The sequence below is a fragment of the Scyliorhinus torazame genome, chromosome 12 (genome assembly GCF_047496885.1).
Source record: "Scyliorhinus torazame isolate Kashiwa2021f chromosome 12, sScyTor2.1, whole genome shotgun sequence".
NCBI classification, from domain to species: Eukaryota; Metazoa; Chordata; class Chondrichthyes; order Carcharhiniformes; family Scyliorhinidae; genus Scyliorhinus; species Scyliorhinus torazame.
Genome location: NC_092718.1, coordinates 139,336,311 through 139,624,668, shown reverse-complemented (window position 1 = coordinate 139,624,668; position 288,358 = coordinate 139,336,311). Strand labels below are relative to the sequence as shown.

The following is a 288,358-nucleotide window of genomic DNA, read 5'->3' as shown; positions in this document are numbered from 1 at the left end:
CAGGATCATAGTGGGTTAGTAACCCAGACGACGACAATTGTTGCTTTACCCGCCGGAAAGCGGTTTCTTGCAGCTGACCCCAAACCCAGGTGTGATTTTTTTTTAGCAGAAGGTGCAAAGGGGCCAGCGTAGTTGCCAGATTGGGGAGGAACTTCCCGTAATAGTTTACGAGACCGAGAAAAGAACGAAGATGCGAAGTGTCAGTCAAGGCGGGGGCCTGTTGAATCGCACGCACCTTCTCTGCGACGGGGTGCAAACCTTCGCGGTCCACCCGATAAACTAGGTAGACTACTTCCTTTGCCTGAAATACGCACTTTGTGCAACGCAAATGGACTCCAGCCTCCGAAAAGCGTCTAAGGACAGCATCCAGATTTTCCAAATGTTCCTGCTCCAACGTCCCTGTAATGAAAACGTCATCTAAGTAGACAGTAACACGTGGTAAACCTCTCAAAATGCCCTCCTTAACACGTTGAAAAATTGCGCAGGCAGAGGATACTCCAAAGGGCAACCGTGTATATTCATACAGGCCCCGGTGTGTATTAATCGTTACATATGGTCGGGAGGCAGGGTCCAGCTCCAACTGCAGGTAGGCGTGACTCATATCTAATTTTGTGAACGAGAGTCCACCTGCAAGCTTCGCGTACAGATTCTCTATGCGAGGCATTGGATATCGGTCGAGTCGGGAAGCCGTATTCACTGTAAGTTTACAGTCGCCACACAAGCAAACTGTGGCATCTGGCTTCATTACAGGTACAATTGGTGCTGCCCAGTCAGCAAAACGGACGGGCCTGATAATACCCAAACTCTCCAAACAAGTGAGCTCCCCTTCTACCTTCTCGAGCAAGGCGTAAGGTACCGGGCGCGATCTGAAATAGTGTGGCTCCTGGTTCGACTTGGATACGGGCTACGGCCCCTTTTATTTTCCCCAAACCAGGGTGGAATACATCTGGGTATTGTCCTAGCACCTCAGTCAACCCTTCAGAAACTGTTTGGAGGATGCGCTGCCATTGCAACCGCAAATGGCGCAACCAGTCCCGACCCAACAGGCTGGTCCCATGGCCACGATAAGTGGGAAACGCCCCTCCTGGCGTCCATAAACAACAGGGGTCATTGTAGTTCCTGCAATGTCCAGTGGTTCCCCCGTGTAGGTGGCCAATCTGGCCTGTGAGTTGATTAATGTAAGGGTCTGTATACCCTGCTTGATGCGGTCGAATGTCCTCTGGGCGATCATGGAGACCGCTGCGCCAGTGTCCAACTCCATCTCAAGCGGGTAGCCATTGACCCGTACTGTCACCTTAATGGGGGCCACACGGGGAGCTGCTACACAATGCAGCTGCAGGCAGTCGTCCTCCATCTCCACGTCCTCAGGAATAGTCACCGCAGGTTCATCCACATGGAAGGTACAGCCCCTGGGCTGGTCCCAGTTACGGCCCCTGGGCTGGTCCCGGTTTCGGTCGGAACGACGGCACTTCTGGCGCCCCCAGGACCGCCGTCCACGATGGGGTCGGCGCCTACAAGTCTGACACGGACATGGCTCCTCATCCATTGGTTCTGGAGAAGGCTCCCTTCGGGGAGGAATGTTCGACGGCCACTGGCATCGGTCCAGACGTTGCCTCGTCCAAGGTACCGCAGGAGTGCGGGGGGGGGGTTTCGGACGGAAGGGGTTGCGCCCCAAGGCATGCACTTCCATTCCCTGCAGCTCCTGCACTCCTCGTTCTGCGCTCTCTCGGGACAATACTATTTGAATGGCCTGTTGAAAAGTCAATGTTGGCTCAGCTAACAACTTTCTCTGGGTGGCCGCAGTGTTAATACCGCAAACCAAACAGTCGCGTAACATTTCTGACAAGGTCTCACCACAGTCACAGTACTCCGCAATCCTGCGTAGCCTGGATAGAAAATCGGCAAGGGATTCTCCAGGGGTCCTCTCAGCGGTATTAAACCGGTAACGCTGGACTATCGTGGATGGGGTTGGGTTAAAATGTTGCCCCACTATATTCACAAGTTCATCAAACGTTTTGGTGTCCGGCGCAGCTGGGTACGTAAGGCTCCTAATCACCCCAAACGTATGCAGGCCGCAGGCGGTGAGCAATATGACCACCTGGCGCTCGTTTTCGGTGACATTGTTTGCCCAGAAATAGTAACGCATCCGTTGTGTGTACTGGTTCCAGCTTTCCAGCGCAGCATCAAAAACATCCAAACGTCCATACAGAGGCGTGGTATAATAGAAAACAACTTCCAACCTGTATCCAACAAAAATCCAGGGAGGTGGCTTCAGCAGTGTAGACAGCTATTCACTTTAACCCTCGTCGCCAGTTTTGTGAGGGCCACGAAGAATCCAGCACGAGTTTTAAGGATACAAAGTAATAACATTTATTTACAATAACATATATACATATAACAGCAGCAGCAACTTCCCTTGCTGCACACTCCTTCCTGCTGGTTCCTAAACTGGCCAGCTTTATTTATACTTGGAGTTTACTAATGGTTTCTCCGCCCCCCTCATTGGGGAAGCGCATACTCCCACAGGATTGTGGGATTGTCATTAGTCCCCAGCCAATGGTAAGCAGGCAGGTTATAACAGGACGGTATCTGCTTCCGGACAAAATCCCTCACCTGCAAAGAGCGGAACTCATTCCCGACAGGCAACTCAAACTCCTCCACCAATCCTTCCAACTTGGAAAGCTGCACTCAACGAATAGATCCCCGGACTTCCGGTGGCATGGCTGAGCAGGGTGGCCGCAGCAACAAGAGCCCCCGCCGGTGGCCGCGATTCGTGGCGATTTCGGGGAAATCCCCGAGTTTTAACGCACCCCCCGACTATCGTCGGCCTTTGGGGCCGTCACGAGCAGCCAGCAGGGCCGGTTTAAAAACCGGCGAAGAACCCCGCGCGGGTGTCGGGCTGCGGGGGCTGAGGCGCTGGGTCCAGCGCGGCAGGTCAGAGCAGCGGGGGCGGAGCTACGAGGAGGCTGAGGCGGCAGGCCCGAGGCCAGGGCACTATGTAGGGAGGGTGTTCCACGTCGAATGGCTCCCACCGAGGAGGAAGAAAGAAGGCTGAAGCCTGGTCCCAGGGGAGCTTTGGGTGAATGCAGAGGAGAAAGAAAGAAGGTTTAAGGAAGTTTGGTAAAAGTTTTTTTTTCAAAAAAAGAATAAGTCAGATTGATGAAGGACAGGAGGGTAAAGGGGGAGAGAGGAGAAAAGAAAGAAGATAAAAAACAATAATCCGCTAAAGGATGCGAAGAGCAGCGTCGAAGAAAGGAGGAAACGCGGGTTCGCCGCTGAAGGAGAAGACGAGTAAAAGTGTTGACAGGCTGGCGGAAGCCGAACTGCAAGGTGGGGCCGCACTACTTACGGTGGAGAAGATGACCGAGGTGATGGCGGTGGAGCTGGAAAAACAGTTTGCAGGCACATGGAGGCCTTGAGGAAGGAGACGGCGGTTGTGTTGAAGTCATTGGTGGAGGAGGCAATCGGCCCGGTGGGGGTGGCGGTGGCAAAGGCATCAGCCGAGGTGAGAGAGCAGGGCGAGAAGATGAAGGAAGGGGAGGAGGCCGTGTCACGACACAGCGACCAGGTCACCTCGATGGGGGACGAGCTGCCGAGGGTAGTGGAGGTTAACAGAGGACTCCGAGCAAAGCTGGAAGGCATGGAAAACCGCTCAAGGCGGCACAATTTGAGAATTGTGGGCTTGCCCGAAGGGACAGAGGGCCCAAGACCAACGCAATACTTCACTAAGAAGTTGGCGGAGCTGTTGGGGGAGGGTGAGAACCCCACCCTGTACGAGCTAGACCGAGCTCATCAGTCATTAAGGCCGAAGTCCAAAGTGAACGAGCCGCCAAGGGCAGTAAGTATCTGCTTCCATAAGTTTTGCATGAAGGAGAAGGTATTAAGCTGGGTGAAGCAGAAGCGTGAGGTGCTGTGGGATGGTACTGCGGTTCGGATCTACTAGGACTTGACGGTGGCAAAAAGACGAGCGGCGTTTGGGCGAGTGAAGGCGGCTTTGTACAAGAAGGGGGTGCGATTTGGTGTGGTGTACCCGGCGAAGTTGAGAGTAACATATAACGCCAAAGACTTTTATTTTGAGACAGCGGAGGCGGCTGAGGCGTTCGTGAGGGCAGAAGGCTTGGGACAGACGTGAAGAGCGGAACTGGAAGAGAGACTGTGGACTGTGTTTGAGCAGCTGGAAAATGAATAAATGTTACAACTTTCCTTTTACTGATTTGTATTGCAATTTACTTCTCTTTGCATTGTTACAGAGTTCAAGTTAATGGTGTTCTGTGTTGCGACGGTTAACTTATGTTCGTGAATTGTAGGGGTTGGATTGTTGGGTTTGTTTTGGTATTTCTTTCTCTGGGACTGGGTGGAAGGGGGCGAGAGGTCTTGGCGGAGGGAGCCACCCGCGCTAGCTAACTAAAGTCAGTTAGTGAACGGGGGTGAGATGAGAGGAGGGCTGCGGAAGTTGGAGCCTGAATAGCAGGCTTCAATGGGCCAACGAGGCGAACGAGACGGGGGGAAGGGATGGATGTTGGGGGATGTTTTTGTAGGGGGGGGTTCTTGGGAGGGGGGGAAGGGGTTCGATGTTATCAATGGACAGGGGCGGGTCAGGCTTATGGGGCAGGGCCCGGTGGTATGGTGATGGTGGATAAGAAAGATGCAGGGGGGATGAGAGACCCCCAGTAAGGATAGTCACGTGGAACGTGAGAGGGCTAGGAGGTCCGGTCAAGTGGTCAAGGGTGCTTGCGCATCTTAAAAGTTTGAAAGCCGTTGTAGCAATGCTGCAGGAGACTCACTTGAAGGTGAAGGACCAGGTGAGACTTAAAAAAGGCTGGGTTAGCCAAGTGTTTCACTCCGGGTTTGATGGAAGGGCTCGAGGGGTAGCGGTGTTGGTCAGCAAAAGGGTGCGATTCCAGATGGAGAAGGTGGTGGCAGATCAGGGGGGTAGATACGTGATTGTGGCAGGGGCGCTGGAGGGGAGATTAGTGGCGCTGTTAAGTGTATACGGCCCCAATTGGGACGATGTGGGATTTGCGAGTAAGGTGTTTGGGGCCATTCCCGACTTGGACATGCATGAGCTGATTGTGGGTGGGGACTGGAACTTGGTGCAGGAGCCAAGGTTGGACAGATCACGGCTCGCTAGTCCCATCAGGGGGACGAAGGCGCTGGCTGGGCTAATGGTCGAAATGGGAGGGGTGGACCCTTGGAGGTTCCTGCACCCAAGGGAACGGGAGTACGCGTTTTTCTCAGCGGTCCATAAGGTATACTCGCGGATCGACTATTTTGTGGTGGGGAAGGCTTTGCTGGCTGGAGTCAAGGGGTCGGAATACTCTGCAATTGCAGTGTCAGATCACGCTCCACATTGGGTGGATATGGTACTGGAGAAGGGGGTAACGCAGAGACCAGGGTGGAAATTGGATGTGGGGCTTTTGGGGAACCAAGTGTTCTGTGAGAAAATTGAAAAGGTAATTAAGGAGTATGTAGGTTTCAACTGTACGGTTGAGGTGTCGAAGGCAGTCGTCTGGGAGGCTCTAAAGGCGGTGGTGAGGGGGGAGGTAATTTTGTTTAAGGCCAGGGTGGACAAAGAGGAGACGTTGGAGCAGCAGAGGGTAACATATGAGATGTTGGAGGTAGATAGGAGTTATGTAGAAGATGGGGACCCAGCGAAGCTGGAAAAGAGGAAGGAACTACAGGCGAGCTTCGGCCGACTGTCCACCAGGAAGGCGGTGCGCCAACTGAGACGAGCAAGGGGTGCAGTTTACGAACATGGAATTGTTAGCAGGTCAGCTCCAGAGGGAGGCAGCGGCAAGGGAAATTCTTCAGGTGAGGGATAGGACAGGGAAGTTGGTGGTGGCTCCAGTGCTGATTAACAAGGTTTTTGAGGAGTTTTATGAGAGGTTGTACAAGTCAGAGCCACCCGGGGAGACCGTGAGATGCAGGAATTTCTAGATGGGTTGGAGTACCCGAGGTTAGGGGAAGGGGACAGGGGTACATTAGAAGGAGCAATAGTGGAGCAGGAGATAAAGGATGCGATTGGGAGGATGCAGTCGGGGAAGGTGGCAGGGCCGGATGGGTTTCCGGTGGAATATTATAAAAAATTCAAGGATAGGTTGGCACCCCTGATGGTGGGGATGTTTGAGGAGGCGATAGGGAAGGGGGTGTTGCCGCAAACCTTGGGGCAGGTATCGATTTCACTGTTGCTTAAAAAGATAAGGATCCGACGGAGTGTGTGTCGTATCGGCCCATATCACTTCTGAATGTAGACGTAAAAGTGTTGGCGAAGGTACTGGCGGGTAGGCTGGAGGAGTGCGTCCCGAAGGTGATAGGGGAGGATCAGACGGGGTTCATGAAAGGGAGGCAGCTGTTTTCGAACATTAGGAGGGTTTTGAACGTCGTTATAGCACCGGCGGAAGGGAAGGAAACAGAGGTAGTTGTGGCATTGGACGCCGAGAAGGCGTTTGATCGGGTAGAATGGGGGTACCTGATGGCTGTGCTGGAGCGGTTTGGGATTGGACCAAGGTTTGTGAACTGGGTAAAGCTATTATATAAGGAGCCGAAGGCGAGTGTCCGCACAAATAATATCAGTTTGAGATACTTTTCTCTCCACCGTGGGACGAGGCAGGGATGTCCTATGTCCCCCCTGCTGTTTGCACTTGCGATTGAGCCGTTGGCCATCGCATTGAGAGGTTCGGGAGTATGGAAACGAATAGTGCGGGGAGTGGGGGGGGGTGGGGGGGGGGGGGAAATAGAGCATAGGGTGTCCTCACATGCCGACGACTTGCTGCTGTATGTGTCGGAACCGAGTGCGTCGATAGGACGAATATTGGAGCTATTGCGGGTATTCGGGTCTTTCTCGGGGTACAAGCTGAACCTAGACAAGAGTGAGTATTTTGTGGTGTCTCAGCTGGGGGTGGGGGCAGGGGTGGGGGGGGGGGCTGCCATTCCGTAGGGTAGGGACTCATTTTAGGTATCTGGGGGTACAGGTTGCCCAGGAGTGGGGGAGGCTTCGCAGGTACAACATCATTAGTTTGGTGGGGAGAGTGAAAGCCGATCTGGCAAGGTGGGATGGCCTTCCTCTGTCACTGGCGGGTCAGGTACAGGCGGTTAAAATGAATGTGTTGCCGCGATTTATTTTTATTTTTCAATGCCTACCGATTTTCCTGCCAAAGTCTTTTTTCAGGGAGATTGAGGGAAGGATTACCTCATTCATATGCGGAGGGAAGGTGGCCAGAGTGAGAAAGGTGCTGCTACAGAGGGGAAGGCAGGCAGGGGGTTTGGGTCTCCCGAACCTGTTGTACTACTACTGGGCGGCGAATGTGGAGAAGGTGCGGAGCTGGGTCAGAGGGGTTGATTCTCAGTGGGTCAGAATGGAGGAGAGTTTGTGCAGGGAGTCAGGGCTGAAGGCACTAGCAACAGCGCCGCTCCCGATAGCTCCGGGGAAATACTCAGGGAGTCCAGTAATAATAGCTTCATTGAAAATCTGGAGGCAGTTTCGCCAACATTTCGGGTTGGCGGTAGGGTCAAGGGAAATGCCGATTCGGGGGAACCACAGATTTGAGCCAGGGAGGTGGGATGGAAGTTTTCGGAAATGGGAAGAGAGGGGGATTAAGACACTAAAAGATTTGTTTCTTCGGGGTCGGTTTGCAGGATTGAAGGAGCTGGAAGCAAAGTATGGGCTGGAGCAGGGAGAAGTGTTTAGGTACATGCAGGTTCGGGATTTTGCCAGGAAGGTGATACAGAGCTTCCCGGAGGAACCAGCCTCTACATTGCTGGAGGAGGTGCTGACGACAAGGTGACAGGAGAAGGGGGCAGTGTCAGTGGTGTACGGAGCTATTTTGGAAGAGGATAAGGCACCACTGGAAGGGATCAAAGGAAAGTGGGAGGGAGAGCTGGGAGAGGTTATAGAGGTGGGGTTCTGGTGTGAGGTGCTCCGGAGAGTGAATGCCTCCACCTCGTGCATGAGGTTGGGGCTGATACAGCTGAAGGTGGTATATAGAGCGCACCTCACGAGGGCGAGGATGAGCCGATTTTCTGAAGGAGTAGAGGATGTGTGTGAGCGTTGCGGGCGGGGTCCCGCTAATCACGTTCATATGTTTTGATCCTGTCCAAAGCTAGGGGAGAACTGGAAGGAGGTGTTTAGGGTAGTTTCCAAGGTGATGCATGTGAAACTGGACCCGGGTCCCCGGGAGGCCATATTCGGGGTGTTGGACCAGCCAGGGTTGGAAACGGGTGCGGAGGCAGATATCATAGCCTTCGCCTCGTTGATCGCCCGAAGGCGGATCCTGCTGGGATGGAGAGCAGCCTCTCCACCCAGTGCCCTGGCGTGGCGGGGGGACCTGTTGGAATACTTGATACTTGAGAAGGTTAAGTTCGAACCGAGGGGAATCTCGGAGGGGTTCTACAAGTCATGGCACTATTTATTATGCACTTTCAAGGACGAGATAACATCGAACATTAGTTGGGGGGGGGGGGGGGGGCTGTGTATATTAAGGGTGACTATGGGTAATCCCTGATTCCTTTTTGTCATTTGTTTATGTAAACATGCGGGTTGAGGTTTGGGGGTTGGTGGGCGGATGGGATCGTTGTTATTATGGGGACTGACATATCTTGCTGATTATTGTTTATTGTTGATGGGTGTAAATGCGGGAGAAAATGTGAAAAAGGAGGAGAATAAAAATATTTTTTTAAAAACCAAAACGAATAGATCCCCAAACCGCTCAACACCCGCCCGTTGCCCCCCCCCCCCCCCCTGCCCCCCCCCGAAAGCTCCCATCCAGCCCCCACAGAACAAACTGGTGATTCCCACAGATTGGTGCCAAACCGAGACCCCCTCTAGCCTTAGGTGTTGCCGCCACTGTCGCCACTCCCTCAGGGCCGCCACCACCACCGGCTTATGGAATACGTGGACAGTGAGAACGGCAAAGGCGCCGTCAATGCCCCCAAACAGGTGTCTTTACAAGAGGCTGCCTCCATCTGCTCCCATGCCGAACCCTCCCCCACTACCCACTTCCTCACCATGGCTATATTCACCACCCCCCTCCCCACTGCCGACCAGTGCAGCACCTTCTTCACCCGTGGGTCTTAACCTGCCCAAACAAAGCCCAACATCAGTGCATTCATCCTCCTGAAAAAAAGCCTTTGGATTGAAGATCGGGAGATTGTGTAACACAAACAAGAACCTCGGGAGAACCGTCATCTTCACCAATTGCACCTGTCCCGCCTCCTAAAATTCCCCTTCATCTGTTCCACCAACGGAGCCAAATTCAGCTTGTGCAACTCCTCCTACTCCTGCGCTACCTGAATACCCAGATATCAAAAGTTCTCCCCAGCACTCTTAAACTGCAACTCCTTCAGGCTCTTCTCCTGCCCTCTTGCTTGAATCGGAAAAACGTCGCTCTTCCCCATATTCAATTTGAACCCCGCGAACCGGCCGAATTCCTCCAAAATGCTCATAATCCCCCCAATACCTTCCAATGTATTCGAAATGTAAAGCAGCAAGTTGTCCGCATACAACAAAACCTTATGCTCCACCCCTCCCATACTACCCCCTGCGAGTCCCGTGCCGCTCTCAGCACCCATTGCCAATTGCTCTATAGCCAAGGCAAAGAGCAATGGGGAGAGTGTACATCTCTGCCTTGTCCCCCGATGCAGCCTGAAATATTCCGAACTCACCCGGTTCATTCGCACACTCGCACACCAGTACAACAACCAGACCCAATCCACAAACTCCTGCCAAAAACGCAAACCAGTTCAGCGCCTTTCAAAAATAGTCCCACTCCACCCGGTCAAACGCCTTCTCCACATCCATGTCGATCAGCACCCCAACATTTCGTCCCTCCAGGGGCATCATTATGACATTAAACACCCGTCTGATGTTGGCCGACAAATGCCTCCCCTTACCAAATCCTGTCTGGTCCTCCCGTATCACCCTGATTCACAGTCCTCAATCCTTGAAGCCAAGATCTTAGCCTGTAACTTGGCGTCCACATTTAACAGCGAGATTGGCCTGTAGGACCCACACTGCTCCGAATCCTTGTCCCGCTTTAAAATTAAAGAGATTGAGGCCTGCGATAACGTCACTTCACGTCATTAAACACCCTCACCACCAGAGGCCTCAGGTCCCCCGAAAACCTTTTGTAAAATTCCACTGGAAACCCATCTGCATCGCCCCCATACCCGCCAACCAGCCCATTGGGGGCACCCAGTCCCTCCACCAGGTCCTCCTCCACACTCAGGAACTCCATATCCTCAAACAAACAGCTCCATCCCCCCACCCTGGCTGGTGGTTCCAACTCCTGCAGTCTCTTATAAAAATCCCCAAACACCCCATTCACCCCCACCGGCTCCAAGACCCCCTTTCCTCCCCTATCCTTCATCTTCCTGATCTCCACCGCTGCCTCCTGCTTCCTCAATTGATGTGCCTTTCCCCCGTATTCATAGACTGCCCCTTTAAATCTCAACTGCCCTACCACTTTACCCGTGTATATCAGCCCAAATTCCATCTGTAGTTTCTGCGCTCCCTCAGCAATCCCGCTTCTGGAGCCTCTATATCCTATCCACCTGCAGAATCTCATCCACTAACCTCGCTAGCTCCGCCTGCTCCGTCTTATCCCTGTGTGCCCATATCAAAATATTACTACTTACTACCCCCAATGCATCCCACAGCGTGGCGCCCGAAAGCTCACCCGTGTCATTCAGCTCCACATATCCCCGAATGGCATCCCTCACCCGCTCACAAACCTCCACATCCACCGCCGCACATCCAACATCCACTGCGGGCACTGCCCACCGCCAACCCACCTCACTCCCTCCCCAATTCACCTGCAAGTTTTTTTTAAATAAATATTTTATTGAAAATTTTTGGTCAACCAACACAGTATATTGTGCATCCTTTACACAATATTATAACAACACAAATAACAATGACCTATTTTATAAACAAAAAATGAATAAGTAATAAATAACAAAAATGAAAACTAACCCTAATTGGCAACTGCCTTATCACAAGTAACACTCTCCAAAAATATAATTTAACAGTCCAATATATAATTATCTGTCGCAACGACCTATACATATTATACAGTATATATGAACAACCCTGAGAGTCCTTCTGGTTCCTCCTCCCCCTCCCCTTCCCCCCCCCTGATCCTGGGCTGCTGCTGCTGCCTTCTTTTTTCCATTCCATCTATCTTTCTGTGAGGTATTTGACGAACGGTTGCCACCGCCTGGTGAACCCTTGAGCCGACCCCCTTAGGACGAACTTAATCCGCTCTAGCTTTATAAACCCTGCCATGTCATTTATCCAGGTCTCCACCCCCGGGGGCTTGGCTTCTTTCCACATTAACAATATCCTGCGCCAGGCTACTAGGGACGCAAAGGCCAAAACATCGGCTTCTCTCGCCTCCTGCACTCCCGGCTCTTGTGCAACCCCAAATATAGCCAACCCCCAGCTTGGTTCGACCCGGACCCCCACTACTTTTGAAAGAACCTTTGTCACCCCCACCCAAAACCCCTGTAGTGCCGGGCATGACCAAAACATATGGGTATGATTCGCTGGGCTTCTCGAGCACCTCGCACACCTATCCTCCACCCCAATAAATTTACTGAGCGATGCTCCATTCATATGCGCCCTGTGTAATACCTTAAACTGAATCAGGCTTAGCCTGGCACACGAGGACGACGAGTTTACCCTGCTTAGGGCATCTGCCCACAGCCCCTCCTCGATCTCCTCCCCCAGCTCTTCTTCCCATTTCCCTTTTAGTTCATCTACCATAGTCTCCCCTTCGTTCCTCATTTCCCTATATATACCATCCCCCACCCATGTCTTTGAGATCACTCTGTCCTGCACCTCTTGTGTCGGGAGCTGCGGGAATTCCCTCACCTGTTGCCTCGCAAAAGCCCTCAGTTGCATATACCTGAATGCATTCCCTTGGGGCAACCCATATTTCTCGGTCAGCGCTCCCAGACTTGCGAACTTCCCATCCACAAACAGATCTTTCGGTTGCGTTACTCCTGCTCTTTGCCATATTCCAAATCCCCCATCCATTCCCCCCGGGGCAAACCTATGGTTGTTTCTTATCGGGGACCCCACCAAGGCTCCCATCTTTCCCCTATGCCGTCTCTACTGTCCCCAACTTTTCAAAGTCGCCACCACCACCGGGCTTGTGATGTATTTCTTCGGTGAGAACGGCAATGGGGCCGTCACCATAGCTTGTAGGCTAGTCCCCCTACAGGACACCCTCTCTAATCTCTTCCACGCCGCTCCCTCCTCCTCTCCCATCCACTTACTCACCATTGAAATATTAGCGGCCCAATAATACTCACTTAGGCTCGGTAGTGCCAGCCCCCCCCTATTCCTGCTACGCTGTAAGAATCCCTTCCTCACTCTCGGGGTCTTCCCGGCCCACACAAAACCCATGATGCTCTTTTCAATCCTTTTAAAAAAAGCCTTCGTGATCACCACCGGGAGGCACTGAAACACAAAGAGGAATCTCGGGAGGACCACCATCTTAACCGCCTGCACCCTCCCTGCCAGTGACAGGGATACCATATCCCATCTCTTGAAATCCTCCTCCATTTGTTCGACCAACCGCGTTAAATTTAACCGATGCAATGTGCCCCAATTCTTGGCTATCTGGATCCCCAGGTAACGAAAGTCCCTTGTTACCTTCCTCAACGGTAGGTCCTCTATTTCTCTACTCTGCTCCCCTGGATGCACCACAAACAACTCACTTTTCCCCATGTTCAATTTATACCCTGAAAAATCCCCAAACTCCCCAAGTATCCACATTATTTCTGGCATCCCCTCCGCCGGGTCTGCCACGTATAGTAGCAAATCATCCGCATACAAAGATACCCGGTGTTCTTCTCCTCCTCTAAGTACTCCCCTCCACTTCTTGGAACCCCACAACGCTATCGCCAGGGGCTCAATCGCCAGTGCAAACAATAATGGGGACAGAGGGCATCCCTGCCTTGTCCCTCTATGGAGCCGAAAATATGCAGATCCCCGTCCATTCGTGACCACGCTCGCCATCAGGGCCCTATACAACAGCTGCACCCATCTAACATACCCCTCTCCAAAACCAAATCTCCTCAACACCTCCCACAAATAATCCCACTCCACTCCATCAAATGCTTTCTCGGCATCCATCGGCACTACTATCTCCGTTTCCCCCTCTGGTGGGGCCATCATCATTACCCCTAACAGCCTCCGTATATTCGTGTTCAGCTGTCTCCCCTTCACAAACCCAGTTTGGTCCTCGTGGACCACCCCCGGGACACATTCCTCTATTCTCATTGCCATTACCTTGGCCAGGATCTTGGCATCTACATTTAGGAGGGAAATAGGTCTATAGGACCCGCATTGTAGCGGGTCCTTTTCCTTCTTTAAGAGAAGCGATATCGTTGCTTCAGACATAGTCGGGGGCAGTTGTCCCCTTTCCTTTGCCTCATTAAAGGTCCTCGTCAATACCGGGGCGAGCAAGTCCACATATTTTCGATAGAATTCGACTGGGAATCCATCCGGTCCCGGGGCCTTTCCCGCCTGCATGCTCCTATGTCCTTTCACCACTTCTTCTACCTCGATCTGTGCTCCCAGTCCCACCCTTTCCTGCTCTTCCACCTTGGGAAATTCCAGCCGATCCAAGAAGCCCATCATTCTCTCCCTCCCATCCGGGGGTTGAGCTTCATATAATTTTTTATAAAATGTCTTGAACACTCCATTCACTCTCTCCGCTCCCCGCTCCATCTCTCCTTCCTCATCCCTCACTCCCCCTATTTCCCTCACTGCTCCCCTTTTCCTCAATTGGTGTGCCAGCAACCTGCTCGCCTTCTCCCCATATTCGTACTGTACACCCTGTGCCTTCCTCCATTGTGCCTCTGCAGTGCCCGTAGTCAGCAAGTCAAATTCTACATGTAGCCTTTGCCTTTCCCTGTACAGTCCCTCCTCCGGTGCTTCCGCACATTGTCTGTCCACCCTCAAAAGTTCTTGCAGCAACCGCTCCCGTTCCTTACTCTCCTGCTTCCCTTTATGTGCCCTTATTGATATCAGCTCCCCTCTAACCACCGCCTTCAACGCCTCCCAGACCACTCCCACCTGGACCTCCCCATTATCATTGAGTTCCAAGTACTTTTCAATGCACCCCCTCACCCTTAGACACACCCCCTCATCTGCCATTAGTCCCATGTCCATTCTCCAGGGTGGGCGCCCTCCTGTTTCCTCCCCTATCTCCAAGTCGACCCAGTGTGGAGCGTGATCCGAAATGGCTATAGCTGTATACTCCGTTCCCCTCACCTTCGGGATCAACGCCCTTCCCATCACAAAAAAGTCTATTCGCGAGTAGACTTTATGGACATAGGAGAAAAACGAGAACTCCTTACTCCTAGGTCTGCTAAATCTCCACGGGTCTACACCTCCCATCTGCTCCATAAAATCTTTAAGTACCTTGGCTGCTGCCGGCCTCCTTCCAGTCCTGGACTTCGACCTATCCAGCCCTGGTTCCAACACCGTATTAAAATCTCCCCCCATTATCAGCTTTCCCATTTCTAGGTCCGGAATGCGTCCTAGCATCCGCCTCATAAAATTGGCATCATCCCAGTTCGGGGCATATACGTTTCCCAAAACCACCGTCTCCCCCTGTAGTTTGCCACTCACCATCACGTATCTGCCCCCGTTATCCGCCACTATAGTCTTTGCCTCGAACATTACCCGCTTCCCCACTAATATAGCCACCCCCTTGTTTTTCGCATCTAGCCCCGAATGGAACACCTGCCCCACCCATCCTTTGCGTAGCCTAACCTGGTCTATCAGTTTCAGGTGCGTTTCCTGTAACATAACCACATCTGCCTTAAGTTTCTTAAGGTGTGCGAGTACCCGTGCCCTCTTTATCGGCCCGTTCAGCCCTCTCACGTTCCACGTGATCAGCCGGGTTGGGGGGCTTCCTACCCTCCCCCCCTTGTCGATTAGCCATCCCCTTTTTCCAGCTCCTCACCCGGTTCCCACGCAGCTGTATCTCCCCCAGGCGGTTCCCCCCCGCCCATCCCCTCCCATACCAGCTCCCCCCTCTCCCCAGCAGCAGCAACCCAGTAATTCCCCCCTCCCACGCCCCCCCGCCCGCTAGATCCCCCGCTAGCATAATTACTCCCCCCATGTTGCTCCCAGAAGTCAGCAAACTCTGGCCGACCTCGGCTTCCTCCCGTGACCTCGGCTCGCACCGTGCGACGCCCCCTCCTTCCTGCTTCTCTATTCCCGCCATGATTATCATAGCGCGGGAACCAAGCCCGCGCTTCTCCCTTGGCCCCGCCCCCAATCTCCTCCACCTCCCCTCCTCCCCCCATCACCACCTGTGGAAGAGAGAAAAGTTACCACATCGCAGGATTAGTACTCCTCTTTCCCCCCTTTTTAACCCCCCTCTTCGCCCCCCACATTCGCCCCATCACTTTGTTCAAACTTTCTTTTTAATAACCCGCTCATTCCAGTTTTTCTTCCACAATAAAAGTCCACGCTTCATCCGCCGTCTCAAAGTAGTGGTGCCTCCCTCGATATGTGACCCACAGTCTTGCCGGTTGCAGCATTCCAAATTTTATCTTCTTTTTATGAAGCACCGCCTTGGCCCGATTAAAGCTCGCCCTCCTTCTCGCCACCTCCGCACTCCAGTCTTGATAAACGCGGATCACCGCGTTCTCCCATTTACTGCTCCGAGTTTTCTTTGCCCATCTAAGGACCATTTCTCTATCCTTAAAACGGAGGAATCTCACCACTATGGCTCTGGGAATTTCTCCTGCTCTCGGTCCTCGCGCCATCACTCGGTATGCTCCCTCCACCTCCAACGGACCCGCCGGGGCCTCCGCTCCCATTAACGAGTGCAGCATCGTGCTCACATATGCCCCGACGTCCGCTCCCTCCGCACCTTCAGGAAGACCAAGAATCCTCAGGTTGTTCCTCCTTGCGTTGTTCTCCAGTGCCTCCAACCTTTCCACACATCGTTTCTGATGTGCCTCATGCGTCTCCGTCTTCACCACCAGGCCCTGTATGTCGTCCTCATTCTCGGCTGCCTTTGCCTTCATGACCCGAAGCTCCCGCTCCTGGGTCTTTTGTTCCTCCTTTTAGCCCTTCGATCGCCTGTAGTATCGGGGCCAACAGCTCTTTCTTCATTTCCTTTTTGAGCTCTTCCACACAGCATTTCAAGAACTCTTGTTGTTCAGGGCCCCATGTTAAACTGCCACCTTCCGACGCCATCTTGGTTTTTGCTTGCCTTCCTTGCCGCTGTTCTAAAGGATCCACTGCAATCCGGCCACTTTCTCCTCCTTTTTTCATCCGTATCCAGGGGGGATTCCCTTCTGGTTTACCGCACAGTGTTTTTAGCCGTCAGAATTGCCGTTGGGGCTCCTATTAAGAGCCCAAAAGTCCGTTTCACCGGGAGCTGCCGAAACGTGTGACTCAGCTGGTCATCGCCGCATCCGGAAGTCCTTCACCTGCAAGTTAACCCAATGCGATGCATGGTCCGAAACGAAAATTGCCGAGTACTCCAAACTGATCACCCCCGCCAACAACGTCCTACCCAACACAAAATAGTCGATTCGGGAGTACACCCTATGCACGTGCGGCACGTGTGAAACAAATGAGAATTCCCTCGCCCTTGCCCCGCCAAATCTCCACGGATCCACCACCCCAGCTCCCATGCGCTCCATAAATTTCCTCAGTTCCCTTGCCAATGCCAATACTTCCCCCGACCTCGGGCTTGACCGATGCAGTTTCGGCTCCAGAACTGTGTTAAGCCCCCCCACCCTCCCCACCCCCACCCCCCTTGTTATCAACCAGTGCGTGTCCAGGTACTGGATCTTCCTGAACACCCGCCTCATAAACTCTACATCGTCCCAGTTTGGGGCATAAACATTCGCCAATACCACCGGCATCCCTTGCAATTTCCCACTCACATATCTCCCTCCACAGTCTGCCACTATGCTCCCCATTTCAAAAGCTACCCCATTATTCATCAAGACCGCCACCCCCCTCGTTTTCAAATCCAACCCTGAGTGAAATACCTGCCCTACCCACCCTTTCCTGAGCCTACTCTGGTCCCCAATCTTCAGGTGCGTTTCCTGTAAAAATGTCACATTCGCCTTTGGGCCCCTCAGACGCGCAAACATGCGAATCTTGACCGGCCAATTCAGCCCTCTCACATTCCAGCCTGGTCGGAGGCACCCCGTCCTCCACCCCTCTCACCCCCCAGCCGATCAGCCATATCCCCTCCAGTCCGCGTCACGCATCCACTCATGCCCACCCTCGGATGTCCACCATCATAGACCCTCCCCATACCACAATTCAAAAACCCCAGCCCCTGTCAGCAGTCTCCCCTCCCACCACAACACAACAACCTCAGCCCTCATCAACATTCTAAGCACCTGCTCACTCTCTACTGCGCTTCCGTGAACTTGCCCGCCCAGCTAGCCTGGCACCCTCTGCTCATGGCGCCTCGCATCCTGACTCTCCTCCCCTCCGATCAAAAATTATCCCAGTGAAAACAACATCACCAAATTTCAAAGACCAAAAATAAAGAAATAAAAAAGCACCCACCTATCCCCCACAGGAGAGTCAATCCATTGACCCTCAGAAACTCCAGCGCCTCCTCCGGCATCCCAAAGTAAAATTCTTCATTGGTAGGTCACCTAGAGGCGAGCCGGGTACAACATCACAAATTTCACTCCCTTCTTAAAGAGGACAGCCTTCAGGGAGTGGGATAGCTTGATCTTGGTTTCGGACAATGCTCGGCACAACATCGAGGGCCGAAGCGCCTGTTCTGTGCTGTACTGTTCTGTGTTCTATGTTCACTTTATTAAAACCCACTCTCCTCTTGGCCAGGTCCTTGTACACCCAGAGTTCACTGCCCTCCCAGGTACACTGCTTTATCTGTCTGGCCCACCTCAGGATCTGCTCCTTGTCCAGACACTGATGCAGCCGCACCACCATCGCGGCTCTTTACCCTGCAGCTTCCTCATCAGTGGCCTGTGCGCCCAGTCCACCTCCAGTGGCCGTTCAAAGATCCCCTCTCCCAGCAAAGACTGCCTCTCCCAGCAACCTATTGAACATCCTGGCCACATACGAGCATGCATCCACTCGCTCACTGCCCTCCGGCAGCCCAACGATCCTCAGGTTCTGTCTCCGGGACCGGTTCTCCAAATCCTCCACCTTCTCCTGTAGCCGCCTCAAATATCCTGCACCACCTCCATCTCGGCCACCATCGAAGTAAGCTGCTCCTCATGCTCCGACACCATCTCCTCCACCTTCTGGATCGCCTGGCTCTGAGACTCCAACCTCATCTCCACACGGTCAATCCTCGCCTTAATTGGATCGACCATCCTCGCCAGGTCCTCCAGAGTCTCCTTTCTCTGTTGGGTGAACTTCTCGTTCAAGATGTCCACCAGCTGCTCCATAGACCACTGAGATGTTAGGGCCAGTCCTGACCCTCCTCCATCTTCCCGTGTGTCAGACACAGTTTCTCGCTCCAACAGCTCCTTTTGCTTAGAACCACTCCTGGTCCACGAATCCATCCACCGGTGGAACACACTCTTCTTCCACCACTCCTGCACCTTTTTCCATCAACAAATCCACCCGTTATCTGGGGTGCAAAAACACCTCCTCAAGCGGGAACCACCAAATGTGTGACCACTCACATCATGGCCGCCATGGAGATTCCTCTGTATTAAACTTTAACCGAAGGTTTTCACAACCATTTCTAAAGTTTGTTTATGTCTTTTTGCAATATTTCGTTACCTCCTTCATTGTTTATAGTGCTTCCGATTGGGTTGCAGAAAATTTTGAAGTCGTGTCCTGTCCACACTCAATTCTAGGCCATGAATATATATTGTGAAAAGCATTATTCCTCACACTGACCAATGTGGAACCCGACTGCACATTTCTGTCCACAATGAAGTACAGCCATTCACCAATACTTTGTTTCCTGTCGCCAACACATTCCCATTACATGCCTCATTTTAATCCATAACATCAAAACATGAAAATAAGCCTGTTGAATGACATTTGTCCAAAGGCCTTTTGGAAATCCATGTACACCTCACAAGCAACATTGCTCTGACCAATCCACTATGTCAATTTAGCAAGAAGCTATAACGAGGCATCCATCCACAAGATCTTGCCCACTTATTTGTAAATCCAATTCTTCCCTCAACCCACAAGGATCTGTTCTGGGGCCGTTGCTGTTTGTCATTTTTATCAATGACGCAAAGGCGCAGAAGGGTGGGCGAGTAAATTTGCAGATGATACTAAAGTCGGTGGTGTTGTCGACAGTGTGGAAGGATGTAGCAGGTTACAGAGGGATATAGATAAGCTGCAGAGCTGGGCTGAGAGGTGGCAAATGGAGTTTAATGTAGAGAAGTGTGAGGTGATTCACTTTGGAAGGAATAACAGGAATGCGGAATATTTGGCTAATGGTAAAGTTCTTGGAAGTGTGGATGAGCAGAGGGATCTAGGTGTCCATGTACATAGATCCCTGAAAGTTGCCACCCAGGTTGATAGGGTTGTGAAGAAGGCCTATGGAGTGTTGGCCTTTATTGGTAGAGGGATTGAGTTCCGGAGTCAGGAGGTCATGTTGCAGCTGTACAAAACTCTGGTACGGCCGCATTTGGAGTATTGCGTACAGTTCTGGTCACCGCATTATAGGAACGACGTGGAGGCTTTGGAGCGGGTGCAGAGGAGATTTACCAGGATGTTGCCTGGTATGGAGGGAAAATCTTATGAGGGAAGGCTGATGGACTTGAGGTTGTTTTCATTGGAGAGAAGAAGGTTAAGAGGAGACTTAATAGAGGCATACAAAATGATCAGGGGGTTAGATAGGGTGGACAGTGAGAGCCTTCTCCCGCGGATGGAAATGGCTGGCACGAGGGGACATAGCTTTAAACTGAGGGGTAATAGATATAGGACAGAGGTCAGAGGTAGGTTCTTTACGCAAAGAGTAGTGAGGCCGTGGAATGCCCTACCTGCAACAGTAGTGAACTCGCCAACACTGAGGGCATTTAAAAGTTTATTGGATAAACATATGGATGATAATGGCATAGTGTAGGTTAGATGGCTTTTGTTTCGGTGCAACTTTGTGGGCCGAAGGGCCTGTACTGCGCTGTATCGTTCTATGTTCTATGTTCTATAACCCAACTTATTAGTTTTTGATCCCATGTCACTTTTCACAAGAAGTGAAGTAACCCAGTTTCTGTCCTGCAGCTGCTTCATCCACAGAACATTCTGACACGTGACTATGGCAGTAATACACAATGAACAATTTTGTATCCCATGGTCATGAATTGACATACATTATTACAACATTAGATCATTAGTAACCAAACAATCGGAACATTATTTGCGATTCTTCCCACCATATTGTCAATTGATGCAATATGAACGGTTGTACAAGAGCAGAACTCGTGGAGTGATTTTTATTGTGCAGGAAAGACTGTATTCAAACCAGCCACTTCTTGCGAGTCATGTTAGAAAATGCCTCTCAAGTGCAGATTTATTCAGGAAATCACCTGGGCTACTGATTTATCGTAAATCAGAATCTGTATTGAATGTTTACTGTTATGTTTATTTCTAAACAGAGCATCAGAGCGATTAGCTGCTTCCAGAATATGGGAACTGAGTCAAATATGGTCTCCAAATACAATAATTCAGCGTCAATGGGTTATCGCAGCCTAATGTAGCACAGAGTGTACTCGCTGTCCCAGTACATCATCATATTGGAGCATAAAGCAAAAGGATGTTCCCATCCCAAAGAACCCCATCCCTCAAACACATGCTTCAATCTTGTTACAGTTTCCACGCATTCCGGAAAAAAGCGAAAATGTTGCAAATTGGAGATATTGTGACAGGATAAAAGGAGAGGCCATGTTCAGTATAAGATCATTGGAAAGCAGCAGCCTGTGACTAAATACACTGCATTGAAGTTGGACCAACATCACTGAGTGACGGTCAGAAATGTGAATCTTATTTTTCTAGATATAATTTTAGATTTGTGAAAGCAACAGTGCTCTCAGTTGCTGAACTGGTTTCTCCTCAGAACAGCTAAGCTGATGCAATTGCTTTTGTTATTGGTGAATATTTTGATAAGTTTCATCAGTATATTACTTTTTCTGAGTTACAAAGCCAGGGCTCAGAGTGTGGTCAGGGGCGAATCCCCAATCCAGCTCCTTGCCTGCTCCAAAAAACAATTCAAATTCAAATTGAATCCAATTCATGGTCCCCACAAGAGAGACATACCAGATCTGAGCCAAAAGGCAGAGCAGATACTACACTTGATCTTATTAAGGGCAGGAAGTTGACCGGAGTAAGAGTAAGGCCCATCACAGGACCAACCTGGCAATTTGTGTGTGGAATTGGAAGGTATAGATGAGTTTTTTAAATGAGTACTTTGAATCTGTGATCACTGAGGTAGAGATCCACTTATGTAGGTAGAGAGATCAGGGAGATGCATTGTGATTTGCTTGACCAACTTAACATTGACAGTTTTACATGGCCAGCGGATACATCCCCGGGGCCTATTTAGATGCATGTCTGGTAGCACTGGGAGGCAAGGGAGACTCTGACACAAATTTTCCAATCTTCTCTGGTTTAGGAGAGGTGACAAAGGGCTTCAGGGTAGCTAGCGTGGTGCCACTATTCAAGAAGGAAAGTTGTGACAAACCAGGAAACTCCAGACCGCTTCTGTGGCAAGGAAACTGCTGACTAGGTATGTAGATGAATGTTGATATTGTGTACATGGACTTTAGTAAAACTTTTGAGAAGTCCCACATGGAAGCCTGATGAAGAATGTAAGATCCCAATGGAATCCAGAGCAATTTAGCAAACAGGATCCAAAACCGGCTTAGTGGTAGGAGGCAGAGGGTGATGGTTGAAAGTTATTTTTGTAACTGGAAACATTTGGCCATTGGTGTTCTGCAGGGATCGGTGCTGGGTCCCGTGCTGTTTATAGTATACATTAACAATCTGGATGTGAATGCCGGAGGTATGATAAGTATGTTTTCAGAAGACACAGAAATTGGTGGTGTGGTAAATAGTGAGCAGCAAGGCGGTAGATTACAGGACGATTATAGAAAGGTTCGTCAGACGGTCAGAAGAGTGGCAAATGGCAAGGGAATATACGATGAATGGCATGACCCTCGGAAGTACCGAGGATCAAAGGGACCTTGGTATGTATGTTCATAGATCTCTTAGGTCAGGAAGACAGTCAGATGAGGGTGTTAAAAAGCGTATGGGATTTTGCCATTATTCTTAAAAAATATATATTTATTAAAGTTTTTTAACACAATTTTTCTCCCTTATAAACAATAACCCCCCCTCCCGCCGTAACAAAAAAAAACGAGAAATCGCGCAGAGCAAGATATATACATAGCAAAATGATATATTTACACAGCTTTGTACACTGGCCCTCACCCGTACGTGCCAGTTTCCCCAACCCTTCATGTTATCTCTTGCTCATCCACCCTCCCAGGCAGTCCCCCCTTTCCCCCCCCCTCCCACCCCCCCTCCCAGGACGTCCCCTCCACCCCCTCCCCCCGCAAGGTTGCTGCTGCTGCTGCCGACCTTCCTCTAACGCTCCGCGAGATAGTCTAGGAACGGTTGCCACCGCCTGTAGAACCCCTGCGCAGACCCTCTCAAGGCAAACTTAATCCTCTCCAACTTTATGAACCCAGCCATATCATTTATCCAGGCCTCCGGGCTGGGGGGCTTCGCCTCCTTCCACATTAGCAAGATCCTTCGCTAGGCTACTAGGGACGTAAAGGCCAGAATGCCGGCCTCTTTCGCCTCCTGCAGTCCCGGTTCGTCCACTACTCCAAATATTGCTAGCCCCCAGCTTGGCTTGACCCGGACTTTCACCACCTGAGATATTGCTCCCGCCACTCCTCTCCAGAACCCCTCCAGTGCCGGGCATGACCAAAACATATGGACATGGTTCGCTGGGCTCCCTGAGCACCTTCCACATCTGTCCCCTACCCCAAAGAACCTACTCAACCTCGCCCCCGTCAAGTGCGCTCTGTGGACCACCTTAAATTGTATCAGGCTGAGCCTGGCACACGAGGAGGAGGAATTAACCCTACCTAGGGCCTCAGCCCACAGACCTTCCTCGATCTCCTCCCCAGCTCCTCCTCCCATTTACCCTTCAACTCTTCTACCAGCGCTTCTCCCTCTTCTTTCAACTCCTGGTGTATTTCCGACACCTTGCCCTCCCCGACCCATACACCCGAGATCACCCTATCTTGAACTTCTTGTGCCGGGAGCAATGGGAATTCCCTCACCTGTCGCCTCACAAAAGCCCTCACCTGCATATATCTAAAGGCATTTCCCGGGGGTAACTTGAACTTCTCCTCCAGTGCCCCTAGGCTCGCAAACGTCCCGTCGATGAACAGGTCCCCCATTCTAACAATCCCCGCCCGATGCCAGCTCTGGAACCCCTCGTCCATCTTCCCCGGGACAAACCGGTGGTTACCCTTGATCGGGGACCTCACCGATGCTCCCATTGCACTCTGGTGCCGTCTCCACTGGCCCCAGATCCTTAGCGTTGCCGCCACCACCGGGCTCGTGGTATACTTTGTCGGTGAGAGCGGCAGCGGTGCCGTCACCAACGCCCCCAGGCTCGTTCCTTTACAGGACGCCATCTCCATCCTCTTCCATGCCGCCCCCTCTCCCTCCATAACCCACTTGCGGATCATCGCCACATTTGCTGCCCAGTAGTAGCTCCCCAGGTTTGGCAGCGCCAACCCTCCTCGGTCCCTACTGCGTTCCAGGAACCCTCTCCTTACTCTCGGGGTCTTATTCGCCCACACAAACCCCATAATACTCCTGCCTACTCTCTTAAAAAAGGCCTTAGTGATCATGATGGGGAGGCACTGAAACACAAACAGAAACCTCGGAAGGACCACCATTTTGACCGACTGCACTCTACCCGCCAGCGAGAGCGGTAACATGTCCCATCTTTTGAAATCCTCCTCCATTTGCTCCACCAACCTCGTCAGATTCAGTTTATGTCGGGTCCCCCAACTCCTGGCTATCTGGATCCCCAGATACCGAAAGCTCCCCTCCGCCCTCCTCAGCGGTAGGTCCCCTATCCCTCTTTCTTGGTCCCCCGCCTGTCCGCCTGTAATACAAAGAGCTCACTCTTCCTTACATTGAGCTTATAGCCCGAAAACTCCCTAAACTCCCTTAGAGTCTGCATGACCTCCACCATCCCCTCCATTGGATCCGCCACGTACAGCAACAGGTCATCCGCATATAGCGACACCCGATGCTCTTCTCCCCCTCTGACCAGCCCCCTCCATTTATTAGACTCCCTCAATGACATGGCCAATGGTTCGATCGCCAATGCGAACAACAGGGGTGACAGGGGGCACCCCTGCCTCGTCCCTCGGTACAGTCGAAAGTACTCCGACCTCCGCCGGTTCGTCACTACACTCGCCATCGGGACTCTGTAAAGGAGCTTAACCCAATTGATAAACCCTACCCCGAACCCAAACCTATGCAGCACCTCCCAAAGGTACTCCCACTCTACTCGGTCAAAGGCCTTCCCCGCGTCCATAGCTGCCACTATCTCCGCCTCTCCCTCCTCCGATGGCACCATTATCACGTTTAAGAGCCGCCGCTCATTGGTGTTTAGTTGCCTGCCCTTTACAAATCCCGTCTGGTCCTCGTGGATTACCCCCGGGACACAGTCCTCGATCCTCGTGGCCAGCACATTTGCCAGCAACTTTGCATCCACATTGAGGAGCGAGATCGGCCTGTACGATCCACATTGCAGTGGGTCCTTGTCCCGCTTTAGGATCAAAGAAATTGTCGCTTCCGACATTGTCGGGGGCATGGTCCCCTCCTCTCTTGCCTCATTAAAGGTCCTCACCAGTAGCGGGGCCAACAGGTCTGCGTACTTCCTGTAGAACTCCACCGGGAATCCGTCCGGTCCCGGGGCCTTCCCCGCCTGCATGCTCCCCAAACCCTTGCTCAGCTCCTCCAACCCAATTGGTGCCCCCAAACCAGCCACCTCTTGCTCCTCCACCCTCGGGAATCTCAGCTGATCTAGGAATCGTCTCATCCCCTCTTCCCCTGCTGGGGGCTGGGATCTGAACAGCTCTTCATAAAAGGCCTTGAATACCTCGTTTATTTTTGTCGCACTCCGAACTGTGGCTCCCCTTCCATCTTTGACTCCCCCTCGAGCCCTCTTCACCGGCCCATTCAGGCCCCTCACATTCCACGTTATCAGCCAGATTGGAGGGGCTCTCACCCCCCCCCCCCCCCCCCCCCGCCCCGCCGACTAGCCATCTCCTTTTCTGGACCAGTCCCGTGTCCACGCCTCCCTCACCCTCCAGTCCCCCAGAGAGGGGACCCCCGTCCCGACCACCTCTTCTGTGTCCCATTACCTTTCGGCCAGTGCAGCAGCAACCCTTTTTCCCCCCACTTCCCCCCCTCCCCTCCCCCCGCTAGACCCCTGTCTAGCTTTTTTGCTCCCCCCATGTCACTCCCGTAAGTCAGCTGACGCCTGCTGACCCCGGCTTCCCCCGCCGTCCCATTGACCTCCCCGCGTGGGAGTCTCCCAATCCATATACATTCCTTCGTTCCCCTTCCCGCCTTTCCAAAGCCCGCTCCGCCCCCTCTGGTGCAGCTCCTGTCTCTCTCCACCAGCCCATGTAACATTTCCTGCACGTGATTGACCCCCTATATACAACAACCATCACACATCAAACCCCAAAACATCCCCCCCACCCTCACACACCCTCAGTTAGAGTCCAACTTTTCAGCTTGTACAAAGGTCGACGCCTCTTCAGGTGTTTCGAAGTAATAGTGTTGGCCCGGTTGAAACCCGCTCTCCGCTTTGCAACCTCCGTGCTCCAGTCCGGGTATATTCGGATCTCTGCATTGTCCCACTTACTGCTCCGCTCCTTCTTGGCCCATCTCAGGACCCACTCTCTGTTTCGTGAACCGGTGGAACCTCACCACCATCGTCCTTGGCGGCTCATTTGCCTGGGGCTTCTTCGCCAGCACCCGATGTGCCCCGTCCAACTCCAGCGGCCTCGAAGGGGCCTTCGTGCCCATCATCGCCTCCAGCATCGTGCTCGCGTATGCCCCGGCATCAGCCCCCTCCACTCCCTCAGGGAGACCCAGGATTCGCAGATTCTTTCTCCTCGACCTGTTCTCCAGGTCTTCGAGTCTTCCCACCCACCTCTTGTGTAGCGCCTCGTTCTGCTCCACTCTCACCGCCAGGCCCACGAGCTCGTCCTCGTTCTGACTGACTCTTTTCTGTACCTCCTGGATCTTAGCTTCGTGGGCCTTCTGGGTGATCCCGAGTCCTTCAATTGCCGAAAGCATAGGCGCCAACATCGCCTTGCGCATCTCCTCGCGCTGCTCCTCGAAGCAGCGCTTGATGAACTCCTGCAGCTCCCCTTTGTCCCTGGCCGCCGCCATTTTGTTTTCTTCCCCTCGCTTCTCCCGTTGCTCCAGTGCCGCTCCTTTGGCCGTTACACTTCTGGTCCGTTTCATAGAAGTTGGAGGGGGACCTCTCTCTTCCCTTCCCCACGGGCTGCGTCAAAAAAAAAATAAAGTTCCGTTGGGGCTCCTCTAACGAGCCCGAAAGTCCGTGGTAGTGGGAGCTGCCGAATTGTGCGGCTTAGCTCTGCATAGCCTCAACCGGAAGTCCAGAGGGAATCCTTTTGGCAGTGTTCGCTTCACCAGTCTGCCCCAAAAAGTCTATGGAAACTCCTGAAAAAGGTCTGGGAGTCCGTTCCAGATGGATGCCGAATGCGCGACCTACTCCTCCATGGCCGCCACCGGAAGCCTCGTCCCTGCTTCTTTAATGGCCTTGGTAGATCTTTTCACAGTTGTTCCCTCTGCTGTTAGAATTCACCTTTGATAGAGTCAAGTCAGATTGCAACTTTAAGCTTGCCCTTCCCCCGCCTGCATGCTGGAAGAGGCCCTGTTTATCCTGTTGCAGCTAAATCTTTTACTGTTTCTGCCGGGTCTGGTAGCCAAAAGACATAACATTCCTGGGGGACACTGTCAGGGGAATGCTGCAGTCTTCTTCCCACACCGGGAAATGTCAAACAAATGCCGTGGGGGCCCTGTAAAAGAGCCCAAAAGTCCGTTCCAAGTGGGAGCTACCGAATATGCGACCTAGCTCTGCATAGCCGCACCCGGAAGTCGATTTTGCCATTATTAACCGAGGCATTGAATATAAGAGCAGGGAGGTTCTGCTGGAGCTGTATGAAACATTGATTAGGCCTCAGCTGGAGTATTGTGTGCAGTTCTGGTGACCACACTATAGAAAATATATTATTGCACTGGAGAGGTTGCAGAGGAAATTCACCAGGATGTTGCCTGGGCTGGATCGTTTCAATTATCATGATAAACTGGGTTTCTTCTCCCTCTAACAAAGAAGGCTGAGGGATTATGATAGGGTAGACATAAAATTACTTTTCCCCTTACAGGAGGGGCAATAACCAGGGGGCATTGAATTAAGATAATGGGACGGGTAATCAAAGGAAAGGGTCACAAATTTAAAAAGTATTTAGATGAGTGCTGGAGAATGGGATTAGTTCGGTGATGGATGATCAGCGCAGACGCAATGGGCTGAAAGGCCTCTTTCCATGCAGCAAAACTCTATGACGCTATGATTCTATATTATAGTTATTGAATGGATTGAACTATAATAACTATATTATAGTTATGTTGTACTATGTTGTTTTGTAGCAATCCCAAATGCTTTAATAATTTTGCTGCTGGCAATTGTAAATGTTACAGGGAAAGGGGAGGAGAAGAAATTATACTGGCTCCAGTTTTGCTCCACGGAGATTAACATAATTGCCAACCCTCCAGGAATGGACTGGATTCTTCTGGAATTGAAGATCCATCTCCAGGACACTGCTGTGTGCGATTGAGAATAAATCGTCAGAAAATGAGAAAAGCATTGTCTCTTTTTTTCAATTTTCTTCAAATGTTTCTCGTTCTCAGATATAGTCACATTGATAATGGGTGTGGGGTTGGGAGAAGGCTGACAGTAAAACGTTATCGAATTAGGTGATGGCTGCGTTGGTTTCCAATTGTCCTATGAGTGCAGTACGTCACACGGATGGATGTGTTGTCAATGCGTGGCTATACCTTGGGGCCAAGTCATGTGATGAAGCCTGCAGCAAAATTTATAATTACAGTTGGCAATCCTGAATATTAGTAGTTGGTAACTCAGAGTCCGAGACTGTTCTCCATTGCTTCCCTGTAACCAAACTTATTTCTGAAATGAACAGTTAAAAAGCTCAAACGTGATTCACTTGGGTTCTGCACATCCATGGAGTCAGTGAGTTTAGGAAAATAATGCCTGATCTTTGGGATCCTGTGCAAGGAAGAAAGATCAGGTCAAACAGATGAATTGCATGAATAAGTTAGATAAGGTGTAGCATTAGGGACTGTGTAGGACTGGAACCGATGTCCTGGGGGGGCGGGGGGGGAGGGGGGTGCTTGCTAGAGCTGTTGGGGAGGGTTTAAACTAATGTGGCAAGGGGATGGGAACCGATGCAGGAAGTCGGAAGGTAGTAAAACAGGGACAGAAACAAAAGGCAGTAAGGGGGAAAGTGTAAGGCAGAGAAGCCACAGTCAAAAATCAAAAAGGGCAACAGTACAAGGTACAGTGACTTGAGGGGAGCTCAGTGAATAGGCCCAGTAATACTAAAAGGAATAAAGCGGGAAGTAAAGACATAAATGGTAATATATGCGGCAGGTTGTTACATGAAGATATGGGTTCAACGACAAGGAAAATTAGGAGAAAAGTTAAGAGGAAATATGATTTAGGAGAGGTTACTGATTAAAGATTCAAAACAGAAGTATAAAAGCCAGCATGAGTGTATTTTACCTGAATGCGCGTAGTATTCGGAATAAGGTAAATGAGTTGGTGGCACAAATCATCGTGAATGACTATGATTTAGTGGTCATTACTGAAACATGGTTAAAGGATGGTCACGGCTGGGAGTTAATTATCCAAGGGTATCAAACTATTCGGATGGACAGAGTGGATGGTAAGGGAGTTGGTGTAGCTCCGATGACATCCGGGCAATAGTAAGGGATGACATTGGTGCTATGGAGGATAAGGTTGAATCCATTTGGGTGGAAATCAGGAATAGTAAGGCGAAAAAGTCACTGATAGGAGTAGTCTATAGGCCACCAAATAGTAACATTATGGTGGGGCAGACAATAAACAATGAAATAACTGATGCATGCAGAAATGGTACAGCAGTTATCATGGGGGATTTTAATCGACATGTCGATTGGTTTAACCAGGTTGGTCAAGGCAGCCTTGAGGAGGAGTTTATAGAATGTATCCGCAATAGTTTCTTAGAACAGTATGTAATGGAACCTAAGAGGGAACAAGGGGTCCTAGATCTGGTCCTGTGTAATGAGACAGGATTGATTAATGATCTCACAGTTAGGGATCCTCTCGGAAGGAGCGATCACAATATGGTGGAATTTAAAATACAAATGGAGGATGAGAAGGTAAAATCAAGCACTAGTGTTTTGTGTTTAAACAAAGGAGATTACAATGGGATGAGAGAAGAACTAGCTAAGGTAGACTGGGAGCAAAGACTTTATGGTGAAACAGTTGAGGAACAGTGGAGAACCTTCCAAGCAATTTTTCACAGTGCTCAGCAAAGCCTTATACCAACAAAATGGAAGGACGGTAGAAAGAGGGAAAATTGACCGTGGATATCTAAGGAAATAAGGGAGAGTATCAAATTGAAGGAAATAGCATACAAGGTGGCAAAGATTAATGGGAGACTGGAGGATTGGGAAATCTTTAGGGGGCAACAGAAAGCTACTAAAAAAGCTATAAAGAAGAGTAAGATAAAATTTGAGAGTAAACTTGCTCAGAATGTAAAAACAGATAGCAAAAGTTTCTACAAATATATAAAACAAAAAAGAGTGGCTAAGGTAAATATTGGTCCTTTAGAGGATGAGAAGGGAGATTTAATAATGGGAGATGAGGAAATGGCTGAGGAACTGAACAGGTTTTTTGGGTCAGTCTTCACAGTGGAAGACACACATAACATGCCAGTGACTGATAGAAATGAGGCTATGACAGGTGAGGACCTTGAGATGATTGTTATCACTAAGGAGGTAGTAATGGGCAAGCTAATGGGGCTAAAGGTAGACAAGTCTCCTGGCCCTGATGGAATGCATCCCAGAGTGCTGAAAGAGATTGCGCCCAGAGTGCTAAAAGAGATGGGTTAAGAAATTGCAAATGCACTAGAGATAATTTACCAAAATTCACTAGACTCTGGGGTGGTCCCGGCGGATTGGAAATTAGCAAACGTGACACCACTGTTTAAAAAAGGAGGTCGGCAGAAAGCGGGTAATTATAGGACAGCGAGCTTAACTTCGGTAGTAGGGAAGATACTGGAATCTATCATCGAAATAGCGAGGCATCTGGATGGAAATTGTCCCATTGGGCAGACGCAGCATGGGTTCATAAAGGGCAGGTCGTGCCTAACTAATTTAGTGGAATTTTTTGAGGACATTACCAGTGCGGTAGATAACGGGGAGCCAATGGATGTGGTATATCTGGATTTCCAGAAAGCCTTCGACAAGGTGCCACACAAAAGGTTGCTGAATAAGATAAAGATGCATGGCATTAAGGGTAATCTAGTAGCATGGAAAGAGGATTGGTTAATTAATAGAAAGCAAAGAGTGGGGATTAATGGCTGTTTCTCTGGTTGGCAATCAGTAGCTAGTGGTGTCCCTCAGGGATCAGTGTTGGGCCCACAATTGTTCACAATTTACATAGATGATTTGGAGTTGGGGACCAAGGGTAATGTGTCCAAGTTTGCAGACGACACTAAGGTGAGTGGTAAAGCAAATCGTGCAGAGGATACTGGAAGTCTGCAGAGGGATTTGGATAGGTTAAGTGAATGGGCTAGGGTCTGGCAGATGGAATACAATGTTGACAAATGTGAGGTTATCCATTTTGGTAGGAATAACAGCAAAAGGGATTATTATTTAAATGATAAAATATTAAAACATGTTGCTGTGCAGAGAGACCTGGGTGTGCTAGTGCATGAGTCGCAAAAAGTTGGTTTACAGGTGCAACAGGTGATTAAGAAGGCAAATAGAATTTGGTCCTTCATTGCTAGAGGGATGGAGTTTAAGACTAGGGAGGTTATGCTGCAATTGTATAAGGTGTTTAGTGAGGCCACACCTGGAGTATTGTGTTCAGTTTTGGCCTCCTTACCGGAGAAAGGACATACTGGCGCTGGAGGGTGTGCAGAGGAGATTCACTAGGTTGATCCCAGAGCTGAAGGGGTTGGATTACGAGGAGAGGTTGAGTAGACTGGGACTGTACTCGTTGGAATTTAGAAGGATGAGGGGGGATCTTATAGAAACATAAAATTATGAAGGGAATAGATAGGATAGATGTGGGCAGGTTGTTTCCACTGGCGGGTGAAAGCAGAACTAGGGGGCATAACCTCAAAATAAGGGGAAGTAGATTTAGGACTGAGTTTAGGAGGAGCTTCTTCACCCAAAGGGTTGTGAATCTATGGAATTCCTTGCCCAGTGAAACAGTTGAGGCTCCTTCATTAAATGTTTTTAAGATAAAGATAGATAGATTTTTGAAGAATAAAGGGATCAACGGTTATGGTGTTCGGGCCTGAAAGTGGAGCTGAGTCCACAAAAGATCAGCCATGACCTCATTGAATGGCGGAGCAGGCTCGAGGGGCCAGATGGCCTACTCCTGCTCCTAGTTCTCATGTTCTTATGTATAGAATTTTAAATAAGGTATGTTCTTAATAGTGTTGGGTCCAAAATGTAGCACCTGTGTAAAAAATTGGAGTCTGAGATTGGTTTAATTTTAGAGGTTGTTTATTATATGGAGGCGGGATTATCCAGGCCCTATTTGTTTGCGTGGATTTTAAAGAAGTTTTATGACCCTTGAAGGGAATAGATTGTTTATCAAGAGGTTCGATGCTCAGGGAATTTCAAATCAAATGCAAAAGGTTGGCTGAACTGTCCTTTTTTTAATCTAAATTTAGTGTACCCAATTCATTTTTTTCCAATTAAGGGGCAATTTAGCTTGTTCAATCCACCTACCTTACACATTTTTGGGTTGTGGGGGCGAACCCCACGCAAACACGAGGAGAATGTGCAAACTCCACACGGACAGTGACCCAGAACCAGGGACTTGGTGCTATGAGGCAGCAGGGCTAACCCACTGCGCCACCATGCTGCCCCTGGTTGAACTGTCCTGTTGTCCAACAATATGGGATTAGAGGAAATGCTGACACAGAGACAGGGAGAATCAAGATAAGCAGTTTTAGTTTCAGTTGGTTTGACATTACCAGAGAATGAAGACAAATAGGTCTAAGATTATCTCTGGCTGAAAATCATGGCAGACATCTGATGAATGAGTTCAAGGAACTTCGATGTAATTCTCTAAAGTTAATGTAACAGTGAATTTAGATGACGTTTCCATGATCTCAAGGGAGATATCAATTTGAATGGCATTCTGGTGATTGTTCTGAAGTGCACTGGAGAATAAAGCTCTTTACAAATGAATCTGCTCTACCCTTGTCGTGCAAATAATGGTGGCTCTTCACTGGAACGTTGGCTGTGTAAGGCTGGGAGAAGAGGGATGGAGTAGGGCTAAATCATTTTTACTTGGAGTCTATGTTGACATTTTCCCAACCTTTCTGCTGCCGAGTGTAGGATAATTGATATTACTTGGTGGGAGAGCATTTTGGTGTCAGTGACCACAACTCCTTGACCTTTACCATAGTCATGGAGAGGAATAGGAACAGACAGTATGGGAAGGTATTTAATTGGGGTAGGGGAAATTATACTGCTATTAGACAGGAGCAGAGGAGCATAAATTGGGAACAGATGATATCAGGGAAATGCACAACAATAATGTGGAAGGTGTTTAAGGAGCACTTTCTGCAAGTGCTGGGTAGTTTTGTCCTACTGAGGCAAGGAAGGAATGGAAAGGTGAAGGAGCCTTGGATGACAAGAGAAGTGGAGCTTCTAGTCAAGAGGAAGAAGGAAGCTTACGTAAGGTTGAGGAAGCAAGGATCTGGCACGGCACAAGAGGGTTACAAGGTAGCCAGGAAGGAACTCAAAAATGGACTTAGGAGAGCCAGAAGGGGGCATGAACAAGTTCCACATTTCACTTGTGTCCTTCCCTGCCAGCCTATGTTCCCAACTTATGCACTTCAATTCTTGTCTGACAACATCGTATTTACCCTTCCCCCAATTGTAAACCTTGCCCTGTTGCACGTACCTATCCCTCTCCATTACTAAAGTGAAAGTCACAGAATTGTGGTCACTATCTCCAAAATGCTCCCCCACTAACAAATCTATCACTTGCCCTGGCTCATTACCCAGTACTAAATCCAATATTGCCCCTCCTCTGGTCGGACAATCTACATACTGCGTTAGAAAAGCTTCCTGGACACACTGCACAAACACCACCCCATCCAAACTATTTGATCTAAAGCGTTTCCACTCAATATTTGGGAAGTTAAAGTCACCCATGACTACTACCCTATGACTTCTGCACCTTTCCAAAATCTGTTTCCCAATCTGTTCCTCCACATCTCTGCTACTATTGGGGGGCCTATAGAAAACTCCTAACAAGGTGACTGCTCCTTTCGTATTTCTGACTGACCATACTACCTCAGTAGGCTGATACTCATCGAACTGCCTTTCTGCAGCTGTTATACTATCTCTAATTAATAATGCCACCCCCCCACCTCTTTTACCACCCTCCCTAATCTTATTGAAACATCTATAACCAGGGACCTCCAACAACCATTTCTGCCCCTCTTCTATCCAAGTTTCCGTGATGGCCACCACATTGTAGTCCCAAGTACCGATCCATGCCTTAAGTTCACCCACCTTATTCCTGATGCTTCTTGCGTTGAAGTATACACACTTCAACCCCTCTCCGTGCCTGCAAGTACTCTCCTTTGTCAGTGTTCCCTTCCCCACTACCTCATTACACGCTTTGGCGTCCTGAATATCGGCTACCTTAGTTGCTGGACTACAAATCCGGTTTCCATTCCCCTGCCAAATTAGTTTAAACCCTCCCGAAGAGCACTAGAAAACCTCCCTCCCAGGATATTGGTGCCCCTCTGGTTCAGATGCAACCCGTCCTGCTTGTACAGGTCCCACCTTCCCCAGAATGCACTCCAATTATCCAAATACCTGAAGCCCTCCCTCCTACACCATTCCTGCAGCCACGTGTTCAACTGCACTCTCTCCCTATTCCTAGCCTCGCTATCACGTGGCACCGGCAACAAACCAGAGATGACAACTCTGTCTGTCCTGGCTTTTAACTTCCAGCCTAACTCCCTAAACTTGTTTATTACCTCCACACCCTTTTCCTACCTATGTCGTTGGTACCAATGTGCACCACGACTTCTGGCTGCTCACCCTCCCCCTTAAGGATCCTGAAGACACAATCCGAGACATCCCTGGCCCTGGCATCCGGGAGGCAACATACCTTCCGGGAGTCTCGCTCGCGACCACAGAATCTCCTATCTATTCCCCTAACCATTGAATCTCCTACAGCTATTGCTTTTCTATTCTCCCCCCTTCCCTTCTGAGCCCCAGAGCCAGACTCAGTGCCAGAGACCTGGCCGCTAGGGCCTTCCCCCGGTAGGTCATCCCCCCCAACAGCATCCAAAACGGTATACTTGTTTTGAAGGGGAACGGCCACGAGGGATCCCTGCACTTTCTGCCTGTTTGTTTTTTTCCCCTGACTGTAACCCAGCTATTCTTGTCCTGTACCTTGGGTGTGGTTACCTCCTTGTAACTCTTCTCAATCACCCCCTCTGCCTCCCGGATGATCCGAAGTTCATCCAGCTTCAGCTCCAGTTCCCTAACACGGTCTTTGAGGAGCTGAAGTTGGGTGCACTTCCCGCAGGTATAGTCAGTGGGGACACCGGTGGTATCCCCCACCACCCACATCCTACAGGAGGAGCATGTAACTGGCCTAGCCTCCATCCCCTCTTACCTGACAGAATATAGCTGCCCTGTGGACTAACTAGATCTCCGCCCTCCGACCCTGCTCCCAGTCAGCTACACTTTCTGTAAACTCCTGGCTCTCTTCGCACTCTTTGCGGAAATGTCGGAAACAAAATGAAAGGAGCGCCTTACTCCCTCCTCACCTAACTCCCTCGGTCACCAAACTCTCACTATCGCACTCAAATGCACCAAATTCAGCACTCCCTCGGTCACCAAACTCTCACTATCGCACTCAAATGCACCAAATTCAGCACTCCCTCGGTCACCAAACTCTCACTATCGCACTCAAATGAACCAAATTCAGCACTCAGTGCAAACAAAGTCTGCACTGTAGGGGATCACTTTTATACTGTGAATCTAGCCTCTGAAAACCTGGCCTAATCCAATTAACTAATTAACAAGCTCCAGCTGCAAGTGCCTACAAGTAGAAGCCGGTTTAAAGCTTATTGAAAATTCACCTTCTTCTGAACCAAACAGCAACTTTTAAGTTAATTAACTAAATAAAAGAAAGACATAGATAAAAATGAAGCCTTATACTCCCTCGGTCACCAAACTCTCACTATCGCACTCAAATGCACCAAATTCAGAACCACCCCTCTATTGGAGGAAAATCGATGCCGATGATTGGGAAAGACCCAATTAGTTGAGGCCAAGTTCAAGGCCCGCCCAAAAGAGCGCGAACCTCTTTTGGGTATAAAAGGTATCCCCCAAGGGAGAACGCCCTCCTTTGGCTTTGGCTCTCAGCAAAGAGAGAGACCAGCCTAGCAGCTTACAGCAGACCAATTAAGTTCCAAGTCAACGCACGCTACGAGATAGACGCTCCTAGTTGCTACCCTGTAAACAGCTCAAACCAGCAGCCTCAGAACCAAGCAACGGCCATTGTTCCTCTGACTGAGTGGGCGCCCAAAGCTAAGTATAGGCTTTAGTAATAGTGGTAGTTTAGTTTGTAGAGTTTTATGCATGAGTAGATTTGACCGTGTGTAAATAAATGTGCATTGCTTTTGAACTTACTAACTGGTGTATCGAGTCATTGATCAGTATTCGGTTCTGAACCTTGTGGCGGTGTCGAAAGATACCTGGCGCCTCTTGAGCAAACGTAATTAAACAGAGCCAAATTAAGAACCAACCAAAAGTTAGCAACATTTACTGGCGAATCCGCCGGGACTCGATTTAGAAGTGGCCTAACCACTCCGAGAGAACCCAAAATTTGAATTGAGAATCCAATTGGGAACAGAAAGAAAAACCACAAGCATCAAAACAGTACTGATCAAGCCTCTGAGATTCGGAAGTGTGTTAATGCATGCATACTAACAGGGATATAAAGTAAACCTGAGAGATTTTGTTGCGAAAAGCATTCGGGAGTTTTATAGGCCGGAAATTAGCATAAGCCGTACCCGTGTTTACATCACCGCTTTATCACCCACCTGTTATAAATTCGTTAGAGATCCTAGTAGAGAGAATGGCAAAGAAGGCAATGGAATGCCTTATGAACCCCCAAGAATTTGAGGTCGCAGCGACCAGCAGTAGAGTAGGACAGTGTCCGGTTTGGGAAGAAGGGATCAGGAAATATCTCAAAGGGAAAGGATGGCCCCTTTGGAGTCAATTCTGTGATAATGAGGAAACAGGACCCGGGAGTATAGGACATACTTGGTGGGAGAACCTGTCAGAGATCCACAAGAAGAGGTTGGGAAAAGCTCGCAAGCCGATGGCAATCGTGTCCTGTTTTGCACAATTGCGAGGCACAGAGGAGGTCGTTAGGACGCTCCGTAGAGAGATAGAGGAGAGAGACAGAAGTAGTGAGGTAGACGTGAGTGAGGTAGAGAAAGAGAATCGAGATCTGAAAGAGCAGTTAGCAGCAAGGGACAGAGAGGTGGATGATGCCAAGTGGGCACATCAGTCCTGTCTCGCGCATTTGAACAGCTTTCAGACAGAATACGATAAGGCCTACCAGGACACGCAACGTGCGGTCTTGGTAAGACAAGAAACAGAACAGCAAGTTGAGAAATTGCAGAAACAGTGCAACAATTTAAAAGCAGCCCTACGAGCACTCCATACTTCCACGACGGAACAAAGGCAGAGCTCCGTAGACCATGCAAAGTGCCAGAAGCAAATTGCAGAATTGCAATGTATGCTGTCCGTGCAAAATGGATTTCAGAGTACATTTGGACCCCAATTAGATCAAGAAAACGGCCCCGATAGGCAGGAATTGAACGAGACTGCCCATAGATACGTACATGGGACATGTACGCAGGAAAAACCCCAGAAAAGGAAAGCGCCCCAACCCCCAACCGAACAGGCAGAACACACCCCCATGAATCCTGTGACCACACACTGCAGGGCCGCAGGAGAAGGAGAAGCAGATTTCCTTTACACAACCCCGTTAACCGTGACCCAATTACGGGACGCGTGTGGAAAAATTACACCGTTCCTTCCCACATCCGACCCCCACCAATTTTTCGCGAAAGTCATACAACAGGCAACCATGTACGGCCTGGACGAAAAGGAGCAAGTGAAGCTCACAGTTTTAAGCCTCGACACTTCAGTCATAGCAGCCCTTCCCGACCCACAGAATGTAGGAGGAGGCACACTCCAAGAGATGCACACAGCGATCCTTGATGCGATCGGCTTTAACAGAGGAGGCCCCGTAGAAGGCCTAAATAAGTGTAGGCAAAAGACAGAGCGCCCCACAGCGTTTGCTGGACTTTTGTGGATCACTTTACTGCAGTTTTTGGAGAGTTAGCCCGTGCCAATTTGTCCCCAGGTATTATGGCCAAATGGACCCGAATTCTAGTCTCCCACGCCACAGAAGCAGGACAAAAAGCTTGCGCAAATTATGACCCCTCAGATGAGGGCCATAATGAAAAATGGGTTTTGAAGAGATTGTCCCGCGCTTGGGAGAAATCAATTGCAGGCAAAATGCATTTATAACACCCGATGAAGAGCAGGTAGAAATGAACCCAGTTAAGGCACACCAGAACCCCGCATGGGTAAACGAGGGCAGGAACAGCTAACCCCAGCCCAAAGCTCAGGAATGTTATAATTGTGGACAGCCAGGACACTTTGTACGAGAGTGCAACGCGCCCCAGAAGCAGCAGAGAAACCAACAGACAGGAACCCTAAACAAGAATATGGCAAAGCCGATCCATAGCGTTAGCGCCCGTTCAGAGAATACAGACATGAACGGCACCGACTGACGGTGTTCGGGGTCCCCAACCTGGGTCTGCGACACCCTTTGGGACAAGTCCGGTAGACCGGTAGTAGCAGGCAAAGTTCGGGGACAACCCGTGGAATTTCTTTGGGACACAGGAGGGTCCCGCACCACACTCAATTCCTCCACGATGTTCCAGTGAGACACGTGGCCCACAACAGACAGCACTCAGCGGTTTTACAGGCCATTTACAACAGGGGCACATCACACCGCTATAGCAATACAGATTAGGGAACATCGCAACCAAGCACCCCGTAGTTTTAGTTGATCTGCCCAGACAGCAGAACAGATCCTTGGGATCGATTTCATGAGCTCCCATAACCTCTCTTTTGATCCAGTTAACAAGTGTGTATGGAAAATGGCAAAGGCAGCACGAGCCCCCGCCACGCTCAAAATAGGAGAATACGTAAATAGGATTAGCTCAGTAGGAGACTTCTGGTTCGACCCTCGAGCCATTAGTGCAGACAAGCAGGTTAGGGCAGTCCTGCAAGAACATAAAGCAGTATTTGCACAGCACAAGCACGACTGTGGCAGTTTGACTGGCTTTGTGAACATTACAGGTCCCGACCCTAAACCCCAGAAGCAGTACGGATTTCCCCAGGAAGCAGAGGGAGAAATCTCCAAAGTAGTTTGTTGGATCAAGGTGTACTCAGATCAGTAGCCTCCACAAACAACGCACCAATTTGGCCCATCAGGAAACCGGATGGATCATGGCGAATGACCATTGATTACCGGGAACTGAACAAAGTAACCCCAGTAGCAGCCCACACTGTAGCCACGAGTCCCGAGACCATGCTCAAACAGGGACTCCAGTCAAATTTCTTTTCGTTTTTGGACATTAGAAACGGCTTTTGGTCCATTCCATTGGCTAAAGCATGCCAGTACAGATTCGCCTTTACATTCCAAGGGCAACAGTACATGTGGACGTGCCTTCCACAAGGTTTCCACAACTCCCCCTCTATTTTCCACCGACAGCTGGCAAATGGACTAGCAAAATTTTCCCGCCCCGATTGTCTGGTCCAGTATGTAGACAACTTGTTACTGCAGACAGACACAAAGAGAGAGCACATTTTGCTTCTCGCCGAACTCCTAGCACTCCTAAAAGAAATTGGTTGTAAAGTCAACCCCAAGAAGGCCCAGATTCTGAAAGAAACAGTGATTTACTTGGGAGCAGTGATCACTCATGGTAAACGCGAGATCGAGCACAAGAGAATTGACTCGATCGTCAAATTGCCCCTTCCCCACAATGTCTCAGCCCTCCATTCATTTTTAGGACTAGTTGGTTACTGCCGAAACCATATTGACGATTTCGCCACTAAAGCAGCGCCCCTTTCCGAACTTCTCAAGAAGCAGGCACCTTGGAAATGGCTTCCACAGCATACTGATGCCGTGGACGGTTTAAAAAGAGCACTCAGCACAGTCCCCGCACTACAGGTCCCAGATCCACATTCCCCGTACGTTATAGAGGTAGCAAGCACCGACCGAACCCTTTCGGCCGTGCTCCTCCAGGAACGCCACGACCAGTTACGCCTCACGCATGTTAGACCCCTTAGAGCAAGGATTTTCTGCCTGTGAAAGGCACCTGCTCTCAGTTTTTTGGGCAGTGCAATACTTCGCATACATTACAGGACTCAACAACAACAACAACAACAAAGAACAACAAAGAAATGTACAGCACAGGAACAGGCCCTTCGGCCCTCCAAGCCCGTGCCGACCATACTGCCCGACTAAACTACAATCTTCTACACTTCCTGGGTCCGTATCCTTCTATTCCCATCCTATTCATATATTTGTCAAGATGCCCCTTAAATGTCCCTATCGTCCCTGCCTCCACTACCTCCTCCGGTAGTGAGTTCCAGGCACCCACTACCCTCTGCGTAAAAAACTTGCCTCGTACATCTACTCTAAACTTTGCCCCTCTCACCTTAAACCTATGCCCCCTAGTAATTGACCCCTCTACCCTGGGGAAAAGCCTCTGACTATCCACTCTGTCTATGCCCCTCATAATTTTGTATACCTCTATCAGGTCGCCCCTCAACCTCCTTCGTTCCAGTGAGAACAAACCGAGTTTATTCAATCGCTCCTCATAGCTTATGCCCTCCATACCAGGCAACATTCTGGTAAATCTCTTCTGCACCCTCTCTAAAGCCTCCACATCCTTCTGGTAGTGTGGCGACCAGAATTGAACACTATACTCCAAGTGTGGCCTAACTAAGGTTCTAAACCCCATCACCATCCTCACAGAATGGCAGCACTGTAGCATTGTGGATAGCACAATTGCTTCACAGCTCCAGGGTCCCAGGTTCGATTCCGGCTTGGGTCACTGTCTGTGCGGAGTCTGCACATCCTCCCCGTGTGTGCGTGGGTTTCCTCCGGGTGCTCCGGTTTCCTCCCACAGTCCAAAGATATGCAGGTTAGGTGGATTGGCCATGATAAATTACCCTTAGTGTCCAAAATTGCCCTCAGTGTTGGGTGGGGTTACTGGGTTATGGGGATAGGGTGGAGATGCTGAACTTGGGTAGGGTGCTCTTTCCAAGAGCCGGTGCAGACTCCGCCGAATGGCCTCCTTCTGCACTGTAAATTCTATGAAGAACATGCACCGACACAGCTATTGTTAGACGACCGACTTAAAGATGACACAGTCAGCCAAATCCGTGCAACCCGTTGGACCTTTCTTTTGCAGGGGCGGGACATCACGGTAAACAGAACCAAAACCCACACATTCCTTGCCGATAATCTACAGTATGCAGGCACCCCTCACGATTGTGAGATCATCACCACAAAACACAACACAGGCCCATTTATTCCCAAACCAACCCCCAGGAAAACAGGTAGTTCAGCCCAGAGACCCCAGCCCACAGACACGTGCGCACCACTGAAGATATATGTGGATGGCTCATCCACAGTGTTAAATGGATAGAGAATTACCGGTTGCGGTATATATGTAGAGGACGTGCAGGGACGCGCCGTAGCTGAAATTTCCTTGAAGTTGCCAGTACACTTAGGCTCGATGGCAGCAGAGCTGGCAGCAATTGCGTATATTGTAGACCACCCAGACTCGTTCCCGACCCCAGCAGACATCTATTCGGGCAGCTTGTATGTCTGTAATAGTTGCATTCTTGGACACACTCGTCTCCATCAAGGACGGTCACCTCAGCACTTCGCTTTACCGCAAACCCACGGATAACCTCACGGTGCTTCACTTCTCCAGCTTCCACCCTAAACACATTAAAGAAGCCATCCCCTATGGACAAGCTCTCCGTATAGACAGGATCTGCTCAGACGAGGAGGAGCTAACAGACATCTACAGACGTTGAAAGATGCCCTCGCACGAACGGGATATGGCGCTCGACTCATCGATCGACAGTTCCAACGCGCCACAGCAAAAAACTGCACCGACCTCCTCAGAAGACAGACATGGGACACAACCGACAGAATACCCTTTGTCGTCCAGTACTTTCCCGGAGCGGAGAAACTATGACATCGTCTTCACAGTCTTCAACACGTCATCGATGAAGATGAACATCTTGCCCAGGTCATTCCCACACCCCCACTACTTGCCTTCAAACAACCACGCAACCTCAAACAAACCATTGTTTGCAGCAAACTACTCAGCCTTCAGAACAGTGACCACGACACCACACAACCCTGCCATGGCAATCTCTGCAAGACGTGCCAGATCATCGACATGGATACCACCATTACACGTGAGAACACCACCCACCAGGTACGTGGTACATACTCGTGCGACTCGGCGAACGTTGTCTACCTCATACGCTGCAGGAAAGGATGTCCCGAAGCGTGGTACATTGGCGAGACCATGCAGACGCTGCGACAACGAATGAACGGACATCGTGCGACAATCACCAGGCAGGAATGTTCCCTTCCAGTCGGGGAACACTTCAGCAGTCAAGGGCATTCAGCCTCTGATCTCCGTGTAAGCGTTCTCCAAGGCGGCCTTCAGGACGCGCGACAACGCAGAATCGCCGAGCAGAATCTTATAGCCAAGTTCCGCACACATGAGTGCGGCCTCAACCGGGACCTGGGATTCATGTCGCATTACATTCATCCCCCACCATCTGGCCTGCAAAATCCTACCAACTGTCCTGGCTTGACACAATTCACACCTCTTTAACCTGGGGTTACCCCATCTCTGGATCTGTAAAGATTTAATCACCTGCTAATGCTCTCATTCCAAGCACTGTCTGGCATCTTTGAATCTGTCTATATATAGAGGGGCTGTTTAGCACAGGGCTAAATCACTGGCTTTGAAAGCAGACCAAGGCAGGCCAGCAGCACGGTTCAATTCCCGTAACAGCCTCCCCGAACAGGCGCCGGAATGTGGCGACTAGGGGCTTTTCACAGTAACTTCATTTGAAGCCTACTTGTGACAATAAGTGATTTTCATTTCATATGTTTCTGGAACATACCTCTTCATTCACCTGAGGAAGGAGCAGCGCTCCGAAAGCTAGTGACATTGAAACAAACCTGTTGGACTTTAACCTGGTGTTGTAAAACTTCTTACTGTAATAGTTTGACAGAGTTCCTACTACTCTGGGAAACAAGAGGATTTGTTTCCGCGGACGGAAACCCCTACCCTCCAAGACGACGGCTAAAATATTAACCACCACATCTTTACAAGATGGGGCCTCCCACGCAGTATAGAGCACCACCAAGGCTCCCATTTCACCAGACGTGTAATGAAAAACGTCCTCACGATTTTCGGAATTACACAAAAGTTCCATATCGCATACCACCCCCAGTCAAGTGGTATTGTAGAACGAATGAATAGGACATTGAAAGCCACCCTCAGGAAACTGGTTCAGCAAAATAATAGCACCTGAGATTCAGTGCTCCCATTTGCTTTGATGTTTTTAAGAAACACAGTAACTACATCCACAGGTTACACCCCCCACACCCTCATGACCGGACGCCCCCTGAAAGGCACTGAGTATTTACGAGGACTGGATTTGGCCAACCCTGCAGTTACAGCCCTTACAGATGAAAATGCGGTTACACAAATAGTACAGAACATAAAGGCAGCCCAACTCGCTGCAGCAGTGAGACTTGGAACCAGGAAGAAACAGAGCAAGGCCTGTTTCACCAAAACAGTACACTCCACTGAGTTTACAGTAGGGCAACAAGTTATGCTTTCCCTTTACAACCCCAGTTCGTTCCTCTCCCCAAACTTTTCTGGACCGTAGTCCATTTCAGACAAATTCAGCCCCTCAGTATACAAAATAACCTATCCCAATGGTAAGTCTGCGTGGTTTCATATAAACCAGCTCAAGGCTTATGGCTCACAGAATAACCACACACACCACATCCTGCTCGCAGCAGCAGATGATCACACCCCGCCCACAGATGACGCATTCCTACCCTCCCCCAACCACTCCAGCCCCCGCTCAGACACGACTTCAACTCCGCCCCCAGAGGCATGACTCCGCCTCTCCCTTCCCTCAACCAGCAGCAACAGCGACAATGATAGCGATCACGACGACGACAGACTCAGCACACCACGTTACGACTACACCCCTGTACCAGGCCCCACTCCCAGTGAATCTGAGCATGATTCTACCGACACATTTGAAATCACTTATATCAAAGCCCCTGACCCAGACCCACTGCCCGACGATTACAGATTGAAGCATAGTAGCTCCAACCTCGACACACAATTCTGGCACCGAGACAATTCTTTCAGGCTCACCCAGAATGATGAGATGGACACCAATTCGCCCCAAGCAGCTTTAGCACGGTTACTACAGACAAGAGTTTGGCAGCCGGGAGAAGATGATGACTTAGAGTCTGACTCCCACCAAACAAATCCCTTTGCGACCCTGTTCGCTATTGAGCAGTGAGGTGTCCAGATGATGGAGAAAAAAGGAACCGATGGAGAGATTCGGTGACCTTTCTGATGGAACTTGCACCATGTTTGTTCATTAGTGTTATCGTTAAGTGTTGTGTGTAAACTCAAAAAGTTTCTCACGGCCCCCTTTGACGGCCAATGGCTGTTAGAGGATCTACTTTGTCCCCAGAAACTTGTTAATGGAACAAGTTTGTCCCAAACAATAGTTCAGAGGAACTAGTTTGTCGACAGAACCTTGTTAAAGGTACAAGTTTGTCCCAGACAATAGTTCAGAGGAACTAGTCTATCGACAGGACCCGACTCATAGTTGCTCTCCTAATTCGAGAGGCAGCCCCCCACGATGACCACATTCTTACCCGTTCTTGCCGGTTGCTCAGGCAGTGGAGAAACGGCATTGGTCCCCGCCCTGCCTGAGGACCCCCCCCCCCCTCTCTAGTCAGCTACGCTTGGCTAGAGCACATATGGCATTGATCACCGTCCTACCATTTCTTACCCACACGCACCCCATTTTGGCTCATTACGTTCGAATTTCTTTTGTTTGGTTTTGGCAACTCTTAGGTTGCTTCCCTGTGCTATTTACATCCTCAAACACTGGGATGGTAAATCACACAGGCTGCGAGACGGCTCGCAGTACAGCAGCATTTTCTTAGATGTCTTGTCCAAATATTCGGTTTAAAAAAAAAAAAATGAGTGAGTCACAGATGGTGACCAATTATAAAGGGAAATTGGCAGTAAAGGACAGACAGACAGACATACGAGATCTTAAGCAAGATAATAGCAGAAATTATGCTTGTGTTCACAGACCTCCAGAAACCCAGGAACCACAGAGGAAGACAAAGAAGTCCGACAAAGATGAAGACAGCCTTCGTGTTCACATGGATCTTAGCGGGATCCCTTCAGTTGCGCGCGGACGCTTCCCCCCTGACCCTTACCACACAAACCGTAAATGACTCTCACCCCTGCAATACACGGAACCCCAAGATAACTAGCCCCGCGGCAGCTAGCAATACCCCGACCTGGTGTGATAAGTTTATCACCTGGTACTCACTCTCATATGTAGTCGAAGCACACTTAATGCTGGCGATACTTTGCAGTGTCGTGCAAACGTTTAGAGTCAGGAAATGGCGAAACAGAGCATATCGCTTTTGCACCCCGGTATACAGGTTTAGGTCCCCCATTTTCGGATTTCACCAGACCCCCGAACCCATTGGGATGGATTAAAGAGCATCCATTTTGCTTAATGTATTCTATGGAATAAAGAGATGTAAACCTCTGTGTCTGACTGCCAGGCCAGAGAAATTTGTGTGCTGCTATTTTGTACAGTTTAAGATGTATTGATTATTTTTGGATTATTTGTATTTTTGGATTGCTTAAATGAGGATAGTTTATTGAGAACAGTTAGAGGTTCCAGTTTTTTATTTATCTGTAATGCATGTATTAATGTCATAGTGCCCCGTAGAATTTTTTGATAATGAATGTATTTAAAATGGTTTAGGTAAAATTGTGTTGCATAGGATAGTGTAGAGCATAAGCATGGGTGCCCCGGGGATCAGAGGATGAAGGCGCCACGGTAATGTGATCCTTCACGCTTCACATTGAGGATCACAAGGTGGGTGTGTAGCCATCTGGGATGGCCACATCCCGATTACAAAATGGACACTTGCAAAGACTGCAGGGAAAATTGGACAATGCTAAGAAACAAGCAGGTGCAAGCTCTGTCTGTTGATTAGAACCTTAAACGCTCAGACAGGACAGAAACTAGCAAACGATTAACATACTAATGAGCTATCTCCGGGGACAAAAGGGAAACATTTAGATACACAATGTTAGGACAGACTCCCCGGCGCCAGAAGAAGCTAAGACAAAGCAGACTGACAGTCATCAGGACACGCCCAGCGATCAGGGAACCACCTCTCTACTGGAGGAAAATCGATACCAATGATTGGGAAAGACCCAATGAGTTGAGTTCAAGGCCCGCCCAAAAGAGCGCGAAGCCCTTTTCCGTATAAAAGGTATCCCCCAAGGGAGAACGCCCTCCTTTGGCTTTGGCTCTCAGCGAAGAGAGAGACCTGCCTAGCAGCTACAGCAGACCAAGTAAGTTCCAAGTCAACGCACGCTACGAGATAGACGCTCCTAGTTGCTACCCTGTAAACAGCTCAACCCAGCAGCCTCAGAACCGAGCAACGGCCATTGTTCCTCTGACTGAGTGGGCGCCCAAAGCTAAGTATATGCTTTAGTAATAGTGGTAGTTTAGTTTGTAGAGTTTATGCATGAGTAGATTTGACTATGTGTAAATAAATGAGCATTGCTTTTGAACTTAATAACTGGTGTATCGAGTCATTGATCAGTATTCGGTTCTGAACCTTGTGGCGGTGTCGAAAAATACCTGGCGCCTCTTGAGCAAACGTAATTAAACAGAGCCAAATTAAGAACCAACCAAAAGTTAGCAACAGGTTCTCCATGGTAGGCTCATTCAGAAAGTTAGGGGGCATGGAATACAGGGAAATTTGGCTGTCTGGATACAGATTGGCTGGCTGAAAAAAGACAGCAAGTGAAAGTGGTGGAAAGAGCTGGAGGTCGGTGACCAGTGGTGTCCTGCAGGGATCTGTTCCGGGACCTCTGCTCTTTGTGTTTTTTATAAATGATGAAATTTGCGATGGCACAAAGGTTGGTGGAGTTGGAGATAGTGGACGGCTGTTGCAGGTTACAGCAGGACAGTGACAGGATGCAGAGCTGAGCTGAGAAGTGGCAGATGGAGTTAAACCTAGATAACTATGAAGTGATTCATGTTGGAAGGTTGAATTTGAATGCTGAATACAGGGTAAAAGGCAAGGGGCGGGATTCTCTGACCCCCGCCAGGTCGGAGAATCGCCGGGGCGCAGCGTGAATCCCGCCCCGCCACTCCGAGGATTTTCCGGCGCTGGTTTTTCGGCGGGGACGAGAATCACGTCGCACCAGTCGGGGGCCATTGGCAGTGCCCCCGCCGATTCTCTGCCCTGCAATGGGCCGAGTGGCCGCCCTTTTTTGGCCAGTCCCGCTGGCGTGTATTACACCAGGTCCTTACCGGCGGGACCTGGCTCTGCGGGCGGCCTGCGGAGTCCACGGGTGGGGGGTGCGGGGGTGGCCTGGCCCGTGATCGGGGCCCACCGATCCATGGGCAGGCCTGTGCCATGGGGGCACTCTTTCCCTCTGCGCCGGCCGCTGTAATGGTCCACCATGGCCGGCGCTGAGATGAACCCCCCTGCGCATGCACAGGGATGACACCAGTACATGCTGGCGCTCCCGTGCATGCGGCAACGCGCGCCAGCTGGCGGAAGCCCTTCAGCGCCAGTTGGCACAGGGCCAACCCCTCCGGCGCCAGCCTAGCCCCTGAAGGTGCGGAGGGTTCACGCCACTCCTCGGCGCCGGTACGGCCCGCCCCGCCAGGTAGCGGAGAAACCCGGCCAAGATTCTTGGAAGTGTGGATGAACAGAGGGATCTTGGGGTCCACGTACAGATTTTCCAGCATTTTCTTTTTAGTTTCAGATTCCAGCATCTTCAGTAATTTGCTTTTATGATAGGGTTGTTAAGAAGGCATATGGTGTGTTGGATTTCATTAAAGGGAGATTGAGTTTAAGAGCCGTGAGGTTTTGCTGCAGCTTTATAAAATCCTGGTGAGACCACACTTGGAATATTGTGTCCAGTTCTGGTCGCCTCATTATAGGAAGGATGTGGATGCTTTGGAGAGGGTGCAGAGGAGATTTACCAGGATGCTGCCTGGACTGGAGGGCATGTCTTATGAAGAAAGGTTGAGGCAGCTAGGGCTTTTCTCACTGGAGTGAAGAAGGCAGAGAGGTGACTTGATAGAGGTGTACAAGGTGATGAGAGGCATGGATAGAGTGGATAGCCAGAGACTTTTCCCCAGGGTAGAAATGGCTGTCATGAGGGGACACAATTTTAAGGTGATTGGAGGAAGGTATAGGGGAGATGTCAGAGGTAGGTTCTTTACACGGAGTGGTGGGTGCGTGGAATGCACTGCCAGCAGAGGTGGTGGAGTCAGATCAGTAGGGACATTTAAGCGACTCTTGGACAGCCACAGAGACAGCAGTAAATTGAAGGGGTAGAGGTTAGGTTGATCTTAGATCAGGATGAATGGTCGGCACAACATCTTGGGCCGAAGGGCCTGTTCTATGCTGTACTGTTCTATGTTCTATGTTCTGTTACTTGTTTAATATTTGTTTTATCTTATTGTCAAACAATCAACAGCAGAGCCCTGCGAACCTATTAATTAAATACCTCCCATGGTTTAAAAATAAGTACAACATAGAACATAGAATGATGCAGCGCAGTACAGGCCCTTCGGCCCACGATGTTGCACCGACATGGGAAGTCAAAAAAACAAAAGCCATCTAACCTACACTATGTCATTATCATCCATATGCTTATCCAATAAACTTTTAAATGCCCTCAATGTTGGCGAGTTCACTACTGTTGCAGGTAGGGCATTCCACGCCTCACCACTCTTTGCGTAAAGAACCTACCTCTGACCTCTGTCCTATATCTATTACCGTATCAACAGTTTGATCAATCAAACCAGGTTCCATTCTGGGACCTGACTTGTCCAGAAATCACATCAGGTAGCATCATAACAGCAGCGGAGAGTGTTTTAGCCATTCTGGTTAAAGCTGCCTCTCCAGTAAAACTCTCCGAACAAATATTCTCTGTTATGACTGAAAGAATCCCACATGCTGGCTCAAATGGGGCGATTTTCCAAAAGCAAGTGCATGTAATGTCCACACCAGCATTGTCTGAGCACAAGTTATCAGTTCACGTTAGCTGTAACCTGACTTTCTTTGGTCGCGCGCGTTGTGTAATGAGTGGCTTTCAACATCTCCAGAATATTGCTTTTATGGGCAATTGGCAATTTGATTTCAGAAGCGATGAAAAGTTTTTAAAAGCTCCACTTCCTTTTTTCCAGATTAAAGTGTGTAATATTTAATCCCCTTTTGTTCAGCAGGGCAATCGGAAAAGGAGATAGGCTCACTTCCCTGTTTCTGAAATTCAGAGTGGAGAATGGACGCACATTTTGAAAAAACTAATTCTACCAGTTCCTGCTCCAAGGAGGACCCCGACATGGTCATCAATCGCTTCGAGTTCTGCGGCCACGAACTGCACATCACTCGGGACTTCAGCAAAAACGTTGGGGTCGCTATAGTTATCTGGGAACCTGTAAGTCCCAGTGTTTTATAAAGCAAATCTAGACCTTCTGTCTTCGCGAACACAAAACAACACCCGCTTAAACCTCCATTATGATGCTGAAAGTCAAATTGCTGTAGGGGGTTGGATATGAATGCACGATTGAAATTAGTAATTGTTGAGTGCTGAAGACTAAGGCCACTCTATATCGGCAGTTATTATGATGACAAGAGTGACATAATGCCCTGATAGTAGCGTTATCCCCAATTATAGTAATGAATCATAGAGTAACAGCGTCATCCAGCACAAAAACTTACATCGAATGCCTTGGATCCAAAGTACACATCTTCTTAAATGAAATTAGGCTCGCTGCCTCCACCTTTCAGACACAAGTTCCGAACTCCCACCACCTTCTGGGTAAAATGGCTTTTCCTCACATCCCATCTAAACATCCTGCCCCTTAGATTAAATTTATGCCACCTGGTTCTTGATCCATACACCAAGGGGAACAGTTTCTTCCCGTCTTCTCTATTTATGCCCCTCATGATTTTATACATCTCAATTATGTCCCCCCTCAATCTCCTCTTTTCCAAGGAAAACAATCCAAGTCTGTCCAATCTTTCTTCATAACTCTCCAGACCAGGCAACATCCAGGTAAATCTCCACTGCATCCTTTCAAGCGCTATCACATTCCTCTTATAATGTGAATTCCAGAACTGCGACAGTACTCTAGCTGTGTTTATTTCAGTTCTGGCATAACCTCACTGCTCTTAAATTCTATGCCATGGTGAGTAAAGGCAAATATAACATATGCCTTCTTAACCAGTGTACACACCTGCTCTGCTACTGTAAGGGATCGGCACACCTCTGATCCTGAGTGCTTTGCAGGGTCCAGCTGTGTATCATGCATTCCCTTGCCTTGTTTGTCCTGCCAAGTGTATCACCTCTCACTTATTCGGATTGAATTCCATTTGCCACTGATCCGCCCATTTGGCCATATATCCTCCTGTAATCTAAGGCTGTCCTCCTCACTATGTACCAACCAACCAATTTTCGTATCATCCGTCAACTTACCAATCAACCTTTCTAGATTCATATCTACATCCATTATAAAAACCACAAACAGCAAGGACTCCAACAGTGATCCCTGTGGGACCCCACTGGCTTCCAGCCAGAAAAGCACCACTACATCATTAGTTACCCTCTGCTTCCTGCCACTCAGCCAATTTTGGATACAATTTGCCAAATTTCTTTGGATCCCGTGGGCTCTTATCTTCGCTATCAGTCTCACATGTGGGACCTGATCAAAAGCCTTTTGAAATCCAAATGGTCTACGCCAATTGCATTTCCGTCATTTACACACCCGGTGAACACTTTGAAAAATTTAACCATGTTGGTCAGACATGGTTAGACATAATAAAACCATTCTGACTGTTCTTGACAAACACCTGTGTCTCCAAGTGCAGATTAATTCTGTATCTCAGAATTGTTTCCAATTGTTTCCCCAGTGCTGAGGTGATACAGGTGATGCTGACTGCCCTATAGATTCCTGGTTTATTCCGACCTCCCTTCTTGAATAATGGTTCAACATTGGCTATCCCGCACCTCTCCTGTGGCCAGAGAGGAATTGAAAATTATTGCCAGCGCCCCTGGTATTTCCTCCCTCCCTCACTCCAGAGCCTGGGATACATTTCATCTGGCCCTGGAGATTTGTGGACTTTTGAACTTGCCAGGCCAGTCAGAACCACCTCTCTATGTTAATCTCTTTAATTTTATTATAGTCCTATTCCCTGATTTATATACCCACACCATCCTCGCTCATGGCTGAACACTGACATAAAGTATTCATTTAGACCCCTACTACATCCTTTGACTCCACACACAAATGACTACTGTGGTCCTGAATGGGCCATACTCTTTGCCTAGTTATTCTTTTAATCTTAATATACCTGTAAAACAACTTAGAATTGTTCTTTATTTCACCTGCCAATATGAAATGAAATGAAAATCACTTATTGTCACAAGTAGGCTTCAAATGAAGTTACTGTGAAAAGCCCCTCGTCCCCACATTCCAGCACCTGTTTGGGGAGGCTGAAACGGGAATTGAACCGTGCTGCTGGCCTGCCGTGGTCTGCTTTAAAAGCCAGCAATTTAGCCCTGTGCTAAACCAGATATTTAGATACCCTTTGATGTTCTACTTTTGCTCCTCTAATTTCCTTTTTAAGTTCTCTCTTGCGTATTCTATACCCGTCTAGCGTTCCTGTTGTTTTTTGCCCTCGATATCTTTTTATCCAATGCTGTACATCCGTCGATATCCAGGGTTCACTGGATTTGTTGATCCCACCATTTTTTCTTGAATGAAACATGGTAACCCTGTACTCTCCCTAGTTACTTCTTGACTGCATTCCATTGTTCTGTCACAGATTTACCAAAAGTGTCTGCTTCCTGTCCACTCTGGCCATATCTGATCTTATTGATCTCCCTGTCATATCTGATCTCCCTGTCATACCTGATCTTATTAACATATTCAACCACATAAGACTGTACAAATGAGCAAGGGCAGCTTCAGCAGTCAGAGATTACGAGCCATAATTCAGGTCTTCCTCGGGAGCTGATCACTCATACCACAAGTCATCTTTCAAATTTCTGATATACTATTTTTGAAAAGCAACCTTTCACAATGGTACTCAGCAACTGGATCCCTGTCAACTTTTGTCAGAATAATACCCCCCGTGTACTGAATTATGCGCTATTAACACCATGTGAAAATTAAAAGTTAACTCTTTCATGTTATGTTTCCATTATGATCCACCTGAATGTTTGTTTCAACATATTGTTTCTTAGCTGTCGATCAATATTGAGACTTTAAGCGCATCAGGAATTGTAACTTGGATTCTCATTGTCTCAAAGCACACACCGAACTTCAGTAAAGTTGTAAATTACGGCAGTGAATTAATTGTATTTTTGTTCAACATGTTATTTCAGGGCCGGGTGCTCTGTCATTATTTTGAGGAAGCGCAAATTGTTTTTGCTGAGAAAAAAGTGATCGAATTGGGTTCAGGCACTGGCCTGGTAGGGATTCTTGCTGCCATGCTTGGTAAGTGAATGATTCCACACACTAATATGTTGTATGTTGAGAGAGATAGAGTGGGAGACCGTGAGTATTGATCTCGCTAGCATAGAAATCTATTGTTTAGAAAATAACCATTTCAAAACCATGCAATCCTATCCCCAGCCCACAACGATAAAACCTCAAATCATTTACAGCGCTTTGCAATTCCAGTCAGAGAATTTTCTCTAATCTCAGATCAACCTAATCTACACCCCTTCAATTTACTGCTGTTCATGTGCCTGTCCAAGAGTCGCTTAAATGTCCCTAATGACTCTGACTCCACCACCTCTGCAGGTAGTGCATTCCATACACCCACCACTCTCTATAAAGAACCTACCTTTGACATCTCCCCAAACCTTCCTCCAATCACCTTAAAATTGTGTCCCCTCATGACAGCCATTTCTACCCTGGGGAAAAGTCTCTGGCTATCCACTCTATCCGTGCTTCTCATCACCTTGTACACCTTTATCAAGTCACCTCTCTGCCTTCTTTGCTCCAGTGATAAAGGCCCTAGCTGCCTCAACTTTTCTTCATAAGACATACCCTCCAGTCCAGGCTGCAGCCTGGTAAATCTCCTCTGTACCCTCTCCAAAGCATCCGCATCCTTCCTATAATGAGTCGACCAGAACTGGACATAATATTCCAAGTGTGGTCCAACTAGGGTTTTATAAAGCAGCACCAAAACCTCGCAGCTCTTAAACTCAATCCCCCTGTTAATGAAAGCCAACACACCATACACCATCTTAACAACCCTACCAACCTGGGTGGCAACTTTGAGGGATCTATGTACGTGGACCCCAAGATCCCTCTGTTCCTCCACACTTCCAAGAATCCTGCCTATAACCCTGTATTCAGCATTCAAATTCGACCTTCCAAAATGAATCACTTCACATTTATCAAGGTTGAACTCCATCTGCCACTTCTCAGCCTAGCTCTGCATCCTGTCAATGTCCTATTTAAACCTGCAACAACCCTCAACACTATCAACAGCTCCCCCAACCTTCGTGTCATCGGCAAACTTACTAACCCATCCTTCCACTTCCTTATCCAAGTCATTTATAAAAACCACAAAGAGCAGAGGTCCCAGAACAGATCCTTGCGGGACACCGCTGGTCACTGACCTCCAGGCGGAATACTTTTCATCCACTATCACTCGCTGTCTTCTTTCGGCCAGCCAATTCTGTATCGAGACAGCCAAATGTCCATGTAGCCCATGCCTCCTAACTTTCTGAATGAACCTATCATGGGGAACCTTATCAAATGCCTTACTGAAATCCATATACACCACATCCACTGCCCGACCTTCATCAATGTGTCTCGTCACATCCTCAAAGAATTCAATGAGGCTTGTGAGGCATGACCTGCCCCTCACAAAGCCATGCTGGCTATCTTTAATCAAACTATGTTTTTCTAAATATTCATAAATCCTATCTCTCAGAATCCTTTCCAATATTTTGCTCACCACAGATGTAAGACTGATGGGCCTGTAATTCCCAGGGATTTCTGTATTCGCTTTCTTGAACAGGGGAACAACATTCCCCTACCTCCAATCATCCGACACTACTCCAGTGGAGAGTGAGGACGCAAAGATCATCGCCAACGGCGCAGCAATCTCCTTCGCTTCCCGTAATAACCTTGGGTATATCCCGTCAGGTCCAGGGGACTTATCTATCCTGATGCTTTTCAAAATTTCCAGCACATCCTCCTTCTTAATATCAACCTTAATATCTATTAACCTGGTTCACACTGTTCTCATGAGCAATAAGGTTCCTTCTCTCTCGTGAATACTGAAGCAAAATATTCATTTAGGGCCTCCCCCATCCACTCAGACTCTAGACACAAGTTCCCTCCACTATCCCTGATCGGCCCTACTCTCACTCTGATCAGCCTCTTATTTCTCACATAAGGGTAGAATGCCTTGGGGTTTTCCCTAATCCTTCCCGCCAATGCTTTTTCATGCCCCCTTCTAGCTCTCCTCAGTCCATTTTTGAGTTCCTTCCTGGCTATCTTGTAACCCTCGAGAGCCGAGTTGGATCCTTGCTTCCTCAACCTTACGTAAGCTTCCTTCTTCCTCTTGACTAGAAGCTCCACTTCTCTTGTCATCCAAGGCTCCTTGACCTTACTGTTCCTTCCTCGCATCAGTGGGACAAAACTATCCAGCACTCGCAGCAAGTGCTCCTTAAACAACCCTCACATTACTGTTGTGCATTTCCCCAAGCACAACTGTTCCCACTTTATGCTCCTCAGCACCTGTCTAAAGGCAGTATAATTTCTCCTCCCCCAATTAAATACCTTCCCATACTGTCTGTTCCTATTCCTCTCGATGACTGTGGTAAAGGTTAAGGAGTTGTGGTCACTGCCACCGAAATGCTCTCTCACCGAGACATCTGACTCCTGGCCTGGTTCATTGCCGAGCACCAAGTCCAATATGGCCTCCCCCCTAGACGGCCTATCTACATATTGAGTCAGGAATCCTTCCAGTACACACCTGACAACATCTGCTCCATCCAAACCATTTGCACTAAGGAGGTTCCAGTCAATATTAGGGAAGTAGAAGTCACCCATGACAACAACTCTGTTACTTCTGTACTTTTCCAAGATCTGCCGCTCAATCTGTTCCTCTATCTCTCTGCTGCTATTGGGGGGTCTCTAGAAAACTCCCAATAAAGTGACTGCTCCTTTCTTGTTTCTGACTTCCACCCATACTGACTCAATAGACAAACCCTCCTCAACTACCTCCTTGTCTGCAGCTATGGTGCACTCCCTAATTAACAGTGCCACTCCCCCTCCTCTTTTACCTCCCTCCCTATTGTTCTGAAAACATCAAAACCCCATGACATCTAACAACCATTCCTGTCCCTGTGAAATCCCTGTCTCTGTCATGGCCACAACATCGTAGTTCCAAGTACTGATCCATGCTCTAAGTTCATCTCCCTTATTCCTGCCACTCATTGCATTGGAACAGATACACTATAACCCATTCCACTGAGTGCAACTTTGCCCTATCAACTGTCTATCCTTCCTCACAGACTTACTTCATACTATTTCTGCCTGTTCAACAGCTACCCTATCCTCTGATCCATAGCTCTGGTTCCCATCCACCTGCCAAACTAGTTTAAACCCTCCCAAAGAGCAAACCTCCCACACAGGATATTGGTGCCCCTCCAGTTTAGGTGCATTCCGTCCTTCATGTAAAGGTCCCACCTTCCCCAGAAGATATCCCAATGATCCACAACCCTGGCCCATAACAACGTGTAATGGTGGTATTCATGTTGATGATTTAGCACGTCTTGCAGAGGTTGCCATGGCAGGGTTGTGTGGTGTCGTGGTTGCTGTTCTCCTGAAGAGTGAGTAGTTTGCTGCAAACAATGGTCTGCTTGAGGTTGTTTGAAGGATAGCCACCGGAGGACCTGTCAAACATGAGTCGTGATTGACCCATCCCTCTCACTGACCACATGTCCATTCTTGAGTAGTTCCAGCAGCCGACGGCGTCGGCCCATGCCAGGCGGCCCCCACTCCTGATTCTGAGGAGAACACCTCGGAGAGAGTTCCGAGGATGTAATTGTTATAGGCATGGCACAGCTGGCTTCCCCAACCTCCACCAGTACAGATACATACACCTGGGTGGGAAATGTCAGTGGTCAGGCTTCTGGGGCACAATCTGGTGAGCACCACACTGCTGATAATGTACATTAGGCAGAGGCAAGAACCGCAGGCAAGACAGAAGTTGGAGATCTGCTGTATCCCTGGGCCCAGCTGGGTCCCAGCCTGATGCTGAGCCATTGGAACAGAGTTACCTGGAGCTGATGGCATTGATAGGGACCAACCTGGACATTCAGAGGGAGACGTTAGCATCACTCCAGCAGGTTCATTGCCGATTGGAGGAGTGCCAGAGGCTACAGGCACAGGAGATGGTGCCGGCAATGGGTGGCACCGAGGCCAACACTGCTAGGGTGGTGACCGCAGTGGAGAGACTGGTGCATGACGTCGGCACCATGAGTGAAGGTGCCCAAGGCATTGCGCATTCGGTGACAGCCATGGCTGAGTATCTCGTCAGTATGTCTGCTTCACTGGGGGATCTACCCAGTACCAGGTCGACCTTGGTGGGGTTCTGCGGGGCCTGTCCCGCTCTCAGAGGGGAATGGCCGAGGTTCTGCGGAGCTTGTCCCAGTAGCACGTGGGCATGGCTGAGGCACTGCAGAACATGGCCTGGTCACTGGGGCATGTGTCCCAGTTACTGAGGAGCATAACTGAGGGCATCAACATGATGGTGTGGACTATGGGGAACCACCAGGGCTGGCAAAGCCAGAATGATGCAGGGGCAGCCAGGGCTCGAATCAGCTGCCTCTACATCCCAAGGTGAATCCCAGGGCCCTCTGGGAAGAGGGAGCATGGAGTGCCAACCCGGGCCCGTCCCGTAGTGTGGAGACGGTGGCCACCAGCACTCCAGGGTTCCACCCCCATGATGAGGCCGCATATCAGGGTCAGCACACGGGACAGGGCGGCACGGCTGTGCATTTTCCGTCGACAAGTGAGCTGGGGCCCTCTGGGCCCGGAGCCCCCAGAGGATGGCCGCCAGGGGCATCGAAGACCAAGGGAAGAGGAAAGCAGCTGGCTGCCTTCCCCTCAGATGTGCATCCTGCGGAAACACCAAGACGTAGTGATAGAGCTAGGAGGGCCAGGCACATTGGAGATCACTAAGGGCACCATGGTAGGTGTGAGGGGATGGGGTGGGGTTGGGGACCGGAGGGGTTGCGGGGGTGGCAGTATCGGGAATGGGGTATATTCAGCACATTAAACAACTATTTGCACAAATATTCTGATGCGTCTGTCACTTTCTTCCGCAATGCGGGCTGACCCCTGGGCCCTTTTGCCTGTCTCTCCAGGCAACCCCCTCGTCCCCGTGGAACCTACCCACCCTCCAGCCATGGCCATCTCCAAGGACTGTATCCCATCCCCTGGGTGTTCAGATGTTGGCTGCTGCGTGTATGGTATTTCCTCCCACAGTGGTGTGATCGGAATGCTAGGCAATGACTCTCACATGCTACATGGCCCATGAGAACCCACGGGAACCCACTTGGCATTTGTCAAGTGCTCACTTAACCACGATTGCCAGTTCTCTATTAGCGATAGTCTTCAGCCGCGCAGCCAGAAGCCTCAGTGGTCGATGGGGTTATGGATGATCGGTGGGGCAGACAGGCAGGGACAGGGGTACCCCCAGAATGGCATTGGGACCCAGGGGTTGGCATGGTGGTGCCATGAGCGATTGTAGATCAAGTCACAAGCTTTTGTTTTCCAGTATCGTGTTCAAAAATAAACTGATGGAGTTGAACGGTGGTATGATGAAGTGTTTGTTGAACTGATAGTTGATCAGGACATTTTGATTTCAGTTACCCAAACACTGTCCTATATCAAAGATTGTCTGCCTTAAGCTTAATCACTGATTCATGGGTATTTTCACATTGTCGCTATAATAAAATTGCATGATTGTGTATATATCATGGGGTTAATTGGATTGCTCCAGAAGCTTTTTCCCATATCTAGTCTTTTCACATTGCAATCATGGGGAATCAATATAAGTTGATGTGTCATTATTCTTGAACTTTCTTTTGGCAGGCGGACATGTAACATTGACAGACCAACCAAAGGTTCTGAGTCAAATAGAATACAACGTCACCAGTAATATCCCCTCTGCCAATCTTCACCTTGCAAAAGTCTGCGCACTCTCTTGGGGTAGAGACCATTATCAATTTCCATCAGACTATGACTACATCCTGGGTTCAGATATTGTCTACAAATCACATGAATTCGATTTACTGATAAATACCTTACTGCACTTGAGCAACCAAAACACCATCATTTATTTATCTTCAAAAATGCGTCAGGACATGGGAACCATCGACTTTTTTGAAAACCGCATTCCGGAATATTTTAACAGAGAAATTGTTCACAGAATTGCAGAAAAAAAAATCAATGTTTATAAGCTTACCAAAAAGTAATTGGAGTGCTGATAAAAAGGACATTTTGTCGAGGATTTACATATTTTACTCTTCAAGACACTTCGCAAGGATATCAGACAAAATAGAAACTTGATACTATATGATAAGGGGGTGCTAATTGGTTGCAAGTTGAATCTATTCTGTCGTGGCATTGACAACATGCCATTCATTTAATGATGACTGACAGTCAACTGCCAAAAATTTCTTACAATTTAAATCATGCACCACAGTCTCTGATTAACCGTGGCATCGCCCCATGGAATGAACCATCAATGGCTCTAACTTGCTTTGTTAAAGTATAATAGCCCAGGGTTTAGAGAACACCAAAGTATATCATGGATATACTGATATATATATATGACCCACAACTTTTAATAGATTTTGGTTATGGGGAGCACAAGGGCCCACTTTCCAGGTGTTGTGCAACAGAGACCGTAAGTATTTTTAAACAAATGTTTATTCTATGAATCCAGTTCACATTTTATAAACACACAGTAAACAATTTATCAATACCAACACAATTAATCCCCAGAGATACAATACTCTATAGGTAACCCTTAATAACTTTCCGAACAACATCCATAAGTCAAATACCCTTTTTAACAAAGACAGCAGGTTTGAATTCTCTACAGAAAGAAGTTATCACTTTTAAATTATCATGTGATCTGAATACATTCTTTAGCATGCAGAGAGAGAGAGATCAAAATACACCTTCCTGTTTGAATGCAGCTCCCAACTGAAAACGAAACCAAAAACTCACTACAAAACAGTTTCCAGCTCAAAATGAAAGTAAAAGCCAGAAACACAGCTCAGCTCCACCCACACAATGACATCACTGCAGCTATTTGATAAACACACTTTTCTTAAAGGGACCCTCACATGACACCTCCCCCCCAAGAAAAAAAATAAACAATCAACTTCAAGATGGTTTCATTTTTCACCTTTTCACTTTCCTTTAAGAAATATTGACAAGCGATATACTTTTTTGTTTAACAAAACAAACACGCAAACATTTATAATAACATAGTCCATTTTAGTTATGCTTCCTCCACCGAACCTGCTTCTCTTGAATGAAATGAAATGAAAATGAAATGAAATGAATGAAAATCACTTATTGTCACAAGTGGGCTTCAAATGAAGTTACTGTGAAAAGCCCCAGTCCGGCGCCTGTTCGGGGAGGCTGGTACGGGAATTGAACCGTGCAGCTGGCCTGCCTTGGTCTGCTTTAAAAGCCAGCGATTTAGCCCAGTGTGCTAAACCAGCCCCAGCTAAACCAGCTAAACCATTCGTGACAAAGCATCGGCTATCACATTTTCTCATCCTGCCACATGTCTTATTTTTAAATGAAATGGCTGTAACAATAAACTCCATCGAAACAGTCCGGCATTGTTATTCCGGTCTCGCTCCAAAAACATCAATGGATTATGATCAGTATATATAATTGTATCAGATGGATTGCTGGTAATATAAATTTGAAAATGTTGCAAAGCTAGCACCAAGCTCAAAATCTCCTTCTCAATCGTTGAATACTTCTTCTGGTGCTTATTTAATTTCTTTGAAAAATAACCAATAGGCCGCTCTAGTCCTTCGTCGTCATCTTGTAAGAGCACCGCACCTACGCCCACATCAAAGAACAAAGAACAAAGAAATGTACAGCACAGGAACAGGCCCTTCGGCCCTCCAAGCCCGTGCCGACCATGCTGCCCGACTAAACTACAATCTTCTACACTTCCTTGGTCTGTATCCCTCTATTCCCATCCTACTCATGTATTTGTCAAGATGCCCCTTAAATGACACTATCGTCCCTGCTTCCACCACCTCCTCCGGTAGCGAGTTCCAGGCACCCACTACCCTCTGTGTAAAAAACTTGCCTCGTACATCTACTCTAAACCTTGCCCCTCTCACCTTAAACCTTTGCCCCCTAGTAATTGACCCCTCTACCCTGGGGAAAAGCTCTGACTATCCACTCTGTCTATGCCCCTCATAATTTTGTAGACCTCTATCAGATCGCCCCTCAACCTCCGCCGTTCCAGTGAGAACAAACCAAGTTTATTCAACCGTTCCTCATAGCTAATGCCCTCCATACCAGGCAACATTCTGGTAAATCTCCTTCTGCACCCTCTCTAAAGCCTCCACATCCTTCTGGTAGTGTGGCGACCAGAATTGAACACTATATGCCAAGTGTGGCCTAACTAAAGTCCTATACAGCTGCAACATGACTTGCCAATTCTTATACTCAATGCCCCGGCCAATGAGGGCAAGCATGCCGTATGCCTTCTTGACTACCTTCTCCACCTGTGTTGCCCCTTTCAGTGACCTGTGAACCTGTACTCCTAGATCTCTCTGACTTTCAATACTCTTGAGGGTTCTACCATTCACTCGCAACAACAGTCACTTTGAATGGTTTTGTGTAATTTGGGATGGCCAACACAGGAGCAGTGGTTAACACAGCCTTCAGGCTGTAAAATGCCTGTTGACATTCCGCTGTCCACTGAAATTTGCTATGCTTCTTTAGCAAGTCCGTCAGTGGAGCGACCATACTGCTAAATTCCGGCACAAATTGACGATAAAATCCACTTATGCCAAGAAATCGCATTAATTCCCTTTATGTCGAGACTATTGGAAACTCCCTAATAATTTTGTTTTCACATCCCGTGGGACCTTTCGACCTTGTCCAATTGTATGGCCAAGGAAAGTGACTTGGGCTTTTCCAAATTCACTTTTGGCTAGGTTTGCCACCAAACCCGCCTCCTGAAGTCGATCGAATAACTACATCAGATGCTTCAAATGTTCTTTCCATGTCTGACTAAAAATTACCAGATCGTTGATTTATACCGTACAATTGGGTAATCCTGAAACCACTTTCTTAGTTAACCGTTAAAATGTGGCTGGGGTGTTTTCATGCCAAATGGCATAACTTTGAATTTGTCTATACCATCTGGAGTCACAAAAGCTGAAATCTCCTACGTCCTTTCGGATAAAGGTACCTTTATGTAAATCCAATTTGAAAATGAAAGCTGATTGTCCCACGTTCTCAATGCAATCCTCCAAGCGTGGGATAGCATTAACCTTTCTATAGTCCACACACAACCGTTGGGTACCATCCGGTTTCGGTACCATCACTATGGATGAGCCCCATTGGCTGCAACCCACTTCAATTATGCCATTGTTAAGCATACTTTCAATTTCTTTGTTAACATGTGCCAATTTTAAAGGGTTAAGTCGATATGGATGTTGTTAGATAGGAACAGCATTTCCCACATCTACATCATGTATAGCCATTTTAGTACATCCCAACGTATCCCCACAAACTTGCCCATGTGATATCAATAACTCTTTCGGGTCAGTTCATTTTTCCTCTGGAAGGTAACTCAACAATTTATCCCAATTTTTAAGATTATCCTCATTTTCCAATTTAATTTGAGGGACGTCAAATTCAAAGTCATCTGGATTTGGTTCTTCACTTTGAGTTAGAATCATTAAAACCTCCTCCTTTTCCTCTCCTTCTCTTTCAAAGTGCCTTTTAAGCATATTCACATGACACACTCGGTGAGTTTTCCTTCTATCCGGCGATCTTACCACATAATTCACTTCATTTAATTTCCTTTCCATCTGATAAGGTCCTCAGATCTTGCTTTTAAAGGTTCACCTACCACTGATAACAATACTAAAACTTTATCTCCACCGGCAAAACTACCAACTTTTTGCTTTCTTGTCCGCTACCCATTCCATCACATGTTGTGCAATTTTTAAATGTTGCCCAGCCAATTCCCCTGCTCTATTTAATTGGTCCCCAAAATTTGATACTAGCTCTACCTACCAGTAATGTAAGTTCCGACTGCTCACTCACCAATTTTTCCTTAATCAATTTAAGTGGTCCTCTTACCTCATGACCAAAAATTAGTTCAAAAGGACTGAATTTGGTTGACTCATTAGTTGCATCCCTAATTGCAAATAGTACAACTGGAATTCCTTTATCCCAATCCACTGAATAATCTTGACAATAAGCCCTCAACATTGTCTTCAATGTCTGATGCCACCTTTCTGACGCTCCCTGCGATTCTGGATGGTACGCAGTTGATTTAAATTGTTTTATTCCTAAGCTATCCATAACTTCCTTGAATAACTGTGAGGTAAAATTTGATCCTTGATCCGATTGTATTTCTGTGGGTCGTCCATATCTAGTAAAGCATTTAAGTAACTCCCCCACAATCGTTTTAGCTGTATTATTGCATACTGGAATGGCCTCTGGAAACCTAGTAGACACATCCATTACAGTCAAAATATATTGATTCCCACTATTCGTTTTAGGAAGCTGTCCTACGCAATCAATTAAGACCCTTGGAAAAGGTTCCTCAAATACTGGAATGGGTATTAAGGGCGCTGGTTTTATCACTGCTTGAGGTTTCCCTACCACTTGACATGTGTGACATGATCGACAAAATTTAACTACATCCTTATGTCGTGCAGGCCAATAAAAATGTTTTTGTATTTTAGCTTGCGTTTTCCTTACTCCCAAATGACCTCCCACTGGTACCTCATGTGCTACTCGCAACACCTACTTTCTCTACCCTACCGGCAATACCACTTGATGAACTTCTGCCCACTTTTCATCCGTCTGCATATGTAAAGGTCTCCATTTTCTCATCAAGACATCATTTTTATGGTAATAACATTCTGATATACAATCAGAATTCTCTTCTGTGTATGTTTTCTGATTCATCCATTTTATTTCCATGTCTTTCTGGTGTAACTCTGCCAATTTTCCTGAACTAAAATTGTGGGTCGTGTCCTTTTTCAACCATCTGATCAAAAATTGTTTCTGATAATGATAAGTTGAACTTGAACTTTATCTTCACTCTTTGAGTTCTCCTCTTGTCTTAACCTGTGACTTTGCGACCTTGTTACTACACAATCCGGGAAAACCCCAGGATATTCGTCCTTAAACACTTGAGTTGTCTGATTTTCCACTGGTTTATCAACCACAGTAGGCATCACTTCCACCTGCGATCCAGCTATATCATTACCCAAGATAAACTATATTCCTGGACCAGATAGTTTCTCTATTAATCCTACTACCACTTCACCACTCTTCACTGGACTTTCCAACCTTACCTTATAGAACATAGAACAATACAGCGAAGTACAGGCCCTTCGGCCCACGATGTTGCACCGAAACAAAAGCCATCTAACCTACACTATGCCATTATCATCCATATGTTTATCCAATAAACTTTTAAATGCCCTCAATGTTGGCGAGTTCACTACTGTAGCAGGTAGGGCATTCCACGGCCTCACTACTCTTTGCGTAAAGAACCTACCTCTGACCTCTGTCCTATATCTATTACCCCTCAGTTTAAAGTTATGTCCCCTCGTGCCAGCCATTTCCATCCGCGGGAGAAGGCTCTCACGGTCCACCCTATCCAACCCCCTGATCATTTTGTATGCCTCTATTAAGTCTCCTCTTAACCTTCTTCTCTCCAACGAAAACAACCTCAAGTCCATCAGCCTTTCCTCATAAGATTTTCCCTCCATACCAGGCAACATCCTGGTAAATCTCCTCTGCACCCGCTCCAAAGCCTCCACGTCCTTCCTATAATGCGGTGACCAGAACTGTACGCAATACTCCAAATGCGGCCGTACCAGAGTTCTGTACAGCTGTAACATGACCTCCCGACTCCGGAACTCAATCCCTCTACCAATAAAGGCCAACACTCCATAGGCCTTCTTCACAACCCTATCAACCTGGGTGGCAACTTTCAGGGATCTATGTACATGGACACCTAGATCCCTCTGCTCATCCACACTTCCAAGAACTTTACCATTAGCCAAATATTCCGCATTCCTGTTATTCCTTCCAAAGTGAATCACCTCACACTTCTCTACATTAAACTCCATTTGCCACCTCTCAGCCCAGCTCTGCAGCTTATCTATATCCCTCTGTAACCTGCTACATCCTTCCACACTATCGACAACACCACCGACTTTAGTATCGTCTGCAAATTTACTCACCCACCCTTCTGCGCCTTCCTCTAGGTCATTGATAAAAATGACAAACAGCAACGGCCCCAGAACAGATCCTTGTGGTACTCCACTTGTGACTGTACTCCATTATGAACATTTCCCATCAACCACCACCCTCTGTCTTCTTTCAGCTAGCCAATTTCTGATCCACATCTCTAAATCACCCTCAATCCCCAGCCTCCGTATTTTCTGCAATAGCCTACCGTGGGGAACCTTATCAAACGCTTTGCTGAAATCCATATACACCACATCAACTGCTCTACCCTCATCTACCTGTTCAGTCACCTTCTCAAAGAACTCAATAAGGTTTGTGAGGCATGACCTACCCTTCACAAAGCCATGCTGACTATCCCTGATCATATTATTCCTATCTAGATGATTATAAATCTTGTCTCTTATAATCCCCTCCAAGACTTTACCCACTACAGACGTGAGGCTCACTGGTCTATAGTTGCCGGGGTTGTCTCTGCTCCCCTTTTTGAACAAAGGGACCACATTTGCTGTCCTCCAGTCCTCTGGCACTATTCCTGTAGCCAATGATGACATAAAAATCAAAGCCAAAGGTCCAGCAATCTCTTCCCTGGCCTCCCAGAGAATCCTAGGATAAATCCCATCAGGTCCCGGGGACTTATCTATTTTCAGCCTGTCCAGAATTGCCAACACCTCTTCCCTACGTACCTCAATGCCATCTATTCTATTAGCCTGGGGCTCAGCATTCTCCTCCACAACATTATCTTTTTCCTGAGTGAATACTGACGAAAAATATTCATTTAGTACCTCGCCTATCTCTTCAGACTCCACACACAATTTCCCATCCCTGTCCTTGACTGGTCCTACTCTTTCCCTAGTCATTCGCTTATTCCTGACATACCTATAGAAAGCTTTTGGGTTTTCCTTGATCCTACCTGCCAAATACTTCTCATGTCCCCTCCTTGCTCGTCTTAGCTCTCTCTTTAGATCCTTCCTCGCTACCTTGTAACTATCCATCGCCCCAACTGAAACTTCACACCTCATCTTCACATAGGCCTCCTTCTTCCTCCTAACAAGAGATTCCACTTCCTTGGTAAACCACGGTTCCCTCTCTCGACGCCTTCCTCCCTGCCTGACCGGTACATACTTATCAAGAACACGCAGTAGCTGATCCTTGAACAAGCCCCACTTATCCAGTGTGCCCAACACTTGCAGCCTACTTCTCCACCTTATCCCCCCCAAGTCACGTCTAATGGCATCATAATTGCCCTTCCCCCAGCTATAACTCTTGCCCTGCGGTGTATACTTATCCCTTTCCAACATTAACGTAAACGTCACCGAATTGTGGTCACTGTCCCCAAAGTGCTCTCCTACCTCCAAATCCAACACCTGGCCTGGTTCATTACCCAAAACCAAATCCAACGTGGCCTCGCCTCTTGTTGGCCTGTCAACATATTGTTTCAGGAAACCCTCCTGCACACACTGTACAAAAAACGACCCATCTATTGTACTCGAACTATATCTTTTCCAGTCAATATTTGGAAAGTTAAAGTCTCCCATAATAACTACCCTGTTACTTTCGCTCTTATCCAGAATCATCTTCGCCATCCTTTCCTCTACATCCCTAGAACTATTAGGAGGCCTATAAAAAACTCCCAACAGGGTGACCTCTCCTTTCCTGTTTCTAACTTCAGCCCATACTACCTCGGAAGAAGAGTCCCCATCTAGCATCCTCTCCGCCACCGTAATACTGCTCTTGACTAGCAGCGCCACACCTCCCCATCTTTTGCCTCCTTCTCTGAGCTTACTAAAACACCTAAACCCCGGAACCTGCAACATCCATTCCTGTCCCTGCTCTATCCATGTCTCCGAAATGGCCACAACATCCAAGTCCCAGGTACCAACCCATGCTGCCAGTTCCCCTACCTTGTTTCGTATACTCCTGGCATTGAAGTAGACACACTTCAAACCACCTACCTGAACACTGGCCCCCTCCTGCGACGTCAAATCTGTGCTCCTGACCTCTATACTCTCATTCTCCCTTACCCTAAAACTACAATCCAGGTTCCCATGCCCCTGCTGCATTAGTTTAAACCCCCCCAAAGAGCACTAACAAATCTCCCCCCCAGGATATTTGTGCCCCTCAGGTTCAGATGTAGACCATCCTGTCTGTAGAGGTCCCACCTTCCCCAGAAAGAGCCCCAGTTATCCAGAAATCTGAATCCCTCCCGCCTGCACCAACCCTGTAGCCACGTGTTTAAATGCTCTCTCTCCCTATTCCTCATCTCACTATCACGTGGCACGGGCAACAACCCAGAGATAACAACTCTGTTTGTTCTAGTTCTGAGCTTCCATCCTAGCTCCCTGAAAGCCTGACTGACATCCTTGTCCCCTTTCCTACCTATGTCGTTAGTGCCAATGTGGACCACGACTTGGGGCTGCTCCCCCTCCCCCTAAGGACCCGGAAAACACGATCCGAGACATCACGTACCCTTGCACCTGGGAGGCAACATACCAAACGTGAGTCTCTCACGCTCCCACAAAATCTCCTATCTGTGCCCCATTATATAATGGAACACTACTCTTCTCACCCTGAATTCCACATATTACCACCTTTTCATAGAATTTACAGTGCAGAAGGAGGCCATTCGGCCCATCGAGTCTGCACCAGCTCTTGGAAAGAGTACCCCACTTAATTCGCCCAGATCCACCCTATCCAGTAACCCCACCCAACACTAAGGGCAATTTTGAACACTCGGGACAATTTAGCATGACCAATCCACCTCACCTGCACATCTTTGAACTGTGGGAGGAAACCGGAGCACCCGGAGGAAACCACGCACACACGGGGAGAACATGCAAATTCCGCACAGACAGTGACCCAAGCTGGGAATCGAACCTGGGACCCTGGAGCTGTGAAGCAATTGTGCTAACCACTGTGCTACCCCTTTTATGGCAATATTCCTCCCGAACTACATAACACCTCATCTCTTACCATCAAAGATTGACTAGCTCCCGTATCTCTTAAAATTGTTACTTCTTTACCTACTCCTCCTGGTACACCTGAGTAAACTTTACCCACACAAGTAAATTCTTTAAAGAGATCTGTGACCTTCTTATCAATCATTCTTGATCAGGCTGTATAATCTTTTGCACCTCCTTCGCTTCACTTGGGCTTTCCTTTACCCCTTTAACAAACACCATTGACTTGCCCTGTTTTATCACATCAGCCTTCCCAGTGCTTTTCTTTAACCACCTTGTGACTTTACATGGCCTAGTTTATTGCAGTGAAAACACTTTTCATTTCTCTCCCACCCTCCTGGATTTCTTTTTTAATCTGAGGTACAGTCTCCTTATTATCTCCCATCAGGTCCCCTTTACCTTTACCACTTGAGTATTTCTCTTTTCCCCAGTTTCTATCCCTCACAGGCTGAAACTGATGTCAGAAACCAAACTAATTCATAATCATCTCCCATTTCTGCTGCTAACCTCACAGTTTTAACCCACTGCTCTTCCACATGAGTTTGCACTACATCAGGAATTGAATTTTTAAACTCCTCCAAAAGTATAGTTTTTCTGAGAGATTCATACGTTTGTTCTATTTTCAAAGACGTTTCTCAAATGAAATGAAAAAGGTTTCTACCTCCTTCTCATCAAACCTTGGCAATGCATGGACGTATTTAAATAGATCCTCACGAAGCCTTCGACTGACGCTCTTTCTCTTTACCCTCATCACTATCCTCAAACTGTACGCTTCTCTTTACATCTGCCAATTTTAACTGACTCATATTTCATGGCCATTTTCTGAAGTTCAAACTCTCTTTTTCTTTTTCCCTGATCTGTATCTCCTTCTTGTTGTTCTGCTTGTTGTTCTCTTTCTTGTTGTTCTGCTTGGGCTATTCTTTCTTTTGATCTTTTTCTCTTTCTTTTTCCCTCATTTTATATTCAGCTGCTTTAATTCTGTTTCATATTCAAGTTGCTTAATCTGTAACTGAATTTTTGCCATTTCTAATGAGTCTGACTGTATCTCAGGCAATTTTAAATGCTCAGCTACCCCCGTAAGTACCTCTTCTTTTCGTATCCTGTCAGGTAACGTTAACTGCAATGTTTTGCCAAATCTAAAAGCCTTATTTTAGTCTCTGTTCATAAGGTACTGCATGTGACCTTCTCCACCCCCAAAACCTTCCGAGCCTCTGAAAGAGTCATTGTCCACAACTCACTCCCTACTTAAACTGGAATACCACACCTGAAAAGCAAACACAAATATGCTCACCCCTCACTGGCTTTAAGTTCACTAAGCCAACTCAATCACAAATGATGTACTTTTACCCCACGAGCTCCAAATTTATTATGGGCCAGAGGTTCGAGAACACCAAAGTATATCATGGAATTCACCTGACCCACAATGTTTAATAGATTTTGGTTATGGGGAGCACAAGGTCCCACTTTCCAGGTGTTGTGCAACAAAGACCATAAGTATTTTTAAACAAAACAATGTTTATTCTATGAATCCAGTACACATTTTATAAACACACAGTACATAGTTTATCAACTACCAACACAAATAATCCCCACAGATACAATACTGTACAATAGGTAACCCTTAATAACTTTCCTAACAACTTCCATCAGTCAAATACCCTTTTTAACAAAGACAGCAGGTTTGAATTCTCTACAGAAAGCAGTTATCACTTTTAAATTATCAAGTGATCTGAAGACATTCTTTAGCATGCTGAGGGAGAGAGAAATCAAAAGACACCTTGTGTGAATGCAGCTCCCAACTGAAAATGAAACCAAAAACTCAGCTCCAAAACAGCTTCTAGCTCAAAACGAAAGTAAAAGCCAGAAACACAGCTCAGCTGCCCCCACACAATGACATCACTACAGCTATTTGATAAACACACTTTTCTTAAAGGGACCCTCACATGACAAATGTACCCTGATGCATAGTGTGAGCCTGTTGCTGAATCGAGGGTGGCCGCAGCTCAATGTTTTATTACAGTGAGGTGCAAGAGAGACGCAGACCTAACAGCACAACTTGAGATGACTGAATTGTGCAACAAAAGAGGTTGCAGATAGACAGAAGGCAAGGGATACGTCATTATTTCCAGCCACATCTATTCAATAACTCTAAAGCTCAATCCTGAATCAAACACACAAATTAGGAGCAGCACGAGGCCACCAGGGACCTCGACCCTGTTCCACCATTCAATAAGATCATGCCTGATCTGAACCGCACATTTCTGCTTACTCCTGAAACCCTTCCATCCCCTTGTTCTGCACACATCTGTCGAGCTGTACCGTAAAATATTCTAGGACTTTGCTTCCAGTACCTTTGCATTTTAAGCAAGAGAGTTCCAGAGATGCAGGACCCTCTGAGAAAAATATTATTTTCACTCTCCCTTTTATTATATTTTATCTATCATGCATGTTAGGCTAACTGGCCTGTCATTTATTCCTTTCTGTCTTCCTCCCTTTTGAAGAAGCCTGATAGTGCCTCCGTAATGTAAATAGAATCATAAAATCCCAACAATGAAGAAGGAGTCCATTCGACCCATCGAGACTGCCCCGAGTTTCAGGAGTTTCACTCTACCTAGGCCCATGCCCGGGTGCTGTAAGACAGCAGTGCTAACCATTGTGCCACCATGCCACCCTAGTTATATAACAAGCACGGTTGTTTGAGGGTTAAGGTAATGTATATTACATCACATAGTCAATTTCAGCCTGCAACCAGCAACATTTTCACAGAGCAGTGCACAACTTATAACCTTGGAGGTTTGTTCTCGCATTGTATTTAGCTGCATGACTTTGTATCAACTGAAGCGCATCTGGATTAATCAACTTGAAAATTGGTCTGATAATGTTCATTGGCAACTAGTATTGTATTTCAATACTTATGTGCAAACCTCAATCCATACTTAACGTGACCGCAGATGAGATAAAATACATAAGAGCACTAAAATAGCACAGTACCCATTCAGTATGCAATTACTAAATCTATTTTATACGCCAATATATAAAAGATCACACACATACACACATAAGTTTCAATGTACTTTGTTGACATGTTGTTGATTGACATGATACACATTCAGTTTCTCCATCATGGCAGTTCCTGTTCATGAACTTTGACATTATGGACAATAACAAGTATTATTGACCAGAGGGTGTGACTTTCTTTGTTATTTATATGCATCTAAAGGAACTGTGTCACTTGTTCACAACAGAATGTAAACTCTGACAGACCTACCTTCAGAAAAAGATCGTCATGGTTCAGTCAACATGGCTCCAGGTACAGACTTGGGCAGATATGAGATAATACACATTATTAGCGATCAAAGAGGTAGTTTGAATTGCTTGCAAATAAGCTAAGAGGAATGATGAAAGCGGAGTTAATAGTTGGAAATAGAAATATTTGTTGGCACGGTGATAATGGAACCCTGGGTGCCATTGGACACAATGATATTTCATTTCAGGGACAGATCAGAAAAGGCCTGTGCTGGCAACATCAATGACACCGAGGAACGTGAGAGACGAGGAAACTCTATGTTGTACTCACTGCTTTCTGTTAAGTATATGTAAAATGTTGCTTAATAAACTGCTTGATTCATGAAAACTGCGTATTCGTACTTTTTTAGGGGAAACACAATGGATGTCGTGAATGTTAAAATTCAGAATCTTGACATTAGAGATTTTAGTTAGAAGAGCGTCGGACCTCAAAACCTGAAATTTGTATGCAGGGTCGATGACAAGAAGCTTTTTTCCTCTTGTGGGAGAATAGAGAACTCAGACCCACTGTTTTAAAATGAAAGGTCTCCCATGCCAAATACAAAGCAGAGGGATATTACTTTCTCATACATTATCATGAGTCATGGAAGGTCTCGTCATAAAAATGTGCTGGAAGCATAGATTTTGAATACTTTAAACTCAAATATGAAAGGGTAGAGTGGTGATGCATTATTTTTTAAAAAATATATTTATTCAAATTTTTCAACACATTTTCAACAAAATTTCAACCAGAAAAAGAAACAAAAACGCAACAAGTAGAAATTATACATTGGATTTCCCCCAAATACAATAACCCCCCATATAACAGTAGAAAACACAAATAGGGAAACCCCCCACCTTAACCCAAACACCACCCCAAAAGAAACCCCCCCTCCCCGCCCCCCCCCCGCGTGCCCCTGGGCTGCTGCTGCTGCTGACCTCCTCCTAAAGCTCCGCGAGATAGTCTAGGAACGGTTGCCACCGCCTGAGGAACCCCCGCACAGACCCTCGCAAGGCAAACTTTATCCTCTCCAGCTTGATGAACCCTGCCATGTCATTGATCCAAGCTTCCACACTAGGGGGCTTCGCATCTTTCCACAGTAACAAAATCCTCCACCGGGCTATCAGGGATGCAAAGGCCAGAATACCGGCCTCTTTCGCCTCCTGAACTCATGGCTCGTCCAATAATGCTAATCCCCAGCTCGGCTTGACCCGGGCGTTCACCACCTTGGACATAGTCCTCGCAAAACCCCTCCAAAACCCATCCAGCGCCGGGCACGACCAGAACATATGGACGTGATTTGCTGGGCTCCCCGAGGACCTCCCACATCTGTCCTCCACCCCAAAGAACCTACTCAACCTCGCCCCTGTCATATGCGCTCTGTGAGTAACTTTAAACTGTATTAGGCTGAGCCTGGCACAAGAGGAGGAAGAATTAACCCTACTCATTGCATCAGCCCACAGACCCTCATCTATCTCCTCCCCAAGCTCCTCCTCTCACTTGCTCTTTAACTCCTCCACCGAGGCCTCCTCCTCTTCCTGCAGCTCCTGGTAAATCGCCGAAACCTTGCCTTCTCCAACCATTACACCCGAAATCACCCTGTCCTGAATCCTACTGGATGCAGCGGGAGTTCCCTCACCTGCCGCCTCACAAACGCCCTCACTTGCATGTACCTGAAAGCGTTTCCCGGGGGTAGCCCAAACTTCTCCTCCAGCGCCCCTAGGCTCGCAAATGTCCTATCGATGAACAGGTCCCCCATTCTTCTAATCCCTGCCCGATGCCAGCTCCGAAACCCTCCATCCATCCTTCCCGGGACGAACCGATGATTCTCCCGAATCGGGGACCAAACTGAGGCTCCCACCTCACCCCTGTGTCGCCTCCACTGCCCCCAGATCTTCAGCGTCGCCGCCACCACTGGACTCGTGCTGTACCTTGTCGGCGAGAGCGGCAGCTGTGCCGTCATCAGCGCCCTCAGGCTCGTGCCCACACAGGACGCCATCTCTAGCCTCTTCCACGCTGCCCCCTCTCCCTCCATTACCCACTTACGGATCACCGCCACATTGGCTGCCCAATAATAGCCACAAAGATTCGGCAGCGCAACCTCCCCCCCCCCCCCCCCCCCCCCCCCCCGGTCCCTGCTACGCTCCAGAAACACTCTCTTCACCCTTGGGGTCTTATTCACCCACACAAATCCCATGATGCTCCTGCTTACCCGTCTGAAAAAGGCCTTGTGGATCAAAATGGGAAGGCACTGGAACACAAAGAGAAACCTCGGAAGGGCCGTCATTTTGATCGACTGCACCCTACCCGCTAGTGAGAGTGGCAGCATCTCCCATCTTTTAAAATCCTCCTCCATCTGTTCCACCAACCACGTCAAATTGAGCTTGTACAGGGCCCCACAACTCCTAGCTACTTGGATCCCCAGGTACCGAAAGCACCTTTCCGCCCTCTTCAGCGGTAGCTCATCTATACCCCTTCCCTGGTCCCCTGAATGCACCACAAAGAGCTCACTCTTCCCTACATTGAGTTTATACCCCGAAAAGTCCCCAAACTCCCCAAGGATCCGCATGACCTCCGCCATCCCCTCCACTGGATCCGCAACATACAACAACAGGTCATCGGCATACAATGACACCCGGTGTTGCACTTCCCCCCGAACCAATCCCCTCCATTTCCTGGACTCCCTCAGTGCCATGGCCAGCAGCTCAATTGCCAGTGCAAAAACAAGGGGGATAAGGGGCACCCATGCCTCATCCCCCGGTACAGCCAAAAGTACTCCGACCTCCGCCGGTTCGTAGCCACACTCGCCACTGGGGCTCTATATAGCAGCCTGACCGAACTGATGAACCCCTCCCCGAACCTAAACCTCTGCAACACTTCCCAAAGATACTTCCACTCCGCCCGATCAAAGGCCTTCTCCGCATCCATAGCTGTCACCACCTCCGCTTCCCCCTCCACCGAGGGCATCATAATCACATTGAGGAGCCTCCGCACATTAGTATTCAGCTGCCTACCCTTCACAAATCCCGTCTGGTCCTCATGAATCACCCCCAGGACACAGTCCTCAATTCTTGTAGCCAGCACCTTCGCCAGCAACTTAGTGTCAACATTGAATAGCGAGATCGGTCTATACGACCCACATTGCAATGGATCCTTGTCCCGCTTCAAAATCAAATAAATCAGCGCCCTGGACATTGTCGGGGGCAAGGTCCCCTCCTCCCTCGCCTTATTAAAAGTCCTCACTGGCAACGGGCCCAGCAGGTCCACATATTTCCTGTAAAATTCAACCGGGAACCCATCCGGACTCGGGGCCTTCCCCGCCTGCATCCTCCCCAATCCTTTAACCAGCTCCTCCAGCCCAGTCGGCACCCCCAAACCTGCCACCTGCTCCTCCTCCACCCTCGGGAACCTCAGCTGATCTAGGAATCGTCGCATCCCCGCCTCCCCCACTGGGGGCTCAGACCTGTACAGATCCCCATAGAAGTCCCGAAATACCTTGTTTATTCTCACCGCACTCCGCACCGTATTCCCCCCTCTATCCCTAACTCCACCAAACTCCCTCGCTGCCTCCCTCTTACGAAGCTGATGTGCCAGCATCCGACTCGCCTTCTCCCCATGCTCATAAGCCGCCCCTTGAGCTTTCCTCCACTGTGCCTCTGTTTCCCCCGTGGACATCAGGTCGAATTCCATCTGGAGGTTCCGTCGCTCCCTAAGTAGCCCCTCCTCGGGGGCCTCTGCATAACTCCTGTCCACACTTAAAATCTCCCCCACCAACCTCGCCCTCTCCCTCCCCTCTCTTTCTTCTCCCTGTGGGCCCTAATGGAGATTAGCTCTCCCCTGACCACCACCTTCAATGCCTCCCAGACTACTCCCACCTGCACCTCCACGTTGTCGTTGGCCTCCAAATATCTTTCAATACACCCCTGCACCCGCCCGCACACCCCCTCATCCGCCAACAGTCCCACATCGAGGCGCCACAGCGGGCGCTGGTCCCTCTACTCCCCCAACTCCAGCACCACCCAATGCAGGGCGTGGGCCGAGATGGATATGACCGAAATATTCCGTTCCCTCCACTTTCGGGATTAGGGCCCTACTCAAGATGAAAAAATCTATCCAGGAGTAGGCTCTATGGACGTGGGGAAAAAAGGAAAATTCCCTGGCCAGCGGCCTGGCAAACCTCCATAGATCCACTCCCCCCATTAGGTCCATAAACCCCCTGAGCACCTTGGCCGCAGCCAGCCTCTTACTCGTCCTGGACCTAGAACGGTCCAGTGCTGGGTCCAGCACCGTGTTGAAGTCCCCCCCCCCATTATCAAGCTTCCTCCAGATCCGGAATCCGACCCAGCATGCGTTTCATAGATCCGGCATAATCCCAATTCAGGGCATATACGTTCACCAGTACCACCCGCACCCCCTGCAACCTACCGCTCACCATCACATATCGACCTCCATTATCCACTACAATATTCAGTGCCTCGAATTACACCCGCTTCCCCACCAGTACTGCAACCCCTCTGTTCTTCGCATCCAGCCCTGAATGAAAGACCTGCCCTACCCATTCCTTTCTCAGCATAACCTGATCTGCCACCTTCAGATGCGTCTCCTGGAGCATAACCACGTCTGCCTTCAGTCCCTTTAAGTGCGCGAACACCCGGGCCCTCTTGACCAGCCCCGCCCCCTCTGGCACAGCTCCTTTTTTGCGGCCTTACCCCAACTCCCCATCCCCGGGCCTCCACCCCCCCTCTTCCTCCGCAGGGCCCTGCCCCTTCAACACCTACGCCCACACTCTCCCACAGCCCCCAAATCAAATCCATTCTCCCATCCCCAACCAGCACCAAAACAAGAAGAACATTCCCCAAACGCAGTAAACACCACCCCCTCCCCACGACAAACCCTCAGTTTGAGTCCAACTTTTCAGACTGGATAAAGTTCCATGCCTCATCAGGCGTCTCAAAATAGTGGTGCCGATCTTGGAACGTGACCCACAATCGCGCTGGCTGCAGCATCCCGAACTTTACCCCCTTCCGATGGAGAACCGCCTTAGCCCGGTTAAAACCAGCCCTCTTCTTAGCCACCTCCGCACTCCAGTCCTGGTAGATTCGGATCTCCGTGTTCTCCCACCTGCTGCTCCGCTCTTTTTTGGCCCATCTCAGGACGCACTCTCTGTCCATAAAGCGGTGGAAACTCACCACTACAGCCCTTGGCAGCTCGTTGGCTTTGGGTCTCCTTGCCAGGACCCGATGAGCCCCATCCAGCTCCAGGGGCCTCGGGAAAGCTCCCACACCCATCAGCAAATTGAGCATCGTGCCCATATATGCCCCGGCATCGGGCCCCTCCACTCCTTCAGGGAGACCCAGAATCCGAAAATTCTTCCTCCTCGACCTATTCTCCAGGTCCTCAAATATTTCCTGCCACGTCTTGTGCAGCGCCCTTGCGCCTCCACCTTCACCACCAGGCCCAAGATCTCGTCCTTGTTCTCCGACGCTTTTTGTCGCACCTCCCGGATCGCCGCCCCTTGGGCCTTCTGGGTCTCCACAAGCTTCTCAATCGCCGCCTTCATTGGCGCCAGCATTTCTGCCTTCAGCTCCGCAAAGCAGCGTTTGAGGAACTCCTGCTGCTCCTGCGCCCACTGCGCCCACGCTGCTTGGTCTCCACCCGCCGCCATCTTGCTTCTCCTCCCTCGCACTTTCCGCTGCACCAGAATCACTTTCTTAACTGCTCCACTTCTGGTCCAATCCATACAGTGCCGGGGGAATCTTGCTGTCATCTTCCCACACTGGGAGCCGTCGAACAATTGCTGCTGGGGGCCCTCTAAACAGCCCAAAAGTCCGTTCCTGGCGGGAGCTGCCGAACGTGCGACCTACCTCGGCATAGCCACAACCGGAAGTCTGGTGATACATTCTAAGGGGTAGGTATGAATATGGAGAAATCATATCAGCTATAATCTTTTAAAGTGATGCAGTAGGTTTGAGCCGCCGGCTGGCCTGGGCCTGTTACTCATTCCTCTGTAAAATGTTGGTATGTAAAGCACAATCAGTGGCAATTGATGAGAATACATCACACCAGCTGACCAGCTTGGTTGGAGCAGCAGTTGGATGCATTTAGGAGCATGCAGGTGGTGGAAAACGTCTTTTTAGGAGTTGTAGAGATGTGGTCACACCCAAGGTGAAGGCAGACAGATGGGTGACCACTAGAAAGGGAGGCAGTCAGTGCAGGAATCCCCTGTGGCTGTCCCCTTCTCTAACAGGTATATCGTTTTGGATACTGTTTTGGGAGGATAGCCTATCAGAGGAAAACAACAGCAGCCACAACAGTGGCACCACAACTGGCTTTGTTGCTCAGCAGGGGAGGGCAAAGTGCAGGAGAGCGATAGTTATAGGGGACACTATTGTAAGGGGCACAAATTGGCGCCTCTGTGGACATGAAAGAGATGGTGTGTTGTCTCCCTGGTGCCAGGGTCAAGGATGTCTCTAACGAACACAGGACATTCTGAAGGGGGAGGGTGAAAAGCCAGAGGTTGTGGTACACATAGGTACTAACAACATAGGCAGGAAGAGGGAGAAGGACCTGCAGAAGCAGCTCGGGGAGTTAGGCATTAAGCTAAAAGGCAGGACCTCTAGGGTTGTAATCTCAGGATTACTCCCTGTGCCACGTGCCAGTCAGGCTAGAAAAAAGAGGATGGTGCAGCGAAACACATGGCTAAACTGGTGGTGTAGGAGGGTGGGTTTCAGATTTCTGGACCATTGGGGTCTCTTCTGAGGCAGGTGTGACCTGTACAAGAAGGACGGGTTGCATTTAAACTGGAGGGGCACCAATATCCTGGCTGGGAGGTTTGCCAGAGTCACTCGGGAGGATTTAAACTAGACTGTTAGCTTAGAAGGTGTAATAACTGAAGGGGAAATAGAGAACGAAAATAAGAGAACATCACCCTCATGCAGAGCAAAAATGGTGACAAGTATGAGAAGGGAAGTGGTCAATGCAGGACTGAGAGTGTTGTACATTATCATGTGAGCAGCATATGGAACAAGGTAACTGCCTCAACCACCTCACTTGGCTGTGCATTCCAGGCCCCCACCATCCTCTGTGTAAAAACCTTCCCCCGCACATCTCCACAGAACCTTTCCCCCCTCACTTTGAACTTGTGCCCCCCTGTAATTGTCATTTCCGCCCTGGGAAAAAGCCTCCAACTGTTCACCCTGTCTATACCCCTAATAATTTTATAAACTTCCATCAGGTCATCCCTCAGCCTCCGTCTCTCTAGGGACAATCCCAGTTTATTCAATCTCTCCTCTTAGCTAATACTCTCCATACCAAGCAACATCCTGGTAAACCTTTTCTGTATTCTCTCCAAAGCCTCCACGTCCTTCTGGTCGTGCGGTGACCAGAATTGGACACAGTATTCCAAATGTGGCCCACCAGCGTTCTATATAATTGTAACATAATTTTTGAGCCATTATACTCGATATCCTGTCCTATGAAGTCAAGCATGCCTTATGCTGGGACACTTCCGTTGGCGGCTATGAAGGAGTAGGTTGCACATTTGGTGGCTACCGCTCTGGTTGGACTTTTGGACCTTGCACCGGACTTTTTCCCGATTTTAAATGGTGTGGTGGTATGTATTAGGGGTAATACGGTACACCACGTGTCGACAGGCTATTGGTGGAGGGATACCAGGTCCTGATAGGATCTGCCACCTACTGGACTCCACCCAGAAATGCCGTTATAAGAACACAGTTTTTCCCTCCATTTCCCTCAGCACCTGCATTCTGTAACCACGCTGCTGGGGATAAAGTTCTGCTTAATAAAGCCTTCAATTGACATTACCTCAACCTGCCTCGCGCCATATTGACGGTACTACAAACGGTAAATTCGAAGGCTGAGGCAATTGGGCACCGTTTCCACGTATCGGTGTCTGGAGAAAAGAACCAGAAGTGCACGAAAAGGCAGAAATAGAAAGAAAGGCAAGAGCTGTGCTGAAGCTGCAGCAGGAGACAGCACGTCCGAGGACCGGATCCCTGGGGTGTCGGCCCAGCGAGCAGTTGATGCAGGTTATCCAGGACGGCTCTGCCAAGCAGAAACGGGACTCTCTGGACCCGATTAAAGTGTTGATTGATCGGCTGGAGCACAGATTGGACGCCCAGGATCGGGTGGTCCAGAAGTTGAGAAGGCGCTGGCTGAGCAGGAGGAGCAAAAACAGCGGTGGAGCTGGAGGTGGGGACGCTGCGGGACCAGCAGAAAAGGCTTCTGGAGAAGGTGGAGGACCTATGGAATGGGTCCCATCGGCAGAACTTGAATGTGTCGGGCTCCCGGAGGAGTCTGAGGGACTGATGCTGGGGCATACGTAGCCGGGATGTTTGAAAACCTGCTGGGGGAGGGGACATTCTCCCGACCCTTGGAGGGGGACAGGGCATACAGAGCGCTTGCGAGGAAGCCGTGAACAGGGGAACCCTCTGAGGACAATTGTGGTGAGATTCCACAGGTTCCTGGACAAGGAATGTATTCGTCAGTGGGCCAAGCGTACGCGGAGCTGTAAATGGGACAACAGTATCCTGCGGGTGTACCAGGACCCGAGTGTGGAGGTGGCGAGGAAAAGGGCAGACTTCAACCAAGTTAAGTCAATCTTCTTCAAAAAACAGATGAAGTTTGGACTGCTGTATCCGGGTCATCTCTGGGTCACATATGAAGACCTGCATCATTATTTTGAGTCGCCCGAAGACGCGCTGGACTTCGCGAAAAGAAAAGGACTTGTGGGGGGCTGAGAACTCTTGAACTTTGATGCAACTTGTTGGCTTATATTGGGTCTCTTTTTTTTATTTTTTCCCTTCTGTTTTTGAGTTCTGTTTAAGAAGGGGGGAAAAGATTTTTTCATTTTCGGGTTTTCTTTTTAGTGGATGTTGGCAATGTCTTTTTCTTTTGTGGGATGGAGACGTGCTTGTTTGGGTTTCGGTGTTTGTTTTTTTTCAGCTGGGTGATTGTGTGGTGATTGTTAGATGAGGGAATTAGTTTGTTTGAGCGGGGGGGGGGCGGGGTGTGTGAGGGAACAATAGGTAGGTGACGTTTTGGCACCGGGGGCGGGGGCCACCAAGCTAGCTGGGTGAGCTAGCTCACAGAAGCGCAGTGGGGTGTTTGCATATGTTTAGTTTATTGTATGGGTTAGGTTTCAGAGTGGTGTTGCTGGGGGGTGGGGGGACGGTGGGGTAGTTGTTCTGCTGACGAGGGAGGGACTTCGGTTTGGGGACAGAGAGGAGGTCGGTGACGAGGGCTGCCGGGGAGCGGGCCGGAGGAGGCGCGGCGCATGGGCTGGAGGCGGGCCCAAGAAAGTGGATGGCTGATCGGCGGAGGGGGGGGGGCACTTTGACCCCCCCCTCCCCAACTAGGCTGATCACCTGGAATGTTCGAGGGTTGAATGGGCCGGTTAAGCGGGCACATGTGTTCGTGCACCTGAGAGGACTGAAGATGGACGTGGCAATGCTGCAGGAGACGCACCTTAGAGTAGTGGACCAGGTTAGCTTGAGGGAAGGCTGGGTCAGTCATGTCTTCCACTCGGGGCTGGATACAAAGACTAGAGGGGTTGCGATCTTGATTAATAAGCGGGTGATATTTGAGGTGGGTAGAATAGTTTTGGATGTGGGGGGTCGATATATTACGGTTAGTGGTAAGCTGGAGGGGATGAAGGTTGTGCTGGTTAATGTATATGCGCCAAATTGGGATGACGTGGAATTTATAAAGAGGATGTTGGGGAAGATACTGGACCTGGACTCGCACAAGCTGATCATGGGAGGGGACTTTAATCCAGTTATTGATCCCAGCCTGGATCGGTCATGCCCGAAAACGGGCAGGGTGCCAGCAACGGCAAAGGAACTGAAAGGGTTCGTGGAGCAGATGGGGGGGGGGGGGGGTTGGACCCATGGAGATTTAGGCAGCCGAGGGCGAACACGGTCTCCTTCTACTCCCATGTGCATAAGGTATACTCTCGGATCGATTTCTTTGTTTTGCCACCCTTGCTGGCAGGGGTGGTGGACACGGGGTACTCGGCGATCACAATCTCGGACCATGCTCCACACTGGGTTCACCTGCAGGTTAGTAAAGATAACAATCAGCTATCTTTACTAAGTTAGATGTAGGGTTATTGACGGACGAAGCGGTGTGTGAGAGGCTGAGGAAATGCATACAAAATTACCTGCAGGTAAATGATACGGGGAAGGTCTCGACAGCGGTGGTCTGGGAAGCACTGAAGGCAGTGGTGAGAGGAGAGCTGATGTCGATCCGGGCTCACAGGGACAGGACGGACAGGGCAGAGACTGGTAAAAGAGATTCTACAAGTCGACAGGAGGTACGCGGAGACTCCAGAGATAGGGCTTTTAAGGGAACGGCGGAGGCTACAGGCGGAGTTCGGCTTGTTAACCACAGAGAGGGCAGTGGAACAGCTCAGAAAGGCGAGGGGGGCGATCTACGAGCATGATGAGAAGGCCAGCAGGATGATTGCACAGCAGCTCAAAACAGGCAGCTAGAGAAATAGGGAAAGTTATTGACAGGGATGGGAACCTAGTTGGGGACTCGGCAGAGGTGAGCAAGGCATTCAGGGATTTCTACAGCAGGTTGTACAGGTCGGAACCCTCTGCGGGGCCGGAGGGGATGAGGCACTTCCTGGAGGTGCTGACTTTCCCGAAGGTGGACAGGGAGCTGGTAAAAGGACTGGGGGCCCCGATCGGGTTGGAAGAGATAGTGGAGGGCCTGAAGGCCATGCAGTCGGGTAAGGCCCCGGAACCGGACGGGTACCCAATGGAGTTCTACAAAAAGTTCTCCGGGATATTGGGACCGGTGCTAATGAAGGTGTTTAACGAGGCAAGGGAAAGAGGGGTTCTGCCCCAGATGATGTCACAGGCCACGATTTTGCTTATCCTGAAACGGGACAAGAACCCGGAGCTTTGTGGGTCTTATAGGCCGATTTCCCTCCAGGATTGAGGATTGTGTACCGAACGTCATTGTGGACGATCAGACGGGGTTCGTTAAGGGCAGGCAGTTGGTGGCCAATGTAAGAAGGCTGTTAAACGTGATCATGGAAAGTAGGGAGGTGGAGGTGGTGGTCGCGATGGATACAGAAAAAGCTTTTGACCGGGTTGAGTGGGATTATTTATGGGAGGTTCTGGTGCTGTTCGGATTTGGGAGGGGCTTTATTGACTGGGTCAGGTTACTGTACCAGGCTCCTGTGGCAAGTGTACGGACGAATAGGACAACATCAGACTATTTTAGACTGCACTGGGGGACGAGACAGGGATGCCCCCTCTCCCCACTGCTGTTTGCGCTGGCTATAGAGTCGCTGGCAATTGCTCTGAGGGCCTCAAGGGGCTGGAAGGGGCTGGTCCGGGGGGAGTGGAGCGCAGAGTCTCGCTGTATGCGGACGACCTGCTTCTGTATGTTTCAGATCCAATTGAGGGGTTGGAAGAAATCATGGGAATTTTAGGGGAATATTCGGGGTAAAAGCTTAATATGGGGAAGAGCGAGATGTTTGCGGTCCAGGCGAGGGGTCAGGAGAGGCGACTGGGGGAACTGCTATTTAGATTGGTAGGGGACAGTTTCAGGTACCTAGGTATCCAAGTGGCGCGGGATTGGGACCGGCTACATAAATTGAATCTGGCCCGGTTGGTGGATCAGATGAAAGATGATTTCCGGAGATGGGATGCGCTCCCGTTGTCTCTAGCTGGTAGAGTCCAAACGGTGAAAATGACGGTCCTCCCGAGATTCCTGTTTGTATTTCAATGTCTCCCCATCTTCATTCCACGGTCCTTTTTCAAGCGGGTCAATAAAGTCATAGCGGGCTTTGTATGGGGGGGCAAGTCCCCGTGAGTGAGGAGGGTAATGCTGGAGCAGAGTTGGGGAGAGGGAGGGCTGGCACTGCCGAACTTTAGCAATTATTACTGGGCGGCTAGCATAGCCATGATAAGGAAGTGGTTGGTGGGGGGGTGGTCGGCATGGGTGCATATGGAGGTGGCTTCTTGCAAGGGCACAAGTTTGGGGGCGCTGGTAACTGCGCCTCTGCCGTTCCCGCCGGCGCGGTACTCCCCCAGCCCCGTGGTGGTGGCGGCCTTGAGGGTCTGGGGGCAATGGAGGAGATATGTGGGAGCAGTGGGAGCATCGGTCTGGTCCCCAATCTGCGATAATCAGATAGAGGAGGGCCTTTGGGCAGATGCAATAGAGTCAACACGACCGCAACTTGTGCCAGACTCAGCCTGATTCAATTCAAGTTCATTCACCGGGCTGACATGACAGTGGCCCTGATGAGCAGATTCTTTGGGCAGGACAGGTGCGCAAAATGTGCAGGAGGACCGGCAAACCATGTCCACATGTTTTGGACATGTCCAAAGCTCAGGGGATTTTGTCTGGGGTTTGCAGACATCATGTCCACGGTGCTAAAAACAAGGGTGGCGCTGAGTCCAGAGGTGGCGATTTTCGGGGTGTCAGAAGACCCGGGAATCCAGGAGGAGAAAGAGGCAGACATTCTGGCCTTTGCTTCCCTGGTAGCCCGGAGATGGATATTATTAGCTTGGAGGGACTCAAAGTCCCTGAGGTCGGAGACCTGGCTATCGGACATGGCTAGCTTTCTCTGTTTGGAGAAAATCAAGTTCGCCTTGAGAGGGTCACTGTTAGTGTTCACCCGGAAGTGGCAAACATTCGTCGACTGCTTTGCGGAAAATTAATCGTCAGCAGACGGGTGGGGGCGCGGGGGGAGTAGTTTAGATTAGAGTAGAGGGTTAATAAGGATGGGACCTGTTTGAAAGGCTTTTGCACTATGTTTATGGTTTCATGTATGTTGTTTATTTTGTTGTTGTTACTATCCCGAAAACATCTCAATAAAATGTTTATTAAAAAAAAACTCTGCCGCTCTTTTTCCTGCCCTCTTGCACAGCAGAGCCAGCCACGGTGCCATGAACCTGGCTGCTGCCACCTTCCCCTGGTGAGCCATCTCCCCCAACAGTATCCAAAACAGTCTATCTGTTTTGGAAGGAGATGAATTCAGGGGACCCCTGCACTGCCTTTCGACTCTTCCTCTTGTTTGGTGGTCATCCATTTCCTATCTCCCTCAGTAGTTTTTAACTACGGTGTGACCAACTCACTGAACGTGCCATGCGCGACTTCCTCAGCATCTCGGGTGCTCCAGAGTAAATCTATCCGCAGCTCCAGAGCCCACAAGCAGTCTAACAGGAGCTGCGGTTTGACACACCTCTTGCACGTAAAGGAGCCAGGGTCCCTGAATTCCCACATCGCACAAGAGGAACATGACATGGATCAGGGATCTCCTGCCATGACTTAATCCTTAAATTAACTTACAACAACTACAATGCCAAAGAAAAAGACAAAAACGAAAAGAAATACTACTTACCAGTCACCAACCAATCACTTACTGCTGATCGAGGTGAGTGAATTAACTTCTCTCAGAATCCTCTTCTGCCGCTGATGCTGGACGATGATCTTCGTCCTGTTTGTCACTGGAAGGGGTGCATTGGCAACCCACAGTGCAGTCGAGGTGAATGAGTTGACTTCTCCCAGAATCAGCCTGCTGGGTGTGATATCCTTCTTTATCCTCACTTGTGCTCCTCACAATGGTTTTTTGGTTAGAGGAGGGACGAAGGGAAACTTCAATGCAGTGTTTTGGGCTTAACCGATCTTTAACACCAGTTCTTTGGCTACTCACAGTACAGTGGAGGTGACTGAGTTGGCTTCTCCCAGAATTCTCTCCTGCCACCTCTACTGGATGATGGTCTTCCTCCTGTTTGTCATTAGAGGGGTTCTTTGGCTTCCCACAGTACAGTGAAAATGATTGAGTTGACTTCTCCCAGAATTCTCTCCTGCCGCTTCTGCTGCATGATTATGTTCCTCCTGTTTGTCACTCTTCGGCTACCCATAGTACAGTGGAGGTGACTGAAATGAGTTTCCCCAGAATCTTGTTCTGCCCTCCCACCCCAACCAAAATCCCCCGACTCACTACAAAGTAATCAATCCTCGAATACACGTTATTGGAATATTTACTACCTTCCCCTGGTTCTGAAAGCGCTATGGATCCACCATACCCATCCTCTCCATAAACCCCCCTAGCTCCCTTGTCAATCATACCCTAGCCATCGACCTATCCACCCTCAACTCTAGGACACAGTTAAAATCTCTTCCCAAAGGTTAGGATGGATTATTGGGTAACGGGGATCGGGAGGAAGTGAGGACTTAAGTGGGTCGGTGCAGAGTCAATGGGCCGAATGGCCTCCTTCCCTGTATGTTCTATTACATGATCAACTGATGCGTGGCCAAATCCGGGATCGCTGCCAGCAACCCCCTGATAAAACCCACATCATCCTAATTTGGGGCATACACATTTGCCAACACCACCGGCTCCCCTTCCAATACTCCACTCACAATCACATAGAATCATATAATTTACAGTGCAGAAGGAGGCCATTCAGCACATTGAGTCTGCACCGGCCCTTGAAAGAGCACCCTGCTTAAGCTCCACCCTCCACCCTATCCCCTTTATCCCCGTAACCCAGTAACCACACCTAACCTGTTTGGACACTAAGGGCAATTTAGAATGGTGAATCCACCTAACCTGCACATCTTTGGACTATGGGAGGAAACCGGAGCACCCGGAGGAAACCCACGCACAGTCGGAGAGAATGTGCTGACTCCACACAGACAGTGACCCAGCAGGGAATCAGACCTGAAACCCTGGAACTGTGAAGCAACTGTGCTAACCACTATGTTACCATGCTGCCCGTGATCTCCCCTGGATCCCTCACCTCCTTCACACTTACAAATCCCATTTTCTTGCTCATTAAAACCGCCACACCCCTCGATTTAGAATCAAGCCCTGAGAGAAAAACCCCTTCCTTAACCTAACCTAGTCTTTCACATGGAGGTGCGACTCCCGCAGAAAGACCACCCCCGCTTTCAAGCTGCTGATGTGCGCGAACACCCGTGACCTTTTAACCGGCCCATTCAGTCCTGGATGTTCCATGTTACCAGCCTTACTGAGGCTTATGCCTCCAATCCCCTCTGCCGTCAGTCATCTTCCCCACCTGATGCCCACCCCTTAATTTCACCCTATATCTAGCCCATCCCAGATGGCCTCCTTCTCCACCCCTGGCTATGTCATCTCTCACCCCCTGCCACGTTGCAACAGCCTCTCCCCTCCCCGCTTTCCCTCCCTTCCCCCTGCTGACCTTACCTTTGATGTACCATCAATGACGACAGACGAGAGTCGGAAGAGGTAAACTGTGGTTTTAATCAGTTAAAAGACACCTGCTGGCAGCCGGTCCCAGAATGAGGGCAGGGCTGGAGGTTAGCTACCTTTATACTTGAGCCCGAGGGGCGGAGCCAGCAGGGACAAACCCAGACATGTAGCAAACAGTAAGAACAGTAAGTACCATAAGTAAGAACAGTATGTACAATATAATACAGTGGTTCACCACAACCTTCTCCCACCCAAACAAAGATCTTACCTGAATTCCACGCAACCTTCTCCAAACACAATCAAACAAATGCTAAATACGAACAATCCCATTAAACAGGAGAGTGGATGGGAACATCCAACCCCACAGGATTGTTTCACCTCTTACAATCCCAACAGTAAACAATAAACCCAAAAAAGGCCCCCCTCCAATCTGGAGGGGACAGAAATCCCCCAATCCCTGCACCCACTTCGAACAACCATTACAAAGTGCCTGCACCGCGGTTCCCAAACATTGTCCACTCAGTTCACCCCCAGTTTCTGCTCCTTGTTGAAGTCTTTGGCCGCTACTGTGGTCTTGAAATAATACTTCCAGCCTCCGAACATCACCCATAATTTTGCCGTGTAGAGCACCCCAAATCTGATCTGCCGCCGGTACAGCACCGCCTTGGCCTTGTTGAACCCTGCCCACCACTTTGCCAACTCGGTTCCGATGTCCTTATAAGTTCGGACCTTGTTCCTTTCCCACTCCTGGTCCAACACAAAACTTCTCTTTCTCCACAAATTTTTGGATTCTCACGATCGCCACCCGTGGCGGCTCCCCAGCTCTTGCTTCTGCCTCAAGGACCTATGTGCTCGGTCCACTTCAGCACCCTTCCGCCAGCATCTTCGAGACGTGGCACTCACACCTTCCACTCCTTAAGGCAGGCCCACTCTCTACAGGTTCTGCCTTCTCGGGGTGTTATTCTGCTCGTCCTCCTGTGCCCTCAACGTTTTACACAGGTCCCTTAGGAGCCCCACCTCTGCCTCCAGAGCCACCACATGATCACTGTGGTCCGAGATCACACCTTCAATCTCCCGCATCTGTGACCACTGCACCTCCAAACACTTCTCCACCCGTTCCAAAGAACACTTCAGGGGTGCCACAGCTCCTTCGATGGCCTTCGAGCGATCCTCCCACATTTCCCTCCTCTGCTGGTGGAATTCCTCCTCAATAAAGGCCATCAACTGCTCCATCTGGGGCCTTACACGTTGCACCATCCCTTATCCACAGCCATCCTTACACTGGCTGCTGCAGCACAGGCTTCCTCCAACTCTTTAGACAGTCTCTCACCGTTTTCTGCCAGGTTTGGTAGCCAGCGGACATATCACTCCCGGGGAATCTACTCCTCCAACCATCACCCTACGCCTTTTCATCAAAATCCCACCCGGTATCGGGTAAAAAGAGTTCTTTCCTGCGCCTTCAAGCAGGAGCTGCCCTGTGTGCGACCACTCACACCATGGCCACCACCAGAAGTCTATGGACTCGAAGCATTAATTATTTCTCCCTTCACAGATGCTTCCAGACCTGCTGATATTATCAAACATTTTAAAACATTTTTTTTTTGCCATTTTAGAACATAGAACATACAGTGCAGAAGGAAGCCATTCGACCCATCGAGTCTGCACCGACTCACTTAAGCCCTCACTTCCACCGTATCTCTGTAACCCAATAACTCCTCCTAACCTTTTTGGTCAGTAAGGGCAATTTATCATGGCCAATCCACCTAACCTGCATATCTTTGGACTGTGGGAGGAAACCGGAGCACACGGAGGAAAGTGTGTGCGTGTCTGTGCATGAGAGAGATAGAGTGCGAGTGTGTGTGTTTCTGTGAGAGTGTGTGAGAAAGAGTGTGTGTGTATGAGAGAGAGACAGAGTGAGAGTGTGTGTGTGTGAGGGAGTGTGTGCAAGACAGTGTGTGTGTTTTAGTGAGAGAGTATGAGAGAGAGTGTGTGAGAGACAGAGTGAGAGTGTGTGTGAGAGGCAGTGTGTGTGAGTGAGAGGGTGTGTGCAAGTCAGAGTGCGAGTGTGTGTGTTTCTGTGAGAGTGTGAGAGACAGAGTGAGAGTGCATCTGAGAGAGTGTGTGAGAGACTTAGTGAGAGTATGTGTGAGAGTGTGTGAGAGACAGAGTGAGAGTGTGTCAGTGAGAGTGTGTGAGACAGAGTGCGAGCGTGTATGTGAAAGACAGATTGAGAGTGTGCCTGAGAGAGTGTGTGAGACAGACAGAGTGAGAAGATGTGTGTGACAGGGTGAGAATGTGTGCAAGAGTGTGAGAGACAGAGTGAGTGTGTACGTGTGAGAGAGCATGTGAGAGACAGAATGAGTGTGAGTGTTTGTGAGAGACAGAGTGAGTGTGTACGTGTGAGAGAGCGTGTGAGAGACAGAATGAGTGTGAGTGTTTTTGAGAGACAGAGTGAGAGTTTGTGTGAGAGTGTGCGAGGGACAGAGTGAGAGTGTGTGTGCGAGAGGGAAAAGAAGTGTGTGTGAGTGAGAGGGTGTGTGCAAGACAGAGTGCGACTGTGTGTGTTTCTCTGAGTGTGTGAGAGACAGAGTGAGAGAGTGTCAGTGAGAGTGTGTGAGAGACAGAGTGAGAGTGCGTCTGAGAGAGTGTGTGAGAGACATAGTGAGAGCATGTGTGAGAGTGTGTGTGAGGCAGAGTGAGAGTGTGTGTGTGAGGGAGTGTGTGCAAGACAGTGTGTGTGTTTCTGTGAGTGTGTGTGAGAGGCAGAGTGTGTGTGAGTGAGAGGGCGTGTGCGTGGCAGAGTGCGAGTGTGTGTGTTTCTGTCAGACAATGTGAGAGACAGAGGGAGTGTGTCAGTGAGAGTGTGTGAGAGACAGAGTGTGAGCGTGTATGTGAAAGACAGATTGAGAGTGTGCCTAAGAGAGTGTGTGAGAGAGACAGAGTGAGAGTGTGTGAGTGTGAGAGAGACAGAGTGAGAGGATGTGTGCGAGAGGGAAAAGGAGTGTGTGTGAGTGAGAGGGTGTGTGCAAGGCAGAGTGCGAGTGTGTGTGTTTCTGTGAGTGTGTGTGATAGATAGAATGAGAGTGTGTCGGAGTGTGTGTGTGAGAGACTGAGTGTTTGAGAGGCAGAGTGAGAGAATGTGTGCGTGTGTGAGAGATAGGGTGAGAGTGTGTGTGAGTGAGGGTGTGTGCAAGGCAGAGTGCGAACGTGTGTGTTTCTGTGAGAGTGTGTGAGAGATTGAGTGAGAGTGTGTGAGATAGTGTGTGCAAGACAGTGTGTGTGTTTCTGTGAGAGTGTGTATGAGAGTGTGTGAGAGACAGAGTGCGAGCGTGTCTGCATCTGTGAGAGTGTGTGAAAGACAGATTAAAAGTGTGCCTGAGATAGTGTGTGAGAGACAGAGTGAGAGTGTGTGAGTGTGAGAGAGACAGAGTGAGAGGATGTGAGCGACAGGGTGAGAATGTGTGTAAGAGAGTGAGTGTGTATGTGTGAGAGTGTGTGAGGGACAGAGTGAGAGTATGTGTGAGTGAGTGTGTGAAAGACAGAGTGAGAGCGTGTGAGAGACAGAGTGAAAGTGTGAGTGAGAGTGTGTGAGAGACAGAGTGAGAGTGTGTGCGTGTGAGAGACAGAGTGTGAGCATGTGTGCATCTGTGAGGGTGTGTGAAAGATAGATTGAGAGTGTGGCTGAGAGAGTGTGTGAGAGGGACAGAGTGAGAGTGTGTGAGCGACATGGTGAGAATGTGTGTAAGAGAGTGTGTGAGAGACAGAGTGAGTGTGTATGTGTGAGAGAAGTTGTGATAGACAGAATTAGTGTGAGTGAGAGAGTTTGTGAGAGACAGAGTGAGAGTTTGTGTGAGAGTGTGAGAGACAGATGAGAGCGAGAGTGTGTGAGTGTGAGCGACAGGGTGAGAATGTGTGTAAGAGAGTGTGTGAGAGACAGAGTGAGTGTGTCTCAGGCACACTCTTAATCTGAGAGAGGGTAAAGTTTGAGTGAGAGGGTGTGTGCAAGGCAGAGTGCAAGTGTGTGTGTTTCTCTGAAAATGTATGAGAGACAGAGTGAGAGTTGTCATAATATCCACGCATGTATATAATGAAGTGCAGACAGGCAGTGATTGACACACAGGATGACCAGTAAGCACACAGCACAGTGCAGCCAATCACCAGACAGGACACTACCACTATAAAGCCAGAGGGCACTAGGTTTCCCGCCCTCTCGGTACCCAGCCACTGAGACAGTCAGAGTCCACGAGCTAGCACAGTGCAAACACCATGCGGTAGCTAGTAAGTCTGGTCAGGCTAGTACAAGGTCTCCAGTCAGTTCAGTATAGTGTCGACCCACAGTTAAATATGTAGGTTAGTTCTTTCGTTCAATAAAACCATGTTGGATCTTCTACAGTGTTGTAGCGCACAAAGACTCCGAGAGACGAATAGAGTGAAGTCGATGAGGCTTTATTAAGCGTGTCTGTTCCCCCGCAGCTCGGTAGTAGACTGGCCTGCGGGGGAGGACTCCGGCTTCTTATACTCTGCCTTCAGGGCGGAGCTAGAGGTCAACGGCCAACCAGGACCCGGGATCTGTCAGCCAATGACATTAGGGCTTCCAGTCCCACATGACCCCTAATACATACTACCACATTCACCCCTTGTCAAAAATGAACCCGGCGGGGTGATGCTTCGCATGGTGGTAAGGGTTCACAGGGCTGGTCCTGGGAGGAAAACATTCATATGGCAATACAGTATGTACAATTTTGTCCTGTTTCAACTATTTACAGAAGGTATCGGGAGAAAAGCAAAATGTTCTTGTGAAAAGTCCATATATTGATTTAGATCGACGCCACGAGTCGGTCGGGCGGTCTGGTCGTCCGCGTCGATCGCCTCGGCCCCGGTGGTGGTGGTGGTGTTTGTTCCGGTGTTGTCGTCTCCGGGAGCCTTACGGTTTCAGCTTGGGCTTTATTCTTGGTCGGGCCTGGGGGGAGGGGGACCGATCCTCCTGGGAAGGGGGCGGTCGCGGGGTGTGGCGGTGGCAGGAAAGGGGGGGGTTGGGTGAATGGTGTCGGGGGGGTGGGGGTGTTGCCGACGGGCGCCAGATCTCGCAGGGAGACCGTGTCCTGTCGGCCGTCGGGGTACTCCACGTAAGCGTACTGCGGGTTCGCGTGGAGGAGGTGAACCCTTTCGACCAACGGGTCCGCCTTGTGTGCCCGCACATGCTTTCGGAGCAAGATGGGTCCTGGGGCCGCCAGCCAGGTCGGCAGCGACGTTCCAGAGGAGGACTTCCTAGGGAAGACAAGGAGACGCTCATGAGGCGTTTGATGAGAGCTCGTACACAATAGCGACCGGATGGAGTGGAGAGCGTCCGGGAGGACCTCCTGCCACCGTGAAACTGGGAGGTCCCTGGACCGTAGGGCCAGTAGGACGGTCTTCCAGACCGTGCCGTTCTCCCTCTCTACTTGCCCGTTCCCCCGGGGGTTGTAGCTGGTCGTCCTGCTTGAGGCTATGCCCTTGCTGAGCAGGAACTGGTGCAGCTCGTCACTCATGAAAGAGGACCCCCTGTCGCTGTGGACGTATGCGGGGCAACCGAACAGTGTGAAGATGGTGTTCAGGGCTTTAATGACTGTGGCCGCGGTCATGTCAGAGCAGGGGATGGCGAATGGGAAGCGAGAGTACTCGTCCACCACATTAAGGAAGTATGTGTTGCGGTCGGTGGAGGGGAGGGGCCCTTTGATATCCAGACTAAGGGGTTCAAAGGGGCGGGAAGCCTTAATCAGGTGCGCACCATCCGGCCTGAAAAAATGGGGTTTGCATTCTGCGCAGATGTGGCAGTTCCTTGTGACTGTACGGACCTCCTCTAAAGAGTATGGGAGGTTGCGGGACTTGATAAAGTGGAAAAACCGAGTGACCCCCGGGTGGCAGAGGTCCTCGTGGAGGGTTTGGAGGTGGTTAATTTGTGCGTTGGCACATGTTGGCATCGGACGGCTCGTTCAGCTTTTCGGGACGATACAAGGTGGAGAGCTCGATCCTCCACCTTAAGATCTTGTCGTTTTTGATTTTGCCCCGCAGTGCATTATCGAACATGAAGGCTACCGACCGTTGGTCGGTGAGGAGAGTGAATCTCCTGCCGGCCAGGTAATGCCTCCAATGTCGCACAGCTTCCACTATGGCTTGGGCTTCCTTTTCCACTGAGGAGTGGCGGATTTCTGAAGCGTGGAGGGTACGGGAGAAAAAGGCCACGGGTCTGCCCGCTTGGTTAAGGGTGGCCGCTAGAGCTACGTCGGAGGCGTCGCTCTCGACCTGGAAGGGGAGGGACTCGTCGATGGCGCGCATCGTGGCCTTTGCGATATCCGCTTTGATGCGGCTGAAGGCCTGGCAAGCCTCTGTCGACAGGGGGAAGGTCGTGGTCTGTATTAGAGGGCGGGCCTTGTCTGCGTACTGGGGGACCCACTGGGCGTAGTATGAAAAGAACCCCAGGCAGCGTTTCAGGGCTTTTGAGCAGTGCGGGAGGGGAAATTCCATGAGGGCGCGCATACGTTCGGGATCGAGGCCTATTATCCCATTGCGCACTACGTAGCCCAGGATGGCTAGCCGGTTGGTGCTAAAAACACACTTGTCCTCGTTGTACGTGAGGTTCAAGGCTTTAGCGGTCTGGAGGAATTTTTGGAGGTTGGCGTCGTGGTCCTGCTGGTCGTGGCCGCAGATGGTTACATTGTCGAGATACGGGAACGTGGCCCGCAACCCGTGTTGACCAACCATTCGGTCCATCTCTCGTTGGAAGACCGAGACCCCGTTTGTGACGCCAAATGAGACCCTTTGGAAATGGTATAATCGCCCGTCTGCCTCGAAGGCTGTGTACTTGCGGTCACTTGGGCGGATGGGGAGCTGATGGTAGGCGGACTTGAGGTCCACGGTGGAGAAGACTTTATATTGGGCAATCCGATTGACCATGTCGGATATGCGGGGGAGAGGGTACGCGTCTAGTTGTGTGTACCTGTTGATGGTCTGGCTATAGTCTATGACCATCCTTTGCTTTTCCCCTGTCTTCACTACTACCACCTGTGCTCTCCAGGGACTATTGCTGGCCTGGATTATGCCTTCCTTTAGTAGCCGCTGGACTTCGGACCGAATGAAGGTCCGGTCTGCTCCTAGTGGCGACGGGTTTGCAATCCGGGGTGAGGTTCGCAAACAAGGACGGGGGTTGCACCTTGAGGGTTGCGAGGCCTCAGATAATGAGCGGGGGTATTGGGCCGCCGAATTTGAAGGTAAGGCTCTGTAGATTGCACTGGAAGTCTAATCCCAGTAATGTGGGGGCGCAGAGTTGGGGAAGGACGTGTAGCTTGTAGTTTTTGAACTCCCTCCCCTGCACCGTTAGGGTAACTATGCAGAAACCTTTGATCTGTACGGAGTGGGATCCTGCAGCTAGGGAAATCTTTTGTGCGCTGGGATAGGTGGTCAAGGAACAGCGTCTTACCGTGTCGGGGTGGATAAAGCTCTCCGTGCTCCCGGAGTCGACTAGGCATGGTGTCTCGTGCCCGTTTATTAGCACCGTTGTCGTCGTCGTCTGGAGTGTCCGGGGCCGAGCTTGGTCGAGCGTTATTGAAGCGAGACGTGGTTGTAGTAGTGGAGCGTCTTCCTCGAACCCCGTTGTTGCCGCCCAAGATGGCGTCGGGGATGAACAAAATAGCTGCCCCCATACATCGCACGTGGCTGGGGGGTCACAAGATGGCGGCGGGGTGGACAAAATGGCCACCCCCATGCGTCGTACAGGTCTGGGGTGGTCCAAGATGGCGGCGCCCTTCCTCCCCTCATGGTGGCCGGGACCCAAAATGGCGGCGTCTGCGGGTCGCACATGGGGCGCTGGGGGGTTTGGGGGGCGTTAGAGCTGCGCAGAACTCCCTCTTCTCCGGGGAGAGCGGTGGTCGGGACCCAAAGTGGTAGCGCCGGCGGGTCATACATGGGGCGCGGGGGGGGTTGGGGAGTGTAAGCGGCGTGCAGGGCTCCCTGTTCTCCCGGGACCGCGGTGGTCGGGACCCAGAGTGGCTGCGCCTGCGGGTCGTACATGGGGCGCTGGGGGGGTTGGGGAGCGTAAGCGGCGTGCAGGGCTCCCTGTTCTCCCGGGACAGCGGCGACCTCGCGGGACCGGCACACAACCGCGAAATGGCCCTTTTTCCCGCAGCTCTTGCAGATTGCTGCGCGGGCCGGGCAGCGCTGCCGGGGGTGTTTTGCCTGGCCGCAGAAATAGCAGCGGGCGCCCCCGGTGCGACTTGGCGTTTGGACCGCGCAAGCCTGTGGGGTGTCCGGGGGGGGGGTGGGTTTGTCGCGACGGGTACGTACGGAGCCCAATGGGCTGCCGCGCGGTCGGGGCCGTAGGCGCGGGTATTACGCGCGGCCACGTCTAGGGAGGCTGCTAGGGCCCGTGCCTCTAAGAGTCCTAGCGACTCTTTTTCTAGAAGTCTTTGGCGGATTTGGGAGGAGTTCATACCTGCCACAAAAGCATCGCGCATTAACATGTCCGTGTATTCATTTGCGTTCACCGAAGGGCAGCTGCAGGCTCGTCCCAAAATTAGTAGCGCGGCGTAGAATTCATCTATCGATTCTCCGGGACTTTGCCGTCTCGTTGCGAGTTGACAGCGAGCGTAGATCTGGTTTACTGGGCGGACATAGAGACTTTTCAGTGCTGCGAACGCCGTCTGGAAATCCTTGGGGTCGAGAAATGCCGACGCAGAGCACGGGAGGCGGTCTATTGGCTGGGCATCAGCCAGGACATTGCTAACACAGTCCTCAATTGCCCCATCTGTCAGAAGTTTCAGCCAGCTCAACCCAAAGAAACGTTGCAGCAGCACGGGATTGTGACCTCTCCATGGTCCAAAGTCAGTGTAGACCTTTTCCACGCCAAGGGGCATGACTACGCACTCCTGGTCGACTACTTCTCCAGTTACCCAGTAGTGAAACTGTCCAACCTCACGTCGAAGGCGGTAATCAAAGCCTGCAAAGAAACGTTCGCCAGGCATGTCGGGTCTCCGTGAGGGGCGGCGTCTTTTGTGCTGTGACGCCGCACGTCGTCAGTGATGCTGCGCGCCCGTGGCGGGTGACGCCGTCACGAATGGCATCACGCCGCTACTGGCCCATTTGGGGCCGTTTGGGGGGGCCTGACGCCGGAATGATCTGCGCCGTTTTTGGCGCCGGGTTCAGGCCATCGCACCGATTATCGGAGGATCCCGCCCATAGTATTTGCAGTAAACGAAACCATTTATGAGAGTCATTGTTACACTAACTATTCTGACCCGACTAGACCCTCTTATCGATATTCAGTATTCTGTAAACCAAACTATCGAGGCACACTCCAGAAATGTCACTGTTACAAACCTAGGGCTGACTAGGGAAGATGCTCGATGCATGGCTAAGTATCTAATAACTTCTCCATTTATGATTGGAAACCTGCTAATCGTTCTAGTCACACCATTCAGGCCGTTTACTCCATAGGATGGTACTTTCAACAGAATCCTTCAATCAAACGGACTGATTTATTTAAAAATCTTCTTGTGTTACCCTCTGAGCTAATCCATCAAAATCTTAAAAGTGGAAACTTCCGGTTGCGGCTATGCCGAGGTAGGTCGCACGTTTGGTAGCTCCCGCCAGGAACGGATTTTTGGGCTCTTTAGAGGGGCCCCAACGGCAATTGTTCGACGGTTTGTTAGTGCTCTTTGGGGGGGTTTAAACTAATACAGCAGGGGCATGGGAACCTGGATTGTAGTTTTAGGGTACGGGAGATTGAGAGTATAGAGGTCAGGAGCACAGAATTGACTTCGCAGGAGGGGGCCAGTGTTCAGGTAGGTGGTTTGAAGGGTGTCTACTTCAATGCCAGGAGTATACGAAATAAGGTAGGGGAACTGGCAGCATGGGTTGGTACCTGGGACTTCGATGTTGTGGCCATTTCGGAGACATGGATAGAGCAGGGACAGGATGGTTGTTGCAGGTTCCGGGGTTTAGGTGTTTTAGTAAGCTCAGAGAAGGAGGCCAAAGAGGGGGAGGTGTGGCGCTGCTAGTCAAAAACAGTATTACGGTGGCGGAGAGGATGCTAGATGGGGACTCTTCTTCCGAGGTAGTCTGGGCTGAGGTTAGAAACAGGAAAGGAGAGGTCACCCTGTTGGGAGTTTTCTATAGGCCTCCAAATAGTTCTAGGCATGTAGAGGAAAGGATGGCGAAGATGATTCTGGAAAAGAGCGAAAGTAACAGGGTAGTTATTATGGGAGACTTTAACTTTCCAAATATTGACTGGAAAAGATATAGTTTGAGTGCATTAGATGGGTCGTTTTTTGTACAATGTGTGCAGGAGGGTTTCCTGACACAATATGTTGACAGGCCAACAAGAGGAGAGGCCACCTTGGATTTGGTTTTGGGTAATGAACCAGGCCAGGTGTTAGATTTGGAGGTAGGTGAGCACTTTGGGGACAGTGACCACAATTCGGTGATATTTACGTTAGTGATGGAAAGGGATAAGTATACCCCACAGGGCAAGAGTCATAGCTGGGGGAAGGGCAATTATGATGCCATTAGACATGACTTGGGGGGGATAGGTTGGAGAAGTAGGCTGCAAGTGTTGGGCACACTGGATATGTGGAGCTTGTTTAAGGCTATGGGGTAATAGATATAGGACAGAGGTCAGAGGTAGGTTCTTTACACAAAGAGTGGTGAGGCCGTGGAATGCCCTACCTGCAACAGTAGTGAACTCGCCAACATTGAGGGCATTTAAAAGTTTATTGGATAAGCATATGGATGATAATGGCATAGTGTAGGTTAGATGGCTTTTGTTTTTTGACTTCCCATGTCGGTGCAACATTGTGGGCCGAAGGGCCTGTACTGCGCTGTATCGTTCTATGTTCTATGGCTCCCAGTGTGGGAAGGTGATAGCAAGGTTACCCCGGCACTGTGTGGATTGGACCAGGAGTGGAGCAGTTAAGAAAGTGATTCTGGTGCAGCGGAAAATGCGAGGGAGGAGAAGCAAGATGGCGGCAGGTGGAGACCAAGCAGCGTGGGCGCAGTGGTCGATTTCTGGCGCGCCCTGCTCCCCCTAGTTAGAGACTGTGACTGTCAGGCCGTTTCGGCCACGGAACACTCAAACTTGCTAATGAGAGACGCATTTACGGGCATAGGGTCTACATCCGCCAGCGCCTCTTAAAGGGGTGGCCCTCGACCTCGCGGCGACCAAAAAACTAGCGCTTTCATTTACGGTCGCATCACGCAACATTCAGGCTTATGCCCCCAACCGCGCGGCCCACCTCCCCTGTGCATCGTGGACTCCGCAGACGGCCGCCCCATCACGGACCCCATCAGCGATCGCCCTCAGTTAATCCCACGCCTGTGTAACGCAACAGGCAATCAGCCCCGGGGGGCCCAAATGCTACTTCTGTGGGCAGTCAAAACACCCCCGACAGTGCTGCCCGGAGCGCAGCGCCCTCTGCAAGGCCTGTGGCAGTGTGCCAGGCCCGCTCAATCGCCGCTATTGTCCCGTTCCCCCTCACATGCAGCCAGTGGGTGCCGCCATCTTCCACTCCTAGGACCACATGCGGCCAGTGGACGCTGCCATCTTGCTCGACTCGCAACACATGCGGCCTGTGGGCGCCGCCATCATGCTTTCCCCACGACACGTGCGGCCCATGGGCGCCGCCATCTTACCCGACTCAGGACCCATGCCCGTCGGGCACCTCATCCGGCTGCTCATCACCTGCAACCGCCAATGACCAGCTGCATCTCGCCTCGGTCACGATTGACCAGTCTCGACCACACAATCTCGCGACTGCTTCAACTAAAGTGAAGGTCAACGGGCATGAGATCTGCCTGCTGGGCCGTGGGAGCACTGAGAGCTTCAATCACCCTGATACAGTAAGGCGCTGCTCCCACACGATACACCCCGCTAACCAGAGAATCTCCCTGGCCTCCGGGTCCCACTCCATGGCGATCCGGAGGTACTGCATCGCCACTCTCCCTGTCCAGGGCGTGGAGTTCTGCGGCCTCCGCCTCTACGTCCTCCCACACACATACACTCAATCTCTCACTCAGTCTCTCACAGACTGTGACACACACATACTCACTCTTGTCTCACACACACACACTCACCTTCACTCTGTCTCTCACACACACACACTCACCTGCACTCTGTCTCTCACACACACACCCTCATTCACACACAAACACACTCACTCTGTCTCACTCACACACACGCTCACTGAATCTCACACACACATAGACACACTCTTACCCTGTCTCATCACTCACACACACTCTCACTCTGTCTCTCTCACACACCACTCTCACTTTGTCTCTCACACACACACTTTTACTCTGTTTCACTCACACACACTCTCACTCTGTCTCTCTCACACACCACTCTCACTTTGTCTCTCACACACACACTTTTACTCTGTTTCACTCACACACACTCTCACTTTGTCTCTCACACACACACTCACTCTGTGTCTCACACACTCTCTCTGTCTCTCACACAAACACAACTCTCTCACTCTGTCTCTCTCACACACTCACACACACACTCACTGACACACACTCTGCCTCTCACAAACTCTCACAGAAACACACATCCACACTCTACCTCTCTCACACACTCCCTCACTGAATCTCTCACACACACATAAACACACTCTCACCCTGTCTCACACACACACATATTCACTCTATCTCACACATACTCTCACTCTGTCTCTCACACACTCTCTCAGACACGCTCTCACTCTGTCTCTCACACACCCGCAGAAACACACACACTCGCACTCTGTCTTGTACACTCTCACACGCACATTCTGTCTCTCTCAAACACACACACTCTCACTCTCACTGTCTCTCACACATACTTTCACTGACACACTCTCACTCTGTCCCTCACACACTCACTGACACACTCTTACTCTGTATCTACACACTCTCTCACACACAAACACACTTACACACTCTCACACGCAAACTGTCACTGTCTCTAACACACTTACACACTCATTCTGTCTCTCACACACAGACACTCAATCTCTCACTCAGTCTCTCCCAGACTGTGACACACACATACTCAGTCTTGTCCCACACGTACAGACTCACCTTCACTCTGTCTCTCACACACACACACACTCACCTGCACTCTGTCTCTCACACACACACACCCTCACTCGCACACACAAACACACTCACTCTGTCTCACTCACACACACGCTCACTGAATCTCACACACACATAAACACACTCTCACTCTGTGTCTGACACACTCTCTCACACACACATCACTCTGTCTCTTACACACTCTCACACACACACTCACTCTGTCTCTCACACACTCTCACTGACACACACTCTGTCTCTCACAAACTCTCACAGAAACACACATACACACTCTACCTCTCTCACACAGACCCTCGCTGAATCACACACACACACATAAACACACTCTCACCCTGTCTCACACACAAACATATTCACTCTATCTCACACACACAGGCATGCGCAGACTTTCACTCTGTCTCTCACCCACTCGCTCTCACACACAAGCATCACGCATACTGGCACTCTGACTCACACACACACATATTCACTCTGTCTCACACTCAAGTGACACGCAAACTGGCACCCTGTTTGTCTCACTCACCTACATACTCACACACTCACACTCTGTCTTGCACATTCCCTCACAGTCTGTCTCTCTCACACTCTCACTCTGTGTCTCACACTCTCAGACACACACTCAGAAACACATACGCTCGCACTCTGTCTTGCACACACTTTCTCACACACACATACTCTCACTCTGTCTCTCTCACACACCACTCTCACTTTGTCTCTCACACACACACTTTTACTCTTGTTTCACTCACACACACTCTCACTTTGTCTCTCACACACACTCTCACTCTGTGTCTCACACACTCTCTCTGTCTCTCTCACACAAACACAACTCTCTCACTCTCACTCTGTCTCTCTCACACACACACACACACTGACACACACTCTGTCTCTCACAAACTCTCACAGAAACACACATCCACACTCTACCTCTCTCACACACACCCTCACTGAATCTCACACACAGACATAAACACTCTCACCCTGTCTCACACACACACATATTCACTCTATCTCACACACTCTCACTCTGTCTCTCACACACTCTCAGACACACTCTCACTCTGTCTCCCACACACTCTCACAGACACACACATCCTCGCACTCTGTCTTGCTCACACTCTCACTCTGTCTCTCACACACTCTCTCAGACACGCTCTCACTCTGTCTCTCACACACCCGCAGAAACACACACGCTCGCACTCTGTCTTGTACACTCTCACACACACACTCTCTCTCAAACACACACACTCTCACTCTCACTGTCTCTCACACATACTTTCACTGACACACTCTCCCTCTGTCTCTCACACACTCACTGACACACTCTTACTCTGTATCTACACACTCTCTCACACACAGTCACACTTACAAACTCTCACACGCAAACTGTCACTGTCTCCAACACACTTACACACTCATTCTGTCTCTCACACACAGACACTCACTCTCTCACTCAGTCTCTCCCAGGCTGTGACACACACATACTCACTCTTGTCTCACACACACACATTCACCTTCACTCTGTCTCTCACACACACACTCACCTGCACTCTGTCTCTCACACACACACCCTCACACACACACAAACACACTCACTGTCTCACTCACACACACGCTCACTGAATCTCACACTCACATAAACACACTCTCACTCTGTGTCTGACACACTCTCACACACACATCACTCTGTCTCTCACACACTCTCACTGACACTCACTCAGTCTCTCACAGACTGTGACACACACACTCACTCTGTCTCTCTCACACATACACACATTGTCACTTGTCTCACACACACACTCACCTTCACTCTGTCTCTCACACACACCTCACTCACACGCTCACTCTGTCTCACTTACACACACGCTTACATAAACACATTCACTCCACGTCTCACACACACTCTCACTCTGTCTCTCTCAAGCACAGGCACGCACATACTTTCACACTGTCTCTCACCCACTTGCTCTCACACACAAGTGACATGCACACTGGAACTCTGTCTGTCTCACTCACATACATACACACTCGCACTCTGTCTTCCACACACTCTCACTCACAGACACTCACTCTGTCTTTCACACCCTCACACACACTCTCCCTCTATCTCTCACACACTCTCACTCTGTCACACACACAGACTCTCACTCTGTCTCTCATACACACTCTCAATCTGTCTTGCCCACACTCACACATACTCGCACTCTTTCACACACTCACAGAAACACACATGCTCGCACTCTGTCTCACACACTCTCAGACACACTCTCATTGTCTCTCAGACACTCTCTCTGCCTCTCACACATTCTTACAGAAACAAACACACTATATCTTGCACACACTCTCTCACACAGACACATACACTCTCACTCTGTCTATCACACACATATACACAATCTCACTCACTCTGCCTCTCACACACACTCACTACCTCTCACAGACTCTCCCACAAACACACACTCTGTCTTGCACACACTCTCATACACACTCTCACTCTCTCACACTCATACACAAGCACTCTGGCACTCTGTCTCTTTCACACGCACAACTCTCACTACGTCTCTCACACTCACCGAAACACACACACTGGCACCCTGTCTTGCACACACTCCCTCACACTCTCTCACACACTCTCACAGAAACACACACACACACTCTGTCTTGCTCACACTCCCTCACACACACACTCTCACTCTGTCTCTCACACACACACATTCATTCTCACTCTCACTCTGTCTCTCATACACTCTGATACATACTCTCACTCTGTTTCACACTCTCTCAGACACTCTCACTCTGCCTCTCACACACTCTCACAGACGCACTCTCACTCTGTCTCTCACACACTCTCGCAGTAACACACACAGTCGCACTCTGTCTTGCACACACCCTCTCACTCACACACACTCTCACTCTGTCTCTCTCACACACCACTCTCACTTTGTCTCACACACACACTCTTACTCTGTCTCACTCACACACGTTCTCACTCTGTCTCTCACACACTCTCACAGAAGCACACACACTCGCACTCTGTCTTGCACACACTCTCACACACACACTCACACTCTCACTCTGTCTCCCTCACACAAACACAACTCTCTCACTCTTACTCTGCCTCTCTCACACACACTCTGTCTCTCACACACTCTCACAGAAACACACATACGCACTCTACCTCTCTCACACACACCCTCACTGAATCTCAACACACACATAAACACACTCTCACGCACACACATAATCACTCTATCTCACACACACACTCTCACTCTGCCTCTCTCATGCACAGGCATGTGCACACTTTCACTCTGTCTCTCACCCACTCGCTCTCACGCACAAGTGTCACGCATACTGGTACTCTGTCTCACACACACGCATATTGACTCTGTCTCTCACCCACTCTCTTCAGACACACACTCACTCTGTCACACACAAGTGACACGCATACTGGCACCCTGTCTGTCTCACTCACATACATACATACATACTCACACTCTGTCTTGCACACTCCCTCTCACTCTGTCTCTCACACACTCTCACTGACACACTCACTCTGTCTCTGCACACACACACACACTCATACTGTCTCTCATAAACTCTCACACACACTGTCGCTGTCTCTAACACACTCACACACTCACTCTGTCACATTCTCTCACACAGACACCCACTCTCACTCAGTCTCTCACAGACTGTGAAACACACACTCACTCTGTCTCTCTCACACACACACACTATCATTTGTCTCACACACACACTCACCTTCACTCTGTCTCACACACACCCTCACTCTCACACACAAACACACTCTCACTCTGTCTCACTTACACACACGCTCGCTGAACCTCACACACACATAAACACATTCACTCTATGTCTCACACACACTCTCACTCTGTCTCTCTCACACACCACTCTCACTCTGTCTCTCACACACACACTCTTACTCTGTCTCACTCACACACTCTCACTTTGTCTCTCACACACACTCTCATTCTGTCTCTCACACACACTCTCACTCTGTCTCTCTCACACAAACACAACTCTCTCACTCTCACTCTGTCTCTCTCACACACACACACTCACTCTGTCTCTCACACACTCTCACTGGCACACACTATGTCTCTCACAAACCCTCACAGAAACACACATACACACTCTACCTCTCTCACAGACACCCTCACTGAATCTCTCACACACACATAAACACACTCTCACCCTGTCTCACACACACACATATTCACTCTATCTCACACACACACACTCACTCTGCCCCTCACACACACACTCTCACTCTGCCTCTCTCACGCACAGGCATGCGCACACTTTCACTGTCTCTCACCCACTCGCTCTCACACACAAGTGTCACGCATACTGGCACTCTGTCTCACACACACACATATTCACTCTGTCTCTCACCCACTCTCTTCAGACACACTCTCATTCTGCGCTGCCTTGCTACTCGGCCTGGACTTCCAGTGCAACCTCCAGAGCCTAACCCTGAAATTCGGAGGGCCCCTACCACCCCTTCCTGTGTGCGGCCTCGTGACCCTTAAGGTCGACCTTTTTGCAAATCTAACCCCGGATTGCAAACCCGTCGCCACCAGGAGCAGACGGTACAGCGCCCAGGACAGGACCTTCATCAGGTCTGAAGTCCAGCGGCTGCTTCGGGAAGGTGTAGAAGCCAGGTATTTCTAATACACCTAATATGGGTAAAAGATAGCTGTTTAAGTGTAAATATTAATCCCCAATTTTAAGTTAATGATTAAAAACACATATTCTGCAAATTCATTTAATCATTTTCTCCAACACAACTTTTAGGTACATAGTTTTAAAGTAACACAGAAGTCTGATAAAACAAACATTTTTCACTACGTTTCTCCAACGACAAGGGCTGAATCCATGGCAACGAGGTGACAAGAGCCCAGTAACTTAAAGGCTCTATTGTTCTCATTTCGGGCCATTAGTGATTACAGTCTGAATCACATTCCATAACTTATACAGGCTGAAACATTCTAGACTATGCTGTTTTTTTTATAAATGGACAGTTTATAAAACATCAAATCAAATATATTTGATTCCAACATTCTCAAAACATAACAATTTCATAGAAGCAGCATAATTCAATTTACTAGATTAAAACAGACAGTTTGATTTACATTTTTCAAGTCATTGTCCAGCATTGCATGACAAGATAACATGAAGTCTCCATTGTTACAATAGCCAAGCCAGCATAAAACCAATTTCTGCTGACCTTGACAAAGCACCATAGCGCATTCTTTAACATACACAAGTATGCAGAGATGAAACTATTAGAAGTAATGTTACATATTAAAGATGGGCAGCTGGCCGTCAAATCAGATGTGTTTGAGTAACCCAAACCAATTAGGATTCTATTGGGGTGTGATTAGATGGCTTAAGACAGAATTGAAACAGTATAACTGAAGAGTTTTGTTCCGCCATTTTTTGGGTAGGGTAGGTAGGTTTGTTAGTTGTTTGGTTGGTGGTGTTGGTTTGAAGCTGAAGAGTAGCTCTCTCTCTCTTTTTCGACTTACTATTCGTTATCTGTCTCCCTGTATTCATATTTCATTTTCAGACTTTGACTTTAAAAGTTATTGTCGAGCTGTTTGCTTAAGCAAGCAAATTTTATCTGTGATTGTTTGAAGGTTCAATTGTCGACAAATTGCCTCTTTGTGAGCCATATGATGGCTGGACTTTAAAATGACTTTCAATTGTAAGACAAATAAAACAATTCTTATTTGCACCTGAGAAGCTTTAACTTAAATTTCTACTGAGTTCCAGTAATCGCAAAGTGCTGCTGGTAACCGAATGGTTGAAATCCTTCAGAAGGCATCATCGAAGCCAGCAACAGCCCCTGGAGAGCCCAAGTGGTAGTGGCCAAACCTGGGGAGAAAAACAGGATGGTTGTTGACTACAGTCAGAACCTCAATCGGTACATGCAGCTCGACGCCTACCCCCTCCCACGCATATCTGATATGGTCAATCAGATTGCACAGTAATCTCGACAGTAGACCTGAAATCTGCCTACCACCCGCTCCCCATCCGCAAGGCGGACCGCCCACACACTGCGTTCGAGGCAGACGGCCGCCTTTACCACTTTCTTAGGGTTCCCTTTGGCGTCACCAACGGGGTCTCGGTCTTCCAACGGGAGATGGACCGAATGGTTGACCGGTACGGGCTGCGGGCCACTTTCCCGTACCTGGACAATGTGACCATCTGCGGCCACGATCAGCAGGGCCTTGACGCCAACCTTGCCAAATTTCTCCACACCGCCACTCTCCTGAACCTCATGTATATCAAGGAGAAGTGCGTGTTCAACACAAACCGCTTAGCCATCCTCAGCTATGTAGTCCAGAACGGAGTTCTGGGGCCCGACCACGATCGCATGCGCCCCCTCATGGAACTCCCCCTCCCCCACTGCCCCAAGGCCCTCAAACGTTGCCTGGGGTTCTTTTCATATTACGCCCAGTGGGTCCCAAACTATGTGGACAAGGCCCACCCATTCATTCAATCCACTGTTTTCCCTCTGACGGCCGAGGCTCACCAGGCCTTTAACCGTATCAAGACCGACATCGCCAAGGCCGCGATGCACGCGGTCGACGAGACGCTCCCCTTCCAAGTCGAGAGCAAATCATCAGACATCGCTCTGGCCCCCACCCTCAACCAGGCAGGCAGGCCTGTGGCATTCTTTTCCCGCACTCTCCATGCCTCAGAAATTCAGCACTCCTCCATTGAAAAAGAGGCCCAAGCCATCGTTGAAGCTGTGCGACACTGGAGGCATGACCTGGCCAGCAGGAGATTCACTCTCCTCACTGACCAACGGTCGGTTGCCTTCATGTTTAATAACACTCAGCGGGGCAAGATCAAAAACGATAAAATCTTGAGGTGGAGGATTGAGCTTTCCACCTACAATTACGAGGTTTTGTACCGCCCCGGTAAGCTCAACGAGCTCCCCGATGCCCTATCCCGAGGTACATGTGCCAGCGCACAAGTGGACCGACTCCGGATCCTGCACGAAAACCTCTGTCACCCAGGGGTCACACGTGTTTATCATTTCATCAAGGCCCGCAACCTGCCCTACTCCATCGAGGAAGTCAGGGCGATCACCAGAGACTGCCAGGTCTGCGTGGAGTGTAAACCGCACTTCTACCGGCCAGACCATGGGCAGCACGGTAGCATTGTGGATAGCACAATTGCTTCACAGCTCCAGGGTCCCAGGTTCGATTCCCGGCTTGGGTCACTGTCTGTGCGGAGTCTGCACATTCTCCCCGTGTGTGCGTGGGTTTCCTCCGGGTGCTCAGGTTTCCTCCCACAGTCCAAAGGTGTGCAGGTTAGATGGATTGGCCATGGTAAATTGCCCTTAGTGTCCAAAATTGCCCTCAGTGTTGGGTGGGATTACTGGGTTATGGGGATAGGGTGGAGGTGTGGACCTTGGGTAGGGTGCTCTTTCCAAGAGCTGGTGCAGACTCGATGGGCCGAATGGCCTCCTTCTGCACTGTAAATTCTATGATAAGACCGTGCGCGCCTGGTGAAGGCCTCCCCCCCTTTGAACGTCTCAACGTGGACTTCAAAGGGCCCCTCCCCTCCACCAACCGCAACACGTACTTTCTCGGTGTGATTGATGAATATTCCCGATTCCTCTTTGCCGTCCCATGCCCCGACATGATGTCTGCCACCGTCATCAAAGCCCTCAACACCATCTTCGCTCTGTTCGGCCTCCCCGCCCACGTCCACAGCGACCGGGGTTCCTCATTCATGAGCGATGAGCTGCGCCAGTACCTGTTCAACAGGGGCATTGCCTCGAGCAGGACGACCAGCTGGCCCTACGGTCAACCCCAGGGGAAACGGACAGGTGGAGCGGGGGAATGGGACGGTCTGGGCCGTCCAGCTGGCCCTATGGTCCAGAAATCCCCCAGCCTCCCGCTGGCAGGAGGTATTCCCCGACGCACTTCACTCCATTTGGTCGCTCCTGTGCACCGCGACTAATGAAACCCCCCATGAACGTCTCTTCGCCTTCCCTAGCAAGTCCACCTCTGGGGTTTACTCCTGACATGGCTGACAGCTCCAGGACCCATTCTCCTCCGTAGACACGTTTGACTCCACAAGGCGGATCCGTTGGTTGAGAGGGTATAGCTACTTCACGCTAACCCGCAGTACACCTACATATAGCATACCCCGACGGCCGCCAAGACACAGACTCCCTCAGGGACCTGGCACACACCCCCTCCGACCCAGCGCCACCCTCCCCCCCCCGGCGCACCCCACCGCAGCCCCCACTCCGGGACAATCCGTCCTCCCCTTGCTCACACCCGGGGATGAAGAGGATTTCAACACGCTCCCAGAGTCACCGAAGACCAAGCCGCCGCCGGAGTCGCCACCAGCTCTGCGGTGCTCTCAACGACAGATCAAAGCACCGGACCGCCTGAATTTGTAATATTCTCTGTACTTTTAAAACACAACTTTCTGTAGTTCTCCACCACCCCCGCCGGACTCATCTTTTTAACAGGGGGTGAATGTGGTTATCACCACTGATGTATATATAGGATGTTGATATAGGTGCTTTATGGTAAGGCCCCTGTACTACAGGTACGGGGGTAGATCCCTGCCTACTGGCTCCGCCCAGTAGGCGGAGTATAAATATGTGTGCTCCCAGTATAGCAGCCATTTCGTCAGCTGCTGTAGGAGGCCACACATCTCAGTGTAATAAAGCATCGATTACATCCTACTCTTGTCTTTGTGTAATTGATCGTGCATCAGTGAGAGTGTGTGCAAGACAGAGTGCGAGCGTGTGTGTTTCTGTGAGAGTGTGTGAAAGACAAGGTGAGAGTGTGTGTGTGAGGGAGTGTGTCAGACACAGAGTGAGCGTGTGTTTTTGTGCATGTGAGATTCAGTCAGCGTGTGTGTGAGTGAGACAGAGTGAGTGTGTTTGTGAGTGTGAGAGTGAGGGTGTGTGTGTGAGAGGCAGAGTGAAGGTGAGTGTGTGTGTGTGAGGGACAGAGAGATGGTGAGTTTGTGCGTGAGACAAGACTGAGTGTGTGTGTATCACAGTCTGTGAGAGACTGAGTGAGAGAGTGAGTGTCTGTGTGTGAGAGAGTGTGAGAGATAGAGTAAGTGTTGATGCACAATCGATACTCTTGAGACCACGCGGAGTCATATCGATTCAGCTTTAATCAGATAGAACTGTACCCAGCAGCGATGTTACAGAAGTGAAGGCTGCTGGGATGGCACCGGCTCTTATACCCCGCCTCTCAGGGCGGGGCTACGTACATTATCCAATGGTAGACCCCGCGGTCTAGCCAATGGTCATTCCTCTCTCAGGTACTGCAATACCTGGTATTATCACATTCACCCCCTGTTAAAAAGAGCCAGCGGGGTGATGGCCAGTGTTACTGTCGCCTTTTCATGGTAGGACCAGATATTGCAGGTCCATGCTGTCGAGGGTAACGGAGAAAGTTCTTGTGTTGTTTATTTTCTTCATGGTGCTACAACCAGACGATCGGGTGGCCTGGTCGCCCTACTGGAGCGTCTAAGTTTCGGTGGCGATCCTGGTGAGGGCCCCGGCAGTTGTGACTCCGGGAACGTGGTGTCTTCCTCCCAGGCAGTTTCGTCACCCCTAGGCGGTGCTGTAGGGTCGAAAAATGGGCAGAAGGAAGGGGTGCCTGTAGGGGGCGTCGGTGCCTGCTCGGCTCTGGGTCGGGGTTCTGGCGGCAGTACTGACCCTCCGGTCAGGTGCAGTTGGGGGGGGGGGGCAGTGGCTCGGGCGCGCGTGGGGCTCCGGCGGGTGCCTGGTCCCGAAGGGAGACCGTATCTGGGCGTCCGTCGGGGAACGCTAGGTAGGCGTACTGGGGGTTGGCATGCAGCAGGTGGACCCTCTCGACCAGCGGGTCCGACTTGTGCGCCCTCGCATGTTTCCGCAGCAGGACGGTTCCGGGTGTCGCTAGCCAGGTTGGGAGCGAGGTCCCCGAGGAGGAGTTCCTGGGGAAAACAAGGAGACGTGTCTGGTTCATGGTAGTACATAGCAGTGACCGAATGGAGTGAGTCTGAGCAAGACAGAGTCCGAGGGTGTGTGTGTCCGAGAGTGTGTGAGAGATAGAGTGAGAGTATATGTGAGTGCGTTAGTGTGTGAATGAGGGTGTGTGTGTGAGAGACAGAGTGCAGGTGAGTGTGTGTGTGTGAGAGACAGAGTGAAGGTGAGTGTGTGTGTGAGACAAGAGTGAGTTTGTGTGTGTCACTGTCTGTGAGAGACTGAGTGAGAGATTGAGTGTATGTGTGTGAGAGTGTGAGAGACAGAGTGAGTGTGTGTGTGTTGGAGACAGTGACAGTTTGCGTGTGAGAGTTTGTAAGTGTGACTGTGTGTGAGAGAGTGTGTAGAGACAGAGTAAGAGTGTGTCAGTGAGAGTGTGAGAGAGACGGAGTGAGAGTGAGAGTGTGTGTGTGAGAGAGATAGAGTGTGCGTGTGAGAGTGTAAAAGACAGAGTGCAAGCGTGTGTGTTTCTGCGAGTGTGTGAGAGACATAGAACATAGAAAATACAGCACAGAACAGGCCCTTCGGCCCACGATGTTGTGCCGAACCTTTGTCCTAGATTAATCATAGATTATCATTGAATCTACAGTGCAGAAGGAGGCCACTCGGCCCTTTGAGTCTGCACCGGCTCCCGGAAAGAGCACCCCACCCAAACCCAACACCCTCACCCAACACCAAGGGCAATTTGGACATTAAGGTCAATTTATCATTGGCCAATTCACCTAACCTGCACATTTTTGGATTGTGGGAGGAAACCGGAGCACCCGGAGGAAACCCACGCAGACACGGGGAGGACAGAGTGAGCGTGTGTGAGAGACAGAGTGAGAGTCTGAGCAAGACAGCGTGCAAGGGTGTGTGTGTCCGAGAGTGTGTGAGAGACAGAGTGAGAGTATATGTGAGAGACAGAGTGAGAGTGTGTGTGAGAGACAGAGTGAGAGTGTGTGAGAGACAGAGTGAGTGTGAGAGACAGAGTGAGTGTGAGAGTGTGTGCTTCTGTGAGAGTGTGTGAGAGACAGAATGAGAGTGTGTCTGAGGGTGTGTGAGAGACAGAGTGAGAGTGTATGTGTGTGAGACAGAGTGCCAGTGTGCATGTCACGTGTGTGTGAGAGCGAGTGGGTGAGAGACAGAGTGAAAGTGTGTGTCTGCCTGCGCTTGAGAGAGACAGAGTGAGAGTGTGTGTGTGTGAGGTACAGAGTGAGTGTGTGTGTGACTGAGATAGAGTGAATATGTGTGTGTGTGAGACAGGGTGAGAGTGTGTTTATGTGTGTGTGTGAGATTCAGTGAGGGTTTTTATGAGAGACAGAGTGAGTGTGTGTGAGAGAGAGAGACAGAGTGAGAGTGTGTGTGTGAGAGAGAGACAGAGTGAGAGTGTGTGTGTGAGATTGTGTGAGACACAGAGTGAGAGTGTGTTTGAGTGTGTGAGATTCAGTGAGGGTGTGTGTGAGAGACAGAGTGTGAGTGTTTGTGAGTGAGAGGGTGTGTGAGACATAGAGTGAATGTGTTTATGTGCGTGTGAGGTTCAGTGAGCGTAAGTGAGACAGAGTGAAGGTGAGTGTGTGTGTGTGTGAGACAAGTGATAGTGTGTGTGGTAGTATCAGGAATTGCGGTACCCGAGAGGCTGGAGACCATTGGGTAAGCTTAGCAGCTTGCCATTGGATGTTTGGTATGTGGCTCCGCCCTGACAGACGGGGCATAAGAACAGATGCTGTCCCAGCAGCCCTCATTCTGTACCGAAGCTGCTGGGGAACAGATCTAGTCTATTAAAGCCTTCAGTTATGATAAAGCCGAGGTTGTGAGTTTAATTGATCGTGCATCAATTTAATAGACTACTCTTGAGCTGAAAGAATGGTTCTCCGAATCAATCCAGAGTGTCTACAACTCAGCCTCCATACGGAGAACTCGGCTGTGATTTGTAAGCACTGGCTGTCGTGCTTTAAAGGCTACCTTGATACGGCCGGAGGCACCCCCTCGGGAGAACAGAAACTGCATCTTCTGCACTCGAGAGTAAGCCCTGGAATCTTCTCCCTCATCGAGGAGGCGGAGGACTATGATGATGCGATCGAACTGTTAAAAGGACATTATATACGCCCTGTGAACCAGGTCCACGCACGTCACCTGCTTGCAACTAGACGGCAAAGCCCAGGGGTATCGCTAGAGGACTTCAACCGTGCGCTACTAGTGCTAGGCAAGCTTCGGGCAGCGAGCACACGGAACTTCTAATCCGGGATGCCTTCATAGCAGGTATGAGCTCTTCAGAGATCCGACAAAGACTTTTAGAAAAGAACACCCTGAGACTGAGAGAGGCACGGGCCCTGGCAGGGCCCATGGATGTTGCCTCCCAAAACGTGCAGTCCTATGCGCCCGACCGTGCGGCGGCCCCCTGGCTGCGTGGCATCCCGCAGCGGCAGCCCCACTGACCTTCCCAGTGTCTCCGCATGCCTGCGCTGTAAGACGGCCCACGAGCTCCATTGGGCCCCGTTGCTTCTTCTGCGGGCAGGCGAAACACCCCCGCCAGCGCTGCCCAGGGTGCGGCAAGAAGGGCCATTTTGTGGGGGTCTGCCAAGCACGAGCCATGGCCGCGGTCTCCACGACTTCGGATGCCATCTTGGATGGGGCCCCAGGCCCCCAGCACAGCCGACTACATGCTGCCCGATCACAACCCACAACTGCTCCATCTGGCCTCGGTGACGCTGGACCAAATCGACCTCGGACACTCGCAACAGCAACGACGACGATCTTCATCAACTGCCACGAGACGTCTTGCCTGATCGACTCTGGGAGCACGGAGAGCTCCCAGAGCTCCCCGACACGGTAAGGCGCTGTTCACTTGTTACCCACCCGGTAAACCAAAGAATCTCCCTGGCCTCCGGGTCACACTCAGTGGAGATAAAGGGGTGTTGCCTAGCAGACCTCACTGTCCAAGGCAGGAAGTTCAACAATTTCCGCCTTTATGTCCTGCCGCACCTCTGTGCGGCTACACTCCTGGGGTTGGACTTCCAATGTAACTTGCAACGCCTCACTTTTAAATTCGGCAGCCCTATAGCTCCCCTTACTGTCTGCAGCCTCGCGACCCTTAAGGTCAACCCGCCTTCCCTGTTTGCGAACCTCACCCTGGATTGCAAACCCGTCGCCACCAGGAGCAGACGGTACAGTGCCCAGGACCGGACCTTCATCAGGTCAGAGGTCCAAAGGCTACTGAGGGAAGGGGTCAGTGAAGCTAGCAACAGGCCCTGGAGAGCTCAAGTAGTGGTGGTAAAGACCGGGGAGAAGCATAGGATGGTCGTCGACTACAGTCAGACCATCAACAGGTTTACGCAACTGGATGCGTACCCTCTCCCCCGCATATCCAACCTGGTGAACAGGATCGCGCAATACAAGGTCTTCTCCACGGTGGATCTCAAGTCCGCCTACCATCAGCTACCTCTCCGCAATAGTGACCACAAGTACACTGCCTTCGAAGCAGATGGGCGGCTCTACCAATTTTTGAGGGTTCCCTTTGGTGGCACTAATGGGGTCTCGGTCTTCCAACGCGAGATGGACCGAATGGTTGACCGGTACGGCTTACGTGCAACGTTCCCGTATCTTGATAACGTCACCATCTGCGGCCATGACCAGCAGGACCACGACACCAACCTCCGAAAATTTCTCCAGACCGCGAAAATCCTTAATTTAATGTACAATAAGGATAAATGCGTCTTTAGCACCGACCGCCTAGCCATTCTCGGCTACGTAGTGCGAAATGGAGTTATAGGCCCCGACCCTGAACGCATGCGCCCCCTTATGGAGTTCCCCCTCCCTCACTGCTCCAAGGCCCAGAAGCGCTGCCTCGGGTTTTTCAGTTATTACGCTCAGTGGGTCCCCAACTACGCAGACCAAGCCAGACCCCTGATCCAGTCCACAACCTTCCCCCTTCTGCCGCATCAAAGCAGACATTGCCAAGGCCACGATGCGCGCCACCGACGAGTCCCTCCCTTCCAGGTCCAGAGCAATGCGTCCGACCTAGCTTTGGCCGCCACCCTCAACCAAACAGGCAGACCCATGGCCTTCTTCTCCATGCTTCAGAAATTCGCCATTCCTCGGTCGAAAAGGAGGCACAAGCCATAGTTGAAGCTGTGCGACATTGGAGGCATTACCTGGCCGGTAGGAGATTCACTCTCCTCACTGACCAACGGTCAGTGGCGTTCATGTCTGATAATGCACAGCGGGGCAAGATAAAGAACGACAAGATCTTTCGGTGGAGGATAGAACTCTCCATCTACAACTACGAGATCTTGTACCGTCCTGGGAAGCTAAACGAGCCTCCCGATGCCCTGTCCCGCGGCACGTGTGCCACCGCACATGTGGACCATCTCTGGGCTCTCCACGAGGACCTCTGCCACCCGGAGGGTCACTCACTTTTTCCACTTCATTAAGGCCCGCAACCTGCCCTACTCCATCGAGGAGGTCAGGACGGCCACCAGGGACTGCCAAATCTGCGCGGAGTGCAAACCGCACTTCTACCGGCCAGAGAGGGCGCACCTGATAAAGGCTTCCCGTCCCTTTGAGCGCCTCAGTATGGACTTCAAAGGCCCCCTCCCCTCCACCGACCGCAACACGTATTTCCTGAACGTGATTGACGAGTACTCCCGGTTCCCGTTCGCCATCCCCTGCCCCGACATGACCACTACCACTGTCATTAAGGCCCTCCAGAGTATCTTTACATTGTTCGGGTTCCCCGCGTACATACACAGTGATAGGGGGTCCTCCTTTATGAGCGACGAACTGCGTCAATTCCTGCTCAGCCAGGCCATCGCCTCAAGCAGGACGACCAGTTACAATCCCTGGGGAAACGGGCAGGTAGAGAAGGAGAACGGAACAGTCTGGAAGACCGTTCTACTGGCCCTGCGGTCCAGGAATCTCCCAGTCTCCCGCTGGCAGGAAGTCCTCCCGGAGGTCCTCAACGCCATTTGGACGCTGCTCTGTACCAATCAGACACCTCATGAAAGTCTCCTTGTCTTCCCCAGGAAGTCCTCCTCCGGGACCTCGCTCCCAACCTGGCTAGCGACACCCAGACCCATCCTGCATCGTGATCGTGCATCAGTGTGTGTGTGTGAGAGACAGAGTGAGTGTGTGTGTCACAGTCTGTGAGAGACTGAGTGAGAGTAGGTGTCTGTGTGTGAGAGAGTGTGACGGAGTGAGTGTGTGTGTGTTAGAGACAGTGACAGTGTGTGTGAGAGTTTATGAAAGACAGTATGAGTGTGTGTGAGTGTGCAGAGACAGAGTGAGAGTGTGTCAGTGAGAGTGTGTGAGAGACAGAGTGAGTGTGTCAGTGAAAGTGTGTGTGAGTGTGTGAGAGACAGAGACAGCGTGAGAGAGTGTGTGTGTGTGAGAGCGACAGAGTGAGAGAGTGTGTGTGTGAGAAAGTGTGTGTGTTTCTGTGAGTGTGTGAAAGACAGTGAGTGTGTGTCTGAGAGTGTGAGACACAGAGTGAGAGTGTGAGAGAGACAGAGTGAGAGGGATTGTGCAAGACAGAGTGTGAGTATGTGTGTATGTATGTGAGTGAGACAGACAGAGTGCAAGTATGCGTGTCACTTGTGTGTGAGGGCGAATGGGTGAGAGGCAGAGTGAAAGTGTGTGTGTGAGGGACAGAGTGAGTGTGTGTGTGTGAGATAGAGTGAATATGTGTGTGTGAGACAGAGTGAGTGTGTCAGTGAAAGTGTGTGTGAGAGACAGAGAGAGAGTGTGTGTGTGTGTGAGCGACAGAGTGAGAGAGTGTGTGTGTGAGAAAGTGTGTGTGTTTCTGTGAGTGTGTGAAAGACAGTGAGTGTGTGTCTGTGAGTGTGAGACACAGAGTGAGAGGGAGTGTGCAAGACAGTGTGAGTGTGTGTGTATGTATGTGAGTGAGACAGACAGGGTGCCAGTATGCATGTCACTTGTGTGTGACAGAGTGAGTGTGTCTGAAGAGAGTGGGTGAGAGACAGAGTGAATATGTGTGTGTGTGAGACAGAGTGCCAGTATGCGTGACACTTGTGTGTGAGAGCGAGTGGGTGAGAGGCAGAGTGAAAGTGTGTGTGAGGGACAGAGTGAATGTGTGTGTGTGAGATAGAGTGAATATGTGTGTGTGTGAGACAGGGTGAGAGTGTGTTTATGTGTGTGTGTGAGATTCAGTGAGGGTGTGTGTGAGAGAGGTAGCGTGTGTTTCTGTGAGAGTTTGAGAGAATCAGAGTGTGTGTCAGTGAGAGCGTGTGTGAGAGTGTGTGCTTGACATAGAACATAGAATATTACAGCGCAGTACAGGCCCTTCGGCCCTCGATGTTGCGCCGACCTGTGAAACCATTCTAAAGCCCATCTACACTATTCCCTTATCATCCATATGTATATCCAATGACCATTTGAATGCCCTTAGTGTTGGAGATTCCGCTACTGTTGCAGGCAGCGCATTCCACGCCCTTCCTACTCTCTGAGTAAAGAACCTACCTCTGACATCTGTCATATATCTATCTCCCCTCAATTTAAAGCTATGTCCCTTCGTGCGAGACATCACCATCCGAGGAAAAAGGCTCTCACTGTCCACCCTATCCAATCCTCTGATCATCTTGTATGCCTCAATTAAGTCACCTCTTAACCTTCTTCTCTCTAACGAAAACAGCCTCAAGTCCCTCAGCCTTTCCTCATAAGATCTTCCCTCCATACCAGGCAACATTCTGGTAAATCTCCTCTGCACCCTTTCCAATGCTTCCACATCCTTCCTCTAATGCGGCGACCAGAATTGCCCGCAATACTCCAAATGCGGCCGCACCAGAGTTTTTGTACAGCTGCAACATGACCTCATGGCTCCGAAACTCAATCCCTCTACCAATATAAGCTAACACACCATACGGCTTCTTAACAACCCTCTCAACCTGGGTGGCAACTTTCAGGGATCTATGTACATGGACACCGAGATCTCTCTGCTCATCCACACTGCCAAGAATCTTACCATTAGCCCAGTACTCTGTCTTCCTGTTATTCCTTCCAAAATGAATCACCTCACACTTTTCTGCATTAAACTCCATTTGCCACCTCTCAGCCCAGCGCTGCAGCTTATCTATGTCCCTCTGTAACTTGTAACATCCTTCCGCACTGTCCACAACTCCACCGACTTTAGTGTCATCTGCAAATTTACTCACCCATCCTTCTACGCCCTCCTCCAGGTCATTTATAAAAATTACAAACAGCAGTGGCCCCAAAACAGATCCTTGTGGGTACACTAGTAACTGGACTCCAGTCTGAACATTTCCCATCAACCACCACCCTTTGTCTTCTTCCAGCTAGCCAATTTCTGATCCAAACTGCTAAATCACCCTGAATCCCATGCCTCCGTATTTTCTGCAGTAGCCTACTGTGGGGAACCTTATCAAACGCTTTACTGAAATCCATATACACCACATCAACTGCTTTACCCTCATCCACCTGTTTGGTCACCTTCTCAAAGAACTCAATAAGGTTTGTGAGGCACGACCTACCCTTCACGAAACCGTGCTGACTATCTCTATTCCTTTCCAGATGATTATACATCCTATCTCTTATAAACATTTCCAAGATTTTGCCCACAACAGAAGTAAGGCTCACTGATCTATAATTACCAGGGTTGTCTCTACTTCCCTTCTTGAACAAGGGGACAACATTTGCTATCCTCCAGTCTTCTGGCACTATTCCTGTAGACAAAGATGACTTAAGGATCAAAGCCAAAGGCTCAGAAATCTCTCCCTAGCTTCCCAGAGAATCCTAGGATAAATCCCACCCGGCCCAGGGGACTTATCTATTTTCACACTTCCCAGAATTGCTAACACCTCCTCCTTATGAACCTCAAGCCCTTCTAGTCTAGTAGCCTAAATCTCAGTATTCTCCTCGACAACATTATCTTTTTCCTGTGTGAATACTGACGAATAATATTCATTTAGCACCTCTCCTATCTCCTTGGACTCCACGCACAACTTCCCGCTACTGTCCTTCACTGGCCCTACTTCTATAGAAAGCTTTAGGGTTATCCTTGATCCTACCTGCCAAAGACTTCTCATGTCCCCTCCTGGCTCTTCTTCGCTCTCTCTTTAGGTCCTTCCTAGCTAACTTGTAACTCTCGAGCACCCTAACTGAACCTTCATGTCTCATCTTTACATAAGCTTTCTTCCTCTTGACAAGTGTTTCGACTGCTTTAGTAAACCATGGTTCCCTTGCTCGACCACTTCCTCCCTGCCTGACAGGTATATAGTTATCAAGGACACACAGTAGCTGTTCCTTGTACATGCTCCACATTTCCATTGTGCCCATCCCCTGCAGTTTTCCTCTCCATCCGCTGCATTGTAAGTCTTGCCTCATCGCATCATAATTGCCTTTCCCCCAGATATAACTCTTGCCCTGCGGTATATACCTATCCCTTTCCATCACTAAAGTAAACATAATCGAATTGTGGTCACTATCACCAAAGTGCTCACCTACCTCCAAATCTAACACCTGTCCTGGTTCATTACACAGTACCAAATCCAATATGGCCTCGCCTCTCGTTGGCCTATCTACATACTGTGTCAGGAAACCCTCCTGCACACATTGGACAGAAACGGACCCATCTAAAGTACTCGAACTGTAGCGTTTCCAGTCAATATTTGGAAAGTTAAAATCCCCCATAACAACGACACTGTTGCTTTCGCTCCTATCCAGAAGCATCTTTTCAATCCTTTCCTCTACATCTCTGGAACTTTTCGGAGGCCTTAGAAAATCCCTAACAGGGTGACCTCTCCTTTCCTGTTTCTAACCTCAGCCCATACTACCTCAGTAGACGGGTCTTCATCAAACGTCCTTTCTGCCACCGTAATACTGTCCTTGACTAACAATCCCACCCCTCTTTTACCACCTTCCCTGAGCTTACTGAAATATCTAAACCCCGGCACCTGCAATAACCATTCCTGTCCCTGCTCTATCCATGTCTCCAAAATGGCCACAACATCGAAGTCCCATGTACCAACCCATGCCGCAAGTTCACCCACCTTATTCCAGATGCTCCTGGCATTGAAGAAGACACACTTTAAACCACCTTCCTGCCTGCCAGTACACTCCTGCAACTTTGAAACCTTACTCATGACCTCACTACTCTCAACCTCCTGTATACTGGAGCTACAATTCAGGTTCCCAAGCCCCTGCTGAACTAGTTTAAACCCTCCCGAAGAGCATTATCAAATTTCCCCCCCCCAGGATATTGGTACCCCTCTGGTCCAGGTGTCGACCATCCCGTTTGTAGAGGTCCCACCGACCCCAGAATGAGCCCCAATTATCCAGAAATCTGAAACCCTCCCTCCTGCACCATCCCTGTAGCCATGTGTTCAACTCCTCTCTCTCCCTATTCCTCGTCTCGCTAGCACATTGCACGGGTAACAACCCAGAGATAATAACTGTGTTTGTCCTAGATCTAAGTTTCCACCCTAGCTCCCTGAATTCCTGCCTTACATCCCTATCCCTTTTTCCTACCTACGTCGTTGGTACTTATGTGGACCACGACTTGGGGCTGCTCCCCTTCCCCCTTAAGGATCCCGAAAACACGATCCGAGACATCACGGACCCTGGCACCTGGGAGACAACACACCAACCGCTAGTCTCTCTCGTTCCCACAGAATCTCCTATCTATCCCCCTAACTATGGAGTCTCCAATGACTAATGCTCTGCTCTTCTCCACCCTGCCCTTCTGAGCAACAGGGACAGACTCTGTGCCAGAGACCTGTACCCCATGGCTTCGCCCTGGTATGTCTCCCCCCCCAATAGTATCCAAAGCGGTATACTTGTTACTAAGGGGAATGACCACAGGGGATCCCTGTACTGACTGCTTCCTCCCAGCCCCTCTCACCGTCACCCATCTATCTTTATTCTTCGGAGTAACTACATCCCTGAAGCTTCTATGTATGACCAGCTCTGACTCCCGCATGATCCGAAGTTCATCCAGACAGAGTGAGTGTGTGAACAAAACAAAGAACAAAGAAAAGTACAGCACAGAAAAAGGCCCTTCGGCCCTCTAAGCCCGTGCCGACCATGCTGCCCTGCTTCCACCACCTCCTCCGGTAGCAAGTTCCAGGCACCCACTACCCTCTGTGTAAAAAACTTGCTTCGTACTTCTACTCTAAACCTTGCCCCTCGCACCTTAAAGCTATGCCCCCTAGTACCCTGGGGAAAAGCCTCTGACTATCCACTCTGTCTATGCCCCTCATAATTTTGTAGACCTCTATCAGTTCGCCCCTCAACCTGCGTCGTTCCAGTGAGAACAAACCGAGTTTATTCAACCGCTCCTCATAGCTAATGCCCTCCATACCAGGCAACATTCTGGTAAATCTCTTCTGCACCCTCTCTAAAGCCTCCACATCCTTCTGGTAATGTGGCAACCAGAATTGAACACTATACTCCAAGTGTGGCCTAACTAAGGTTCTACACAGCTGCAACATTACTTGCCAATTCTTTTACTCAATGCCCCGGCATGAAGGCAAGCATGCCGTATGCCTTCTTGACTACCTTCTCCACCTGTGTTGCCCCTTTCAGTGACCTGTGAACCTGTACACCTAGATCTCTTTGACTTTCAATACTCTTGAGGGTTCTACCATTCACTGTATATTCCCTACCTGCATTAGACCTTCCAAAATGCATTACCTCACATTTGTCCGGATGAAACTCCATCTGCCATCTCTCCGCCCAAGTCTCCAAACAATCTAAATCCTGCTGTATCCTCCGACAGTCCTCATCGCTATCCGCAATTCCACCAACCTTTGTGTCGTCTGCAAACTTACTAATCAGACCAGTTACATTTTCCTCCAAATCATTTGTATATACTACAAACAGCAAAGGTCCCAGCACTGATCCCTGTGGAACACCACTAGTCACAGCCCTCCAATTCGAAAAGCATCCTTCCATTGCTACTCTCTGCCTTCTATGAGCTAGCCATTCTGTATCCACCTTGCCAGCTCACCCCTGATCCCGTGTGACTTCACCTTTTGTACTAGTCTACCATGAGGGACCTTGTCAAAGGCCTTACTGAAGTCCATATAGACAACATCCACTGCCCTACCTGCATCAATTATCTTTGTGACCTCCTCAAAAAACTCTATCAAGTTAGTGAGACACGACCTCCCCTTCACAAAACCATGCTGCCTCTCACTAATACGTCCATTTGCTTCCAAATGGGAGTAGATCCTGTCTCGAAGAATTCTCTCCAGTAATATCCCTACCACTGAAGTAAGGCTCACCGGCCTGTAGTTCTCTGGATTATCCTTGCTGCCCTTCTTAAACAGAGGAACAACATTGGCTATTCTCCAGGCCTCCGGGACATCACCTGAAGACAGCGAGGATCCAAAGATTTCTGTCAAGGCCTCAGCAATTTCCTCTCTAGCCTCCTTCAGTATTCTGGGGTAGATCCCATCAGGCCCTGGGGACTAATCTACCTTAATATTTTTTAAGACGCCCAACACCTCGTCTTTTTGGATCTCAATGTCACCCAGGCTATCTACACACCCTTCTCCAGACTCAACATCTACCAATTCCGTCTCTTCGGTGAATACTGATGAATATCACTGATGAATACTGGTGAATACTATTCATTTAGTACCTCGCCCATTTCCTCTGGCTCCACACATAGATTCCCTTGCCTATCCTTCAGTGGGCCAACCCTTTCCCTGGCTACCCTCTTGCTTTTTATGTACCAGTAAAAAGCCTTGGGATTTTCCTTAACCCTATTTGCCAGTGACCCCTTCTAGCCCTCCTGACTCCTTGCTTAAGTTCCTTCCTACTTTCCTTATATTCCACACAGGCTTCGTCTGTTCCCAGCCTTTTAGCCCTGACAAACGCCTCCTTTTTCTTTTTGACGAGGCCTACAATATCTCTCGATATCCAAGGTTCCCGAAAATTGCCGTATTTATCCTTCTTCCTCACAGGAACATGCCGGTCCTGAATTCCTTTCAAGCCTCCCACATGTCAGATGTTGATTTACCCTCAAACATCCGCCCCCAATCTAGGTTCTTCAGTTCCCGCCTAATATTGTTATAATCAGCCTTCCCCCAATTTAGCACATTCACCCTAGGACCACTCTTATCCTTGTCCACCAGGACAAAACTTACTGAATTGTGGTCACTGTTCCCGAAATGTTCACTGAAACCTCTACCACCTGGCCAGGCTCATTCCCCAATACCAGGTCCAGTACAGCCCCTTCCCTAGTTGGACTGTCTACATATTGTTTTGAGAAGCCCTCCTGGATGCTCCTTACAAACTCTGCCCCGTCTAAGCCCCTGGCACTAAGTGAGCCCCAGTCAATATTGGGGAAGTTGAAGTCTCCCATCACCACAACCCTGTTGTTTTTACTCTTTTCCAAAACCTGTCTACCTATCTGCTCCTCTATCTCCCGCTGGCTGTTGGGAGGCCTGTAGTAAACCCCCAACATTGTGACTGCACCCTTCTTATTCCTGATCTCTACCCATATAGCCTCACTGCCCTCTGAGGTGTCCTCCCGTAGTACAGCTGTGATATTCTCCCTAATCAGTAGTGCAACTCCGCCATCCCTTTTACATCCCCCTCTATCCCGCCTGAAATATCTAAATCCTGGAACGTTTAGCTGCCAATCCTGCCCTTCCCTCAACCAGGTCTCTGTAATGGCAAAAACATCATAGTTCCAAGTACTAATCCAAGCTCTAAGTTCATCTGCCTTACTTGTAATACTTCTTGCATTAAAACATATGCACTTCAGGCCACCAGACCCGCTGTGTTCAGCAACTTCACCCTGTCTGCTCTTCCTCAGAGCCATACTGTTCCTATTCCCGAACCAGCCTCCCCGGACAGGCGTCGGAATGTGGCGACTAGGGGCTTTTCACAGTAACTTCATTGAAGCCTACTTGTGACAAAAAGCGATTTTCCCCCCCCTAGTTCTTGCTCAATGCTCTCACCTTCTGACCTATTTTTCCCGTGCCCACCCCCCTGCCATACTAGCTTAAACCCTCCCGTGTGTGTGAGAGACAGAATGAGTGTGTGTGTGAGTGTGTCAGACACAGAGTGAGAGTGTGTTTTATGTGTGTGTGAGATTCAGTGAGCGTATGTGTGAGTGAGACAGAGTGAGTGTGTTTGTGTGTGAGTGAGGGTGTGTGTGTGAGAGACAGAGTGCAGGTGAGTGTGTGAGACAGAGTGAAGGTGAGATGTGTGTGTGAGACAAGAGTGAGTATGTGTGTGTCACAGTCTGTGAGAGACTGAGTGAGAGAGTGAGTGTCTGTGTGTGAGAGACCGAGTGAGTGTGTGAGTGTGTGGGAGACAGTGACAGTTTGCGTGTGAGAGTTTGTAAGTGTGACTGCGTGTGAGAGAGTGTGTAGAGACAGATAAGAGTGTGTCAGTGAGAGCGTGTGAGAGACAGAGTGAGAGCGTGTCAGTGAAAGTATGTGTGAGAGTGTGTGAGAGACAGAGTGAGAGTGAGTGTGTATGTGTGAGAGAGACAGAGTGTGCGTGTGAGTGTACAAGAGAGTGCGAGTGTGTGTTTCTGCGAGTGTGTGAGAGACAGAGTGAGAGCGTGTCTGAGAGAGTGTGAGAGAGACAGAGTGAGAGTGTGAGCAAGACAGAATGCGAGGGTGTGTGTGTCTGTGAGAGCCAGAGTGAGAGTGTGTCTGTGAGAGACAGAGTGAGAATGTGTGAGTGTGTGAGAGAGACAGAGTGAGAGTGAGAGAGTTGTGTTTGTGTGCGAGAGACAGAGTGAGAGTGTGAGTGTGTGCAAGACAGAGTGTGAGTGTCTGTGCTTCTGTGAGAGTGTGTGAGACAGAATGAGAGTGTGTCTGCGAGTGTGTGAGAGACAGAGTGAGAGTGTGTGTGATAGTGTGTGCAAGACAGAGTGAGTGTGTGTGTGTATATGTGAGAGTGTGGTCTGCTTTAAAAGCCAGCTATTTAGCCCAGAGTGCTAAGCCAGTGTGTGTGAGAGAGTGCGTGAGTGACAGAATGAGTGTGTATATCTGTGTGTGTGTGACAGAGTGAAGTGTATGTGTGAGAGTGTGTGTGCGTGTGAGGCAGAGTGAGTGTGTATATGAGAGTGTGTGTGACAGAGTATGTGTGAGAGACAGAGTGTGAGTGTGTTTCTGTTCAAGTGTGTGAGACAGAGTGAGTGTGTCTTTGTGTGTGAGAGAGAGTGAGAGTGTGTGTGTGTGTGAGTGAGACTGTGTGCGTGTGTGAGAGTGTGAGTGTGAGAGACAGCGAGAGTGTGCAAGGCAGAGTGCGAGTGTGTGTGTTTCTGTGAGTGAGTGAGACTGTGTGCGTGTGTGAGAGTGTGTGTGAGAGAGTGTCAGTGAGAGTGTGTGTGAGTGAGAGAGTGTGTGTGTGTAAGACAGAGAGTGTGTGTGTGAGAGTGTGTGAAAGACAGAGTGTGTGTATCTGAGAGCCTGTGTGAGAGACAGAGTGAGAGTGTGTGTGTTCCTGTGAGTGTGTGAGAGACAATGAGAGTGCTCTGTGAAAGTATGTGAGACAGAGTGCGAGCATGTGTGAGAGTCTGTGAGAGAGAGTGAGAGTGTGTATGCATGGTTGGTGTGTGTGAGAGTGTGTGAGAGAGACAGAGTGAGAGGGTGTGTGCAAGGCTGAGGGTGTGTGAGTGTGTGAGACAGAGACAGAGTTGTGTGTGAGAGACAGAGTGAGAGTGTGTGTGAGAGATAGAGTGTGTGTGTGAGAGGGTGTGTGCAAGTCAGAGTGCGAGTGTGTGTCTGTGTGTGAGTGAGAGACAGTGAGAGTGTGTGTGCAATGCAGAGTGCAAGTGTGTGTTTCTGTGAGAGTATGTAAGAGAGTGTCAGTGAGATTGTGTGTGAGAGAGAGAGTGTGTGCGTGTAAGACAGAGAGTGAGAGTGTGTGAGAGTGTGCGAAAGACAGAGGGAGAGTGTGTGTGTGTGTGTGACAGAGTGAGATTGTGTGTGTGAGATAGACAAGAGTAAGTGTGTGTGTCTGTGAGAGTGTGTGCAAGAGTGTGTGTGTTTCTGTGAGTGTGTGTCTGAGAGACTGTGAGAGAGACAGGGTGAGAGTGTGTGCGTTTCTGTGAGGGTGTGAGACAGTGAGAGTGCTCTCTGAAAGTGTGTGAGACAGAGTGCGAGCATGTGTGAGAGAGAGTGAGAGTGTGTGTGCATGGTTGGTGTGCGTGATTGTGTGAGAGAGACAGAGTGAGAGGGCGTGTGCAAGGCTGAGTGAGTGTGAGTGTGTGAAGCAGAGACAGAGTTGTGTGTGAAAGAGACAGAATGCCAGAGTGCGTGTGTTTGTGTGTGAGACAGAGTGAGAGTGTGTGAGGGATAGAGTGTGAGTGAGAGGGTGTGTGCAAGACAGAGTGCAAGTGCGTGTTTCAGTGAGACAGAGTGAGAGTGCGTTTGTGAGTGTGTGAGAGACAGAGTGAGAGTGTGTGTGAGAGCCAGAGTGAGTGTGTGTGAGAAAGAGACAGAATGCCAGTGAGTGTGTGTTTGTGTGTGAGACAGTGAGTGTGTGTATGTATGTGTGTGAGAGACAGAGTGAGAGTGTGTGTGTGTGAAGACAGTGTGTGTTTGAGTGAGAGTGTGTGAGACAGAGTGAGAGTGTGTGAGACAGAGGGAGAGTGTGTGTGTGTGTGTGACAGAGTGAGATTGTGTGTGTGAGATAGACAAAAGTGAGTGTGTGTGTCTGTGAGAGTGTGTGCAAGAGTGTGTGTGTTTCTGTGAGAGTGTGAGAGACAGAATGAGAGTGCGTCTGAGAGTGTGTGAGAGACAGAGTGAGAGTATGTGTGATAGTGTGTGCAAGACAGAGTGAGTGTGTGTGTGTATGTGAGAGTGTGGCCTGCTTTAAAAGCTAGCTATTTAGCCCAGTGCTAAACCAGTGTGTGTGTGAGAGAGTGCGTGAGTGACAGAATGAGTGTGTATGTCTGTATGTGAGAGAGTGTGTGTGTGTGTGAGAGGCAGAGTGAGTGTGTGTATGAGAGTGTGACAGAGTGTGTGTGAGAGACAGAGTGTGTGTGCTTCTGTTCAAGTGTGTGAGACAGGTGAGTGTGGCTTAGTGTGTGAGACAGAGTGTGTGTGTGTGTGTGAGACAGTGAGAGTGTGTGTGAGAGGGTGTGTGCAAGTCAGAGTGCGAGTGTGTGTGTTTCTGTGAGTGTGTGAGAGTGTCAGTGAGAGTGTGTGTGAGTGTGTGAGAGTGAGAGTGTGTGTGTGTGAGAGTGTGTGAAAGACAAGAGTGAGTGTGTGTCTGAGAGACTGTGTGAGAGGCAGGGCGAGAGTGTGTGTGTTTCTGTGAGTGTGTGAGAGACAGTGAGAGTGCTCTGTCAAAGTGTGTGAGGCAGAGTTCGAGCATGTGTGAGAGAGAGTGAGAGTGTGTGTGCATGGTTGGTGTGTGTGAGAGTGTGTGAGAGACAGAGCGAGAGGGTGTGTGCAAGGCTGAGTGTGTGTGTGTGTGTGAGACAGAGTGAGAGTTGTGTGTGAAAGAGACAGAGTGCATGTGTTTGTGTGTGACAGACAGAGTGAGAGTGTGTGTGAGAGATAGAGTGTGAGTGAGAGGGTGTGTGCAAGACAGAGTGCAAGTGTGTGTGTTTCAGTGAGACAGAGTGAGAGTGTGTTTGTGAGAGTGTGTGAGAGACAGAGTGAGAGTGTGTGTGAGAGCCAGAGTGAGTGTGTGTGAGAAAGAGACAGAATGCCAGTGTGCGTGTGTTTGTGTGTGAGAGACAGAGTGAGAGTGTGTGTGTATGTTTGTGTGTGTAAGACAGAGTGAGTTTTTGTGTTTAAAAAAGAGACAGAGTGAGAATTGTGTGTGGAAAAAACATTTCCGGTCTAACATACAACATTTAACAGAACAAGTACAAACAACATCAAACATGCTGCAGGTTCCATCATAAAGGACACCGTTTTCTCCAAGCGGTTCCTTTAAAACATTATCTGGACACCTCAGTTATCGGTTGCGAACAGGGTCGCAAAGGGGTTCTCGTTTTGGGAGTCAGACTCCATGTCGTCACCTTCTCCGGATGCCAAACTCTCGAGTGTAACAGGGCTGATAGGGCTGCTTCATGTGATTTTGGATCGCTCTCGTCATTCCGGACGAGTCTGTACGAATTCTCTCGGTGCCAAAAGGTGGTGTCAAGTTCTGTGGGGACGGAATCGGGGTCGTCATTGTAGGTCGGTGTCGGTGGTGGGGTTTGTTTAGGAAAGTGATCATGAAGAGATCACTCGAATCGTGGTCAGATTCGCTGGGTGTCGGTCCTGTTGCATGGGGATAGTAGGGAGGCGTGCTGTGGCTATTGTCCGAGTCACAGTCGCTGTCGCTGCTGCTGCAGTCTGTGGGCGTTCCGGGGCAGAGTGTATATTTCGGGGGTGGAGTCGAGGATGAGTCCATGGCTGGGTTGGACGTGTTGGGGGAGGGTAGGGTTACGTTGGCTGTGGGCGGGGCATGGTCTGCTGCGTCAAGCATGACATGGTGTGCGTGGTTAGACTGTGGTTTGTGAGAGTGTGTGAGAGACAGAGTGAGAGTGTGTGTGAGAGCCAGAGTGTGTGTGAGAAAGAGACAGAATGCTTGTGTGCGTGTGTTTGTGTGTGAGAGACAGAGTGTGTGTGTATGTATGTGTGTGAGAGACAGAGTGAGAGTGTGTGTGTGAGAGACAGAGTGAGAGTGTGTGTGTATGTTTGTGTGTGAGAGACAGAGTGAGAGTGTGTGTGTGAGAGACAGAGTGAGAGTGTGTGTGTATGTTTGTGTGTGTGAGACAGAGTGGGTTTCTGTGTTTAAAAAAGAGACAGAGTGAGAGTTGTGTGTGTGAAATAGACAGTACCAGTGTGCGTGTGTGAGAGACAGAGTGAGAGTGTGTGTGTGTGTGTGAGAGAGTGTATGCAAGACTGAGTGTGTGTTTGTATGAGAGACAGAGAGTGTGTGTGAGCGGCAGAGTGAGTGTGTGTGTGCGTGTGTGAAGACAGTGTGTGTTTGAGTGAGAGTCTGAGACGGAGTGAGAGTGTGTGAGACAGAGGGAGAGTGTGTGTGTGTGTGTGACAGAGTGAAATTGTGTGTGTGTGAGATAGACAAGAGTGAGTGTGTGTGTCTGTGAGAGTGTGTGCAAGACAGTGTGTGTTTCTGTGAGTGTGTGAGACGGAATGACAGTGCGTCTGAGAGCGTGTGAGAGACAGAGTGAGAGTGTGTGTGAGAGCCAGAGTGAGTGTGTGAGAGAGACAGAATGCCAGTGTGCGTGTTTGTGTGTGAGAGACAGAGTGAGTGTGTGTGCATGTATGCGTGCGTGAGACAGTGAGTTTTTGTGTTTAAAAGAGTGAGAGTTGTGTGTGTGAAATAGACAGTACCAGTGTGCGTGTGTGAGAGACAGAGTGAGAGTGTGTGTGTGTGTGTGAGAGAGTGTATGCAAGACTGAGTGTGTGTTTGTATGAGAGACAGAGAGTGTGTGTGAGCGGCAGAGTGAGTGTGTGTGTGCGTGTGTGAAGACAGTGTGTGTTTGAGTGAGAGTCTGAGACGGAGTGAGAGTGTGTGAGACAGAGGGAGAGTGTGTGTGTGTGTGTGACAGAGTGAAATTGTGTGTGTGTGAGATAGACAAGAGTGAGTGTGTGTGTCTGTGAGAGTGTGTGCAAGACAGTGTGTGTTTCTGTGAGTGTGTGAGACGGAATGAGAGTGCGTCTGAGAGCGTGTGAGAGACAGAGTGAGAGTGTGTGTGAGAGCCAGAGTGAGTGTGTGAGAGAGACAGAATGCCAGTGTGCGTGTTTGTGTGTGAGAGACAGAGTGAGTGTGTGTGCATGTATGCGTGCGTGAGACAGTGAGTTTTTGTGTTTAAAAGAGTGAGAGTTGTGTGTGTGAAATAGACAGTACCAGTGTGCGTGTGTGAGATAGTGTGAGAGACACAGTGAGAGTGTGTGTGTATGTGAGAATGTATGCAAAACTGAGTGTATGTTTGTATGAGAGACAGAGTGTGTGTGAGAGGCAGAGTGAGTGTGTGTGTGTGTGTGTGTGTGCGGGAAGACAGTGTGTGTTTGAGTGAGAGTCTGTGAGACAGAGTTAGAGTGTATGAGACAGAGGGAGAGTGTGTGTGAGAGGCAGAGTGAGTGTGTGTATGAGAGTGTGACAGAGTGTGTGTGAGAGACAGAGTGTGTGTGCTTCTGTTCAAGTGTGTGAGACAGATGAGTGTGGCTTAGTGGGTGAGACAGAGTGTGCATGTGTGTGTGTGAGTGAGAGTGTGTGTGTGTGAGAGTGAGAGTGTGTGTGTGAGAGACAGAGTGAGAGTGTGTGTGTGAGAGACAGAGTGTGTGTGTCTGTATGTGTGTGAGAGACAGAGTGAGAGTGTGTGTGTGAGAGACAGAGTGAGAGTGTGTGTGTATGTCTGTGTGTGTGAGACAGAGTTAGTTTTTGCGTTTAAAAAAGAGATAGAGTGAGAGTTGTGTGTGTGAAATAGACAGTACCAGTGTGCGTGTGTGAGATAGAGTGTGAGAGACAGAGTGAGAGTGTGTGTGAGAGGCAGAGTGAGTGTGTGTGTGTGTGTGTGAGAGAGTGTATGCAAGACTGAGTGTGTGTTTGTATGAGAGACAGAGAGTGTGTGTGTGCGTGTGTGAAGACAGTGTGTTTGAGTGAGAGTCTGAGACAGAGGGAGAGTGTGTGAGACAGAGGGAGAGTGTGTGTGTGACAGTGTTAGACAGAGTGAGATTGTGTGTGTGTGAGATAGACAAGAGTGAGTGTGTGTGTCTGTGAGAGTGTGTGCAAGACTGTGTGTGTTTCTGTGAGTGTGTGAGACAGAATGAGAGTGCGTCTGAGAGCGTGTGAGAGACAGAGTGAGAGTGTGTGTGAGAGCCAGAGTGAGTGTGTGTGAAAGAGACAGAATGCCAGTGTGCGTGTTTGTGTGTGAGAGACAGAGTGAGTGTGTGTGCATGAATGCGTGTGTGTGTGAGAGAGACGGAGTGAGAGTGTGTGTGAGAGACAGAGTGAGAGTGTGTGAGAGAGACAGAGTGAGAGTGTGTGTGAGAGACTGAGTGAGAGTGTGTGTGTATGTATGTGTGCGTGAGACAGTGAGTTTTTGTGTTTAAAAGAGTGAGAGTTGTGTGTGTGAAATAGACAGTACCAGTGTGCGTGTGTGAGATAGTGTGAGAGACACAGTGAGAGTGTGTGTGTATGTGAGAGTGTATGCAAAACTGAGTGTGTGTTTGTATGAGAGACAGAGTGTGTGTGAGAGGCAGAGTGAGAGTGTGTGTGTGTGCGTGAAGACAGTGTGTGTTTGAGTGAGAGTCTGTGTGACAGAGTTAGAGTGTATCAAACAGAGGGAGAGTGTGTGTGAGAGGCAGAGTGAGTGTGTGTATGAGAGTGTGACAGAGTGTGTGTGAGAGACAGAGTGTGTGTGCTTCTGTTCAAGTGTGTGAGACAGATGAGTGTGGCTTAGTGGGTGAGACAGAGTGTGCATGTGTGTGTGTGAGTGAGAGTGTGTGTGTGTGAGAGTGAGAGTGTGTGTGTGAGAGACAGAGTGAGAGTGTGTGTGTGAGAGACAGAGTGTGTGTGTCTGTATGTGTGTGAGAGACAGAGTGAGAGTGTGTGTGTGAGAGACAGAGTGAGAGTGTGTGTGTATGTCTGTGTGTGTGAGACAGAGTTAGTTTTTGCGTTTAAAAAAGAGATAGAGTGAGAGTTGTGTGTGTGAAATAGACAGCACCAGTGTGCGTGTGTGAGAGATAGAGTGTGAGAGACAGAGTGAGAGTGTGTGTGAGAGGCAGAGTGAGTGTGTGTGTGTGAGAGATTGTATGCAAGACTGAGTGTGTGTTTGTATGAGAGACAGAGAGTGTGTGTGTGCGTGTGTGAAGACAGTGTGTTTGAGTGAGAGTCTGAGACAGAGGGAGAGTGTGTGTGACAGAGGGAGAGTGTGTGTGTGACAGTGTTAGACAGAGTGAGATTGTGTGTGTGTGAGATAGACAAGAGTGAGTGTGTGTGTCTGTGAGAGTGTGTGCAAGACTGTGTGTGTTTCTGTGAGTGTGTGAGACAGAATGAGAGTGCGTCTGAGAGTGTGTGAGAGACAGAGTGAGAGTATGTGTGATAGTGTGTGCAAGACAGAGTGAGAGTGTGTGTGTGTATGTGAGAGTGTGGCCTGCTTTAAAAGCTAGCTATTTAGCCCAGTGCTAAACCAGTGTGTGTGTGAGAGAGTGCGTGAGTGACAGAATGAGTGTGTATGTCTGTATGAGAGAGAGTGTGTGTGTGAGAGGCAGAGTGAGTGTGTGTATGAGAGTGTGACAGAGTGTGTGTGAGAGACAGAGTGTGTGTGCTTCTGTTCAAGTGTGTGAGACAGGTGAGTGTGGCTTAGTGTGTGAGGCAGAGTGTGTGTGTTTGTGTGTGAGAGTGTGTGTGTGTGAGAGAGAGACTGTGTGTGTGAGAGACAGTGAGAGTCTGTGTGAGAGGGTGTGCAAGGCAGAGTGCGAGTGTTTCTGTGAGTGTATGAGGGTGTCAGTGGGAGTGTGTGTGAGAGTGTGAGACTCTGTGAGAGACAGGGTGAGAGTGTGTGTGTCAGAGAGTGTATGCAAGACTGAGTGTGTGTTTGTATGAGAGGCAGAGAGTGTGTGTGAGCGGCAGAGTGAGTGTGTGTGTGTGAAGACAGTGTGTGTTTGAGTGAGAGTCTGAGACGGAGTGAGAGTGTGTGAGACAGAGGGAGAGTGTGTGTGTGACAGTGTTAGACAGTGTGAGATTGTGTGTGTGTGAGATAGACAAGAGTGAGTGTGTGTGTCTGTGAGAGTGTGTGCAAGACAATGTGTGTTTCTGTGAGTGTGTGAGACAGAATGAGAGTGCGTCTGAGAGCGTGTGAGAGACAGAGTGAGAGTGCGTGTGAGAGCCAGAGTGAGTTTGTGAGAAAGAGACAGAATGCCAGTGTGCGTGTTTGTGTGTGAGAGACAGAGTGAGTGTGTGTGCATGTATGCGTGTGTGTGTTGTGAGAGAGAGACAGAGTGAGAGTGTGTGTGAGAGACAGAGTGAGAGTGTGTGTGTATGTATGTGTGTGTGTGAAAGAGACAGAGTGAGAGTGTGTGTGAGAGACAGAGTGAGAGTGTGTGTGGATGTATGTGTGCGTGAGACAGTGAGTTTTTGTGTTTAAAAGAGTGAGAGTTGTGTGTGTGAGATAGTGTGAGAGACACAGTGAGAGTGTGCGTGTATGTGGGAGTGTATGCAAAACTGAGTGTGTGTTTGTATGAGAGACAGAGTGTGTGTGAGAGGCAGAGTGAGAGTGTGTGTGTGTGTGCGTGAAGACAGTGTGTGTTTGAGTGAGAGTCTGTGAGACAGAGTTAGAGTGTGTGAGACAGAGGGAGAGTGTGTGTGTGTGTGAGAGGCAGAGTGAGTGCGTGTATGAGAGTGTGACAGAGTGTGTGTGAGAGACAGAGTGTGTGTGCTTCTGTTCAAGTGTGTGAGACAGGTGAGTGTGGCTTAGTGTGTGAGACAGAGTGTGCATGTGTGTGTGTGAGTGAGAGTGTGTGTGTGAGAGTGAGAGTGTGTGTGTGAGAGACAGTGAGTCTGTGTGAGAGGGTGTGCAAGGCAGAGTGCGAGTGTTTCTGTGAGTGTATGAGAGTGTCAGTGGGAGTGTGTGTGAGAGACTGTGTGAGAGACAGGGTGAGAGTGTGTGTGTTTCTGTGAGTGTGTGAGAGACAGTGAGAGTGCTCTGTGAAAGTGTGTGAGACAGAGTTCGAGCATGTGTGAGAGAAAGTGAGAGTGTGTGTGCATGGTTGGTGTGTGTGAGAGTGTGTGAGAGACAGAGCGAGGTGTGTGCAAGGCTGAGTGTGTGTGTGTGAGACAGAGTGAGATTTGTGTGTGAAAGAGACAGAGTGCATGTGTTTGTGTGTGACAGAGTGAGAGTGTGTGTGAGAGATAGAGTGTGTGTGAGTGAGAGGGTGTGTGCAAGACATAGTGCAAGTGTGTGTGTTTCAGTGAGACAGAGTGAGAGTGTGTTTCTGCAAGACAGTGTGTGTTTCTGTGAGTGTGTGAGACAGAATGAGAGTGCGCCTGAGAGCGTGAGAGACAGAGTGAGAGTGTGTGTGAGAGCCAGAGTGAGTGTGTGAAAAAGAGACAGAATGCCAGTGTGCGTGTGTTTGTGTGTGAGAGACAGAGTGAGTTTTTGTGTTTAAAAAAGAGACAGAGTGAGAGTTGTGTGTGTGCAATAGACAGTACCAGTCTGCGTGTGTGAGAGAGAGTGTGAGAGACACAGTGAGAGTGTGTGTGTATGTGGGAGTGTATGAAAAACTGAGTGTGTGTTTGTATGAGAGACAGAGTGTGTGTGAGAGGAAGAGTGAGAGTGTGTGTGTGTGTGCGTGAAGACAGTGTGTGTTTGAGTGAGAGTCTGTGAGACAGAGTTAGAGTGTGTGAGACAGAGGGAGAGTGTGTGTGAGAGGCAGAGTGAGTGTGTGTATGAGAGTGTGACAGAGTGTGTGTGAGAGACAGAGTGTGTGTGCTTCTGTTCAAGTGTGTGAGACAGGTGAGTGTGGCTTAGTGTGTGAGACAGAGTGTGCATGTGTGTGTGTGAGTGAGAGTGTGTGTGTGAGAGTGTGTGTGTGAGAGACAGAGTGAGAGTGTGTGGGTGAGAGACAGAGTGTGTGTGTATGTGTGTGTGAGAGACAGAGTGAGAGTGTGTGTGTGAGAGACAGAGTGAGAGTGTGTGTGTATGTCTGTGTGTGTGAGACAGAGTTAGTTTTTGCGTTTAAAAAAGAGACAGAGTGAGAGTTGTGTGTGTGAAATAGACAGTACCAGTGTGCGTGTGTGAGATAGAGTGTGAGAGTCAGAGTGAGAGTGTGTGTGAGAGGCAGAGTGAGTGTGTGTGTGTGTGTGTGAGAGAGTGTATGCAAGACTGAGTGTGTGTTTGTATGAGAGACAGAGAGTGTGTGTGTGCGTGTGTGAAGACAGTGTGTTTGAGTGAGAGTCTGAGACAGAGGGAGAGTGTGTGAGACAGAGGGAGAGTGTGTGTGTGACAGTGTTAGACAGAGTGAGATTGTGTGTGTGTGAGATAGACAAGAGTGAGTGTGTGAGTCTGTGAGAGTGTGTGCAAGACTGTGTGTGTTTCTGTGAGTGTGTGAGACAGAATGAGAGTGTGTCTGAGAGTGTGTGAGAGACAGAGTGAGAGTATGTGTGATAGTGTGTGCAAGACAGAGTAAGAGTGTGTGTGTGTATGTGAGAGTGTGGCCTGCTTTAAAAGCTAGCTATTTAGCCCAGTGCTAAACCAGTGTGTGTGTGAGAGAGTGTGTGAGTGACAGAATGAGTGTGTATGTCTGTATGTGAGAGTGTGTGTGTGTGTGTGTGTGTGTGAGAGGCAGAGTGAGTGTGTGTATGAGAGTGTGACAGACTGTGTGTGAGAGACAGAGTGTGTGTGCTTCTGTTCAAGTATGTGAGACAGGTGAGTGTGGCTTAGTGTGTGAGACAGAGTGTGTGTGTTTGTGTGTGAGTGAGAGTGTGTGTGTGTGAGAGAGAGACTGTGTGTGTGAGAGACAGTGAAAGTCTGTGTGAGAGGGTGTGCAAGGCAGAGTGCGAGTGTTTCTGTGAGTGTATGAGAGTGTCAGTGGGAGTGTGTGTGAGAGTGTGAGAGAGTGAGAGTGTGTGTGTGTAAGACAGAGAGTGAGAGTGTGTGTGTGTGTGAGTGTGTGAAAGACAGAGTGAGAGTTTGTCTGAGAGACTGTGTGAGAGACAGGGTGAGAGTGTGTGTGTGTGTCAGAGGGTGTATGCAAGACTGAGTGTGTGTTTGTATGAGAGGCAGAGAGTGTGTGTGAGCGGCAGAGTGAGTGTGTGTGTGTGTGAAGACAGTGTGTGTTTGAGTGAGAGTCTGAGACGGAGTGAGAGTGTGTGAGACAGAGGGAGAGTGTGTGTGTGACAGTGTGAGACAGAGTGAGATTGTGTGTGTGTGAGATAGACAAGAGTGAGTGTGTGTGTCTGTGAGAGTGTGTGCAAGACAGTGTGTGTTTCTGTGAGTGTGTGAGACAGAATGAGAGTGCGTCTGAGAGCGTGTGAGAGACAGAGTGAGAGTGTGTGTGAGAGCCAGAGTGAGTGTGTGAGAAAGAGACAGAATGCCAGTGTGCGTGTTTGTGTGTGAGAGACAGAGTGAGTGTGTGTGCATGTATGCGTGTGTGTGTGAGAGAGAGAGACAGAGTGAGAGTGTGTGTGAGAGACAGAGTGAGAGTGTGTGTGTATCTATGTGTGTGTGTGAGAGAGACAGAGTGAGAGTGTGTGTGAGAGACAGAGTGAGAGTGTGTGTGTATGTATGTGTGCGTGAGACAGTGAGTTTTTGTGTTTAAAAGAGTGAGAGTTGTGTGTGTGAAATAGACAGTACCAGTGTGCGTGTGTGAGATAGTGTGAGAGACACAGTGAGAGTGTGTATGTGAGAGTGTATGCAAAACTGAGTGTGTGTTTGTATGAGAGACAGAGTGTGTGTGAGAGGCAGAGTGAGAGTGTGTGTGTGTGTGTGCGTGAAGACAGTGTGTGTTTGAGTGAGAGTCTGTGAGACAGAGTTAGAGTGTGTGAGACAGAGGGAGAGTGTGTGTGTGTGTGAGAGGCAGAGTGAGTGTGTGTATGAGAGTGTGACAGAGTGTGTGTGAGAGACAGAGTGTGTGTGCTTCTGTTCAAGTGTGTGAGACAGGTGAGTGTGGCTTAGTGTGTGAGACAGAGTGTGCATGTGTGTGTGTGAGTGAGAGTGTGCGTGTGTGAGAGTGAGTGTGTGTGTGTGAGAGACAGTGAGTCTGTGTGAGAGGGTGTGCAAGGCAGAGTGCGAGTGTTTCTGTGAGTGTATGAGAGTGTCAGTGGGAGTGTGTGTGAGAGACTGTGTGAGAGACAGGGTGAGAGTATGTGTGTTTCTGTGAGTGTGTGAGAGACAGTGAGAGTGCTCTGTGAAAGTGTGTGAGACAGAGTTTGAGCATGTGTGAGAGAGTGAGAGTGTGTGTGCATGGTTGGTGTGTGTGAGAGTGTGTGAGAGACAGAGCGAGAAGGTGTGTGCAAGGCTGAGTGTGTGTGTGAGACAGAGTGAGAGTTGTGTGTGAAAGAGACAGAGTGCATTTGATTGTGTGTGACAGAGTGAGAGTGTGTGTGAGAGATAGTGTGTGTGAGTGAGAGGGTGTGTGCAAGACAGAGTGCAAGTGTGTGTGTTTCAGTGAGACAGAGTGAGAGTGTGTTTGTGAGAGTGTGTGAGAGACAGAGTGAGAGTGTGTGTGAGAGCCAGAGTGAGTGTGTGTGAGAAAGAGACAGAATGCCAGTGTGCGTGTGTTTGTGTGTGAGAGACAGAGTGTGTGTGTATGTATGTGTGTGAGAGACAGAGTGAGAGTGTGTGTGTGAGAGACAGAGTGAGAGTGTGTGTGTATGTCTGTGTGTGTGAGACAGAGTGAGTTTTTGTGTTTAAAAAAGAGACAGAGTGAGAGTTGTGTGTGTGAAATAGACAGTACCAGTGTGCGTGTGTGAGATAGAGTGTGAGAGACAGAGTGAGAGTGTGTGTGAGAGGCAGAGTGAGTGTGTGTGTGTGAGAGAGAGAGTGTATGCAAGACTGAGTGTATGTTTGTATGAGAGACAGAGAGTGTGTGTGTGCATGTGTGAAGACAGTGTGTTTGAGTGAGAGTCTGAGACAGATGGAGAGTGTGTGAGACAGAGGGAGAGTGTGTGTGTGACAGTGTTAGACAGAGTGAGATTGTGTGTGTGTGAGATAGACAAGAGTGAGTGTGTGTGTCTGTGAGAGTGTGTGCAAGACAGTGTGTGTTTCTGTGAGTGTGTGAGACAGAATGAAAGTGCGTCTGAGAGCGTGTGAGAGACAGAGTGAGAGTGTGTGTGAGAGCCAGAGTGAGTGTGTGAGAAAGAGACAGAATGCCAGTGTGCGTGTGTTTGTGTGTGAGAGACAGAGTGAGTTTTTGTGTTTAAAAAAGAGACAGAGTGAAAGTTGTGTGTGTGAAATAGACAGTACCAGTGTGCATGTGTGAGATAGTGTGAGAGACACAGTGAGAGTGTGTGTGTATGTGAGAGAGTATGCAAAACTGAGTGTGTGTTTGTATGAGAGACAGAGTGTGTGTGAGAGGCAGAGTGAGAGTGTGTGTGTGCGTGAAGACAGTGTGTGTTTGAGTGAGAGTCTGTGAGACAGAGTTAGAGTGTGTGAGACAGAGGGAGAGTGTGTGTGAGAGGCAGAGTGAGTGTGTGTATGAGAGTGTGACAGAGTGTGTGTGAGAGACAGAGTGTGTGTGCTTCTGTTCAAGTGTGTGAGACAGGTGAGTGTGGCTTAGTGTGTGAGACAGAGTGTGCGTGTGTGTGTGTGAGTGAGAGTGTGTGTGTGTGAGAGTGAGAGTGTGTGTGTGAGAGACAGTGAGTCTCTGTGAGAGGGTGTGCAAGGCAGAGTGCGAGTGTTTCTGTGAATGTATGAGAGTGTCAGTGGGAGTGTGTGTGAGAGTGTGTGAGAGTGAGAGAGTGTGTGTGTAAGACAGAGAGTGAGAGTGTGTGTGTGTGTGTGAGAGTGTGTGAAAGACAGTGAGAGTGTCTGAGAGACTGTGTGAGAGACAGGGTGAGAGTGTGTGTGTTTCTGTGAGTGTGAGAGAGACAGTGAGAGTGCTCTGTGAAAGTGTGTGAGACAGAGTTCGAGCATGTGTGAGAGAGAGTGAGTGTGTGTGTGCATGGTTGGTGTGTGTGAGAGTGTGTGAGAGACAGAGCGAGAAGGTGTGTGCAAGGCTGAGTGTGTGTGTGTGTGAGACAGAGTGAGAGTTGTGTGTGAAAGAGACAGAGTGCATGTGTTTGTGTGTGACAGACAGAGTGAGAGTGTGTGTGAGAGATAGAGTGTGTAAGTGAGAGGGTGTGCAAGACAGAGTGCAAGTGTGTGTGTTTCAGTGAGACAGAGTGAGAGTGTGTTTGTGAGAGTGTGTGAGAGACAGAGTGAGAGTGTGTGAGAGCCAGAGTGAGTGTGTGTGAGAAAGAGACAGAATGCCAGTGTGCGTGTGTTTGTGTGTGAGAGACAGAGTGTGTGTGTATGTATGTGTGTGAGAGACAGAGTGAGAGTGTGTGTGTGAGAGACAGAGTGAGAGTGTGTGTGTATGTCTGTGTGTGTGAGACAGAGTGAGTTTTTGTGTTTAAAAAAGAGACAGAGTGAGAGTTGTGTGTGTGAAATAGACAGTACCAGTGTGCGTGTGTGAGATAGAGTGTGAGAGACAGAGTGAGAGTGTGTGTGATAGGCAGAGTGAGTGTGTGTGTGAGAGAGTGTATGCAAGACTGAGAGTGTGTTTGTATGAGAGACAGAGAGTGTGTGTGTGCGTGTGTGAAGACAGTGTGTTTGAGTGAGAGTCTGAGACAGAGGGAGAGTGTGTGAGACAGAGGGAGAGTGTGTGTGTGACAGTGTTAGACAGAGTGAGATTGTGTGTGTGTGAGATAGACAAGAGTGAGTGTGTGTGTCTGTGAGAGTGTGTGCAAGACTGTGTGTGTTTCTGTGAGTGTGTGAGACAGAATGAGAGTGCGTCTGAGAGTGTGTGAGAGACAGAGTGAGAGTGTGTGTGATAGTGTGTGCAAGACAGAGTGAGAGTGTGTGTGTGTATGTGCGAGTGTGGCCTGCTTTAAAAGCTAGCTATTTAGCCCAGTGCTAAACCAGTGTGTGTGTGAGAGAGTGCGTGAGTGACAGAATGAGTGTGTATGTCTGTATGTGAGAGAGTGTGTGTGTGTGTGAGAGGCAGAGTGAGTGTGTGTATGAGAGTGTGACAGAGTGTGTGTGAGAGACAGAGTGTGTGTGCTTCTGTTCAAGTGTGTGAGACAGGTGAGTGTGGCTTCGTGTGTGAGACAGAGTGTGTGTGTTTGTGTGTGAGAGTGTGTGTGTGTGAGAGAGAGACTGTGTTTGTGAGAGACAGTGAAAGTCTGTGTGAGAGGGTGTGCAAGGCAGAGTGCGAGTGTTTCTGTGAGTGTATGAGGGTGTCAGTGGGAGTGTGTGTGAGAGTGTGAGACTGTGAGAGACAGGGTGAGAGTGTGTGTGTCAGAGAGTGTATGCAAGACTGAGTGTGTGTTTGTATGAGAGGCAGAGAGTGTGTGTGAGCGGCAGAGTGAGTGTGTGAAGACAGTGTGTGTTTGAGTGAGAGTCTGAGACGGAGTGAGAGTGTGTGAGACAGAGGGAGAGTGTGTGTGTGATAGTGTGAGACAGAGTGAGATTGTGTGTGTGTGAGATAGACAAGAGTGAGTGTGTGTGTCTGTGAGAGTGTGTGCAAGACAGTGTGTGTTTCTGTGAGTGTGTGAGACAGAATGAGAGTGGGTCTGAGAGCGTGTGAGAGACAGAGTGAGAGTGTGTGTGAGAGCCAGAGTGAGTGTGTGAGAAAGAGACAGAATGCCAGTGTGCGTGTTTGTGTGTGAGAGACAGAGTGAGTGTGTGTGCATGTATGCGTGTGTGTGTGAGAGAGAGACAGAGTGAGAGTGTAGTTGAGAGACAAAGTGAGAGTGTGTGTGCATGTATGTGTGCGTGAGACAGTGAGTTTTTGTGTTTAAAAGAGTGAGAGTTGTGTGTGTGAAATAGACAGTACCAGTGTGCGTGTGTGAGATAGTGTGAGAGACACAGTGAGAGTGTGTGTGTATGTGAGAGTGTATGCAAAACTGAGTGTGTGTTTGTATGAGAGAGAGTGTGTGTGAGAGGCAGAGTGAGAGTGTGTGTGTGTGTGCGTGAAGACAGTGTGTGTTTGAGTGAGACAGAGTTAGAGTGTGTGAGACAGAGGGAGAGTGTGTGTGTGACAGAGAGGCAGAGTGAGTGCGTGTATGAGAGTGTGACAGAGTGTGTGTGCTTCTGTTCAAGTGTGTGAGACAGGTGAGTGTGGCTTCGTGTGTGAGACAGAGTGTGCGTGTGTGTGTGTGAGTGAGAGTGTGTGTGTGTGAGAGTGAGAGTGTGTGTGTGAGAGACAGTGAGTCTGTGTGAGAGGGTGTGCAAGGCAGAGTGCGAGTGTTTCTGTGAGTGTATGAGAGTGTCAGTGGGTGTGTGTGTGAGAGTGAGAGAGTGTGTGTGTAAGACAGAGAGAGTGTGTCTGAGAGACTGTGTGAGAGACAGGGTGAGAGTGTGTGTGTTTCTGTGAGTGTGTGAGAGACAGTGAGAGTGCTCTGTCAAAGTGTGTGAGGCAGAGTTCGAGCATGTGTGAGAGAGAGTGAGAGTGTGTGTGCATGGTTGGTGTGTGTGAGAGTGTGTGAGAGACAGAGCGAGAAGGTGTGTGCAAGGCTGAGTGTGTGTGTGAGACAGAGTGAGAGTTGTGTGTGAAAGAGACAGAGTGCATGTGTTTGTGTGTGACAGAGTGAGAGTGTGTGTGAGAGATAGAGTGTGTGTGAGTGAGAGGGTGTGTGCAAGACAGAGTGCAAGTGTGTGTGTTTCAGTGAGACAGAGTGAGAGTGTGTTTGTGAGAGTGTGTGAGAGACAGAGTGAGAGTGTGTGTGAGAGCCAGAGTGAGTGTGTGTGAGAAAGAGACAGAATGCCAGTGTGCGTGTGTTTGTGTGTGAGAGACAGAGTGTGTGTGTATGTATGTGTGTGAGAGACAGAGTGAGAGTGTGTGTGTGAGAGACAGAGTGAGAGTGTGTGTGTATGTCTGTGTGTGTGAGACAGAGTGAGTTTTTGTGTTTAAAAAAGAGACAGAGTGAGAGTTGTGTGTGTGAAATAGACAGTACCAGTGTGCGTGTGTGAGATAGAGTGTGAGAGACAGAGTGAGAGTGTGTGTGAGAGGCAGAGTGAGTGTGTGTGTGTGTGAGAGAGAGTGTATGCAAGACTGAGTGTATGTTTGTATGAGAGACAGAGAGTGTGTGTGTGCATGTGTGAAGACAGTGTGTTTGAGTGATTGTCTGAGACAGAGGGAGAGTGTGTGAGACAGAGGGAGAGTGTGTGTGTGAGTGTTAGACAGAGTGAGATTGTGTGTGTGTGAGATAGACAAGAGTGAGTGTGTGTGTCTGTGAGAGTGTGTGCAAGACAGTGTGTGTTTCTGTGAGTGTGTGAGACAGAATGAGAGTGCGTCTGAGAGCGTGTGAGAGACAGAGTGAGAGTGTGTGTGAGAGCCAGAGTGAGTGTGTGAGAAAGAGACAGAATGCCAGTGTGCGTGTGTTTGTGTGTGAGAGACAGAGTGAGTTTTTGTGTTTAAAAAAGAGACAGAGTGAGAGTTGTGTGTGTGAAATAGACAGTACCAGTGTGCGTGTGTGAGATAGTGTGAGAGACACAGTGAGAGTGTGTGTGTATGTGAGAGTGTATGCAAAACTGAGTGTGTGTTTGTATGAGAGACAGAGTGTGTGTGAGAGGCAGAGTGAGAGTGTGTGTGTGTGTGCGTGAAGACAGTGTGTGTTTGAGTGAGAGTCTGTGAGACAGAGTTAGAGTGTGTGAGACAGAGGGAGAGTGTGTGTGAGAGGCAGAGTGAGTGTGTGTATGAGAGTGTGACAGAGTGTGTGTGAGAGACAGAGTGTGTGTGCTTCTGTTCAAGTGTGTGAGACAGGTGAGTGTGGCTTAGTGTGTGAGACAGAGTGTGCGTGTGTGTGTGTGAGTGAGAGTGTGTGTGTGTGAGAGTGAGAGTGTGTGTGTGAGAGACAGTGAGTCTCTGTGAGAGGGTGTGCAAGGCAGAGTGCGAGTGTTTCTGTGAGTGTATGAGAGTGTCAGTGGGAGTGTGTGTGAGAGTGTGTGAGAGTGAGAGAGTGTGTGTGTAAGACAGAGAGTGAGAGTGTGTGTGTGTGTGAGAGTGTGTGAAAGACAGTGAGAGTGTCTGAGAGACTGTGTGAGAGACAGGGTGAGAGTGTGTGTGTTTCTGTGAGTGTGTGAGAGACAGTGAGAGTGCTCTGTGAAAGTGTGTGAGACAGAGTTCGAGCATGTGTGAGAGAGAGTGAGTGTGTGTGTGCATGGTTGGTGTGTGTGAGAGTGTGTGAGAGACAGAGCGAGAAGGTGTGTGCAAGGCTGAGTGTGTGTGTGTGTGAGACAGAGTGAGAGTTGTGTGTGAAAGAGACAGAGTGCATGTGTTTGTGTGTGACAGACAGAGTGAGAGTGTGTGTGAGAGATAGAGTGTGTGTGTGAGAGGGTGTGCAAGACAGAGTGCAAGTGTGTGTGTTTCAGTGAGACAGAGTGAGAGTGTGTTTCAGTGAGACAGAGTGAGAGTGTGTTTGTGAGAGTGTGTGAGAGACAGAGTGAGAGTGTGTGTGAGAGCCAGAGTGAGTGTGTGTGAGAAAGAGACAGAATGCCAGTGTGCGTGTGTTTGTGTGTGAGAGACAGAGTGTGTGTGTATGTATGTGTGTGAGAGACAGAGTGAGAGTGTGTGTGTGAGAGACAGAGTGAGAGTGTGTGTGTATGTCTGTGTGTGTGAGACAGAGTTAGTTTTTGCGTTTAAAAAAGAGACAGAGTGAGAGTTGTGTGTGTGAAATAGACAGTACCAGTGTGCGTGTGTGAGATAGAGTGTGAGAGACAGAGTGAGAGTGTGTGTGATAGGCAGAGTGAGTGTGTGTGTGTGTGTGTGTGAGAGTGTATGCAAGACTGAGAGTGTGTTTGTATGAGAGACAGAGAGTGTGTGTGTGCGTGTGTGAAGACAGTGTGTTTGAGTGAGAGTCTGAGACAGAGGGAGAGTGTGTGAGACAGAGGGAGAGTGTGTGTGTGACAGTGTTAGACAGAGTGAGATTGTGTGTGTGTGAGATAGACAAGAGTGAGTGTGTGTGTCTGTGAGAGTGTGTGCAAGACAGTGTGTGTTTCTGTGAGTGTGTGAGACAGAATGAGAGTGCGTCTGAGAGCGTGTGAGAGACAGAGTGAGAGTGTGTGTGAGAGCCAGAGTGAGTGTGTGAGAGAGACAGAATGCCAGTGTGCGTGTTTGTGTGTGAGACAGAGTGAGTGTGTGTGTATGTATGCGTGTGTGTGTATGTGAGAGAGACAGAGTGAGAGTGTGTGTGAGAGACAGAGTGAGTTTTTGTGTTTAAAAAAGAGACAGAGTGAGAGTTGTGTGTGTGAAATAGACAGTACCAGTGTGCGTGTGTGAGATAGTGTGAGAGACACAGTGAGAGTGTGTGTGTATGTGAGAGAGTATGCAAAACTGAGTGTGTGTTTGTATGACAGAGTGTGTGTGAGAGGCAGAGTGAGAGTGTGTGTGTGTGTGTGTGTGCGTGAAGACAGTGTGTGTTTGAGTGAGAGTCTGTGAGACAGAGTTAGAGTGTGTGAGACAGAGGGAGAGTTTGTGTGTGTGTGTGACAGAGTGAAATTGTGTGTGTGTGAGATAGACAAGAGTGATTGTGTGTGTCTGTGAGAGTGTGTGCAAGACAGTGTGTATTGTTCTGTGAGAATGTGTGAGACAGAATGAGAGTGCGTCTGAGAGTGTGTGAGAGACAGAGTGAGAGTATGTGTGATAGTGTGTGCAAGACAGAGTGACAGTGTGCATGTATATGTGAGAGTGTGGTCTGCTTTAAAAGCCAGCTATTTAGCCCAGAGTGCTAAGCCAGTGTGTGTGATAGAGTGCGTGAGTGACAGACTGAGTGTGTATATCTGTGTGTATGTGGCAGAGTGAAGTGTGTGTGCGTGTGAGGCAGACTGAGTGTGTATATGAGAGTGTGTGTGACAGAGTGTGTGTGAGAGACAGAGTGTGTGTTTCTGTTCAAGTGTGTGAGACAGAGTGAGTGTGGCTTAGTGTGTGAGACAGAGTGTGTGTGTGTGAGAGTGTGTGTGTGTGAGAGAAACAGTGAGAGTGTGTGTGAGAGGGTGTGTGCAAGTCAGAGTGCGAGTGTGTGTGTTTCTGTGAGTGCGCAAGAGTGTCAGTGAGAGAGTGTGAGAGTGAGAGTGTGTGTGTGAGAGTGTGTGAAAGACAAGAGTGAGTGTGTGTCTGAGAGACTGTGTGAGAGGCAGGGCGAGAGTGTGTGTGTTTCTGTGAGTGTGTGAGAGACAGTGAGAGTGCTCTGTCAAAGTGTGTGAGGCAGAGTTCGAGCATGTGTGAGAGAGAGTGAGAGTGTGTGTGCATGGTTGGTGTGTGTGAGAGTGTGTGAGAGACAGAGCGAGAAGGTGTGTGCAAGGCTGAGTGTGTGTGTGAGACAGAGTGAGAGTTGTGTGTGAAAGAGACAGAGTGCATGTGTTTGTGTGTGACAGAGTGAGAGTGTGTGTGAGAGATAGAGTGTGTGTGAGTGAGAGGGTGTGTGCAAGACAGAGTGCAAGTGTGTGTGTTTCAGTGAGACAGAGTGAGAGTGTGTTTGTGAGAGTGTGTGAGAGACAGAGTGAGAGTGTGTGTGAGAGCCAGAGTGAGTGTGTGTGAGAAAGAGACAGAATGCCAGTGTGCGTGTGTTTGTGTGTGAGAGACAGAGTGTGTGTGTATGTATGTGTGTGAGAGACAGAGTGAGAGTGTGTGTGTGAGAGACAGAGTGAGAGTGTGTGTGTATGTCTGTGTGTGTGAGACAGAGTGAGTTTTTGTGTTTAAAAAAGAGACAGAGTGAGAGTTGTGTGTGTGAAATAGACAGTACCAGTGTGCGTGTGTGAGATAGAGTGTGAGAGACAGAGTGAGAGTGTGTGTGAGAGGCAGAGTGAGTGTGTGTGTGTGTGAGAGAGAGTGTATGCAAGACTGAGTGTATGTTTGTATGAGAGACAGAGAGGGTGTGTGTGCATGTGTGAAGACAGTGTGTTTGAGTGAGAGTCTGAGACAGGGAGAGTGTGTGAGACAGAGGGAGAGTGTGTGTGTGACAGTGTTAGACAGAGTGAGATTGTGTGTGTGTGAGATAGACAAGAGTGAGTGTGTGTGTCTGTGAGAGTGTGTGCAAGACAGTGTGTGTTTCTGTGAGTGTGTGAGACAGAATGAGAGTGCGTCTGAGAGCGTGTGAGAGACAGAGTGAGAGTGTGTGTGAGAGCCAGAGTGAGTGTGTGAGAAAGAGACAGAATGCCAGTGTGCGTGTGTTTGTGTGTGAGAGACAGTGAGTTTTTGTGTTTAAAAAAGAGACAGAGTGAGAGTTGTGTGTGTGTAATAGACAGTACCAGTGTGCGTGTGTGAGATAGTGTGAGAGACACAGTGAGAGTGTGTGTGTATGTGAGAGTGTATGCAAAACTGAGTGTGTGTTTGTATGAGAGACAGAGTGTGTGTGAGAGGCAGAGTGAGAGTGTGTGTGTGTGTGCGTGAAGACAGTGTGTGTTTGAGTGAGAGTCTGTGAGACAGAGTTAGAGTGTGTGAGACAGAGGGAGAGTGTGTGTGAGAGGCAGAGTGAGTGTGTGTATGAGAGTGTGACAGAGTGTGTGTGAGAGACAGAGTGTGTGTGCTTCTGTTCAAGTGTGTGAGACAGGTGAGTGTGGCTTAGTGTGTGAGACAGAGTGTGCGTGTGTGTGTGTGAGTGAGAGTGTGTGTGTGTGAGAGTGAGAGTGTGTGTGTGAGAGACAGTGAGTCTCTGTGAGAGGGTGTGCAAGGCAGAGTGCGAGTGTTTCTGTGAGTGTATGAGAGTGTCAGTGGGAGTGTGTGTGAGAGTGTGTGAGAGTGAGAGAGTGTGTGTGTAAGACAGAGAGTGAGAGTGTGTGTGTGTGTGAGAGTGTGTGAAAGACAGTGAGAGTGTCTGAGAGACTGTGTGAGAGACAGGGTGAGAGTGTGTGTGTTTCTGTGAGTGTGTGAGAGACAGTGAGAGTGCTCTGTGAAAGTGTGTGAGACAGAGTTCGAGCATGTGTGAGAGTGAGTGTGTGTGTGCATGGTTGGTGTGTGTGAGAGTGTGTGAGAGACAGAGCGAGAAGGTGTGTGCAAGGCTGAGTGTGTGTGTGTGTGAGACAGAGTGAGAGTTGTGTGTGAAAGAGACAGAGTGCATGTGTTTGTGTGTGACAGACAGAGTGAGAGTGTGTGTGAGAGATAGAGTGTGTGTGTGAGAGGGTGTGCAAGACAGAGTGCAAGTGTGTGTGTTTCAGTGAGACAGAGTGAGAGTGTGTTTCAGTGAGACAGAGTGAGAGTGTGTTTGTGAGAGTGTGTGAGAGACAGAGTGAGAGTGTGTGTGAGAGCCAGAGTGAGTGTGTGTGAGAAAGAGACAGAATGCCAGTGTGCGTGTGTTTGTGTGTGAGAGACAGAGTGTGTGTGTATGTATGTGTGTGAGAGACAGAGTGAGAGTGTGTGTGTGAGAGACAGAGTGAGAGTGTGTGTGTATGTCTGTGTGTGAGACAGAGTTAGTTTTTGCGTTTAAAAAAGAGACAGAGTGAGAGTTGTGTGGTTGAAATAGACAGTACCAGTGTGCGTGTGTGAGATAGAGTGTGAGAGACAGAGTGAGAGTGTGTGTGATAGGCAGAGTGAGTGTGTGTGTGTGTGTGTGTGTGAGAGTGTATGCAAGACTGAGAGTGTGTTTGTATGAGAGACAGAGAGTGTGTGTGTGCGTGTGTGAAGACAGTGTGTTTGAGTGAGAGTCTGAGACAGAGGGAGAGTGTGTGAGACAGAGGGAGAGTGTGTGTGTGACAGTGTTAGACAGAGTGAGATTGTGTGTGTGTGAGGTAGACAAGAGTGAGTGTGTGTGTCTGTGAGAGTGTGTGCAAGACTGTGTGTGTTTCTGTGAGTGTGTGAGACAGAATGAGAGTGCGTCTGAGAGTGTGTGAGAGACAGAGTGAGAGTATGTGTGATAGTGTGTGCAAGACAGAGTGAGAGTGTGTGTGTGTATGTGCGAGTGTGGCCTGCTTTAAAAGCTAGCTATTTAGCCCAGTGCTAAACCAGTGTGTGTGTGAGAGAGTGCGTGAGTGACAGAATGAGTGTGTATGTCTGTATGTGAGAGAGTGTGTGTGTGTGTGAGAGGCAGAGTGAGTGTGTGTATGAGAGTGTGACAGAGTGTGTGTGAGAGACAGAGTGTGTGTGCTTCTGTTCAAGTGTGTGAGACAGGTGAGTGTGGCTTCGTGTGTGAGACAGAGTGTGTGTGTTTGTGTGTGAGAGTGTGTGTGTGTGAGAGAGAGACTGTGTTTGTGAGAGACAGTGAGAGTCTGTGTGAGAGGGTGTGCAAGGCAGAGTGCGAGTGTTTCTGTGAGTGTATGAGGGTGTCAGTGGGAGTGTGTGTGAGAGTGTGAGACTGTGTGAGAGACAGGGTGAGAGTGTGTGTGTCAGAGAGTGTATGCAAGACTGAGTGTGTGTTTGTATGAGAGGCAGAGAGTGTGTGTGAGCGGCAGAGTGAGTGTGTGTGTGTGAAGACAGTGTGTGTTTGAGTGAGAGTCTGAGACGGAGTGAGAGTGTGTGAGACAGAGGGAGAGTGTGTGTGTGACAGTGTGAGACAGAGTGAGATTGTGTGTGTGTGAGATAGACAAGAGTGAGTGTGTGTGTCTGTGAGAGTGTGTGCAAGACAGTGTGTGTTTCTGTGAGTGTGTGAGACAGAATGAGAGTGGGTCTGAGAGCGTGTGAGAGACAGAGTGAGAGTGTGTGTGAGAGCCAGAGTGAGTGTGTGAGAAAGAGACAGAATGCCAGTGTGCGTGTTTGTGTGTGAGAGACAGAGTGAGTGTGTGTGCATGTATGCGTGTGTGTGTGAGAGAGAGACAGAGTGAGAGTGTGTGTGAGAGACAGAGTGAGAGTGTGTGTGTATGTATGTGTGCGTGAGACAGTGAGTTTTTGTGTTTAAAAGAGTGAGAGTTGTGTGTGTGAAATAGACAGTGCCAGTGTGCGTGTGTGAGATAGTGTGAGAGACACAGTGAGAGTGTGTATGTGAGAGTGTATGCAAAACTGAGTGTGTGTTTGTATGAGAGACAGAGTGTGTGTGAGAGGCAGAGTGAGAGTGTGTGTGTGCATGAAGACAGTGTGTGTTTGAGTGAGAGTCTGTGAGACAGAGTTAGAGTGTGTGAGACAGAGGGAGAGTGTGTGTGTGAGAGAGAGGCAGAGTGAGTGTGTGTATGAGAGTGTGACAGAGTGTGTGTGAGAGACAGAGTGTGTGTGCTTCTGTTCAAGTGTGTGAGACAGGTGAGTGTGGCTTTGTGTGTGAGACAGAGTGTGCGTGTGTGTGTGTGAGTGAGAGTGTGTGTGTGTGAGAGTGAGAGTGTGTGTGTGAGAGACAGAGAGTCTGTGTGAGAGGGTGTGCAAGGCAGAGTGCGAGTGTTTCTGTGAGTGTATGAGAGTGTCAGTGGGAGTGTGTGTGAGAGTGAGAGAGTGTGTGTGTAAGACAGAGAGAGTGTGTCTGAGAGACTGTGTGAGAGACAGGGTGAGAGTGTGTGTGTTTCTGTGAGTGTGTGAGAGACAGTGAGAGTGCTCTGTGAAAGTGTGTGAGACAGAGTTCGAGCATGTGTGAGAGAGAGTGAGAGTGTGTGTGCATGGTTGGTGTGTGTGAGAGGGTGTGAGAGACAGAGCGAGAAGGTGTGTGCAAGGCTGAGTGTGTGTGTGTGTGAGACAGAGTGAGAGTTGTGTGTGAAAGAGACAGAGTGCATGTGTTTGTGTGTGACAGAGTGAGAGTGTGTGTGAGAGATAGAGTGTGTGTAAGTGAGAGGGTGTGTGCAAGACAGAGTGCAAGTGTGTGTGTTTCAGTGAGACAGAGTGAGTGTGTTTGTGAGAGTGTGTGAGAGACAGAGTGAGAGTGTGTGTGAGAGCCAGAGTGAGTGTGTGTGAGAAAGAGACTGAATGCCAGTGTGCGTGTGTTTGTGTGTGAGAGACAGAGTGTGTGTGTATGTCTGTGTGTGTGAGACAGAGTGAGTTTTTGTGTTTAAAAAAGAGACAGAGTGAGAGTTGTGTGTGTGAAATAGACAGTACCAGTGTGCGTGTGTGAGATAGAGTGTGAGAGACAGAGTGAGAGTGTGTGTGAGAGGCAGAGTGAGTGTGTGTGTGTGTGTGAGAGAGGGTATGCAAGACTGAGTGTGTGTTTGTATGAGAGACAGAGAGTGTGTGTGTGCGTGTGTGACGACAGTGTGTTTGAGTGAGAGTCTGAGACAGAGGGAGAGTGTGTGAGACAGAGGGAGAGTGTGTGTGTGACAGTGTTAGACAGAGTGAGATTGTGTGTGTGTGAGATAGACAAGAGTGAGTGTGTGTGTCTGTGAGAGTGTGTGCAAGACAGTGTGTGTTTCTGTGAGTGTGTGAGACAGAATGAGAGTGCGTCTGAGAGCGTGTGAGAGACAGAGTGAGAGTGTGTGTGAGAGCCAGAGTGAGTGTGTGAGAGAGACAGAATGCCAGTGTGCGTGTTTGTGTGTGAGACAGAGTGAGTGTGTGTGTATGTATGCGTGTGTGTGTGTGTGAGAGAGACAGAGTGAGAGTGTGTGTGAGAGACAGAGTGAGTTTTTGTGTTTACAAAAGAGACAGAGTGCGAGTTGTGTGTGTGAAATAGACAGTACCAGTGTGCGTGTGTGAGATAGTGTGAGAGACACAGTGAGAGTGTGTGTGTATGTGAGAGAGTATGCAAAACTGAGTGTGTGTTTGTATGACAGAGTGTGTGTGAGAGGCAGAGTGAGAGTGTGTGTGTGTGTGTGTGCGTGAAGACAGTGTGTGTTTGAGTGAGAGTCTGTGAGACAGAGTTAGAGTGTGTGAGACAGAGGGAGAGTTTGTGTGTGTGTGTGACAGAGTGAAATTGTGTGTGTGTGAGATAGACAAGAGTGATTGTGTGTGTCTGTGAGAGTGTGTGCAAGACAGTGTGTATGGTTCTGTGAGAATGTGTGAGACAGAATGAGAGTGCGTCTGAGAGTGTGTGAGAGACAGAGTGAGAGTATGTGTGATAGTGTGTGCAAGACAGAGTGACAGTGTGCATGTATATGTGAGAGTGTGGTCTGCTTTAAAAGCCAGCTATTTAGCCCAGAGTGCTAAGCCAGTGTGTGTGATAGAGTGCGTGAGTGACAGAATGAGTGTGTATATCTGTATGTATGTGGCAGAGTGAAGTGTATGTGTGAGAGTGTGTGTGCGTGTGAGGCAGACTGAGTGTGTATATGAGAGTGTGTGTGACAGAGTGTGTGTGAGAGACAGAGTGTGTGTTTCTGTTCAAGTGTGTGAGACAGAGTGAGTGTGGCTTAGTGTGTGAGACAGAGTGTGCGTGTGTGTATGAGAGTGTGTGTGTGTGAGAGAAACAGTGAGAGTGTGTGAGAGGGTGTGTGCAAGTCAGAGTGCGAGTGTGTGTGTTTCTGTGAGTGTGCGAGAGTGTCAGTGAGAGAGTGTGAGAGTGAGAGTGTGTGTGTGAGAGTGTGTGAAAGACAAGAGTGAGTGTGTGTCTGAGAGACTGTGTGAGAGGCAGGGCGAGAGTGTGTGTGTTTCTGTGAGTGTGTGAGAGACAGTGAGAGTGCTCTGTCAAAGTGTATGAGGCAGAGTTCGAGCATGTGTGAGAGAGAGTGAGAGTGTGTGTGCATGGTTGGTGTGTGTGAGAGTGTGTGAGAGACAGAGCGAGAGGGTGTGTGCAAGGCTGAGTGTGTGTGTGTGTGTGAGACAGAGTGAGAGTTGTGTGTGAAAGAGACAGAATGCATGTGTTTGTGTGTGACAGAGTGAGAGTGTGTGTGAGAGATAGAGTGTGTGTGAGAGGGTGTGTGCAAGACAGAGTGCAAGTGTGTGTGTTTCAGTGAGACAGAGTGAGAGTGTGTTTGTGAGAGTGTGTGAGAGACAGAGTGAGAGTGTGTGTGAGAGCCAGAGTGAGTGTGTGTGAGAAAGAGACAGAATGCCAGTGTGCGTGTGTTTGTGTGTGAGAGACAGAGTGTGTGTGTATGTATGTGTGTGAGAGACAGAGTGAGAGTGTGTGTGTGAGAGACAGAGTGAGAGTGTGTGTGTATGTCTGTGTGTGAGACAGAGTTAGTTTTTGCGTTTAAAAAAGAGACAGAGTGAGAGTTGTGTGGTTGAAATAGACAGTACCAGTGTGCGTGTGTGAGATAGAGTGTGAGAGACAGAGTGAGAGTGTGTGTGATAGGCAGAGTGAGTGTGTGTGTGTGTGTGTGTGTGAGAGTGTATGCAAGACTGAGAGTGTGTTTGTATGAGAGACAGAGAGTGTGTGTGTGCGTGTGTGAAGACAGTGTGTTTGAGTGAGAGTCTGAGACAGAGGGAGAGTGTGTGAGACAGAGGGAGAGTGTGTGTGTGACAGTGTTAGACAGAGTGAGATTGTGTGTGTGTGAGGTAGACAAGAGTGAGTGTGTGTGTCTGTGAGAGTGTGTGCAAGACTGTGTGTGTTTCTGTGAGTGTGTGAGACAGAATGAGAGTGCGTCTGAGAGTGTGTGAGAGACAGAGTGAGAGTATGTGTGATAGTGTGTGCAAGACAGAGTGAGAGTGTGTGTGTGTATGTGCGAGTGTGGCCTGCTTTAAAAGCTAGCTATTTAGCCCAGTGCTAAACCAGTGTGTGTGTGAGAGAGTGCGTGAGTGACAGAATGAGTGTGTATGTCTGTATGTGAGAGAGTGTGTGTGTGTGTGAGAGGCAGAGTGAGTGTGTGTATGAGAGTGTGACAGAGTGTGTGTGAGAGACAGAGTGTGTGTGCTTCTGTTCAAGTGTGTGAGACAGGTGAGTGTGGCTTCGTGTGTGAGACAGAGTGTGTGTGTTTGTGTGTGAGAGTGTGTGTGTGTGAGAGAGAGACTGTGTTTGTGAGAGACAGTGAGAGTCTGTGTGAGAGGGTGTGCAAGGCAGAGTGCGAGTGTTTCTGTGAGTGTATGAGGGTGTCAGTGGGAGTGTGTGTGAGAGTGTGAGACTGTGTGAGAGACAGGGTGAGAGTGTGTGTGTCAGAGAGTGTATGCAAGACTGAGTGTGTGTTTGTATGAGAGGCAGAGAGTGTGTGTGAGCGGCAGAGTGAGTGTGTGTGTGTGAAGACAGTGTGTGTTTGAGTGAGAGTCTGAGACGGAGTGAGAGTGTGTGAGACAGAGGGAGAGTGTGTGTGTGACAGTGTGAGACAGAGTGAGATTGTGTGTGTGTGAGATAGACAAGAGTGAGTGTGTGTGTCTGTGAGAGTGTGTGCAAGACAGTGTGTGTTTCTGTGAGTGTGTGAGACAGAATGAGAGTGGGTCTGAGAGCGTGTGAGAGACAGAGTGAGAGTGTGTGTGAGAGCCAGAGTGAGTGTGTGAGAAAGAGACAGAATGCCAGTGTGCGTGTTTGTGTGTGAGAGACAGAGTGAGTGTGTGTGCATGTATGCGTGTGTGTGTGAGAGAGAGACAGAGTGAGAGTGTGTGTGAGAGACAGAGTGAGAGTGTGTGTGTATGTATGTGTGCGTGAGACAGTGAGTTTTTGTGTTTAAAAGAGTGAGAGTTGTGTGTGTGAAATAGACAGTGCCAGTGTGCGTGTGTGAGATAGTGTGAGAGACACAGTGAGAGTGTGTATGTGAGAGTGTATGCAAAACTGAGTGTGTGTTTGTATGAGAGACAGAGTGTGTGTGAGAGGCAGAGTGAGAGTGTGTGTGTGCATGAAGACAGTGTGTGTTTGAGTGAGAGTCTGTGAGACAGAGTTAGAGTGTGTGAGACAGAGGGAGAGTGTGTGTGTGAGAGAGAGGCAGAGTGAGTGTGTGTATGAGAGTGTGACAGAGTGTGTGTGAGAGACAGAGTGTGTGTGCTTCTGTTCAAGTGTGTGAGACAGGTGAGTGTGGCTTTGTGTGTGAGACAGAGTGTGCGTGTGTGTGTGTGAGTGAGAGTGTGTGTGTGTGAGAGTGAGAGTGTGTGTGTGAGAGACAGAGAGTCTGTGTGAGAGGGTGTGCAAGGCAGAGTGCGAGTGTTTCTGTGAGTGTATGAGAGTGTCAGTGGGAGTGTGTGTGAGAGTGAGAGAGTGTGTGTGTAAGACAGAGAGAGTGTGTCTGAGAGACTGTGTGAGAGACAGGGTGAGAGTGTGTGTGTTTCTGTGAGTGTGTGAGAGACAGTGAGAGTGCTCTGTGAAAGTGTGTGAGACAGAGTTCGAGCATGTGTGAGAGAGAGTGAGAGTGTGTGTGCATGGTTGGTGTGTGTGAGAGGGTGTGAGAGACAGAGCGAGAAGGTGTGTGCAAGGCTGAGTGTGTGTGTGTGTGAGACAGAGTGAGAGTTGTGTGTGAAAGAGACAGAGTGCATGTGTTTGTGTGTGACAGAGTGAGAGTGTGTGTGAGAGATAGAGTGTGTGTAAGTGAGAGGGTGTGTGCAAGACAGAGTGCAAGTGTGTGTGTTTCAGTGAGACAGAGTGAGTGTGTTTGTGAGAGTGTGTGAGAGACAGAGTGAGAGTGTGTGTGAGAGCCAGAGTGAGTGTGTGTGAGAAAGAGACTGAATGCCAGTGTGCGTGTGTTTGTGTGTGAGAGACAGAGTGTGTGTGTATGTCTGTGTGTGTGAGACAGAGTGAGTTTTTGTGTTTAAAAAAGAGACAGAGTGAGAGTTGTGTGTGTGAAATAGACAGTACCAGTGTGCGTGTGTGAGATAGAGTGTGAGAGACAGAGTGAGAGTGTGTGTGAGAGGCAGAGTGAGTGTGTGTGTGTGTGTGAGAGAGGGTATGCAAGACTGAGTGTGTGTTTGTATGAGAGACAGAGAGTGTGTGTGTGCGTGTGTGACGACAGTGTGTTTGAGTGAGAGTCTGAGACAGAGGGAGAGTGTGTGAGACAGAGGGAGAGTGTGTGTGTGACAGTGTTAGACAGAGTGAGATTGTGTGTGTGTGAGATAGACAAGAGTGAGTGTGTGTGTCTGTGAGAGTGTGTGCAAGACAGTGTGTGTTTCTGTGAGTGTGTGAGACAGAATGAGAGTGCGTCTGAGAGCGTGTGAGAGACAGAGTGAGAGTGTGTGTGAGAGCCAGAGTGAGTGTGTGAGAGAGACAGAATGCCAGTGTGCGTGTTTGTGTGTGAGACAGAGTGAGTGTGTGTGTATGTATGCGTGTGTGTGTGTGTGAGAGAGACAGAGTGAGAGTGTGTGTGAGAGACAGAGTGAGTTTTTGTGTTTACAAAAGAGACAGAGTGCGAGTTGTGTGTGTGAAATAGACAGTACCAGTGTGCGTGTGTGAGATAGTGTGAGAGACACAGTGAGAGTGTGTGTGTATGTGAGAGAGTATGCAAAACTGAGTGTGTGTTTGTATGACAGAGTGTGTGTGAGAGGCAGAGTGAGAGTGTGTGTGTGTGTGTGTGCGTGAAGACAGTGTGTGTTTGAGTGAGAGTCTGTGAGACAGAGTTAGAGTGTGTGAGACAGAGGGAGAGTTTGTGTGTGTGTGTGACAGAGTGAAATTGTGTGTGTGTGAGATAGACAAGAGTGATTGTGTGTGTCTGTGAGAGTGTGTGCAAGACAGTGTGTATGGTTCTGTGAGAATGTGTGAGACAGAATGAGAGTGCGTCTGAGAGTGTGTGAGAGACAGAGTGAGAGTATGTGTGATAGTGTGTGCAAGACAGAGTGACAGTGTGCATGTATATGTGAGAGTGTGGTCTGCTTTAAAAGCCAGCTATTTAGCCCAGAGTGCTAAGCCAGTGTGTGTGATAGAGTGCGTGAGTGACAGAATGAGTGTGTATATCTGTATGTATGTGGCAGAGTGAAGTGTATGTGTGAGAGTGTGTGTGCGTGTGAGGCAGACTGAGTGTGTATATGAGAGTGTGTGTGACAGAGTGTGTGTGAGAGACAGAGTGTGTGTTTCTGTTCAAGTGTGTGAGACAGAGTGAGTGTGGCTTAGTGTGTGAGACAGAGTGTGCGTGTGTGTATGAGAGTGTGTGTGTGTGAGAGAAACAGTGAGAGTGTGTGAGAGGGTGTGTGCAAGTCAGAGTGCGAGTGTGTGTGTTTCTGTGAGTGTGCGAGAGTGTCAGTGAGAGAGTGTGAGAGTGAGAGTGTGTGTGTGAGAGTGTGTGAAAGACAAGAGTGAGTGTGTGTCTGAGAGACTGTGTGAGAGGCAGGGCGAGAGTGTGTGTGTTTCTGTGAGTGTGTGAGAGACAGTGAGAGTGCTCTGTCAAAGTGTATGAGGCAGAGTTCGAGCATGTGTGAGAGAGAGTGAGAGTGTGTGTGCATGGTTGGTGTGTGTGAGAGTGTGTGAGAGACAGAGCGAGAGGGTGTGTGCAAGGCTGAGTGTGTGTGTGTGTGTGAGACAGAGTGAGAGTTGTGTGTGAAAGAGACAGAATGCATGTGTTTGTGTGTGACAGAGTGAGAGTGTGTGTGAGAGATAGAGTGTGTGTGAGAGGGTGTGTGCAAGACAGAGTGCAAGTGTGTGTGTTTCAGTGAGACAGAGTGAGAGTGTGTTTGTGAGAGTGTGTGAGAGACAGAGTGAGAGTGTGTGTGAGAGCCAGAGTGAGTGTGTGTGAGAAAGAGACAGAATGCCAGTGTGCGTGTGTTTGTGTGTGAGAGACAGAGTGTGTGTGTATGTATGTGTGTGAGAGACAGAGTGAGAGTGTGTGTGTGAGAGACAGAGTGAGAGTGTGTGTGTATGTCTGTGTGTGAGACAGAGTTAGTTTTTGCGTTTAAAAAAGAGACAGAGTGAGAGTTGTGTGGTTGAAATAGACAGTACCAGTGTGCGTGTGTGAGATAGAGTGTGAGAGACAGAGTGAGAGTGTGTGTGATAGGCAGAGTGAGTGTGTGTGTGTGTGTGTGTGTGAGAGTGTATGCAAGACTGAGAGTGTGTTTGTATGAGAGACAGAGAGTGTGTGTGTGCGTGTGTGAAGACAGTGTGTTTGAGTGAGAGTCTGAGACAGAGGGAGAGTGTGTGAGACAGAGGGAGAGTGTGTGTGTGACAGTGTTAGACAGAGTGAGATTGTGTGTGTGTGAGGTAGACAAGAGTGAGTGTGTGTGTCTGTGAGAGTGTGTGCAAGACTGTGTGTGTTTCTGTGAGTGTGTGAGACAGAATGAGAGTGCGTCTGAGAGTGTGTGAGAGACAGAGTGAGAGTATGTGTGATAGTGTGTGCAAGACAGAGTGAGAGTGTGTGTGTGTATGTGCGAGTGTGGCCTGCTTTAAAAGCTAGCTATTTAGCCCAGTGCTAAACCAGTGTGTGTGTGAGAGAGTGCGTGAGTGACAGAATGAGTGTGTATGTCTGTATGTGAGAGAGTGTGTGTGTGTGTGAGAGGCAGAGTGAGTGTGTGTATGAGAGTGTGACAGAGTGTGTGTGAGAGACAGAGTGTGTGTGCTTCTGTTCAAGTGTGTGAGACAGGTGAGTGTGGCTTCGTGTGTGAGACAGAGTGTGTGTGTTTGTGTGTGAGAGTGTGTGTGTGTGAGAGAGAGACTGTGTTTGTGAGAGACAGTGAGAGTCTGTGTGAGAGGGTGTGCAAGGCAGAGTGCGAGTGTTTCTGTGAGTGTATGAGGGTGTCAGTGGGAGTGTGTGTGAGAGTGTGAGACTGTGTGAGAGACAGGGTGAGAGTGTGTGTGTCAGAGAGTGTATGCAAGACTGAGTGTGTGTTTGTATGAGAGGCAGAGAGTGTGTGTGAGCGGCAGAGTGAGTGTGTGTGTGTGAAGACAGTGTGTGTTTGAGTGAGAGTCTGAGACGGAGTGAGAGTGTGTGAGACAGAGGGAGAGTGTGTGTGTGACAGTGTGAGACAGAGTGAGATTGTGTGTGTGTGAGATAGACAAGAGTGAGTGTGTGTGTCTGTGAGAGTGTGTGCAAGACAGTGTGTGTTTCTGTGAGTGTGTGAGACAGAATGAGAGTGGGTCTGAGAGCGTGTGAGAGACAGAGTGAGAGTGTGTGTGAGAGCCAGAGTGAGTGTGTGAGAAAGAGACAGAATGCCAGTGTGCGTGTTTGTGTGTGAGAGACAGAGTGAGTGTGTGTGCATGTATGCGTGTGTGTGTGAGAGAGAGACAGAGTGAGAGTGTGTGTGAGAGACAGAGTGAGAGTGTGTGTGTATGTATGTGTGCGTGAGACAGTGAGTTTTTGTGTTTAAAAGAGTGAGAGTTGTGTGTGTGAAATAGACAGTGCCAGTGTGCGTGTGTGAGATAGTGTGAGAGACACAGTGAGAGTGTGTATGTGAGAGTGTATGCAAAACTGAGTGTGTGTTTGTATGAGAGACAGAGTGTGTGTGAGAGGCAGAGTGAGAGTGTGTGTGTGCATGAAGACAGTGTGTGTTTGAGTGAGAGTCTGTGAGACAGAGTTAGAGTGTGTGAGACAGAGGGAGAGTGTGTGTGTGAGAGAGAGGCAGAGTGAGTGTGTGTATGAGAGTGTGACAGAGTGTGTGTGAGAGACAGAGTGTGTGTGCTTCTGTTCAAGTGTGTGAGACAGGTGAGTGTGGCTTTGTGTGTGAGACAGAGTGTGCGTGTGTGTGTGTGAGTGAGAGTGTGTGTGTGTGAGAGTGAGAGTGTGTGTGTGAGAGACAGAGAGTCTGTGTGAGAGGGTGTGCAAGGCAGAGTGCGAGTGTTTCTGTGAGTGTATGAGAGTGTCAGTGGGAGTGTGTGTGAGAGTGAGAGAGTGTGTGTGTAAGACAGAGAGAGTGTGTCTGAGAGACTGTGTGAGAGACAGGGTGAGAGTGTGTGTGTTTCTGTGAGTGTGTGAGAGACAGTGAGAGTGCTCTGTGAAAGTGTGTGAGACAGAGTTCGAGCATGTGTGAGAGAGAGTGAGAGTGTGTGTGCATGGTTGGTGTGTGTGAGAGGGTGTGAGAGACAGAGCGAGAAGGTGTGTGCAAGGCTGAGTGTGTGTGTGTGTGAGACAGAGTGAGAGTTGTGTGTGAAAGAGACAGAGTGCATGTGTTTGTGTGTGACAGAGTGAGAGTGTGTGTGAGAGATAGAGTGTGTGTAAGTGAGAGGGTGTGTGCAAGACAGAGTGCAAGTGTGTGTGTTTCAGTGAGACAGAGTGAGTGTGTTTGTGAGAGTGTGTGAGAGACAGAGTGAGAGTGTGTGTGAGAGCCAGAGTGAGTGTGTGTGAGAAAGAGACTGAATGCCAGTGTGCGTGTGTTTGTGTGTGAGAGACAGAGTGTGTGTGTATGTCTGTGTGTGTGAGACAGAGTGAGTTTTTGTGTTTAAAAAAGAGACAGAGTGAGAGTTGTGTGTGTGAAATAGACAGTACCAGTGTGCGTGTGTGAGATAGAGTGTGAGAGACAGAGTGAGAGTGTGTGTGAGAGGCAGAGTGAGTGTGTGTGTGTGTGTGAGAGAGGGTATGCAAGACTGAGTGTGTGTTTGTATGAGAGACAGAGAGTGTGTGTGTGCGTGTGTGACGACAGTGTGTTTGAGTGAGAGTCTGAGACAGAGGGAGAGTGTGTGAGACAGAGGGAGAGTGTGTGTGTGACAGTGTTAGACAGAGTGAGATTGTGTGTGTGTGAGATAGACAAGAGTGAGTGTGTGTGTCTGTGAGAGTGTGTGCAAGACAGTGTGTGTTTCTGTGAGTGTGTGAGACAGAATGAGAGTGCGTCTGAGAGCGTGTGAGAGACAGAGTGAGAGTGTGTGTGAGAGCCAGAGTGAGTGTGTGAGAGAGACAGAATGCCAGTGTGCGTGTTTGTGTGTGAGACAGAGTGAGTGTGTGTGTATGTATGCGTGTGTGTGTGTGTGAGAGAGACAGAGTGAGAGTGTGTGTGAGAGACAGAGTGAGTTTTTGTGTTTACAAAAGAGACAGAGTGCGAGTTGTGTGTGTGAAATAGACAGTACCAGTGTGCGTGTGTGAGATAGTGTGAGAGACACAGTGAGAGTGTGTGTGTATGTGAGAGAGTATGCAAAACTGAGTGTGTGTTTGTATGACAGAGTGTGTGTGAGAGGCAGAGTGAGAGTGTGTGTGTGTGTGTGTGCGTGAAGACAGTGTGTGTTTGAGTGAGAGTCTGTGAGACAGAGTTAGAGTGTGTGAGACAGAGGGAGAGTTTGTGTGTGTGTGTGACAGAGTGAAATTGTGTGTGTGTGAGATAGACAAGAGTGATTGTGTGTGTCTGTGAGAGTGTGTGCAAGACAGTGTGTATGGTTCTGTGAGAATGTGTGAGACAGAATGAGAGTGCGTCTGAGAGTGTGTGAGAGACAGAGTGAGAGTATGTGTGATAGTGTGTGCAAGACAGAGTGACAGTGTGCATGTATATGTGAGAGTGTGGTCTGCTTTAAAAGCCAGCTATTTAGCCCAGAGTGCTAAGCCAGTGTGTGTGATAGAGTGCGTGAGTGACAGAATGAGTGTGTATATCTGTATGTATGTGGCAGAGTGAAGTGTATGTGTGAGAGTGTGTGTGCGTGTGAGGCAGACTGAGTGTGTATATGAGAGTGTGTGTGACAGAGTGTGTGTGAGAGACAGAGTGTGTGTTTCTGTTCAAGTGTGTGAGACAGAGTGAGTGTGGCTTAGTGTGTGAGACAGAGTGTGCGTGTGTGTATGAGAGTGTGTGTGTGTGAGAGAAACAGTGAGAGTGTGTGAGAGGGTGTGTGCAAGTCAGAGTGCGAGTGTGTGTGTTTCTGTGAGTGTGCGAGAGTGTCAGTGAGAGAGTGTGAGAGTGAGAGTGTGTGTGTGAGAGTGTGTGAAAGACAAGAGTGAGTGTGTGTCTGAGAGACTGTGTGAGAGGCAGGGCGAGAGTGTGTGTGTTTCTGTGAGTGTGTGAGAGACAGTGAGAGTGCTCTGTCAAAGTGTATGAGGCAGAGTTCGAGCATGTGTGAGAGAGAGTGAGAGTGTGTGTGCATGGTTGGTGTGTGTGAGAGTGTGTGAGAGACAGAGCGAGAGGGTGTGTGCAAGGCTGAGTGTGTGTGTGTGTGTGAGACAGAGTGAGAGTTGTGTGTGAAAGAGACAGAATGCATGTGTTTGTGTGTGACAGAGTGAGAGTGTGTGTGAGAGATAGAGTGTGTGTGAGAGGGTGTGTGCAAGACAGAGTGCAAGTGTGTGTGTTTCAGTGAGACAGAGTGAGAGTGTGTTTGTGAGAGTGTGTGAGAGACAGAGTGAGAGTGTGTGTGAGAGCCAGAGTGAGTGTGTGTGAGAAAGAGACAGAATGCCAGTGTGCGTGTGTTTGTGTGTGAGAAACAGAGTGTGTGTGTATGTATGTGTGTGAGAGACAGAGTTAGAGTGTGTGTGTGAGAGACAGAGTGAGAGTGTGTGTGTATGTTTGTGTGTGTAAGACAGAGTGAGTTTTTGTGTTTAAAAAAGAGACAGAGTGAGAATTGTGTGTGGAAAAAACATTTCCGGTCTAACATACAACATTTAACAGAACAAGTACAAACAACATCAAACATGCTGCAGGTTCCATCAGAAAGGACACCGTTTTCTCCAAGCGGTTCCTTTAAAACATTATCTGGACACCTCAGTTATCGGTTGCGAACAGGGTCGCAAAGGGGTTCTCGTTTTGGGAGTCAGACTCCAAGTCGTCACCTTCTCCCGGATGCCAAACTCTCGAGTGTAACAGGGCTGATAGGGCTGCTTCATGTGATTTTGGATCGCTCTCGTCATTCCGGACGAGTCTGTACGAATTCTCTCGGTGCCAAAAGGTGGTGTCAAGTTCTGTGGGGACGGAATCGGGTCGTCATTGTAGGTCGGTGGTCGGTGGTGGGGTTTGTTTAGGAAAGTGATCATGAAGGGATCACTCGAATCGTGGTCAGATTCGCTGGGTGTCGGTCCTGTTGCATGGGGATAGTAGGGAGGCGTGCTGTGGCTATTGTCCGAGTCACAGTCGCTGTCGCTGCTGCTGCAGTCTGTGGGCGTTCCGGGGCGGAGTGTATATTTCGGGGGTGGAGTCGAGGATGAGTCCATGGCTGGGCTGGGCGTGTTGGGGGAGGGTAGGGTTACGTTGGCAGTGGACGGGGCATGGTCTGCTGCGTCAAGCATGACATGGTGTGCGTGGTTAGACTGTGGTTTGTGAGAGTGTGTGAGAGACAGAGTGAGAGTGTGTGTGAGAGCCAGAGTGTGTGTGAGAAAGAGACAGAATGCCAGTGTGCGTGTGTTTGTGTGTGAGAGACAGAGTGTGTTTGTATGTATGTGTGTGAGAGACAGAGTGAGAGTGTGTGTGTGAGAGACAGAGTGAGAGTGTGTGTGTATGTTTGTGTGTGTGAGACAGAGTGGGTTTTTGTGTTTAAAAAAGAGACAGAGTGAGAGTTGTGTGTGTGTGTGTGAGAGAGTGTATGCAAGACTGAGTGTGTGTTTGTATGAGAGACAGAGAGTGTGTGTGAGCGGCAGAGTGAGCGTGTGTGTGTGTGAAGACAGTGTGTGTTTGAGTGAGAGTCTGAGACGGAGTGAGAGTGTGTGAGACAGAGGGAGAGTGTGTGTGTGACAGTGTGAGATAGAGTGAGATTGTGTGTGTGTGAGATAGACAAGAGTGAGTGTGTGTGCAAGACAGTGTGTGTTTCTGTGAGTGTGTGAGACAGAATGAGAGTGCGTCTGAGAGCGTGTGAGAGACAGAGTGAGAGTGTGTGTGAGAGCCAGAGTGATTGTGTGAGAAAGAGACAGAATGCCAGTGTGCGTGTTTGTGTGTGAGAGACAGAGTGTGTGTGTATGTATGCTTGTGTGTGTGTGTGAGAGAGACAGAGTGAGAGTGTGTGTGAGAGATAGTGTGTGTGAGTGAGAGGGTGTGTGCAAGACAGAGTGCAAGTGTGTGTGTTTCAGTGAGACAGAGTGAGAGTGTGTTTGTGAGAGTGTGTGAGAGACAGAGTGAGAGTGTGTGTGAGAGCCAGAGTGTGTGTGAGAAAGAGACAGAATGCCAGTGTGCGTGTGTTTATATGTGAGAGACAGAGTGAGAGTGTGTGTGTGAGAGACAGAGTGAGAGTGTGTGTGTATGTTTGTGTGTGTGAGACAGAGTGGGTTTTTGTGTTTAAAAAAGAGACAGAATGCCAGTGTGCGTGTGTTTATATGTGAGAGACAGAGAGTGTGTATGAGCGGCAGAGTGAGCGTGTGTGCGTGTGTGAAGACAGTGTGTGTTTGAGTGAGAGTCTGAGACGGAGTGAGAGTGTGTGAGACAGAGGGAGAGTGTGTGTGTGACAGTGTGAGATAGAGTGAGATTGTGTGTGTGTGAGATAGACAAGAGTGAGTGTGTGTGCAAGACAGTGTGTGTTTCTGTGAGTGTGTGAGACAGAATGAGAGTGCGTCTGAGAGCGTGTGAGAGACAGAGTGAGTGTGTGTGTATGTATGCTTGTGTGTGTGTGTGAGAGAGACAGAGTGAGAGTGTGTGTGAGAGATAGTGTGTGTGAGTGAGAGGGTGTGTGCAAGACAGAGTGCAAGTGTGTGTTTCAGTGAGACAGAGTGAGAGTGTGTTTGTGAGAGTGTGTGAGAGACAGAGTGAGAGTGTGTGTGAGAGCCAGAGTGTGTGTGAGAAAGAGACAGAATGCCAGTGTGCGTGTGTTTATATGTGAGAGACAGAGTGTGAGTGTATGTATGTGTGTGAGAGACAGAGTGAGAGTGTGTGTGTGAGAGACAGAGTGAGAGTGTGTGTGAGAGACAGAGTGAGAGTGTGTGTGAGAGAGACAGAGTGAGAGTTGTGAGTGTGGAATAGACAGTACCAGTGTGCGTGTGTGAGAGACAGAGTGAGAGTGTGTGTGTGTGTGTCAGAGAGTGTATGCAAGACTGAGTGTGTGTTTGTATGAGAGACAGAGAGTGTGTGTGTGTGAAGACAGTGTGTGTTTGAATGAGAGTCTGAGACGGAGTGAGAGTGTGTGAGACAGAGGGAGAGTGTGTGTGTGACAGTGTGAGACAGAGTGAGATTGTGTGTGTGTGAGATAGACAAGAGTGTGTGTGTCTGTGAGAGTGTGTGCAAGACAGTGTGTGTTTCTGTGAGTGTGTGAGACAGAATGAGAGTGCGTCTGAGAGCGTGTGAGAGACAGAGTGAGAGTGTGTGTGAGAGCCAGAGTGAGTGTGTGAGAAAGAGACAGAATGCCAGTGTGCGTGTTTGTATGTGAGAGACAGAGTGAGTGTCTGTGTATGTATGCGTGTGTGTGTGTGTGAGAGAGACAGAGTGAGAGTGTGTGTGAGAGACAGAGTGAGAGTGTGTGTGTATGTATGTGTGTGTGAGACAGTGAGTTTTTGTGTTTAAAAAAGAGTGAGAGTTGTGTGTGTGGAATAGACAGTACCAGTGTGCATGTGTGAGATAGTGTGAGAGACACAGTGAGAGTGTGTGTGTATGTGACAGAGTGAGATTGTGTGTGTGTGAGATAGACAAGAGTGTGTGTGTCTGTGAGAGTGTGTGCAAGACAGTGTGTATGGTTCTGTGAGTGTGTGAGACAGAATGAGAGTGCGTCTGAGAGTGTGTGAGAGACAGAGTGAGAGTGTCTGTATATGTGTGTATGTGAGAGTGTGGCCTGCTTTAAAAGCCAACTATTTAACCCAGTGCTTAAACCAGTGTGTGAGAGAGAATGCGTGAGTGACAGAATGAGTGTGTATGTCTGTGTATGTGTGAGAGAGTGTGTGTTTGTGAGGCAGAGTGAGTGTCTGTATGAGTGTGAGTGACCGAGTGTGTGTGAGAGACAGAGTGTGAGTTTGTTTCTGTTCAAGTGTGTGAGACAGAGTGTGTCTTAGCATGTGAGACAGAGTGTGTGTGTGTGTGAGTGAGAGAGTGTGTGAGAGATAGAGTGTGTGTGAGTGAGAGGGTGTGTGCAAGACAGAGTGCGAGTGTGTGTGAGAGATAGAGTGTGTGAGTGAGAGGGTGTGTGCAAGACAGAGTGCGAGTGTGTATGTTTCAGTGAGACAGAGTGAGAGTGCGTTGTGAGAGTGTGTGAGAGCCAGAGTGAGTGTGTGTGAGAGACAGAACGCCGGTGTGCGTGTGTTCGTGTGTGAGAGACAGAGTGAGAGTGTGTGTGTGAGTCTGTGAGAGACAGAGTGAGAGTGTGTGTGTATGCATATGTGTGAGACAGAGTGAGTTTTTGTGTTTAAAAAAGAGGCAGAGTGAGAGTAGTGTGTGTGAAATAGACAGTACCAGTGTGCGTGTGTGAGAGAGTGTGAGAGACAGAGAGCGTGTGTGAGAGGCAAAGTGAGAGTGTGTGTGTGTGTGCGTGAGTGTGTGAAGACAGTGTGTGTTTGAGTGAGAGTCTGTGAGACAGTGTGAGAGTCTGTGAGACAGAGGGAGAGTGTGTGTGACAGAGTGAGATTGTGTGTATGAGATAGACAAGAGTGAGTGTGTGTGTCTGTGAGAGTGTGTGCAAGACAGTGTGTGTGTTTGTGAGAGTGTGTGAGAGACAGAGTGAGAGTATGTGTGATAGTGTGTGCAAGACAGAGTGAGAGTGTATGTGAGAGTGTGGCCTGCTTTAAAAGCCAGCTATTTAGCCCAGTGCTAAACCAGTGTGTGTGAGAGAGTGCGTGAGTGACAGAATGAGTGTGTATGGCTGTGTGTGTGAGAGTGTGTGTGAGAGTGAGAGTGTGTGTGTGAGAGAGACGGTGAGAGTGTGTGTGTGAGAGACAGTGAGAGTGTATGTGAGAGGGTGTGTGCAAGGCAGAGTGCGAGTGTGTGTTTCTGTGAGTGTGTGAGAGTGTCAGTGAGAGTGTATGAGAGTGAGAGAGTGTGTGTGTGTAAGACAGAGAGTGAGACTGTGTGAGAGACAGGGTGAGAGTGTGTGTGTTTCTGTGAGTGTGTGAGAGACAGTGAGAGTGCTCTGTGAAAGGTAAGTGCCATATTATATTATTATATTATTAGCATTGTGCAGGTCAAGGATCGGAGGTGGAGGAGCAGTCTCTGTCAGCGAGAGAACCTGAGAACATCTCAGACACTCAGAAGGTAAGAAGGTAAGTAAGTGATTTTTACTTTTATACCTTTTTTCAAATTGTGTGTCGGGTGGAAACTGAAGTGACATCACAGAAAAGCTGTGGCCAGAGTGGCTGGTTGGGATTCTAACCTAAATTTTAAAAAAATGTGAGTATTTGGGAACTTATTAAACATAATAACTTAATTATAATTTAGAGGATATCTAAGCCAGAGATCGGAGAGTATTATAGTTAGCTATCGCATTTCTATTAGAAATCTAGTGCTAGGAAACAGATAGTTGACAGTAACTTTGCTATTTTAAAAAAAAGTATTTAAAAAAAAAAGACAAATTTTAATTTGAATTAATTGACGCAATGTCAGTTAGAGGGGTGCTGTGCTCTGACTGTGAGATGTGGCAGGTCCGGGAGGCTTCCAGCGTCCCGGATGGCTTCATCTGCAGAAAGTGCACCCAACTGCAGCTCCTCACAGACCGCATGGTTCGGTTGGAGCAGCAATTGGATGCACTTAGGAGCATGCAGGTGGCGGAAAGCGTCATAGATCGCAGTTATGTAAATGTGGTCACACCCAAGGTGCAGGCAGAGAAATGGGTGACCACCAGAAAGGGCAGGCAGTCAGTGCAGGAATCCCCTGTGGTTGTCCCCCTCTCGAACAGATATACCCCTTTGGATACTGTCGGGGGGGATAGCCTATCAGGGGAAAACAGCAACAGCAACAGTGGCACCACGGCTGACTCTGATGTTCAGAAGGGAGGGTCAAAGCGCAGAAGAGTAATAGTAATAGGGGACTCTTATAGTCAGGGGCACAGATAGGCGCTTCTGTGGACGTGAAAGAGACTCCAGGATGGTATGTTGCCTCCCTGGTGCCAGGGTCCAGGATGTCTCCGAACGGGTAGAGGGAATCCTGAAGGGGGAGGGCAAACAGGCAGAGGTCGTTGTACATATTGGTACTAACGACATAGGCAGGAAGGGGCATGAGGTCCTGCAGCAGGAGTTCAGGGAGCTAGGCAGAAAGTTAAAAGACAGGACCTCGAGGGTTGTAATCTCGGGATTACTCCCTGTGCCACGTGCCAGTGAGGCTAGAAATAGGAAGATAGAGCAAACACGTGGCTAAACAGCTGGTGTAGGAGGGAGGGTTTCCATTATCTGGACCACTGGGAGCTCTTCCGGGGCAGGTGTGACCTGTATAAGATGGGCGGGTTGCATCTAAACCGGAGAGGCATAAATATCCTGGCCGCGAGGTTTGCTAGTGTCACACGGGAGGGTTTAAACTAGTATGGCAGGGGGGTGGGCACGGGAGCAATAGGTCAGAAGGTGAGAGCATTGAGGGAGAACTAGGGAATAGGGACAGTGTGGCTCTGAGGCAGAGCAGACGGGGAGAAGTTGCTGAACACAGCGGGTCTGGTGGCCTGAAGTGCATATGTTTTAATGCAAGGAGCATTACGGGTAAGGCAGATGAACTTAGAGCTTGGATTACTACTTGGAACTATGATGTTGTTGCCATTACAGAGACCTGGTTGAGGGAAGGGCAGGATTGGCAGCTAAACGTTCCAGGATTTAGATGTTTCAGGCGGGATAGAGGGGGATGTAAAAGGGGAGGCGGAGTTGCGCTACTTGTTCGGGAGAATATCACAGCTATACTGCGAGAGGACACCTCAGAGGGCAGTGAGGCTATATGGGTAGAGATCAGGAATAAGAAGGGTGCAGTCACAATGTTGGAGGTATACTACAGGCCTCCCAACAGCCAGCGGGAGATAGAGGAGCAGATAGGTAGACAGATTTTGGAAAAGAGTAAAAACAACAGGGTTGTGGCGATGGGAGACTTCAACTTCCCCAATATTGACTGGGACTCACTTAGTGCCAGGGGCTTAGACGGGGCGGAGTTTGTAAGGAGCATCCAGGAGGGCTTCTTAAAACAATATGTAAACAGTCCAACTAGGGAAGGGGCGGTACTGGACCTGGTATTGGGGAATGAGCCCGGCCAGGTGGTAGATGTTTCAGTAGGGGAGCATTTCGGTAACAGTGACCACAATTCAGTAAGTTTTAAAGTACTGGTGGACAAGGATAAGAGTGGTCCGAGGATGAATGTGCTAAATTGGGGGAAGGCTAATTATAACAATATTAGGCGGGAACTGAAGAACATAGATTGGGGGCGGATGTTTGAGGGCAAATCAACATCTGACATGTGGGAGGCTTTCAAGTGTCAGTTGAAAGGAATACAGGACAGGCATGTTCCTGTGAGGAAGAAAGATAAATACGGCAATTTTCGGGAACCTTGGATGACGAGTGATACTGTAGGCCTCGTCAAAAAGAAAAAGGAGGCATTTGTCAGGGCTAAAAGGCTGGGAACAGACGAAGGCTGTTAAGGAATATAAGGAAAGTAGGAAGGAACTTAAGCAAGGAGTCAGGAGGGCTAGAAGGGGTCATGAAAAGTCATTGGCAAATAGGGTTAAGGAAAATCCCAAGGCTTTTTACACGTATATAAAAAGCAAGAGGGTAGCCAGGGAAAGGGTTGGCTCACTGAAGGATAGGCAAGGGAATCTATGTGTGGAGCCAGAGGAAATGGGCAAGGTACTAAATGAATACTTTGCATCAGTATTCACCAAAGAGAAGGAATTGGTAGATGTTGAGTCTGGAGAAGGGGGTGTAGATAGCCTGGGTCACATTGAGATCCAAAAAGACGAGGTGTTGGGCGTCTTAAAAAATATTAAGCTGGATAAGTCCCCAGGGCCTGATGGGATCTACCCCAGAATACTGAAGGAGGCTGGAGAGGAAATTGCTGAGGCCTTGACAGAAATCTTTGGATCCTCGCTGTCTTCAGGGGATGTCCCGGAGGACTGGAGAATAGCCAATGTTGTTCCTCTGTTTAAGAAGGGTAGCAAGGATAATCCCGGGAACTACAGGCCGGTGAGCCTTACTTCAGTGGTAGGGAAATTACTGGAGAGAATTCTTCGAGACAGGATCTACTCCCATTTGGAAGCAAATGGACGTATTAGTGAGAGGCAGCACGGTTTTGTGAAGGGGAGGTCGTGTCTCACTAACTTGATAGAGTTTTTCGAGGAGGTCACTAAGATGATTGATGCAGGTAGGGCAGTAGATGTTGTCTATATGGACTTCAGTAAGGCCTTTGACAAGGTCCCTCATGGTAGACTAGTACAAAAGGTGAAGTCACACGGGATCAGGGGTGAACTGGCAAGGTGGATACAGAACTGGCTAGGCCATAGAAGGCAGAGGGTAGCAATGGAGGGATGCTTTTCTAATTGGAGGGCTGTGACCAGTGGTGTTCCACAGGGATCAGTGCTGGGACCTTTGCTCTTTGTAGTATATATAAATGATTTGGAGGAAAATGTAACTGGTCTGATTAGTAAGTTTGCAGACGACACAAAGGTTGGTGGAATTGCGGATAGCGATGAGGACTGTCTGAGGATACAGCAGGATTTAGATTGTCTGGAGACTTGGGCGGAGAGATGGCAGATGGAGTTTAATCCGGACAAATGTGAGGTAATGCATTTTGGAAGGGCTAATGCAGGTAGGGAATATACAGTGAATGGTAGAACCCTCAAGAGTATTGAAAGTCAAAGAGATCTAGGAGTACAGGTCCACAGGTCATTGAAAGGGGCAACACAGGTGGAGAAGGTAGTCAAGAAGGCATACGGCATGCTTGCCTTCATTGGCCGGGGCATTGAGTATAAGAATTGGCAAGTCATGTTGCAGCTGTATAGAACCTTAGTTAGGCCACACTTGGAGTATAGTGTTCAATTCTGGTCGCCACACTACCAGAAGGATGTGGAGGGTTTAGAGAGGGTGCAGAAGAGATTTATCAGAATGTTGCCTGGTATGGAGGGCATAAGCTATGAGGAGCGATTGAATAAACTCGGTTTGTTCTCACTGGAACGAAGGAGGTTGAGGGGCGACCTGATAGAGGTATACAAAATTATGAGGGGCATAGACAGAGTGGATAGTCAGAGGCTTTTCCCCAGGGTAGAGGGGTCAATTACTAGGGGGCATAGGTTTAAGGTGAGAGGGGCAAGGTTTAGAGTAGATGTACGAGGCAAGTTTTTTACGCAGAGGGTAGTGGGTGCCAGGAACTCACTACCGGAGGAGGTAGTGGAAGCAGGGACGATAGGGACATTCAAGGGGCATCTTGACAAATATATGAATAGGATGGGAATAGAAGGATACGGACCCAGGAAGTGTAGAAGATTGTAGTTTAGTCGGGCAGTATGGTCGGCACGGGCTTGGAGGGCCGAAGGGCCTGTTCCTGTGCTGTACATTTCTTTGTTCTTTGTAAAGTGTGTGAGACAGAGTGCGAGCATGTGTGAGAGAGAGTGAGAGTGTGTGCATGGTTGGTGTGTGTGAGAGAGACAGAGCGAGAGGGTGTGTGCAAGGCTGAGTGTGTGTGAGACAGAGTGAGAGTTGTGTGTGAAAGAGACAGAGTGCATGTGTTTGTGTGTGAGCGACAGAGTGAGTGTGTGTGAGATAGAGTGTGTGTGAGTGAGAGGGTGTGTGCAAGACAGAGTGTGAGTGTGTGTTTCAATGAGACAGAGTGAGAGTGCGTTTGTGAGAGTATGAGAGGTAGAGTGAGTGTGTGAGAGCCAGTGAGTGTGTGTGAGAGAGACAGAATGCCAGTGTGCGTGTGTTTGTGTATGAGAGACAGAGTGTGTGTGTATGTATGTGTCTGAGAGACAGAGTGAGAGTGTGTGTGTGAGAGACAGAGTGAGAGTGTGTGTGTATGTTTGTGTGTGAGACAGAGTGAGAGTTGTGTGTGTGAAATAGACAGTACCAGTGTGTGTGTGTGAGGCAGAGTAAGTGTGTGTATGTGTGAGAGAGTGTATGCAAGACTGAGTGTGTGTTTGTATGCGAGACAGAGAGTGTGTGTGAGAGGCAGAGTGAGAGTGTGTGTGTGTGCGTGAGTGTGTGAAGACAGTGTGTGTTTGAGTGAGTCTGTGAGGCAGTGAGAGTGTGTGAGACAGAGGGAGAGTCTGTGTGTGTGACAGAGTGAGACTGAGTGAGATTGTGTGTGTGTCTGTGAGAGTGTGTGCAAGACAGTGTGTGTGTTTCTGTGAGTGTGTGAGAGACAGAATGAGAGTGCGTCTGAGTGTGAGAGACAGAGTGAGAGTGTGTGTGAGAGCCAGAGTGAGTGTATGAGAATGCCAGTGTGCGTGTTTGTGTGTGAGAGACAGAGTGTGTGTGTGAGAGACAGAGTGACAGTGTGTGTGTGAGAGGCAGAGTGAGAGTGTGTGTATGTATGTGTGTGTGAGACAGTGAGTTTTTGTGTTTAAAAAAGTGAGAGTTGTGTGTGTGAAATATAGTACCAGTGTGCGTGTGTGAGATAGTGAGAGACAGAGTGAGAGTGTGTGTGAGAGGCAGAGTGAGAGTGTGTGTACGTGAGTGTGTGAAGACAGTGTGTTTCAGTGAGTCTGTGAGACAGAGTGAGACAGAGGGAGAGTGTGTGTGTGACAGAGTGAGATTGTGTGTGTGAGATATAGACAAGAGTGAGTGTGTGTGTCTGTGAGAGTGTGCAAGACAGTGTGTTTCTGTGAGAGTGTGTGAGAGACAGAATGAGAGTGCGTCTGAGTGTGTGAGAGACAGAGTTAGAGTATGTGTTAGAGTGCGTGCAAGACAGAGTGAGAGAATGTGTGTGTGTGTGGCCTGCTTTAAAAGCCAGCTATTTAGCCCAGTGCTAAACCAGTGTGTGAGAGAGCGTGCGTGAGTGACAGAATGAGTATGTATGTCTGTGTGTGTGTGACAGAGTGAAGTGTATGTGTGAGTGTGTGTGTGAGGCAGAGTGAGTGTGTGTATGAGTGTGTGAGTGAGAGTGTGTGTGAGAGACAGAGTGTGAGTGTGTTTCTGTTCAAGTGTGTGAGACAGAGTGAGTGTGTCTTAGTGTGTGAGTGTGTGTGTGTGTGTGTGTGTGAGAGGGTGTGTGCAAGGCAGAGTGCGAGTGTGTGTGTTTCAGTGAGACAGAGTGCGTTTGTGAGAGTGTGTGTGAGAGCCAGAGTGAGTGTGTGTAAGAGACAGAATGCCAGTGTGCGTGTGTTTGTGTGTGAGACAGTGTGTGTGTATGTATGCGTGAGAGACAGAGCGAGTGCGTGTGTGAGAGGCAGTGAGAGTGTGTGTATGTCTGTGTGTGTGAGACAGAGTACGTTTTTGTGTTTAAAAAAGAGACAGAGAGTTGTGTGTGTGAAATAGACAGTACCAGTGTGCGTGTGTGAAGTAGAGTGTGAGAGACAGAGTGAGAGTGTGTGTGAGAGGTAGAGTGAGAGTGTGTGTGTGTATGAGACAGAGAGTGTGTGTGAGAGGCAGAGTGAGAGTGTGTGAAGACAGTGTGTGTTTGAGTGAGAGTCTGTGAGACAGAGTGAGAGTGTGTGAGACAGAGGGAGAGTGTGTGTGTGACAGTGAGATTGTGTGTGTGTGATAGACAGGAGTGTGTGTGTCTGTGAGTGTGTGCAAGACAGTGTGTGTGTTTCTGTGAGAGTGTGTGAGACAGAATGAGAGTGCGTCTGAGAGTAGAGAGTATGTGAGAGACAGAGTGAGAGTATGTGTGTGTGTATGTGAGAGTGTGGCCTGCTTTAAAAGCCAGCTATTTAGCCCAGTGCTAAACCAGTGTGTGTGAGAGTGCGTGAGTGACAGAATGAGTGTGTATGTCTGTGTGTGAGAGTGAAGTGTATGTGTGAGACAGTGTGTGTGTGAGAGTGTGCGTGTGTGAGAGTGAGTGTGTGTGAGAGACAGTGAGAGTGTGTGTGAGAGGGTGTGTGCAAGGTGGCCTGAATTCGAAAGGTGCTATTACAGAGAGAAAGGCAGGCAAGGGGTTTTGGTCTTCCGAACCTGATGTATTATTACTGGGCGGCGAATGTGGACAAGGTGCAGAGCTGGGTCCGAGGGGTTGACTTCCAATGGGTCAGAGTGGAGGAGAGTTCCTGCAGGGATTGAAGGCACTAGTAACAACGCCGCTCCTAACGTCCCCGGGGAGATATTCAGGGAGTCTGCTACTAATAGCTTTGTTGAGAATTTGGAGGCAGTTTAGCCAGCACATCGGGTTGGGGGCAGGGTCAAGGGAAATGCTGATTCGAGGGAACCATAGATTAGAGCCAGGGAAGCGGGATGGAAATTTTCAGAGTGGGAGGAGAAAGGAATTAGGACACTAAAAGATTTGTTTCTTGGGGGTGGGTTTGCAGGATTGAAGATGCTGGGAGCCAAGTATGGGCTGGAGCAGGGGGAAACATTTAGATACATGCAGGTTCGAGACTTTGCCAGAAAGAAGATACAGAGCTTCCCAGTAGAGCCGGCTTCCACATTGCTGGAGGAGGTGTTGACGACAGGGGGACTGGAGAAGGGGGTAGTATTGGTGGTTTACGGGGCTATTTTGGAAGAGGAAAATGCACCGCTGGAAGGGATCAAGGCAAAGTGGGAGCAAGAGTCGGAGAGGGTATGGAGGAGGGGTTCTGGTGTGAGGTGCTCTGGAGAGTGAATGCCTCCACCTCGTGTGCGAGGTTGGGGCTGATACAGCTGAAGGTGGTATATAGAGAACACCTTAACAGGGCGAGGATGAGCCGGCTCTTTGAGGGGGTAGAAGATGTGTGTGAACGTTGCGGGGTGGGGAGCAAACCACATTCATATGTTTGGTCCTGTCCAAAACTGGAGGACTACTGGAAGAAGGTTTTTAGGGTAATCTCTAAAGTGGTGCACGTGAAACTGGACCCGGGCCCTTGGGAGGTGTCGGACCAGCCGTGGTTGGAAACGGGTGCGGAGGCAGATGTTGTAGCTTTTGCCTCGTTGATTGCCCGAAGGCGGATCCTGTTAGGGTGGAGATCAACCTCTCCACCCTGGCGTGGCGGGAGGACCTGCTGGAATTCCTGACTCCGCAAAAATGTCTAATTTGAACTGAGGGGTAGGATGGAGTGGTTCTACAATTCATGGGCGTTATTCATTATGCACTTTCAAGAATTGGATTATACGAACGTTGCGCGGGGTGGGGGAGCGGCGCTGGGAGGGTTGGGGGAGGGTAACTGTATGTGTTCATGGAGACTGTGCGCGATTCCTGATTCCTTTTTGTCATTTGTTTATGTTAACATGTGGGCTGCTGTTTGGGGGTTTGGTGGGAGGATGGGATTGTTATTGATATGGGGATTGGCATTGCATTCGTTACTGATTATTGTTGGTGGGTGTAAATTTGGGAGAAAATGTGAAAAAGGAGAATAAAAGTATATATTTTTAAAAGACCCCCCTATCTAGCTCCAATCTCCCACCTTATCCCTGTAACCCCGCCCAACCTTTGGACATTAATGGGTAATTTAGCATGGCCAATCTACCTAACCTGCACATTTTTGGACTTTGGGAGGAAACCGGAGAACCCAGAGGAAACCCACGCAGACACAGGGAGAATGTGCAAACTTCACACAGACAGTAACCCAAGGTCGGAATTGAACCCGGGTCCCTGGTGCTGTGAAGCAGCAGTGCTAACCATTGTGCCGCCACTGAACACTGTTTTCATTGCAGGAGATTCCCTGGAGTGTAGATGATTTATGAGGGGGTGGTGCTTAGCCTCAGCTAAGCAGATCATGAGTTACAGATGGTGTAATTAATGGGATGAGCCAGGTCCTTCTGTAGTTTTGCAGACTGAACAATAATAAAGAAATGTACAGCACAGGAACAGGCCCTTCGGCCCTGCAAGCCTGTGCCGGACATGCTGCCCGACTAAACTACAATCTTCTACACTTCCTGGGTCCGTATCCCTCTATTCCCATCCTATTCATGTATTTGTCAAGATGCCCCTTAAATGTCACTATTGTCCCTGCTTCCACCACCTCCTCCGCTAGCGAGTTCCAGGCACCCACTACCCTCTGTGTACAAAACTTGCCTCGTACATCTACTCTAAACCTTGCCCCTCGCACCTTAAACCTATGCCCCCTAGTAATTGACCCCTCTACCCTGGGGAAAAGCCTCTGACTATCCACTCTGTCTATGCCCCTCATAATTTTGTAGACCTCTATCAGGTCGCCCCTCAACCTCCGTCGTTCCAGTGAGAACAAACCGAGTTTATTCAACCGTTCCTTATAGCTAATGCCCTCCATACCAGGCAACATTCTGGGAAATCTCTTCTGCACCCTCTCTAAAGCCTCCACATCCTTCTGGTAGTATGGCGACCAGAATTGAACACTATACTCCAAGTGTGGCCTAACTAAGGTTCTATGCAGCTGCAACATGACTTGTCAATTCTTATACTCAATGCCCCGGCCAATGAAGGCAAGCATGCCGTATGCCTTCTTGACTACCTTCTCCACCTGTGTTGCCCCTTTCAGTGACCTGTGGACCTGTACACCTAGATCTCTCTGACTTTCAATACTCTTGAGGGTTCTACCATTCACTGTATATTCCCTACCTGCATTAGAGCTTCCAAAATGCATTACCTCACATTTGTCCGGATTAAACTCCATCTGCCATCTCTCCGCCCAAGTCTCCAAACAATCTAAATCCTGCTGTATCCTCTGACAGTCCTTATCGCCATCCGCAATTCCACTAACCTTTGTGTCGTCTGCAAACTTACTAATCAGACCAGTTACATTTTCCTCCAAATCATTTATATATACTACAAACAGCAAAGGTCCCAGCACTGATCCCTGCGGAACACCACTGGTCACAGCCCTCCAATTAGAAAAGCATCCTTCCATTGCTACTCTCTGCCTTCTGTGACCTAGCCAGTTCTGTATCCACCTTTCCAGCTCACCCCTGATCCCGTGTGACTTCACCTTTTGTACTAGTCTACCATGAGGGACCTTGTCAAAGGCCTTACTGAAGTCCATATAGACCACATCCACTGCCCTACCTGCATTTTTGTGACCTCCTCGAAAAACTCTATCAAGTTAGTGAGACACGACCTCCCCTTCACAAAACCATGCTGCCTCTCACTAATACGTCCATTTGCTTCCAAATGGGAGTAGATCCTGTCTCGAAGAATTCTCTCCAGTAATATCCCTACCACTGAAGTAAGGCTCACCGGCCTGTAGTTCTCTGGATTATCCTTGCTGCCCTTCTTAAACAGAGGAACAACATTGGCTATTCTCCAGTCCTCCGGGACATCACCTGAAGACAGTGAGGATCCAAAGATTTCTGTCAAGGCCTCAGCAATTTCCTCTCCAGCCTCCTTCAGTATTCTGGGGTAGATCCCATCAGGCCCTGGGGACTAATCTACCTTAATATTTTTTAAGACGCCCAACACCTCGTCTTTTTGGATCTCAATGTGACCCAGGCTATCTACACATCCTTCTCCAGACTCAACATCTACCAATTCCTTCTGTTTGGTGAATACTGATGCAAAGTATTCATTTAGTACCTTGCCCATTTCCTCTGGCTCCACACATAGATTCCCTTGCCTATCCTTCAGTGGGCCAACCCTTTCCCTGGCTATCCTCTTGCTTTTTATGAACATGTAAAAAGCCTTGGGATTTTCCTTAACCCTATTTGCCAATGACTTTTCGTGACCCCTTCTAGCCCTCCTGACTCCTTGCTTAAGTTCCTTCTTACTTTCCTTATGTTCCACACAGGCTTCGTCTGTTCCCAGCCTTTTAGCCCTGACAAATGCCTCCTTTTTCTTTTTGACGAGGCCTACAATATCTCTCGTTATCCAAGGTCTCCGAAAATTGCCGTATTTATCCTTCTTCCTCACAGGAACATGCTGTTCCTGAATTCCTTTCAACTGACACTTGAAAGCCTCCCACATGTCAGATGTTGATTTGCCCTCAAACATCTGCCCCCAATCTATGTTCTTCAGTTCCCGCCTAATATTGTTATAATTAGCCTTCCCCCAATTTAGCACATTCACCCTAGGACCACTCTTATCCTTGTCCACCAGCACTTTAAAACTTACTGAATTGTGGTCACTGCTCCAAGATTTTAAGTTGAACAGCAGTCTGCTATAGGATTTGAGTCTGCCAAGACAGAAAGATTATCGAAGATATCCAAAGGTCTGCACAGCTAAACAAGTAATCCTGATTGCTAACTTTATTTATAAGTGGCATTTGAACCGTATTGGATTGTTTAATTGGAATTAGTGGCAGGCGCCGATAGTAAGTAAATTTTTTCCTTTTATTTAAGAACTGTTTAACTGTTAATTGTAAAGTTATATCTTTGATGTTAATGTGGTCAATTCTGTGTTAAAGTTTTTTTAACATAAAAGATAGATATTGGTCGGAGTCTTCACTCCTGGGGTGAAATGTAGTTTCATCACAGTTTTACAAATTGGAAAACTATTTGGGGTTCTTGTCTGGTCTCCGAACACAATTTGGGGCCTGGTCCAGTATCCTGACACCTTTGCCTACCCTCCCCATTAATCATCAATAAAGTTAACCATTTGGTTAGATTTGGCTTTCATGTACTGGATTCCCTTAAATTTTAACATGTGGGCTGCTGTTTGGGGGTTTGGTGGGAGGTTGGGATTGTTGTTATTGATATGGGGATTGACATTGCATTCGTTACTGATTATTGTTTATTGTTAGTGGGTGTAAATTTGGGAGAAAATGTGAAAAAGGAAAATAAAAATATTTTAAAAAACAAATAATCCACACTTTCCAAGTGGCTGTTATCTGTGTCCCAATTAATAATTTCTAAAAGCTTCAACCTCGCACCAGGTTAAATTGACTGCCCTGTAATTCCTTACAGCCTAACATTGGCAAGATCAGTACCACTCCACATCACTGAATGTGCCGCTCCCTGCACCTCACCGTCCTCAGTCAGATGCTCCCTGAGCCCTTGCCCCTAATCAGTCTTCTCTCTCCATCTGGAATGTTGCTGGAGAAGGCGCCCTGGGCATCAACGCAATAAATTATCCGCAACATAAAGTATTTTTTATTACATCTCAGCGATTTTACACCTGGAACAATATATCGAAATATATCCTCTGGTTGAGCACTATCTAAAGTGGTTCAGGTTAGTATGAGGAGCGGGGGGAGGGAAGGTTCTGGGGAGGTGACGGGGGTGGGGTGGGTGGGAGAGGGGGGAGATTCCGAAGGGTGAAAGGGTGAGAGGGTAGGGGTGAGGTGGGGAGAAGGTGAAGGGAAGGGGTGAGGGGGGAGAGGTGAGGGGGAGAGAGGGGAGGGGTGAGGGGGGGGGAGAGAGGGTAGGGGTGAGGGAGGTAAGGGGTGAGGGAGGGGAGGGGTGAGGGGAGGGGTGGGGGGAGAAGGAAAGGGATGAGGGGGGAGGGGTGAGGGGGAGAGGGAAGGGATGAGGGGGAGAGGGGAGGGGAGTGGGAGAGGGAATGGGTGAGGGGGAGAGGGAAAGGGTGAGGGGGAGAGGGGAGTGGGAGAGGGGTGAGGGGGAGAGGGAAAGGGTGAGGGGGAGAGGGGGTGGGTGAGGGGGAGAGGGGAGGGGTGGAAAGGTAAGGGGTGAGGGGACGAGGGGGGGACGGGTGAGGGGCAAGAGGGGAGGGGTGAGGGGCGGAGAGAGGCGTGGGGGAGGGGGTGAGGGGGGGAGATTGGATGTTCCGGGGGGTGGGGAGAAACGGGAGGTTCCGGGGGAGGGGGGGGAGGAGTTGTTCCGGGGGGGGAGAGAGGGGAGGTGAAGGGGGAGGGGACAAGGGGAGGCTCCGCGGGGTGGGGGGGTAGAGGGACGGTTCCGGGGAGGGAAGAGGGGAGATTCCGAGGGAGGGAGGGGGGGGATAAGGTTCTGGGGGACGGGAGGAATGTTACGGGGGAGGAGGAGAAGAGGGGTTATTCCAGGGGAGGGGGGCGAGAGGAGAGGTTGTGGGGAGGTGAAGGGGGGGTGGTTGAGAGGCTGGCTGACAGGGGAGGTTCCAAGGGGCAGGTGGGGGGGGGGAGGGGGTTGAGAGGGGAGGGTTCCGGAGGGGTGTGTGGGGAGGGTTCCGGAGTGGTGTGTGGGGAGGGTTCTGGGAGGGGCGGGGTAGAGGGGAGGATTCTGGGGGGGGGGGGGCTAAGGGAGGATTCCAGGATGGCAGGGGGCAAACCAGACATTGTGCTGTTCATATTGAGGATCGTGCATAGAGTATAATCATCTGGAACACAGACGCACTGTCAACACCATCAACGTCTTCCATATTCATTGTGTGACCCACTGAGCAGCCATCAGCCATGGTCAAGTCAGCAGACGCTTTACTGAGATCTTGAGTTACAAATTCTCCTCACACTATACAAACTTGGCTTAACATTTTCAATTTCGCCCATCACACATATTGTTAACGCTCAGTCAGCTAATTGTACAGACTATCATACCGTCGTGTGGTACACCACCCTTACACAAAGACCAGAGCGTATCACAGCACTGTGCTGTGCGTGTGCTGTGCGTATCACAGCACTGTGCTGTGCTCCATTAGCGTTCTGACTGGCTGTCTCCAACCTTTATCTTTGAGTTGTTCTGTGAGTCAAGGTGGAGTAGCGAGATTGAGATAGAATGAACCTCCATCAGCTAGGGGAAGTCCCAGGGACCGCGGGGCAGTGCCCAGAGACCCCAGGGCAGTTCCATGAACTACGGATAGTTTACAGAGACCCCTGGACAGTTCCCAGAGATCCCGGAACAGTTCCCAGAGACCCCAGGACAGTTCCATGAACCAGGGACAGTGCCCAGGACAGTTCCCAGAGACCCCCGGACAGTTTCCAGAGACCCCAGGACAGTTCCATGAACCCCAGGACAGTTTCCAGAGACCCCAGGACAGTACCAAGAGACCCCAGGGCAGTTCCCAGAGGCCCAGGGCAGTTCCATGAATGAAGGTCAGTGCCCAGAGACCCCAGGGCAGTTCCCAGAGCCCCCAGGACAGTTTCCAGAGACCCCAGGACAGTACCAAGAGACCCCAGGGCAGTTCCCAGAGACCCCAGGGCAGTTCCCAGAGACCCCAGGGCAGTTCCCAGAGACCCCAGGGCAGTTCCCAGAGACCCCAGGACAGTTCCATGAACCAGGGACAGTGTCCAGAGAGCACCGACAACTTAATCAACCAGGGGCAGTGCCCAGAGACCCCCGGACATTTTCAGCAACCAGAGGCAGTGCCCAGAGAGCGTGGACACCTTAATCAATGAGGGGCAGTGCCCAGAGACCCCCAGACATTTTCAGCAACCATGGGCAGTGCCCAGAGACCCCCAAGCATTTTCAGTAACCATGGGCAGTGCCCAGAGACCCCCAGACATCTTCAGTAACCATGGGCAGTGCCCAGAGACCCCCAGACATTTCCAGTAACCATGGGCAGTGCCCAGAGACCCCAAACATTTTCAGCAACCATGGGCAGTGCCCAGAGACCCCCAGACATTTTCAGCAACCATAGGCAGTGCCCAGAGACCCCCAGATATTTTCAGCAACCATGGGCAGTGCCCAGAGACCCCCAGACATTTTCAGCAACCATGGGCAATGCCCAGAGACCCCCAGACATTTTCAGTAACCATGGGCAGTGCCCAGAGAGCACGGACAGCTTAATCAATGAGGGGCAGGGTCCAAAGACCCCCTGACTGTTCCAAAAACCAGCACCATCACACCCCACACTGACGGGGGGGGTCTGCCAAAACTTCAGAGCTCCTCCCTAACCTGAAAATCTGCTGGTGTCTGTTACAGAGAGTGGGTCAGGGCTGGCTGCAACTGGAGGGATGAACAATTTGTGCTGCCTGACCCAGAGGCTGAAGCAGGAGGTGGCCACTTGAATTGGCCTTGCCCTTTGTGAGGGACAGGTCAAGTCTCACAAGCCTCATTGAATTCTTTGAGGATGTGACGAGACACATTGATGAAGGTCGGGCAGTGGATGTGGTGTATATGGATTTCAGTAAGGCATTTGATAAGGTTCCCCATGATAGGCTCATTCAGAAAGTCAGGGGGCATGGGATACAGGGAAATGTGGCTGTCTGGATACAGAATTGGCTGGCCGAAAGAAGACAGTGAGTGGTAGTGGATGGAAAGTATTCCGCCTGGAGGTCAGTAACCAGTGATGTCCCACAGGGATCTGTTCTGGGACCTCTGCTCTTTGTTGTTTTCATAAATGACTTGGATGAGGAAGTGGAAGGGTGGATTAGTAAGTTTGCCGATGACACGAAGGTTGGTGGTATTTTAGATAGTGTTGAGGGTTGTTTCAGGTTACAACAGGACATTGACAGGATGGAGAGCTGGGCTGAGAAGTGGCAGATGGAGATTAACCAGGATGAATGTGAAGTGATTCATTTTGGAAGGTCGAATTTGAATGCTGGACATAGGGTTAAAGGCAAGATTCTTGGAAGTGTGGAGCAGCAGAGCAACAGGGTCCATGTACATAGATCCCTCAAAGTTGCCACCCAGGATGATAGGGTTGTTAAGAAGGCATATGGTGTGTTGGCTTTCATTAACAGAGGCATTGAGTTTAAGAGCCACGAGGTTTTGCTGCAGCTTTACAAAACCCTAGTTAGACCACATTTGGAATATTGTGTCCAGTTCTGGTCGCCTCATTATAGGAAGGATGTGGATGCTTTGGAGAGTGTACAGAGGACATTTACCAGGATGCTGCCTGGACTGGAGGCCATGTCTTATGAATAAAGGTTGAGGGAGCTAGGGCTTTTCTCACTGAAGCGAAGAAGGAAGAGAAGTGACTTGATAGAGGTGTACATGGTGTTGAGAGGCATGGATAGAGTGGATAGCCAGAGACTTTTCCCCAGGGCGGAAATGGCTGTCACGAGGGGACATAATTTTAAGGTGATTGGAGGAAGGTATAGGGGAGATGTCAGAGGTAGGTTCTTTACACAGAGAGTGGTGGGTGCGTGGAATGCACTGCCGGCGGAGATGGTGGAGTCAGAGTCATTAGGGACATTTAAGCGACTCTTGAACAGGCACATGGACAGCAGTACATTGAAGGGGTGTAGGTTAGGTCGATCTCAGATTAGGATAAATGGTTGGCACAACATTGTGGGCCAAAGGGCCTGTACTGTGCTGTACTGTTCTATGTTATTCATTCTATTTTGTGAACATAATTCGGTGCTTTGGGAGCAGGGCTCTCTCTCTGGGTGAATCGCCATCTTCAAACCCCGTTCAGCAGCACAGAGGGTGGTAGAGTGCCATCCCTCGTGTCTCCATGCTGCCTCCTGCTGGGTTGTCTGTGGTGCTCCTGTCATCCATTCTGGCTGCAAAAGAACTTTCCAAAGACAAGGCTCCAGCCTGATGGAGGCCCGACAGTAGGCAGTCCCCTCCGACGCTGAGCCCAAAGCAAGCCATGTCTCCTCCTCCAGTTAGTACAGTTTCATTCTGGGAAAAAGCCAGGGCTCTGGGCTGGTACTTTCCCAAGTGTGGCTCTGAGGGACACCACACCAAACTGGCAACGGTGAATCGTCCCACTCGATGGCATCTGACGGGGGGTAATAGAATGACAGGGGCATTGGCCAAACCTTCGGTTGAGGGTAATCCAGTGAAACTGGCCAGTGTGCAAGAGTGCCGTTCCAGTCTAAGAAAGACTTGGGAGCAGAGGCCTTCACACTGGTACATTTCACAGCCTCCACCACAGGACAGGGCCACTTTTCGAGCACACCAGGGTGGCCCGGAGCCGTTCCCTCAGCGGCCTGGGGCTCATGTGACTGAGTGTAATGGTGGTCAGAATTTTCTTTGGACACATTACAGCCCTGGAATAAAAGGCTGTCCAAGCCCTTGGGGTGGAAACTGCCCCATCGATCCACAGCGGCCCTGTCCGCGAGCCACAGCGGTGAAGGGCCGAGACTGTGATGTTCAAATGGGTGGCACAGTCCATCATATCGCTCCGGAAAGACATGAACCATCTCCTGAGATGAGGAACACCGATAAGTGCGCGGGGGAGTCTGCACTGCATGGAATCCACTGGGTGACTGCTCGCTGGTTAACTTTGTGCCTCTGAACGATATGTGCTGAGTATTTGCTGGGAGCTTGGGGTGATAGTGCTTCCCTGGCACATCTTCTCCCTCGAGGAGATCATTCTGACGCTCCAATGTTCCCCCACAGCCATTCGCTGCGCTGTCCGAGAGGTTTATGCCAAGATCTCTCAACTTGTGTTGCGAAAGTTTATAAATGTCCTCCAAGGGCTGCCCCCTGTTTCCCCATTCCTTTGACAACCGCTCCGGATCCCAAATCGCTGGACTCTGTGCTTCCCCGGGGAACGCCCCCCAGTGAGGAGGAGCTGGTGAATCTTTGTAAGCCTCCCAGATTTTCACCAGAGAGTTGGTGCTCTTGTGCATGTGGCTGGTGAACTGAGGTGAAGCAGAGTTCGAAAAGAGGTGTTTCTCTGCCATTGGAACCAGCCGTTTCGACTGGCTGGGGTCGCGATGGACCGCCTTCCCCAATCCTGCTCCGAGAATCCACCCACTCTCTGATGGCCTCTTTACAATAGTGGGACTTTGAAAGGTGACTCTAGCCGTTTGGGAATCATCCGGATTTTTCCACAGCCAGCCATGCTGCTGGCTGGGGTGTTTTAATGAAGAATTCTCCTCAGTTCCTGCACAGGCACCGTGTGCATTTCCAGCATTGCGCTCAGCAACTTTCTGTGAGCAGATTACTGGGAATTTTGGAGTGTCTGTAAAACATGCCCAAATCCTTAGTCCAGAAAACCCCGTAGGATCGTGCTTTCTGTTCGAGGGTCGATTCACCTGGTTAGAAAACAAAGTGGTGTGAGTCCAAACAAACAGCCAGTGAATCAAAGACAGAGTGCTGTTAAATGCTGATAAACACAATACGCAGTACAGATGTACCCAAATACTCAGACTAGAACGGTTTCACATCCAGCCAAACACACAGTCCCGAATAGGTCGGCCTGCCCCACCCCCAAAATAAATACACACTCCCCTGGCTCCCCCCCCCTCCTGTATACACACACCCATGGCTCACCCGCCCTCCTACACACACAGACACACCCCTGGCTCACCCACTCCTGCACACACACCCCAGGCCCCCCCACTCCTGCACTTACATACACACACACACACACCCCTGGCTCCCCCACACCTGCACACACACACACAGCCCTGGTTCCACCCCCTTCCTGCACACATACACACTCACACACACATACCTGGCTCCACCCCCCCCCCCCCCCCCCTGCACACATGGTGCGACCATCAATTCACACGAGACAGAGAGTTGAAGTGAACAGTGGCTTTAATCAACTAGAACAGTGTCTATCTGCGACTGCTCTGCACTGAGAGCCGCATACAGGGCAGCTGCTCTATATACCTCCCCTCACAGTGGCGGAGGAGCCCACAAGGGCACCAACATGATACAATCGGTGTAATACAGTACAATGGTCCATAGATGGAGCTCACATGGGCAACAGCATAGTACAATGTAGTACAGTGGTGAATGGTTCCAATAATATTTTCACCACATTCACTCCCTATTAAAACATTGAAATCTGGCGGGGGTGAAGGGCTCACAGGTTGAGTCTGTCCGGCGCCCTGATCGTGCGCTGCGATCGCCTGAGCTCTGGTTTCGCAGCGGGCACCCCCCCTCCTGCACACACACCCCAAGCTCCCCCCCTCCTGCACACACACACCCACCCCTGGCTTCCCCCCTCCTGCACACACACATAGAACCCGGCTCCTCCCCCTCCTGCACACACACACCCCCCTGGCTCCCCCTTCTTGCACACACACTCACACCACTGGCTCCCTGATGCACTATCAATTACTACAAGACGAGAGTAGAGAGTAATCAAGGCTTTATTAAGCAGAGATGTGTGGCCTACTGCAGCTGCTGCCAGAATGGGTGCAGCTCTGGTGTGCACACGCATTTATACTCCGCCTACTGAGCAGGCAGGGATTTACCCCCATAACTCTAGTACAGGAGCCTTAGCGTATTACATCTACTATAGCGTTATTACATCTACTATACAGTCAGTGGTTACTACCACATTCACCCCCTGTTAAAAAAAAGAGTCCAGCGGGGTGGTGGAAAATTTTACAGTTTGGTGGAAAAATTTACAGTTCAGGCAAAATTTACAAGTTCAGTCAGTTGGGTGCCTTGATCCTCCGCTGGGATCGCCTCGGTCCCGGTGGTGATGCGAGCACCAACTTGGTCGCCTGTGACTCCGGGAGCGTGTTGTCCTCGTCTTCATCCCCGGGTGGGACCAGTGGGAGGATGGATCGTCCTGGGGCGGGGGCTGTGGTGAGGTGCACTGGGGGGAGGGGGAGTGGCGTTGGGGCAATCGGAGGGGGGGGGTGTCGGGTGGTGGGCCGTGGGTGGGGATCCAGCTGGTGCCAGGTCCCAGAGGGAGACTGTGTCCTGGCGCCCATCGGGATACGCCACATAGGCGTACTGCGGGTTCGCGTGCAGTATTTGTACTCTTTCGACCAACGGGACCGCCTTGTGGGTCCGCACGTGTTTGCGGAGGAGGACGGGTCCAGGAGCTGCCAGCCATGTTGGGAGTGTAACCCCGGAGGTAGACTTCCTGGAGAAGGCAAGGAGACGTTCATGGGGGGTTTCATTAGTTGCAGTGCAGAGTAGTGATCGGATGGAGTGGAGCGCGTCGGGGAGGACCTCCTGCCAACGGGAGACCGGGAGATTCTTAGACCGCAGGGCCTGCAGGACGGCCTTCCAACCGTCCCATTCTCCCTCTCCACCTGCCCGTTTCCCCGGGGGTCATCCTGCTCGAGGCAATGCCCTTGCTGAGCAGGAACTGACGCAGCTCATCGCTCATAAAGGAGGATCCCCGGTCGCTGTGGACATAAGCGGGGAAACCGAACAGGGCGAAGATGCTGTTGAGCGCTTTAATGACCGTGGCAGAAGTCATATCAGGGCATGGGATGGTGAAGGGGAATCGGGAGTACTCATCGACCAAGTTCAGGAAGTACGTGTTTCGGTCGGTGGAGGGAAGGGGCCCTTTGAAGTCCATGCTGTGGCGTTCAAAGGGGCAGGAGGCCTTCACCAGGTGCGCTCGGTCTGGCCGGTAGAAGTGCAGTTTGCACTCCGCGCAGACCTGGCAGTCTCTGGTGACAGCCCTGACCTCCGCAATGGAGTAGGGCAGGTTGCGGGCCTTTATGAAGTGAAAGAACCGGGTGACAGAGACTATCGTGTAGGGCCGGGAGTCGGTCCACTTGTGCGCTGGCACATGTACCTCGGGATAGGGCATTAGGGGGCTCGTTGAGCTTCTCGGGGCGATACAAAATCTCATAATTGTAGGTGTAGAGCTTGATCCTCCACCTTAAGATTTTATCATTTTTGATCTTGCCCCGCTGTGTATTATTGAACATGAAGGCAGCCGACCGTTGTTAAGTGAGGAGAGTGAATCTCCTGCCGGCCAGGTAATGCCTCCAATGCCGCAGAGCTTCCACGATGGTTTGGGCGTCCTTTTTGACAGAGTAGTGCCGAATTTCAGAGGCATGGAGGGTGCGGGAAAAGAATGCCACGGGCCTGCCTGCCTGGTTGAGGGTGGCGGCCAGAGCGACATCCGATGCATCGCTCTCGACCTGTAAAGGGAGGGACTCGTCAACCACGTGCATCGTGGCCTTGGCGATGTCCGCCTTGATGCGGTTGAAGGCCTGGTGGGCCTCAGCCATCAGGGAGAAAACAGTGGAGTGGGCGGGCCTTGTCCGCATAGTTAGGGACCCACTGGGCATAATGGGAGAAAAACCCCAGGCATCGTTTAAGGGCCTTGGGGCAGTGGGGGAGGGCGAGTTCATTAGGGGGCGCTTGCTGTCGGAGTCGGGCCCCAGAACTCCGTTTTCCACAACATAGCCAAGGATGAACTAGTGATAATTTATCAAAATTCACTAGACTCTGGGATGGTCCCGGCGGACTGGAAATTAGCAATCATGACACCATTGTTTAAAAAAGGAGGTAGGCAGAAAGTGGGTAATTATAGGCCTGTGAGCTTAATTTCGGTAGCAGGAAAGATGCTGGAATCTATCATCAAGGAAGAAATAGTGAGGCATCTGGATGGAAATTGTCCCATTGGGCAGATGCAGCATTGGTTCATAAAGGGCAGGTTGTGCCTAACTAATTTAGTGGAATTTTCTGAGGACATTACCAGTGCAGTAGATAATGGGGAACCGATGGATGTGGTATATCTGGATTTCCGGAAAGCCTTTGACAAGGTGCCACACAAAAGGTTGCTGCATAAGATAAAAATGCATGGCATTAAGGGTAAAGTAGTAGCATTGTTAGAGGATTGGTTAATTAATAGAAAGCAAAGAGTCGGGATTAATGGGTGTTTCTCTGGTTGGCAATCAGTAGCTAGCGGTGTCCCTCAGGGATCAGTGTTGGGCCCACAATTGTTCAAAATTAACATAGATGATTTTGAGTTGGGGACCAAGGGCAATGTGTCAAAGTTTGCAGACAACACTAAGATGAGTGGTAAAGCAAAAAGTGCAGAGGATACTGGAAGTCTGCAGAGGGATTTGGATAGGTTAAGTGAATGGGCTAGGGTCTGGCAGATGGGATACACTGTTGACAAATGTGAGGTTATCCATTTTGGTAGGAATAACAGCAAAAGGGATTATTATTTAAATGATAAAATATTAAAACATGCTGCTGTGCAGAGAGACCTGGGTGTGCTAGTGCATTAGTCGCAAAAAAGTTGGTTTACAGGTGCAACAGGTGATTAAGAAGGCAATTGGAATTTTGTCCTTCATTGCTAGAGGGATGGAGTATTCAGAATAGGGAGGTTATGCTACAATTGTATAAGGTGTTAGTGAGGCCACACCTGGAGTATTGTGTTCAGTTTTTGTCTTCTTACCTGAGAAAGGACGTACTGGTGCTGGAGGGTGTGCAGAGGAGATTCACTAGGTTAATCCCAGAGCTGAAGGGGTTGGATTACGAGGAGAGGTTGAGTAGACTGGGACTGTACTCGTTGGAATTTAGAAGGATGAGGGGGGGGATCTTATAGAAACATATAAAATTATGAAGGGAATAGATAGGATAGATGCGGGCAGGTTGTTTCCACTGGTGGGTGAAAGCAGAATTCGGGGGCATAGCCTCAAAATAAGGGGAAGTAGATCTAGGACTGAGTTTAGGAGGAACTTCTTCACCCAAAGGGTTGTGAATGTATGGAATTCCTTGCCCAGTGAAGCAGTTGAGGCTCCTTCATTAAATGTTTTTAAGATAAAGATAGATAGTTTTTGGAAGAATAAAGGGATTAAGGGTTATGGTGTTCGGGCCGGAAAGTGGAGCTGAGTCCACAAAAGATCAGCCATGATCTCAGGAATGGCGGAGCAGACTCGAGGGGCCAGATGGCCTACTCCTGGTTCTTATGGCTAAGCGGTTGGTGCGGAACACGCACTTCTCCTTATTGTACGTGAGATTAAGGAGTTTGTCGGTGTGGAGAAATTTGAGAAGGTTAGCGTCGTGGTCCTGCTGATCGTGGCCACAGATGCTGACTTTATCTAGGTACGGGAAGGTGTCCCGCAGTCCGTACCGGTCAACCATTCGGTCCATCTCACGTTGGAAGACCGAGATCCCGTTTGTGACGCCGAAGGGAACCCTAAGGAAATGGTAAAGGCGGCCATCTGCTTCGAACGCAGTGTATTGGCGGTCCGCCTTGCGGATGGGGAGCTGGTGGTAGGCAGATTTCAGGTCCACTGTAGAAAAGACCCGGTACTGTGCAATCTGATTGACCACATCAGATATGCGTGGGAGGGAGTACGCGTCGAGCTCCGTGTACCGATTGATGGTCTGACTGTAGTCAATGACCATCCTGTGTTTCTCCCCAGTATTTACTACTACCACTTGGGCTCTCCAGGGGCTGTTGCTGGCCTCAATGATGCCTTCCCGCAGTAGCCACTGGACCTCCGACCTGATGAAAGTCCTGTCCTGGGCACTGTACCGTCTGCTCCTGGTGGCGACGGGTTTGCAATCCGGGGTGAGGTTTGCAAACAAGGAAGGTGGATCGACCTTAAGGGTCGTGAGGCTGCATACGATGGTAGGGGTCCGCCAAATTTTAAAGTTAGGCTTTGGAGATTGCATTGGAAATCCAGGCCGAGTAACAGGGCAGCGCAGAGGTTGGGGAGGACGTAGAGTCGGAAGTTGCTGAATTCTATGCCCTGGATGGTGAGGGTGGTGATGCAGTGCCCCCGGATTTCCACGGAATGGGATCCGGAGGCAGGGAGATTCTCTGAGTGACGGGGTGTACCGTGAGGGAGCAGCACCTTACCGTAGAGGGGTGGATGAAGCTTTCCGTGCTCCTGGAGTCACGAAGGCAGGAAGTCTTGTGCCCATCGATTTTCACCGTAGTCGTCGCGGTTGCGTGGTTGTGAGGCTGGGACTGGTCGAGGGTGATGAAGGCGAGCTGCGGCTGGTGCTGGTAGGTCCCGGGCTGGCCGGCGGTGGTGGCAGGCGATGAACGGCCAGACGAAGTTCCTGACGAGCAGGGGTCCTGCGGCGCCGTCCAAAATGGCGATTGGCGAAGATGGCGGTGCCCACGGGCCGCACGTGGTCTGCCGGGAAGAAGATGCCAGCGCCCACGGGTCACACATGGGGTGTGCAGGAACTCTGGGCCTAGAAACTGCAGCGATCGATCGGGCCTGGCACACAGCAGCAAAATGTCCCTTCTTACCGCAGGTCTTGCAGGTTGCACTCCGCGGCGGGCAGCGCTGCCGGGGGTATTTGGTCTGCCCGCAGAAGTAGCATTTGGGCACCCCGGGGTTGGCTGGCTGCCGCGCGGCGCAGGCTTGGGGTGGGTTGGGGGCGGTAGCTGGTGGGGCCCACTATGTCCATGAGGATCCCCTGCGGTCGGGGGGGTACGACTGTACGTTACGGGAGGCTACTGTTGGCGCCTGGTTTCCGCAAGGTCAAGCGTACCCGCTTCTAATAGGCGCTGGCGGATGTACGCTGACCCCATGCCCGTAACAAAAGCGTCCCTGATTAAAAGTTCCGTATGCTAAAATGAATATTTTTCGTCAGTATTCACACAGGAAAAAGACAATGTTGTCGAGGAGAATACTGAGATTCAGGCTACTAGACTAGAAAGGCTTGAGGTTCATAAGGAGAAGGTGTTAGCAATTCTGGAAAGTGTGAAAATAGATAAGTCCCCTGGGCCGGATGGGATTTATCCTAGGATTCTCTGGGAAGCGAGGGAGGAGATTGCTGAGCCTTTGGCTTTGACCTGTAAGTCATCTTTGTCTACAGGAATAGTGCCAGAAGACTGGAGGATAGCAAATGTTGTCCCCTTGTTCAAGAAGGGGAGTAGGGACAACCCCGGTAACTATAGACCAGTAAGCCTTACTTCTGTTAAGGTTTATAAGAGATAGGATGTATAATCATCTGGAAAGGGATAATTTGATTAGAGATAGTCAACATGGTTTTGTGAAGGGTAGGTTGTGCCTCACAAACCTTATTGAGTTCTTTGAGAAGGTGACCAAACAGGTGGATGAGGGTAAAGCAGTTGATCTGGTGTATATGGATTTCAGTAAAGCGTTTGATAAGGTTCCCCACGGTAGGCTACTGCAGAAAATACTGGAGGCATGGGATTCAAGGTGATTTAGCAGTTTGGATCAGAAATTGGCTAGCTGGAAGAAGACAAAGGGTGGTGGTTGATGGAAAATGTTCAGACTGGAGTCCAGTTACTAGTGGTGTACCACAAGGAGCTGTTTTGGGGCCACTGCTGTTTGTCATTTTTATAAATGACCTGGAGGAGGGCGTAGAAGGATGGGTGAGTAAATTTGCAGATGACACTAAAGTCGGTGGAGTTGTGGACAGTGCGGAAGGATGTTACAAGTTACAGAGGGACATAGATAAGCTGCAGCGCTGGGCTGAGAGGTGGCAAATGGAGTTTAAGTGTGAGGTGATTCATTTTGGAAGGAATAACAGGAAGACAGATACTGGGCTAATGGTAAGATTCTTGGAAGTGTGGATGAGCAGAGAGATCTCGGTGTCCATGTACATAGATCCCTGAAAGTTGCCACCCAGGTTGAGAGGATTGTTAAGAAGGCGTACGGTGTGTTAGCTTTTATTGGTAGAGGGATTGAGTTTCGGAGCCATGAGGTCATGTTGCAGCTGTACAAAACTCTGGTGCGGCTGCATTTGGAGTATTGCGTGCAATTCTGGTCGCCGCATTATAGGAAGGATGTGGAAACATTGGAAAGGGTGCAGAGGAGATTTACCAGAATGTTGCCTGGTATGGAGGGAAGATCTTATGAGGAAAGGCTGAGGGACTTGAGGCTGTTTTCGTTAGAGAGAAGAAGATTAAGAGGTGACTTATTGAGGCATACAAGATGATCAGAGGATTGGATAGGGTGGACAGTGAGAGCCTTTTTCCTCGGATGGTGATGTCTAGCACGAGGGGACATACCTTTAAATTGAGGGGAGATAGATATAAGACAGATGTTAGAGGTAGGTTCTTTACTCAGAGAGTAGTAAGGGCGTGGAATGCCCTGCCTGCAACAGTCGTGGACTCACCAACACTAAGGACATTCAAATGGTCATTGGATAGACATATGGACAATTAGGGAATAGTGTAGATGGGCTTCAGAGTGGTTTCACAGGTCGGCGCAACATCGAGGGCCGAAGGGCCTGTACTGCGCTGTAATGTTCTATGTTCTATGGTTGAGTGTAGCGGCCAGAGCAAAGTCCGACGCATCGCTCTCCACTTGGAACGGGATGGACTCGTCCCCAGCGTGCATCGCGGCTTTGGCAATATCTGCTTTGATGCGGTTGAAGGCCAGTCGGGCCTCAGCCGTTAGGGGAAAAATGGTGGATTTGATCAGTGGACGGTCCTTGTCCGCATAGTTGCCGACCCACTGGGCATAGTAAGAGAAGAACCCCAGGCATCTCTTCGGGGCCTTCGGGCAGTGAGGGAGGGGGAGTTCCAGGAGGGGGCGCATGCGGTCAGGGTCGGGCCCTAGGACTCGGCGTTCCACGACGTAGCCGAGGATGGCTAGGCGGGTTGTGCGAAAGACTCATTTCTCTCTAATATAGGTTAGGTTCAGGAGTTTAGCGGTGTGGAGGAAGCGCGGAGGTTCTCGTTATGGTCTTGCTGGTCATGGCCACAGATGGTGACGTTGTCCAGGTACGGGAAGGTGGCCCACAGCCCGTACTGGTCAACCATTCGGTCCATCTGTCGCTGGAAGACCGAGACCCCGTTGGTGACGCCGAAGGGAACCCTGAGGAAGTGATAGAGGCGGCCATCTGCCTCAAAGGCAGTGTATTGGCGGTCCTCTGGGCGGATAGGGAGCTGGTGGTACGGAGACAAGTCGACTGGAGAGACGACTCGATACTGCGCAATCTGATTGACCATGTCAGATATGTGGGGGAGGGGGTAAGCATCGAGCTGCGTGTACCGGTTAATGGTCTGGCTATAATCGATGACCATCCGGTGCTTCTCCCCAGTCTTGACAACCACCACTTGGGCTCTCCAGGGGCTGTTACTAGCCTCAATGATCCCCTCTCGCAGGAGTCGCTGGACCTCCGACCTGATAAAGGCTCTGTCCTGGGCACTGTAGCGTCTGCTTCTGGTAGCCACAGGCTTACAGTCCGGGGTGAGGTTTGCGAAGAAGTAGGGTGGGGCGACCTTAAGGGTCGCGAGGCTACAGACGGTGAGGGGGGGGCGGCAGGGGTCCGTCGAACTTTAAGGTAAGACTCTGGAGATGGCACTGGACGTCGAGCCCCAGTAATAGGGCCGCGCAGAGATGGGTTAAACCTAGGGGATTTACCATTGGCTGTAGAGTATGGTAGCTCCGCCCCGATAGGCGGGGTATAAGAACCCGAGCCGTCCCAGCAGCCCTCATTCAGTACCTGAGCTGCTGGGGAACACTTCTAACTTATTAAAGCCTTCAGTTGTACTACAACCTCGTTTTAGTAGTTATTGATCGTGCATCACACACATATCGCTCTGGGCTCCCCGCACACACATATCGCCCTGGCTCTCCCAACACACACGCATCGCTCATGTTCTGCCCACACAGACACATTGCTCTGGCTCTGCCCACACACACACATGGCTCTGGCTCTGGCCACATGCAGACAGGGTCCTGGATCTCCCCCACACACACATCGCTCTGTCTCTCCCCACACAGACACATAGCTCTGGCTCTCCCTGCACACACACATCGCTCTGGCTCGGCCTACCGCAGACAGGGCCCAGGATCTCCCCACACACACACATCGCTCTAGCTCTGCCCGCACACACACCTCGGTCTGGCTCTGCCCGCACACACACATCGCTCTGGCTCTCCCCACACACACACATCGCTCTGGCTCTCCCCACACACACACATCGCACTGGTTCTCCCCACAGACACACATCGCTCTGGCTCTCCCCACACACACACATCGCTCTGGCTCTCCCCACACACACACATCGCACTGGTTCTCCCCACACACACACATCGCACTGGTTCTTCCCACACACACACATCGCTCTGGTTCTCCCCACACACACACATCGCACTGGCTCTCCCCACACACACACATCGCACTGGTTCTCCCCACACACACACATCGCTCTGGCTCTCCCCACACACACATCGCTCTGGCTCTCCCCACACACACATATCGCTCTGGCTCTCCCCACACACACACATCGCTCTGGCTCTCCCCACACACACATATTGCTCTGGCTCTGCCCACACACACACACATCGCTCTGGCTCTCCCCACACACACGTCGCTCTGGCTCTCCCCACACATCGCACTGGCTCTCCCCACACACACACACACACATATAGAACATAGAACAATACAGCGCAGTACAGGCCCTTCGGCCCACGATGTTGCACCGAAACAAAAGCCATCTTACCTACACTATGCCATTATCATCCATATGTTTATCCAATAAACTTTTAAATGCCCTCAATGTTGGCGAGTTCACTACTGTAGCAGGTAGGGCATTCCACGGCCTCACTACTCTTTGCGTAAAGAACCTACCTCTGACCTCTGTCCTATATCTATTACCCCTCAGTTTAAAGCTATGTCCCCTCGTGCCAGCCATTTCCATCCGCGGGAGAAGGCTCTCACTGTCCACCCTATCCAACCCCCTGATCATTTTATATGCCTCTATTAAGTCTCCTCTTAACCTTCTTCTCTCCAACGAAAACAACCTCAAGTCCATCAGCCTTTCCTCATAAGAATTTCCCTCCATACCAGGCAACATCCTGGTAAATCTCCTCTGCACCCGCTCCAAAGCCTCCACATCCTTCCTATAATGCGGTGACCAGAACTGTACGCAATACTCCAAATGCGGCCGTACCAGAGTTCTGTACAGCTGCAACATGACCTCATGACTCCGGAACTCAATCCCTCTACCAATAAAGGCCAACACTCCATAGGCCTTCTTCACAACCCTATCAACCTGGGTGGCAACTTTCAGGGATCTATGTACATGGACACCTAGATCCCTCTGCTCATCCACACTTTCAAGAACTTTACCATTAGCCAAATATTCCGCATTCCTGTTATTCCTTCCAAAGTGAATCACCTCACACTTCTCTACATTAAACTCCATTTGCCACCTCTCAGCCCAGCTCTGCAGCGTATCTATATCCCTCTGTAACCTGCTACATCCTTCCACACTATCGACAACACCACCGACTTTAGTATCGTCTGCAAATTTACTCACCCACCCTTCTGCGCCTTCCTCTAGGTCATTGATAAAAATGACAAACAGCAACGGCCCCAGACCAGATCCTTGTGGTACTCCACTTGTAACTGAACTCCATTCTGAACATTTCCCATCAACCACCACCCTCTGTCTTCTTTCAGCTAGCCAATTTCTGATCCACATCTCTAAGTCACCCTCAATCCCCAGCCTCCGTATTTTCTGCAATAGCCTACCGTGGGAAACCTTATCAAATGCTTTGCTGAAATCCATATACACCACATCAACTGCTCTACCCTCGTCTACCTGTTCAGTCACCTTCTCAAAGAACTCGATAAGGTTTGTGAGGCATGACCTACCCTTCACAAAGCCATGCTGACTATCCCTGATCATATTATTCCTATCTAGATGATTATAAATCTCTTATAATCCCCTCCAAGACTTTACCCACTATAGACGTGAGGCTCACATAGTTGCCGGGGTTGTCTCTGCTCCCCTTTTTGAACAAAGGGACCACATTTGCTATCCTCCAGTCCTCTGGCACTATTCCTGTCGCCAATGATGACATAAAAATCAAAGCCAAAGGTCCAGCAATCTCTTCCCTGGCCTCCCAGAGAATCCTAGGATAAATCCCATCAGGACCCGGGGACTTATCTATTTTCAGCCTGTCCAGAATTGCCAACACCTCTTCCCTACGTACCTCAATGCCATCTATTCTATTAGCCTGGGTCTCAGCATTCTCCTCCACAACATTATCTTTTTCCTGAGTGAATACTGACGAAAAATATTCATTTAGTATCTCGCCTATCTCTTCAGACTCCACGCACAACTTCCCATTCCTGTCCTTGACTGGTCCTACTCTTTCCCTAGTCATTCGCTTATTCCTGACATACCTATAGAAAGCTTTTGGGTTTTCCTTGATCCTACCTGCCAAATACTTCTCATGTCCCCTCCTTGCTCGTCTTAGCTCTCTCTTTAGATCCTTCCTCGCTACCTTGTAACTATCCTTCGCCCCAACTGAAACTTCACACCTCATCTTCACATAGGCCTCCTTCTTCCTCTTAACAAGAGATTCCACTTCTTTGGTAAACCACGGTTCCCTCGCTCAACGCCTTCCTCCCTGCCTGACCGGTACATACTTATCAAGAACACGCAGTAGCTGATCCTTGAACAAGCTCCACTTATCCAGTGTGCCCAACACTTGCAGCCTACTTCTCCACCTTATCCCCCCCAAGTCACGTCTAATGGCATCATAATTGCCCTTCCCCCAGCTATAACTCTTGCCCTGCGGTGTATACTTATCCCTTTCCATCATTAACGTAAACGACACCGAATTGTGGTCACTGTCCCCAAAGTGCTCTCCTACCTCCAAATCCAACACCTGGCCTGGTTCATTACCCAAAACCAAATCGCCTCTTGTTGGCCTGTCAACATATTGTGTCAGGAAACCCTCCTGCACACACTGTACAAAAAACGACCCATCTAATGTACTCAAACTATATCTTTTCCAGTCAATATTTGGAAAGTTAAAGTCTCCCATAATAACTACCCTGTTACTTTCGCTCTTATCCTGGATCATCCTCGCCATCCTTTCCTCTACATCCCTATAACTATTTGGAGGCCTATAGAAGACTCCCAACAGTGTGACCTCTCCTTTCATGTTTCTAACCTTAGCCCATACTACCTCGGAAGATGAGTCCCCATCTAGCATCCTCTCCGCCACCGTAATACTGTTCTTGACTCGCAGCGCCACACCTCCCCCTCTTTTGCCTCCTTCTCTGAGCTTACTAAAACACCTAAACCCCGGAACCTGCAACATCCATTCCTGTCCCTGCTCTATCCATGTCTCCGAAATGGCAACAACATCGAAGTCCCAGGTGCCAACCCATGCTGCCAGTTCCCCTACCTTATTTCGTATACTCCTGGCATTGAAGTAGACACACTTCAAACCACCTACCTGAACACTGGCCCCCTCCTGCGACGTCAAATCTGTGCTCCTGACCTCTATACTCTCATTCTCCTTTACCCTAAAACTACAATCCAGGTTCCCATGCCCCTGCTGCATTAGTTTAAACCCCCCCAAAGAGCACTAACAAATCTCCCCCCCCCCAGGATATTTGTGCCCCTCAGGTTCAGATGTAGACCATCCTGTCTGTAGAGGTCCCACCTTCCCCAGAAAGAGCCCCAGTTATCCAGAAATCTGAATCCCTCCCGCCTGCACCATCCCTGTAGCCACGTGTTTAATTGCTCTCTCTCCCTATTCCTCATCTCACTATCACGTGGCATGGGCAACAACCCAGAGATAACAACTCTGTTCTCGTTCTGAGCTTCCATCCTAGCTCCCTGAAAGCCTGCCTGACATCCTTGTCCCCTTTCCTACCTATGTCGTTAGTGCCAATGTGGACCACGACTTGGGGCTGCTCCCCCTCCCCCTAAGGACCCGGAAAACACGATCCGAGACATCACGTACCCTTGCACCTGGGAGACAACATACCAAACGTGAGTCTCTCACGCTCCCACAAAATCTCCTATCTGTGCCCCTGACTATCGAGTCCCCAATTACTAATGCTCTGCTCCTCTCCCCCCTTCCCTTCTGAGCAACAGGGACAGACTCCGTGCCAGAGGCCCGTACCCCATGGCTTACCCCTGGTAAGTCCCCCCCCCCACAAGTATCCAAAGCGGTATACTTGTTTCTCAGGGGAACGACCGCAGGGGATCCCTGCACTGACTGCTTTTTCCCAGTCCCTCTTACAGTTACCCATCTATCTCCAATCTTTGGTGTAACTAATTCCCTGAAGCTGCTATCTATGACCCCCTCTGCCTCCCGAATGATCCGAAGTTCATCCAACTCCAGCTCCAGTTCCCTAACTCGGTCTTGGAGGAGCTGGAGATGGCAGCACTTCCTGCAGGTAAAATCAGCAGGGACACTAACGGCATCCCTCACCTCAAACATCCTGCAGGAGGAACATTGCACTCCCTTCCCTGCCATCCCTCTAACATTCTACCAAGATCTGGCTAACAACTAAATTACATTAAAAAAAATATATATATATGGTACTTACCTCCCAACAATGGGTTTTATTATTAGGTTAGAGGAGGAGGGCGGGTGGGAGACACTACACGTGTAGTGTCTCGGGTTTCCTCTCCACCAGAATTTATTGGTGAGGGTCTTCCCAGAAGTCCGCAGGTCGAACTTCCTGTTCCGGCCTTAAACACTAAAATTAAAAAAAAAAACAGCAAAGAGGGACCGAAAACGGGACCAGGTAAGTGTTTTTAAAGGAGAGACTTACCTCCCAGAAATCACTTCCGCACTGCCCCCGCTGAAATTGACGAACCTGCTCCGCTCCTGCTGAAATCGACTGGCCTGCCCCCGCAAAGACAAGTGTTTTTAAAGGAGAGACTTACCTCGCAGAAATCACTTCCGCACTGCTCCCGCTGAAATTGACTAACCTGCTCCGCTCCCGCTGAAATCGACTGGCCTGCCCCTGCAAAGACAAGTGTTTTTAAAGGAGAGATTTATCTCCCAGAAATCACTTCCGCACTGCTCCCGCTGAAATTGACTAACCTGCTCCGCTCCCGCTGAAATCGCTCTGGCTCTCCTCGCGCACACACATCGCTCTGGCTCTCCCCACACACGCACATCGCTCTGGCTCTCCCCACACACACACATATCGCCCTGGCTCTCCCCACACACACACATTGCTCTGGCTCTCCCCACTCACACACACACATTGCTCTGGCTCTCCCCACACACACACATCGCTCTGGCTCTCCCAACACACACACACACACACATCGCTCTGGCTCTCCCCACACACACACATCGCTCTGGCTCTCCCCACACACACACATCGCTCTGGCTCTCCCCACACACACACACATATTGCCCTGGCTCTCCTATCACACGCGCATTGCTCTGGTTCTGCCCACACACTCACGTCGCTCTGGCTCTTCCCACACAGACACATCGCTCTGGCTCTGCCCACGCACACATCGCCCTGGCTCTCACACACATCGCCCTGGTTCTCCCCGCACACACACATCGCCCTGGCTCTGCTCAAACACACACACATCACCCTGGTTTTCACACACATCGCTCTGGCTCTCCCCGCACACACACATCGCCCTGGTTCTCCCCGCACACACACATCGCCCTGGCTCTCCCCGCACACACACATCGCCCTGGCTCTGCCCAAACACACACATCACCCTGGTTATCCCCAAATAATGCACAGAGCTCTGCTTCTCTCCACACACGGTCATCGCTCAGGCTCTCCCGACACATGCACATCGCTCTGGCTCTCCCCACACACACACATCGCACTGGCTCTCCCCGCACACACACATCGCACTGGCTCTCCCCGCACACACACACATTGCCCTGGCTCTCCCCACACACACACACTGCTCTGGCTCTTCCCACTCACGCACATCGCTCTGGCTCTCCCCCCACACACACACATCGCTCTGGTTCTCCCAACACACACACACACACATCGCTCTGGCTCTCCCCACACACACACACATCGCTCTTGCTCTCCCCACACACGCACACATATTTCCCTGGCTCTCCCATCACACGCGCATTGCTCTGGTTCTGCCCTCACACACACGTCGGTCTGGCTCTTCCCACACCGACACATCGCTCTGGCTCTCACACACATCGCCCTGGCTCTCCCACACACACACTTCGCCCTGGCTCTCCCCGCACACACACATCGCTCTGGCTCTCCCCACACACACACATCGTTCTGGCTCTGCCACACACACACTTCGCCCTGGCTCTCCCAGCACACTCACATCGCTCTGGCTCTCCCCACACACTCACATCGCTCTGGCTCTCCCCACACACATACACATCGCTCTGGCTCCCACCACACACACACATAGCACTGGCTCTCCCCACACACCGCACATCGGTCTGGTTGTCCCCACAGACACATCACACTGGATCTCCCCACACACACACACATCGCACTGCCTCTCCCCACACACACACACATCGCACTGCCTCTCCCCACACACACACATCGCACTGGCTCTCTCACACACACACATCGCACCGGCTCCCCACACACACGCACGTCGCTCTGGTTGTCCCCACACACACATCACACTGGCTCTCCCCACACACACACATCGCACTGGCTCTCCCCACACACACACATCGCACTGGCTTTCCACACACACACACACACATCGCTCTGGCTCTTCCCGCACACACACATCGCACTGGCTCTCCCGACACACACACATCGCACTGGCTCTCCCCACATACACACACACATCGCTCTGGTTGTCCCCACACACACATCACACTGGCTCTCCCCACACACACACACATCGCACTGGCTCTCCCCACACACACATCACACTGGCTCTCCCCACACACACACACATCGCACTGACTCTCCCCACACACACACACATTGCCCTGGCTCTCCCCACACACACACACATCACACATCGCTCTGGCTCTCCCCACACACATACACATCGCTCTGGCTCTCCCCACACACATACACATCGCTCTGGCTCTCCCCACACATGTACATCGCACTGGCTCACCCCACACACACACACATCGCACTGGCTCCCCACACACACACACATCGGTCTGGTTGTCCCCACAGACACATCACACTGGCTCTCCCCACACACACACACATCGCACTGGCTCTCCCCACACACACACACATCGCACTGGCTCTCACACACACACACACATCGCACTGGCCCCCCACACACACGCACATCGCTCTGGTTGTCCCCACACACACATCACACTGGCTCTCCCCGCACACACACATCGCACTGGCTCTCCCCACACACACACACATCGCACTGGCTCTCCCCACACACACATCACACTGGCTCTCCCCACACACACACACATCGCACTGACTCTCCCCACACACACACATCACACTGGCTCTCCCCACACACACACATCGCACTGGCTTTCCCCACACACACACACACACACACACACATCGCTCTGGCTCTTCCCGCACACACACATCGCACTGGCTCTCCCCACATACACACACACATCGCTCTGGTTGACCCACACACACATCACACTGGCTCTCCCCACACACACACACATCGCACTGGCTCTCCCCACATACACACACATCGCTCTGGCTCTCCCACACACACACGTCGCCCTGGCTCTCCCCGCACACTCACATCGCTCTGGCTCTCCCCACACACACACGTCGCCCTGGCTCTCCCCGCACACTCACATCGCTCTGGCTCTCCCACACACACACGTCGCCCTGGCTCTCCCCGCACACTCACATCACACTGGCTCTCCCCACCCAAACACACACATCGCACTAGCTCTCCCACACACACGCACATTGCTCTGGTTGTCCCCACACACACATCACACTGGCTCGCCCCACACACACACATTGCCCTGGCTCTCCCCACACACACACATCGCACTGGCTTTCCCCACACACACACACATCGCACTGGCTCTCCCCACACACACACATCGCACTGGCTTGCCACACACACACACACATCGCTCTGGCTCTTCCCGCACACACACATCGCACTGGCTCTCCCGACACACACACATTGCCCTGGCTCTCCCCACACACACACATCGCTCTGGTTGTCCCCACACACACATCGCACTGGCTCTCCCCACACACACACACACATCGCACTGACTCTCCCCACACACACACATTGCCCTGGCTCTCCCCACACACACACATCGCACTGGCTTTCCCCACACACACACACATCGCACTGGCTCTCCCCACACACACACATCGCACTGGCTTTCCACACACACACACACACACACACACACACACACACACACACACATCGCTCTGGCTCTTCCCGCACACACACATCGCACTGGCTCTCCCGACACACACACATTGCCCTGGCTCTCCCCACACACACACATCGCTCTGGTTGTCCCCACACACACATCACACTGGCTCTCCCCACACAAAAACATACATCGCACTGGCTCTCCCCACATACACACACATCGCTCTGGCTCTCCCACACACACACGTCGCCCTGGCTCTCCCCGCACACTCACATCGCTCTGGCTCTCCCCACACACACACACATCGCTCTGGCTCTCCCACACACACACGTCGCCCTGGCTCTCCCCGCACACTCACATCACACTGGCTCTCCCCACACAAACACACACATCGCACTAGCTCTCCCACACACACGCACATTGCTCTGGTTGTCCCCACACACACATCACACTGGCTCGCCCCACACACACACATTGCCCTGGCTCTCCCCACACACACACACATCGCACTGGCTTTCCCCACACACACACATCGCACTGGCTCTCCCCACACACACACATCGCACTGGCTTTCCACACACACACACACACACACACATCGCTCTGGCTCTTCCCGCACACACACATCGCACTGGCTCTCCCGACACACACACATTGCCCTGGCTCTCCCCACACACACACATCGCTCTGGTTGTCCCCACACACACATCACACTGGCTCTCCCCACACACACACACACATCGCACTGACTCTCCCCACACGCACACATTGCCCTGGCTCTCCCCACACACACACATCGCACTGGCTTTCCCCACACACACACACATCGCACTGGCTCTCCCCACACACACACATCGCACTGGCTTTCCACACACACTCACACCGCTCTGGCTCTCGCCGCACACACACATTGCCCTGGCTCTCCCCACACACACACATCGCTCTGGTTGTCCCCACACACACATCACACTGGCTCTCCCCACACAAAAACACACATCGCACGAGCTCTCCCCACATACACACACATCGCTCTGGCTCTCCCACACACACACTTCGCTCTGGCTCTCCCCACACACTCACACCGCTCTGGCTCTGCCCACACACACATCGCTCTGGCTCTCCCCACACACTCACACCGCTCTGGCTCTCGCCGCATGCACACATTGCTCTGGCTCTTCCCACACAGACACATCGCCCTGGCTCTCCCCGCACATACACATCGCTCTGGCTCCCCCCACACACACACACATCGCACTGGGTCTCCCCACACACACACATCGCACTGGCTCCCCACACACACGCACATCACTCTGGTTGTCCTCACACACACATCACACTGGCTCTCCCCACACACACACACATCGCACTGGCTCTCCCCACACACACATCACACTGGCTCTCCCTACACACACACGCATCGCACTGACTCTCCCCACACACACATTGCCCTGGCTCTCCCCACACACACACATCGCACTGGCTTTCCCCACACACACACACACATCGCTCTGGCTCTCCCCACGCACAAACATCGCTCTGGCTCTCCCCACACACGCACATCGTTCTGGCTCTCCCCACACACACACATATCGCCCTGGCTCTCCCCACACACACACACATTGCTCTGGCTCTCCCCACACACACACACACATTGCTCTGGCTCTCCCCACACACACACACATCGCTCTGGCTCTCCCTACACATACACACATCGCTCTGGCTCTCCCCACACATGCACACATATTGCCCTGGCTCTCCCAGCACAATTGCTCTGGTTCTGCCCACACAGGCATGTCGCTCTGGCTCTTCCCACACAGACACATCGCCCTGGCTCTCACACACATCGCCCTGGCTCACCCCGCACACACACATCGCACTAGCTCTCCCCAAACACACACACACATCGCACTGGCTCTCCCCACACACACATCACACTGGCTCTCCCCACACACACACACATCGCACTGACTCTCCCCACACACACACATTGCCCTGGCTCTCCCCACACAAACATCGCACTGGCTTTCCCCACACACACACACATCGCGCTGGCTCTTCCCGCACACACACACATCGCCCTGGCTCTCACACACATCGCACTGGCTCTCCCCACACACACACACATCACACTGGCTCTCCCCACACACACACACATCACACTGGCTCTCCCCACACACACACATCGCCCTGGCTCTCCCCACACACACATCGCTCTGGCTCTCCCGACACACACACATCGCACTGGCTCTCCCCACATACACACATCGCACTGGCTCTCCCCACATACACACACCGCTCTGGCTCAGCCCACACACACATCGCTCTGGCTCTCTCACACACACACTTAGCCCTGGCTCTCCCCGCACACACACATCGCTCTGGCTATCCCCACACACACACATCGTTCTCGCTCTCCCACACTCACACTTCGCCCTGGCTCTCCCAGCACACTCACATCGCTCTGGCTCTCCCCACACACACACATCGCTCTGGCTCTCCCCACACATGCACACATATTGCCCTGGCTCTCCCAGCACAATTGCTCTGGTTCTGCCCACACAGGCATGTCGCTCTGGCTCTTCCCACACAGACACATCGCCCTGCCTCTCACACACATCACACTGGCTCTCTCCAAACACACACACACATCGCACTGGCTCTCCCCACACACACATCACACTGCCTCTCCCCACACACACACACATCGCACTGACTCTCCCCACACACACACATTGCCCTGGCTCTCCCCACACACACACATCGCACTGGCTTTCCCCACACACACACACATCACGCTGGCACTTCCCGCACACACACATCGCACTGGCTCTCCCCGCACACACACACATCGCCCTGGCTCTCACACACATCGCACTGGCTCTCCCCACACACACACACATCACACTGGCTCTCCCCACACACACACACATCGCTCTGGCTCTCCCCACACACGCACACATATTTCCCTGGCTCTCCCATCACACGCGCATTGCTCTGGTTCTGCCCTCACACACACGTCGGTCTGGCTCTTCCCACACTGACACATCGCTCTGGCTCTCACACACATCGCCCTGGCTCTCCCACACACACACTTCGCCCTGGCTCTCCCCGCACACACACATCGCTCTGGCTCTCCCCACACACACACATCGTTCTGGCTCTCCCACACACACACTTCGCCCTGGCTCTCCCAGCACACTCACATCGCTCTGGCTCTCCCCACACACTCACATCGCTCTGGCTCCCCCCACACACATACACATCGCTCTGGCTCCCACCACACACACACATCGCACTGGCTCTCCCCACACACCGCACATCGGTCTGGTTGTCCCCACAGACACATCACACTGGATCTCCCCACACACACACACATCGCACTGCCTCTCCCCACACACACACACATCGCACTGGCTCGCTCACACACACACACACACTTCGCACTGGCTCTCCCCACACACACATCACACTGGCTCTCCCCACACACACACACATCGCACTGACTCTCCCCACACACACACATTGCCCTGGCTCTCCCCACACACACACATCGCACTGGCTTTCCCCACACACACACACACATCGCTCTGGCTCTTCCCGCACGCACACATGACACTGGCTCTCCCGACACACACACATCGCACTGGCTCTCCCCACATACACACACACATCGCTCTTGTTGTCCCCACACACACACACATCGCACTGGCTCTCCCCACATACACACGTCGCCCTGGCTCTCCCCGCACACTCACATCGCTCTGGCTCTCCCCACACACACACACACATCGCACTGGCTCTCCCCACACACACACACACACATCGCACCGGCTCTCCCACACACACACATCGCACTGGCTCGCCACACACACGCACATTGCTCTGGTTGTCCCCACACACACATCACACTGGCTCGCCCCACACACACACATCGCACTGACTCTCCCCACACACACACATTACCCTGGCTCTCCCCACACACACACATCGCACTGGCTTTCCACACACACATTGCTCTGGCCCTTCCCGCACACACACATCGCACTGGCTCTCCCGACACACACACATTGCCCTGGCTCTCCCCTATCACACACACATCGCTCTGGTTGTCCCCACACACACATCACACTGGCTCTCCCCACACACATACACACATCGCACTAGCTCTCCCCACATACACACACATCGCTCTGGCTCTCCCACACACACACTTCGCCCTGGCTCTCCCCGCACACTCACATCGCTCTGGCTCTCCCCGCACACTCACATCGCTCTGGCTCTCCCCACACACTCACACCGCTCTGGCTCTCGCCGCACGCACACATTGCTCTGGCTCTTCCCACACACACACATCGCACTGGGTCTCCCCACACACACACATCGCACTGGCTCCCCACACACACGCACATCACTCTGGTTGTCCTCACACACACATCACACTGGCTCTCCCTACACACACACGCATCGCACTGACTCTCCCCACACACACATTGCCCTGGCTCTCCCCACACACACACACATCGCACTGGCTTTCCCCCCCCACACACACACACACACACATCGCTCTGGCTCTCCCCACGCACAAACATCGCTCTGGCTCTCCCCACACACGCACATCGCTCTGGCCTCTCCCCACACACACACACACATTGCTCTGGCTCTCCCCACACACACACACATCGCTCTGGCTCGCCCAACACATGCACACATATTGCCCTGGCTCTCCCAGCACAATTGCTCTGGCTCTCCCCACACACACACATCGCACTGGCTTTCCCCACACACACACATCGCTCTGGCTCTTCCCGCACACACATCGCACTGGCTCTCCCCGCACACACACACACATGGCACTGGCTCTCCCCGCACACACACATCGCTCTGGCTCTCCCCACACACACACATCACACTGGCTCTTCCCACACACACACATCGCCCTGGCTCTCCCCGCACACACACACATCGCTCTGGCTATCCCCGCGCACACACATCGCTCTGGCTCTCCCCACGCACAAACATCGCTCTGCTCTCCCCACAAACGCACATCGTTCTGGCTCTCCCCACACACACACACACATCGCTCTGGCTCTCCCCACACACACACATATCGTTCTGGCTCTCCCCTCACATGCACACATATTGCCCTGGCTCTCCCAACACACACGCATTGCTCTAGTTCTGCCCACACACGCATGTCGCTCTGGCTCTTCCCACACAGACATTGCCCTGGCACTCACACACATCGCCCTTGCTCTCCCCTCACACACACATCGCCCTGGTTCTCCCCGCACACACACATCGCCCTGGCTCTCCCCGCGCACACACACATCGCCCTGGCTCTCCCCACACACACACATCGCCCTGGCTCTCCCCGCACACACACATCGCCCTGGCTCTCACACACATCGCCCTGGCTCTCCCCACACACACATATCGCTCTGGCTCTCCCCACACACACACATCACTTTGGCTCTTTCCACACAGACACATCACACTGGCTCCCCCGACACACACACATCGCCTTGGCTCTCCCCACACGCCCTGGCTCTCCCCACACACACACACATTGCTCTGGCTCTCCCAACACACACACACATCGCACTGGCTCTCCCCCCACACACACATCGCACTGGCTCTCCCCCCACACACACATCGCACTGGCTCTCCCCACACACACACACATCGCACTGGCTCTCCCCACACACACATATTGCCCTGGCTCTCCCCGCACACACACATCGCCCCGGCTCTCCCCGCACACACACATCGCACTTGTTCTCCCCACACGCACACATCGCCCTGGCTCTCACACACAGCGCCCTGGCTCTCCCCGCACACACACATCGCCCTGGTTCTCCCGGAACACACACATCGCCCTGGCACTCCGCACACACACACACATCGCACTTGCTCGCCCCACACGCACACATCGCCCTGGCTTTCACACACATCGCCCTGGCTCTCCCCGCACACACACACATCGCCCTGGTTCTCCCCACACACACACATCGCCCTGGCTCTCCCACACACACACATCTCCCTGGCTCTCCCCACACACACACATCACTTTGGCTCTTCCCACACAGACACATCACTCTGGCACTGCCCACACACACACACATGGCACTGGGTCTCCCCGCACACACACATCGCTCTGGCTCTCCCGACACACACACATCGCTCTGGCTCTCCCCACACACACACATCGTCTGGTTCTCCCACACACACACTTCGCCCTGGCTCTCCCCGCACACTCACATCGCTCTGGCTCTGGCCACACACACATTGCTCTGGCTCTTCCCACACATACACATCGCTCTGGCTCTCCCCGCACATACACATCGCTCTGGCTCTCCCCGCACGCACACATTGCTCTGGCTCTTCCCACACACACACATCGCACTGGGTCTCCCCACACACACACATCGCACTGGCTCCCCACACACACGCACATCACTCTGGTTGTCCTCACACACACATCACACTGGCTCTCCCCACACACACACACATCGCACTGGCTCTCCCCACAGACACATCACACTGGCTCTCCCTACACACACACACATCGCACTGACTCTCCCCACACACACACATTGCCCTGGCTCTCCCCACACACACACATCGCTCTGGCTCTCCCCACGCACAAACATCGCCCTGGCTCTCCCCACACACACACACATTGCTCTGGCTCTCCCCACACACACACACACATTGCTCTGGCTCTCCCCACACACACATATCGCTCTGGCTTGTCCAACACACGCACACACACACACATCGCTCTGGCTTGTCCAACACACACACACATCACACTGGCTCTCCCCACACACACACACATCGCACTGACTCTCCCCACACACACACATTGCCCTGGCTCACCCCACACACACACACATCGCGCTGGCTCTTCCCGCACACACACATCGCACTGGCTCTCCCCGCACACACACACATCGCCCTGGCTCTCACACACATCGCCCTGGCTCTCCCCACACACACACATCGCCCTGGCTCTCCCACACACACACATCTCCCTGGCTCTCCCCGCACACACACATCGCCCTGGCTCTCACACACATAGCCTTGGCTCTCCCCACACACACACATCACTTTGGCTCTTCCCACACAGACACATCACTCTGGCACTGCCCACACACACACACATGGCACTGGCTCTCCCCGCACACACACATCGCTCTGGCTCTCCCGACACACACACATCGCTCTGGCTCTCCCCACACACACACATCGTCTGGCTCTCCCACACACACATTGCTCTGGCTCTTCCCACACAGACACATCGCCCTGGCTCTCCCCGCACATACACATCGCTCTGGCTCTCCCCGCACGCACACATTGCTCTGGCTCTTCCCACACACACACATCGCACTGACTCCCCCCTGCACACACACATTGCCCTGGCTCTCCCCACACACACACATCGCTCTGGCTCTCCCCACGCACAAACATCGCCCTGGCTCTCCCCACACACACACACATTGCTCTGGCTCTCCCCACACACACACGCACATTGCTCTGGCTCTCCCCACACACACACATCGCTCTGGCTTGTCCAACACACGCACACACACACACACATCGCTCTGGCTTGTCCAACACACACACACATCGCTCTGGCTCTCTCCACTCATGCACACATATTGCCGTGGCTCTCCCAGCACAATTGCTCTGGTTCTGCCCACACACGCATGTCGCTCTGGCTCTTTCCACACAGACACATCGCCCTGGCTCAACCCGCACACACACATCGCCCTGGCTCTCCCCACACACACATCACACTGGCTCTCCCCGCACACACACATCGCCCTGGCTCTCCCAACACACACACACATCGCGCTGGCTCTTCCCGCACACACACATCGCACTGGCTCTCCCCGCACACACACACATCGCCCTGGCTCTCACACACATCGCCCTGGCTCTCCCCACACACACATATCGCTCTGGCTCTCCCCACACACACACATCACTTTGGCTCTTCCCACACAGACACATCACTCTGGCACTGCCCACACACACACACATGGCACTGGCTCACCCCGCACACACACATCGCTCTGGCTCTCCCCACACACATACATCACTTTGGCTCTTTCCACACAGACACATCACACTGGCTCTCCCCACACACACACATCGCTCTGGCTCTCCCCACACACACACATTGCTCTGGCTCTCCCCACACACACACACATCACACTGGCTCTCCCCACACACACACATCGCACTGGCTCTCCCCCCACACACACATCGCACTGGCTCTCCCCCCACACACACATCGCACTGGCTCTCCCCACACACACACATCGCACTGGCTGTCCCCACACACACATCACACTGGCTCTCCCCACACACACACATCGCACTGACTCTCCCCACACACCCACATTGCCCTGGCTCTCCCCACACACACACACATCACACTGGCTCTCCCCACACACACACATCGCACTGGCTCTCTCCCCACACACACATCGCACTAGCTCTCCCCACACACACACACACACATCGCAGTGGCACTCCCCACACACACATCACACTGGCTCTCCCCACATACACACACATCGCTCTGGCTCTCCCCACACACACACATCGTTCTGGCTCTCCCACACACACATCGCACTGGCTCTCCCCGCACACACATCACACTGGCTCTCCCCACACACACACACACACACATCACACTGGCTCTCCCCGCACACACACTTCGCCCTGCCTCTCCCCGCACACACACATAGCCCTCGCTCTCCCCGCACACACACATCGCTCTGGCTCTCTCCACACACACACATCGTTCTGGCTCTCCCACACACACATCGCACTGGCTCTCCCCGCACACACATCACACTGGCTCTCCCCACACACACACACACACATCACACTGGCTCTCCCCACACACACACATCGCACTGGCTCTCCCACACACACACTTCGCCCTGGCTCTCCCCGCACACTCACATCGCTCTGGCTCTGCCCACACACACATTGCTCTGTCTCTTCCCACACAGACACATCGCCCTTGCTCTCCCCGCACATACACATCGCTCTGGCTCTCCCCGCATGCACACATTGCTCTGGCTCTTCCCACACACACACATCGCACTGGGTCTCCCCACACACACACATCGCACTGACTCCCCACACACACGCACATCACTCTGGTTTTCGTCACACACACATCACACTGGCTCTCCCTACACACACACACACATCGCACTGACTCTCCCCACACACACACATTGCCCTGGCTCTCCCCAAACACACACATCGCTCTGGCTCTCCCCACAGACACATCACACTGGCTCTCCCTACACACACACACATCGCACTGACTCTCCCCACACACACACATTGCCCTGGCTCTCCCCACTCACACACATCGCACTGGCTTTCCCCACACACACACACATCGCGCTGGCACTTCCCGCACACACACATCGCACTGGCTCTCCCCGAACACACACACATCACACTGGCTCTCCCCACACACACACATCGCCCTGGCTCTCCCCACACACACACACATTGCTCTGGCTCTCCCCACACATACACACATCGCTCTGGCTCAGCCCACACACACATCGCTCTGGCTCTCCCACACACACACTTCGCCCTGGCTCTCCCCGCACACACACATCGCTCTGGCTCTTCCCACACACACACACATCGTTCTGGCTCTCCCAAACACACACTTCGCCCTGGCTCTCCCAGCACACTCACACCGCCCTGGCTCTCCCCGCACACACACATCGCACTGGCTCTCCCCACACACACATCGCACTGGCTCCCCACACACATCGCTCTGGCTCTCCCCACACACACATCACACTGGCTCTACCTACACACACACACATCGCACTGACTCTCCCCACACACACATATTGCTCTGGCTCTCCCCACACACACACATCGCACTGGCTTTCCCCACACACACACACATCGCTCTGGCTCTTCCCGCACACACACATCGCACTGGCTCTCCCCGCACACACACACACATGGCACTGGCTCTCCCCGCACACACACATCACACTGGCTCTCCCCACACACACACACATCGCCCTGGCTCGCCACACACACACATCGCCCTGGCTCTCCCCGCACATACACACATCGCTCTGGCTATCCCCGCGCACACACATCGCTCTGGCTCTCCCCACGTACAAACATCGCTCTGCTCTCCTCACAAACGCACATCGTTCTGGCTCTCCCCACACACACACACACATCGCTCTGGCTCTCCCCACACACACACATATCGTTCTGGCTCTCCCCACACATGCACACATATTGCCCTGGCTCTCCCAACACACACGCATTGCTCTAGTTCTGCCCACACACGCATGTCGCTCTGGCTCTTCCCACACAGACATTGCCCTGGCTCTCACACACATCGCCCTTGCTCTCCCCGCACACACACATCGCCCTGGTTCTCCCCGCACACACACATCGCCCTGGCTCTCCCCGCGCACACACACATCGCCCTGGCTCTCCCCACACACACACATCGCCCTGGCTCTCCCCGCACACACACATCGCCCTGGCTCTCACACACATCGCCCTGGCTCTCCCCACACACACATATCGCTCTGGCTCTCCCCACACACACACATCACTTTGGCTCTTCCCACACAGACACATTACTCTGGCACTGCCCACACACACACACATGGCACTGGCTCTCCCCGCACACACACATCACTTTGGCTCTTTCCACACAGACACATCACACTGGCTCCCCCGACACACACACATCGCCTTGGCTCTCCCCACACGCCCTGGCTCTCCCCGCACACACACATCGCCCTGGCTCTCACACACATCGCCCTGGCTCTCCCCACACACACATATCGCTCTGGCTCTCCCCACACACACACATCACTTTGGCTCTTCCCACACAGACACATCGCACTGGCTCTCCCCCACACACACATCGCACTGGCTCTCGCCCCACACACACATCGCACTGGCTCTCCCCACACACACATCACACTGGCTCTCCCCACACACACACATCGCACTGACTCTCCCCACACACACACATTGCCCTGGCTCTCCCCACACACACACATCGCACTGGCTCTCTCCACATACACACACATCGCTCTGGCTCTCCCCACACACACTTCGCCCTGGCTCTCCCCGCACACTCACACTGCTCTGGCTCTGCCCACACACACATTGCTCTGGCTCTTCCCACACAGACACATCGCCCTGGCTCTCCCCGCACATACACATCGCTCTGGCTCTCCCCACACACACACATCGCACGGGGTCTCCCCACACACACACATCGCACTGGCTCCCCACACACACGCACATCACTCTGGTTGTCCTCTCACACACATTGCCCTGGCTCTCCCCACACACACACACATCGCACTGGCTCTCCCCACACACACATCACACTGGCTCTCCCTACACACACACACATCGCACTGACTCTCCCCACACACACACATTGCCCTGGCTTTCCCCACACACACACATCGCTCTGGCTCTCCCCACGCACAAACATCGCTCTGGCTCTCCCCACACATGCACATCGTTCTGGCTCTCCCCACACACACACACACATTGCTCTGGCTCTCCCCACACACACACACACATTGCTCTGGCTCTCCCCACACACACACACATCGCTCTGGCTCTCCCCACACATGCACACATATTGCCCTGGCTCTCCCAGCACAATTGCTCTGGTTCTGCCCACACACGCATGTCGCTCTGGCTCTTCCCACACAGACACATCGCCCTGGCTCTCACACACATCGCTCTGGCTCACCCCGCAGACACACACACACATCGCACTGGCTCTCCACACACACACATCACACTGACTCTCCCCACACACACACATCGCACTGGCTTTCCCCACACACACACACATCGCGCTGGCACTTCCCGCACACACACATCGCACTGGCTCTCCCCGCACACACACACATCACACTGGCTCTCCCCACACATACACACATCGCTCTGGCTCAGCCCACACACACATCGCTCTGGCTCTCCCACACACACACTTCGCCCTGGCTCTCCCCGCACACACACATCGCTCTGGCTCTCCCCACACACACACACACATCGCTCTGGCTCTCCCCACACACACACACATCGTTCTGGCTCTCCCACACACACACTTCGCCCTGGCTCTCCCAGCACACTCACATCGCCCTGGCTCTCCCCGCACATACACATCGCTCTGGCTCTCCCCACACACACACATCGCACTGGCTCTCCCCACACACACACATCGCACTGGCTCCCCACACACATCGCTCTGGTTGTCCCCACACACACATCACACTGGCTCTCACCACACACACACACATCGCACTGGCTCTCCCCACACACACACACATCGCACTGGCTCTCCCCACACACACATCACACTGGCTCTACCTACACACACACACATCGCACTGACTCTCCCCACACACACACATTGCTCTGGCTCTCCCCACACACACACATCGCACTGGCTTTCCCCACACACACACACACATGGCACTGGCTCTCCCCGCACACACACATCGCTCTGGCTCTCCCCACACACACACATCACACTGGCTCTCCCCGCACACACACACACACACACACATCGCTCTGGCTATCCCCGCGCACACACATCGCTCTGGCTCTCCCCACGCACAAACATCGCTCTGCTCTCCCCACAAACGCACATCGTTCTGTCTCTCCCCACACACACACACACACATCGCTCTGGCTCTCCCCACACACACACATATCGTTCTGGCTCTCCCCACACATGCACACATATTGCCCTGGCTCTCCCAACACACACGCATTGCTCTAGTTCTGCCCACACACGCATGTCGCTCTGGCTCTTCCCACACAGACATTGCCCTGGCTCTCACACACATCGCCCTTGCTCTCCCCGCACACACACATCGCCCTGGTTCTCCCCGCACACACACATCGCCCTGGCTCTCCCCGCACACACACATCACCCTGGCTCTCACACACATCGCCCTGGCTCTCCCAACACACACGCATTGCTCTAGTTCTGCCCACACACGCATGTCGCTCTGGCTCTTCCCACACGGACATTGCCCTGGCTCTCACACACATCGCCCTTGCTCTCCCCGCACACACACATCGCCCTGGTTCTCCCCGCACACACACATCGCCCTGGCTCTCCCCGCGCACACACACATCGCCCTGGCTCTCCCCACACACACACATCGCCCTGGCTCTCCCCGCACACACACATCACCCTGGCTCTCACACACATCGCCCTGGCTCTCCCAACACACACATATCGCTCTGGCTCTCCCCACACACACACATCACTTTGGCTCTTCCCACACAGACACATCACTCTGGCACTGCCCACACACACACACATGGCACTGGCTCTCCCCGCACACACACATCGCTCTGGCTCTCCCAACACACACACATCACTTTGGCTCTTTCCACACAGACACATCACACTGGCTCCCCCGACACACACACATCGCCTTGGCTCTCCCCACACGCCCTGGCTCTCCCCACACACACACACATTGCTCTGGCTCTCCCAACACACACACATCACACTGACTCTCCCCACACACACACATCGCACTGGCTCTCCCCCCACACACACATCGCACTGGCTCTCCCCCCACACACACATCGCACTGGCTCTCCCCACACACACACACATCGCACTGGCTCTCCCCACACACACATCACACTGGCTCTCCCCACACACACACATCGCACTGACTCTCCCCACACACACACATTGCCCTGGCTCTCCCCACACACACACACATCGCACTGGCTCTCCCCACACACACACACATCGCACTGGCTCTCCCCACACAAACATCACACTGGCTCTCCCCACACAGCCACATCACACTGGCTCTCCCCACACACACACATCGCCCTGGCTCGCCACACACACACACACACATCGCTCTGGCTGTCCCCACACACACACATCACACTGGCTCTCCCCACACACACACACATCGCCCTGGCTCTCCCCGCACACACACATCGCTCTGGCTATCCCCGCGCACACACATCGCTCTGGCTCTCCCCACGCACAAACATCGCTCTGGCTCTCCCAACACACACACATCACTTTGGCTCTTTCCACACAGACACATCACACTGGCTCCCCCGACACACACACATCGCCTTGGCTCTCCCCACACGCCCTGGCTCTCCCCACACACACACACATTGCTCTGGCTCTCCCAACACACACACATCACACTGGCTCTCCCCACACACACACATCGCACTGGCTCTCCCCCCACACACACATCGCACTGGCTCTCCCCACACACACACACATCGCACTGGCTCTCCCCACACACACATCACACTGGCTCTCCCCACACACACACATCGCACTGACTCTCCCCACACACACACACATTGCCCTGGCTCTCCCCACACACACACACATCACACTGGCTCACCCACACACACACATCGCACTGGCTCTCCCCACACACACACACATCCTTCTGGCTCTCCCCACACACACACACACACACACATCGCTCTGGCTCTCCCCACACACACACATATCGTTCTGGCTCTCCCCACACATGCACACATATTGCCCTGGCTCTCCCAACACACACGCATTGCTCTAGTTCTGCCCACACACGCATGTCGCTCGGGCTCTTCCCACACAGACATTGCCCAGGCCCTCACACACATCGCCCTTGCTCTCCCCGCACACACACATCGCCCTGGTTCTCCCCGACACACACATCGCCCTGGCTCTCCCCGCGCACACACACATCGCCCTGGCTCTCCCCACACACACACACATCGCCCTGGCTCTCCCCGCACACACACATCGCCCTGGCTCTCCCAACACACACATATCGCTCTGGCTCTCCCCACACACACACATCACTTTGGCTCTTCCCACACAGACACATCACTCTGGCACTGCCCACACACACACACATGGCACTGGCTCTCCCCGCACACACACATCGCTCTGGCTCTCCCAACACACACACATCACTTTGGCTCTTTCCACACAGACACATCACACTGGCTCCCCCGACACACACACATCGCCTTGGCTCTCCCCACACGCCCTGGCTCTCCCCACACACACACACATTGCTCTGGCTCTCCCAACACACACACATCACACTGGCTCTCCCCACACACACACATCGCACTGGCTCTCCCCCCACACACACATCGCACTGGCTCTCCCCACACACACACACATCGCACTGGCTCTCCCCACACACACATCACACTGGCTCTCCCCACACACACACATCGCACTGACTCTCCCCACACACACACATTGCCCTGTCTCTCCCCACACACACACACATCACACTGGCTCACCCACACACACACATCGCACTGGCTCTCCCCCCACACACACATCGCACTGGCTCTCCCCACACACGCACACATCGCACTGGCTCTCCCCACACAAACATCACACTGGCTCTCCCCACACACACACACATCGCACTGACTCTCCCCACACTATTGCACATCGCTCTGGCTCTCCCCACACACACACACACATCGCGCTGGCTCCTCCCGCACACACACATCGCACTGGCTCTCCCCGCACACACACATCGCTCTGGCTCTCCCGACACACACACATCGCACTGGCTCTCCCCACATACACACACATCGCTCTGGCTCTACCCACACACACACATCACACTGGCTCTCCCCACACATACACACATCGCTCTGGCTCAGCCCACACACACATCGCTCTGGCTCTCCCACACACACACTTCGCCCTGGCTCTCCCCACACACACACACATCACACTGGCTCTCCCCACACACACACATAGCACTGGCTCTCCCCCCACACACACATCTCACTGGCTCTCCCCACACACACACATCGCAGTGGCTCTCCCCACACACACATCACATTGGCTCTCCCCCCACACACACACATCGCACTGACTCTCCCCACACACACACATCGCCCTGGCTCTCCCCACACACACATTGCTCTGGCTCTCCCCGCACACACACTTCGCCCTGGCTCTCCCGCACAGACACATCGCTCTGGCTCTCCCCACACACACACATCGTTCTGGCTCTCCCACACACACACTTCGCCCTGGCTCTCCCCGCACACACACTTCGCTCTGGCTCTCCCCACACACACACATCGCTCTGGCTCTTCCCACACAGACACATCGCCCTGGCTCTCCCCGCACATACACATCGCTCTGGCTCTCCCCGCACGCACACATTGCTCTGGCTCTTCCCACACACACACATCGCACTGGGTCTCCCCACACACACACATCGCACTGGCTCCCCACACACACGCACATCACTCTGGTTGTCCTCACACACACATCACACTGGCTCTCCCCACACACACACACATCGCACTGGCTCTCCCCACACACACATCACACTGGCTCTCCCCACACACACACACACATCGCCCTGGCTCGCCCCGCACACACACACATCGCTCTGGCTATCCCCGCGCACACACATCGCTCTGGCTCTCCCCACGCACAAACATCGCTCTGCTCTCCCCACACACGCACATCGTTCTGGCTCTCCCCACACACACACACATCGTTCTGGCTCTCCCCACACATGCACACATATTGCCCTGGCTCCCCCAACACACACGCATTGCTCTGGTTCTGCCCACACACGCATGTCGCTCCGGCTCTTCCCACACAGACATTGCCCTGACTCTCACACACATCGCCCTGGCACTCCCCACACACACACACATCGCACTTGCTCGCCCCACACGCACACATCGCCCTGGTTCTCCCCGCACACACAGATCGCCCTGGCTCTCCCCGCACACACACATCACCCTGGCTCTCCCCACACACACACATCGCCCTGGTTCTCCCCGCACACACAGATCGCCCTGGCTCTCCCCGCACACACACATCACCCTGGCTCTCCCCACACACACGCATCGCCCTGGCTCTCACACACATTGCCCTGGCTCTCACACACATCATCCTGGTTCTCCCCGCACACACACATCGCCCTGGCTCTCCCCACACACACACATCGCACTTGTTCTCCCACACACACACAACGCCCTGGCTCTCCCCGCACACACACATCGCCCTGGCTCTCACACACATCGCCTTGGCTCGCCCCGCACACACAGATCGCCCTGGCTCTCCCCGCACACACACATCACCCTGGCTCTCCCCACACACACGCATCGCCCTGGTTCTCACACACATTGCCCTGGCTCTCACACACATCACCCTGGTTCTCCCCGCACACACACATCGCCCTGGCTCTCCCCGCACACACACATCGCCCTGGCTCTCCCCACACACACACATCGCCCTGGCTCTCCCCACACACACACATCGCCCTGGCTCTCCCCACACACACACATCGCACTTGTTCTCCCACACACACACAACGCCCTGGCTCTCCCCGCACACACACATCGCCCTGGCTCTCACACACATCGCCTTGGCTCGCCCCACACACACATATCGCTCTGGCTCTCCCCACACACACACATCACTTTGGCTCTTCCCACACAGACACATCACACTGGCTCTCCCCACACGCCCTGGCTCTCCCCACACACACACATATTGCTCTGGCTCTCCCCACACACACACACATCGCACTGACTCTCCCCACACACACACTTCGCACTGACTCTGCCCACACACACACATTGCCCTGGCTCTCCCCACACACACACACATCACACTGGCTCTCCCCACACACACACATCGCACTGGCTTTCCCCACACACACACACACATGGCACTGGCTCTCCCCGCACACACACATCGCTCTGGCTCTCCCCACACACACACATCACACTGGCTCTCCCCGCACACACACACACACACATCGCTCTGGCTATCCCCGCGCACACACATCGCTCTGGCTCTCCCCACGCACAAACATCGCTCTGCTCTCCCCACAAACGCACATCGTTCTGGCTCTCCCCACACACACACACACACATCGCTCTGGCTCTCCCCACACACACACATATCGTTCTGGCTCTCCCCACACATGCACACATATTGCCCTGGCTCTCCCAACACACACGCATTGCTCTAGTTCTGCCCACACACGCATGTCGCTCTGGCTCTTCCCACACAGACATTGCCCTGGCTCTCACACACGTCGCCCTTGCTCTCCCCGCACACACACATCGCCCTGGTTCTCCCCGCACACACACATCGCCCTGGCTCTCCCCGCACACACACATCACCCTGGCTCTCACACACATCGCCCTGGCTCTCCCAACACACACGCATTGCTCTAGTTCTGCCCACACACGCATGTCGCTCTGGCTCTTCCCACACGGACATTGCCCTGGCTCTCACACACATCGCCCTTGCTCTCCCCGCACACACACATCGCCCTGGTTCTCCCCGCACACACACATCGCCCTGGCTCTCCCCGCGCACACACACATCGCCCTGGCTCTCCCCACACACACACATCGCCCTGGCTCTCCCCGCACACACACATCACCCTGGCTCTCACACACATCGCCCTGGCTCTCCCCACACACACACATCACTTTGGCTCTTCCCACACAGACACATCACTCTGGCACTGCCCACACACACACACATGGCACTGGCTCTCCCCGCACACACACATCGCTCTGGCTCTCCCAACACACACACATCACTTTGGCTCTTTCCACACAGACACATCACACTGGCTCCCCCGACACACACACATCGCCTTGGCTCTCCCCACACGCCCTGGCTCTCCCCACACACACACACATTGCTCTGGCTCTCCCAACACACACACATCACACTGACTCTCCCCACACACACACATCGCACTGGCTCTCCCCCCACACACACATCGCACTGGCTCTCCCCCCACACACACATCGCACTGGCTCTCCCCACACACACACACATCGCACTGGCTCTCCCCACACACACATCACACTGGCTCTCCCCACACACACACATCGCACTGACTCTCCCCACACACACACATTGCCCTGGCTCTCCCCACCCACACACACACATCGCACTGGCTCTCCCCACACACACACACATCGCACTGGCTCTCCCCACACAAACATCACACTGGCTCTCCCCACACAGCCACATCACACTGGCTCTCCCCACACACACACATCGCCCTGGCTCGCCACACACACACACACACATCGCTCTGGCTGTCCCCACACACACACATCACACTGGCTCTCCCCACACACACACACATCGCCCTGGCTCTCCCCGCACACACACATCGCTCTGGCTATCCCCGCGCACACACATCGCTCTGGCTCTCCCCACGCACAAACATCGCTCTGGCTCTCCCAACACACACACATCACTTTGGCTCTTTCCACACAGACACATCACACTGGCTCCCCCGACACACACACATCGCCTTGGCTCTCCCCACACGCCCTGGCTCTCCCCACACACACACACATTGCTCTGGCTCTCCCAACACACACACATCACACTGGCTCTCCCCACACACACACATCGCACTGGCTCTCCCCCCACACACACATCGCACTGGCTCTCCCCACACACACACACATCGCACTGGCTCTCCCCACACACACATCACACTGGCTCTCCCCACACACACACATCGCACTGACTCTCTCCACACACACACACATTGCCCTGGCTCTCCCCACACACACACACATCACACTGGCTCACCCACACACACACATCGCACTGGCTCTCCCCACACACACACATATCGTTCTGGCTCTCCCCACACATGCACACATATTGCCCTGGCTCTCCCAACACACACGCATTGCTCTAGTTCTGCCCACACACGCATGTCGCTCGGGCTCTTCCCACACAGACATTGCCCAGGCTCTCACACACATCGCCCTTGCTCTCCCCGCACACACACATCGCCCTGGTTCTCCCCGACACACACATCGCCCTGGCTCTCCCCGCGCACACACACATCGCCCTGGCTCTCCCCACACACACACACATCGCCCTGGCTCTCCCCGCACACACACATCGCCCTGGCTCTCCCAACACACACATATCGCTCTGGCTCTCCCCACACACACACATCACTTTGGCTCTTCCCACACAGACACATCACTCTGGCACTGCCCACACACACACACATGGCACTGGCTCTCCCCGCACACACACATCGCTCTGGCTCTCCCAACACACACACATCACTTTGGCTCTTTCCACACAGACACATCACACTGGCTCCCCCGACACACACACATCGCCTTGGCTCTCCCCACACGCCCTGGCTCTCCCCACACACACACACATTGCTCTGGCTCTCCCAACACACACACATTGCCCTGTCTCTCCCCACACACACACACATCACACTGGCTCACCCACACACACACATCGCACTGGCTCTCCCCCCACACACACATCGCACTGGCTCTCCCCACACACGCACACATCGCACTGGCTCTCCCCACACAAACATCACACTGGCTCTCCCCACACACACACACATCGCACTGACTCTCCCCACACTATTGCACATCGCTCTGGCTCTCCCCACACACACACACGCATCGCGCTGGCTCCTCCCGCACACACACATCGCACTGGCTCTCCCCGCACACACACATCGCTCTGGCTCTCCCGACACACACACATCGCACTGGCTCTCCCCACATACACACACATCGCTCTGGCTCTCCCCACACACACACATCACACTGGCTCTCCCCACACATACACACATCGCTCTGGCTCAGCCCACACACACATCGCTCTGGCTCTCCCACACACACACTTCGCCCTGGCTCTCCCCACACACACACACATCACACTGGCTCTCCCCACACACACACATAGCACTGGCTCTCCCCCCACACACACATCTCACTGGCTCTCCCCACATACACACATCGCAGTGGCTCTCCCCACACACACATCACATTGGCTCTCCCCCCACACACACACATCGCACTGACTCTCCCCACACACACACATCGCCCTGGCTCTCCCCACACACACATTGCTCTGGCTCTCCCCGCACACACACTTCGCCCTGGCTCTCCCGCACAGACACATCGCTCTGGCTCTCCCCACACACACACATCGTTCTGGCTCTCCCACACACACACTTCGCCCTGGCTCTCCCCGCACACACACTTCGCTCTGGCTCCGCCCACACACACATTGCTCTGGCTCTTCCCACACAGACACATCGCCCTGGCTCTCCCCGCACATACACATCGCTCTGGCTCTCCCCGCACGCACACATTGCTCTGGCTCTTCCCACACACACACATCGCACTGGGTCTCCCCACACACACACATCGCACTGGCTCCCCACACACACGCACATCACTCTGGTTGTCCTCACACACACATCACACTGGCTCTCCCCACACACACACACATCGCACTGGCTCTCCCCACACACACACATCGCACTGGCTCGCCCCACGCACAAACATCGCTCTTGCTCTCCCCACACACGCACATCGTTCTGGCTCTCCCCACACACACACATATCGCCCTGGCTCTCCCCACACACACACACATCGCCCTGGCTCGCCACACACACACACACACACATCGCTCTGGCTGTCCCCACACACACACATCACACTGGCTCTCCCCACACACACACACATCGCCCTGGCTCTCCCCGCACACACACATCGCTCTGGCTATCCCCGCGCACACACATCGCTCTGGCTCTCCCCACGCACAAACATCGCTCTGGCTCTCCCAACACACACACATCACTTTGGCTCTTTCCACACAGACACATCACACTGGCTCCCCCGACACACACACATCGCCTTGGCTCTCCCCACACGCCCTGGCTCTCCCCACACACACACACATTGCTCTGGCTCTCCCAACACACACACATCACACTGGCTCTCCCCACACACACACATCGCACTGGCTCTCCCCCCCACACACACATCGCACTGGCTCTCCCCACACACACACACATCGCACTGGCTCTCCCCACACACACATCACACTGGCTCTCCCCACACACACACATCGCACTGACTCTCCCCACACACACACACATTGCCCTGGCTCTCCCCACACACACACACATCACACTGGCTCACCCACACACACACATCGCACTGGCTCTCCCCACACACACACACATCCTTCTGGCTCTCCCCACACACACACACACACACATCGCTCTGGCTCTCCCCACACACACACATATCGTTCTGGCTCTCCCCACACATGCACACATATTGCCCTGGCTCTCCCAACACACACGCATTGCTCTAGTTCTGCCCACACACGCATGTCGCTCGGGCTCTTCCCACACAGACATTGCCCAGGCTCTCACACACATCGCCCTTGCTCTCCCCGCACACACACATCGCCCTGGTTCTCCCCGACACACACATCGCCCTGGCTCTCCCCGCGCACACACACATCGCCCTGGCTCTCCCCACACACACACACATCGCCCTGGCTCTCCCCGCACACACACATCGCCCTGGCTCTCCCAACACACACATATCGCTCTGGCTCTCCCCACACACACACATCACTTTGGCTCTTCCCACACAGACACATCACTCTGGCACTGCCCACACACACACACATGGCACTGGCTCTCCCCGCACACACACATCACACTGGCTCTCCCCACACACACACATCGCACTGACTCTCCCCACACACACACACATTGCCCTGTCTCTCCCCACACACACACACATCACACTGGCTCACCCACACACACACATCGCACTGGCTCTCCCCCCACACACACATCGCACTGGCTCTCCCCACACACGCACACATCGCACTGGCTCTCCCCACACAAACATCACACTGGCTCTCCCCACACACACACACATCGCACTGACTCTCCCCACACTATTGCACATCGCTCTGGCTCTCCCCACACACACACACACATCGCGCTGGCTCCTCCCGCACACACACATCGCACTGGCTCTCCCCGCACACACACATCGCTCTGGCTCTCCCGACACACACACATCGCACTGGCTCTCCCCACATACACACACATCGCTCTGGCTCTCCCCACACACACACATCACACTGGCTCTCCCCACACATACACACATCGCTCTGGCTCAGCCCACACACACATCGCTCTGGCTCTCCCACACACACACTTCGCCCTGGCTCTCCCCACACACACACACATCACACTGGCTCTCCCCACACACACACATAGCACTGGCTCTCCCCCCACACACACATCTCACTGGCTCTCCCCACACACACACATCGCAGTGGCTCTCCCCACACACACATCACATTGGCTCTCCCCCCACACACACACATCGCACTGACTCTCCCCACACACACACATCGCCCTGGCTCTCCCCACACACACATTGCTCTGGCTCTCCCCGCACACACACTTCGCCCTGGCTCTCCCGCACAGACACATCGCTCTGGCTCTCCCCACACACACACATCGTTCTGGCTCTCCCACACACACACTTCGCCCTGGCTCTCCCCGCACACACACTTCGCTCTGGCTCCGCCCACACACACATTGCTCTGGCTCTTCCCACACAGACACATCGCCCTGGCTCTCCCCGCACATACACATCGCTCTGGCTCTCCCCGCACGCACACATTGCTCTGGCTCTTCCCACACACACACATCGCACTGGGTCTCCCCACACACACACATCGCACTGGCTCCCCACACACACGCACATCACTCTGGTTGTCCTCACACACACATCACACTGGCTCTCCCCACACACACACACATCGCACTGGCTCTCCCCACAGACACATCACACTGGCTCTCCCTACACACACACACATCGCACTGACTCTCCCCACACACACACATTGCCCTGGCTCTCCCCACACACACACATCGCTCTGGCTCGCCCCACGCACAAACATCGCTCTTGCTCTCCCCACACACGCACATCGTTCTGGCTCTCCCCACACACACACATATCGCCCTGGCTCTCCCCACACACACACACATTGCTCTGGCTCTCCCCACACACACACACACATTTCTCTGGCTCTCCCCACACACACACATCGCACTGGCTCTCCCCCCACACACACACATCGCTCTGGCTGTCCCCACACACACATATCACACTGGCTCTCCCCACACACACACACACATCGCCCTGGCTCGCCCCGCACACACACACACATCGCTCTGGCTATCCCCGCGCACACACATCGCTCTGGCTCTCCCCACGCACAAACATCGCTCTGCTCTCCCCACACACGCACATCGTTCTGGCTCTCCCCACACACACACACATCGTTCTGGCTCTCCCCACACATGCACACATATTGCCCTGGCTCCCCCAACACACACGCATTGCTCTGGTTCTGCCCACACACGCATGTCGCTCCGGCTCTTCCCACACAGACATTGCCCTGACTCTCACACACATCGCCCTGGCACTCCCCACACACACACACATCGCACTTGCTCGCCCCACACGCACACATCGCCCTGGTTCTCCCCGCACACACAGATTGCCCTGGCTCTCCCCGCACACACACATCACCCTGGCTCTCCCCACACACACACATCGCCCTGGTTCTCCCCGCACACACAGATCGCCCTGGCTCTCCCCGCACACACACATCACCCTGGCTCTCCCCACACACACGCATCGCCCTGGCTCTCACACACATTGCCCTGGCTCTCACACACATCACCCTGGTTCTCCCCGCACACACACATCGCCCTGGCTCTCCCCACACACACATATCGCACTTGTTCTCCCACACACACACAACGCCCTGGCTCTCCCCGCACACACACATCGCCCTGGCTCTCACACACATCGCCTTGGCTCGCCCCGCACACACAGATCGCCCTGGCTCTCCCCGCACACACACATCACCCTGGCTCTCCCCACACACACGCATCGCCCTGGCTCTCACACACATTGCCCTGGCTCTCACACACATCACCCTGGTTCTCCCCGCACACACACATCGCCCTGGCTCTCCCCGCACACACACATCGCCCTGGCTCTCCCCACACACACACATCGCCCTGGCTCTCCCCACACACACACATCGCCCTGGCTCTCCCCACACACACACATCGCACTTGTTCTCCCACACACACACAACGCCCTGGCTCTCCCCGCACACACACATCGCCCTGGCTCTCACACACATCGCCTTGGCTCGCCCCACACACACACATCGCACTGGCTCTCCACACACACACACACATCGCACTGGCTCTCCCCACACACACATCACACTGGCTCTCCCCACACACACACACATCACACTGGCTCTCCCCACACACACACATCGCACTGGCTCTCCCCCCACACACACATCGCACTGGCTCTCCCCACACACACACACATCGCACTGACTCTCCCCACACACACACATTGCCCTGGCTCTCCCCACACACACACACATCACACTGGCTCTCTCCACACACACACATCGCATTGCTCTCCCCACACACACATCACACTGGCTCTCCCCACACACACACATCGCACTGACTCTCCCCACACACACTCAACGCCCTGGCTCTCCCCGCACACACACATCGCCCTGGCTCTCACACACATCGCCTTGGCTTGCCCCACACACACATATCGCTCTGGCTCTCCCCACACACACACATCACTTTGGCTCTTCCCACACTGACACATCACTCTGGCACTGCCCACACACACACACATGGCACTGGCTCTGCCCGCACACACACATCGCTCTGGCTCTCCCCACACACACACATCACTTTGGCTCTTTCCACACAGACACATCACACTGGCTCTCCCCACACACACACATCGCCCTGGCTCTCCCCACACGCCCTGGCTCTCCCCACACACACACACATTGCTCTGGCTCTCCCCACACACACATCACACTGGCTCTCCCCACACACACACACATCACACTGGCTCTCCCCACACACACACATCGCACTGGCTCTCCCCCCACACACACATCGCACTGGCTCTCCCCACACACACACACATCGCATTGCTCTCCCCACACACACATCACACTGGCTCTCCCCACACGCACACATCGCACTGACTCTCCCCACACACACACATTGCCCTGGCTCTCCCCACACACACACACACACATCACACTGGCTATCTCCACACACACATCGCACTGGCTCTCCCCCCACACACACATCACACTGGCTCTCCCCACACACACACACATCGCAGTGGTTCTCCCCACACACACATCACACTTGCTCGCCCCACACGCACACATCGCCCTGGCTTTCACACACATCGCCCTGGCTCTCCCCGCACACACACATCGCCCTGGTTCTCCCCGCACACACAGATCGCCCTGGCTCTCCCCACACACACACATCACCCTGGCTCTCCCCACACACACACATCGCCCTGGTTCTCCCCGCACACACAGATCGCCCTGGCTCTCCCCGCACACACACATCACCCTGGCTCTCCCCACACACACGCATCGCCCTGGCTCTCACACACATTGCCCTGGCTCTCACACACATCACCCTGGTTCTCCCCGCACACACACATCGCCCTGGCTCTCCCCGCACACACACATCGCCCTGGCTCTCCCCACACACACACATCGCACTTGTTCTCCCACACACACACAACGCCCTGGCTCTCCCCGCACACACACATCGCCCTGGCTCTCACACACATCGCCTTGGCTCGCCCCACACACACATATCGCTCTGGCTCTCCCCACACACACACATCACTTTGGCTCTTCCCACACAGACACATCACTCTGGCACTGCCTACACACACACATGGCACTGGCTCTGCCCGCACACACACATCGCTCTGGCTCTCCCCACACACACACATCACTTTGGCTCTTTCCACACAGACACATCACACTGGCTCTCCCCACACACACACATCACACTGGCTCTCCCCACACGCCCTGGCTCTCCCCACACACACACATATTGCTCTGGCTCTCCCGACACACACACACACATCACACTGGCTCTCCCCACACACACACATCGCACTGGCTCTCCACACACACACACATCGCACTGGCTCTCCCCACACACACATCACACTGGCTCTCCCCACACACACACACATCACACTGGCTCTCCCCACACACACACATCGCACTGGCTCTCCCCCCACACACACATCGCACTGGCTCTCCCCACACACACACATCGCACTGACTCTCCCCACACACACACATTGCCCTGGCTCTCCCCACACACACACACATCACACTGGCTCTCTCCACACACACACATCGCATTGCTCTCCCCACACACACATCACACTGGCTCTCCCCACACACACACATCGCACTGACTCTCCCCACACACACTCAACGCCCTGGCTCTCACCGCACACACACATCGCCCTGGCTCTCACACACATCGCCTTGGCTCGCCCCACACACACATATCGCTCTGGCTCTCCCCACACACACATATCACTTTGGCTCTTCCCACACTGACACATCACTCTGGCACTGCCCACACACACACACATGGCACTGGCTCTGCCCGCACACACACATCGCTCTGGCTCTCCCCACACACAGACATCACTTTGGCTCTTTCCACACAGACACATCACACTGGCTCTCCCCACACACACACATCGCCCTGGCTCTCCCCACACGCCCTGGCTCTCCCCACACACACACACATTGCTCTGGCTCTCCCCACACACACACACACATCGCACTGACTCTCCCCACACACACACTTCGCACTGACTCTGCCCACACACACACATTGCCCTGGCTCTCCCCACACACACACACATCACACTGGCTCTCCCCACACACACACATCGCACTGGCTCTCCCCACACACACACACATCGCACTGGCTCTCCACACACACATCACACTGGCTCTCCCCCCACACACACACATCACACTGGCTCTCCCCACACACACACATCGCACTGGCTCTCCCCCCACACACACATCGCACTGGCTCTCCCCACACACACACATCGCATTGCTCTCCCCACACACACATCACACTGGCTCTCCCCACACACACACATCGCACTGACTCTCCCCACACACACACATTGCCCTGGCTCTCCCCACACACACACACATCACACTGGCTCTCTCCACACACACATCGCACTGGCTCTCCCCCCACACACACATCACACTGGCTCTCCCCACACACACACACATCGCACTGACTCTTCCCATACACATGCACATCGCTCTGGCTCTCCCAACACACACACACATCGCGCTGGCTCTTCCCGCACACACGCATCGCACTGGCTCTCCCCGCACACACACATCGCCCTGGCTCTCCTCACACACACATCGCTCTGGCTCTCCCGACACACACTTCGCCCTGGCTCTCCCCGCACACACACTTTGCCCTGGCTCTCCCCGCACACACACATTGCCCTGGCTCTCCCCACACACACACACATCACACTGGCTCTCTCCATACACACACATCGCATTGCTCTCCCCACACACACATCACGCTGGCTCTCCCCACACACACACATCGCACTGACTCTCCCCACACACACTCAACGCCCTGGCTCTCACCGCACACACACATCGCCCTGGCTCTCACACACATCGCCTTGGCTCGCCCCACACACACATATCGCTCTGGCTCTCCCCACACACACACATCACTTTGGCTCTTCCCACACTGACACATCACTCTGGCACTGCCCACACACACACACATGGCACTGGCTCTGCCCGCACACACACATCGCTCTGGCTCTCCCCACACAGACACATCACACTGGCTCTCCCCACACACACACATCGCCCTGGCTCTCCCCACACACACACATCGCCCTGGCTCTCCCCACACGCCCTGGCTCTCCCCACACACACACACATTGCTCTGGCTCTCCCCACACACACACACACATCGCACTGACTCTCCCCACACACACACTTCGCACTGACTCTGCCCACACACACACATTGCCCTGGCTCTCCCCACACACACACACATCACACTGGCTCTCCCCACACACACACATCGCACTGGCTCTCCCCACACACACACACATCGCACTGGCTCTCCACACACACATCACACTGGCTCTCCCCCCACACACACACATCACACTGGCTCTCCCCACACACACACATCGCACTGGCTCTCCCCCCACACACACATCGCACTGGCTCTCCCCACACACACACATCGCATTGCTCTCCCCACACACACATCACACTGGCTCTCCCCACACACACACATCGCACTGACTCTCCCCACACAAACACATTGCCCTGGCTCTCCCCACACACACACACATCACACTGGCTCTCTCCACACACACACATCGCACTGGCTCTCCCACCACACACACATCACACTGGCTCTCCCCACACACACACACATCGCACTGACTCTTCCCACACACATGCACATCGCTCTGGCTCTCCCAACACACACACACATCGCGCTGGCTCTTCCCGCACACACGCATCGCACTGGCTCTCCCCGCACACACACATCGCCCTGGCTCTCCTCACACACACATCGCTCTGGCTCTCCCGACACACACTTCGCCCTGGCTCTCCCCGCACACACACTTTGCCCTGGCTCTCCCCGCACAGACACATCGCTCTGGCTCTCCCCACACACACACATCACTTTGGCTCTTTCCACACAGACACATCACACTGGCTCGCCCCACACACACACATCGCCCTGGCTCTCCCCACACGCCCTGGCTCTCCCCACACACACACAAATTGCTCTGGCTCTCCCCACACACATCACACTGGCTCTCCCCACACACACACATCGCACTGGCTCTTCCCCCACACACACATCGCATTGCTCTCCCCACACACACATCACACTGGCTCTCCCCACACACACACATCGCACTGGCTCTCCCCGCACACACACATCGCCCTGGCTCTCCTCACACACACATCGCTCTGGCTCTCCCGACACACACACATCGCACTGGCTCTCCCCACATACACACACATCGCTCTGGCTCTCCCCACACACACTTCGCCCTGGCTCTCCCCGCACACACACTTCGCCCTGGCTCTCCCCGCACAGACACATCGCTCTGGCTCTCCCCACACACACACATCACTTTGGCTCTTTCCACACAGACACATCACACTGGCTCGCCCCACACACACACATCGCCCTGGCTCTCCCCACACGCCCTGGCTCTCCCCACACACACACACATTGCTCTGGCTCTCCCCACACACACACACATCGCACTGGCTCTTCCCCCACACACACATCGCACTGGCTCTCGCCCCACACACACATCGCACTGGCTCTCCCCACACACACAAATCGCACTGGCTCTCCCCCCACACACACATCGCACTGGCTCTCCCCACACACACACACATCGCATTGCTCTCCCCACACACACATCACACTGGCTCTCCCCACACACACACACATCGCACTGACTCTCCCCACACACACCCATTGCCCTGGCTCTCCCCACACACACACACATCACACTGGCTCTCCCCACACACATGCACATCGCTCTGGCTCTCCCCACACACACACACATCGCGCTGGCTCTTCCCGCACACACACATCGCACTGGCTCTCCCCGCACACACACATCGCCCTGGCTCTCCCCACACACACATCGCTCTGGCTCTCCCGACACACACACATCGCACTGGCTCTCCCCACATACACACACATCGCTCTGGCTCTCCCCACACACACTTCGCCCTGGCTCTCCCCGCACACACACTTCGCCCTGGCTCTCCCCGCACAGACACATCGCTCTGGCTCTCCCCACACACACACATCGTTCTGGCTCTCCCACACACACACTTCGCCCTGGCTCTCCCCGCACACTCACATCGCTCTAGCTCTGCCCACACACACATTGCTCTGGCTCTTCCCACACAGACACATCGCCCTGGCTCTCCCCACACACACACATCGCACTGGCTCCCCACACACACGCACATCACTCTGGTATTCGTCACACACACATCACACTGGCTCTCCCCACACACACACACACATCGCACTGGCTCTCCCCACAGACACATCACACTGGCTGTCCCTACACACACACACACATCGCACTGATTCTCCCCACACACACACATTGCCCTGGCTCTCCCCACACACACACATCGCTCTGGCTCTCCCCACAGACACATCACACTGGCTCGCCCCACACACACACATCGCCCTGGCTCTCCCCACACGCCCTGGCTCTCCCCACACACACACACATTGCTCTGGCTCTCCCCACACACATCACACTGGCTCTCCCCACACACACACATCGCACTGGCTCTTCCCCCACACACACATCGCATTGCTCTCCCCCCACACACATCACACTGGCTCTCCCCACACACACATCGCACTGGCTCTCCCCTCACACACACATCGCCCTGGCTCTCCTCACACACACATCGCTCTGGCTCTCCCGACACACACACATCGCACTGGCTCTCCCCACATACACACACATCGCTCTGGCTCTCCCCACACACACTTCGCCCTGGCTCTCCCCGCACACACACTTCGCCCTGGCTCTCCCCGCACAGACACATCGCTCTGGCTCTCCCCACACACACACATCACTTTGGCTCTTTCCACACACACACATCACACTGGCTCGCCCCACACACACACATCGCCCTGGCTCTCCCCACACGCCCTGGCTCTGCCCACACACACACACATCGCACTGGCTCTCCCCACACACACAAATCGCACTGGCTCTCCCCCCACACACACATCGCACTGGCTCTCCCCACACACACACACATCGCATTGCTCTCCCCACACACACATCACACTGGCTCTCCCCACACACACACATCACACTGGCTCTCCCCACACACATGCACATCGCTCTGGCTCTCCCCACACACACACACATCGCGCTGGCTCTTCCCGCACACACACATCGCACTGGCTCTCCCCGCACACACACATCGCCCTGGCTCTCCCCACACACACATCGCTCTGGCTCTCCCGGCACACACACATCGCACTGGCTCTCCCCACATACACACACATCGCTCTGGCTCTCCCCACACACACTTCGCCCTGGCTCTCCCCGCACACACACTTCGCCCTGGCTCTCCCCGCACAGACACATCGCTCTGGCTCTCCCCACACACACACATCGTTCTGGCTCTCCCACACACACACTTCGCCCTGGCTCTCCCCGCACACTCACATCGCTCTGGCTCTGCCCACACACACATTGCTCTGGCTCTTCCCACACAGACACATCGCCCTGGCTCTCCCCACACACACACATCGCACTGGCTCCCCACACACACGCACATCACTCTGGTATTCGTCACACACACATCACACTGGCTCTCCCCACACACACACACATCGCACTGGCTCTCCCCACAGACACATCACACTGGCTGTCCCTACACACACACACATCGCACTGATTCTCCCCACACACACACATTGCCCTGGCTCTCCCCACACACACACATCGCTCTGGCTCTCCCCACAGACACATCACACTGGCTCTCCCTACACAAACACACATCGCACTGACTCTCCCCACACACACACATTGCCCTGGCTCTCCCAACACACACACATCGCTCTGGCTCTCCCCACACATATATCGCACTGGCTCTCCCCCACACACGCATCGCACTGGCTCTCCCTACACACACATCGCACTGGCTCTCCCCACACACACATCACACTGGCTCTCCCCACACACACAGATCGCACTGACTCTCCCCACACACACACATTGCCCTGGCTCTCCCCACACACACACACATCGCACTGGCTCTCCCCCCACACACACATCGCACTGGCTCTCCCCACACACACACATCGCAGTGGCTCTCCCCACACACACATCACACTGGCTCTCAACACACACACACACATCGCACTGACTCTTCCCACACACATGCACATCGCTCTGGCTCTCCCCACACACACACACAATGCGCTGGCTCTTTCCGCACACACACATCGCACTGGCTCTCCCCGCACACACACATCGCCCTGGCTCTCCCCACACACATCGCTCTGGCTCTCCCGACACACACACATCGCACTGGCTCTCCCCACATACACACACATCGCTCTGGCTCTCCCCACACACACTTCGCCCTGGCTGTCCCCGCACACACACTTCGCCCTGCCTCTCCCCGCACACACACATCGCCCTGGCTCTCCCCGCGCACACGCATCGCCCTGGCTCGCCCCACACACACACATCACACTGGCTCTCCCCACACACACACATCGCACTGGCTCTCCCCACACACACACATCGCACTGGCTCTCCCCCCACACACACACATCGCTCTGGCTGTCCCCACACACACACCTCACACATGCTCTCCCCACACACACACACATCGCCCTGTCTCTCCCCGCACACACACACATCGCTCTGGCTATCCCCGCGCACACACATCGTTCTGGCTCTCCCCACACACACACATCGCTCTGGCTCTCCCCACACACACACACATCGTTCTGGCTCTCCCCACACATGCACACATATTGCCCTGGCTCTCCCAACACACGCGCATTGCTCTGGTTCTGCCCACACACGCATGTCGCTCTGGCTCTTCCCACACAGACATTGCCCTGGCTCTCACACACATCGCCCAGGCTCTCCCCGCACACACACATCGCCCCGGCTCTCCCCACACACACACATCGCAGTTGTTCTCCCCAGACGCACACATCGCCCTGGCTCTCACACACATCGCCTTGGCTCGCCCCACACACACATATCGCTCTGGCTCTCCCCACACACACACATCACTTTGACTCTTCCCACACAGACACATCACTCTGGCACTGCCCACACACACACACATGGCACTGGCTCTGCCCGCACACACACATCGCTCTGGCTCTCCCCATACACACACATCACTTTGGCTCTTTCCACACAGACACATCACACTGGCTCTCCCCACACACACACACATCGCCCTGGCTCTCCCCACACGCCCTGGCTCTCCCCACACACACACACATTGCTCTGGCTCTCCCCACACACACACACATCGCACTGACTCTCCCCACACACACACTTCGCACTGGCTCTCCCCACACACAATCACACTGGCTCTCCCCACACACACACACATCGCATTGCTCTCCCCACACACACATCACACTGGCTCTCCCCACACACACACATCGCACTGACTCTCCCCACACACACACCTTGCCCTGGCTCTCCCCACACACACACACATCACACTGGCTCTCTCCACACACACACATCGCACTGGCTCTCCCCCCACACACACATCACACTGGCTCTCCCCACACACACACACATCGCAGTGGCTCGCCCCACACAGACATCACACTGGCTCTCCCCACACACACACACATCGCACTGACTCTCCCCACACAGACACATTGCCCTGGCTCTCCCCACACACACATACATCGCACTGACTCTTCCCACACACATGCACATCGCTCTGGCTCTCCCAACACACACACACATCGCGCTGGCTCTTCCCGCACACACACATCGCCCTGGCTCTCCCCACACACACTTCGCCCTGGCTCTCCCCGCACACACACTTCGCCCTGGCTCTCCCCGCACACACACATCACTTTGGCTCTTTCCACACAGACACATCACACTGGCTCGCCCCTCACACACACATCGCCCTGGCTCTCCCCACACGCCCTGGCTCTCCCCACACACACACACATTGCTCTGGCTCTCCCCACACACACACACATCACACTGGCTCTCCCCCCACACACACATCGCACTGGCTCTCCCCACACACACACATCGCATTGCTCTCCCCACACACACATCACACTGGCTCTCCCCACACACACACATTGTTCTGGCTCTCCCACACACACACTTCGCCCTGGCTCTCCCCGCACACTCACATCGCTCTGGCTCTGCCCACACACACATTGCTCTGGCTCTTCCCACACAGACACATCGCCCTGCCTCTCCCCGCACATACACATCGCTCTGGCTCTCCCCGCACGCACACATTGCTCTGGCTCTTCCCACACACACACACATCGCACTGGCTCTCCCCACACACACATCACACTGGCTCTCCCTACACACACACACATCGCACTGACTCTCCCCACACACACACATTGCTCTGGCTCTCCGCACACACACACATAACTTTGGCTATCCCCAGACACACATCACACTGGCTCTCCCTACACACACGCACATCGTTCTGGCTCTCCCCACATACACACACATCGCTCTGGCTCTCCCCACACACAGACACATCACACTGGCTCTCCCCACACACACACATCGCCCTGGCTCTCCCCACACACACACATCGCCCTGGCTATCCCCGCGCACACACATCGCTCTGGCTCTCCCCACGCACAAACATCGCTCTGGCTCTCCCCACACACACACGCACATTGCGCTGGCTCTCCCCACACACACACACATAAATTTACAAAGAACAAAGAAATGTACAGCACAGGAACAGGCCCTTCGGCCCTCCAAGCCGACCATGCTGCCCGACTAAACTACAATCTTCTACACTTCCTAGGTCCGTATCCCTCTATTCCCATCCTATTTATGTATTTGTCAAGATGCCCCTTAAATGTCACTATCGTCCCTGCTTCCACCACCTCCTCCGGTAGCGAGTTCCAGGCACCCACTACCCTCTGCGTAAAAAACCTGCCTCGTACATCTACTCTAAACCTTGCCCCTCTCACCTTAAGCCTATGCCCCCTAGTAATTGACCCCTCTACCCTGGGGAAAAGCCTCTGACTATCCACTCTGTCTATGCCCCTCATAATTTTGTAGACCTCTATCAGGTCTCCCCTCAACCTCCCTCGTTCCAGTGAGAACAAACCGAGTTTATTCAACCGCTCCTCATAGCTAATGCCCTCCATACCAGGCAACATTCTGGTAAATCTCTTCTGCACCCTCTCTAAAGCCTCCACATCCTTCTGGTAGTGTGGCGACCAGAATTGAACACTATACTCCAAGTGTGGCCTAACTAAGGTTCTATACAGCTGCAACATGACTTGCCAATTCTTATACTCAATGCCCCGGCCAATGAAGGCAAGCATGTCGTATGCCTTCTTGACTACCTTCTCCACCTTGCCCCTTTCAATGACCTGTACTCCTAGATCTCTTTGACTTTCAATACTCTTGAGGGTTCTACCATTCACTGTATATTCCCTACCTGCATTAGACCTTCCAAAATGCATTACCTCACATTTGTCCGGATTAAACTCCATCTGCCATCTCTCCGCCCAAGTTTCCAAACAATCTAAATCCTGCTGTATCCTCTGACAGTCCTCATCGCTATCCGCAATTCCACCAACCTTTGTGTCGTCTGCAAACTTACTAATCAGACCAGTTACATTTTCCTCCAAATCATTTATATATACTACAAAGAGCAAAGGTCCCAGCACTGATCCCTGTGGAACACCACTGGTCACAGCCCTCCAATTAGAAAAGCATCCTTCCATTGCTACTCTCTGCCTTCCATGACCTAGCCAGTTCTGTATCCACCTTGCCCGCTCACCCCTGATCCCGTGTGACTTCACCTTTTGCACTAGTCTACCATGAGGGACCTTGTCAAAGGCCTTACTGAAGTCCATATAGACAACATCCACTGCCCTACCTGCACCAATCATCTTAGTGACCTCCTCGAAAAACTCTCTCAAGTTAGTGAGACACGACCTCCCCTTCACAAAACCATGCTGCCTCTCACTAATACGTCCATTTGCTTCCAAATGGGAGTAGATCCTGTCTCGAAGAATTCTCTCCAGTAATTTCCCTACCACTGAAGTAAGGCTCACCGGCCTGTAGGTCCCTGGATTATCCTTGCTACCCTTCTTAAACAGAGGAACAACATTGGCTATTCTCCAGTCCTCCGGGACATCCCCTGAAGACAGTGAGGATCCAAAGATTTCTGTCAAGGCCTCAGCAATTTCCTCTCCAGCCTCCTTCAGTATTCTGGGGTAGATCCCATCAGGCCCTGGGGACTTATCTACCTTTATATTTTTTAAGACACCCAACACCTCGTCTTTTTGGATCTCAATGTGACCCAGGCTATCTACACACCCTTCTCCAGACTCAACATCTACCAATTTCTTCTCTTTGGTGAATACTGATGCAAAGTATTCATTTAGTGCCTCGCACATTTCCTCTGGCTCCACACATAGATTCCCTTGCCTATCCTTCAGTGGGCTAACCCTTTCCCTGGCTACCCTCTTGCTTTTTATGTACGTGTAAAAAGCCTTGGGATTTTCCTTAACCCTATTTGCCAATGATTAAAAAAATATATATTTAAAAAAAAATGTTTTTTTAAAATTTAAATTTTAATTAATTGACGCAATGTCAGTTAGAGGGGTGCAATGCTCTGACTGTGAGATGTGGCAGGTCCGGGAGGCTTCCAGCGTCCCGGATGGCTTCATCTGCGGAAAGTGCACCCAACTGGAGCTCCTCACAGACCGCATGGTTCGGTTGGAGCAGCAATTGGATGCACTGAGGAGCATGCAGGTGGCGGAAAGCGTCATAGATCGCAGTTATGTAAATGTGGTCACACCCAAGGTGCAGGCAGAGAAATGGGTGACCACCAGAAAGGGCAGGCAGTCAGTGCAGGAATCCCCTGTGGTTGTCCCCCTCTCGAACAGGTATACCCCTTTGGATACTGTCGGGGGGGATAGCCTATCAGGGGAAAACAGCAGCAGCCAGAGCAGTGGCACCACGGCTGGCTATGATGTTCAGAAGGGAGGGTCAAAGCGCAGAAGAGCAATAGTAATAGGGGACTCTATAGTCAGGGGCACAGATAGGCGCTTCTGTGGACGTGAAAGAGACTCCAGGATGGTATGTTGCCTCCCTGGTGCCAGGGTCCAGGATGTCTCCGAACGGGTAGAGGGCATCCTGAAGGGGGAGGGCAAACAGGCAGAGGTCGTTGTACATATTGGTACTAACGACATAGGCAGGAAGGGGCATGAGGTCCTGCAGCAGGAGTTCAGGGAGCTAGGCAGAAAGTTAAAAGACAGGACCTCTAGGGTTGTAATCTCGGGATTACTCCCTGTGCCAAGTGCCAGTGAGGCTAGAAATAGGAAGATAGAGCAGCTAAACACGTGGCTAAACAGCTGGTGTAGGAGGGAGGGTTTCCGTTATCTGGACCACTGGGAGCTCTTCCGGGCAGGTGTGACCTACATAAGAAGGACGGGTTGCATCTAAACCGGAGAGGCATAAATATCCTGGCCGCGAGGTTTGCTAGTGTCACACGGGAGGGTTTAAACTAGTATGGCAGGGGGGTGGGCACGGGAGCAATAGGTCAGAAGGTGAGAGCATTTAGGGAGAACTAGGGAATAGGGACAGTGGGGCTCTGAGTCAGAGCAGACAGGGAGAAGTTGCTGAACACAGCGGGTCTGGTGGCCTGAAGTGCATATGTTTTAATGCAAGAAGTATTACGGGTAAGGCAGATGAACTTAGAGCTTGGATTAGTACTTGGAACTATGATGTTGTTGCCATTACAGAGACCTGGTTGAGGGAAGGGCAAGATTGGCAGCTAAACGTTCCAGGATTTAGATGTTTCAGGCGGGATAGAGGGGGATGTAAAAGGGGAGGCGGAGTTGCGCTACTGGTTCGGGAGAATATCACAGCTGCACTGCGGGAGGACACCTCAGAGGCAGTGAGGCTATATGGGTAGAGATCAGGAATAAGAAGGGTGCAGTCACAATGTTGGGGGTTTACTACAGGCCTCCCAACAGCCAGCGGGAGATAGAGGAGCAGATAGGTAGACAGATTTTGGAAAAGAGTAAAAACAACAGGGTTGTGGTGATGGGAGACTTCAACTTCCCCAATATTGACTGGGACTCACTTAGTGCCAGGGGCTTAGACGGGGCGGAGTTTGTAAGGAGCATCCAGGAGGGCTTCTTAAAACAATATGTAGACAGTGCAACTAGGGAAGGGACGGTACTGGACCTGGTATTGGGGAATGAGCCCGGCCAGGTGGTAGATGTTTCAGTAGGGGAGCATTTCGGTAACAGTGACCACAATTCAGTAAGTTTTAAAGTACTGGTGGACAAGGATAAGAGTGGTCCTAGGATGAATGTGCTAAATTGGGGGACGGCTAATTATAACAATATTAGGCGGGAACTGAAGAATATAGATTGGGGGCGGATGTTTGAGGGCAAATCAACTTCTGACATGTATGTGGGAGGCTTTCAAGTGTCAGTTGAAAGGAATTCAGGACCGGCATGTTCCTGTGAGTACATGTCCACAGGTCATTGAAAGGGGCAACACAGGTGGAGAAGGTAGTCAAGAAGGCATACGGCATGCTTGCCTTCATTGGCCGGGGCATTGAGTATAAGAATTGGCAAGTCATGTTGCAGCTGTATAGAACCTTAGTTAGGCCACACTTGGAGTACATAAGAACATAAGAACTAGGAGCAGGAGTAGGCCATCTGGCCCCTCGAGCCTGCTCCGCCATTCAATGAGATCATGGCTGATCTTTTGTGGACTCAGCTCCACTTTCCGGCCCGAACACCATAACCCTTAGTCCCTTTATTCTTCAAAAAACTATCTATCTTTATCTTAAAAACATTTAATGAAGGAGCCTCTACTGTTTCACTGGGCAAGGAATTCCATAGATTCACAACCCTTTGGGTGAAGAAGTTCCTCCTAAACTCAGTCCTAAATCTACTTCCCCTTATTTTGAGGCTATGCCCCCTAGTTCTGCTTTCACCCGCCAGTGGAAACAACCTGCCCGCATCTATCCTATCTATTCCCTTCATAATCTTCTATGTTTCTATAAGATCCCCCCTCGTCCTTCTAAATTCCAACGAGTACAGTCCCAGTCTACTCAACCTCTCCTCGTAATCCAACCCCTTCAGCTCTGGGATTAACCTAGTGAATCTCCTCTGCACACCCTCCAGTGCCAGTACGTCCTTTCTCAAGTAAGGAGACCAAAACTGAACACAATACTCCAGGTGTGGCCTCACTAACACCTTATACAATTGCAGCATAATCTCCCTAGTCTTAAACTCCATCCCTCTAGCAATGAAGGACAAAATTCCATTTGCCTTCTTAATCACCTGTTGCACCTGAAAACCAACTTTCTGCGACTCATGCACTAGCACACCCAGGTCTCTCTGCACAGCAGCATGTTTTAATATTTTATTGTTTAAATAATAATCCCTTTTGCCGTTATTCTTACCAAAATGGATAACCTCACATTTGTCAACATTGTATTCCATCTGCCAGACCCTAGCCCATTCACTTAGCCTATCCAAATCCCTCTGCAGACTTCCAGTATCCTCTGCACTTTTTGCTTTACCACTTATCTTAGTGTCGTCTGCAAACTTGGACACATTGCCCTTGGTCCCCAACTCCAAATCATCTATGTAAATTGTGAACAGTTGTGGGCCCAACACTGATCCCTGAGGGACACCACTAGCTACTGATTGCCAACCAGAGAAACACCCATTAATCCCCACTCTTTGCTTTCTATTAATTAGCCAATCCTCTATCCATGCTACTACTTTCCCCTTAATGCCATGCATCTTTATCTTTTTTTTAAAATATATTTTATTGAAAATTTTTGGTCAACCATCACAGTACATTGTGTATCCTTTACACAATAATATAACAGTATAAATAACAATGACCTGTTTTATAAACAAAGAATAAATAATATATAACAAAAATGAAAACTAAAACTAAATGGCAACTGCCTTGTCTCAGATAAACACTCTCCAATAATATGATTTAACAGTCCAATATACAATTATTTATAGCAATGACCTATACATATTATACATATATATTAATAACCCTGAGACTCCTTCTGGTTCCTCCCCCCCACCCTGGGCTGCTGCTGCTGCCTTCTTCTTTTCCATTCCCTCTATCTTTCTGTGAGGTATTCGACGAACGGTTGCCACCGCCTGGTGAACCCTTGAGCCGATCCCCTTAGGACGAACTTAATCCGTTCCAGCTTTATAAACCCTGCCATGTCATTTATTCAGGTCTCCACCCCCGGGGGCTTGGCTTCCTTCCACATCAATAGTATCCTGCGCCGGGCTACTAGGGACGCAAAGGCCAAAACATCGGCCTCTCTCGCCTCCTGCACTCCCGGCTCTTGTGCAACCCCAAATATAGCCAACCCCCAGCTTGGTTCGACCTGGACCCCCACTACTTTCGAAAGCACCTTTGTCACCCTTACCCAGAACCCCTGTAGTGCCGGACATGACCAGAACATGTGGGTGTGATTCGCTGGGCTTCTCGAGCATCTCGCACACCTATCCTCTACCCCAAAAAATTTGCTGACCGTGCTCCAGTCATATGCGCCCTGTGTAACACCTTAAATTGAATCAGGCTTAGCCTGGCACACGAGGACGATGAGTTTACCCTACTTAGGGCATCCGCCCACAGCCCCTCCTCAATCTCCTCCCCCAGCTCTTCTTCCCATTTCCCTTTCAGCTCATCTACCATAATCTCCACCTCGTCCCTCATTTCCCTATATATATCTGACACCTTACCGTACCCCACCCATGTCTTTGAGATTACTCTGTCCTGCACCTCATGCGTCGGGAGCTGCGGGAATTCCCTCACCTGCTGCCTCGCAAAAGCCCTCAGTTGCATATACCGGAATGCATTCCCTTGGGGCAACCCATATTTCTCGGTCAGCGCTCCCAGACTTGCGAACTTCCCATCCACAAACAGATCTTTCGGTTGCGTTACTCCTGCTCTTTGCCATATTCCAAATCCCCCATCCATTCTCCCCGGGGCAAACCTATGGTTATTTCTTATCGGGGACCCCACCAAGGCTTCCATCTTTCCCCTATGCCGTCTCTACTGTCCCCAAGTTTTCAAAGTCGCCACCACCACCGGGCTTGTGATGTATTTCTTCGGTGAGAACGGCAATGGGGCCGTCACCATAGCTTGTAGGCTAGTCCCCCTACAGGACGCCCTCTCCAATCTCTTCCACGCCGCTCCCTCCTCTTCTCCCATCCACTTACTCACCATTGGAGATATTGGCGGCCCAGTGTACTCACTTAGGCTCGGTAGTGCCAGCCCCCCCCCATCTCTACTACGCTGTAAGAATCCCTTCCTCACTCTCGGGGTCTTCCCGGCCCACACAAAACTCATGATACTCTTTTCGATCCTTTTGAAAAAGCCTTCGTGACCACCAGGGAGGCACTGAAACACAAAGAGGAATCTCGGGAGGACTACCATTTTAACCGCCTGCACCCTCCCTGCCAGTGACAGGGATACCATGTCCCATCTCTTGAAGTCCTCCTCCATTTGTTCCACCAATCGCGTTAAATTTAACCTATGCAATGTACCCCAATTCTTGGCTATCTGGATCCCCAAGTCACAAAAGTCCCTTGTTACCTTCCTCAGCGGAAAGTCCTCTATTTCTCTGCTCTGCTCCCCTGGATGCACCACAAACAACTCACTTTTCCCCATGTTCAGTTTATATCCTGAGAATTTTCCAAACTCCCGAAGTGTCCGCATTATCTCTGGCATCCCCTCCGCCGGGTTCGCTACATATAGCAACAAATCATCCGCATACAGAGATACCCGGTGTTCTTCTCCTCCTCTAAGTACTCCCGTCCACTTCTTGGAACCCCTCAATGCTATTGCCAGGGGCTCAATCGCCAGTGCAAACAGTAATGGGGACAGAGGGCATCCCTGCCTTGTCCCTCTCTGGAGCCGAAAGTATGCAGATCCCCGTCCATTCGTGACCACACTCGCCACTGGGGCCCTATACAACAGCTGCACCCATCCAACATACTCATCTCCAAAACCAAATCTCTTCAGCACCTCCCACAAATAATCCCACTCCACTCTATCAAATGCTTTCTCGGCATCCATCGCCACCACTATCTCCGCTTCCCCCTCTGGTGGGGGCATCATCATTACCCCTAGCAGCCTCCGTATATTCGTATTCAGCTGTCTCCCCTTCACAAACCCAGTTTGGTCCTCATGGACCACCCTCGGGACACAATCCTCTATCCTCGTTGCCATTACCTTGGCCAGAATCTTAGCGTCTACATTTAGGAGGGAAATAGGTCTATAGGACCCGCATTGCAGCGGGTCCTTTTCCTTCTTTAGGAGAAGCGATATCGTTGCCTCAGACATAGTCGGGGGCAGCTGTCCCCTTTCCTTTGCCTCATTAAAGGTCCTCATCAGTAGCGGGGCGAGCAAGTCCACATATTTCCTGTAAAATTCAACTGGGAATCCATCCAGTCCCGGGGCCTTCCCCGCCTGCATGCTCCTAATTCCTTTCACTACTTCCTCTATTTCAATCTGTGCTCCCAGTCCCACCCTTTCCTGCTCCTCCACTTTGGGAAATTCCAGCCGGTCCAGAAAGCCCATCATTCTCTCCCTCCCATCCGGGGGTTGAGCTTCGTATAATTTTTTATAAAATGCCTTGAACACTCCATTCACTCTCTCCGCTCCCCGCTCCATCTCTCCTTCCTCATCCCTCACTCCCCCTATTTCCCTCGCTGCTCCCCTTTTCCTCAATTGGTGGGCCAGCAACCTGCTCGCCATATTCTCCCCATATTCGTACTGTACACCCTGTGCCTTCCTCCACTGTGCCTCTGCAGTACCGTTGTCAGCAAGTCAAATTCTACGTGTAGCCTTTGCCTTTCCCTGTACAGTCCCTCCTCCGGTGCCTCCGCATTTTGCCTGTCCACCCTCAGAAGTTCTTGCAGCAACCGCTCCCGTTCCCTACTCTCCAGCTTTCCTTTATGTGCCCTTATTGAGATCAGCTCCCCTCTAACCACTGCCTTCAGCGCCTCCCAGACCACTCCCACCTGGACCTCCCCATTATCATTGAGTTCCAATGTGGAGCGTGATCCGAAATGGCTATAGCCGTATACTCCGTTCCCCTCACCTTCGGGATCAACGCCCTTCCCAAAACAAAAAAGTCTATTCGCGAATAGACATGTGGACATAGGAGAAAAACGAAAACTCCTTACTCCTAGGTCTGCTAAATCTCCACTGGGTCTACTCCTCCCATCTGCTCCATAAAATCTTTAAGCACCTTGGCTGCTGCCGGCCTCCTTCCAGTCCTGGACCTCGACCTGTCCAGCCCTGGTTCCAACACCGTATTGAAATCTCCCCCCATCACCAACTTTCCCACCTCTAGGTCCGGGATGCGTCCTAGCATATGCCTCATAAAATTGGCATCATCCCAGTTCGGGGCATACACGTTTACCAAAACCACCGTCTCCCCCTGTAGTTTGCCACTCACCATCACGTATCTGCCCCCGCTATCCGCCACTATAGTCTTTGCCTCAAACATTACCCGCTTCCCCACTAATATAGCCACCCCCCTGTTTTTCGCATCTAGCCCCGAATGGAACACCTGCCCCACCCAACCTTTGCGTAGTCTCACCTGGTCTATCAGTTTCAAGTGCGTTTCCTGTAACATAACCACGTCTGCCTTAAGTTTCTTAAGGTGTGCGAGTACCCGTGCCCTCTTTATCGGCCCGTTCAGCCCTCTCACGTTCCACGTGATCAGCCGGGTTGGGGGGCTTTTTACCCCCCCCCCCTTGTCGATTAGCCATCCCCTTTTTCCAGCTCTTCACCCGGTTCCCACGCAGCTGTGTCCCCCCCAGGCGGTGCCCCCCCGCCCATCGCACCCCATACCAGCTCCCCCCTCTCCCCAGCAGCAGCAGCCCAATAATTCTCCCCCTCCCACCCCCCCAGCTAGATCCCCCACTAGCGTAGTTACACCGCCCATGTTGCTCCCAGAAGTCAGCAAACTCTGGCCGACCTCGGCTTCCCCCCGTGACCTCGGCTCGCACCGTGCGACGCCCCCTCCTTCCTGCTTCCCTATTCCCGCCATGATTATCATAGCGCGGGAACCGAGCCCGTGCTTCCCCCTTGGCCCCGCCCTTAATGGCCAACGCCCCATCTCTTCCACCTCCTTTCCTCCCCCCACCACCTCCTGTGGAAGAGAGAAAAGTTACCACATCGCAGGATTAATAACATAAAACTCCTCTTTTTACCCCCCTCTTCGCCCCCCATACTCGCCCCACCACTTTGTTTCAAACGTTCTTTTTTTAATAACCCGCTCATTCCAATTTTTCTTCCACGATAAAAGTCCACGCCTCATCCGCCGTCTCAAAGTAGTGGTGCCTCCCTTGATATGTGACCCACAGTCTTGCCGGTTGCAGCATTCCGAATTTTATCTTCTTTTTGTGAAGCACCGCCTTGGCCCGATTAAAGCTCGCCCTCCTTCTCGCCACCTCCGCACTCCAGTCTTGGTATACGCGGATCACCGCGTTCTCCCACTTAGAACATAGAACATAGAACAATACAGCGCAGTACAGGCCCTTCGGCCCACGATGTTGCACCGAAACAAAAGCCATCTAACCTACACTATGCCATTATCATCCATATGTTTATCCAATAAACTTTTAAATGCCCTCAATGTTGGCGAGTTCACGACTGTAGCAGGTAGGGCATTCCACGGCCTCACTACTCTTTGCGTAAAGAACCTACCTCTGACCTCTGTCCTATATCTATTACCCCTCAGTTTAAAGTTATGTCCCTTCGTGCCAGCCATTTCCATCCGCGGGAGAAGGCTCTCACTGTCCACCCTATCCAACCCCCTGATCATTTTGTATGCCTCTATTAAGTCTCCTCTTAACCTTCTTCTCTCCAAAGAAAACAACCTCAAGTCCATCAGCCTTTCCTCATAAGATTTTCCCTCCATACCAGGCAACATCCTGGTAAATCTCCTCTGCACCCGCTCCAAAGCCTCCACGTCCTTCCTATAATGCGGTGACCAGAACTGTACGCAATACTCCAAATGCGGCTGTACCAGAGTTCTGTACAGCTGCAACATGACCTCCCAACTCCGGAACTCAATCCCTCTACCAATAAAGGCCAACACTCCATAGGCCTTCTTCACAACCCTATCAACCTGGGTGGCAACTTTCAGGGATCTATGTACATGGACACTTAGATCCCTCTGCTCATCCACACTTTCAAGAACTTTACCATTAGCCAAATATTCCGCATTCCTGTTATTCCTTCCAAAGTGAATCACCTCACACTTCTCCACATTAAACACCATTTGCCACCTCTCAGCCCAGCTCTGCAGCTTATCTATATCCCTCTGTAACCTGCTACATCCTTCCACACTATCGACAACACCACCGACTTCAGTATCGTCTGCAAATTTACTCACCCACCCTTCTGCGCCTTCCTCTAGGTCATTGATAAAAATTACGAACAGCAACGGCCCCAGAACAGATCCTTGTGGTACTCCACTTGTGACTGTACTCCATTCTGAACATTTCCCATCAACCACCACCCTCTGTCTTCTTTCAGCTAGCCAATTTCTGATCCACATCTCTAAATCACTCTCAATCCCCAGCCTCCGTATTTTCTGCAATAGCCTACCGTGGGGAACCTTATCAAACGCTTTGCTGAAATCCATATACACATCAACTGCTCTACCCTCATCTACCTGTTCAGTCACCTTCCCAAAGAACTCAATAAGGTTTGTGAGGCATGACCTACCCTTCACAAAGCCATGCTGACTACCCCTGATCATATTATTCCTATCTAGATGATTATAAATCTTGTCTCTTATAATCCCCTCCAAGACTTTACCCACTACAGACGTGAGGCTCACCGGTCTATAGTTGCCGGGGTTGTCTCTGCTCCGCTTTTTGAACAAAGGGACCACATTTGCTGTCCTCCAGTCCTCTGGCACTATTCCTGTAGCCAATGATGACATAAAAATCAAAGCCAAAGGTCCAGCAATCTCTCCCCTGGCCTCCCAGAGAATCCTAGGATAAATCCCATCAGGTACCGGGGACTTATCTATTTTCAGCCTGTCCAGAATTGCCAACACCTCTTCCCTACGTACCTCAATGCCATCTATTCTATTAGCCTGGGGCTCAGCATTCTCCTCCACAACATTATCCTTTTCCTGAGTGAATACTGACGAAAAATATTCATTTAGTATCTCGCCTATCTCTTCAGACTCCACACACAATTTCCCATCCCTGTCCTTGACTGGTCCTACTCTTTCCCTAGCCATTCGCTTATTCCTGACATACCTATAGAAAGCTTTTGGGTTTTCCTTGATCCTTCCTGCCAAATACTTCTCATGTCCCCTCCTTGCTCGTCTTAGCTCTCTCTTTAGATCCTTCCTCGCTACCTTGTAACTATCCATCGCCCCAACCGAAACTTCACACTTCATCTTCACATAGGCCTCCTTCTTCCTCTGAACAAGAGATTCCACTTCCTTTGTAAACCACGGTTCCCTCGCTCGACGCCTTCCTCCCTGTCTGACCGGTACATACTTATCAAGAACACGCAGTAGCTGATCCTTGAACAAGCCCCACTTATCCAGTGTGCCCAACACTTGCAGCCTACTTCTCCACCTTATCCCCCCCAAGTCACGTCTAATGGCATCATAATTGCCCTTCCCCCAGCTATAACTCTTGCCCTGCGGTGTATACTTATCCCTTTCCATCATTAACGTAAACGTCACCGAATTGTGGTCACTGTCCCCAAAGTGCTCTCCTACCTCCAAATCCAACACCTGGCCTGGTTCATTACCCAAAACCAAATCCAACGTGGCCTCGCCTCTTGTTGGCCTGTCAACATATTGTTTCAGGAAACCCTCCTGCACACACTGTACAAAAAACAACCCATCTATTGTACTCGAACTATATCTTTTCCAGTCAATATTTGGAAAGTTAAAGTCTCCCATAATAACTACCCTGTTACTTTCGCTCTTATCCAGAATCATCTTCGCCATCCTTTCCTCTACATCCCTAGAACTATTAGGAGGCCTATAAAAAACTCCCAACAGGGTGACCTCTCCTTTCCTGTTTCTAACTTCAGCCCATACTACCTCGGAAGAAGAGTCCCCATCTAGCATCCTCTCCGCCACCGTAATACTGCTCTTGACTAGCAGCGCCACACCTCCCCCTCTTTTGCCTCCTTCTCTGAGCTTACTAAAACACCTAAACCCCGGAACCTGCAACATCCATTCCTGTCCCTGTTCTATCCATGTCTCCGAAATGGCCACAACATCGAAGTCCCAGGTACCAACCCATGCTGCCAGTTCCCCTACCTTGTTTCATATACTCCTGGCATTGAAGTAGACACACTTCAAACCACCTACCTGAACACTGGCCCCCTCCTGCGACGTCAAATCTGTGCTCCTGACCTCTATACTCTCATTCTCCCTTACCCTAAAACTACAATCCAGGTTCCCATGCCCCTGCTGCATTAGTTTAAACCCCCCCAAAGAGCACGAACAAATCTCCCCCCCAGGATATTTGTGCCCCTCAGGTTCAGATGTAGACCATCCTGTCTGTAGAGGTCCCACCTTCCCCAGAAAGAGCCCCAGTTCTCCAGAAATCTGAATCCCTCCCGCCTGCACCATCCCTGTAGCCACGTGTTTAAATGCTCTCTCTCCCTATTCCTCATCTCACTATCACGTGGCACGGGCAACAACCCAGAGATAACAACTCTGTTTGTTCTAGTTCTGAGCTTCCATCCTAGCTCCCTGAAAGCCTGCCTGACATCCTTGTCCCCTTTCCTACCTATGTCGTTAGTGCCAATGTGGACCACGACTTGGGGCTGCTCCCCCTCCCCCTAAGGACCCGGAAAACACGATCCGAGACATCACGTACCCTTGCACCTGGGAGGCAACATACCAAACGTGAGTCTTTCACGCTCCCACAAAATCTCCTATCTGTGCCCCTGACTATAGAGTCCCCAATTACTAATGCTCTGCTCCTCTCCCCCTTCCCATCTGAGCAACAGAGACAGACTCCGTGCCAGAGGCCCGTACCCCATGGCTTACCCCTGGTAAGTCATCACCCCCACAAGTATCCAAAGCGGTATATTTGTTTCTCAGGGGAACGACCGCAGGGGATCCCTGCACTGATTGCTTTTTCCCAGTCCCTCTTACAGTTACCCACCTATCTCCAATCTTTGGTGTAACCAATTCCCTGAAGCTGCTATCTATGACCCCTTCTGCCTCCCGAATGATCCGAAGTTCTTCCAACTCCAGCTCCAGTTCCCTAACTCGGTCTTGGAGGAGCTGGAGATGGCAGCACTTCCTGCAGGTAAAATCAGCAGGGACACTAACTGCATCCCTCACCTCAAGCATCCTGCAGGAGGAACATTGCACTCCCTTCCCTGCCATTCCTCTAACTTTCTACCAAGATCTGGCTAACAACTAAATTAAATTTTTTTCTAAAAAATAATAATAATATAATAAAATATGGTACTTACCTCAGACCAATGGGTTTTATTATTAGGTTAGAGGAGGAGGGCGGGTGGGAGACACTACACGTGTAGTGTCTCGGGTTTCCTCTCCACCAGAATTTATTGGTGAGGGTCTTCCCAGACGTCCGCGGGTCGACTTCCTGTTCCGGCCTAAAACACTAATTTAAAAAAAAATTCTCAGCTCCTGCTGAAATTGACTAACCAGCCAGCTCCACTCCCGCCGAAATCGACTGGCCTGCCCCTGCAAAGACAAGTGCTTTTAAAGGACAGACTTACCTCCCAGCTACCACTTCCGCACTGCTCCCGCTGAAACTGACTCACCAGCTGTTCTCACGCCGAAATCGACTGGCCTGCCCCTGCAAAGACAAGTGCTTTTAAATGACAGACTTACCTCCCAGCAGCCACTTCCGCACTGCTCCCGCTGAAACGGACTAACCAGCTGTTCTCCCGCCGAAATCGACTGGCCTGCCCCTGCAAAGACAAGTGCTTTTAAAGGACAGACTTACCTCCCAGCAGCCACTTCCGCACTGCTCCCGCTGAAACTGACTCACCAGCTGTTCTCACGCCGAAATCGACTGGCCTGCCCCTGCAAAGACAAGTGTTTTTAAAGGACAGACTTACCTCCCAGCAGCTACTTCCGCACTGCTCCCGCTGAAACTGACTCACCAGCTGTTCTCACGCCGAAATCGACTGGCCTGCCCCTGCAAAGACAAGTGCTTTTAAAGGACAGACTTACCTCCCAGCAGCCACTTCCGCACTGCTCCCGCTGAAACGGACTAACCAGCTGTTCTCCCGCCGAAATCGACTGGCCTGCCCCTGCAAAGACAAGTGCTTTTAAAGGACAGACTTACCTCCCAGCAGCCACTTCCGCACTGCTCCCGCTGAAACTGACTCACCAGCTGTTCTCACGCCGAAATCAACTGGCCTGCCCCTGCAAAGACAAGTGCTTTTAAAGGACAGACTTACCTCCCAGCAACCACTTCCGCACTGCTCCCGCTGAAACTGACTCACCAGCTGTTCTCCCGCCGAAATCGACTGGCCTGCCCCTGCAAAGACAAGTGCTTTTAAAGGACAGACTTACCTCCCAGCAGCCACTTCCGCACTGCTCCCGCTGAAACTGACTCACCAGCTGTTCTCACGCCGAAATCGACTGGCCTGCCCCTGCAAAGACAAGTGCTTTTAAAGGACAGACTTACCTCCCAGCAGCCACTTCCGCACTGCTCCCGCTGAAACTGACTCACCAGCTGTTCTCACGCCGAAATCGACTGGCCTGCCCCTGCAAAGACAAGTGCTTTTAAAGGACAGACTTACCTCCCAGCAGCCACTTCCGCACTGCTCCCGCTGAAACTGACTCACCAGCTGTTCTCACGCCGAAATCGACTGGCCTGCCCCTGCAAAGACAAGTGCTTTTAAAGGACAGACTTACCTCCCAGCAGCCACTTCCGCACTGCTCCCGCTGAAACTGACTAACCAGCTGTTCTCCCACTTACTACTCCGAGTTTTCTTTGCCCATCTAAGGACCATCTCTCTGTCCTTAAAACGGAGGAATCTCACCACTATGGCTCTGGGAATTTCTCCTGCTCTCGGTCCTCGCGCCATCACTCGGTATGCTCCCTCCACCTCCAGCGGACCCGCCGGGGCCTCCGCTCCCATTAACGAGTGCAGCATCGTGCTCACATATGCCCCGACGTCCGCTCCCTCCGCACCTTCAGGAAGACCAAGAATCCTTAGGTTGTTCCTCCTCGCGTTGTTCTCCCGCGCCTCCAGCCTTTCCACACATCGTTTATGGTGTGCCTCGTGCATCTCCGTCTTCACCACCAGGCCCTACATGTCGTCCTCATTCTCAGCAGCCTTTGCCTTCACGACCCGAAGCTCCCGCTCCTGGGTCTTTTGCTCCTCCTTTAGCCCTTCGATCGCCTGTAATATCGGGGCCAACAGCTCCTTCTTCATTTCCTTTTTGAGTTCTTCCACACAGCGTTTCAAAAACTTGTGTTGTTCAGGGCCCCATATTAAACTGCCACCTTCCGACGCCATCTTGGTTTTTGCTTGCCTTCCTTGCCGCTGCTCTAAAGGATCCACCGCAATCCGGCCACTTTCCTCTCCTTTTTTCATCCGTATCCAGGGGGGATTCCCTTCTGGTTCACCGCACAGTACTTTTAGCCGTTAAAATTGCCGTTGGGGCTCTTATTAAGAGCCCAAAAGTCCGTTCCACCGGGAGCTGCCGAAATGTGCGACTCAGCTGGTCATCGCCGCACCCGGAAATTCTGCATCTTTATCTTGTGCAACAACCTTTTGTGTGGCACCTTGTCAAAGGCTTTCTGGAAATCCAGATATACCACATCCATTGGCTCCCCGTTATCTACCGCACTGTTAATGTCCTCAAAAAATTCCACTAAATTAGTTAGGCACGACCTGCCCTTTATGAACCCATGCTGCGTCTGTCCAATGGGACAATTTCCATCCGGATGCCTCGCTATTTCTTCCTTGATGATAGATTCCAGCATCTTCCCTACTACCGAAGTTAAGCTCACTGGCCTATAATTACCCACTTTCTGCCTACCTCCTTTTTTAAACAGTGGTGTCACGTTTGCTAATTTCCAATCCGCCGGGACCACCCCAGAGTCTAGTGAATTTTGGTAAATTATCACTAGTGCATTTGCAATTTCCCTAGCCATCTCTTTCCATCAGGGCCAGGAGACTTGTCTACCTTTAGCCCCATTAGCTTGCCCATCACTACCTCCTTGGTGATATCAATCCTCTCAAGGTCCTCACCTGTCATAGCCTCATTTCCATCAGTCACTGGCATGTTATTTGTGTCTTCCACTGTGAAGACCGACCCAAAAAACCTGTTCAGTTCCTCAGCCATTTCCTCATCTCCCATTATTAAATCTCCCTTCTCATCCTCGAAAGGACCAATATTTACCTTAGCCACTCTTTTTTGTTTTATGTATTTGTAGAAACTTTTACTATCTGTTTTTATATTCTGAGCAAGTTTACTCTCATAATCTATCTTACTCTTCTTTATAGCTTTTTTAGTAGCTTTCTGTTGCCCCCTAAAGATTTCCCAGTCCTCTAGTCTCCCACTGATCTTTGCTACTTTGTATGTTTTTTCCTTCAATTTGATACTCTCCCTTATTTCCTTAGATATCCACGGCCGATTTTCCCTCTTTTTACCGTCCTTCCTTTTTGTTGGTATAAACCTTTGCTGGGCACTGTGAAAAATCACTTGGAAGGTTCTCCACTGTTCCTCAACTGTTTCACCATAAAGTCTTTGCTCCCAGTCTACCTTAGCTAGTTCTTCTCTCATCCCATTGTAATCTCCTTTGTTTAAGCACAAAACACTAGTGCTTGATTTTACCTTCTCACCCTCCATCTGTATTTTAAATTCCAGAAGTGTTCAATTCTGGTCATCACACTACCAGAAGGATGTGGAGGCTTTAGAGAGGGTGCAGAAGAGATTTACCAGAATGTTGCCTGGTATGGAGGGCATTAGCTCTGAGGAGCGGTGGAATAAACTCGGTTTGTTCTCACTGGAACGAAGGAGGTTGAGGGGAGACCTGATAGAGGTCTACAAAATTATGAGGGGCATAGACAGAGTGGATAGTCAGAGGCTTTTCCCCAGGGTAGAGGGGTCAATTACTAGGAGGCATAGGTTTAAGGTGAGAGGGGCAAGGTTTAGAGTAGATGTACGAGGCAAGTCTTTTACGCAGAGGCTAGTGGGTGCCTGGAACTCGCTACCGGAGGAGGTGGTGGAAGCAGGGACGATAGTGACATTTAAGGGGCATCTTGACAAATACATGAATAGGATGGGAATAGAGGGATACGGACCCAGGAAGTGTAGAAGATTGTAGTTTAGTCGGGCAGCATAGTCGGCACGGGCTTGGAGGGCCGAAGGGCCTGTTCCTGTGCTGTACATTTCTTTCTTCTTTGTTGTTCTCTCCTCATAGCTAATACCCTCCATACCAGGCAACATCCCGGTAAACCTTTTCAGAACTCTCTCCAAAGAGTTGTCTCTATGTCTCTATGCTCCTGATGGTTCTGCCATTTATTTTATAGCTCCCACCTGAATTGGATTTACCAAAATGCATCACCTCGCATTTGTTCGGGTTAAATTCCATCTGCCATTTCTCCGCCCAATTTTGCAGCCTATCTAAATCCTGCTGTATTCTCTGACAATCTTCATCACTATCCCCCTTAAACTTCTCGCTTAAACTTTCCCCCTCTCACCTTGAATGCGTGGCCCCTTGTAATTGACACTTCTACCCTTCGAAAAGACTGTCCACCCTGTCTATGCCTCTCATAATTTTGTAGACCTCTATCAGGTCTCCCCTCAGCCTCCGTCTTTCCAGTGAAAACAATCCTAGTTTATTCAACCTCCCCTCATAGCCAACTTCCTCGAGACCAGGCAACATCCTGGTGAACGTTCTTTGCACTCTCTCCAAAGCATCCACATCCTTCTGATAATGTCACCACATTATCAGAGCTGCATACAATACTCCAAATGCAGTCGAACCAAGGTTTCAGAGATGCAACATTATTTCCCAACGCCTGTACTCAATGCCCCAGCTGATGAATGCAAGATTGCCATATGCCTTCTTAATCATCTTGGCCACCTATGTTGCCACTTTTAGGGAACTGTGGACCTGCACGTCCAGATCCCTCTGTATGTTAATGTTCTGCCATTTACAGTATCATTCATACTTAGATTTGATCCTCTAAAATGCATCACCTTTCATTTGTCCAGATTAAATTCCATCTGCCATTTCTGTGCCCAAGTCTCCAATCTATCTATCTATCACAACAGTCCTCGGCACTATCAGCAATTCCACCAATCTTTGTGTCATCCGCAAACTTACTAATCGGACCACCCACATTTTCCTCCAGATCATTTATATATGCGACAAACAACAGAGGTCCCAGCACTGAGCCCTGCTGAACAGCACTAGCTACAGATCTCCATTCTGAAAAACACCCTTCCACTGCTACTCTCTGTCTTCTATAACCAAGCCAGTTCAGTATCCATCTAGCCAGCCCACCCCGAATCCCATGTGATTTTAGTTTTTGTACCAGTCTGCCATTTGGGACCTTGTCAAAAGCCTTACTAAAGTCCTTATAAACTGCATCCAAAGTTCCTCCCTCATCAATATTCTTTGTCACCTCTTTAAAAAAACTCAATGAAGTTGGTGAGACATGACCTTCCCTGTATAAAACCATGCTGCCTGTCACTGACTAGTCCATTTTCCACCAAATGTGCATAAATCCTGCCCCTCAGTATCTTTTCCAAAAGCTTCCCCACCACTGATGTCAGGCTCACTGTCTTATAATTTGCTGGATTGTCCCTGCTTCCTTTCTTAAACAAGGGAACAACATTGGCTATTCTCCAGTCCTCTGCAACCTTGCCTGTAGTTAAAGAGGATGTGAAGATATCTGCCAAGACCCCAGCTATTTCTCCCCTAGCCTCCCACAGTAACTTGGGATAGATTCCATCCAGCCACAGGGATCTGTCTACCTTAATGCAACTTAGGATACTGAACCCTTCCTCCTTTGATATATTGACGTTCTCAAGAGCTTTCACACACCTATCCCCGACATCCATCATGTCCTTCTCCCTGGTGAATACCAATACAAAGTACTCATTAAGGATTCACCCACTTCCTGTGGTTCCATGCATAACTTCCCTCCATTGTCCTTGAGTGGGCCTACTCTTTCTCTTGCTACCCTTTTGCTCCTAATTTATGCATAAAAAGCCTTGGGATGCTCCTTGACCATGTTTCCTAAAGACATTTCATGGTCCCTACTTCCTTCCAACTTTCACTGTGCTCCTCAAGGGCTTCGTCAGTTTTTAGATGCCTCGACCTGCCGTATGCTTCCTTTTTCCTTAGCTTACAATTTCCCTTGTCATCCGTGGTTGCCGAATCCTGCCATTTATATCCTTCATTTTTGCGGGGACATTCCTGTCCTGCACTTCAATCAACCGGCCTTTAAAAGCCTCCTACATGTCAGATGTGGATTTGCCCTCAAATAGCCGCTCCCAATCCACATTCCCCAGTTCCAGTCTAATCTGGATGTAATTGACCCTCGCCCATTTAACATTCCTCACCCACGGGCCACTCTTGTCCTTATCCGTGACAACCAAAATCCTGTGGAATTGTGGTCGCTGAGCCCAAAATGCTCCCACTGTTATGGGCCAGGGTTTAGAGAACTCCAAAGTATACCATGGCAGCAGGATAGCACAAGTGGAGAGCATTGTGGCTTCACAGTGCCAGGGTCCCAGGTTCGATTCCCTTCTGGGTCACTGTCTGTGTGACGTCTCCATGTTTTCCCCGTGTCTGCGTGGGTTTCCTCCGGATGCTCCGGTTTCCTCCAACAGTCCAAAGACGTGCAGGGTAGGTGGATTGGCCATGATAAATTGCCCTTCGTGACCAAAAAGGTTAGGAGGCGTTATCGGGTTACGGGGATAGGGTGGAAGTGAGGGCTTAAGTGGGTCGGTGCAGACTCGATGGGCCGAATGGCCTGTATGTTCTGTATGGCCTAATGAACTGTATGTTCTATGTTCTATGTATATCACGGAGTTCACCTGACCCACAACTTTTAATTGATTTTGATTATGGGGAGCACAAGGGTCCACTTTACAGGTATGATGCAACAAAGAACTAAAGTATTTTTAAAACAAAACAATGTTTATTCTATGAATCCAGTTAACATTTTATAAAGCCACAGTAAACATCTTATCAACTACCAACACTGATAACCACCCAAAAAGATACAGTACTCTATAGGTAACATCCATAAGCCAAAACACTTTTTAACAAAGACAGTGGGTGGGATTCTCCCACACCCCGCCAGGTCGGAGAATGGCTGGGGAGCGGCGTGAATCCCGCATCCGCCGGCTGCTGAATTCACAGGCGCCGGGGTTTTGGCGGGGGCGGGAATCATGCCTAGCCGGTCGGCGGCTGCTGACAGAGGCCCCCCCCGGCGATTCTCCGGCCCGCGATGGGCCGAGTGGCCGCCCGTTTTCGGCGGGTCCCGCCGGCGTAAATCACAACAGGTCCTTACTGGCAGGACCTGGCTCCACGGGCGGCCTGGCGAGTCCTCGGGGGGGCGCGGGGGGGGATCTGGCCCCGGGGGGTGCCCCCACGGTGGCCTGGCCCGCAATCGGGGCCCACAGATCCGCGGGCGGGCCTCTACCGTGGGGGCACTCTTTCCCTCCGCACCAGTCGCTGTCAATCTCCGCCATGGCCGGTGCGGAGAAGAACCCCCCTGCGCATGCGCTGGGATGACGCCAGCACACGCTGGCGCTCCCGCGCATGCGCCAACTCGCGACGGCCGGTGGAGGCTCTTCGGCGCCGATTAGCGTGGTGCCAAGCCCTTCCGCGCCAGCTGGCGCGGCGCCAAACACTCCGCCGCCGGCCTAGACCCTGAAGGTGCAGAGGATTCCGCATCTTTGGGGCGGCCCGACGCCGGAGTGGTTCACGCCACTCCTCGGCGCCGGAGTGGCCCGCCCCGCCGGTCCGCGGAGAATCCCGCCCAGTCGGTTTGAATTCTCTACAGAGAACAGTTATCACTTTTAAATTATCAAGTGATCTAAACACCTTGGGCAGGATTCTCCGACCCCCCGCGTGGGTTTTCGGGCGCTGGCGGGGATCACGCTGCGCCGGTCGGGGGCTGTTGGCAGCGGCCTCCCCGGCGGGACCTGGTTTATCGGCCGTCTAGCGGGGTCCTGGGGATGGGCGCGGGAGGATCCGGCCCCGGGGGGGGGTGGGTCTCCATGGTGGCCTGGCCCGCGATCGGGGCCCACCGATCTGCAGGTGGGCCTGTGCAGTGGGGGCACTCTTTTCCTCCGCGCCAGCCTCTGTAAGGCTGCCATGGCCAGTGCGGAGAAGAAACCCCCTGCGCATGCGCAGGAAATATGGCGGTGGTTCTGCACATGCACCAACCCTTCAGCACCAGTGGGCGCGGCGCCAACCCCTCCAGCAGCGCCTATCCCCCGGAAGTGTGGAGGATTCCGCAACTTCCGGGTGGCCCGACGCTGGGGTGGCCCGACGCCGGAGTGGTTCACGCCGCTCTTGGAGCCGGCGTCGGGCCATCACGCCAAGTGCGGGAGAATCCCGCCCGTTGTTTAACACACAGAGAGAGACCAGTATACATCTGCTTGGTTTGAATGCAGCTCTCCAACTGAAAGTGAAGCAAAAACACAGAGCCAAAAAGAGCTTCCAGCTCAAAACAAAAGTAAAATGCAGAATCACATTCCAGCTCCACCCAGACAATGACATCACTGCAGCCATTTGATAAAACACACTTTTCTTAAGGGGACTGCGGCACGATCAATTTGACTGGAGACGAAGTTGAATCCAAACTGAGGCTTTATTAGTATCAGATGTGTGGCCTTCCACAGCAGCTGGCGAAATGGCTGCGAGCTGGAAGCCACGCATATTTGTAACCCGCCTCCTGGGCGGAGCTAGCATGCAGGGACCACAGGTGAACCTGTAGTGCAGGTTCTACCGTACAACCCCGAATATCAGAACACAGTGGTTTACCACATTCACCCCCTGTTAAAATTGAGTCCGGCGGAGGTGGTGGATAACTACATACAATTAGCAATTTTTAATATTTACAGAGCAGTAAAAAAATGTCTCTTGGCATCCGGCGGGCCGGTCAGAGGTTCAGCCGGTCCGGTGCCTTGATGGTTCTTTGAGATCGACGAAGTGGTGACGGCGATATTGGCGCTGTCGTGGTAGAAGATGACTCCGGGAGTGTGCCAAAATCCTCTTCATCAACGGAGGTGGGCAGGGGGAGGATGGACGGACCTAGGGGGGATGATGGGGGCGGTGGGGGAGGGGAGGGTGGCGCCGGGGGCAGTGTGGGGGTGGAACCTGCTGGTGCCAGGTCCCTGAGGGAGACGGTATCCTGGCGGCGTTCGGGGAATGCCACTTGCCTAAACCCCTACTGTGGGTTTGCATGGAGCAGGTGCACCCTTTCCACCAACGGATCCGCCTTGTGGAGCCACACATGTTTATGGAGAAGCACGGTTCCCGGAGCTGTAAGCCAAGTTGGAAGCGATACCCCGGATGTGGACTTCCTGGGGAAGGCAAAAAGACGTTCATGTGGTGTACTGTTAGTAGCAGTGCAGAGTAATGAGCGAATGGAATGTAGTGCATCAGGGAGGACCTCTTGCCAGCGGGAGGCCGGGAGATTCCTGGACCGCAGGGCCAGCTGGACGGCCCTCCATACCGTCCAATTCTCCCTTTCTACCTGTCTGTTTCCCCGGGGGTTGTAGCTTGTCGTTCTGCTGGAGGTGATACCCCTGCTGAGCAGGAACTGACGTAGCTCATCACTCATGAATGAGGATCCCCTGGCACTGTGGATGTAGGCGGGGAAGCCGAACAGAGTGAAGATAGAATGAAGGGCTTTAATGACGGTGGCAGATGTCATGTCGGGGCATGGGATGGCGAAGGTGAACCGAGAATATTCATCGATCACACTGAGGAAATATGTGTGTCGGTCGGTGGAGGGGAGGGGGCCTTTAAAATCCACGCTGAGACGTTCAAAGGGGCGGGAGGCCTTCACCAGGTGTGCACGGTCCGGCCGGTAGAAGTGCGGCTTGCACTCCGCACAGACTTGGCATTCCCTGGTGATTGTCCTTACTTCCTCGATGGAGTAGGGCAAATTTCGTGCCTTAATGAAATGGTACAACCGAGTGACCCCTGGGTGACAAAGGCTGTTGTGCAGAGTCCGGAGTCGGTCTAACTGTGCGCTGGCACTTGTACCTCTGGATAGGGCGTCTGGGGGCTCGTTGAGTTTGCCAGGGCGATACTTAATCTCGTAATTAAAGGTGGATTCTCCACCGCAAGATTTTATCATTTTTGATCTTGCCCCGCTGTGTGTTGTTGAACATGAAGGCTACCGACCGTTGGTCAGTGAGGAGAGTGAATCTCCTGCCGGCCAGGTAATGCCTCCAATGTCGCACAGCCTCAACGATAGCCTGGGCCTCCTTTTCAACGGATGAGTGCCGAATTTCGGAGGCATGGAGGGTGCGGGAAAAGAATGCCACGGGCCTGCCTGCCTGGTTGAGGGTGGCGGCAAGGGCGACTTCCGATGCGTCGCTTTCCTACTTGGAAAGGAGGTGAAAATCGGTTATTGTCACAAGTAGGCTTCAAATGAAGTTACTGTGAAAAGCCCCTAGTCGCCACATTCCGGTGCCTGTTCGGGGAGGCTGGTACGGGAATTGAACCGTGCTGCTGGCCTGCCTTGGTCTGCTTTCAAAGCCAGCGATTTAGCCCTGTGCTGAAGTGTTTCGTCTACAGCATGCATTCCAGCTTTGGCAATATCAGCTCTGATCCGGGCAAAAGCCTGTTGGGCCTCGGCCGTCAGGGGGAAATGAGTGGACTGTATGAGTGGGCGGGCCTTGTCCGCATAGTTTGGGACCCACTGCGCGTAATATGAGAAGAACTCCAGGCAGCGTTTGAGGGCCTTGGGGCAGTGGGGGAGTGGGAGCTCCATGAGGGGGCGCATGCGGTCGGGATCGGGCCCCAGAACACCATTCTGGACCACGTAGCCGAGGATGGCTAAGCGGTTTGTGCGGAACACACACTTCTTGTTATACGTGAGGTGGAGGACAGGCAGTGCGGAGAAATTTAGCGAGGTTGGCGTTGTGGTCCTGCTGATCATGGCCGTAGATGGTCATATTGTCTAGGTACGGAAACGTGGCCCGCAAGCCGTACCGGTCGACCATTCGGTCCATCTCCCTTTGGAAGACCGAAACCCCATTGGTGACGCCGAAGGGGGCCCTAAGGAAGTGATATAGACGGCCGTCTGCCTCGAAGGCGGTGTATGGCTGGTCCGATTTATGGCTGGGGAGCTGGTGGTAAACGGATTTCAGGTCCACCGTTGAGAAGACCCGGTACTGTGCAATCTGGTTAACCATGTTAGATATGCGTGGGAGTGGGTACGCGTCGAGCTGCGTGTACCTGTTGATGGTCTGGCTGTAGTCCACGACCATTCGGTTTTTTTCCCCGACTTAACCACTACCACTTGAGCTCTCCAGGGGCTGTTGCTGGCCTCGATGACGCCCTCCCGAAGCAACCGCTGGACCTCGGACCTGATGAAGGCCTTATCCTGGGTGCTGTACCATCTGCTTCAGGTGGCGACGGGTTTGCAATCTGGAGTTAGATTGGCAAAGAGGGACGGAGGATCGACATTTAGGGTCGCGAGGCCGCGCACAGTGAGGGGTAGTAAGGGTCCGCCGAATTTAAGTGTCAGGCTCTGGAGGTGGCACTGGACGTCCAGGAAGAGGATAAGTGCAGCGTAGAGGTTAGGGAGGACGTAGAGGTGAAAGCCGTGGAACTCTACGCCTTGGACTGTGAGCGTGACCATGCTACGCGATGGGATCCGGAGGCCAGGGAGATACTTTGATTGGTAGGGTGTACCTTAAGGGAGCACCTTACCGTATTTGGGTGTACAAAGCTCTCGGTTCTACCGGAGTCCAGTAGGCAGGAGGTCACATTGCCGTTGACTTTCACGCTGGTGGATGCGTTGGTCAGATTACGTGGTCGGGATTGGTCGATTGCCATGGAGGCGAGCCGTGGTTGATCGTCGGGTAGTGAGGCGGCCGTTGAGTTGAGGTCCTGGAAAGCCGTTGGTATCCATGTGGACAAGATGGCGGCGCCCAGAGATCCTGGGGATTACAAAATGGCGGCGCCCATGGAACGCACGTTACGGGGGTGGAGCAAGATGGCGGCGCCCATGAAACGCACATGGCCTGGGGAGGAGAGGAGGATGGCAGCGACCATTGTCCGTGACTTGGGGGGGGGGGGGGCCTGGCACACTGCAGCGAAGTGGCCCTTCTTCCCGCAGGCCTTACACAGGGCAGCGCAGGCCGGGCAGCGTTGGCGGGGGTGTTTTTGCTGGCCGCAAAAATAGCATTGGGGCCCCCCGGAGATCACTGGCTGGTGCGTAGCGCAGGCGTATTGGGTGGCTACCACCTCCGCTGGGGCGGCTGCCTGTGGGGCCCATGAAGCAAAGGAGAACCTGCGCACGAGGGGCCGCACGATTGGGGCGTAGGACTGGACTATGCGCAGGGCGACTGTCATGGAGAGCGCTAGTGTTTTAGTCTCTGCGAGGTCGCGCGTGGCCCCTTCCAGGAGCCTCTGCCTGATAACATCAGAGCAAATACCAGTTACAAAAGCATAAGGAGATCTGAGTGCTCCTCAGCTGTAACGTCCTGGCAGTCACAGTCCCGAACTAGTGGGATCAGGACCCTCCAGAAGTCCTCGATTGACTCACCAGGTAGTTGAGTACGTGTTGCGAGCGCGTGTCTGGCGAAGAGCGTGTTCATCTTCTGTTCGTAATTTTCTTTGAGTCGAGTCACAGCATCAGCGTAATTGGGCGCATCCTGGATCAGCAGTAAGACTTTGGAGCTGAGTCTGGAGTACAATATTTGGATCTTCTGAGCCTCTGGAACAGGGGTTGGCGCCGCTGTTGATATATGCTTCAAAACAAGCTAGCCAGTGCTGGAAATCCTTTCTGGCGTCGCTTGCGTGTTGGTCCAGCTGCAGGCGATCTGGTTTAATCCGGAGGTCCATCTTCTGAATCTGATATTAATAAATTGAGGCGCGATCAATTTGACTGGAGACGAAGTTGAATCCAAACTGAGGCTTTATTAGTATCAGGTGTGTGGCCTTCTACAGATGCTGGCGAAATGGCTGCGAGCTGGAAGCCACGCATATTTATAACCCGCCTCCTGGGCGGAGCAAGCATGCAGGGGCCACAGGTGAACCTGTAGCGCAGGTTCTACCATACAACCCCTAATATCAGAACACAGTGGTTTACCACAGAGACTCTCACATGACACCCCACTGAAACATCAATCACTTGGCCTGGCTCATTCCCTAATACCAAATCTGGTGTGGTCCCCTCCCTGGTAGGATTGTCAACATACTGTATCAAAAAGCCCTCCTTGGCACACCTGACAAATTGCTCTCCATCCGAGCCACTGGCTGTAGAATTCCCAGTCAATATAGGGGAAGTTAAAGTCACCCATCACAACTACCCTGCTTTTTCACACCTTTTTCAACATCTGACTACACAGCTGCTGCTGTGTCTCCTGCGGGCTGTTGGGAGATCTATAGTACACTCCCAACATTGTGATTTTACTCAACTTATTCCTGAGCTCCACCCATAATGCCTCACTACAGATCCCTCCAATGAGTCCTCCCGCAACACAGCTGTGATCTGTTCCCTAATCAGCAATGCAACTCCCCACCTCTTTTGTTTCCCCTTCTGTCCCATCTAAAACAACGATATCTGGAATGTTAAGCTGCCAGTCCTGCCCCTCCTTTAACCGTGTCTCCATAATTGCAGTTACATCATATTTCCATGCCATAATCCAGGCTCTCAGTTCATCTGCTTAACTGTTATACATCTTGCATTGAAGCAAACGCACTCCAGACCTACAGTCCCGCTGAGCCCTGCGGCTTCCCTCTGCCTGCTCTTACTCTGCGCTATGTTTATCTCAGTCTCATATGTTTTCATATTTTCCCCAGTCTCTACACTTACTGGCCTGCAATTCCAGTTCCCACACCCCTGCCACACTAGAACATAGAACATTACAGCGCAGTACAGGCCCTTCGGCCCTCGATGTTGCGCCGACCTGTGAAACCACTCTAAAGCCCATCTACACTATTCCCTTATTGTCCATATGTCTATCCAATGACCATTTGAATGCCCTTAGTGTTGGCGAGTCTCAACTACTGTTGCAGGCAGGGTATTCCACGCCCTTACTACTCTCTGAGTAAAGAACCTACCTCTGACATCTGTCTTATATCTATCTCCCCTCAATTTAAAGCTATGTCCCCTCGTGCTAGACATCACCATCTGAGGAAAAAGGCTCTCACTGTCCACCCTATCCAATCCTCTGATCATCTTGTAAACCTCAATTAAGTCACCTCTTAGCCTTCTTCTCTCTAACGAAAACAGCCTCAAGTCCCTCAGCATTTCCTCATAAGATCTTCCCTCCATTCCAGGCAACATTCTGGTAAATCTCCTCTGCACCCTTTTCAATGCTTCCACATCCTTCCTATAATGCGGCGACCAGAATTGCACGCAATACTCCAAATGCGGCCGCACCAGAGTTTTGTACGGCTGCAACATGACCTCATGGCTCCGAAACTCAATCCCTCTACCAATATAAGCTAACCCACCGTACACCTTCTTAACAACCCTCTCAACCTGGGTAGCAACTTTCAGGGATCTACGAACATGGACACCTAGATCTCTCTGTTCATCCACACTGCCAAGAATCTTACCATTAGCCCAGTACTCTGTCTTCCTGTTATTCCTTCCAAAATGAATCACCTCACACTTTTCTGCATTAAACTCCATTTGCCACCTCTCAGCCCAGCGCTGCAGCTTATATATATCCCTCTGTAACTTAGAACATAGAAAAATACAGAACAGAACAGGCCCTTCGGCCCACGATGTTGTGCCGAACCTTTGTCCTAGATTAATCATAGATTATCATTGAATTTACAGTGCAGAAGGAGGCCACCCAGCACATCGAGTCTGCAACGGCTCTTGGAAAGGTCAACACCTCCACCCAACACGAAGGGCAAATTTTGGAAACTAAGGGCAATTTATCATGGCCAATCCACCTAACCTGCACATCTTTGGACTGTGGGAGGAAACCGGAGCACCCGGAGGAAACCCACGCACACACGGGGAGGATGTGCAGACTCCGCACAGACAGTGACCCAAGCCGGAATCAAACCTGGGACCTTGGAGCTGTGAAGCAATTGTGCTATCCACAATGCTACCGTGCAGCCCTTAAGAACAAATAAATCTACACTATATCATTTTAACGTAATCCATATACCTGTCCAATAGCTGCTTGAAGGTCCCTAATGTTTCCAACTCAACGACTTCCACAGGCAGTGCATTCCATGCCCCCTCTACTCTCTGGGTAAAGAACCTACCTCTGACATCCCCCCTATATCTTCCACCATTCACCTTAAATTTATGTCCCCTTGTGTTTGTTCCAGCCGGGGGAAAAGTCTCTGACTGTCTACTCTATCTATTTCCCTGATCATCTTATAAACCTCTATCAAGTCGCCCCTCATCCTTTTCCGTTCTAATGAGAAAAGGCCTAGCACCCTCAACCTTTCCTTGTAAGACGTACTCACCATTCCAGGCAACATCCTGGTAAATCTCTTTTGCACCTTTTCCAAAGCTTCCACATCCTTCCTAAAATGAGGCAACCAGAACTGTACACAGTACTCCAAATGTGGCCGTACCAAAGTTTTGTACAGCTGCATCATCACCTCACGGCTCTTAAATTCAATCCCTCTGTTAATGAACGCTAGCACACCATAGGCCTTCTTCACAGCTCAATCGACTTGAGTGGCAACTTTCAAAGATGTATGATCACAGACCCCAAGATCTCTCTGCTCCTCCACATTGCCAAGAACTCTTAGAACCTTAGTTAGGCCACACTTGGATAGTGTTCAATTCTGGTCGCCACACTACCAGAAGGATGTGGAGGCTTTAGAGAGGGTGCAGAAGAGATTTACCAGAATGTTGCCTGGTATGGAGGGCATTAGCTATGAGGAGCGGTTGAATAAACTCGGTTTGTTCTCACTGGAACGAAGGAGGTTGAGGGGCGACCTGATAGAGGTCTACAAAATTATGAGGGACATTGACTGGGTGGATAGTCAGAGGCTTTTGCCTGGGGTAGAGGGGTCAATTACTAGGGGGCATAGGTTTAAGGTGAGAGGGGCAAGGTTTAGAGTAGATGTACGAGGCAAGTTTTTTACGCAGAGGGTAGTGGGTGCCTGGAACTCGCTACCAGAGGAGGTGGTGGAAGCAGGGACGATAGTGACATTTAAGGGGCATCTTGACAAATACATGAATAGGATGGGAATAGAGGGATACGGACCCAGGAAGTGTAGAAGATTGTAGTTTAGTCAGGCAGCATGGTCGGCACGGGCTTTGTTCTTTGTTTGTTGTTCAACTGTTAACCCTGTATTCCGCATTCATATTTGTCCTTCCAAAATGGACACACTTTTCAGGGTTAACTCCATCTGCCACTTCTCAGCCCAGCTCTGCATCATATCTATGCCTCTTTGCAGCCGACAACAGCCCTCCTCACTATTCACAACTCCACCAATCTTCGTATCGTCTGCAAATTTACTGACTCACCCTTCAACTCCCTCATCCAAGTCATTAATGGAAATCACCAAGTGACTTGTTTACCATGATGGCGCTACGGAGCGAGGCGACTCTCTGCGAGCTCTCCCAAACAGATCCACTTTTTACTTAACTTATACTTGTTCTAATCTTTTAAAAATTAATTCTAAAACTAACATTATTACTAACCTCTCTCTTTTATCCTCTCTTGCAGGCTTGAACATCCTCCGAGGCCCTTGAAGACCTTTTGACCCGACCCGACCTGACCCGATTGGAAGAAGATCGGGCCCAAACCGGAAGTGAACCCGACCTGGATTTGGAGCCGACCTGGACCTCGGAGCACCAAACCCGGCCTAACTACCGACGCCAGCCCCCGGATTGCCTTGCCCAGTCCCCGGAGCTCCTGACCCGACCCCCGACGGCAAGACCCGGCCCAGCGCGACCCCCAGAGACCAGCCCAGCGACCCGACCCGGAGAGGCCCGCCCAGCGACCCGACCTACCTGGTGATGGAAGAAAGAAAAATCCACGTGGAGACTCGACCGGGCCTACTTCAAGACCGGACCCCAGGAGCGCCCAGGGAGGGAACAGACCACGGGACCCAGCCCAACCTGCCTCAGGATGCCACTGCCCACGACCCAGGACCCCCAAAACGGCGGAGACCGCGCATGAGGACCCGAACGCACTGCAAGGTATTCCCGTGCCCGCAGAACGCCGGGACCCATCCGGACCGCAAACATGCCCCCCTAGCAACCCCTCTACCTCAACCAGTGCCCGGGACCCTGCCAGACGCGACCCCAGATACGTAAACAGCGCCCTGGTCCCCGCCAGCGCCCTGGACCCCGCCAGACGCAACCACCTACCTTCCACAAGAGCTGACATCGGCCATTGGATCCCAGGATCATCCAGCAGCAGCCGCCGACCGAGAAAGCGAGGGAAACGCGGCGGTCTGCAGGTTAGACTGAAGCAACGCGGTTTCAAGACCTCTCTCCCCAGCATACTCCTGGCAAACGTCCAAGCGATCGGAAACAAGCTGGATGAACTTAACGCCAGACTTACCTCTCAGAGGGAAGTAAGAGACTGCTGTGTGCTCTGTTTCACAGAGATATGGCTCACCCCTGCCTCACCGGACTATGCCATACAACCTGAAGGCTTCTCAATTCACCGGGCGGACTGCACGGCATCATCAGGCAAAGCGAAGGGTGGAGGGGTTTGCCTCCTCATCAGCTCCTCCTGGTGCTTGGATGTGGCGACTCTGGAGACCTACTGCTCCCAGACCTGGAATACCTGACCGTGAAGTGCCGCCCATATTATCTTCCACTTGAGTTCACTTCAGCCATTATCACAGCGGTCTACATCCCACCCCAGGCAGTAGTGAGGAAGGCGCTGGACGAACTATACACAGTAATAAACAACTACGAAACATGCCTTGTTCATCGTGGCCGGAGACTTCAACAAGGCCAACCTCAAGAGTGTACTGCCAAAATTCCACCAGCATATCTCCTGTCCAACCAGGGGCGACAACACTCTTGACCACTGCTACTCAAAAATCAAGGGCGCCTACCGTTCCATCCCCCGACAGCACTTTGGGAAATCAGACCATAAGACTTCTCCAGGCATACAAGCAGAAACTCAAGCGGGAGAATCCAGCTAAGAAGGTTGTGCAGTGCTGGTCCGAGGAGACAGAAGAGCTCTTACGTGACTGCTTAGAGACAGTGGACTGGTCCATATTTAAGAACTCAGCGACCAACTTAAATGAGTATGCCACCACCGTCACAGACTTCATCAGCAAATGTGTGGACGACTGCGTGCCAAAGAAAGCAGTACGCGCGTTCCCCAACCGGAAACCATGGCTCAATCGCGAGATTGACTCCCTACTGAAGGACAGATCTGAGGCGTTCAAGGCAGACGACCCTGACCTATACAAGAAATCCAGGTACGACCTCCACAAAGCCATTCGGAATGCCGAGAGAGAATATCAAACCAAGCTAGAGTCACAGACAGACTCTCGGCGGTTGTGGCAAGGACTAAACAACATAACGGGCTACAAATCGAAGCCGAACAGTATCTCTGGCAGCAGCGCACCCCCCCCCCCCCGATGAACTCAATGCATTCTATGCTCGGTTCGAGCGGGTAACCAACAATCCGCTGGCGAGTGCCCCAGCAGCCCATAATTCACCCATACCCACCATCACAGCTTCCGAAGTCAGATTGGCCTTCCTGAAAGTGAACCCTCGGAAGGCGACGGGCCCAGACGGGATAGACGCCCAGTCCATCACACAAACCTGCCTCCCATCCATTGACTTCATCTACACCTCCCGCTGCCTGAGGAAAGCGGGCAGTATAATCAAAGATCCCTCCCACCCGGCTTACTCACTCTTCCAACTTCTTCCATCGGGCAGGAGATACAGAAGTCTGAGAACACACACGAACAGACTCAAAAACAGCTTCTTCCCCACTGTCACCAGACTCCTAAATGACCCTCTTATGGACTGACTTCATTAACACTACACCCTGTATGCTTCATCCGATGCCAGTGCTTATGTAGTTACATTGTATATGTTGTGTTTCCCAATTATGTATTTTCTTCTATTCCCTTTTCTTCTCATGTACTTAATGATCTGTTGAGCTGCTCGCAGAAAAATACTTTTCACTGTACCTCGGTACACGTGAAAATAAACAAATCCAATCCAATCCAATCCAACAAACAGCAGAGGACTCAGAACTGATCCCTGCGGTACGCCACTGGTAAGTGGGATCCAGGCTGAATATTTGCCATCCACCACCACTCTCTGACTTCTATCGGCTAGCCAGTTCGTTATCCAACTGGCCAAATTCCCCACTATCCCATGCCTCCTTACTTTCTGCAGAAGCCTACCATGGGGAACCTTATCAAATGCCTTACTAAAATCCATGTACACTACATCCACTGCTTTACCTTCATCCACATGCTTGGTCACCTCCTCAAAGAATCCAATAAGACTTGTAAGGCAAGACCTACCCCTCACAAATCCGTGCTGACTATCCCTAATCAAGCAGTGTCTTTCCAGATGCTCAGAAATCCTATCCTTCAGTACCCTTTCCATTACTTTGCCTACCACCGAAGTAAGACTAACTGGCCTGTAATTCCCAGGGTTATCCCTAGTCCCTTTTTTGAACAGGTGCACGACATTCGCCACTCTCCAATCCCCTGGTACCACCCCTGTTGACAGTGAGGACGAAAAGATCATTGCCAACGGCTCTGCAATTTCATCTCTTGCTTCCCATAGAATCCTTGGATATATCCCGTCAGGCCCGGGGGACTTGTCTATCCTCAAGTTTTTCAAAATGCCCAACACATCTTCCTTCCTAACAAGTATTTCCTCGAGCTTATCAGTCTGTTTCACACTGTCCTCTCCAACAATATGGCCCCTCTCATTTGTAAATACAGAAGAAAAGTACTCGTTTAAGACCTTCCTATCTCTTCAGACTCAATACACAATCTCCCGCTACTGTCCTTGATCGGACATACCCTCGCTCTAGTCATTCTCATATTTCTCACAGATGTGTAAAAGGCCTTGGGGTTTTCCTTGATCCTACCCGCCAAAGATTGTTCATGCCCTCTCTTAACTCTCCTAATCCCTTTCTTCAGTTCCCTCCCGGCTATCTTGTATATCTCCAACGCCCTGTCTGAACCTTGTTTCCTCAGCCTTACATAAGTCTCCTTCTTCCTCTTAACAAGACATTCAACCTCTCTTGTCAACCATGGTTCCCTCACTCGACCATCTCTTCCCTGCCTGACAGGGGCATACATATCAAGGACACGTAGTACCTGTTCCTTGAACAAGTTCCAGATTTCACTTGTGTCCTTCCCTGACAGCCTATGTTCCCAACTTATGCACTTCAATTCTTGTCTGACAACATCGTATTTACCCTTCCCCCAATTGTAAACCTTGCCCTGTTGCACGCACCTATCCCTCTCCATTACTAAAGTGAAAGTCACAGAATTGTGGTCACTATCTTCAAAATGCTCCCCCACTAACAAATCTATCACTTGTCCTGGTTCATTACCAAGTACCAAATCCAATATTGCCTCTCCTCTGGTCGGACAATCTACATACTGTGTTAGAAAAGCTTCCTGGACACACTGCACAAATACCACCCCATCCAAACTATTTGATCTAAAGAGTTGAAATGAAAATGAAATGAAATGAAATGAAAATCGCTTATTGTCACAAGTAGGCTTCAAATTGAAGTTACTGTGAAAAGCCCCTAGTCGCCACATTCCGGCACCTGTTGGGGGAGGCTGGTATGGGAATTGAACCGTGCTGCTGGCCTGCCTTGGTCTGCTTTAAAAGCCAGCTTTTTAGCCCTGTGCTAAACCAGCCCCAGAGTTTCCACTCAATGTTTGGGAAGTTAAAGTCACCCATGACTACGACCCTGTGACTTCTGCACCTTTCCAAAATCTGTTTCCCAATCTGTTCCTCCACATCTCTGCTACTATTGGGGGGCCTATAGAAAACTCCTAACAAGGTGACTGCTCCTTTCCTATTTCTGACTTCAACCCATACTACCTCAGTAGGCAGATACTCCTCGAACTGCCTTTCTACAGCAGTTATACTATCTCTAATTAACAATGCCACCCCCCACCTCTTTTACCACCCTCCCGAATCTTATTGAAACATATATAACCAGGGACCTTCAACAACCATTTCTGCCCCTCTTCTATCCAAGTTTCCGTGATGGCCACCACATCGTAGTCCCAAGTACCGATCCATGCCTTAAGTTCACCCACCTTATTCCTGATGCTTCTTGCGTTGAAGTACACACACTTCAACCCATCTCCGTGCCTGCAAGTACTCTCCTTTGTCAGTGTTCCCTTCCCCACTGCCTCACTACACGCTTTGGCATCCTGAACATCGGCTACCTTAGTTGCTGGACTACAAATCCGGTTCCCATTCCCCTGCTAAATTAGTTTAAACCCTCCGGAAGAGTACTAGAAAACCTCCCTCCCAGGGTATTGGTGCCCCTCTGGTTCAGATGCAACCCGTCCTGCTTGTACAGGTCCCACCTTCCCCAGGATGCGCCCCAATTATTCAAATACCTGAAGCCCTCCCTCCTACACCATTCCTGCAGCCACGTGTTCAGCTGCACTCTCTCCCTATTCCTAGCCTCGCTATCACGTGGCACCGGCAACAAACCAGAGATGACAACTCTGTCTGTCCTGGCTTTTAACTTCCAGCCTAACTCCCTAAACTCGTTTATTACCTCCACACCTCTTTTCCTACCTACGTCGTTGGTACCAATGTGCACCACGACTTTTGGCTGCTCCCCCTCCCCCGTAAGGATCCTGAAGACATGATCCGAGACATCCCTGGCCCTGGCACCCGGGAGGCAACATACCTTCCGGGAGTCTCGCTCGCGACCAGAGAATCTCCTATCTATTCCCCTAACCATTGAATCTCCTACTACTATTGCTTTTCTATTCATCCCCCTTCCCTTCTGAGCCCCAGAGCCAGACTCAGTGCCAGAGACCTGGCTGCTAGGGCCTTGCCCCCGTTAGGTCATCCCCTCCAACAGCATCCAAAACGGTATACTTGTTTTGAAGGGGAACGGCCCCGAGGGATCCCTGCACTGTCTGCCTGTTTGTTTTCTTTCCCCTGACTGTAACCCAGCTATTCTTGTCCTGTACCTTGGGTGTGGTTACCTTCCTGTAACTCTTCTCTATCACCCCCTCTGCCTCCCGGATGATCCGAAGTTCATCCAGCTTCAGCTCCAGTTCCCTAACACGGTCTTTGAGGAGCTGGAGTTAGGTGCACTTCCCGCAGGTATAGTCAGCGGGGACACCGGTGGTATCCATCACCACCCACATCCTACAGGAGGAGCATGCAACTGGCCTAGCCTCCATCCCCTATTACCTTACAGAATATAGCTGCCCTGTGGACCAACTGGACCTCCGCCCTCCGACTCTGCTCCCAGTCAGCTGCACTCCCTGTAAACTCCTGGCTCTCTTCTCACTCTTTGCGGAAATGTAGGAAACAAAATGAAAGGAACACTTTACTCCCTCCTCACCTAACTTCCTCAGTCATCAAACTCTCACTATAGCACTCAAATGCACCAAATTCAGCACTCCCTCAGTCACCAAACTCTCACTATCGCACTCAAATGTACCAAATTCAGCACTCAGTGCAAACAAAGTCTGCACTGTAGGGGATCACTTTTATACTGTGAATCTAGCCTCTGAAAACTGGCCTAATCCAATTAACTAATTAACAAGCTCCAGCTGCAAGTACCTACAAGTAGAACCTTTGTTTAAAGCTGATTGAAAATTCACCTTCTTCTAAACCAAACAGAAACTTTTAAGTTAATTAACTAAATAAAAGAAAGACTAGACTTTAGATAAAAATGAAGCCTTATACTCCCTCAGTCACCAAACTCTCACTTTAGCACTTAAATGCACCAAATTCAGAACTCAGTGCAAACTTATAACATCCTTCCGCACTGTCCACAACTCCACCGACTTTAGTGTCATCTGCAAATTTACTCACCCATCCTTCTACGCCCTCCTCCAGGTAATTTAAAAAAATGACAAACAGCAGTGGTCCTAAAACAGATCCTTCTGGTACACCACTAGTAACTGGACTCCACTCTGAACATTTCTGAACAAACTCGGTTTGTTCTCACTGGAACGACGGAGGTTGAGGGGCGACCTGATAGAGGTCTACAAAATTATGAGGGGCATAGACAGAGTGGATAGTCAGAGGCTTTTTCCCAGGGTAGCGGGGTCAATTACTAGGGGGCATAGGTTTCAGGTTTAGAGGAGATGTACGAGGCAGGTTTTTTTTACAAAGAGGGTAGTGGATGCCTGGAACTCGCTGCCGGAGGAGGTTGTGGAAGCAGGGACGATAGTGACGTTTAAGGGGCATCTTGACAAATACATGAATAGGATGGAATAGAGGGAAGTGTGGAAGGTTTTAGTTTCGACGGGCAGCATGGTCGGCACAGGCTTGGAAGGCCAAAGGGCCTGTTCCTGTGCTATACTTTTCTTTGTTTGAAGGGCAATTTAGCTTGGCCAGTCCATCTAACCTGCACATCTTTGGACTGCGGAAGGAAACTGGAGCACCCGGAGGAAACCCATGCAGACACGGGGAGAACGTGTAGACTCCACAGACACTGATCCAAGCCGGGAATCGAACCTGGGACCCTCGAGCTGTGAAGCAACAGTGCTAACCACTGTGCTACCGTGCCTTCCTTATCACACAGTGAGACAGTCTCCACTTCACATTGACCATCAACAGGGAGTTGGGGAATATCACACAGTGAGACAGTCTGCACCTAACATTGACCATCAGCAGGGTGGTGGGGAATATCACACAGTGAGACAGTCTCCACCTCACATTGACCATCAGCAAGGAGTTGGAGAATATCACACAGTGAGACAGTCTCGTCCTCACATTGACCATCAGCAGCGAGTTGGGGAATATCACACAGTGAGACAGTCTCCACCTCACATTGACCATCAGCAGGGAGTTGGGGAATATCACACAGTGAGACAGTCTCCACCTCACATTGACCATCAGCAGCGAGTTGGGGAATATCACACAGTGAGACAGTCTCCACCTCACATTGACCATCAGCAGGGAGTTGGGGAATATCACACAGTGAGACAGTGTCCACCTCACATTGACCATCAGCAGGGAGTTGGGGAATATCACACAACGAGACAGTGTCCACCTCACATTGACCATCAGCAGGGAGTTGGGGAATATCACACAATGAGACAGTCTCCACCTCACATTGACCATCAGCAGGGAGTTGGAGAATATCACACAATGAGACAGTCTCTACCTCACATTGACCATCAGCAGGGAGTTGGGGAATTTCACAATGAGACAGTGTCCACCTCACATAGACCATCAGCAGGGAGCTGGGGCATATCACACAGTGAGACAGTCTTCACCTCACATTGACCATCAGCAGGGTGGTGGAGAATATCACACAGTGAGACAGTCTCGTCCTCACATTGACCATCAGCAGGGAGATGGGAAATTGGAGACAGTGAGACAGTCTACCTGACGGTGAACATCAGCAGGGTATTGGGGATATCACACAGTGAGATTGTCTCTACTTCATCTCACGGTAACCATCAGCAGAGAATTTGGGAATATCACACAGTGAGACAGTCTCTACTTCGCAGTGACCATTCGCAGCGTGTTATAGAATCATAGAATTTACAGTGCAAATGGAGGCCACCCGGCCCATTGAGTCTGCACCGGCCCTTGGAAAGAGCACCTTACTTAAGCCCACCCCAACCCACCCTATCCCCGTAACCCATTAACCCCACCTCACCTTTTTAAGACACTGAGGTAGCAAGGATAATCCAGGAAACTACAGGCCGGTGAGCCTTACGTCAGTGGTAGGGAAATTACTGGAGAATTCTTTGAGACAGGATCTACTCCCATTTGGAAGCAAATGGACTATTAGCAAGAGGCAGCATGGTTTTGTGAAGGGGAGGTCGTGTCTCACTAACTTGACAGAGTTTTTCGAGGAGGTCACAAAGATGATTGATGCAGGTAGGGCAGTGGATGTTGTCTATATTGACTTCAGTAAGGCCTTGGACAAGGTCCCTCATGGTAGACTAGTACAAAAGGTGAAGTCACACGGGATCAGGGGTGAGCTGGCAAGGTGGATACAGAACTGGCTAGGTCATAGAAGGCAGAGAGTAGCAATGGAAGGGTGCTTTTCTGATTGGAGGGTTGTGACTAGTGGTACTCCGCAGGGATCAGTGCTGGGACCTTTGCTATTCGTAGTATATATAAATAATTTGGAGGAAAATGTAACTGGTCTGATTAGTAAGTTTGCAGACGACACAAAGGTTGGTAGAATTGCGGATAGCGATGAGGACTGTCAGAGGATACAGCAGGATTTAGATCGTTTGGAGACTTGGGCGGAGAGATGGCAGATGGAGTTTAATCCAGCCAAATGTGAGGTAATGCATTTTGGAAGGTCTAATGCAGGTATGGAATATGCAGTGAATGGTAGAACCCTCAAGAGTATTGACAGTCAGAGAGATCTAGGTGTACAGGTCCACAGGTCACTGAAAGGGGCAATCTAGGTGGAGAACGTAGTCAAGAAGGCATACGGCATGCTTGCCTTCATTGGCCGGGGCATTGAGTACATAAATTGGCAAGTCATGTTGCAGCTGTATAGAACCTTAGTTAGGCCACACTTGGAGTATAGTGTTCAATTCTGGTTGCCACACTACCAGAAGGAGGTGGAGGCTTTAGAGAGGGTGCAGAAGAGATTTACCAGAATGTTGCCTGGTATGGAGGGCATTACCTATGAGGAAAGGTTGAGTAAATAGAACATAGAACATTACAGCGCAGTACAGGCCCTTCAGCCCTCGATGTTGCACCGACCTGTGAAACCACTCTAAAGCCCATCTACACTATTCCCTTATCGTCCATATGTCTATCCAATGACCATTTGAATGCCCTTAGTGTTGGCGAGTCCACTACTGTTGCAGGCAGGGCATTCCACGCCCTTACTACTCTCTGAGTAAAGAACCTACCTCTGATATCTGTCTTATATCTATCTCCCCTCAATTTAAAGCTATGTCCCCTCGTGTTAGACATCACCATCCAAGGAAGAAGGCTCTCACTGTCCACCCTATCCAATCCTCTGATCATCTTGTATGCCTCACTTAAGACACCTCTTAACCTTCTTCTCTCTAACGAAAACAGCCTCAAGTCCCCCAGCCTTTCCTCATAAGATCTTCCCTCCATACCAGGCAACATTCTGGTAAATCTCCTCTGCATCCTTTCCAATGCTTCCACATCCTTCCTATAATGCGGCGACCAGAATTGCACGCAATACTCCAAATGCGGCCGCACCAGGGTGTTGTATAGCTGCAACATGACCTCATGGCTCCGAAACTCAATCCCTCTACCAATAAAAGCTAACACACCGTATGCCTTCTTAACAACCCTCTCAACCTGGGTGGCAACTTTCAGGGTTCTTTGTACATGGACACCGAGATCTCTCTGCTCATCCACACTGCCAAGAATCTTACCATTAGCCCAGTACGCTGTCTTCCTGGTATTCCTTCCAAAATGAATCACCTCACACTTTTCTGCATTAAGCTCCAGTTGCCACCTCTCAGCCCAGCGCTGCAGCTTATCTATGTCCCTCTGTAACTTGTAACATCCTTCCGCACTGTCCACAACTCCACCGACTTTAGTGTCATCTGCAAATTTACTCACCCATTCTTCTACGCCCTCCTCCAGGTCATTTATAAAAATGACAAACAGCAGTGGTCCCGAAACAGATCCTTGCGGTACACCACTAGTAACTGGACTCCAGTCTGAATATTTCTGAACAAATTTGGTTTGTTCTCACTGGAATGACGGAGGTTGAGGGGCGACCTGAGCGAGGTCTACAAAATTATGAGGGGCATAGACAGAGTGGATAGTCAGAGGCTTTTTCCCAGGGTAGCGGGGTCAATTACTAGGGGGCATAGGTTTAAAGTTTAGAGGAGATGTACGAGGCAGGTATTTTTTACACAGAGGGTAGTGGATGCCTGGAACTCGCTGCCGGAGGAGGTGGTTAAAGCAGGGACGATAGTGACGTTTCAGGGGCATCTTGATGAATACATGAATAGGATGGAATAGAGGGATATGGACCCCGGAAGTGTGGAAGATTTTAGTTTCGACGGGCAGCATGGTCGGCACAGGCTTGGAAGGCCGAAGGGCCTGTTCCTGTGCTATACTTTTCTTTGTTTGAAGGGCAATTTAGCTTGGCTAGTCCCTCTTACCTGCACATCTTTGGACTGCGGAAGGAAACCGGAGCACCCGGATGAAACCCATGCAGACACGGGGAGAATGTGCAGACTACACACAGACACTGATCAAAGCCGGGAATCGAACCTGGGACCCTCGAGCTGTGAAGCAACAGCGCTAACCACTGTGCTACCGTGCCTTCCTTATCACACAGTGAGACAGTCTCCACTTCACATTGACCATCAACATGGAGTTGGGGAATATCACACAGTGAGACAGTCTCCACCTCACATTGACAATCAGCAAGGAGTTGGGGAATATCACACAGTGAGATAGTCACCACCTCACATTGACCATTAGCAAGGTGGTGGGGAATATCACACAATGAGACAGTCTCCACCTCACATTGAATATCACACAATGAGACAGTCTCCACCTCACATTGACCATCAGCAAGGAGTTGGGGAATATCACACAGTGAGGCAGTCTAACTCACATTGATTATCAGTGGGGCATTGGGGAATATCACACACCTCTGTGCCCTCACCACATGGATACCTTGCTGATAAAAGCAAGCTTTAGTTTACCGTCACTGGAGTTGAATGCATCGGAAATTCACAAGTTTTGCTGTCCTTCCTGATCAGGAAGGTTTCTTCGATGAATTGATCCCCCGTAGCTGGGAGTTTGCTTGCGATGCTGGTTCCATCAAGGGGCTCGATACCGGTATTTTCGAGTCTGCTCAGCCCTGATGAGAGTCATTTGGTGCAGTCAGTTATTCAGCAATTGCAGAATCAGAATGTTCAGGAGGGTATCACGTCACAATGATGGGATTTGTGCATGAGTGATAACAACCTGTCATTTACTCAGCTGACTTATATTACAAACCTATATTGAACTGGTTTTTTTTAGAAAATATTTTATTGAGGCATGTATAATTTTAACATTTTAAAAAACAAGGTGACCCAACACACACAAAAAACCCACAATAACATAACCAACTCCACCCAGCCCTAACTACCCATAATTAGATTCTCTGCTCTTATTCGTCACTTCCATGCCTCTCCTTCATTCCCCCCCCCCCCCACCCCCGTCTCTGACGGTCAATTCTCCTCGAAGAAGTCGATGAATGGCTGCCACCTCCGAGCGAACCACCTCCGCTGAGCGAATTATATTGAACTGTTTAACAAGGACTTTTTAAAGACAAGAAAAGACATTGGCCAAAGATGACTGCCACAAGTCGTCTGATGGCTGGGTATTATAGTTTGACCACATTTCTGGAAGGTTTCTGTGCCCTAACAAGGTCGCAAAGTCAGGAGAAATCAAAGAGTGAAGATAAAGTTGAAGTTCAATTATCTGAAACGATTTTTGATCAGACGGCTGGAAAAGAGAAGAACAGGTGGAGGATGAGGCGGATATTTTTAGTTTAGGAAAATTGGCAGTTTTAACAGAAAGATATAGAAATAAAATGGATGTATCAGAAAGCATACACGGAGAGTAACCTAAGTGTCTACCAGAATGTTATTACCTTAAAAGTGATGTCTTGATGAGAAAATGGAGACCTTTACAGATGTAGGGGGTGAAAAGTGGGCAGAAGTTCATCAAGTAGTATTGCCGGTAGGGTACAGAAAGGAGGTGTTGCGAGTAGCACATGAGGAAGGATGTGGAAGCTTTGGAAAAGGTGCAAAGGAGATTTACCAGGATGTTGCCTGGAATGGAGAGTAGGTCTTACGAGGAAAGGTTGAGAGCCTTTTCTCATTAGAACGGAGAAGGATGAGGGGCGACTTGATAGAGGTTTACAAGATGATCAGGGGAATAGATAGAGTAGACAGTCAGAGACTTTTTCCCCAGGTGGAACAAACCATTACAAGGGGACATAAATTTAAGGTGAATGGTGGAAGATATAGTGGGGATGTCAGAGGTAGGTTCTTTACCCAGAGAGTAGTGGGTGCATGCAATGCACTGCCTGTGGAAGTAGTTGAGTCGGAAACATTAGGGACCTTCAAGCAGCTATTGGATAGGTACATGGATTACGGTAGAATGCTATACAAAGAACAAAGAAATGTACAGCACAGGAACAGGCCCTTCAGCCCTTCAAGCCCGTGCCGACCATGCTGCCCGACTAAACTACAATCTTCTACACTTCCTGGGTCCGTATCCCTCTATTCCCATCCTATTCATGTATTTGTCAAGATGCCCCTTAAATGTCACTATCGTCCCTGCTTCCACCACCTCCTCCGGTAGCGAGTTCCAGGCACCAATACCCTCTGTGTAAAAAAACTTGCCTCGTACATCTACTCGAAACCTTGCCCCTCTCACCTTAAACCTATGCCCCCTAGTAATTGACCCCTCTACCCTGGGGAAAAGCCTCTGACTATCCACTCTGTCTATGCCCCTCATAATTTTGTAGACCTCTATCAGGTCTCCCCTCAAACTCCTTCGTTCCAGTGAGAACAAACCGAGTTTATTCAACCGCTCCTCATAGCTAATGCCCTCCACACCAGGCAACATTCTGGTAAATCTCTTCTGCACCCTCTCTAAAGCCTCCACATCCTTCTGGTAGTGTGGCGACCAGAATTTAAAAAAATATATATATATTTTATTAAAGTTTTTCGATCAAACAAAAACAAAAATTCCCCATTTTACAACTTTGTAATAATATATACATTGATCGTTTTTAAATAAATAATATACTAACTAACGGCAACTGCCAACAACAAAATAAGAAATAACAGAAATAGTAACTAAAATAGTAACTTCGTAAAATCTAATATAAATAACTAATATATAAACACACACATAAAACCCTTGAGGACCCAAATGAGTCCTCCGCACCCCCCCCCCCCCCCCCCGGGTTGCTGCTGCTGCCTTTCCTATTTTCCCTTATCGCTCTGCGAGATAGTCGAGGAACGGTTGCCACCGCCTGATGAACCCTTGAGCCGAACCTCTTAGTGCGTACTTTATCCGCTCCAATTTTATGAACCCTGCCATGTCGTTTATCCAGGCCTCCACGCCCGGGGGTTTAGCTTCTTTCCACATAAGTAGAATCCTTCGCCGGGCTACTAGGGATGCAAAGGCCAAAACATCGGCCTCTCTCGCCTCCTGCACTCCCGGCTCATCTGCAACCCCAAATATAGCCAACCCCCAGCCTGGTTCGACCCGGACCCCCACCACCTTTGAAATCACTTTTGCCACACCCACCCAGAACCCATGCAATACCGGACATGACCAGAACATGTGGGTGTGGTTCGCCGGGCTTCCCGCGCATCTCCCGCACCTATCCTCCACTCCAAAAAATCTACTCAGCCTTGCTCCAGTCATATGCGCCCTGTGTAGAACCTTGAATTGTATCAGGCTGAGCCTGGCACACGAGGACGAAGAGTTTACCCTACTTAGGGCATCTGCCCACAGCCCCTCCTCAATCTCTACCCCCAGCTCCTCCTCCCATTTTCCCTTCAGCTCCTCTACCATCGTCTCCCCCTCGTCTCTCATTTCCCTATATATATCTGACACCCTGCCATCACCCACCCATGCCCCCGAAATCACTCTGTCCTGGATCTTTTGCGCCGGGAGCTGCGGAAATTCCCTCACCTGTTGCCTCACAAATGCCCTCACTTGCATATAGCGAAATGCATTCTCCGGTGGCAGCCCATATTTTTCTGTCAGTGCTCCCAAACTCGCGAACGTCCCGTCTAAGAACAAGTCCTTCAGCTTCGCAATTCCTGCTCGCTGCCAAGATTTAAATCCCCCATCGATCCTTCCCGGGACGAACCTATGATTGTTCCTTATCGGGGACCACACCGAGGTACCTGTCACTCCCTTATGTCGTCTCCACTGCCCCCAAATTTTCAGAGTTGCCACCACCACTGGGTTTGTGGTGTATTTTTTCGGGGAGAACGGCAACGGCGCCGTCGCCAGTGCTTTTAGGCTAGTTCCCCTACAGGACGCCATCTCCAGTCTTTTCCACGCCGCTCCTTCCCCTTCCCTCATCCACTTACATATCATTGACCCGTTGGCGGCCCAATAATAATCACTTAGACTCGGCAGTGCCAGTCCGCCCCTGTCCCTACTGCGCTGCAGGAACCCCCTCTTTACTCTTGGGGTCTTTCCAGCCCATACAAAGCTCATAATACTCTTGTCCACCTTCTTAAAAAAGGCCTTTGTAATCAGTACAGGCAGGCACTGGAACACGAAAAGAAACCTCGGAAGGACCACCATTTTAACCGCCTGCACCCTGCCCGCCAATGACAGGGGCGCCATGCCCCACCTCCTAAAGTCCTCTTCCATCTGCTCTACCAGTCGTGCCAAGTTAAGCTTATGCAAGGTTCCCCAGTTCCTGGCCACCTGGATCCCTAAATACCGGAAATCCCTTGTTACCCTCCTCAACGGTAAATCGTCTATTCCCCTGCCCTGTTCCCCGGGGTGCATCACAAACAGTTCACTCTTCCCCGTATTCAATTTATATCCTGAAAATTCTCCAAACTCCCTGAGTGTCTGCATTATCTCAGGCATCCCCTCCACTGGGTCCGCGACATACAACAACAAATCATCCGTGTATAATGACACCCAATGCTCTTCTCCTCCTCTAAGTAACCCCCTCAGCGCTATGGCCAATGGCTCAATTGCCAACGCAAACAGTAACGGGGACAGGGGACATCCCTGTCTTGTACCCCTAAAAAGTTGGAAGTGGTCAGATCGTTGCCTATTTGTGATCACACTTGCCATCGGGGCCCTGTACAGGAGCTGAACCCATCTAATGAACCCCTCTCCAAATCTAAATCTCCTCAGTACTTCCCACAGGTAGTCCCACTCCACTCTATCAAATGCTTTCTCTGCATCCATCGCCACCACTATCTCCGCCTCCCCCTCCGGTGGGGGCATCATCATCACCCCCAGCAGCCGCCGTATATTAGCATTCAATTGCCTCCCTTTAACAAACCCCGTTTGATCATCATGCACCACCCCAGGGACACAGTCCTCTATCCTCGTCGCCATCACCTTGGCCAGAAGCTTGGCATCTACGTTCAAGAGGGAAATAGGCCTGTATGACCCGCACTGCAGCGGGTCTTTGTCTCTTTTCAGGATCAGCGATATCGTCGCCTCTGACATTGTCGGGGATAGTGTCCCCCTTTCCCTAGCCTCATTAAAGGTTCTCGTCAGAAGTGGGGCCAGCAGGTCCACGTATTTCCTATAGAACTCCACCGGGAACCTATCCAGTCCCGGGGCCTTCCCTGCCTGCATGTTCCCAATTCCTTTTACCACCTCCTCCACCTCAATCTGCGCTCCCAGTCCTGTCATCTCCTGTTCCTCAACCTTCGGGAACTCCAGCTGGTCTAGGAAACGCATCATTCCCTCTTTCCCTTCCGGGGGTTGAGTCTTATATAGCCTCTCGTAAAATACCTTAAACACCCCGTTCACCCTCTCAGTTCCCCGTTCCATCTTTCCCTCCTCGTCTCTAACCCCTCCGATCTCTCTCGCCGCCCCCCTCTTCCTAAGTTGTTGGGCCTGCAGCCGGCTCGCCTTCTCTCCATATTCATACTGCACTCCCTGTGCTTTCCTCCATTGTGCCTCCGACTTACCCGTAGTCAACAAGTCAAAGTCCGTGTGCAATCTCCGTCTTTCCCTGTATAGCCCTTCATCTGGAGCCTCCGCATATTGCCTATCCACCTTCAAAATCTCCCTCAACAATCTCTCCCTTTCTTTACCCTCTTGTTTCCCCTTATGGGCCCTTTAGGAGATCAGCTCCCCTCTAACCACCCAGACCTCTCCGTCATCATTAGTCTCCAGGTACCTTTCAATACATCTCCTCACCCTTACACATACCCCCTCGTCCGCCAACAGTCCCATATCTAATCTCCAGAGTGAACGCTGTTCCTTTTCCTCTCCTACTTCCAAATCTGCCCAATGTGGGGCATGATCTGAAATGGCTATAGCCGAATACTCCGTTCCTGCCACCTTCGGGATCAGCGCCCTACCCAGGACAAAGAAGTCTATCCGGGAGTACACTTTGTGGACATGGGAGAAGAAGGAAAACTCTTTACTCCTTGGCCTAGTAAATCTCCAGGGATCCACTCCTCCCATCTGCTCCATAAAGCCCTTAAGCACATTGGCCGCTGCCGGCTTCCTCCCGGTCCTAGATCTGGACCGGTCCAGCCCTGAGTCCAGCACCGTGTTGAAGCCCCCCCCCCCCACATTACCAACTTTCCCATCTCCAGGTCCGGGATGCGCCCCAACATACGCTTCATAAAGTTCGCGTCATCCCAGTTCGGGGCATATACATTCACCAGCACCGCCGCCTCACCTTGCAGTCTGCCACTCACTATCACGTATCTACCCCACTGTCCGCCACTATGTTCTTCGCCTCAAACAATACCAGTTTCCCCACCAGTATTGCCACCCCTCTATTTTTTGCATCCAAGCCCGAGTGGAATACCTGTCCCACCCATCCTTTCCTTAATCTGACCTGATCCGCCAGTTTCAGGTGCGTCTCCTGAAGCATGACCACGTCTGCCTTTAGCTTCTTTAGGTGCGCAAGTACCCTTGCCCTCTTAATCGGCCCATTCAACCCTCTGACGTTCCACCTGATCAACCGGTTGGGGGGCTCTTTACCCCCCCCCCCCCGTCGACTAGCCATCCCCTTTTTTAGACCAGCTCCTCACCCGGTTCCCATGCACCCACTTATCCCCCCGATGGCGCCCTCCCATCCCATCCCGTAATAGCTCCCCCTTCCCCTTAGCAGCAGCAACCCAGTTAACCCCCCCCCCCCCCCCCCCCCCCGCTGGATCCCTCTCTAGCTTAGTTGCTCCCCCCATTTTGCTTCCAGGTGTCAGCAAACTCTGGCTGACCTCGGCTTCCCCCGTTTATCCTTAGCCTCCCATCATGTGAGGCCCCCTCCTTCCTGCGCCCCCTTTTCCCGCCACAATTTCCATAGCGCGGGGACAAAGCCCGTGCTTCCCTCTCGGCCCCGCCCCTGATGGCGCAGTTCCCTCTCTCCTTCCCCCTCCCCTTCCCCACCGGCGCCCACATTTCTCCGTGTCCCCCCCTTCGAGGGGAAAGAAAATTTTCCCCCATCTGATTCACAGTCCCTTGCCACCACCTCACTACTTCATTTCAAACACTCTTTCTCCAATCTAGTCCAACTTCTCCTCTTCAATAAATGTCCACGCCCCTTCTGCCGTCTCGAAGTAGTGGTATTTACCCTGGTGTGTAACCCACAGTCTTGCCGGCTGCAACATTCCGAACTTCACTTTCCTCTTGTGGAGCACCGCCTTGGCCCGATTGAAACTCGCCCTCCTTCTCGCCACCTCCGCACTCCAATCCTGATACACGCAGATCACCGCGTTCTCCCACCTACTGCTCCGTGTCTTTTTCGCCCATCTCAGGACCATCTCCCTGTCCTTGTAGCGGTGAAACCTCACCACTATTGCTCAAGGTATTTCTCCTGCCTTTAGTCTTCTCACGAGGACTCGATACGCTCCCTTCACTTCCAGGGGGCCCGTCGGGGCCTCAGCTCCCATTAAGGTATGGAGCATCGTGCTCACATACGCCCCAACGTCCACTCCCTCTGCCCCTTCGGGAAGACCCAAGATTCTTAAGTTCTTCCTCCTCGAGCTATTTTCCAGGGCTTCCAGTCTCTCCATACACCTCTTATGCAGTGCCTCGTGCGTCTCCGTCTTCACCACCAAGCCCTGTATCTCGTCCTCATTTTCGGCAGCTTTTGCATTCACTCTACGGAGCTCCATCTCTTGGGTCTTCTGCGCCTCCTTTAACCCCTCCATCGGCGGCAGCACCTCCTTCTTGAGCTCCTCCACACATCGCCAGAGGAACTCCTGCTGTTCCAGGCCCCATACCAACTGGCCTCCCTCCGCTGCCATCTTGCTTCTCACTTCCCTTCTTTGCCGCTGCTCCAGAGGATCCTCCGCAATCTGGCCACTATTATCACTTCTGTCCATTCACATCCGGGGGGACTCCCTTCTATGTCGCCTCACAGTGGGTTTAGCCTTCGAAAATTGCCGTTGGGGCTCCCGATAAGAGCCCAAAAGTCCGTTAAAACGGGAGGTGCCGAAACGTGCGACTTAGCTGGTCATCGCCGCACCCGGAAGTCTCCTGGCGACCAGAATTGAACACTATACTCCAAGTGTGGCCTAACTAAGGTTCTGTACAGCTGCAACATGACTTGCCAATTCTTATACTCAATGCCCCGGCCAATGAAGGCAAGCATGCCGTATGCATTCTTGACTACCTTCTCCACCTGTGTTGCCCCTTTCAGTGACCTGTGGACCTGTACTCCTAGATCTCTTTGACTTTCAATACTCTTGAGGGTTCTACCATTCACTGTATATTCCCTACCTGCATTAGACCTTCCAAAATGCATTACCTCACATTTGCCATCTCTCCGCCCAAGTCTCCAAACAATCTAAATCCTGCTGTATCCTCTGACAGTCCTCATCGCTATCCGCAATTCCACCAACCTTTGTGTCGTCTGCAAACTTACTAATCAGACCAGTTATATTTTCCTCCAAATCATTTATATATACTACAAACAGCAAAGGTCCCAGCACTGATCCCTGTGGAACACCACTGGTCACAGCCCTCCAATTAGAAAAGCATCCTTCCATTGCTACTCTCTGCCTTCTATGACCTAGTCAGTTCTGTATCCACCTTGCCAGCTCATCCCTGATCCCGTGTGACTTCACCTTTTGTACTAGTCTACCATGAAGGACCTTGTCAAAGGCCTTACTGAAGTCCATATGGACAACATCCACTGCCCTACCTGCATCAATCATCTCAGTGACCTCCTCGAAAAACTCTATCAAGTTAGTGAGACACGATATAGTGTAGATTAATTTGTTCTTAAGGGCAGCATGGTAGCATTGTGGATAGCACAATTGCTTCACAGCTCCAGGGTCCCAGGTTCGATTCCGGCTTGGGTCACTGTCTGTGCGGAGTCTGCACATCCTCCCCGTGTGTGCGTGGGTTTCCTCCGGGTGCTCCGGTTTCCTCCCACATGTCCAAAGATGTGCAGGTTAGGTGGATTGGCCATGATAAATTGTCCTTAGTGTCCAAAATTGCTCTTAGTGTTGGGTGGGATTACTGGGTTATGGGGATAGGGTGGAGGTGTTGACCTTGGGTAGGGTGCCCTTTCCAAGAGCCGGTGCAGACTCAAAGGGCCGAATGGCCTCCTTCTGCACTGTAAATTCTATGATAACCTATGATTAATCTAGGACAAAGGTTCGGCACAACATCGTGGGCCGAAGGGCCTGTTCTGTGCTGTATTTTCTATGTTCTATGTAACAGTAGGAGGTCATTTGGGAGTAAGGAAAACTCAAGCTAAAATACAAAAATATTCTTATTGGCCTGGACTACATAAAGATGTAGTTAAATTTTGTCGATCATGTTACACATGTCAAATGATAGGGAATCCTCAAGCAGTGATAAAACCAGCGCCCTTAATACCCATTCCAGCATTTGAGAACCTTTCACAAGGGTCTTAATTGATTGCGTAGGACCACTTGCTAAAACGAAAACCGGGAATCAATATCTTTTGACTATAATGGATGTTTCTACTAGGTTTCCAGAGGCCATTCCAGTATGCAATATTATAGCTAAAAAGATTGTGGAGGAGTTACTTAAATTTTTTACTAGATATGGACTTCCCACAGAAATACAATCGTATCAAGGATCAAATTTTACCTCAGGGTTATGGATAGCTAAGGAGTAAAACAATTTAAATCAACTGCGTACCATCCAGAATTGCAGGGAGCCTTAGAAAGGTTGCATCAGACGTTAAAGACAATGTTGAGGGCATATTGTCAAGATTATCCAGAAGATTGGGATTAAGGAATTCCATTCTTATTGTTTGCAATTAGGGATACACCTAATGAGTCAACCAAATTCAGTCCTTTTGAACTAATTTTTGGTCATGAGGTAAGAGGATCACTTAAATTGATTAAGAAGAAATTGGTGAGTGAGCAGTCTGAAACTATATTATTGGATTATGTGTCAAATTTTAGGGAACGATTAAATAGAGCAGGGGAATTGGCGAGACAACATTTAAAAGTTGCACAGCATGTAATGGAAACAGGAAGCGGACAAGAAAGTCAAAGTTCAGAGATTTGCTAGTGGAGATCAGGTTTTAGTATTGTTACCAGTTGTAGGCGAACCTTTAAAAGCAAGGTTTTGTGGACCTTATCAGATTGAAAGGAAATTGAGTGAGGTGAATTATTTGGTAAGAACGCCAGATAGAAGGAAAACTCACCGAGTGTGTCATGTGAATATGCTTAAAAAGTATTTTGAAAGGACAGGCGAGCAAAAGGAGGAGGTTTTAGTAATTCTAACTCAAAGTGAAGAACCAAATCCAAATGACTCTGAATTTGACATTCCTCAAATTAAATTGGATAACAAGGATGTTCTTAAAAATTGGGATAAATTATTGAGTTACCCTCCAGAGGAAAAACAAACTGACCTGAAAGAGTTATTAATATCACATGGGCAAGTGTGTGGAGATAAGTTGAGAAGTACTAAAATGGTTATATATGATGTAGATGTGGGAAATGCTGTGCCAATTAAACAACATCCATATCGACTTCACCCTCTAAAATAGGCACAGGTCCAAAAAGAAATTAAAAGTATGCTTAAAAATGGCATAATTGAAGTGGGTTGCAGCTAGTGATAGTGCTGAAACCGGACGTTTGTGTGGAGACTGTGGAAAGGTTAATGCAGTTACAAGAACAGATTCTTATCCTATCCCACTGTTGGAGGACTGCATTGAGAAGGGGACAATCAGTTTTATCTCCAAATTGGATTTACTTAAAGGTAAAAAGGGCAAAGGAGATTTCAGTTTTTGTGACTCCAAATGGTATTATCAATTCAAAATTATGCCATTTGGCATGAAAAACGCCCCAGCCACATTTCAGCGGTTAATTAACAAGGTCATTTCAGAATTACCAAATTGTGTGGTGTACATCGACGATCTGGTGATTTTTAGTCAGACATGGAAAGAACATTTGAAGCATCTGATGGAGTTATTCAATCGACTTCAGGAGGCAGGTTTGGTGGTAAACCTAGCCAAAAGTGAGTTTGGAAAAGCCCAAGTCACGTTCCTTGGCCATACAATTAGACATGGACAAATGGTCCCACGGGATGTGAAAGCAAAAATTATTGGGGAGTTTCCAATACCCTCGACACAAAGGGAAATAATAAGATTTCTTGGCATGAGTTTTTTACCGTGTCTTTGTGCCGAATTTGAGCAACGTGGTTGCTCCATTGACGAACTTGCGGAAGAAGGGTAGCAAATTTCAGTGGATGGCGGAGTGTCAACAGGCATTTGACGGCCTGAAGACTGTGTTAACCACTGCTCCTGTTTTGGCCACTCCAAATTACACAAAACCATTCACGGTGGCTATCGATGCGAGTGATATGGGCATAGGTGCTATGCTCTTGTAAGAAGTTGACGAAGGAACAGAGCAGCCTGTTGAGTATTTTTCCATAAAACTAAATAATCGCCAGAGGAAGTATTCAACAATTGAAAAGGAAACTTTGAGCTTGGTGCTGGCTTTGCAGCATTTCAACATTTATGTCACCAGTAATTCGTCTGAAACAATTATATATACTTATCATAATCCATTGACGTTTTGGAGAAATTTAAGAATACAAATGCCAGACTGTTTCGATGGAGTTTATTATTACAGCCATTTAATTTAAAACTTATACATGTGGCAGGACGAGAAAACGTGATAGCCAATGCTTTGTCACGAATGTGATGAAAAGAAGCAGATTCGATGGTTAAAAACAAAGAACTAAAATGGACTATATTATTGTAAATATTTGCCTGTTTTGGTGTTTTAAAATATATGTATGTTTATTGTCAAGTGTTAGGAATGGGCAAGTGAAAAGGTGACAAATGAAACCATCTCTGAAGTTGATGGTTTATTTTTTGCTCTTGGGGGAGGTGTCATGTGAGTGTCCCTTTCAGAAAGATTTCTATCTTATCAAATGGCTTCAGTGATGTCATTTTGTGGGTGGAACTGAGCTGTGAGGTTTTTTCAGTTTCATTTTCAGTTTGACTGCTGTGGACTCAAGGAGAAAGAAGTGTTCCCTGTCTTTCTATATTTTCATTTGATAAAACCGTTTCAGAAGTAAACAGATTATAGCTACCTGTAACTTAAAAGATATAGTTTGCTTTCCGGAAGGGTTTAAACCTACTGGTGAAACGGGGTCAGAATCTCAGGGAAAGCCAGTCTCATTCAAGTGAGAATGCAGAGTGCTGGACCACGCTTCCTTTCGGGAGCAGAGAGGAGCGGTCTGCGCGGGACACTGCGCTGCAGGGGTGAGGATAAAGGCAGCGCCAGGCTCAGGGCTGAGCAGAGAGGAGCGGACCTGCGCGGGACACCGCTGCAGGGGAGAGGATAAAGGCAGCGCCAGGCTAGAGGCTGAGCAGAGAGGAATGGACCTGCGCGGGACACTGCTGCGGGGGAGAGGATAAAGGCAGCGCCAGGCTCGAGGCTGAGCAGAGAGGAGCGGACCTGCGCGGGACGCTGCTGCAGGAGAGAGGATAAAGGCAGCGCCAGGCTCGGGGCTGAGCAGAGAGGAGCGGACCTGCGCGGGACACTGCTGCAGGGGAGAGGATAAAGGCAGCGCCAGGCTCGGGGCTGAGCAGAGAGGAGCGGATCTGTGGGGGACACTGCGCGGGACACTGCTGCAGGTAGGACAGCTGCAAAATTCAAAAAACAAAACGGTAAAGTGACGTCACAGGAGACTGTGACCTGATTGGCTGAAAGGCAGACTGGGCTAAATTTGAATATTTGTGGAGTTACTAGTTTTAATTTGATTCAAATTACTGTTTTTAAGTTGATTTGAATTATTATTTTTTAAAATTTGACTTAGATTACTATTTTAAAGTTGATTTGAATTATTATTCTTAAATTTAAATCTCATTTAAATAACTATTTTGGGTTGATTTAAATTACTATTTTTAAGTTGATTTAAATAACTTTTAAATTTTAATTAAATAACTTTTAAAATTTCAATTAAATAACTATTTAATTTGTTGTAAGATCAAGCAAGATAAATACTCAGGGATCAAGCTAATTAAATAGTACATGGGGATTGGATTTAATCTGACACAAAATCATCTTAAGTTTAATTTTAATGGTTTAATTTAAAGGAAAAATTCATGGCAGGACAGCTCCAAGGCGTGGTCTGCTCCACTTGCTCCATGTTGCAGGCGGGAGTTATGTAAACCGGAAAATAGCTTCAGCCGTACCCGTGTTTGCACCACCGCTTTATTCCCCTTGTTCCAAATTTCCGGGAGTCAGAAGTATTTGTGGGGATGGCCATGAAGGCAATGGAGCGCCTTGTGCATCCACAAGAGCCCGAGGTCGCAGCGACCAAAAGATCAGAACAGTGGCCTGTATGGGAAGAAGAGATTAGGAGATACCTAAAGGGGAAAGGATGGTCAGAGTTCTGCGCGAATGAAGAGACAGGTCCTGGCGGCATATAGGACAGACTTGGTGGGACAGCCTGACCGAGATCCATAAAAAGTGTTTGACAAGATGGCTAATCAGCAGGGGAGGGGGTTAACCCCCTGTCCAGGCTGATCACGTGCAATGTGCTGGGCCTGAATGGGCCGGTCAAGAGGGCTCGCGTGTTCTTGCACTTAAAGGGGCTAAAGGCAGACGTAGCCATGCTACAGGAGACGCACCTAAAACTTGCGGACCAAACAAGATTGAGAAAAGGGTGGGTGGGCCAGGTGTTCCATTCG

At 50.9% G+C, this 288,358-nt stretch overlaps 2 protein-coding genes across 4 annotated transcripts; one reads left to right on the top strand and one right to left on the bottom strand.

Moving 5' to 3' along the window:
• The first annotated feature begins 49,122 nt into the window (after positions 1–49,122).
• LOC140387242 (EEF1A lysine methyltransferase 3-like) lies at positions 49,123–58,499 on the top strand. Its single transcript, XM_072470206.1, has 3 exons — positions 49,123–49,317; positions 52,270–52,381; positions 58,013–58,499. Exons 1-3 carry the CDS (start codon positions 49,162–49,164, stop codon positions 58,393–58,395), a joined length of 651 nt encoding a protein of 216 aa, XP_072326307.1. The 5' UTR covers positions 49,123–49,161; the 3' UTR covers positions 58,396–58,499.
• Positions 58,500–103,799: 45,300 nt separating this feature from the next.
• LOC140386620 (uncharacterized) lies at positions 103,800–275,440 on the bottom strand. Of its 3 annotated transcripts, XM_072469098.1 has the most exons (3): positions 186,267–186,883; positions 184,146–184,230; positions 176,263–180,771 (listed from the first exon to the last, which is right to left on the bottom strand). In XM_072469098.1, exons 1-3 carry the CDS (start codon positions 186,329–186,331, stop codon positions 179,392–179,394), a joined length of 1,530 nt encoding a protein of 509 aa, XP_072325199.1. In that variant the 5' UTR covers positions 186,332–186,883; the 3' UTR covers positions 176,263–179,391. The 3 variants fall into 3 exon arrangements, 2 of the variants coding, with proteins under 2 accessions (XP_072325199.1, XP_072325201.1); XR_011933640.1 differs by lacking the exons at positions 176,263–180,771; positions 184,146–184,230; positions 186,267–186,883 and adding exons at positions 103,800–104,894; positions 275,187–275,440; XM_072469100.1 differs by lacking the exons at positions 184,146–184,230; positions 186,267–186,883 and adding an exon at positions 275,187–275,440.
• Between the last annotated feature and the right edge of the window lie 12,918 nt (positions 275,441–288,358).

What these genes read in the sequence shown, in the direction of transcription:
- LOC140387242 (XM_072470206.1), top strand. Translation starts at nt 49,162, where the DNA reads ATGGACGCACATTTTGAAAAAACTAATTCTACCAGTTCCTGCTCCAAG. An exon ending in CTATAGTTATCTGGGAACCT is followed by an intron (nt 49,318 to 52,269) that starts GTAAGTCCCAGT and finishes ATGTTATTTCAG; the next exon opens with GGCCGGGTGCTCTGTCATTA. An exon ending in GATTCTTGCTGCCATGCTTG is followed by an intron (nt 52,382 to 58,012) that starts GTAAGTGAATGA and finishes TTCTTTTGGCAG; the next exon opens with GCGGACATGTAACATTGACA.
- LOC140386620 (XM_072469098.1), bottom strand. Translation starts at nt 186,331, where the DNA reads ATGGGCACAAGACTTCCTGCCTTCGTGACTCCAGGAGCACGGAAAGCT. An exon ending in GCTTCATCCACCCCTCTACG is followed by an intron (nt 184,231 to 186,266) that starts GTAAGGTGCTGC and finishes TATCTTATGCAG; the next exon opens with CAACCTTTTGTGTGGCACCT. An exon ending in CCCCATTATCTACTGCACTG is followed by an intron (nt 180,772 to 184,145) that starts GTAATGTCCTCA and finishes TTTTCTAACCAG; the next exon opens with GTGAATCGACCCTCGAACAG.